The sequence below is a fragment of the Chenopodium album genome, chromosome 27 (genome assembly GCF_948465745.1).
Source record: "Chenopodium album chromosome 27, dcCheAlbu1.1, whole genome shotgun sequence".
Lineage (NCBI taxonomy): Eukaryota > Viridiplantae > Streptophyta > Magnoliopsida > Caryophyllales > Amaranthaceae > Chenopodium > Chenopodium album.
In genome coordinates this window covers 28,484,103-28,750,751 of record NC_137860.1, presented here as the reverse complement: position 1 = coordinate 28,750,751, position 266,649 = coordinate 28,484,103, and the positions used below count along the sequence as shown (strand labels likewise).

The 266,649-nt window shown below is 35.2% G+C and overlaps 26 protein-coding genes, 2 long non-coding RNA genes, 1 other non-coding gene and 2 pseudogenes across 37 annotated transcripts; 12 read left to right on the top strand and 19 right to left on the bottom strand.

The window, feature by feature from the left end:
- Positions 1–5,851: 5,851 nt before the first annotated feature.
- LOC145621491 ((R,S)-reticuline 7-O-methyltransferase-like) lies at positions 5,852–8,301 on the bottom strand. The gene is made up of 2 exons (XM_081676223.1): positions 7,510–8,301; positions 5,852–6,335 (listed from the first exon to the last, which is right to left on the bottom strand). Exons 1-2 carry the CDS (start codon positions 8,299–8,301, stop codon positions 6,030–6,032), a joined length of 1,098 nt encoding a protein of 365 aa, XP_081532349.1. The 3' UTR covers positions 5,852–6,029.
- An 8,911-nt stretch (positions 8,302–17,212) lies between these two features.
- On the top strand, positions 17,213–22,855 carry LOC145620233 (uncharacterized). The gene is made up of 8 exons (XM_081674870.1): positions 17,213–17,378; positions 18,034–18,487; positions 18,595–18,671; positions 18,791–18,925; positions 21,120–21,174; positions 21,262–21,349; positions 21,649–21,747; positions 21,827–22,855. The coding sequence occupies exons 2-8, from the start codon at positions 18,081–18,083 to the stop codon at positions 21,914–21,916; spliced, it is 951 nt and encodes a 316-aa protein (XP_081530996.1). The 5' UTR covers positions 17,213–17,378; positions 18,034–18,080; the 3' UTR covers positions 21,917–22,855.
- Positions 22,856–23,676: 821 nt separating this feature from the next.
- On the top strand, positions 23,677–26,412 carry LOC145620672 (peptide deformylase 1A, chloroplastic/mitochondrial-like). Its single transcript, XM_081675376.1, has 4 exons — positions 23,677–24,182; positions 25,044–25,133; positions 25,260–25,327; positions 25,951–26,412. Exons 1-4 carry the CDS (start codon positions 23,745–23,747, stop codon positions 26,201–26,203), a joined length of 849 nt encoding a protein of 282 aa, XP_081531502.1. The 5' UTR covers positions 23,677–23,744; the 3' UTR covers positions 26,204–26,412.
- Positions 26,413–26,866: 454 nt separating this feature from the next.
- LOC145620558 (putative polygalacturonase At1g80170) lies at positions 26,867–31,378 on the bottom strand. Its single transcript, XM_081675251.1, has 9 exons — positions 31,104–31,378; positions 29,663–29,791; positions 29,355–29,525; positions 29,231–29,251; positions 28,874–29,081; positions 28,379–28,460; positions 28,180–28,288; positions 27,876–27,992; positions 26,867–27,417 (listed from the first exon to the last, which is right to left on the bottom strand). The coding sequence occupies exons 1-9, from the start codon at positions 31,329–31,331 to the stop codon at positions 27,139–27,141; spliced, it is 1,344 nt and encodes a 447-aa protein (XP_081531377.1). The 5' UTR covers positions 31,332–31,378; the 3' UTR covers positions 26,867–27,138.
- A 1,694-nt stretch (positions 31,379–33,072) lies between these two features.
- LOC145619142 (ferrochelatase-2, chloroplastic-like) lies at positions 33,073–41,709 on the bottom strand (annotated as a pseudogene). Its single transcript, XR_014108098.1, has 11 exons — positions 41,476–41,709; positions 41,303–41,378; positions 39,701–40,025; positions 38,552–38,699; positions 38,300–38,397; positions 37,240–37,343; positions 37,006–37,132; positions 35,429–35,581; positions 35,104–35,204; positions 34,802–35,003; positions 33,073–33,591 (listed from the first exon to the last, which is right to left on the bottom strand). The product of XR_014108098.1 is annotated as a ferrochelatase-2, chloroplastic-like (transcript).
- Positions 41,710–45,492: 3,783 nt separating this feature from the next.
- Positions 45,493–52,630, bottom strand: LOC145620974 (citrate synthase, mitochondrial-like). Its single transcript, XM_081675714.1, has 20 exons — positions 52,560–52,630; positions 52,341–52,398; positions 51,895–51,957; positions 51,508–51,549; positions 51,335–51,400; positions 50,956–51,021; positions 50,750–50,863; positions 50,012–50,075; positions 49,254–49,336; positions 48,959–49,008; positions 48,781–48,858; positions 47,986–48,114; positions 47,848–47,890; positions 47,581–47,667; positions 47,243–47,344; positions 46,460–46,567; positions 46,331–46,381; positions 46,169–46,242; positions 46,039–46,090; positions 45,493–45,939 (listed from the first exon to the last, which is right to left on the bottom strand). The coding sequence occupies exons 2-20, from the start codon at positions 52,389–52,391 to the stop codon at positions 45,847–45,849; spliced, it is 1,416 nt and encodes a 471-aa protein (XP_081531840.1). The 5' UTR covers positions 52,392–52,398; positions 52,560–52,630; the 3' UTR covers positions 45,493–45,846.
- Positions 52,631–55,684: 3,054 nt separating this feature from the next.
- LOC145619949 (uncharacterized) lies at positions 55,685–56,551 on the top strand. Its single transcript, XM_081674625.1, has one exon. It carries the CDS (start codon positions 55,685–55,687, stop codon positions 56,549–56,551), a length of 867 nt encoding a protein of 288 aa, XP_081530751.1.
- A 74-nt stretch (positions 56,552–56,625) lies between these two features.
- LOC145619948 (uncharacterized) lies at positions 56,626–59,802 on the top strand. The gene has a single exon (XM_081674624.1). It carries the CDS (start codon positions 56,626–56,628, stop codon positions 59,800–59,802), a length of 3,177 nt encoding a protein of 1,058 aa, XP_081530750.1.
- Positions 59,803–63,179: 3,377 nt separating this feature from the next.
- On the top strand, positions 63,180–64,661 carry LOC145619947 (uncharacterized). The gene is made up of 3 exons (XM_081674623.1): positions 63,180–63,271; positions 63,811–64,042; positions 64,248–64,661. Exons 1-3 carry the CDS (start codon positions 63,180–63,182, stop codon positions 64,659–64,661), a joined length of 738 nt encoding a protein of 245 aa, XP_081530749.1.
- Positions 64,662–65,838: 1,177 nt separating this feature from the next.
- LOC145621269 (uncharacterized) lies at positions 65,839–69,269 on the top strand. 2 transcript variants are annotated; one of them, XM_081676012.1, is made up of 3 exons: positions 65,839–67,335; positions 68,501–68,810; positions 68,915–69,269. In XM_081676012.1, the coding sequence occupies exons 1-2, from the start codon at positions 66,607–66,609 to the stop codon at positions 68,783–68,785; spliced, it is 1,014 nt and encodes a 337-aa protein (XP_081532138.1). In that variant the 5' UTR covers positions 65,839–66,606; the 3' UTR covers positions 68,786–68,810; positions 68,915–69,269. The 2 variants fall into 2 exon arrangements, with proteins under 2 accessions (XP_081532138.1, XP_081532137.1); XM_081676011.1 differs by having other exon boundaries at positions 65,841–67,335; positions 68,501–69,269.
- Positions 69,269–70,880, bottom strand: LOC145621270 (uncharacterized). The gene is made up of 2 exons (XM_081676013.1): positions 70,383–70,880; positions 69,269–69,756 (listed from the first exon to the last, which is right to left on the bottom strand). The coding sequence occupies exons 1-2, from the start codon at positions 70,804–70,806 to the stop codon at positions 69,503–69,505; spliced, it is 678 nt and encodes a 225-aa protein (XP_081532139.1). The 5' UTR covers positions 70,807–70,880; the 3' UTR covers positions 69,269–69,502.
- A 19,750-nt stretch (positions 70,881–90,630) lies between these two features.
- LOC145620862 (uncharacterized) lies at positions 90,631–93,705 on the top strand. Its single transcript, XM_081675583.1, has 3 exons — positions 90,631–90,788; positions 93,039–93,149; positions 93,235–93,705. The coding sequence occupies exons 1-3, from the start codon at positions 90,744–90,746 to the stop codon at positions 93,454–93,456; spliced, it is 378 nt and encodes a 125-aa protein (XP_081531709.1). The 5' UTR covers positions 90,631–90,743; the 3' UTR covers positions 93,457–93,705.
- A 417-nt stretch (positions 93,706–94,122) lies between these two features.
- Positions 94,123–101,051, bottom strand: LOC145620601 (uncharacterized). The gene is made up of 9 exons (XM_081675300.1): positions 100,888–101,051; positions 99,615–99,812; positions 98,500–98,588; positions 97,767–97,826; positions 95,559–95,798; positions 95,421–95,483; positions 94,802–94,870; positions 94,562–94,607; positions 94,123–94,448 (listed from the first exon to the last, which is right to left on the bottom strand). Exons 1-9 carry the CDS (start codon positions 100,895–100,897, stop codon positions 94,369–94,371), a joined length of 855 nt encoding a protein of 284 aa, XP_081531426.1. The 5' UTR covers positions 100,898–101,051; the 3' UTR covers positions 94,123–94,368.
- Positions 101,052–101,489: 438 nt separating this feature from the next.
- On the bottom strand, positions 101,490–102,153 carry LOC145619945 (agamous-like MADS-box protein AGL75). The gene is made up of 2 exons (XM_081674622.1): positions 101,739–102,153; positions 101,490–101,575 (listed from the first exon to the last, which is right to left on the bottom strand). The coding sequence occupies exons 1-2, from the start codon at positions 102,151–102,153 to the stop codon at positions 101,490–101,492; spliced, it is 501 nt and encodes a 166-aa protein (XP_081530748.1).
- Positions 102,154–103,104: 951 nt separating this feature from the next.
- LOC145619517 (uncharacterized) lies at positions 103,105–109,667 on the bottom strand. Its single transcript, XM_081674227.1, has 10 exons — positions 109,389–109,667; positions 108,718–108,843; positions 108,331–108,418; positions 107,210–107,295; positions 106,913–107,119; positions 105,174–105,298; positions 103,911–104,069; positions 103,733–103,813; positions 103,601–103,655; positions 103,105–103,520 (listed from the first exon to the last, which is right to left on the bottom strand). The coding sequence occupies exons 1-10, from the start codon at positions 109,497–109,499 to the stop codon at positions 103,329–103,331; spliced, it is 1,230 nt and encodes a 409-aa protein (XP_081530353.1). The 5' UTR covers positions 109,500–109,667; the 3' UTR covers positions 103,105–103,328.
- Positions 109,668–112,209: 2,542 nt separating this feature from the next.
- Positions 112,210–114,835, bottom strand: LOC145620370 (large ribosomal subunit protein mL102 (rPPR5)-like). Its single transcript, XM_081675040.1, has one exon. The coding sequence runs from the start codon at positions 114,702–114,704 to the stop codon at positions 112,404–112,406; it is 2,301 nt and encodes a 766-aa protein (XP_081531166.1). The 5' UTR covers positions 114,705–114,835; the 3' UTR covers positions 112,210–112,403.
- Positions 114,836–116,167: 1,332 nt separating this feature from the next.
- On the top strand, positions 116,168–129,869 carry LOC145620642 (polyadenylate-binding protein-interacting protein 3-like). 2 transcript variants are annotated; one of them, XM_081675343.1, is made up of 15 exons: positions 116,168–116,302; positions 117,896–118,058; positions 118,128–118,289; positions 118,408–118,544; positions 118,712–118,902; positions 119,084–119,261; positions 119,344–119,586; positions 122,717–122,826; positions 122,974–123,028; positions 123,153–123,195; positions 125,988–126,301; positions 126,526–126,672; positions 128,932–129,030; positions 129,142–129,192; positions 129,363–129,869. In XM_081675343.1, the coding sequence occupies exons 2-15, from the start codon at positions 117,920–117,922 to the stop codon at positions 129,390–129,392; spliced, it is 1,899 nt and encodes a 632-aa protein (XP_081531469.1). In that variant the 5' UTR covers positions 116,168–116,302; positions 117,896–117,919; the 3' UTR covers positions 129,393–129,869. The 2 variants fall into 2 exon arrangements, with proteins under 2 accessions (XP_081531469.1, XP_081531468.1); XM_081675342.1 differs by having other exon boundaries at positions 129,130–129,192.
- Positions 129,870–130,305: 436 nt separating this feature from the next.
- On the bottom strand, positions 130,306–131,733 carry LOC145621053 (F-box protein At3g07870-like). Its single transcript, XM_081675787.1, has one exon. It carries the CDS (start codon positions 131,648–131,650, stop codon positions 130,418–130,420), a length of 1,233 nt encoding a protein of 410 aa, XP_081531913.1. The 5' UTR covers positions 131,651–131,733; the 3' UTR covers positions 130,306–130,417.
- Positions 131,734–135,651: 3,918 nt separating this feature from the next.
- Positions 135,652–172,185, bottom strand: LOC145619944 (uncharacterized). The gene is made up of 52 exons (XM_081674621.1): positions 172,045–172,185; positions 162,192–163,184; positions 161,920–162,084; positions 161,378–161,704; positions 161,178–161,301; positions 157,188–157,365; positions 156,977–157,048; positions 156,813–156,881; positions 156,607–156,719; positions 156,262–156,385; positions 156,044–156,115; positions 155,891–155,962; positions 155,700–155,771; positions 155,523–155,597; positions 155,335–155,406; positions 154,711–154,776; positions 154,528–154,596; positions 154,375–154,416; positions 154,216–154,256; positions 153,597–153,973; positions 153,305–153,500; positions 153,024–153,155; positions 152,807–152,925; positions 152,470–152,680; positions 152,150–152,378; positions 151,874–152,024; positions 151,321–151,677; positions 146,796–146,853; positions 146,134–146,235; positions 144,525–144,705; positions 142,869–142,940; positions 142,706–142,774; positions 142,554–142,625; positions 142,373–142,444; positions 142,174–142,245; positions 141,998–142,069; positions 141,835–141,906; positions 141,335–141,406; positions 141,159–141,230; positions 140,999–141,058; positions 140,044–140,109; positions 139,609–139,677; positions 139,474–139,509; positions 139,342–139,382; positions 138,673–139,052; positions 138,381–138,579; positions 137,870–138,001; positions 137,552–137,670; positions 137,215–137,425; positions 136,855–137,092; positions 136,351–136,501; positions 135,652–136,245 (listed from the first exon to the last, which is right to left on the bottom strand). Exons 1-52 carry the CDS (start codon positions 172,183–172,185, stop codon positions 135,871–135,873), a joined length of 7,722 nt encoding a protein of 2,573 aa, XP_081530747.1. The 3' UTR covers positions 135,652–135,870.
- Positions 172,186–174,014: 1,829 nt separating this feature from the next.
- Positions 174,015–180,381, top strand: LOC145619553 (ABC transporter C family member 3-like; annotated as a pseudogene). The gene is made up of 9 exons (XR_014108156.1): positions 174,015–176,473; positions 177,003–177,089; positions 177,190–177,816; positions 177,994–178,158; positions 178,551–178,845; positions 178,945–179,159; positions 179,237–179,542; positions 179,645–179,708; positions 179,820–180,381. The product of XR_014108156.1 is annotated as an ABC transporter C family member 3-like (transcript).
- Positions 180,382–183,059: 2,678 nt separating this feature from the next.
- Positions 183,060–183,621, top strand: LOC145619554 (uncharacterized). Its single transcript, XM_081674269.1, has one exon. It carries the CDS (start codon positions 183,101–183,103, stop codon positions 183,596–183,598), a length of 498 nt encoding a protein of 165 aa, XP_081530395.1. The 5' UTR covers positions 183,060–183,100; the 3' UTR covers positions 183,599–183,621.
- A 1,166-nt stretch (positions 183,622–184,787) lies between these two features.
- Positions 184,788–191,980, bottom strand: LOC145621104 (ABC transporter C family member 3-like). The gene is made up of 9 exons (XM_081675837.1): positions 189,521–191,980; positions 188,954–189,040; positions 188,240–188,857; positions 187,871–188,035; positions 186,361–186,655; positions 186,053–186,267; positions 185,647–185,952; positions 185,497–185,560; positions 184,788–185,398 (listed from the first exon to the last, which is right to left on the bottom strand). Exons 1-9 carry the CDS (start codon positions 191,879–191,881, stop codon positions 185,040–185,042), a joined length of 4,470 nt encoding a protein of 1,489 aa, XP_081531963.1. The 5' UTR covers positions 191,882–191,980; the 3' UTR covers positions 184,788–185,039.
- Positions 191,981–194,444: 2,464 nt separating this feature from the next.
- Positions 194,445–198,849, bottom strand: LOC145620988 (uncharacterized). Its single transcript, XM_081675727.1, has 7 exons — positions 198,697–198,849; positions 198,362–198,488; positions 197,511–197,743; positions 197,337–197,419; positions 195,565–195,676; positions 195,189–195,263; positions 194,445–195,108 (listed from the first exon to the last, which is right to left on the bottom strand). The coding sequence occupies exons 2-7, from the start codon at positions 198,462–198,464 to the stop codon at positions 194,929–194,931; spliced, it is 786 nt and encodes a 261-aa protein (XP_081531853.1). The 5' UTR covers positions 198,465–198,488; positions 198,697–198,849; the 3' UTR covers positions 194,445–194,928.
- Positions 198,850–200,140: 1,291 nt separating this feature from the next.
- Positions 200,141–206,810, bottom strand: LOC145620402 (periodic tryptophan protein 2-like). The gene is made up of 7 exons (XM_081675076.1): positions 205,445–206,810; positions 204,950–205,201; positions 204,752–204,844; positions 202,454–202,825; positions 201,236–201,580; positions 200,682–200,909; positions 200,141–200,580 (listed from the first exon to the last, which is right to left on the bottom strand). Exons 1-7 carry the CDS (start codon positions 206,693–206,695, stop codon positions 200,410–200,412), a joined length of 2,712 nt encoding a protein of 903 aa, XP_081531202.1. The 5' UTR covers positions 206,696–206,810; the 3' UTR covers positions 200,141–200,409.
- An 835-nt stretch (positions 206,811–207,645) lies between these two features.
- Positions 207,646–210,830, bottom strand: LOC145619467 (uncharacterized). The gene is made up of 9 exons (XM_081674162.1): positions 210,691–210,830; positions 210,382–210,496; positions 209,649–209,685; positions 209,461–209,530; positions 209,244–209,348; positions 208,881–209,031; positions 208,645–208,727; positions 208,233–208,326; positions 207,646–208,107 (listed from the first exon to the last, which is right to left on the bottom strand). Exons 1-9 carry the CDS (start codon positions 210,719–210,721, stop codon positions 208,023–208,025), a joined length of 771 nt encoding a protein of 256 aa, XP_081530288.1. The 5' UTR covers positions 210,722–210,830; the 3' UTR covers positions 207,646–208,022.
- Positions 210,831–221,172: 10,342 nt separating this feature from the next.
- On the bottom strand, positions 221,173–225,143 carry LOC145619484 (cytochrome c oxidase subunit 5b-1, mitochondrial-like). The gene is made up of 6 exons (XM_081674183.1): positions 224,791–225,143; positions 224,618–224,697; positions 224,454–224,504; positions 222,454–222,520; positions 222,233–222,312; positions 221,173–221,450 (listed from the first exon to the last, which is right to left on the bottom strand). The coding sequence occupies exons 1-6, from the start codon at positions 224,960–224,962 to the stop codon at positions 221,376–221,378; spliced, it is 525 nt and encodes a 174-aa protein (XP_081530309.1). The 5' UTR covers positions 224,963–225,143; the 3' UTR covers positions 221,173–221,375.
- Positions 225,144–226,201: 1,058 nt separating this feature from the next.
- On the bottom strand, positions 226,202–238,741 carry LOC145620492 ((6-4)DNA photolyase-like). The gene is made up of 14 exons (XM_081675180.1): positions 238,301–238,741; positions 232,047–232,118; positions 231,796–231,876; positions 231,423–231,602; positions 231,260–231,331; positions 230,103–230,189; positions 229,869–229,967; positions 229,712–229,795; positions 228,921–229,007; positions 228,721–228,792; positions 228,470–228,583; positions 227,918–228,005; positions 227,743–227,838; positions 226,202–226,702 (listed from the first exon to the last, which is right to left on the bottom strand). Exons 1-14 carry the CDS (start codon positions 238,688–238,690, stop codon positions 226,515–226,517), a joined length of 1,710 nt encoding a protein of 569 aa, XP_081531306.1. The 5' UTR covers positions 238,691–238,741; the 3' UTR covers positions 226,202–226,514.
- Positions 238,742–241,839: 3,098 nt separating this feature from the next.
- On the bottom strand, positions 241,840–241,911 carry TRNAH-GUG (transfer RNA histidin (anticodon GUG)). The gene has a single exon. It is a non-coding gene; the product is annotated as a tRNA-His (tRNA).
- A 6,555-nt stretch (positions 241,912–248,466) lies between these two features.
- LOC145621348 (uncharacterized) lies at positions 248,467–253,315 on the top strand. 2 transcript variants are annotated; one of them, XR_014108394.1, is made up of 5 exons: positions 248,467–248,536; positions 249,041–249,090; positions 251,386–251,536; positions 252,312–252,400; positions 253,079–253,315. It is a non-coding gene; the product is annotated as an uncharacterized LOC145621348 (long non-coding RNA). The 2 variants fall into 2 exon arrangements; XR_014108395.1 differs by having other exon boundaries at positions 252,290–252,400.
- A 291-nt stretch (positions 253,316–253,606) lies between these two features.
- On the bottom strand, positions 253,607–257,599 carry LOC145620678 (cytochrome P450 734A1-like). The gene is made up of 5 exons (XM_081675383.1): positions 257,236–257,599; positions 256,205–256,428; positions 255,752–255,993; positions 255,085–255,523; positions 253,607–254,333 (listed from the first exon to the last, which is right to left on the bottom strand). The coding sequence occupies exons 1-5, from the start codon at positions 257,534–257,536 to the stop codon at positions 253,908–253,910; spliced, it is 1,632 nt and encodes a 543-aa protein (XP_081531509.1). The 5' UTR covers positions 257,537–257,599; the 3' UTR covers positions 253,607–253,907.
- A 2,049-nt stretch (positions 257,600–259,648) lies between these two features.
- LOC145620679 (uncharacterized) lies at positions 259,649–266,339 on the top strand. 4 transcript variants are annotated; one of them, XR_014108284.1, is made up of 9 exons: positions 259,649–260,488; positions 261,025–261,105; positions 261,411–261,495; positions 261,798–261,879; positions 262,086–262,251; positions 263,339–263,408; positions 263,581–263,618; positions 263,738–263,788; positions 265,861–266,339. It is a non-coding gene; the product is annotated as an uncharacterized LOC145620679 (long non-coding RNA). The 4 variants fall into 4 exon arrangements; XR_014108286.1 differs by having other exon boundaries at positions 261,411–261,879; positions 263,357–263,408; XR_014108283.1 differs by having other exon boundaries at positions 261,411–261,879.
- Positions 266,340–266,649: the final 310 nt, after the last annotated feature.

Genomic DNA, 266,649 nt, shown 5'->3' with positions numbered 1-266,649 from the left:
TAATAGGCAACTCTCCTAGTACAACCTATTACACAGACCTTTGCTTTGCAAGTTCCACCACGGACACTTGACTCTATGATAGGACACTTCCTACCAGACCTAAGACACTTCTCAGGACCCTTTTTCTCCCCTTACCAAGGACACTTCCTAGGTGACCCAAGACACTTCTCAGGTTCCTTTCACTCTCTGTGCACTCACAGTCTTCACTCGAATTTTAGAGAATTCAAACTCATACACTTGCGTGAATTTAAGAGAATTCACGATCTCACCCCAAAACCAATTACAACTCAAAGACACACTCTAACACATAAATGGAAAGCTACACATGAAACCCGAAATCAAATGATAAAGCTTAAACCTTTTGGCAAACTTACTCTTAAGCACTAAGTGGTTTTCACGCTTAAAACTCTCACTTTGCTAAGCTGAAATACTTCTATATTTATAGGAGTTCCTCAGCTTCTCAAACTAGGGTTTTCGCAAACAAGATAGATCAAACACAAATCTGATCTTATCTTCTTTAAAACCGAATCCAAACAGATTTAAATTCGTTTTTATAAAAACCAAATTTTATCAAATTCGTTTTTGTTAAAAGATAAGATTTTATAAAAAAGATAAAACCAAGTTAAACCAGATCTTATAAGATAAAATCCATTAAGTACTTTTTTATAAAATTCATAATTATCTTTTACGAATTAGTTAGTTTGCCAAGTTTTATCTGATTTCTAATAAGTTCCAGGCATATCTATCATTTATATGTTTACATCATCCTACGAAAACAAACTTATCTTTTACACAACTATAAGTTATGAAGTCCATCTTCTTCGGTTGATATCTTGATCTTTGTGTTGATCCTTGATTGTTGAGGCTTGCCCCAGCATTACACCAGAACCAGGTCATTACACCCGTTTTGAAGTTCCTGTTGAGAAACTTCGGGAAGTTCCATTGCTGGAACTCTTCTTCTGTTCTTTACTTGTCCTCATGGATCTTCCAAAGTTCCTTTGTTCCAGTTCCTACTTCAGCCCTCTACGCTTACTGAACCTGCCAACATCACAACACTAGAAAATCCTTATTAAAAGGAAGTTTGCTCAATTCTTAGTATCATCATCAAAACCTCATAAGGGTCAACAAGTATATATCTAAGTATACTAAATTATACATCTAAGTATACTAAATTATATTTTTTTAAGATGGATTAGGGTACAACAAAAACTAAATTATATATCTAAGTATACTACTCGTACAAATTAAAATGTCACAACTTACAAAACTGCCTTAGCTTCACCGTGTTTAAAATTTATTTATAACTACCTGTAAGATTGCAATACAAAGGACAGAAGAAGTACATTGTCAAATTTGGGAGCAAAATCATTAAACTTCACTCAAAGACATGCACCCCTAAATCTTATTAATTTTTAGCCTTATCGGCTGGGTCCAATTACAACATGACCCAAATTGGGTTCAAGATCTATGCTACGCTACCTTGGATTATTGCAATCTTTAAGGTTATGTTCACTTCACCTTAAAAAAATAATAAGGTGAAGTGAACATAGAAATTACACGTACTATAAACTTTTCTTGGATCTTTTGAAGAATTTCACACTTCAATTACTCTTATCTTGTACTCTTGGGTGCATATTTTCTTGTTAGAAAATTAAACGGATTCAACAATAGTGTAATTATTTCTACAAGATCAGAGAATTGTACGAGGTGCTGTAGATAGCATAAGTTTGACGTTAACAAAAGTGTCACTGACATTAACAAATCGGATCAAATTTGACCAGGCAATGTTGATGTTAATGGATGTGGATTTGATTGGAAGTTCTTAATTGTTGAAAGAACAAGGCACAATCACGCAGATTTACGCTTTAACACTCCCTACAAGAAAAGTAGGGTTCTAATTAAAAAGCTAATTCGACAAATTAAAATTGTTTCATTTGACAAATGCAACCATTGCTTGCTCTTTAATATTCACGCCCTCCAAATAAGAATAAGTCAATTTAGTTAATCAATTTTTTTGTAGCATTAAAAATATACATTTCTGTTCTTAAGGGGATGGGGTGCGTACACTAATGCATTTACTTAGGCTCCACTCACTTCACCTTATTTTTGTTGAATTGAAATTATTTTTACTGAAATAAAATTATATTTGCTGAACTTAAATTAATTTTCCTGAATTGAAATTATTTTTGCTAAATTGAAATTATTTTGACTGGTTTTCTATTATAACTCTTCTTGAAGAAAACTGAATTTTACTGAACTAAACTTATTTTTACTAAATTGAAATTATTTTTACTGAACTGAACTTATTTTTACTGAACTGAAAGTAGTTTTACTTGATATTATTTTTTTAAGGTGAAGTGAATAGGGCCTTATTCCATCCTCAAATAATATTTTCATTTACATTTGACATGCGCTTTTAGGAAGGTTGAATAAATAAATAAATACTCAATAGAGTTTGGATAATTGATGATGAGTGTATATAAAATAAAATACTACGGAGTAGTAGTGATAGAGATTTTTGGGTAAAATGAGACTTTAATTTTTTGTAAAACAAGATCCTACCTGCTCATTGCTATATGTTAGTTTCCTTAACCATAAATTATTATGGCTAATTGGCTAGTCAAAGTACGGTGTGTAAATAGTGCAGTCTAAGACCTTGTTCACTTCACCTTATAAAAAATATACAATAAAAATAATTTCAGTTCAGTAAAATTAATTTCAGTTCAGCTAAAATAAGTTCAATTCAGCAAAATAATTTTAGTTCGGTAAAAATCAATAAACCTATATAGAAAATCAATAAAAATAATTTCAGGTTAGCAAAAATAATTTTAGTTTAGTAAAATTAATTTCTATTCATTTTAAAAATTTAAGTTTAGCAAAAATAATTTCAATTCAGTAAAAACAGTTTCAGTTCAGCAAAAATAAGGTGAAGTGAAAGGAGCCTAATAATCAAATTATTTAATTTAAAACTCAATTATGATTGTGACACGATTTTTTAACCGATCCAACAAGTAACTGATAGAGTGATAATGATGTGTAATTTTATGAAACAATAATACGAAATACATGAAGATGATAATTATAACAAAACTTGAAACATATGGAGTAGCATGATATAGAATCGATAATAATGATCTATATTGCCCAATATGCCCTGCAACAACAATTGGGAGGAGATTGAAACCTAACCACCCATAACTAATTCCCGAATCCAAATTACTAAATTAGCCCAAAAAGTAAACCGAGTGAAACAACAAAAAATAAAAAAATAAAAAAAAATCCCGACACCTAAAATAGTAAAATGAACTCACTTGTTTAATCGTGGCTCAATATATATAAAAGCCATACCTGTTATTACCGAGAAAACCCGCTTAGAAATTGTTGAAGAATTAACCTCACAAGTGTCACCACATGTAAGTGTCCCACATTGGTTGAAGAAGAGAGAGTTAAACACTTTATAAGGCTAAGGGGCTCCTCCTCCTATTACCATATGGTTTTGGGATGGAATCTCCTTTGATCTTGTGAAGTGGACTCTCTCTCTTAGTTTGCGGGTGTGGCCCAGACCCGCGTTTATCAGAAATAGATTTCAATCTGATCGAAATTAAACCAAACCTATATATTTGTTTTAAAATCAATCCACCAGTCAAATGAACCTGTTTCAATCAACAATTGTTTCCTAGTAAATTTTAACTCTGTTAAAGTTTGACTAATCTTTAAGGACAAAGGGATTACGTGTATATAAGTTTGACTAATCTTTAAGGACAAAGGAATTACGTGTATATAAAAAAGAAGTTTGGATATTACAATCGGGGTTGCCGCTTTAACAGATTAGACGACACACAATGCTCCTTCCTTCACTCCCTGTTGAGGAAATTGGTTTACCGGGTCACAAAAATGGAACAAAATCGGACAAATTAAACACTTCGAGGCGTGAGCAAAATCACTTCCCAAACGTAATATTTCATCCCTAATATACACCGTGTACCACGAAATTACTAGGAGATACAACGAAAACAATCACAACAATGTGTAGTATATTTGTGTTCTAATGTAATCACACTTTGATAATTATGATGATGATAAATGGGGTTTGCAAAAATTTTAAGAGAAAAGCAACAGCTGATTTTTCTTGAAGTCTTCTTTCAACATATGTTCTTCAACATATTTATAACCACGCAAAATAATCAAGCAGCAACAAAAAATAACCGTTCAAAACATCTCTGACCCAACCCGCGCCCAACCGGGCGGCTTTGGGTGATGAAGTCCGAACCCACTCGTGCCCGGCCAGTGGCCATACCCACAATTCCGCACTCTATCCAGGGCGGCTTTGTTTCCCCTGCTTCTCCTTTCTTATTCCTCTAAACCGAGGTTTTCCTTGCTTCTTTTTCATGTTTTATTTATTTCTCAACACCTTAACCTAAGGGTCTGTTCTTTTACATTGAAATTCAGTTCAGTTCAGCTTAGTTCAGTTCAATTCAGTTAAGTTCAGCTCAGTTCAGCTCAGTTCAGTTCAGTTCAGATCCTAATTTCCTTCTCTTATAAAATATTCATTTCAGTTCAGTTCAGCTCAGTTCAATTCAGTTCAGTTTAGTTCAGCTGAGTTCAGTAAATGAGAACAGGCCCTAAGTAAATAAATTAAACATTATGAAATTTGTCTACAATATTTTAAATTAGGGCCTGTTCTGATTTACTGAACTGAGTTAAAATGAACAGAACTGATTAGAGTTGAACTAAACTGAATAGAGCTGAAATGAATTGTTTATTAGAGAAACAAATTAGGAACTGAACTGTACTAATTGGAGCCGAATTGAACTGAATTGAAATTAAGCTGAAGAGAACAGACCCTTATTCAACAGTCCCAATTCTCACCGTCTCCGACGCCTGTGAAGATCCACTTTCACCGCCGAACCTCACTACTTTCTCAGTCACCTTGGTTAGTTACGCCCCTCGATTCCTTCTTTCTTTGTATTCCTGAGCTTTTAACTGTTATTTTAAATTTTTGTAATTTCTTTGCAATGTTCCCTTCTCCTCTGTTTCTTTCCCCAGTTAGAATAATGCAGTAGAAATTTAAATGATTAAAAGTACTCGAGGTTCATGAATTAAATAAAATTGGGAAAGTGTGATTTTTGGAGGGTGGGGTTTTGATTTTTTTGAAAAATTGATGTTGGTTTACTTATATTGCATAATAACTGACTCAATTTCATAAATTTTTTGGTCGTTAGAGAGCCACAAGGGCGGGTAGTAAGAAACGATCCCATAATTCCTAGAACCGGGAGGAAAACTCTAACTACTTGAGCTCGCTATCTCTCACTCTCACTCAATTGCATAATTATATATGGATAGATATTTGTTTAATTTATATCTTTAATTTGCATCCCATTTTGTTAGTTTAATCCTTTTGTCATTTTGTGTTCATGCTGATTGGCTAATTTACATAGGTTAAATGTAATTTCGTGTTGTATTGTATAGTACACCCAAGTATACTGTATAATGGACACCCCTAGTCATTTAACGCTAGCCTCTAATTATTGTAGTTTTTTGGCCTATTATTTAGTTTATGAGGAGAGGTTGTATGAATGTACGTAATATTAAGACAAAAAGGGTAATCGTTATAGGTGTTTGATGAAATAAGCAAACCTAGTGCTATGTGAACACACCACTAGACTCTCTCTTATCCAACAAGCGAAATACAATCAATCATAATACATGTTAAATCAAAATACATATACCAAATTTACCATGCAAGTACGTACGTACGTACGATACAAGTATTAGGGATATTATAGTAGCTACGTAATGTATAACACATCGTAACATTACGACATGATACATGTAGTGTTTTAGGGAGAAATCTGAATCTAGCACATAACATACATGATACAATAGCCCACCACATACAACCATTGTATGTGTAGCCTTTTCTCATGATACAAACATGAACCAACGCAAACCGAACTTATTAATTATTTGTTACAACCAAATGTTATCCAAAGTGCAATGGAACTAGCTAGCTAGTCATGCTAGCTGGTTTACTGAGGAACTGCTTCGATGATCGATAATGACATAATAGTAGGAAGCCGGATGATATTGAGGGTAGTAAAACCAGCTTCTTTCAGCAATTTCCTCCATTCCTCCTCAGTCCTCTCTTTTCCACCAACACAATCAGCCATCAACCAAAGATCACAGCCTATGACCGCGTCATCGAACAAGCCTTTTCCATCAGGATTAAGAATTACATCCACAATAATCACCTTCCCTTTGCTTTGGGATACCGCCTTTTTGCAGTTCTTTAGGATTGTTATGCAGTGTTCGTCTGTCCAGTCGTGTAAAATGGACTGCATGCAAAACATAAATTAAGTTGAAGTGATTAAGTTAATTAATTACAAATACTCAATATATTAATAACAAATTTTTAAGATTTAAAGTAATTAACCAAGCAAATTGTCTAAACATACAATTATTACTATCTTTTATATATTATTATTTATCAAACGTGTTGTGTTTTTCAAAACAAAATAATAAATATTTCTAAGAAGAAAGACTATATATACTCGTAGGTTATTTTTTACAAGGTAAAAATTATGTAAAATACATATTTAATGATTAGATTTTTACTCTTCTAATAATGAAATAATCTTATAAATGTAATTGAATAGTGTGACTATGGAAGCATGCTAGAAATTCCCAATAATAAACGCAAACCTAAAACATACTTAATCTGCTTTTTTTTAGTTGATACCTTTCTATTATTACGCTTGCCTACGCATGTATTTAACACTTAATAACTTCAATTATCAACATTGTAAAATTATAAAAAGTGGATATTAATAAAATATACATATAGACGATTCAAACAAGATCTTACATGACTATATTTTATTATATGTATAAGTCACAAAAGCGAGTCAAAGAGTACGTAGTTTGTGAATAGTGTAAAAGTTAAACGGTGTCAACTTAAAAAAAACGAAGTATTATTTTGTTTTTCTTAATTAATTAAAGCTACTCCCTCCGTGTTTTTTTAAGTGATACATATTTCATTTCCGGCCGTGTTTTTTTAAGTGATACATTTCCTTTTTTGGCAAAACAATACATTAAAATATTATATCTCTCTCCTCTCATGGTCCCCACCCAAACTCACTACTACTTTTTTTATTATATCTTTCCTCTCACATTCATTACTTTTCAATAAACTATTAATCCCACTATCTTTCTTTAACAATTTTTTAATACTCCACTACCCCACTTACCTCTTAATTAATTTATGTCAATTAAATTGCTTAAAACTATGTGCCGGTCAATATGTATCACTTAAAAAAACACGAAGGGAGTACTCCGTATTTACTAGCTAAAAAATGATACTGACCAAAATAATCAAGCAAAACATGAAGTATGATTTGTTGTGTGATTTGACTTTTAAATATAGTTCAAATAAGATATGATTTGATCTATGAAATTCTTCATACAATATATTCTTTATAGACAAATTATTAGAATATTATATCTACATACCTTGAAAATGATAGCGTCAGCAGTAGGAATCTCCTTAAACATGTCACCTCCAACATGGGTGACACCAGGATGTTGTGGGGCACTAGCCACAACATGAGGCAAATCAAGGTTAATACCCTTAATATGAGGGTAAGCCTTAACAATTTTGGCTATCATCCTTCCAACTCCACCTCCAACATCAATAAGAGTACCTTTTAACTCACTAAAACCATCCTTATACCCTTTAACAACAGCATCTAAGGTAGGCTTAGTAGCAGCTGCCATCCCAGTGTTAAACATTGTGTTAAACTCAGGGTCCTTAGCTGCCCTCTCCCAAAATGATTGGCCATACGCCTTTTCGAACGGGGTCCCACCCTCCTTGATCGAACGGCTAATCTCAAACCATGCGGATATGATCCAAGGGTGTGTAAAGGTTAAAAACATTGGAGCAAGGCTTAGGTCTTGGTCATGCAAGAGCCACATAGATGTCGTGGTTAGACCATATAAGGGTACGATTTCTTCACCTGATGTGTTATTATAATCAACGGTGAAGATTTTTTTACGGACTAGCATCCGCATGACACGTGCAAGGCACGTGACATCAGGGGAGGGTGACTCGAGTTTTGAGGCTATTTGAGATAAGCTCATTGGGTGGCCATGGGAGTGTATGATATCCGCAATGCGGAGATCTATAGCAGCTCTTAGGGCTAGGGTATCGGCGTAGGCAAAGAGATGGTTGTACACCTCGGCGTGAGCCTTGAGGAGCTCAGCATCCTCGTTAACATTTTCTAGTTGTAAATCTATGCTTCCCATAATTTTTTCTTAGTATTACTAGGAATAATTGTATTTCTTAAGTAGCTAGTGATAATGCATGAAGCTTCACTAAGGAGTGTAGTAGTTTTATAGTAAGGTAGCATAGACTTTTCAACGATGACAGTGGAATTATTAAACCTTAAACTTGTTACGGTCCATTTCATATATATCTAATTATTTAAGTGTTATTAATTTCATTAGCAAATTTACATCTTAATGTTCATATAGTAAAGCAATATCAACCTTAAGCTTTGTGCTTTATTCATAAATGTTCATATATTACTACGTAAGTTATCACCTAATGTACGTGAGTACTGTCACCTAATAATTGGTAATGAACTGTATTAAAAAAATTTGTGAAAAAAATAATTATTAGTTGTAGAGAACTAATAATTAACATTACTATGAAAATGGTCATTTTCTCATTTATTATATTTTTCTATTAGAATTATTCACAAAAGCATTCACATTACTCCAAATCCACAATTTTGTACCACTTAGTTTCAGTTTGGCTCACCTCAAAATCTCAAATTCCACTTATTTCACAAAAATAAGTTCAGTTTAATTTAAATAAGTTTATGAAAAATAAAATCTAGTAAGAGTTTATTAAATAAGCTATGATAAGTTTTTATAATTTAAGTTCAAATACTACATTGATAAAATCATGTGAACAGAATACATGACTCTTAAATGGTCAGTAAAAAAGAATACTCATAGAATACTATAAAATGAAAATTACACTAATGTATGAAAATTCAGCTCGATTATGAAAGCATTAACTTCTCATTCAAAAAGAAGAAAACCTAGGAAAAGTTAAGTCTTTTTATTTGTTCAAAGGAGTCGTTGTTGCTTTGTTTGTGATTTCGTCAATCCCAAAATAATAAAGAATTTCATGCTTTTATCTCATTTTGGTACATCACACTTGAAATTGATTTTAACACTTCGATTTTAGAAATATATATTATGTCTACTCCTTACGGAGTATTTCTTTTTTGCCTCATAGCAATTTTTGTTTGTCAAACTTAAAAAAAATGTATCATCACATAGTAATATGGGAATTTGTTGATGAATTCAATTCAAAGTTAACTTTTAAAATAAAATGTTCTTATATATCTATATTATATTTTAAATGTGTCTTAGTGATTGTAAAAGTCATATAGGACATCAAACAAATAGGGGACAAAGAAAAATCAATTTTTTCATTAGAGATGAATCAAAGTGTGTAAGTTGAGCGGTTAATATAGTATTTACAAGACTTTTTTTTTTTACAATATATTAATTAAGAGAAAACTTGATGCCTTTTCTCTTTGTTACAAGTTTAGAGCATCTCCAATGGTTCAATTATAAGGACTTGCTTGCAATTTAAATAAAGTTCCTAGCTACATGCTTACCATTGGAGAATAAAAAATTGAGCAACATGCTAGCAATTGTAGCCCAACCAAGCTACATGCTTGATTGAAAAAGAGACAAATAATCTCCATTCATATTGGAACATGTGTATAATTATCTATTTTTTTTAAAACTTTATTTTTTTTTGCAAACTACAATATGTTGTGGCTTACCATTGAAACAAGTTGTTGCTTAAAAAGTGTTGTAGCCTAGAAATTTATGTGGAAAAGCAAGCTACAAAGCATTGTAGCTTGCCATTGGAGATGCTCTTTGTGTTTGGCTTTTTTTTTTTATTATTATTATTTTTTTTAATTATGAGGCAGTTAATGTGTTTGATTGGTTATATATAATATGGAGTATTTGATAATTATTATTCTTTTTATTCTTTTTGAGGTCAAGTACATGGGTATAGACCAATTGCAATGGAGAGAGTAAAAATCTCTAGCTTAGTTTGTTTAATATATATGAAACGAGTAGTTAGTTACTTGTCCAACTGCAACAATTAAATAGGGTTTTTTTAAATTAATTGAATATTGTTTATGGATTAAGGCTACATTAAAAAATTCATCTACCGTACTATTATTTAAACCGAATTTATGTAGATACGATAGTAAAATTCCACTATTGGCTCTATCGGATTTAGGTTTCAAACTAAATAAATTTTCTTTATTACCCAATTTTCTTAATTTTGTTTAAAAAATATTATTTATATGTGCTCGTATGATAAAGTTAATTAACTAATGAGCATAACCACTAAAGATTAAAGAAGGATTTTTTTTATTTTTTTTTTAAGGTAAGAAGAAGGACCCTACTGAGCCAACACCTCTCACAAGTTTAGCCAGCCCAACTACGTAGGTCATCAATTGAAAGTAGAGGAGGGGAGGTAAGGGAATCCCCCTACTTCCAATCATTTTGTAGTTGTTGGGACTCGAACTCGTGACCTCAAAGTCATAAGGTGAGTTCCTCCGCCAACTCTGGTGATAAAAGAAGGATTAGGGTACAACAAAAAGTAATTAAAATATCTATCTATGTATCCCTACCTTAGAAGATTACTCTTATGAATAGTGCATGGACCATTATACCCCTTAAAATGTTTGTTTACCTTTATACCACCATGTGTAATTTTGTAATTTTACTTAAGACCCATTAATCAATTACAAATTAAATGGAGGATGGAATAATAAAGTTTGAGGTTATAGTTTAATTCCATGACAACATTAGTTAATGGAAAACGAAAAGTTGTTGCTTTATGTGGGTGTTATTTTAAAGTAGATTAACTAAAGTTTAGAATGTTGCACAACTATACAACATTCATCACATTTATCTATATATTTTCAAGTGTTACATTTCCGTACCTACCCAAAGATATAATTGTCAACAATTTATTTCTTAGTATATGTGTTTAAAAGCATAGCCAATAGGTTTTGGGTGTCATGACAAAGCTATTACAACTCGACCATAAACATCGATTATGTCGCGCGCAACGCGCGCGTAGGCTCCCCTAGTACAACAAAATGTCACAAGTTACAAAAATGTCTCTACCAAGTTTAAGATTATTTAGAACTACTCTGTAATATGAATACATATTTTGGGTCTATGCGTCGAATTTGGGAGCAAAATTGTGAAATTTTTAAGCTACAGGCGGTGGTACCAAGCATGGTACCACCAAAAAACGCGGAAAGAACATGTAGCTAATTTGTAAAAACGTACAACTATTTTGTAAAGAACATACATCTGTTTTATAAAGAACAACTAAATGTTATTTTTTTTTTATTTATCTAAAGAACATCTGTAATATTAATAAAGAACATCTTGTAAAAAAAATACTACTAAAGAACATGATAATATTATGTAATAAACATTATTTATATATACCCACCATAATTTAAAGACGAAATTCAAAGAACATTTCGCAATAAGCAACGAACATACTATTACAAATAAAAGTACATTACACTGACAATAAAAGAACATGGAAATATGTTTTTTTCACTCTTTTTTGGTAAAAATATGTTCCTTTAATTTTACTTAAGGTATGTGTTCATTACAATTTAATAGTATGTTCTTTTCACTATAGTTTTATGTTCTTTACAATTGTATAATGTGTTCTTTCAGCGAGAAATGTCTATACAATACATGGTACAGGTGCCTGTAGGAACCATGCACTGGCAAAATTGTTAAACTTAACTCAAAGACACCTATACCAAATCCTTTACGAACCTTACAATCTTAATATTTCTTACCCATACCCTTATATTGATCATGGTCCAAAAATGGTTCAAGATATATGCTACGCTAAGCTAGCTGCTACGACCTTATGGATTATTGTCATTTTTAATTGTGTGTAGTTGTGTACATACCTCACCCGTTATGATATTTTCTTAGATCATTTCAAGAATTTCTCACTTCAATTTTTGTCTTGTACTTCTTGACTTCTTGTGTGCATATTTTTTTGTTAGAAAATTAAACGGATTCTACATTACTAGCTCCATATAGTGTAATTTCTACAAAATGACGACGCTTCAAAATGGATCCAACGAGGACCACGGGGTGTTGTAGATGGACTTGTAGTGTTTTAGTGTCGCATTGTAGCATGAATTTTCAATGCATAGCAAAAGTTCTTGACGTTAACAAAAGTGTTAGGACATTAGCAAATCAGATCAATATATTATCCGATAAGAATTTTAAAAAATGAATTATATAATACGTGTTTTGTTTCTTTTTAGTTGACACGTTTCTTTAATTTAATTACATTTGTCAATATACAAAATCAACCATTAATATCTTTAATTACTGATAAGCAAAAATTATAAAAGTTGATATTTTGTAAATACATATCAGGATAAACTTAATCAACAAGATTCCACATGACAATATTTTTCATTACGTTTAAAGCACAAAATACGGTCAATAGGAAGTGTGTGAATAGTGCTAAAGTCAAAATGTGTCAACTAAAACAAACGGAGGTAGTATCAAATTAGAAAATTAAGGTAAGTTAGAAACTATGCAAGTGATAAATAATTATGGACATAAAACCTCTTTAATTGCATATAATTTTCATTCACTAAAAAGAAGTTTTCTTATGTGATTCATCAAATTTGAGCTTGCAATTTTGAAGACATACCAAGTGGTCAAGTGGAGGCATAGTTAGTCTAGGCAGTGACGATGTTAATGGATGTGGATTTAATTGGAAGTTCTTAATTGTTGAAAGAACAAGGCACAATTACGCTCTAACCACTCCCTTGGAATATAAAACCTAATTCGACAAATTGAAATTGTTTCATTTGAAAAATGCAACCATTGTTTGCTCTTTATTTCCACGCCCTCCAAATAAGAAAAAGTCAATATAGTTAATAAATTGTTTTGTAGCATTAATTAATTATATATACCGTCTCTAAGTTAAGGGTGCGTGCACTTGATCATTTAGAGCCTATTTAGGTCTTAATTTTTCTTATATGATTTAATAAGAACGTGATCTGGTCTGATTGTTTAATTTGATTGTACATTGACCTTTGTATGTTAATATATATATGGAAAAAATATATAAAGTATTAGATTCGTAATAATATGATCTATAAAACCATACATACAACAATGAAATATGTAAGAACTTATTTTTTGTTTCTTATCTGGTCTGAAATAAGTAAAATAAGGTGAGCTAAACTACATGACCTTTCTTCTTTCATCCTCAAATAATATTTTTTTCATTTACTTTTACACATTATTGTTTTAAGAAGGTGAATAACAAATAAATACAATTGTGGAGTTTGGTTGATTAAAGGTATAAATATAATATAAAAAATAAGTAGAGGTAAATATTTGTTAGGAAATAAGGGTGCAATTGTGTTTGATTAATGCTAAATAAGTCAATGAAAAATAAAACGAGAAAAACAATAAAGAAGATAAACAAATAAACAAGGATTTACGTGGTTCGGTCAAAATAGTCCTACATCCACTGGTAGGGGATTCGAGAGCTTCTTCACTATAATGGCAAAAGAACGAGAGAATAATACACGGAGTCCTAAATCTAGTGGCTCAAAGGGTATGATCTAATTGATCAACTAAAGGGTCCTTTTATAACATAAGGAAACTCTAATAAAAACCCTAAATTGTTTCCCAAGTATACTCAAATAGCTGTCATAGAAAAGATATAATTTTAGGAAATATTCCATAAATTATCCTAGAAAAACCGTACTACATACCAAGCTAAAGCTCGGCATCTAGCTCATGCCTGCTGCAAGTCCTTATAAGGCCGAGCTATAGCTCACTCGCATAGAGCTATAGCTCACTCGCATAGAGCTATAGCTCGCCCGCTCGTCGCAAAACTTCGTCAAGTTTTCGTAAAACGACCCCTATAACTTTTTCGTTTCTTATCGGAATTGGGCATATTATCGGAATTGACCTATCATTGGAAAGCTCTTGAACCAAGCTATCACCTCCAACTTTAATCACCTCTAAATCACTTGTAGTTTGAAATATATCTGCATTAAAAGTCAGCCCTACTAGATTTCGAGTCACAATTTAACAAAATCTTTGGGTGAAATAAGACATTAATTTGAAGATTGATAAAAAGAAGTATTACATGTGCCAATCAGCTGAATTAATATGAAGTATTTGATTAAAACTAGGTCTTGTTTAGTTGACAACATAAAATGAGGAAAATAGAAATTCATGGGAAGTGATAAGTTGGATATTTGTTTGGTTGACGCATAATAGAAAAAATAGAAGAAGCGGAAACGCATGAGTATCTCAACTTCCTACAAAATATGGAAAATAAATTATCAAGCTCCCAATGGTCAATCAAATTCCATGGGAATTAATTCGTATATATTGCCAACTAAACAAATTGAAATTCTTAGAATTTCATATTATTTAAGTTTTGATAAAATGAAACTTTCTACATATGTATGTGAATTTATTTTCTGTGTCAACCAAACGACGCCTTAGGGCCTGTTCATATTTATTTAATTTCAGTTCAGTTAAGCTTCAATCAGTTCAGTTCAGCTCCAATAAGTTCAGTTCAGTTCAACTCCTAATTTCCCTCTCTCATAAAATATTCATTTCAGCTCAGTTCAGTTCAGTTCAGTTCAGCTGTAATCAGTTCAGTTCAGCTCAGTTCAGTAAATGTGAACAGGCCCTTAGTATTTTCAATACTCCGTACTTATTTGGTTTTCTTATAAGTCACATCAGTACAGTTTGTCCAATCATCAATTGGGTTACTCGTACTAAAATAATCTACTCCACTTTTATTTTGGTCACTCTAATCAAATTGTAAGCAAACCTTTTCTTGTGAGTAAATTAGTTCATATTTTTGAAAAGATTTTGCCATTAACTTGCTACAACCAAAGATAGCGATGTGTAATTCGATTCTGATTTCAGTTTTATATATGCTAGCCCAAATTTTGAGAAAGGCAAACTAGATGTAAGGATGTCACTAAGGTCAAGGCTAGTCATATCCAGTTATCCACCTCGCCCCAATTGGTTTACTCAGTGATTGTTTGGGCTTTTTATTATGTCATACATGGGTCAAACAGTTAGAGAGTGAGGGGGAAGGGTAAGCAATCCCTATCCTCACTCAAAGAGTTCCTACTTTTTAGGGGGAATTATTGAATCTTAACCTTAAAATTGGAAGGTATAATCTTCCTCATTAGACCAAATTTAGCTTGGTTTATACATAATCTATCCTATGATGAATTATACATAGCCTAAGTTCAGAATATGTATTTTTATTATTATATACGAAGTAGTTTTTAAATGAAGTGAACTAAACCTATTGTTTTCATAATGTGTAATAAAAACCTATTAATGTAGACAAATAACCACATTTTTTTATATGTTCAGCAAACAAATTAAATATGGTCTTTATAAAGATTTGAATTAACATGGCCATTTTTAAACCTTATGTATATAACACAAAACATATGACTTCATATGTAGCATTCTCAATTTTTAAATTGAAACGTTAACCTGCCCACTACTAACCCGAAAACAACGAGAATCAACAAACGTGTTAAAAACCGATTATATAAGACCCAAAACCAACCTGAACTGTTTCATTCAACACGAAACTGAACCGATTTGCGGATTCGGTTTATGTTAAATTGTATAAGCCACAATATCTCATAAATTGTATAAGCCACAATATCTCAACAACAAACATAATTGTTCGAAACCGGCCTGAAATTAAAACCAAATTAAATACGGTTTAAGCCGTTGTTGATTGAACTGTTTTTTAACCAGAATTCGTGTGAACCCAGTAATAAATTGTTTAAACCAAACCTGTGCAAACTGGACTGTTTTCAAATTAAAAACCATTTAAGTTGGACCATTTAAATACTGCAAACGTTTAAATCCAACTGTTTAGAACATGTTATTACCCATTTACAACTATTGTGACGCGATTTCTAAAACAATCAAGCAAGTAATTGATAATAGTGACATAATATAATGAAATAATACTATGAGTACCTTATAAATTTGTATAGTATAATAGACTAAGCTTAACATAAAAAAAAAAAAACCTTGAAACATAGCATGGGATAGAATCGATAATGATCTATATAACCCCAACACTTGAAACGAACTGATGTGTTTAATTTTGGCTCAATATAAAACCAAACCTTCTATAACCCTACAAAATCCGTTTAAAATCAATCCGCCAAACAAATGAACTTGTTTCCTATCAAAATTGTCTCAACCCGAACCAAAACCAAGCCGTCAAACTAAATTAACAATGCCATTCGTATGTAAAGTTGTAAAATTGCAAATAATTTTAAGAAATAAAGTTGTTCAAATAATGAGAATTGATGGTGAAAACTTTTAAAAGTGTAACCTTAAAATTTGCAATATACTCGCAATCTTTTAAAGACGAAAGAAGTACCGTATTTTGTATTACTCCCTCCGTTTTTAAATACTTGTTCCATTCTCTTTGACACGCATGCCGATGCTAATCTTTGATCACTAATATATTTAATTATCAATAAGTATAAATTCTAATTATTGAAAATTAATACTATTCATTGAGATGATTCCAACAAGTACTCACATGACTATATTTTTTCTTATGTATAAATTACAAACATTAGTCAAAGGCCTTGTTTGGCAAATGGCTGTTGGCGGTTGGCGGTTGGCTGGTTCACTTGGCTTGTTTGACCAGCTGGAATGTTTGGCTGTTTATAATGGCTTTTGAAATTGGTTGTTTAAGCTAGCTGTTTATAAAAGTGTTTGGTAAATTAATTGTTAGTTGTTGACTGTTTATTAGATAATTTGTGGGCCAACAAGCCAAAAGCCAACAAAAAAGCTACTCAAAGCAGCTTTTTCATTTTGGCTTAAAAGCCAGCTTTTTCGCTGACTAAAAAGCCAATTATCAAATACATTTTTTGGCTGTTTGACCACCTAAAAAAGCTAAAAGCCAAAGCTAACCAAAAAGCCAATTACCAAATATAACCAAAGTAGGATATATGAATAGTGCAAAAAATAGAAATGAAGAAGTATTTAAAAACGGAGGGAGTACAAAAAAGTTAGGATATTATGACCCGAGGATGCCGCTTTAACAGATAAGACGACACACACGACTACACAACTCCCTTCACTTCCTGCTCCTTCCTTCACTCCCAATTCCCACCGTTCCGACGCCGGCGACGGTCTCACGTTCACCGACGAACTTCACTACTTTCTCTGTCACCTTGGTTAGTTACTGAGTTACTCCCCTCTCTTCCTTCTCTCTTTGTATTGCTTAGCTTTTGATTGTTGTGCTTAATTGTTATTTATCTTTGCAATGTTCCCTTTTCCCCTGTTTCTTTCCCCAGTTAGAATAATGCAGCAGAAAAACAGAATGAAAAAAAGTACCCATGATTCATGAATTGAGTAAATTGGGAAAGTGTAGTTTTTGGAGGTGGGGTTTTGATTTTTTTTGAAAAATTGTTGGAAAATTGAATATTGGTTACTTATGCTGCATAATAATTGACTCAATTGCATAATTTAATGGATAGATATTTGTTTATTTCTGTAATTATCAACCCCATTTTGTGAGCTTAACTCTGTTGTGTTCATAGTGATTGTTTGTGGGTTACATATGCTGATAATCTGATATAACCCCATGTTGTGTGGTACATCCGAGTGTATAATGGACACCTTGCTCATTTAACCTTCATATTCTTGTTCTTTGGCTTAAAATTTAGTTGTGGAGGAGGGGTTTTATGAATGAATGAATATTTTAAAACAAATAAGGGGCAATACAAATTGCAGTTATTGGTGTTTGCTGAAATTAGCAAACCCTCCACAATTTTAAGATTTTAACTAATGTTTGTACAATTTGTAAAGATAAACTATGTTTTGTGATAGGTTGAACATCGAACGGAACAAAGGACCGCTGTGATTAGAAGAGGAGGATGGAGGGAGGACCCTTGGTATTGAGTCAATGCAGTAGCATAAGTAGCTCAAAATTTCAGTCTAGTCTTAATCACCATCCTTCAATATCATTGTGGCCTCACCGACAAACTTCCCTTTCTCGCTTTAGTTTTAGTTCTAATTCTAGTTCTAGTTCAATTAGCAGCAGTGCAGGCAGTAACATTTGCCATCCTAAGAACCTGAAACCCTGGTTGAGAAGAGAAGTTAAAAGCCAGCATTTGGTGTCTGGGGCTGGTGCTGGTGCTGGTGCTGGACCGGTTACCCTAAAGGAAATTGATACTTCATCATCATCTTTGGCAAGTGGTAAAAATGATGACACATATACATTGCCCAGAATGGATAAGAATGGAAGGTTTTGCAGTCCAAGAGCTGCTCGGGAGCTTGCCTTGTACAGTAATTTTAAGCATTTCTTTCTTATTTTTTTTGCCACAATCTACATCATTTTACTAGGTTTTTGGAATGAATTTGATTTATTTTGAATATAAAAATGGGCAGGTTGATTGTATATGCTTCTTGTTTAGATGGGCATAATCCAGTTCGTTTGTTTGAGAAGCGAATGAATGCACCTAGAGGTAGCTTTTGTTTGTTTTTTAAAATTCTTGCTCTAATTTCCTAATCCCAACCTCTTCTTCTTTGGACGGTTGGAGGAAAGCTGTGTATTTTCATTAATTGCTATGTCACTGCAAATTAGAATCTGGGTACGTCTTCAACAAGAAGTCTTTACTTCAATATGATCACACAAGGTTTGGAGGACCCCCTGTTATCACCTCTTCTGTTGAAGAAGCTGACCAACATCTCAGTGAACTTGAAGCTGAATCAGCTATTGGTAAATTTTATGCCTTTGATTTTATTTTGTATCTTTAGTATCGTTGGAAGCTCTTGGCAGATGCTATTATTTGATTCTGAGATTACTGACTATGTCATTAGTTCATCCTTCTGCAATCTAGAATTTTGTCTACTTTTGGATCATAATCTCTCATTTTCCATATCATTGCAGTGTATATGCATAGTTCAGAAAAAAATGTTAAGGAAATCATCTCTTCTATGTAAACTTTTGTTTCCCTGCTAGAAAATTCGAACACCTCATATGTACACTTTATGGGTTACAATGCTAATCCACCATACATGCCTTCTTGTGGTACTTGTCTAGTATTGGCCTTGGCCAGCTTCTTGCTTTGTAGATTGTAAGAGTAAAAATGGTGGGCAATTCTTGTGTCCAGTTTTCAGCTCCCTTATCCATTTTCCTTATTAGAATTCATGAAAATTATTACTTCCAGATCATATAGAAAACCATGCCGAGTCCTAGAACTATTGTACTGATTTTTACAGACATACCTTTAAATGATTATGTTTCTTCCTTTCCATGGAAGACCTACAGCTTCTGCAATAAGCCTGGTCTTAATCACAGTGAAGGACTCCATCAGTCCATCCAATAAATCAATAATTAATTTAGAATTAATGTTATACAAGTGTTTCTTGAAAGGCACTTTCCCAGGTTATGTGGGGTGGGGGTAGGATGTATGCAGTCTCGTGCACCATACTCTTGAAATAACACAAAGGATAATCCTTGGGAGCTTAAATGAATACATCTAAACATGAGACAGCTATCTACTTTACTCTATTGTAAGAAGCAAAGACGCTTGAATGAACCGTTTTGGTATTATTGCAATAAGCATAAACAGGTGAATGTCTTGTTACAATTTCATGCGATTTAGCTGATTTTCCTGTCTCTTAGTAGTTTAAATTTTTGAGTCAATAGATCCTTACCAAAAAGGCAAAAAAGCAATTTAGCATTTTCTTCAGCAAATCACTGAGATAGAATGCTTTTGTTTTGAGCTCATCTTTGTCTAATCTCGTATAGTCAGTCTTAGCTTAAAGCTGTGCCTATGAAAGGCTTCTTGGTTTTGTACCACACACATAGCACTATAGCAGTATAGCACAACTCATTAGGGTCTTCATAGTGTCATACCTTGTAGTACTTAGTAATTAGTAGCACTAGAAAGTAGTGAAGACAATATTTATACGGACTAGTTTAATCCTATTAGAGTGAATCTGTTTAACGGCTGCTAAATTTTAGTATTTTACTAATTCCAGCTCGTCAGGATATGTCTAAGACCAGGGACTTGCAGTTTAATACTACTATATTGATCCCTTCTGCTATTATGTGTGATTATTGGAAAAAGGGATGTCAGTACTCAGTATGTCACTATTTAACTATCCCAGTAGTCTGTATTAGACTGTATATGACATTACAAGAAATGCCTGCAAACTGCCAATATTTACCCTAAGTTGATTTTAAACTCTTTTCAGTTAAGTGAAGGACCCTCCCTTCAGCTTACCAAGATTTTCCATCAACTTTCAAATTTAGCTTCAAGCTCATGGCTTATGGCCCATACCAAGATCAAGTGGTTTTGAATGTCATTGACACTTAAACTATTGGGCACCATGAATGATCATTGTGGACCCTAGATTTCTTATAATCTTTCAAAATGGACTTTTTGTGGTGTTTATAGTTCAAGGTCATGTATGGATGACCAATGTGGACCCTGATTGCTTGGATGCTGAGGATATATCAATCTAGTTCTAAGTGGGAGATGTGCAATTTTCTTTTATGCATCATTGTGCTGTCCTGGTTCCTTGTGAACACAAATTTTTTTGGTTGAAGAGATATGCTGAACTTTACATAGTGCTGAATCTGCTGATTTTGGGATCATAATCACCCTTTAAGGCCTTTAACATGAGGTTCTATTTCGATGGAAATAGAGCAATATAATCCCGACTAAAATTGTTATACAAAGTATGTCTTTGCGTGAAATGGCTGATTTCCCATTTGCTTCACATGTTTCTGAATTCTGATTAGTTCATACATCTGTAAGTTTGTGGTCGTTCATGTTTGAGCTTGTAGATTGCTGAATTTCCAGCTCTCTTTCTGTCCTAATACGCATCATCCTTTTCAATTTCTTGTTACTGTGGTTCTCTTAGAAATTTGACTTATATCTGATCTTAACTTTTAATTACAGAAGCAGAAGTTCTATCAGCTCCTCTGAAGTTGGTATATAGCAAATTGCTTCTGAGGCAAGAATTCTATTTCTCTATATTGTCACTTTGATATTGTACTCTCACTGTATGATTATACAAGTTAATGCCTTTTATCCACTATAGATTCACGAAGAAACTATTAGGTGCAGTGGTGGATAATTGGGATAATCATGTCCTCGTGATTGATAAAGTAGCACCATCAAATTGGAAGGTCTGTTTTATACTCATTATTTATTTAGTATGATTCTAAGAGTTTAACTGTGAAAAAATTTCTATAACTACAGTTGTGTTTTTATTACTCGTACATACATTTTTTTGGATTCTTAACTTACTCATTGTTAGATATACATATGGACCATTATGTATTACATCACACCATTACTATGACTAATATTGCGAAGACATGATTGTTTATGTGAACCTGAAAATAATGTATTTTTTATTTATTAGAAACTGTGTCTAGTTTTTTCTTACAACCTCATGCTGTCATTTTGAATGCTCAATCACTAGAATGAGCCAGCTGGAAGAATTTTGGAGTTCTCAATTCTTCATTTAGCAATGTCCGAAATATCTGCAGTTGGAACACGGCATCAAATTGTTATCAATGAGGTATTTTATTCTTCTTTGATGGAAATTTGCCAGTTTCAAATAGACAATACTAATCATAAATTTTTTTCTGCACTTTAAGGCTGTGGATCTTGCAAAACGGTTTTGTGATGGTTCAGCACCTCGCATAATAAATGGCTGTTTGAGAACCTTTGTCCAAGAACAATCATGAAGAAATGCTATTCTTGAGCAAGATGCATATAGTAATTATCAGAAGAAGGTATAATTCCTCCCACCATCTAATGGAAGATAGAAACTGCTCGTGGAAGGATTTTGTATAGCTGATTGTTGCGGGTTTTCTCCATATAGCATTTTGTGCTCTTCAAGGCTTTATTTGTCGTTGTTCTTTCCTTTGCAGAATGTAACTGAACTTCCCGCAACGTCTTAAGGAAAAAAAAAATGAAAATTATACAGTAGTTCTGTAGTAATGTAGAGCATAGAGGGTTTTCAACTAGCCCAATCTACTGTATGGGTTTTCAGAAAGGGTGACCACGATTCAATGTTGTCCATAAACACTTTAATTTTCCTGTCCAAAAAACAAAGAAAAAAAGAAAAACTTTAAATGTGGTGTTATTGAGCAAATGGGACTAATATGTTTCCTTTTCACCTAAGTAAGATAGCTTGGCACCATCAGTCTGTTGATGTCAATGTGTATAGGGCATATATCGGCCGATCTGCGTGGTTTGCAGCAAAAATGGGTTATGAGGTTTGGGCTTGGCATAGCAGTCTATGATGATGATGGGGACGTTATTGGGGCAGCTTGTATTATGATGATTACTTGGTAGGTGATCTTGAAGTTGAGTCAATGGATTGTTATTGCAAATGATACAATTCATCAGAGGATTAACAGATAAATTGATGCTCCACACTTTTATCTTTTTCATGTATCTTATGCTCAGAGGGATGGTAAGAACTAACAAGGCACCCTAGGTCCCTGTTGATCTTTATTTTATCAGTATGTTGCTAAGGGTCACCTTGAATTACTCACTCTGTTAGACTGATAAAACATTTTATTTGAATGGCTCTGTGTTTTTAACACCCTTTTAACATTTTGTTCATTTATTCTACAATATATTGTTGGAAAGTTATACATTATTGTTACTTTCTTATAGAGATGTTTTGACAGTACAATTTCTTACAAAACTTTCTTTCTTTCAATATAATTTTTGCACAAAAAATCATTGGTTCTTTGACGATTTAGGGGAGAAAATTCCTTTCAGAAGGAGAAAGAGTTACTATAATCCAAAATAGTACGTAATAAAATCAAACAAAAGCAAAGCTGATTTCCATCGGTAAAAATCGCTAAAAGTTCCTCCAAAATTCAATAACAGAAGCTAGGGTTTAAAAGAGGTTATCATAATGTCCCGAGTTACGAAAATAAATTAAAAATAGATCATAACTTTACCGCACATTATTCCGAATTTAAAGAAGTGTTTTCGAGTCCAATGCATAGTTATCTACTCCCTTCATCCCTGAAAGAACGACCCATTTGGCCTAATTTTAGTCCCAAAAAGAATGACCCATTTGCATTAAAACACCCACCAATTTGCAACAATATTTGTTCAAAATTAGGTTCCCCATATAAAAATTTGATTTTCCATGTAATTTTATTACTTTCTCTCTTTATTTTTTTACAAACCCCATGTAAATTTATATTTTCAATATACTATTACTTCTTTTTATTTAACTTTCTTAATATTCACGTAATCAACCCAAATGGGTCGTTTTTTCGGGGACGGAGGGAGTAATAAAGTCCATTAAATGTCCCAAATATACCAAAACTTCAAATAAGTTTAGAAAAGATTAGTTCTAATAAGATCCGACACATCAACCAAAACATCAATAAGTTCAGAAAAATTTAGTTCAAATAAGTTCAGTTCCGCAACTGAGAGTTTTTCCGATAGGCTTATTGGTACACTCTCGGGTTACTCCACCCAATCTAAAACAGAGCATAATAAAAACATCTTCCTTCTCACTTGTTCTCAGCTCCACCCACAACAATGGAGGTTTTTCCCCGCTTTTCCAACCGCCTTCTTTCTCTCTCCTCCATAAACCCTAACTCCAAATCTCTCATTACCCCTTTTTTCCATCTCCAATTTTGTCAATTACCCACTTCAAACCCCTTACCCATTTGCCCAAACCCGCTCAAAACGACCCGTTTTTTCAGTACAAAACCCCTCAATTCTTCTTCTTCTTCTTCACCTTCTACATTGAAAACTCGGGCTGGTTGGTTACTGGGTCTTGGGGAAAAAAACAAGCAGAAGTTGCCCGACTTGGTTAAGGCGGGTGACCCGGTTCTTCATGAACCGGCCCGAGAAGTTGACCCGAATGAAATCGGGTCTGAGAAGATTCAGAAGATAATTGATGATATGATTAAGGTTATGAGGATTGCTCCTGGTGTTGGACTTGCTGCTCCCCAAATTGGTATCCCTTTAAAGGTTGATTCTTGACTTCTTGTTCATTATTTTTATTTCAATTCCATTTTATGTTTTATTTGGTGTATCGAGAGCCGCAAAGGATATAATGTAGACTTACTTTGATTAATCACAAGTGTTGAGTACCACCCCGAGATTTTAGCCAATTAAGTTTTGTTTGATAAATGTGTGTTATTTTAGTCGTTTTGAAACAATGTTTCCACTAGTGGACTTGTAACAATTGTTAGGGGTTAGGTTGCGTACATTTGGACCTCAAGTAGACTTGTCTAGTATTAGTGCCTCGGTGTACTAATGTTATATTTTCACTAGTTTTGCCCGATAGTGGTTAAGTTGTGTACATTTGGACCTCAAGGAACTTTGTCTAATGTTTTATTTGTATAATTTTGAAATGATATTAAAGTTTTGGATGTGCCAGTGCCAGATAAGAATAATGTGTTAGGAATATGTACAAATTGTTAGTTTGTTACACTTTGTTGTATGTTTGAGATTTTTGATGATTACGCGTTGATATTTTGAAATTATGCAGTTCTGAGTTCTGAACATTTGTGAACTTCGCTTGGGAGACAAAATTTTGCTTTCCAAATGGTGTGAATTGTATGAAAGTTGATATTCTAGAGGAGTCAATAATAAACAAGGACATTCAATTTTCCTTTTAGGTGCAAGCAATTAGAGTAAAATCAAGATCATTATTTTTGGCATGAGAAAGTAAAGTGTTTGTAATATGGAATGGTTGTTTGGCAATACAAGAAGCTTTTTTTCTCTTTTGTTATAGCACTATAGGCTAATAGGGAGTAATAGCTCGACCTGACTAGTCAATAACTAGGTATAATCCAAATATGAACTTACCTTTTCATCTTTGTGTAGATTATTGTTTTGGAAGATACAAAAGAATTCATCAGTTATGCGCCAAAAGAGGAGATCAAAGCACAAGATAGACGCCCATTTGATCTTCTGGTATGGTAGACGACAAGAACATTCTATACATATGAAATGGATTTTCCTTTTGGTTTATGCTCCTTCTAAATTCTAGAAAGTGCAAAGCTCTCTCTATGTAATGACAAGCTCTTAGATTTGAGGCAGGTTATTGTGAATCCAGTATTGAAAAAGAAGAGCAACAGAACGGCACTTTTCTTTGAAGGCTGCCTGAGGTACGAGGCATTACCTTCGTTAATATTTTCAGCCTGAGTACCTGTCATGATAGAATAGGATCGTTTCAACTAAATGGTCGGTTGCAACTCATGTATCACACTATATGTGCTATTAGGCTTATTACTGCTATATTTAGCAGCGTAATAGCTGTTTTTGTTGTGAAGGTATTCATTTTTGTGTATACACTGTTCAAAGGTGATATTCTGTGTTATATGAGGGTCTTAGGAAGAAGGTCTAGTATACCCCTTTTTTTCAACATACGCTCTGTGATAGTACTTCCTTTGTAATTCCTCTTTAAAAAATTTTAAAAAAGGAAAGAATGGAGGGCTCAAATCTTTCTTATTTCTGAAGTTCAAATACAATCCAGGATAGTGCTGAAGTGTAGGCCATTACTTCAAATGCAATCCCGGCAGAGTGAGACCTGCCTTTCCTGCCTCACGCATAGGCCATTAACATAGCATGTTTTTAGCTGTAGCAAAGGTTGGAATGGTGTTGGCATGCTGCCCTAATTTTTGATACAACAACTATGTTTTCAAATTTGACATTGTTCTTCCTGTTAAATGGTGTGCCAAAACTCATGTTAGTTGAATTTTCTGAATCTAAAAGTTTTGATGATTTACAGTGTTGATGGGTATAGAGCGGTTGTGGAGAGATATCTTGATGTTGAAGTCAAGGGACTGGATCAATATGGGCAGCCTATAAAAGTGGACGCATCAGGATGGCAGGCACGTATTCTTCAGCACGAGTGTGACCATTTGGAGGGTACCCTTTATGTTGACAAGATGATGCCAAGGACATTCAGAACTGTAGAAAACTTAGATTTACCTCTTGCAGTTGGCTGTCCGAAGCTTGGAGCACGCAAGATTTCATCTTGATAGACTCGATGGAGGATCTTGTCACCAGTTACATTGGTGAAATTAGCTTGACAATTTTCAAGGGGAACCAGCATTCTTTTGATTATTTTCATATTGAGTACATGGCTCTACTTTTAACAAGCTATTTATGCCAAAGGTTACTTGGATATTACATACTCTCCCTCTTGGCGAGGTTACATCAGTTTGAATGATTATTTTGGTTGGTATTTTATTCTTTGAATGTTTAGGTTAACCGGTTGGTTTTCATTTGGCCTCTTCTCAAATCCCTAGTGACTTCCTTTGATGCGCGGAAACTCTCATGAATGTCATGTTTTCACTTTTCAGTATCCAAAACTTGAAAACTTGTGGGGAGATGCTTTCATTTAAGGGCGAGCAAGCTTCTCCCCTCAACTCAAGAGCATATGAAGTTTTAAAATGACCTTTCCTTCATCGCTTTACATTAACTTAATACTAATTATTACTTCGTATATGATAATAAGCAAAACTATTGTTTACAGGCTTAAAATTTCCTTTCTGAATACAATTATTGATTTATAGTTCACTTCTATTACGTGCTTAGTCAATGTCAAAACATTCCTAGTAGAAGAAAGCAAATGGAAATTTGCAGGGAATTTGATCTTGCGGCTAACATGTTTGATCAACTACATTAGGAGACGATTGCTTTGCAGGTTGCAGCCATATATAGCCATCAAAAATGCATTTCAATGTTCTATTTCATGCAGTACATATATTCAGAGTAGACTGCTACTATGTTCAGGTTACATATATTTTACACAAAATAAGTACAACCCAATCCACAAACTTTTTAAAGCGACGATGATAAGCAGTCTGCACTCTGCAATTTCCTATCGGAGGAAAGAGCTCATGAGTCATGACATTGCAGAAGTGGCAACCCCGTTATCTCATTATTTGACATAAGATGATATCTTCCATGGTCAAATTGAATAATGAAGGGCGTTGAGAGTTGGTTTTTGCTTGATCATGCTTCTGCTGGTTGGAAAGCAAGGGGAAGGATACACAAACCCAGAACTCGAACCTTGGGCTTGCCAACAAAATGCTGTTGTGATTCCTGTGTAACTTATGAGCTGGATGTCCTTCAAATATAACCCTTGGCAAGGACTGCTATCACTGCAAGCAAATCTTATCGCTTCCTCTGACCCTGAAGTCCCTTTGATGCCCACAAATGATATTTTACCAACATGTACTGCTGATGTCTGCAGGTAAATGAAATAATACTCCGATTATTCAAAATCAAGCCAGGGGGAAACTATCACTGTTTTGTGTTTTGGACATGGAGGGTTGAGAGTTTTGGACATGGAGGGAAAACAAGAGAAGATTGTTTTAAGCAATTTCCGTACTTATGCTTGTTAACATCTGAGAGAACTAGGGAGGAAAGCCAGTGAAGAAAAGGATAGGAGGATCAAGAAGCAGGCCGACCCTCATAATCTCATACTGTTAATATTTCCCAATAAACTAAATACGTTCAGTATATTTCTGGCATTCTAGCTAAAACATATTAATGATATAACATGCTATATGCACTACATCAAAATGAAAACATATGAAGAGCATGTGTTCGAATAGAGTACAACTTGAAACAAACTTGCACCTGAAAAATACACCAATATGTTAAAGGAACAAAATTTGCAAAATTACAAGAAGTATGTATTACCTGATTTTTACATGGCTTTGGAGAATCACAATAATACTGATCAATTATAATCGGATTAGAGACATTTTCCATCCACACATTTCGGAAAGTAATCCTTGTCACATATCCAGCACCTCCCTGTCACAAAGGACATCTTTCATTACAGTGGGAGGATCTTAATTGGGTTGTTTATGTTAAATACGGAGTACATAGATTATTTGGTTACAAGCTCCATTGCAGTAATTTTTTATTTAATTTTTTTATTGTACATTATTGTTCTTGTCCTGTGTGAAGAAGCTAAAAACTATATCACATAAACCATTACCTGCCAGGTTTTAATTCTTACACCATTCTGAGTATTAGATAGGTATGCCCCATCAACCATAACATCATCCACCTCTGCCCATTCATGCTGTTTTCCTAAGCTTCCAATACTATTGGAAATTTCAAAGAATGAGCCAATATTTCGGGGTGGACAAGAGACTGATCAGAATAAATGTAACACAAAATGGTATTGTCAATACCTTATGCCATGTCCTGGGCCACAAAAAAGACCTGTGATTACAATTTTTGAGGAATTGCTCACAATAGAGATACAATCATCACCTGCAAAAGAAATGGAGTTTGGTGAATGAGAAAATAACACAAATTATGTAAGCCACAGTTAATGTTTTGCAATGCTCTTCTTATCTCAAAGGACAACTTATTTGCATAAATTATTCATCTAAAGTTCCTATTCATATGACAAAAAACTAAAAATTAATTATTAAATGCAACAGGTCATTCCTTCACTCGCCACATTTATGGATCAAACCAGCAAATGATGCAGGCAGACCAGATACAAAATCCAGCATGTCACTAATTGGTTACCCCATCATAATAATCGAAAAAACTAAGAACCCATGTTTTTGCTGACAGCAGCTAGCCAAGTATTCATGTAGGCATACCAATATGGAGCTATCACTTTATCACAGCAAATTTGGAAAAACGGTAAGAACACCAATAGAAAAGTAACTAACCCGTTCTAATGTTACTATTAATGACTTTCACATCAGAAGAGGCACTAATGTGGATTCCATCAGTATTGGGGCTTTCAGCAGGTGCTGTTAGTGTGACGTTGGAAACCACAACACTACGACTATTGGTAAACGTCAGATGTGTTTGTTGACTGTCAACAATACTGATATTTCGAATTTTTAATTTCTTGCACCTGTGAAAAATAACAGCCTGCAGCATGATTGTTCAGCCAATCTAAAGATTACAAAAACTACATCAATCTCTAAGAAGTACGAAGTAACCTATAAGAGCCACAAGTATGATTCAAGGAGTGTCAAGAAGAACATATTCTTATGGCTCGAGCAAGTAGCAGAACTTACAGTGGGAGCATGATGGCAAGGCTGCGAAAATCAACAGGCAAAAACATATAAAGAAGATTAGATGCATCATTAAACAACATTTCAAAAGACAGGAAAGAAGATCATGGACATAAGAACAGCATACCATTGTCTTATTAGTCTTGCAGGATCTAGCCCACCATATCTCACCCATACCATTTATTGTCCCTCCACCTTCTAGAGTTAGTTTCTTTACACCGTGAAAATAAAGCCATTTTCGAGGGTTCAAACCAAGCCATATTTCAGGATCTTTAGGAGCAATAATTGCTCCAAGAATCTGTTGAAAGACACAAGTGAAAATGTGTTTTAAAACAAAAAGGCTTAGTTTCCCACTACTATAATGGTAATCTATCCTTGAGTTGGAAAAAAGATGAAGTCCATTAAGACAGGACAGGAAACAGCATCACAACATACCCTTAGAGTCACCTCAGCTCGACACCCAGCAAAATTTATTGGCTGCACCAAATAAGTAAATCCCTCTGGAATTATTACTGTTGATCGCTGAGATGAAGAACATGCCACTTTCCATGCTTTTCTGAAGGCCTGCAACGAGGTAAGGCATTTGATGTATCTGACAACCGATTTAGCAGACCAAGTATTTATTGGCAAAGAAAAGTTTCAACTGCTTAATCCTATTTCCACCACTGAAAATCTGATTGTCGAAGGAGATGGAAAGAATACCGAAACAAGAATCTTAATTCACAACAAATGCTAACAAGTAGCTAGTGAGACCTAACTTCAGTTACTCTATCTTCCTGGACATGACACAGGATGTAATTTTATTAAAATATCATCCATTTTATGACATACTCTTCTCAATGATAAGGAAATCCCCAACGAGAGGATTCTCCTACATCCGACAATCCACTAAACACCAGAACATGTCATATGGCTTATTTTGGTATGACGTCATAAGGTTACAATAACAATTAACAAGATAGTATACAATTTTGGAATAAAACACCTAAAAGTGTATGTCATAGTGAGTAATAGATCACCCCCATATATGCTATTTTCTTCATTAATCCTCTTAGTAATCTCACCAACAGGCCGTTAATAAACCTATAATCATATATTAAGGCTCTCCATCTAGGCCATTGTCCCATTCAATCCAAAAAAACAAAAAATTACCCTCTGCCCACGGCACCAAGGATTATTAGATTTCTTGTTTCCAACCTAAGATGATAACATATAGCACATATAGTACTGCAGTAGACACTTCAAAGTTGAATAAAGAACAAAGGGAAATCCTCCCATATCCAAGCCTTAAATCAAGCTATTCTAAACCCAGTGGACTCCCATTCCTCGAATACGAGCATATGAGTAACTTAGCCAGTCACAATGTCACACACGAGTACATTATTGCAATAAGACATTCCACATTCAGACATTCAACTTCAAGAACAATCCTAAGTTCCTGAAATGACTTATAATGGGATCCCCCAAAATGTACATAGACATACTTTTTAATTTTCCAAACTTACCTAAAATTCATCAGTATCACTTCATTTAGTAAGCTTGATGCTAACAATATCATCATGATCATTATTACACATTCACACCCCACCATCTTCCTCTACTTGAACGTCTTAATCTCATAAGTGGGGTCGGCTGCATTAACCAACACGAGGACTTCCCAGTCTGTCACCCATCCTAGTACTACTCTCAATCATTGTGGCTAAGCGACAAAGTTTTACACTAGCTGTCACACCCAAAAAAAAAAAAAAAAAAAAAAAAGAGCAAGAACAACAGATACATTGGAGGTGAAATCGAATAAATAAAGCAAACAAAATGTAAAATCCATAAATTTCACATTTTTCTAAAAAAGAGGGTAAATGGGTATTAATAATTATACCTCAGTATCATCATGAAGGCCATCACCAACAGCACCATATGCAGTAACATGAAGAACAAACCCTTCTTTTCTGGGTGTCCTGTTTCTTGAAAACCCAGAATGTGGGAGCTCAATTAAAGACTCAATTTCCACTGAACTTGTAAAATGACTCAAATCCAACAACACAATTATAATAAGATTAATAACTAACAATGTATTACTATTTTTAAAATTATTGGGAAGTTTCATTTGCCAAATTTGGAAATAATCGAAGCTAGTTAATGGTATCCGTTACTTTTTTTTTTTTTTTTTTTTTTTTTTTTTAGGAAGGAAGAAGATTGAAAGATTTAAGATTGAAAGAAGCCGACAACAAATCAAATGACGTGGAAACTTTTTTTTTTTTTTTTCTATAAACAAATCAAATGATTTAAGATGATTTTATTATTTTTAGATTTAGTAAATCTTTGCGGGATGTAATTCTATCTAATCAAATTTTATGTTTAATGATAAATAGCGGTTCGAAAAAAAAAATTAATTTAGGAGATATGTAAGTTTACAAATACTAATCCCAATCTAAAACAATGTTTAAAAGTTAGTCATCAAACAAGTTTTATATGGAGTATAATTCTAATGAATTCTAATATGGCTCAAACTTGATTTTTGAACTACTATAAAAATAAGACAACATGTACATCTTGTATTAATTTTTTTGGTATTAAATTTTTTTTATATTAATTTTTTTTGTTGTTTGGTAGAGTAGTTCGTTGATGTATGTTTTATCTGATGGAGGCGAACAGAAAGAATTCGACTATTGATAATCAAAATTATACCGAACTTGAATGGAGTGTTGTAAATATTTTATGCAACATGAAAAGGCAGGTGGGAGAAGAAGAAAAGCAAAATATACCGAATGTGAATCAAGTGTTGCAAAAACTTTATGCGACATGAAAAGGCTAGTGGAAGAAGAAGAAAGCAAGTCCATAAAATCCAATTCATCATCTCATCCATCGTCTTCTCCCCCTTCATCAGCTACAAAAACGTCATAAAGTCGCCATAAAAGATTTCTCCATTAAGTCGCAATTGCGTTCACTTTTAGAACCCTTTTTTTTTTTGAAACACACTTTTAGAAGTTTTTGTTTTTATATATTAGGAAATAAATTTTTTGTTTTTCTTGTTCTTATTTTTGTTTAGAGTTAAGAAGTTTATATTTTGCAAGTCATTGAAAGTCTCGTATGGATTTAGAAGTCAGTTTTAGAATATCTAGTAGAATACTATCTCCGTTTCACAATAGATGTAATGTTTTTACTATTTTTTTTTTTTTTTTTTTTGAGAAATGTTTTTACTATATATCAATTTACATGTTATTGTTGAATTAGTCTCAATATATATTTTCAAAAATTAATTTTTAAACTTCTTTTAAAAAAAAAACTAGTTTTAGGCCCGGGCGATGCCTGAGTTAACGCATTATTTCTATAATACAAATCTTTATCAATATTTATTTTTTATTAAATGATAGCTTAGTGGTTAACATGTTAGAGTTTAAACTTAGTATGTGTTTATTTTATTATCATACCTCTTTTCATAGCACTTTTTAATGGTTTACTTTCACTTGCTATACGGAGTATGAATTGTATGATTCAAGTAAAAAAGTTATGTTCACCAGAATCGCAATTAGGTATTACTAATTTATTTTTGAATTTGTTCATAGAACATTGAAAAACCAACTATTAATATCCTTAATTAATTTTTGTCTAATTATGGTCGATGAATTGAACCCTATCAAATGTATCTTATGAAAAATTAGATTAGAGGACTACGGCTTAAAAAAAATGTACAATATTTCAATTATCATTATGACATTATCAAGCAAGTAAGAAAGAATAAAATACTACGTAATAAGATTGCTTAAAACCATAGAACATTCAATATAAATCACGAATAGGTAAATAAAGTACTAAAGATAAGAAAAGGTTCGAGCTAACAAGTTAAATACGAGGTGTCTAATACAAAGTACTCTGTATATATACTCGCCTTTACTAAATGTGGATTCAAAAACACTGATTAAGGTAAGAGATGTGGCGTATGCTAACTAGTATATATGCTTCGAAATCCCATAGCAAGGGGCTATAAGGGATGCACAGTTGTATCTGAGTACAACATATTTTTACAAGATATATTGATCATAGTACCTATTTTGTGGAGGAAGGGGCAGTTTAGAAAATCCAAATTAAAGTTTAAACAACTTAAAGTGGAAAGGAGGCAAAATTAAGATGTACATTTCCATTTACTGAAACAACGGTAATATACCCCATTGATGCAGAAAGCCTTGCCCTGTGGTAACCTCGAGCACCAAAAGAACCAGCACGGCTAGCATAGCTGCTCTTCCATTCCAAGTTTCAGCACTCTTAGTCCAACCCCATTCCCAAACTGTCACTGGAGGAGGTAGCTCTCTGCGTTGTGAGTCGTAAGTTGCCAAAAGCTCTTCTACACTGCCTAGTGGAACGAGAGACTGCATAATACAAATCCTTTGTTTTAGATAATCTATAGAGCTAACCCATGCTTAAAGCTAATAGTCTACTATCAGTCTACCACTTATATACTTAGAGTCTCCGGCCACCAAAAGACATAAAAAACGAGAGCAGGAAAGTTGGCAGACCCTAAGATACTCATTTGCCTCAACCTGCCACTTATATACTTGGAGTTGGGCATTAAGGGAGAATATCAAAACTAAGATACTCATCTGCCTCAACCTCAACATGCCCCTTTGCCAGTTTAAGCATGATAATTTAGGTAGGGTGAGTCAATCTGTTCAATTTCAGTTTAGGTTAGGAACGGTCAAAATTTTGGTAGGGTCTATTGCCAATTTGCTTATCATAAACAATCAATCAACTTGTAATCATTTACATTATCAGTCTGGGTCGGTTTAAGATGGATTAGTTTCGATTTGGATCAAACTGAGTTACCTGCTTTTGGGTATGGTGCGGGTCTAGCTCAGGCTATTTCAGGTTGGGTAGTTTCCAAGTTTTATAACTACTTACAGTAACCAAGGAGTTTGTGGTAGAGTGAGCTGAAGAAACATTGCAGCCCACTACAGGAAATAAATACTCCATATCCATGCAGGACATGTTTGGTTGTTCAATTGGCTATACCTATATGGCTATATATTATGAGTCGTAATAGTTTGTTTTGTATCAAGATACAATGCCAACATTTCATGCCATAAAAATGCAATTGGTCATACAACACTGAAGACAAATACTGCTCACATAGGAATCACAAAGAGAGATCCTACTTCTATTAATATAACCTCAAACAAAAAAGCTACTGTTCTTGCAATCACATCCAAATTATAGAGCCCTTGTCAAATGCTTGATTTCTTTAATACTTAGCCTTTTTAGAAGTTTATCAATGCACCTTGAACTTCCTACATAGACCTATCCTTGGCACTGTATTATGTTCTTGTTTGCTAAAAAATTTGTCTTTTGCAATTGTATGTCTAGTATGTACTTGGTTCTGAGTCTGACCAGGTCTTATTTGGTCAGTTTTGAAAGCTGTTTTGAAACCAGCACAAAGTTTAGTCTTCTATACTGGATGAATTATATACTGATAGCCCCGATCTCAAAATAAGAACATACTTAATGCAATTTTACAAGATATCCTCTAAGAAAAAGTGTTAAACAGATAAACAGGTGTACATAATAGAAAACTTATATTCATACCTGTCGTGCTTCAAGATTTGACACTGCCATTGCCCCCACATAGGGAAGGCTTTCAATAACAGCATCAGCCAGATCTGAAATAAATGTTGGTTCACATCCTAGGGCAGGAACACGTCCCCAGTTTTCTATACCTGATTCTAGAGCTAATTCCTTGTACTCCACATCAATTTCTTCCAAAGTTTCAATATGCTCACTAACAAAACTGATGAAGTTCTTTACGCAATTAGTAATTATAAAATCTGTTGATTGTCTCCAAACAAAAACATTCATGGATGGATTGATTTATAAGGAAATGGAAGTACCTGATTGGGACGGCAAGAAGACTTTTCACGCCTTTCTTTCCAAGGTCAATAATAGTATCATCTGTATAGGGCTTCAACCATTCTACAGGTCCAACCCTACTCTGTACAAAGATTCCAAAGTAATTCAAATCATCAACAGTGATAATGGGCATTTAAAGTTATAAGTGAAAATAAAATGGTAAGCACAATGTGCAAAAACAACCTTCCCCCAGAACCCCCACAAACACATACCATGCGAGCATAATTAATGCATCGTACAAAGCATAAAAACATAGAAAGGAAGTTTACAAATGTAAAAGAACCAGAGAGCATTTGAATTCAATACCTGGTAAGCAAGAGTGAAGGAATTGTAAATCTTTCTCTTTTCTAATTCTTCCATAATCAGGTCAACACATTCTTCCATCTCAGCCTTGTATGGGTCACCAGCTTCTTCAACATAAGCTAACGGCACACCATGAGCACTAAAGAATATCACAACCTGTCACATACGATCAGTTATATACAATAGCAAGAAATTAAATTGAAGCTTTGCATTGAACAAAAATTTGATCACAGAATCCTGGCTTCCTGGGATCCGTGTTTCGGATGCTTGCAACACTCCTAAAATAGAAATATCTCAATACTTAATACTTGAAACACAGCCCAAAATAGAAATTTTTTATACACAACACTACCCATACTTACCAGCCTAATATTATATGACTACCCCACTCCCCCGTCCCCCCTCTATATTAAATTACTTAATTAGCCCATTGCTTCATACCCATCCCCATCCAGCAACTTTTCCTCTCATTCTCCTCAATTCCTTCCCTTACCCATTCCCAACACCAGGCCCATAACCAGTAGACCACTCACCACAATTCCAACCCCAACCCACCATCAACCTCACCTTTAACCACGATGTCGTAACAGATGCAAGAAAGAGTGAAGAACAACAACAAGAACACATATATAAATGAGTTTCACTAACAGAGTGTTAGCTACATCCATGAGCATGCCACAAAAGTTTTATTGAGAATATTACATAAATACATTACAGAATAGACTACAACATAATATAGAGTATATATAGTACTCCCAGAACAAAAACCACCACCACCTTTACAAACCGACCAACACAAACACTATCAATCGCCACCTTCACATAAACCACCATCACCACTATCATCAAAACCACCACCACCGTCAGATCTGCAAAACTATAACACCCCCACCTATCAGGCTATGCCATCAATCCATCATCATCACCAATCCTTCATATTAACAGCCCCTACTACCGAAACCACCCTCTCCACAAAAATATATATCCCCAATGTCATCACCACCCCACCCTCAGCACAACTTCCATAATTTCCTTTTTAGAGAGGCATATCTTCTTTCCAATGACAAAAAGAATGGCGGTGGTGATAATGATGGCAGCTGTGGCGTTTGTGAATGTGGGTTAAGAATTTGGGGAGGAAGGTGGATTGGTGGTTTTGTAGTGGTCAAGTGTGTCATGTGCTCCTCCTACACCGATCGGTTTACATACTCTATCACGCCCCCTCACATGAGAGCCATGGACCTCCCCATAAGGGATGGATGAGATTTGAACTCATGACCTTTATGTCAAATTGGCTCTAATGCCATGATAGAGGACCAACTCAACCAAAAACCTAAGCTTATGTTTGAAGCTCAGGATTAGTTTATATACTCTGCCATTGAGGTCACCAACTAGAGTTTCTCCTTTAGTTACAAAACAAAAGGGGAAAAAAAAGGATGAATGACTTTCATAACAAATATTTTATATAGGCAGAGCTTGTCCTATTCAGAAGAGTAGTCAATTGAAATTTCAATACCAACCAAAATTGAAATTAAGGTCAGCACATAAAGGCCTAATGCATAAAATAACTAAAAATAGCTCACCTCTTTTGGATTGTTGAACTTCTTCAGTTCTTTTTCAATCAAATCACCCATGGCCTTAATATATCCATCTCGCTGATACCAGGAAGGAATGACTGTGTGCTGCATGTTGACAAGGTAATCATCCTCCCTGCAATAAAGATTTTTTGAATCAGAACTTATAATAATTTAAACTAAGCCCACATACAGAAATATGTTTATAAATAAATATATAAATAAACTAAAGTAAGTTTATACCGGAATATACTTTCCAGAAGTCTCAAGCTTGAACCGCTGGTCGATATTGAGAATTGTGGGTAAAGAGGAAGCACAACAAGCTTTGTGATGCCATCTCGTTTTATCTATGCAATCAAAGAAAGAAAGCATATGAGCAGGATTCTGTACTTACCCTGAATTAAACACAATAATTTGAAAGAATCAATCATAACATTCAAGAATCCTCTATCACTCAGGTATTCTCGTTGTGTCCTTTAATACGCAATGTCATTGCAGCTAAGCCAAAAATTGACAGTCAAATAAACTGAAAAAAAACATCAAGATCTGGCTTTTGAAAACATCATCTACAGAAGATCCATTTTTCTGAAAACATCACTTCAGAAGATCCATGTCAATCCTTCTATAAATTTGTCCTTGGATTTCCTAGAGATAGACATAGGATCACAATACTGTTGAATTTACTATCTTACCAAAGATCCAAATTCCTAAACAGTGTTACCAAATTTGCCCCCCCCCCCCCCCCCCAAAAAAAAAAAAAAAAAAAAAAAAAATCCCCGCGAACTAAACACAGGTGTATTACACTAGCGAATTGATAATTTTGGCCCAATGTAACAAATTCAGTACCGAATCTCATGTTGGAAAATTAGGTAGCACTGCTTTTTTTAACACCATCTTTCAAAAAAATGAGAGACAAACTGTACAAAACATTACTAAAGCTCACAGTGACTACTCTCATCTGCTCAAATAGGTAGCCTCGTCATTCCTTCAAAACAATGGACTTTATATGTAAGGTTAGTAGACTAGAAAGAGAGCTTATTAGTATTTGCATACTTACTATCTACTAAAATAAGGAAACTCCATAATGAAACCTGCCTCAAAATTTATTAGAGATCTTACCAATGATAATAACAAAGCTGTCACTGATTTCTATTGTATTACAGACTTACAGTATCACTTTATGCCTTAGCTATTACACTTGTATCTATATCTAGGCAAGAATTATGTCTAGCAACAAGTAATAAAGTAACGAAAATAAAGCCACTTAATCAGTCAATTAGTCTAATTGCAACTCAAGCCATACCTCCTCAATTGCCTCTTCAGTAAACGGATGCCAATAACGCATACCAACATACACAGTTGCAGGAACATTTTTTGCATAAAGAGCCTTCTGTAACTCTTCTGCCTGGAAGAAGGTAAACAACATATTACAGTTCCATGAAATCCCAACTTGTTTGCGTCAGACACATAAGGGCTGAAAAAAAACCATTGCTGCCAGTCTGCCACTTTAACTCAGTTATATGAAAGCAAACATTTATAACAATGAGACAGTAACATGCCTGTGCATCTGTGATCTTCCGAAGTGGAGAACCACCGCCAATTGAAGCATAACCTTCTTTGCTCTTGGGAGCCCTTGAAACAGAAATAAATTGAGCAAGGGGCTTCTGAAGAAATCGGAACAATCTAGGCAGTCTAATGATGTCCTGTTCAATGTCTTTGGTCAGGAAACTAACAAAACTACAAATATTTGAAATAAATTGTCATAATAAAATGACAGAAAAATCTTATCAAAAACTTCAAATAAAAGCCAATACACATACTAAAAGGGAACAAAAAAAAAATTTGTGGAAGTAATGTCATGCAAGCCATATGCAGCAATTTTCCAAAGTGGCCTTGCATATACTGACTTGCTGACCCTTCTGTAACTTCGCTAACACCCTTCCCCACCCCCCCCCCCCCCCCTTCCCTCTTGATTTTTCACATTTAGTCTAATTCCAAAATATCCTATATGTATGACCAGCAACTAGAAATATCTATAATTCTATATATGCATCAGCTTAGTGATGGTGAGCAATAAACAGCTAGCCATAAACCTAGCATTTAAAAACCTTTTTTCAACTAGTGGATCTTTCATGTTTGAAACCTCTTTAAGAGATGTTGCTGTACAAGTTTACACAATTTTGAATAATACTAGAGCCAATCTTCCACTTGTTTCCTTCTCTTTAACATCATTATGTTTGTTATTTCCTTAACGTACATATTCCAGATTTCCAGCACCAACTCCTTGCCCTTCATAAGGCAGAACAGACAACACGCAAAATAATTCTACTTAAGTAGTCATCTTCTTTGGTCTTAAGTTCTCCAATATAGTTAATTTACATTCACGAACTGGTCTTCTAGAATTATTGCAACTGATGTATCATTATAGTGTAGGACAGACAGACAAGTGGCTCAATCTGGCCCATCAAATCAACAGTTGTACAACAAATGTATGTACAAAATGCTACTGACAAAGAATCAATCAGAGACTCAAAGCCTCAGAGGTATGAACTAATTTCAGCAAATGACATCATTAGAGTGAAATGCATCATAAAAGTTTTAGCTTTAACTGTTTGCGGTATGAACACAATCAACAGTAGCAAAAACCAGAAACGTCCATGTAATCACAAATCATACTGAAAAAGTGAAAAAGAGCGTTACATACCGGATCTGCAAAAAGGTTGTACAAGAAAGGTTGCACATCGTCCAAAGTCTCTGGTCCTCCAAGATTTAGCAACAATACTCCAATTTTCTCCTCACCCACAGAAGGTGTTGTAGACACATCAGGAGTTTCAGATGTCAGTAATGCTCTAACTGGAAGTGAATTTATTTTGAATGATTGACATGTTATAGATTCTTCTTTGGACCAACCAAAGAAACATTTCCCTACTATCAAGTACTTTGATGTATTGGCATGAGCATTGTTCTCCATTGACACTCCTGCACAACGATATATCTTTTGAGAAGTACCGATCTCCTGTGGCAATAACCTAACAGAGAAAACATAAATCAGCTATTGGTACGGTATAATGTCATCATTGCTAGTCAAAGTAGTGCTGCATGACAGATGATGACTATTACTGAATTCGACATAATTGGCATTATTTCATGAGAGAAGAGGCAATAATAGCCTACATTACATATTTACATTATAGTATATTGCTAGTTACTTTAAGTTACAAGCGCAAGCAGTAACTGGCTAACTTCTCCAACCAAATTTAGGCTGTTTTCACTCCATTTAAAACCTAGGAATGATTTTGTGTTTACAACACTACACTGTGACTCAAATTACTAAATCTACTTGATTTAACATAGTACATTATTTACTCTCAACTGCAAGTGTAGGGCATAGATGTGTGTCCAAGACCTAAGTTTGGACTATACTAAAGACATATTTTCATGCTTTTGGCCTTATTTGGGAATCAAATATGACAGAGTTTGGAGTAATTGGTACATACTTCACATACTTGAGCAATAATGAAAAATCTAGAATCAAATATCAAATTTTGCAGCAACAAACTAGATCCTAGATTTTTGCCTTCATCGTATGAATTTTTAGCAAAAGTTATTAACTTTTTGACATTAAATCTTTTAGAAGTAGATCCATTTGATCAGTACAGCATTTATATATCTTCCATATATCTCCCACAAGCACATGAATCACTTGTAATTCTTTCATCTCGCGCTTCTAAGATTCGGGACTAGTGTCTAAGATGGGTATTAATTCCCAAATATTAGAAAATGTCCTCGTTTTCATCTGAATTTTTTTTGAACTAAGTCACCTCCAACATGCCATATAAATTTTTCAGCCAATCAATTAATCAATATTTAAAAGCCCTTTACTTTCTAATGAACTCCACTAAAACAGTATTTTGCATTAGGGACAGTGAAAGTAAGTTACATTTATAATCTAAAGGTCACCCACAAAGTACTTTGGGCATGGATGTTAGCTAGCCTAACTTGTAAAGGCTTCCAAGTAGCGCCCAGAGATCGAATCTTGTCTACATCATTGCCATGTTATCCTCTATAGGATTCTCTTTCTTCCTAACACATGAATGCTAATCCTAAATGAGATGCAAAATTTTGCAAAAAGCTAATCACACCAAATTCAAGCATATTAATACAACTAAATTCCATTACCACTAATTTTAAAAATTCCACAAAATTAATCAACCAAAAATCAAAGTTTATTTTATACAAGTAATAATTTAGTAACACATGCAAAACAAAAACATAAACTATAAATCAAACTTCAAAATTGAAATACCGGCAACAACATGAAAGAACGGATGTACGGCTCTTAGACAAATGCATCACATCATCACCATTAGAAACCCTCAAACCTACAAAATCAGCACAAAAAACCCACAAAAATAACAGAAAAATCAACCAAAAAAACAACAAAATCAAGCAAAATTATAACAAAAAACAAGAAATTACCAGTAAATCGAGCAGATTGTAAAGTAGAAATTGCACTACCAATTGCCATTTTCAGAGCTCAAAATTGAGGAAAAAAAGGGTCAAAATTCAGCGCCGCATTTAGAGAGAGAAAGAGTAGAGAGAGAAAGTAAAAGTGAGAGAGTGAGAGTTACAGAACAGAGAAGAGGAGAGCAGCAGATTACAGGTATGCTGAAAATGAGTATAGCCCACACTTCAACAGTGGCATTATCCGTCATACCTGAATATTTATTTATTGTAAAATTATAAAATATGGTGGAAATTTCTGCAAGAATATGGTTCATACGTGTGACATGGATGATGTCCACGTCATCATCTTTGAAAAGACTTGGGATTTTTTTAATGGGTGTTATATTTTATAATTTTGTTTAATCCAATCAAGAGTCAAAGATATTCTTATTCTTAAAGAATAAAAAGTCAAAAGATTTTCTCATAAGACACTGGTGACAATCAGGTTGTCTGATTTGGGTTTGGATTCAAGTTAGTGACTTGCGAATTTATTGTCCATTCTAAATATAGGCACGAAAATTTAAAACAATGATATGAGTAAGTGCATTCGTTTCTAGAAAGAAAGAAAAAAAATAAAATAAAATAAACATATTTCTTTGGATTTTAATATGTGTAGAATGAGATGAAAAGCACATTTGGGTTAATGAAAAAGAGCCCATTTAGGTGGTCATCTTAAAATCCTAGCCTAGGAGAATTCTATAAATAGAACTCACCTCTCATTTGAGGCATATAGAAAATCTAAAGAAAAACCTTTTTATACAAAAAAAAAAAAACTCTCTAACTCAAATTAAACTCAATTTTGTGTTACAATTTTTTAGACTTAAATTTTGTGTTACAATTTTTTGATAAACTTAATGGGACAATTATTACTTTTTATTTCGTTCTCTAAGTTTCAAAATATGTAGAATCAATGGGCAATTGTGTCAAATCTGCTTCCAAATCCTACAAGACTTAGTTGCGTCAAATCTACAAAACCTGTCTTGATGTGGCATTTGTTGCGATTAGTTTTTAGGTGTCAGGAGATAACATTAAAAAAAACACAAAAACACAAAAACAAAACTTCGTATAAAATCAATAATTCTCGCCTAGAATAATCACAAAGAGTTCATTTCCTCTTTATATGGATTAAACATCGCACATAGACGTTGCAATATCCAGCAAATTATTTTTAAACGAAAACTGAGTAGCAATTTATTAAGCACCAATGAGCTGGATTTGTTTTCAAATATACTTTCCATCCTTTTATCTCATCAAGCTTTCAACTTTTTCAATTAAAATTCGAAACATGAGTAACATTAGTACTCCCTTAGAAAATATAGAGAGTAATCTACATGATACAATATTGCGTCATATACTTTCTCTTTTACCAACAAAGTCTATAGCTAAGACTTCTGTATTGTCAAAAAGATAGAAGAAAGTATGGACTCACGTCTATGCACTTGACTTTAATGAGATACCAGAATATTATCATACATCAATGCCTTCGTTGTGTGACAAGGTAAAAATTTGTTACAATTAATATGATAAACTATCAAAACTGAAGTCTTGTAAGACTGGAAATAATTATTTCTTTATATTTTTAATTTGAATCTAATCTACCATAGTGATAATAAAACAAATTATCTCTGATATATTGTTCTCGAAATTTGAAATGATTTAATTTAATGTGAATCGCAACCAAATGCATTTAGAGACATGTTTTAATGTCTCAAAGACGAGGCATGTCTTAAAACGTGGAAGATAATGAAAAGTTTTAGGATTGATGGAGTAATAATTTCAAATAAATTATCTTTAGGGTTAATCTTGGTAAATTTTGACATTTTTTAAGATCTAAATTAGAAGATAAGACATATCTTAATGTTGAACATAATGAAAAGGATAGAGAGTGTTTCAATTAACTCAAATTTGGATGGATGATTATTGATTTATACAAGTAATTTCGAAAATTTTTATTAAGTTGTCATTCTTAGATTGCATGTTTTGATGTGTCAAAGATTAGACATGTCTTAACGTCTTGAAAATAAAGCAAAGTATTTCAATTATTTCTAAAGGTGTAATAATTATAATTGAATATTGATAAGGATACAAAACATTAATAGTTTTATACTCGTATTATATATATATAAAATTATTATAATAATATGTCAAACATTCTAAATTATCATAGAGCGATAATTAAATAAAATTGATAGTATAATACATCGGTTATCACTTGTAATGATGTTATAAAACGCCAATATCATTATTTCTAGCAAGCCATTAAAGACATCAAAACTTTAGGATTTGTAAACAAAATAAAGCTTCTTAACCAATGTGACCATCAGTCTTACAACGATCCCAAACTTCATTATTTTTTTTCCATATTAAGGACACCAATTTCTCATCAACTTCTTTTGATTTGACGGTTGCATCCGTCAAAAGGTCATGGCATTGCCTTCCCATATTCATTAGTGTTGTGCAACATTCTTGAGTAACAATTTTTGCATCAGCAAATACATATAAAAATATTGCATTTCCACAAATAGCACCTGCCTTATTTGCACATTCTACAAAAGAAACATTGTTAAAACATGTGCATGGACTTGGACTAGGCTCATTAACAGCTTCAATGATAGCATTTGGTCTAGAGACTACAAACGAGGTTAGTAGCATCACGAACATAACAAGTAAGTTTATGTGTAGGGTAATTTTAGTATCCATTGTAGTGGAGTAATAGAGAGAAAATGAATGTTATTATGATCAAATATTCTTATTACCTCTTTTTATAGGCACAAAGATAAAACGGAAGTTGAGATTATAATGGACACAAAGATAAAACGGAAGAAGAGATAATGAGGGTTTTCATACATATCAGTTATTTAATAAATGAAATTTTGTAACTTGTAACCCATTTTTCGTTTCTCTAATCACTTTGTAACACTTTTTTTTTGTTATAACAATCACATTAACATTAGTTAGATTTATGACTAATACTGTAATATTTTTAAAATATATATTGATAAATATAATATTATCAAATTTGCATTTTAAAATACTTTCTTTTTTTTAACCCAAACCGAAGAAAATATTATTAGCCTTCCAGGCAAATAAGGTCCATGACATCAAAAGTGCATAGAAATCTATAGTTACCAAAACTAGTGAAAATATTGGTAAATATAGAAATCTGCTGAAGACCTAGATAGAAACCAAAATACAGAAAGCAAGTACAGTAAGCATAATACAACCAAGACACTAACGAAAGACTTAGAAAGCAGTAAATCACTAGGCAGATTACTAAAAAGATAACTAAGTAGCTAAAGTTTGAGTAGACATCCATAACAGCGAGGAAGAAAGTGAAGCAGACTTCAACCCGAGGAGGATGATGCACCAAGATCAGCATCATAGATAGGTTTAGCAAAATACTTTATTTTAAAATACTTTCACAACACTTATTAGTGTTAATTACTTCGTATGTCAATATATATTTTAACAAATTTTATTTTTCGACCTTTCACATTCCATTTGCTTTTGTAAAAAAAAAAAAAAAAAAAAAAAAAAAAAAAAAAGGTCACTTATTAAGAATTTTATTTTTTGAGTTTATGAAACACAAATTTCAATCAAGAATCAAAGTTTCATCGTCTCAAAAGTCTCAATATAATTGCAAGAAACGAAAATCTTTGGAGAATATTTAAAGTCCTAATTAGCCAAATCTATTACTCATGTTAGCCAAACAAAAACCTCAATTGACATTGACATGTCAAATTCAAATTATAAGAACAACGAAAAAATAAAATAAAATTCCAACAACAATTGAAGAGTCAAAAAAACATTTTCAGGTTGTAATAAGATCTAAAATCATTGTTCCAAGAAAACTCAAGAGATGTTAACAAAACATGACCCTTGATCCACCCTTTTTGGGAGGTTACACAACTTGTATTTCCCAACATTAACAAATAAATTGTTAATCACAACCAAATTATATTGTATTTCCCAACATTAACAAATACGGAGTAAATTATATCAAACCCTCGAGCTAAATCACAACCAGCTGAACGGAAAATTGTTGCATCGTTTTGAACCAATGCTCTCTACATACAAGGTGACTGACATACAATGACTCTATCAGATGTTAAGGCTCAACTCCTCTATAAATTGCTTGCACTCAACTCTTTCTCATATTTTTCAATGATCCTACAAACTGTGTATAAGTAAATGTAAAAGATACAAAATGCAACACTTGTTGCAAGAGATAGAGACTACTAAATTCCTCGCTATCTTTTTATTTCCAAAGAGGAATATTTTGCCCGTTGAAAAGAATTATTGTAAACTCGTCAAGAATAATAACAAGCTATAATGCCATCAGTATTATGCCCCCTTCTTACAAAACTTTTCAAGCCATTCCATAGTCACACTCTTTGGCCTCTCGAGTGGTAAGCCAAGAGCTCGGTCCCATATTAGCTGCATGAGGAGATATGAAGTGGAAAGTTATAACGAATTACAAACAATCACTTACGGTGAAAATGAATGAGCAATTTTAGAAAATAAAAATGAACAAACCTGTGAGCAAATGCCAAGACTCCTTGATACTCCAAACAGAACTGTATAGTACCTGTCAAAGAAGATAGTTTTTTTATGACTAGGAAAGTAGTTTGAAAGATTGGAATACAAAAGAGGAAATGGAGGATACCTTGCTTCCGTCAAACCATAGTGGTTCAGCAACACTCCACTATGAGCGTCAACATTCGGCCATGGATTCTTAACCTACATAATCCAATAACATCATACATTAAGAAAGAGAGAGAAATTCGTGCAAATTCTTGAAAGAACTAGCATATACAAAGCATTATACCTTTCCAAGTTCTGTTAGAATAGGAGGCACCACTTCGTACAACTTTGAAACCTGCAAAAACATTTTATTGGGGTTATTATCTCAAAAGTTAAGAAAGAAAATGATCATAATCTTTCAGAAAATATATACCAGTTGGAAAAGTGGGTCGTGAGGCATGTGCTTCAACGCGAATTCTCTCTGGCATGTGTATCTTGGATCTGTCTTCCGCAGAACTCCATGACCATATCCAGGTACCACCTATAGATTTAAAAGTGTACATTATAACAGCCATGTATGTTTTAGAACCTTTATGGGAGTATGGGGGCATATGGATGACCTGACATGAGTAAGGACAACATCTAACAAGACTTAGCAAGAACATATCATCAAGATTTAATGAATTGAGAAAAAACAGGTGGACAGTTTAAGACTACTCTGAATGTTTACAGATGTTTTGACAAATGGGAGGATATATCATAACCACAAGCAGAATGCTCAGAGATTGCTTTCCTGTTGTTCCCTATGGCCCTGGCCGACAAGATGTATAAGATTTTACTATAGCCATCCCACAATTTTGATCAATTACATAATTTACAGTCACACCAAACCACACCTTGCCATAGAATAGAGCAGTCTATCAATATCTGTAACTACCTTAAGATAATTGCACCATATTCGTCCATGTCTAACATGTCTTAATTTACACTTGAATACTTGATGCATAAATTATTCCCCCATCAATCAGACAATCACCGATTCCAGCTTACATTCATATTTGTTATAATTACACACACACTGTAGCTATCCTTTACCCCCCCCCCCCAACACTCACACACACTCAAAATATATACTGAGCATTAGCTAATGCTAGTTGGCCATTTGTTGTTCAACGACAGCATGATTATTGATCATACATATGATTTATCGACTTACCTTGCCACTGTTTAGAGTCTTCCAAACATAATCTTTCAACTGCTCAGTCGAGATGTTCTCTCCACATTCATCAACAACCGACTTAATCCACAGCAGCACTTCCTGAGATAAGAATAGGTCGAGCACTTAATCCACAACTGTTTAGTGTTTTTGAGATTTAGCTTGTTCCAATGCATGGTAAAAAATGTAACAGAAAAAACATGTAACAACTTCAAACTGTAGCCTTGTAGGAACTCAAATTCAGAAAAAATTGTATAACTAACAATGTTTTATTTTGCAGGATTAACTGATTAGTGGTTATCAAAAGAAATAAAAATAGTTATGGAAAAATATTATACCTGGTTGGCTAATCCGTGGAGTGGGCCAGCTAACCCATTCAATGCAGCTGCAAATGATAGATAAGGATCTGAAAGTGCACTACCCACCTACATTGTGGTAAGAGCAGGTCAGAGTCCTAAAGTCAAGTGTAATATTTGATGCATAAAGATGCTTCTTATTGATTTTTTATAATATCATGAACTCCAAAGAAGCCCACTAATGCAGAAGCAAACTAACTAAAAACTGAGGAGTCGAGGACAAAGAAAGTTAATTTTTCAGATATTTACCAAATGGCCAGTGTGAGCGCTAACATTACCACCTTCGTGATCACTACAAAATAGGAGAAAAATATTTTATCTTAATATAAGTAAATTCTATGATTCTAATGAGACATGTCTTATCTGAACATTCTGGCAAATGTTTACCTGTGAAGTGTGACATAAAGCCGCATCAGCTCAAGCATCTGAGAGCTATCAAATCCCAACATATGTGCGAAATTTGCACCATAATCAAGGGAGTCATCCTTTGGTATAATCTCTCCATTCTTATACATCCTTCAACAGATTAATAAAAGATAAATCGATATTTATCCAAGAAAAAAAAAAAAAAAAAAAAAAAAAAACATGAGCAGCAACCTTCACACTACATCCTGCTGCCTGTATGGATCAATTGACATCAATTTGGCAGCAAGAATGCAGAAAGCAAGGCCAACCCATCTAATATTCTTTAAGCTTTACCATCCTTTTGAGGGGCCATTATAATATACTTTGTATAGAAAAGCATGCACTACACAATCACTATAAAGTAGTAAATCATCTCAACTCTTTTTTAGCAATGCTTTATAAGTTTTGAGTAAAGGTCTAAAGGATGAGTGTCATCAAATTTTCAAGGTTATTTCCATATAAAGGGAGTGAATATAATTCCAAAAGATATAGAAGTTTGTCAGTAAAACCTAAGTACAGTTCATCTCACTAAACAATACTAGCTACATCAAAAGTCATGAAACCCACGTGATACATATGCCCCTTTTTAAGTGTACATAAGATGATAGACCTGGGCTCCAACAGATTGTGACTTTAACCACATAAAATTCCTGGATGCTAAAACTTTAATATCTGAGAGCTCATTTCATAAACTTTCTGCTTATTACACAAAACAACAATTGAAGTTGGTAAATCACCATCCTTGAAATTTTAATGACTGATAGAAGGAATACTGACCTACGGTAAATATAAGCTGCAACAACAGGAACTTGAGCAATCAAAGTTAGGCAATCCTCATATGTTGGCTCCCAAAACCTGGAATCAAAATCACCTTTAGTACTTGGCTAGATGAAGAAAGTCAAGAATCTACAAGACAGGTGAAATAAAACCGCAGTAAAATATCGCAGTGACTCACTTTGATTTGTGGATCCCTTTCTCATATGCCTTCTGAAATTCGCTTTGGACCTTAAAGAAAGAAATTAGAAGGACGTGAGCCAGAGGTCATTAGTTAGAAGCTTTCATCAATAATGCAATAGCATGATCAGAGGACTACAACAGTCACATTAAGAAAGGCAAAAAGGGAAAAAAAAAAACAAGAAATAGCTTCCAGAACTAACATCCAGATAGTAATTTGAATAATTAACATACATGCCACAAAAAACAACGAGAGAAACCAAAGGAAGACACCAAAATAAAGGTATTATCAATACCTGAAGGGCCATAACACCGGTAGTAAACTGAGTCATCGGGTGAGCAGTTATTGGAAGGGCATCAATTGTTTTGTACACATGGTCTGCAATTACAATAGTTCAATAAATTCTCACACTTAATATGAAAGATTTATCTCCAACGGGACAGAGATGACTATGATAAAGCACATGAGAAGAACAAGAAAACTTTTCTTAATAGTTCCTCCATTTCTTTTCAATTGCTACCAAATGAAATGGAACGATTTTCAAGAAAGATGAGAGATAAGGAAAGGGTATCTAAGTTTAAATGTGAAGTAAGGGAAAGGTAATAATTTCCGAGGTCCAAAGTTACTACAGATTGGTTGCAAGTCTTGCAACTAATATGAAATTTACAAAAAAAAAAAAAAAAAAAAAAAAAAAAAAAAAAAAAAAAAAAAAAAAAAAAAAAAGGAGAAGCGATGCAACTAAATAGAAATGGATGACATATTGATAACACATCCTATGGATAAGAAAGGCAAAGGATAGGAAAAAAGATACAAGTGATTGGCCACCAGTCAACCGCTAGTTTTGAATATGTAAAAAACAACTCTTATATCAGTTGATGGAAATCAAGAAGAAAAAATTAAACACAAATGCTGTTTAGGGGAAAAAAAATTGCTTAAGAAGCAAAGAAGAGTGTACATGCATAGAGATATAGCATAGTATACCTACAAATTAGACACCAATACTGCAAAAGGATAGATTGACTACAGAAATGTATCATTAGTGAAAAAGTGAACCTGGGATCGAAGCACGTTCTCGCAATTCTGCTGATAAAGCATCTACTTGCTCTTTGCTTGGGACCTAAATTAATGAAAGAAAAGCAAGATACAGAATATTAAATTTCAAAAATAAAGTAATATTAGAATATTTATGTGACCAGAAATTTTTGCTTGGTAGACTGACACTATGACCACTGCTGACATAACATGTGACAAAGCAATTTTCATAAATCATAACATGAATTCCAAGGTAATAACATATAAAATTCTGTCTACAATATAGTTCTGACATCAACCATGAAGAACAATTTAGCGAGATCTCTTCATCCCTATCTGCATATTTCAGGGCACCAATTGTTTTCATAGTGCAATACGTCAATTATGATAATTTAAAAATGCTCAAACAAGGGCATAATAACTCGAAATTAGCCTTCTCTCACATTCAAACAGGAATCTTATGATCAAATGATATTCTTAAAATCTCAGTCTAGTACGTTAAGACAAGTGGCAAAAGAGCAACTTTCTTTAAACAGAGTGAGACAAAATATACGGCACAGCAGAAGACCATAGCGTATACAGTATACTTGGAGAGCTTCAGATTCAATTATGCAGATCTTTAGAGATAGAAAGGTATAAATCTTTAGACCCAGATAAAGCACAATATTTCAAAAAATGGACTATTAAAGAAACAAAGACTAAGGAGCCTAAGGATATTGAGAAGCCTACAGCCTGTATGTGTGAGATCAATTTATATACCTTTCCAGTTAAAAGAAGCCAAAGAAGACTTTCAGGCAATGGCTCTCCACCAGGACTTGCAGCAGGTAATAATTTCTGACACTCAGGTATAGAATAACCCCTAAACCGAATTCCCTATAAAAGTATCATTATCAATGAGACAAATTAACATTAATGTCAAAATCAACTGAAGGGCAACATTTGGAAAGTAGTGAAAATTACTATACCTCTTCTGGGTCAAGTAAGGAAGTTTCCCACAGTAAACCGGTCATTCCTCTCATTCCTCCCAATACCTATTGCATAGGTGTAATTTACTTATATGAGAAAGAGACAACGTAAAAATAGGAAAATCCATAGGCCAAAAAAGAGATATAACAAGTATTGTAGCTATGAATTATACGACAACGTGATTATTAATAATACTACGACAATCCAATTTAGCTAGCCACAAGTATCCTAACGCCTCAAATGGATACAAATACATGGCATGGTCCTAAGTTCACATTGTTGTCCTAAGTTCTAATGAGTCAGAAATTTCTCAAAGTCTGAGTAATGTACGATAACAAAATAGGAGTATAGAGCTATTTATTATAGATAAGCTTATACCATGTCAACAGTAATGTTCCCAAGCTGGACGCTTCCATTTTCTTTCTTTATCTTCTTCAACCGTTCCTATAGAATAGAAAATGGGATCAAGAACAAAACCACAGTAAGAACTTCATGAATGTAACTACACCATTGCAAAATTTTAAAATTATCAAATTTGAAGTCAAACAAACCTGTTGTTCAGGAATCAATTCTTGTAATTCGGAACGAAGGTCCTGCTCATCACATGAAAATCATTGCAATAAGACACAACACAACAAACATTAAAAAATAAATGCAACATTTTAAACTTGATGTTTACACAATCATGTCGATCTTATCGCCCTTATATAAACATAAATTTAAAACAAACACCTGCATTCTTCTCTAGTTTTACACCACAATATGGTCACTTCTCACTTTACACTTACTCTTGACATTGGCAAAATTCGGCTACAATAATACCTCTATACAATGCATAACCAAAATAAATTTTTGAAGTTTAATTTATATACAGATGCATTTTTACTCAATTTTACAAAGCAATATATCAATGCAGTAAACAAGGAGATAGAATTTACAAGGCTAGATGAACTTTGCATCTGAATCCATCTCACAAAACCGCTTAGGCTTGATTGTTGGCCCTGCAAGTAAAAATTCATTCATTACATTATTAAGGCTACAAGATATTTTAAAAAATGTGTATCAAAACCATATATTTGTAAATTTAAATTACAGAACAATCATTTTCATAGTAAAAGCAAATTACAGCAATATCTAATTATAACTGCCTAATAATGCTTATAGTATGCAATCCCAAAAGCCAGCTAAAAAAATTAATTACACCAATTGACGCCGTGATTTTGTCATGAATTCCTAAATTGATATTGAATTACGAACTATATTTAATTATAGTTAGCTCGGATTGCATATATACATCAAAATTGATAAATCAATCAAAGTGTAATCTATTTAGAAGTAAACAATATAAAATTCACCAAAAATTAACAAAGATCGAGAAGCTTACAACTCGAGAACGGAGCTTCGAGAGAGTTGAAATGCCTCGGAAAAACGACATGATCAACCTAAAATTGCAAAAGTAAGAGCAAAAACTATCCAAAATTAGAAATAATTAATGCAATTACAGGAAAATTGAATCTGTAACAATTGAAGAAATTGAAAATCTGGAAAAGTTAGTATGAATGAAATTCAAAAGTAAGAAAAAATGGAAGAGAGAAGAAACCACCTTCGTTGGAACAACGCAGAGAAAATGGGAAGGTTCGAACGAAAACTTAGTTTTGGGCGGCTTAGTTTTGGGCTTAATAACTTATTGTGCTTGGAACAGTCAAGTCAATTCTGCATTGCCGCGGCCTTTTGGAAAGGGCGTGACATAATCACATAAACATTACAAACGAGATTGTGTATCTTTTATTTTGGGTGTAGAGAGAATCGAAAGGGCATAAACGAGACTCTATACCAAGTCTTGGGTAAACTTACTCCCTTCGTGGCTAAAAGATTGTTGACTTTGTTAAATACAGTAAAAATGGATGTTGTAAAAAGATTATCTAAGCATATTGTGTAGTAAGTTAACCACCCTTTTGTTGTGGGTTTTCCAGATTTAATGATTTCGTGGGTTCTGGGTTCGAGTTCAAGTTTATTGGTTCGTGGGTTTGGTTTTGGGGTTCATAGGTGTGATTGTTCGATTGTGGGTTTGATTTTGGTGGTACAGACGTATAGTGTTGCTGGTTGGTTCAATTGTGGTTCCATTGTGGGTGGTCGACTACTAGGTGGTGGTGCTACTAGGTGGTTGGTGCTAGGTCGTGGTGGTACAGTTCGATTGTCGGTGGTTCAATTATTGGATGGCGGCGGTGCTGGATGGTTTAGTTTAAATTTGGTTTAATTTTATTTATTTTTTTAAACTCTTTTTGGGTTGGATTAATACTTAACTATATGACCTTATTTTTCAATAATTATGCTTAAGATCTTTTGCCTAAGAGTCTGCGCATAACCTCTTTGTTGTCAGTAATGAGAAACGGAAGAAGTAATTAAATTAAATTATCAAATGCAAAATTATTTTATTTGCCATATATAACAAAATCGGGACATTGTGCATTTTAATGTGATATGATGACATCAATTAGGTATGATCGGAATACAAATACTTGGGCGTTGTTAGCCTTGCAGGAGTATATTAATTACTTTGACATTGTATTTAAAAAAAAATAAAAAAAAATTCAAAGATTGAAAAAGTCAGAGCATGTTGAAAATCAACAAGAGTTAGTACTTTTAGATACAGACATGTCATTAACATATAATCTAAAAGACTAAAAGTCGAGCAATAATATATGCAACATACACCACCCACCAAGGGAGCCATGAACAAAAATGACATTTTTTTCTCGGATAAATATCTTATATTCATGTAGCTAAATAGCTAATCAATAAAATATTGGACAAACAAAAAATAGTGTCACAGGAATTTGAACACACAACTCATTAATGTGGAACTATAGTAAATGAACAAGAATATCAAATATTTTTTTTAGACGGATTTAATATGAAGTTTTAAACATCACCTCCAAACTTTAAGTAACTAACTTTGTTGGCATCTACAAAAATACCAACTAAGTTACATAGGTTGACATAACGTAGCTAAGAATTGATCTTAAACCTAAACCATTGGGGTGGCCATGGCCAAGCCCCCTAATCCTGTCCAGGGCCGTCCCAATAAATATGGAGGCCCTGTGCAATTTAGAAAAATATAGGCCCTTTAATTAATTTATATTCTATATTAAAGATACACAATATACAAAATTAGACCCATGTCGTGTAGTTATCTTGGTAATCTTAAATAATTACAATTAGTTGTTTGATAAGGAGTATTGGAAACCATCCAAGTTGGTAAGTCCCTCTAGGTTTTCCTTGGGAGGGTTGTGTTCTAGTCTCCTTGACTAGGGTTTCCTGATTTTTCAAGGTTTCTTCTCGATTTTGGGTCGAGTTTTCTTGATTTTGTTTAGTTTTTTCATAATTCTGCTCTGTTTGTTCTCTCAATTATGGGTGACACAAATAAATCGCTCACAATTTCTGATGTGGATACCAATTCTCTTTCAACCTGTGCGAACCTTGGAGGAGAAGTTACCAATAAAAACAATTCGGACCCTAAAGATGATGATGTTGAAGCAATTGATTGGGATGTAGATGATGAAGATGATGAGGATGCGAGGGTCGAACTTGCCCTAGTTGGGAAGATTTGGACCAATAGAACAGTGAATGTCAATGCCTTCATTAACACAATCAAAGGAGTGTGGCAGCCTAAGCATGGAGTGGACATTACTAGCATCGATAAGAATTTGTTCCTATTTCAATTCTATCACTGGCGTGACAAGAACAAGGTGCTCGAGGACCAACCATGGCACTTCGATAGACACGCTCTGATTCTTGGCGAGACGACTGATTCGGTAAAACCCTCTGACATTAACTTTTTCATTTACCTATGTGGATTAGAGTGTATAATCTTCCCCTCAAAGGAAGGTTAAATGTGAGCAATGTGGAAAAAATAGGTAATAAGTTGGGGGTTTTTGTGAAATTGGATTGTGATGCTAAAGTAGGCATTGATAAGTCTATACGCATTAGAGTTCTTGTTGATGTGAGAAAGCCTTTGGCGAAACATGTTAAAATAAAATTAAGAGGGGGCATCGAAGAATTCTTTGAAGTTAAATATGAGAAGCCTCCATTATTCTGTTTCTGTTGTGGCTTAATGGGACATGGATTGAAAGACTGTGATGAGTATAGGGAAGCTGATAATCCTGTTACTTCTTTCGGGGCTTGGATGAAGGCCTCACCGTGGAAATATTCTGCTGGCTTGAATGATGAGGGGTCTGTTTCGGAAAAGTCAGCAAAGGCTAAAGCTTTGTTTGTGACAAAACCGAAAAAGAAACCACCAAATGCTGAAGATGATGCTCGTGTGTTGGACATGGCTGAGAAGCTCAGTGATGTTGGGCTAAATACCGCAGGTGGCAGTAGTGATGAGCTAGTGTCTTGGAGTGAAAAAGAGAAGGAGGGGACTGCTGGTATGTTTATTTTTGGGAATAATGAGGGGTTGGCAGTAAATAAAGAAGGGAAGAATAGTGTAGGGGAAGTGGTGAAAGGGCTAGAGAAGGGGTCGAAAGGCTGGAAAAGGGTACAGTGGGATAGTGATCACAGCATGGGTAGTGGAGTTGTGTTGGCAGGAGAAAAAAGAAGTATTGATGCTGCTATGGTGGATAGGGGAGATGTGTTATCTGTTTCGACGGAGAGGGATAAGAAGAAACGTGTTGTGTCAATTGCTGATGGAAGTGTGGCGAGCCCCACCAATAGGGCTCTTGGTGACAAATGAGTTACATTTTATCTTGGAATTGCAGGGGTTTGGGGAGCACCGCTGCAATTAATGCGTTGAAGCGCATTGTGTTTCTTGAAAGCCCCCAAATGGTGCTTCTCATGGAGACAAAATTGAAAGCATTTGAGATGGAAAAAATCAAGTATAAAATAAAATTCAATTCTTGTTTTATTGTAGAATGTGAAGGGGAAGGAAGGAGAAGGAGAGGTGGCTTGGCTCTTTTGTGGAACAATAGTATTGAGGTTAATGTGAGATCTTTCTCTTTAAATCACATTGATGTTCGGGTGCGTTCGGCTATCCAAGGGGAGTGGCGTTTGACTGGGGTTTATGGACATCCTGATGATGAAAATAAACACAAAATCGGGCAGCTTCTTATGTCTTTAAAGGAGGGGAATGATGAACCATGGCTTTGTGGAGGGGACTTGAACTTAATGTTACATTCGGGAGAGAAGCAAGGTGGGAGGCCCTTTGATGCGGAGGAATCTGAGATTTTGCGGGATGCAGTTAGCTATTGTCACTTGGAGGACCTTGGATTTATTGGCCACGACTTCACATGGTCAAATAATAGAGGAGGAGATGAGAACATACAAGAGAGACTTGACCGTTTCCTTGCAAACCGGGCTTGGAAAGATGCTTTTCAAGGTTCTTTTGTTACACATCTTACAAAGAGAAAATCTGATCATCTCCCTATTCTTCTTTGTATCCAAGAAGCCGTTGCAAAGCAAAAGAAAAAAAAGAAGAGGAAGTTGTACCGTTTCGAGGAGATGTGGCTTCGTGATGAGAATTGTGCTAGTATTATTGCTGAGGCTTGGGATTATGGGGTGATTTGTGTTCGAAAATTGCCTTCACCTCTTCAAAATTAAGTGTGTGGAGTAGGGATAAGTTCGGGGATTTTATTAAGGAGTTGAATACTTGCAAGGCTCAAATGAAGTTTCTCATGGGTGAAGTTCAAACGGCAGAGATCATTGCACAAATGAGAGCTTTAGATGATCGTATGGATGAGCTTGAGCGGAGGGAAGAGATGTATTGGAAGCAACGGAGTAGGCAAGATTGGCTTAAGCATGGAGACAAGAACACTTCTTTCTTTCATCAAAAAGCGAAGCAAAGAGAAATGAGAAATAGTATTGTGTGTGTGAAAGATGCGGCTGGGAACACCTACAAGGAGGAAGAACAAATTTCAGAAATTTTTGTCAAATATTTTGAAGACTTGTTTGCCATGAATAGTAATGTGGAGGTGGAGCCTGTGATTGATAAGGTGACCCGGGTAGTAGATGAGAGGCAGCACTCGAGTTTGGCGGCTCCATTCACGGCAGAGGAGGTATATACGGCACTTTTCCAAATGCACCCTACAAAAGCCCCCGGGCCCGATGGTATGTCTGCAATTTTTTTTCAGAAATTTTGGGATGTTGTAGGGAATGATGTAGTTGGTAAAGTGTTAGATATTCTGAACAATAATGGGGAAATAGGTTCTATTAATCAGACTCATATTGTATTAATTCCGAAGAAAAAAGAATGTGAGTCTCCTGTTGATTATAGACCTATTAGTTTGTGTAATGTGCTGTATAAGATTGTCACCAAGGTGCTAGCAAACAGGTTAAAATTGGTTCTTCCTTACATTATTCATGAGTCGCAGAGTGGCTTTGTTCCGGGAAGATTGATCACTGACAATGTGTTGGTGGCCTATGAGTGCTTCCATTATCTTAGGAAGAAGAAGAAGGGCAAGAAAGGTTATCTCGGGCTCAAGCTTGATATGAGTAAGGCTTATGACAGAGTTGAATGGAAATTTCTTCAAGAAATCATGTTGAAGTTGGGTTTGCCAGATAGTTTTGTGAGCTTGGTAATGAAATGTGTGAGTTCTGCCTCTTTTGATGTTCTTGTCAATGGTCAACCGTCGAGGATGTTTAAGCCCACTCGGGGACTTAGACAAGGAGATCCCATTTCCCCTTTCTTGTTTATCTTGTGTGCAGAAGTCTTGTCTACATTACTTAGAGATGCGGAGAGCAGGAGTCTTATTCATGGGGTGAAAATTGGTCGTCATGTCAAGCCAATTTCTCACTTGTTTTTTGCGGATGATAGTCTCCTTTTTGTGAGAGCGACGGAAGAGGAGGTTGAGAATGTACTTGGTATTCTTTCTACCTATGAGATTGCATTGGGTCAGAAACTGAATATGGATAAATCAGAGGTGTCTTTTAGCCGAAACATAGATCAAGAACGGAAAAACACGCTTCAGATGAAGTTATCTTTTAAGGCTGTCGAGGGACATGATAAGTATTTGGGTCTTCCAACTTACATTGGGGGGTCTAAAAAACAGGTTTTCCAGAATATTCAGGATCGGATTTGGAAAAAACTCAAGGGGTGGAAGGAGAAGTATTTGTCTCAAGCCGGAAAAGAAGTTTTGATCAAGTCCATTGCCCAAGCAATCCCTACGTATGCTATGCAATGTTTCTTGATTCCGGCTAGCATTTTGAATATTGTTGAAAAATTGTGTCGACAATTTTTTTGGGGGCAACAACGTGATGAAAATAAAATTTGTTGGGTGGCTTGGGAGAAAATGTATGTTCCGAAGAGTCAAGGAGGCCTTGGATTTAGAAATATGAAAAATTTTAATAAGGCTCTTCTAGCTAAACAAGCGTGGCGTATTCTTGCTAATGAAGACTCTCTCATGGCTAAGGTATTAAAGGGTAAATATTTCCCTCACTCGACTCTCATGGAGGCGAAAATTAGCCCAAATTCGAGCTACACTTGGAGATCCATTTGTGGAGCTCGTGGTGTTTTGATGAAGGGAGTTAGGAAGAATGTTGGTGATGGAGCTTCGATACATATATGGCGTGACCCTTGGATCCCGAGTCTCAATGGTTTCAGCGTTGCCTCAAGCCCAAATGATGATGCTTTGTGCCCAACGTATGTGCGACAGTTATGGGATGACAATAGAAGATGGAATCTTGATCTTCTCAAAGCCAATTTGTCCGAAGTGGAGGTTAGTGCCATTTGCAATATTCCCATTCCTATGTTTGATAGTAGAGATTCATGGATGTGGCATTACTCTAAGGATGGAGTTTTTACAGTTAAAAGTGCATATAATCTTATTACTGTTGGGCAAATGCATGATAAGGCCTCGTCTTCACATGATAGCTCTGTTTTTGTGTGGAAAAAGGTGTGGAATTTAGATGTCCCTCAAAAAGTTAAAATGTTTGCGTGGAGGGTTGTTAAAAATGCCTTGGCAACTCGTGATAATCTTGTGTTTAGAGGGATGGATATTGAGCCTTGGTGTCCTATGTGTGGGAATGAGAAAGAAAGCATCCTTCATATGCTTGCGAGATGTGAAGGGGCAAAGCTAATCTGGTATACCTCCCCGCTGCGCTTAAATGTTGAGAACTACAATGGAGAGTCATTTAGGGAGTGGTGCCTTTCGATATATGAGTCTTGCAAAGATGTCAATTGTTGGAGTATGTTTTGGTGCCTAGCTTGGGGTATTTGGTTGCGAAGAAATGGCTGGTCATTTCAGAAGAAAAAGATCGATGGAATTGAGGTGATTCGTAAGGCCGTGAACTTGATTGGGGAATACGCTCTTGCGAAGGAAGTCAGTAACTTTAGCCCTCCTGCTATGGTCTTTGACACTACTTGGAAACCCCCTCCAAGTGGAGTCATCAAGGTGAACACTGATGCTGCCATCCTCCCTTCTGCTGCTGTGGGTTTTGGTGGGGTGATGCGTGACCATATAGGTGATGTTGTTGTTGCTATGTGTATGAAGATGGATGGTTGTTTTGAGGTGGATGTAATGGAAGCAATGGCTATGAGGCACGCATTGCAAGTCACACTAGAGTCGGGTTTCTCGAGTGTTTGTTTGGAGACGGACTGTTTTAAGCTCTACTCACACCTGTCGAAAGCAACAGTCACTGCTAATGCCTTTGGGAGGATTGTCAACGATATTCTTATGTTAGCTCGATCATGCCAGGCATGCTCTTTCTCATTTGTGAAGCGATCAGGCAACAAAGTGGCTCATAGCTTAGCCAAGTTATGTTCTACTTATTTTGATTTTAGAGTTTGGTTGGAGGACTATCCTCATGATGTAGCTGAACTTGTTATGGCTGATTTAAGCCAAGTTGTTGATTAATAAATTTGCCTGTGCTTCCCGTCAAAAAAAAAAAAGGAGTATTGGAAAAAAGCCAAGAACACAAAATTTTTTAGTTAATTAAATGTATTGATGACCTTTTTATCATCAAAACAAATTAAAAAAAAAAAAAAATTATATCAATCATCATAGGATTCGAACACTAGACCAAGAAACATATAGTATAGTTGTATTGCCACTATGCCAAATTCTATGCAGTTTAGTATATTTGCAACAAAATAGTCAAATTCAAGAGTTTTGGGCCCATCAGATTTTGGGCCCTGAGTAAGTGAGTAACAGCTCACCCTGCACACCATAAGGGATGGCCTTGATCCTGTCCCACCCCGCTCCATTGATAAAATGACGAATGCATTCAACCCTAATTCTTGACACTTATTCTTAACATTCCCACATTTAATCTATTCGACTATTTGTACCACTTGAGAATAAATTGAACTAAATTTTATACAATGCATTTGATTAATGATAAACTTTTGCATTCAGTAATAAGAAAAAATTGCACATACGAATAGGGGAAAAAATCTTTTAATTTAATAACTCGTATACATCAATATTTACATTCATGCAACCCAAAAAACTAAGGGCACAATGTAAAACCCAAAAAATCATCAATATCTATCGTTCATAATATTTTTTATAATTATGCCTAACATTATCCAAAAATCAAACATAATTGTTTTTTCCTAATAATAATAATAAATTTAAAAAAAAAAAATACCCGTTGACTTTTGGAACCTCTCCTCGTCTAGCCGCATTACGTAAACATTAACCAAAAAACTACCTGGGCCGGGATCTAATATTCCGTACGGTTCGACCAGACCGCGGAGTTCTCCCTAATGCAGCACAACACCCACAACCTTTAACCCGGGGCGAACCCGGCTCAGGACTTTCATCCTGGTTCGACCGGGTGGTCTTTATCGGCTTAATATTAACCGTAGGGTTATTTACGTTTACGTCATCACAAAAACGTGATCGTTGTCGTTGCTGTCCGTGTAGCGGTCTATTTGGTTGAGTGAATTCTTGAGAATAAAAACGTGGTTTGGTCGAATTAGACCGGTCTCTAGGTCGAGTTATTTCACCCGATAAAATTAAGTCGTCCCAAACAAGGCCGGAAGAGCCTTGACGCCTGAATGAAATTGCTGATCTTTGTAATCCTCCTGCACTTACTTGCGCCATTAAGTTTGATTTTCTCTCTCTTTATTTTGTTGTGTTATTTTTCTTTATTGTTTATGGATAATGAATTGTTGTTTCGGTTTTTTTGGTTGGCGAGCTATTTTGAGAGAGGTGGGTGGACTTTTGACACTATTTATAGACTATTGAGGGTTTGATGGAATAAAATAAGGTGTCGGGAATAAAGTTTAAGATTTAAAATGATAAATTTTGTGGATTAGATTTAAGATTCAAGACAAGAGATACTTGTTATGGATAATATTAAGTCTGTTTTGGATATAATTAAGGTTTAAAATTATCCGGTAATTAAAATTTTAAAAATATAAATATTATGGCTCACAAGATCTTTTTTTTTTTTTTTTCTCCTAAATGGAAGATCTATAGGTTGAACTACTCATAGTTTGTTATAACTTTATGTAACGTAGGATCGATCACAAACTTTGATTATTGTCTAAAACTATATAATTCTTCGTATACCATAACAAATTTGCTTACTTTAGCTATAGTATGACCTATGTCAGTATTTGATATGTTAATGACTGTCTAATGAGTAATGACTATTTACAAGAATTACGTTCAACATAATAAATTAATTATACATGGATTGAATGGTAATTGAATTGAAGTCTGTAAAAAAATAAATTATTTGATTGACTACAACTTTTTGGGTTATTTTTATTTTACTTTTAAAACCAACCATTGTTGATTGTTTTATTAATTAAGCTTTGCTTGAATGTTCAAGGAAAATAAAATTTGGTAGATAGCAGAAAATTTCAACTACCATAATATAGCATGTATTTCAATTTCGTTTGACATTATCATAAGATCATCGCCATACATCGTCATAATCATAAATTCAAAATACAAAGTAATTAAGAAAAGAAATGTCAACTTTGACTTTCTCAATGATCCAATAATTATTTACAATTAATGTCCGTCATATCTATGAGAGAATTTTTGTTTGCGTCAAATACATTGCTCAAATTTCAAGGTTTGTGATTTTCATGAAGTCCATGAACTATCAGAAATTATTTTTCTTTTTAAGTAGAGATTAGAGAACTCTTATTTTAAGTTAGGTGCGTTTATGCACGAAATATATCCAATTTAGAGCGCTTTTAGTGTACTAATAACTTATTTGAATTGCCCAACTATGTAGCCATTATATTTCAAAACCAGAACTTATTTGAATTTATCAAAAGCAATAATATGAGTTTTTTAGGAATTGATTGCACTTTTAAGTTAAGTTATAAATCACGCACTTAAACGCTTGGTATTAATAGCGTTAATACGAAGGTATTCAATTGCCTATATGTAAGTAATTATGAAATGTGTCTCCCTAGCTGATCTTCACGTTTGGTTGTAGTTGTTGTTAGGGTTTCTTATATAATACCTCTATCCCTATTTTTTTTGCCCCGTTGCAGTCAATACGGTCAAACTTCAAAAACTTTAATTCTGATTTTTCATTAATTAATAAGAGATAATATATTCATGTGGGGTCTTATTGGATTATTCGCATTATACATTTTATTAATATTTAATTTTTACAATTTGTATGCTTATAGAAATAAAGTTATTTACTTTACAAGACACGTCTTGGAGACCTTGCAAAGCCTATGGGGCAAAAAAATAAGGACAGAGAGAGTATTAAGGTCAATTTGGGGCCAAAAATATGGGGCCTTAAAATTAAATGGGAGGCTTGAATTTTGATCAAGTGAGAGTTAATTAAAACATGCATGTTGACAACTACAATTGTTATCAATTGGCCAAGCCAATTGCTTGATGGTTTGAAGTTATTATATCCCATCAAACTCTGTGGATCATACATTCATACATGAACAAAAGCTACACCCAATCCATAATTATTTTTTTTTATTTTTTTATTTTTTTATTTTATTTTATTTTTTTTTATAATAATTGCAAGTTTGCAACATTCCTTGAATAGGAGCAAGGTAGATTTTGGTTTTCATTTTTTTTTTTGGAAAAAACTAAAGAAAATCGATGGTTAATATGATGACAAGTGTTAGGCTAATATTGGTGAAAAAGCCACATAGATCGTGAAAGTGCAGAACCACTAACCATCCATGAAGAGGTTGACTTACCAAATATGGGTTGAAAAAAGGGTTGGTCCACTTAAAGTCAGTTACTAAGAAAAGAACCCCAAAAATAACAGAAGAATGCAAAAAACAAACATGAAATCATCTCGAAAATGGGCAAAATCCATTTCTTCTATTTCTTCTTGCCTTTATTTCCTTCTCATCATCTTTCAAGTCCCTCTTTTCAGGTACATATACATCATCTTTTCACATTTATTCGTAATTATATATATCATTTGACACGAAAAATGTTGCTACAATAGTCATAATGTTCAAACTGGGTTATGAACTCGTGTTTATGGTCAAGAAATTGATCATTGTCCAATTTATGTGTTAAGATTGTAGCATAAGCTACAATGGATTATTGTTGTAACACGTTTTCATGTAATGGTTAATCTGTAACATTGTTGTAACACGAATTACTTTGTATTAACAAATTCCCCCTCCAAAAATAAGGCGAATGGGAAAGTGATTGGATTTCAATTCATGTAGCTACCTATCTTAGTTAAAGGACAAAATCTAACAAGTGATAATGTGATATGCTAGTGTGAAGACATTTAGGATTTCGAAAAATACATATATGGCTATTTGCAAATCTTGTGTCTATTCTACTTGATGAACGTTTTAATTGACATTGTAATTTTAGCTAGAAAAATGTCAAGAGTACAACATTTACAATGGCCTTATCCTAGAATCATAAGTTATTCTTCTCGCTTATGAATGACAGGGTTCCATGTCGAAGTGGAATATGCATAACTCCGGTTCAAGTAACATCTTCTCAGCTAATAGCAAGCGAAGTCTTGCCTGTTTCATTTGTGAAGATCCTTCTTTATCCGGGTGCGATTGTTAATGCTCTTTTTAATGGCATAAGCATCCCTAGCTATGATGATCTGCTAGAAATTTACAACTTTACTCATGTAAAAGAGGCTTCTGCAATCATTGATCTTAGGCATCTTGAGGTTTGTTACTACTAATTACTATTTAAACTTGTACTATTGCATCTCCTGATATGATTATATGACTTAGATTTTGTTCTTTTCACCTTCGACAAGTAAATTCAAGTGAAAAGAATGACACATTAATCTTAATCATCGCGTTAGTGCTGCTGATGTTTTCAGTATAACAGATAATAACTCTGACATTTTTCTGAGGACTGTCATTCAGATTCTAGCAGGGAGCTACTTCTGTGTAGTTGGGGCAATACTCGGTCTGCTGAAGAATGGCAGGTTAAGCCTATTTGGAAGTTTGCTAATTATATGGGGCTTGTTTAAGGAAATCATGAGGCAAAAATCTACTTGTTTATTAGACTCTTGTCAGTCAGTTCAAGTTTCTCCAATCATGTTAGTAGCTCTCTTTACGGCGTTATCATCTATCAGAAGCGATGTCAGAGCTGTCGTAAAATGCTTTCAAGCTCACCAATCAGCAACAGCAGCAATTGATTTGGATGAGCATATAAAGAAAAGGAAGAAAGATAGGGAGATGAAGAGGCTTGAATGGAATGTAAATTATGTTAGCAGTGCTACAACTCCTAGGTCTACAAAAGTTGCACAAGAAGGAATTAAAAATACTTTTTACTGAATTTTTCTCTGCCTTTTTGTACAAGTATGATTTTACTGTTAGTATTTTTATCATATGGATTTTCTACACTAGTGATTTGTGAGTTTATATTTTGTACTTTCTTTTAGAAGCAAAGCATACATCAACCTGTTGAGTTTTTGTTTCTGTTTAATTAGCAAAATTTATGATGACCGAACATTGGTTTGAAAAATTGAGGGCGATATTACTCATATTAGCTAGGGAAGTATTTCATTTTCCTAGAAGGATTATTGGATCAATAGACTACTCCTAATCTAAGGCTGTCCTGTCTTGTGCTTTGATGGTTCATTTGATAGACGATTATTAGGGATAAATTGATAATGATGATAACAATTTTATTCTTTATAGTGATAGTTTTTAGCAAGCGAGTAATCTGTAACAACTCAACATGCTGCATGAAGACATTCCCTTGCTTATGTGACTAGAGAAAACTAGAGAGGATCCATCTCCATGATGTCCATGAATAACCTTGTCACAAATAAACTTTCTCTACTCAGCTCGGTGGATATTTTACCAACTATCAAATGATAAATGCGGTGTATATACTGATATACATAGTTCCATTCAAATACATAGTGGTAGTGAGTGAATATGGCATTGAGTTTAGCTAGCTAGCAAAGGCATTGTCGAGATGATCAATTGTGTCGGGTCACAAGTCATGCCTAAGCTAATTTTTTAAATAGACGTAAGTATGATAACTTGACCTAGGGATAAGCACAAACCAACATGCAACTACGATGTGTCATTTCATGTCGAGGTTGCCCATTCAAAAACTACAATATGATCCATAATTAGCGAGTCAAACCTACATATAGTAGCAAAACCTAGGCACGTAAGTCAAGACAGGATCTAAACTGTGTATCTTTATCTCTCTCATTCTTCTTATTTTGATGCTACATACATTGTCTTAACGAAACAAAATGACATTAGTCACGTTACCATCTAAGTCATCAATCATTCATTGTCCAACTGGCCGTATCTAAATTTGCTCAAGTTGGAACAAATATGATATGGTCATCAAATCATCAATTATTTTGCAACTCTTGTTACCATATATAGCCAAAAATCACATTGATTAAGATTAATTATACATTTAAAACTCAAATCTGATTTGTGCTCTTTGTATTGGACCATCTCCATGACTAGAATGTTTGGTGTGAATTTAATGGCATTATCAGTTTATCACAGATTTTCTCTCTCCTAATTTCTCTTCAATCAGCCCATCATTATCCCACCTTTTGTTGTCCTATGTTTCCAATTTCCCTTTAGTATTATGTTGAAAATGTTGAAAATGAAAGGTGAGAATTTTAGGTTCATGTTCTCAAATATCATTACAAAAACAATTTAGAGAGCCACAATTTTTTTCTGGTTTTGAAATTTCGATCAATTTACTGTCATTTTTTCTGGGAAAGGCCTCAAATTTTTATCAATTTAATTGGGTTTTCTTATTAGCTTAATTGCTTAGTGTTTGTACTAATTTTGGGATCAATTATTACAAGATTAGAATTTGGGTAGGGTTCAAATTCTAATATTTGAATTGGGTTTTTCCCAATTTGCAGATTGCTTGTACTAGCTTTGTGATCAAATTGCAGTGTTGTCAACAAGATTAGAACTTTGGAGCAAATTCCAGATTTCTGAAGTGGGGTTTGTTCAGTGTAGCAGATTTCTGAGTGATTTACAGGTAAAATCAAATAGTTTCTGAAGTGGGTTTTGCTTGGATGATGTAGAAATGTCTTTTTTCATATATCCATTCATGAAACTTTGATTGTGAAGGAATGATTTTTAATAGTAATTTGAGGCACACCTAGAAGTAGGTGTTTGATGCCCTGGTGTCAGAATTCGAGCTATCGAACCGCGACACTTGGGTATTGATTAAGGTTATTGGTTTATAGATGCAAGCAATTGATTGATGAATGGTATATAAGAGATGTTTGATGGAGTTATGACAATGTCTTTTCATACATTGAACTATCCAATACATTTTTTAGGGAGGACATATAAACATGGCACTTTAAAAAGCTCAAGAGTAATTCCTGCTTTAGCTACTCCTCCTTCTTCAATTCTTGTGCAAACTGGTGAAAATGACAACTCTTTGAAATATGGAGGAAATTATGTTCCAAACATGTCTTTATCAAACAAAGATTTTAGTACTAGTTCCATACTTAACCAAGGAAATGCAATTGGTGTGATAGGAGGAGTATCTCTTGATTCTACATTAAATTTCGTGAATAAGGTTGTAAGTTGGGGATCGAGGGAGGGGAAAGATTGTCCTCCCTTCATTCTTTGTTCTGATCCACAGCTGATGGAGGAGCTGTTGATCTATGAGAGAAGTTCTTTTCCTTCGTTGTATGCTCAAGTGAGGCCCTCTAATTTGGATCATACTCCGATTGTAGAGAACTTGAAGCGCAAAAGGGCGTTTCTGGAGCAAGGGGGTGCCCAGTGCCTTGTGATGCCTTGTCATTTGTTGCATTCATGGCATGCTGACATCTCTAATGGATGCAGTGTGCCGATTCTTCATATGGCTGAGTGTGTGGCTAAGGAACTTAAGGAAGCCAAGTTAAGGCCTCTTGAAACTGGATGTCCTTTGAGGATTGGTGTGATTGGTAGTGATGCTGTACTAAAATCAGGGTTCTATCAGGAAAAGCTACAGAATGAGGTATTGGTTTCAATGCTTTGCTCCTTTTCCTTTGCATTTCATACTGTCTAGATTAAAAAATATTGATTAGGAAAACTTTTTTATTGCTGAAATGTGCCATTATCAATTAGGTGGAACTTGCATATTGTTTTGAGTTAAAGGCTTAGAATTTGCATTGATTTAGGATTTTAGGCGCTCATCATGCAAGCTGACACATGATGATATTTTCCGTGAATGAAACATGAACTCAAAGTGCTCAAGTATTTTGATCTTGTGAAGTAACTAAACTTTTGGGTGAAACAAGTAGTAAGTTATGTATGAATTGGGATTTGTCTTTTTAGTTCAAAAGTTTCATTAATGTTGCTGGAGCTTATACATACACAATTGTTGTACCTTGTAGAATGTTGAACTGTAGTCATTCAAGGTTCTTATTCGCTTTGATGTATAGTCAGTATGTAATGTTTGGAAGAGAGTAGAAGTATCCAAGAACTGCTTTCGACTCCTTCAATCGTGGAATCTCACCCCTGCCCTACCTCCCCAAATATAAAATAAGAAGAATAATGGTTTTTTGTCCTTCCTCTGCTTTCTTCTTGGAGTTTATAATGATGAAATGAGCTGGCAGTATGATTGGGAAATAAGTTTGAGGTTTTTCTGAATTGTACTTAAACTGCTAAAGAAATGATACATGTGAGTTCGGTTGAGTTCCAGTGCCTTTGTGATACCACTCCTTAGCCTTCCTGTTGAACTTCCCATAACATTTGGCATGATTATAAGGTTCGTTCTATGCTGATCATTTCAGATAGAGAAGTTTTCTTTAGTTATAACTTATAAGCAGCACTTTGTGATTTTCTTTATATTCATTAGGGTTATGGGTAGAGTTTTCTGTTCTATATTGAGTGTTGAATTTGCTCTCCTACAACTGTTGAATTAAGCATAGGCTTTTCTGTTATTATTAGATGTCTGATGAGCTGCTGCAATTTTCTTGGGCAACAAGTTCTAAGATGCACAATGGAACTTATTTTATTTATTTTATTTATTTATTTATTTATTTTATTTTTTTTAACTCTGGTTTGCCTGCATTCTGGGGCAATAGTTGAAGTACAATTGTGTTTACGGTTTACATACGATTTGGTTTTGGAGCTTTGCATTATGAGTGTGTGACACTTGATTTCTCTTTCTTTGGTAGGGATTTGAGGTCGTGCTTCCAGATAAAGCAACCATGGAACACACTGTGCGTCCTGCCATTGAAGCATTGGACAGGAAAGACATTGAAGGAGCTCGGAACTTGTTAAGAATTACGCTTCAAGTTCTGTTAGTGAGGGCTGTAAACATGGTCATCATTGCATCTCATGACATGCATGAGCTTTTACCCCCTGATGACCCTCTACTTAAGAAATGTATTGATCCAATTGATGCTTTGGTGAGGTCAACTATCAAATGGTCTCAATCTGTGGAAAGAAGTTCTCAGTGAGCAGATCTTATATTCTCATTAAGCAGTATGAATCTGAATTATCAATATGTAAATGCCTTCTCTTATACCCATTTATTGATGCAGGACTTTAGTCAGTTACAGATTTTGTTGAAATTTTATTGATTTCAGGCATAGTAGTGAAGGACGATTGTAAGGGCAGACTTGTTGGCAAAGTTCTGCAATTGTTTGATATTCCACCCTCTGCAAGTGAAATTCAGTTCATTCATCATATTTTTATTATTTGTTCATGTTCTCTTATACAGCCAGTCCGTTGAATGAATGAATTCATCAAAATCTGATCGTAGATAAAGTCCATTTGCGTACCTAGGCACAGGGGGTGAAATGGCATAAAGAAAATTGTATTTCGACCTAACTGTTGGGAAATTAGCACGACTTGGCAATGACAAGTTGACGACAGATGGAAACGGGAATACTATCAGAATTTCCTTCTCAATGAAAAAGATCAATCTATGGCATGTAAAGTTTATGTATTTCTATGTCTAATAAAGTTGCAGAACAAATATCTACACCATCCAAGTGGTAATCTTGCTGACAAAAACTTGAATGGATTCTAATACGTACACTTCAAGACCTTGGTTCTGCACTTCTGTAACGGTACTTCTGAACTCTTCTTATGTACTGTAACCAAGTTCCACCCCAAGTACCAAACCCAAATCTAGAGGTACCCTGACATGAAACCAAATCTAATACTACTACTCATTGTTCACACCCACTAGCCAAACCAGGCACCGAGTATTCCTCATCAATCCAATCAGCGTAGATGCCAACAATTTTCTTGGGCCTTGTCCATTTGAATGAGCTCACTTGTGGTGGTGGCTGTATGTGCTTGAAAGCAGTTGGTTTGAGCGGTTTCTGAACCTCACTAGGGAAGGCATCCTTGACCAAGGTCTTAGGAGCAATCTGTGCATTATCAGATTCTGATGCAAGTACAGGTGCGGATCTTCTTGAACCTGAAACAAAACACAGGAGATATGGTAAGAAGAAAGCCTAAATTTCTTGTATGTGAATAGTCAAGCATAAACACATCACACATTTGTATCCACATAAGTACATTAAAACAAAGCTTAAGATTAAAAATATGCCTGTGTCAATCAAATTTCAAAGCTGGTGATGAATGCTCTGAAACCAGCATAATACAATATACACATTTGAAACTGAGTCAAACTCTCTGTTTCAAATTTCATGCTTGAAATACTGAAACAAGATTTGTTTTATGAACTGAAGCAGCAATTTTTTATGTATACATGGTGTCACAGCTTGGTACCTTCATCCAAACCATATTGCAAGACTTGTTTTCGAATTTCATCCAAACCATGATGCAATTCATAGCAACAAAGTGAACAAACCAGCGATAGCATATAGCTGTGACTAGAAAGCATAGATTGGTCCATAGTCGCCTAAAGTTTCAAGGAATGTAGTTGCAACGAATGTGACAAACATATTTCAGTTCTCATACATGTCAAAATTTTAGAACCAATAATGCAGTAACCTACTGTATTGAAGTTTCATATGTTAATCTACAGAACACAAATCCTAAACAATTTGCTGAAGGAAAACAGCCAACACAGCCTATTACCTTCTTGTCCAAGAGCATAATTGCATACGGAACGATTAGTATTGATGTCATTGTCAACAATCATTAAATTTGTACATTCCCTTCTGTTGCTCCATGAATCAACATCCACTGGCTGAATGTTATTAGCAGAGTTCTTTGTATACATATACGAGTCCTCCCTCCTCACTGCGTTATAATCTGATTCTCTATGCGGGAAAACACATCGTTCACCATAAGGGCATGTCCTCCTAGAGTTGTACCTGCAAGTTTTCTGACTTTCCGCTAGTAAATGAAGAAATTTGCATCTGTCCCCAAATTGGCATCTTCTAGTAAACCAAAAGTTCCTGCATAAAGTAGTCTTGTACTTGGAATTAACAGTAGTAGAGCCTCTATTAGCAGAAAACCGCGCTTCTGAGGGTCTTTCGACTATACTGTAGTTCGTCATAGGAGATTGGTAATCAGTTCCTGATTGAAGGAAAAAAAACCAGCAACAGAAGGCGGTCTTGTAACTCGCCTGCAGACGCAGACTGCAAGGCTGCAACAACAATTTTCATTTCTTTCAGTTAATCAAACAGAAAAACACATTCAATCAGAGTTTAAATTAGCATTCCACAAAATCAAGAACACCCATTGAATTTCTTTTTAACAACAACTCTACACATTGACTGGAGAAATTCAGAACAACTTGCATTGATAATTTTTTAAAAAAAAAATTAACAATAACACTGCAACATTTTCAGTTAACAAAAAATTCCCCGAAAAATAAACCCATAATTCAAGAATTCAATTCCCATAATTGGCAGAAATTGGTGAAGAATACATGATCCAAGAAAATTCATTCAAACCAACCCTTTTTTCAATTTGTTGGGGTTACTTAACTCCTAATCTTTCCCAAAAATATCAAATAATTAAAATCTAAGCCCTTTTTCATGGTTATAATTTCGACCCACAATCACATACTCATAAAACAAAAATCAATACCCATAAAACCCCTTCATCAAACTTCTTCCATTTTATCAATTTTCAATCCTTAACACATAATAGCAAGTTAAAAATCATCTGGGGTTTTTCAATTATAAAATGGGTAATATAATAAGACTCAAATTATAAATAACATAAATAATTTCTTGCCTGAAATTGACGAACTCCTTGATTCTTTGAGCAAGAATGGCTTCAAGATTAAGATCATATAAGAATGGCTAAGAAAACTATTCTTTGATTTCTCTGAGAATTTTGAAGTGATAAAAATGGGGAGTAATTCAATTGGACAGAAATGGGAGTATTATTGTTGTAACATTTTTAAATGTCCTCATTTTTTCCCGGGAAGGAGAAAATTAATTCTATTGTATCGGATGATTTTGTGTTTCACGTCAAATTGATTATACCTTTCCCATATCGGGTTACCAACGGGTTATTCTATATTTCTTTATATGTACGCGATACATGTGTTAATTCAAAATATTTCTTATAGCTTATTCATCAAGTTACAAATCTTGTTCATTAAGTCATTCACGAGACTTTCTACATAAAATTCCCTCCTCCAAAAAAAAAAGTTAAAATTAATTTGTTTATAACAACGGCATGTTTTCATACGATTATTTTCAGTTCAGTTCACCTCTAATAAGTTCAGTTTAGTTCAGTTCAGCTCTAATAAGTTTAGTTTAGTTCATTTCAACTCCTAATTCCTTCTCTCAGTCCAGTCAATGAGAACAGCCCTAAGTCTTATTAAAATTGTATTGATTTCAGGTGAACAACGATCGTATGGGCAGACTTGTTGGCAAAGTTCTGCAATTGTATGATATTCCACTATCTGCAAGTGAAATTCAGTCCATTCATCATTTTTTTTTTTTATTTGTTCATGTTCTCTTATACAACCAGTCCCTTGAGTGAATGAATTCATCGAAATCTGATTGTAGACAAAGTCCATTTGCGTAACTAGGCACAGGCCAGGGGGTGAAAACATCATATAGAAAATCGTATTGCAACCTAACTGTTGGGAAATTAGCAACACTTGACAATGACAACAGATAGAAACAGAAATACTATCAGAATTTCCCTCTCAATGAAAAAAATCAATCTATGGCATCTACATTTTATGTATTTCTATGTCTAATACAGTTGCAGAACAATATCTACACCATCTAAGTGATATCTTGCTAACAAAAACTTGAATGGATTTTAATACATACACTTCAAGACCTTGTTTCTGCACTCCTATAACGGTATATCTGAGCTCCCCTGATATACTGTTGGTCTGTTGCCAAGTTCCACCACCAGTACCACACCTAAATCTAGAGGCACCCCGACATAAAACCAAATCTAATACTTACTGTTGATGCCCACTAGCTGAACCAGGCACCGAGGATTCCTCATCAATCCAATCACCATAGATGCCAGCAAATTTCTTCTGCCTTTTCCATTTGAATGAGCTTTCTTCTCGTGGTGACAGTTTGCGCTTGGAAGCAGTTGGTTTGAGCGGATTCTGAACCTCAGTGTTGACCAAGGTCTTAGGAGCTGCTTGTGCATTTCCAGATTCTGATGCAAGTACAGGTGCAGAACTACTTGAACCTGAAACAAAACACAAGAAAATGAGAAATATGGACATATGGTAAGAAGAAAGCCTATTATTCTTACATAAGTCTAATAAGCATAACCACAAGTGTATCCACATATATACATTAAAATAAAGCTAAAGATTATAGTTTGGTTACAATTAGTACAAAAGGCTAAAGACAATGCCTGTGTCAAACAATTATCAAAGCTGGTGATGAATGCACTGAAACCAGCCTAATACAATATACACAATTTGAAACTGAGTCAAACTTTCTGTTTCGTATTGCATGCATGAAATACTGACAGGATTTGGTTTATGAACTTGAAGCAGAAATTTTTATAGATACATGGTGTCACATCTACCATCCAAACCACGATGCAATTCTTAGCAACAAGGTGAACAAACCGATGATGAATGATAACACATAGCTATGACTAGAAAGCATACATTGGTCTATAGTCGCCTAAATTTTCAGGGATTGTAGTTGCAACATTTAGTTATATGTCTTCACCACCAACAATGATCATTCCCTAATTCAGATTCATACCCGTTACATGATTTTACATCTGCTACAGATTGAAATCATCAAATCACAGTTGAAGGGCAAATGCACCCAACTTCAAAAATTCAAATTATTCAGTTCATTTGCCACAAATGTGTCTCACATATTTCAGTTCTCATACACTCATACATTGATACATTATGTCAAATTTTTAGAAACAATAATGCAGTAACATATTGTATTGAAGTTTCACATGTTATCTTAGACATCATAGTAATTTTACAAAGAACTCCAGTCTCAATCTACAGAACACAAATACTTACTAATTTGCACATAAAACACAGCCTATTACCTTCTTGTCCAAGAGCATTATTGCTTACAGCACCATGACTACGGATGTCAACAGTCATTGAGTTTGTACGTTGCCTTCTGTTGCTTCTTGAATCAACATCCGCTTGTTCTGTATGCCAAAATTTACATTTTATACCATATGGGCATGTCCTCTTAAAGTTGAACTTGCAGGTATTATGAGAAAATTTGCATCTGTCCCCATAATGGCATTTTCCAGTATTCCGAAAATTCCTGCATAATTCTATTCTGTACTTGTAATTACGAGCAACAGAGCGTTTATTAGCAGGAAACAGTGCTTCTGAGAGTCTCTTGGCCATACTGAAGTTTCTCACAGGAGATCAGTAATCAGTTCCTGACTGAGAAAATAACCAGCAACAGAAGGCGGTCTTGTAACTCGCCTGCAGACTGCAACAACATTTTTTATTTACTTTCGATTAATCAAACAGAAAAACAAATTCAATCAGAGTTTAGATTAGCATTTCACAAAATCAAGAACACCCATTGAATTTCTTTTAACTCTACACCTTGACATTATGACAGGAGAAATTTAGAACAACTTGCATTGTCTTTTTTGTAACAAAACAATGTAACAATAATACTGTAACATTTTCAGATAACTAAAATTGCCCAGAAATATAAACCCATAATTCAAGAATTCAATTCCCACAATTAGCAGAAATTGGAGAAAAATACATGATCCAAGAAATTTCAAACACACCCTTCTTTGTTGGGGTTACTTAACTCCTAATCTTTCCCAAAATTATCAAATAATAACACATACATTAACATCTAAGCCCTTTTTTATGATTATAATTTCGACCCACAGTCACAATTCACGCATTAACTTAGATAAAACGAAAATCAATACCCATAAAACCCCTTCATCAAGCTTCTTCCATTTTATCAATACTCAATTCTTAACACATTATAGCAAGTTAAAAATCATTTGGGTTTCTCAATTATAAAATGGATGAGATTGTAAGACTCAATTTACAAATAAACATAAGAATTTCTTGCCTGAAATTGACGAACTCCTTAAGTCTTTGAACAAGAAGGCTTCAAGATTAAGATCATCCAAATATAAGAATGGCTAAGAAAACTATTCTCTGCTTTCTTTGAGAATTTTTAAAGTGATGAAAATGGGGAGTAATGCAATTGAACAGAAATGGGAGTGTTATTATTGTAACATTAGAAATTGTTCCGTTTTAAATGTCCTCTTTTTTTCCCGGGTAGGAGAAAAATTAATTTTTATTGTATCGCATGATTTTTGTATTTCCGGTCAAGTTGATTATACCTTTCCCGTAACGGGTTACTAACGGGTTATTCTATACTTTTTCATATGTACCGATGTACGTGATACATGCGTTAATTTAAAATACTTCTTATAGTTTTACAAAAGTCCAACACTAAGGTTCAACTCTAGTTGTTAATACCTGGCCTCGAGACCAGGTAGAGTTGGCTGGTCCCTCAGTCAAAAATGAATATACCCTAATAAAAATGAACATTTTTTTAACTAACTTATTTTACATTAATTTTATATTTCTCAATAATTAAATGATCATTTTCATACAGTATGATGTTCATTCATATAAAATAAATGTTCATTTTCATGTCGTATGATGTTCATTCTTATAGAATTAATATTCATTTGCTTTACTATAATAATGTTCATTAGATGTACAATCTTTTTTCAGTTTCAAAGTCTCTTTATTTTATTCTTATATATTGTAAATGTTCTTTGAAATATATTGCACCTTCACCTTCACCATTAACATTCTTAGAATTATTCCTTTCACTATCATTATTCTCAGCGCCATCAGCAATTCTGTCATCACTAGCTTCTCCACTAGAGATTTTCTTCGAATCCTCCGCTTCTTCCGCCATTGAAGAAGAAGTAGAAGCTTTGATACTCGCACCACCAGCTACATTATCTCGCTTGCGAACAGAATCGCAATAATCCGCCGCCATTGCAGTCACACCGATTATCTCCACACGATTCTGAGATCACCATAAGAGAAAAACTCGATTTCTAGAAATTTCTTCAAATAATTAAATGTTCATTTTTTTTCTAGTAAATGATCATTTTGTTTCTAGCAAAATGTTCATTTTTATAGTGTGGGACCAGCGAGCTATGGGTGGTAGGGGTGAGCGAAGCAGGGTACCCTGTAAAAATATTAGGACCCGGAACCGAAACCTGTTGCTAAAAATAGGAATCGGGACCTGTTGCAACAGGTTCCTAAAATTGGGAAACGGAACCGGAACCTGCAGGTTCCAGTTCCTAAACAGGGTACCCTGTCTTTCAAAATAAGCTTAATAGTTACTTGATAAATTGTTACAATTTTTTTTTAAAAAAATAAATGTTCACAATAAAAGTTCACAACTTTAATATAGTACTTCAAATATAACAAACCAACACTAATTGTCTAGAATATTCAATACCCTATAGGTATCGGTTTCATGTACCCTGTAGGGAACCTGTACTAACAGGGTACCCTATAGGTTCTAGATCCAAAATTTTATTACCCAGAACCGAAACCTGTTGCAAAAGGTTCCCAATTTTATTACTCGGAACCGGAACCTAAACAACAGGTTCCGGGTTTGGAACCTGCGGTTCCGAACAGGTTCCGGTTCCAAGCCAGGGTACCCTGAATATTTGCTCACCCCCTAATGGGTGGTCTCGAGACCAGGGAAAAATTTGCGGTTCAACTCTCAAAACAATGCCAAGTCAGTCAAGGCCTAGTCAACGTAGCAAGCCCACTTTATTCTCGGCCCACTATCCATTAAGCAAAGGTATAAAAGCCTTTAATCTTCTCTCTCTACACTCATTCACATTAAGCCTTAAATAATTAATCCTGGCCTCTTGCATAGCTTTCTCTCTATATACACTTACTGACTTCTGATGTGTTCATTTTATATATATATTTATCCCCGTCCCTTGGTCATAATTAGTAGTGTTTTTGGCTCCTACGAGCCACTTTTATTACTAATTTGTGTTTTCCAGTGCTTTGGTAGTTTTGCTTGAGTTTTGTAGGAATTTGCGTACTTGGAGCATTTTCCCGGGTTTTTCGAGGAGCATCTACAAGTATTGAAAGACCGCGACCACGTTCGATAGCCCAAGACCGATTGGAGGTAGCAAATCGGTGACTAAGGGCTCAGTTTTGGAGATATGAGGCGTTTGGTCCAAGTTGGAGAGCCCAAGGAAGAGCCTCGAGGCCCAAGAAGCCTCGCCCGGACCACCAGAGCACCGCCCGAAGGCGCGCCCGGCCGGGCGGGGCGGAGCAACACCTTGAAGGGTCCCGCGCCCGGAGCACGCGCCCGACCGGGCGCGAGAAGGCATTTGAAGAGAAAAAGGCGGGCCCGGTCGGGCGAGCCACTGCCCGACCGGGCGCGTGTTTTCTTTAGGGAGTTTAGTTTTCCGTTTTGCTTTTGTTTTAGCGGAAATCTTCTTGCTTAGTATTAATGCAATTTTAGGAGACAAAATTGGAGACTACTTCATAATTCTCTTACTCTAGTTTTTATTCTCTTCCTTCTCTCTACTCAACTTTCTTTCTCTAGACTTTTATTTTCTTTCTTGTTCCTCAACTCTATTATAATCCCGCCGTCTTGGTACGATTTCTCTCTTAATTAATCTCAGTACTTTATTCATTCTAATTTTCCCTTCATGTCTTGTTTAATTATTATGTTTTGTTTAGTTTTAATTATGTCTGAGTAGTTTTCCTTCTAGGGTTTATGGGGATCTAATAAATAATATGAAGAGGTAATTTTATGATTGTTGATTATTAATGCTTAATTGATTTCCTATTGATTGTTTATATGCTATGCAATTAGATTTGGCCAGGTTTGATTGTATGAGTTTAGCAATATTGATTCGAGATTCGAGAGATGAGAATTGATGTTTAGGCTTAGTTTCAATAGGCAGATTAATTTATAAATGGTTAGGTCGAGATTCGAGAGATGAGATTTAATACCGGTAAATTAATTCTGTGATTGTAATACGTAGCGAAAGCCCTTTATGATCTGATTAATTAATGCATTGATGATTGATTATTGTGTTTTACCCTGGAATATTGTTTATTAGTGAACCTATGCCCTAGGCTTTATTATTATTGATTTCTTCCTTAATTATTCTCTTTACTCATAATCTTCGTAGTATAATTTATAATCACAACAAATATTGGTTACTTTAATAATTTAGACTATATTAATTAATTAGGAGTAGAAAGACTAGTTTCCCTGTGGATTCGACCCTACTTCCCTATCTGCATAAGTTAGTGGATTTAGGTAATTATTTTGATTAGGTGATACGACTTTAGCCTGTCAAATTTTGGCGCCGTTGCCGGGGAAACGGTTTTATTTTTATTTCTAATTGTTTTTATAGTTAGATTATTTTTTCCCTTTTGCCTCAAAGGACATTAGTTCTTTGAGGTAGTTCTAATATCTGTCTTTTTAGTTCTTTGTTTATGCCCAGGTGTTCCAGATCAGGTTACATTCCATTCGATCCTGAGATCGAACGCTCGTTTCATAGACAGAAGAATTTTTACAGGCAGATCTTAGCAGATTCTGGGAGTAATAATATTCCTAGAAATCCATTACCTACTTCTAGTGATTCAGAGCATTCTTCTGATTCAGAACTAGAGATGGGTACACCACCACCACCTCCACCTCGCAAGCTTAGCGATTATTCGCAACCATCGCTGACGGATTTTCCACATCTTTCTCCTACGCCCGATCTCGAGGGAGTCCAGTTCGAGATCAAGCCCCAGTTCATAACGATGATAGAAAGAAAACAATTCAGTGGAGCAAAGGGTGAAGATCCTAATCTTCACATTGCAGATTTCTGTCAATACTGCAATACTATTAGGCAGAATGGGGTAACGCAGGATCAAATCAGGGAGATTCTTTTTCCCTTTTCTTTATGTGGAAAAGCTAAATTATGGTTTAATGGTTTGAATAGAGCTGCACTTGGTATTACTAACTGGGAGACTCTTGCGTTGAATTTTTATAATAAATATTACCCTGCAGAGAAAACAGCTTTATTGAGAAGCGCCATCCAGAATTTTGCCCAAGAGACAGATGAAGCATTATATGAAGCTTGGGAAAGATTCAAAGACCTGCAGAGGGAGTGTCCCCACCACAATTTGGCGAAGTGGCAGTTGATTCAAGCTTTTTACAATGGTTTAGGAAATGCGTCTAGGACAATTTTAGATTCCGCAGCTAGCGGTAGATTTATGAATTTAAATGTTGATGATGCAGGTCAGGTTATTGAAGATATGGCAATCCATAATTCCCAATATGGGAATGCTAGAGGTTTTGCTAACAAGGGCAAGCATCATGTTGATTCAGTCACTTTATTGCAAGCCCAGGTTACTTCTATTTGTCAGAAACTAGATAATCTTACTACTAACAATCCTAATTCTGTTGCTAATGTTTCTGCTGTTTCTAATAATGCTAATGATGCTTTCTGTGAAAATTGTGGAAGTGTAGGTCATTATGAACAAGATTGCAGGAGTTCAATGGAGCAAGTTAATGCTTTCCAAACTTACAAGCAAAATAACCCATACTCCAATTCCTACAATCCTGGCTACCGGAACCATCCCTACCTATCTTACCGTAGCACCAATGTTCAAAATCCTCCACCTCCACAACAACCACAACAAGCACCCCCTCCACAGCAGAAATATTACCATCCTCATGCTAATCAGAAACCCCCATCACAGCCCCCTACTACATCTTATGACCCTGCTTTATCAGAAATTAGGACAATGCTGACCAATATGCAAAAACATATGGAGAGTAGAGACCAACAGATTGACTCTATTATAGCCCATAATAAAGTCATGGACACCCAAATAGCACAATTGTCCTCTACCCTTCAATCTCGTCAGCAGGGAGCTCTACCAGCGCAGGGAATTCAACCTACGGATCATGCAAATGCAATCACCCTAAGGAGTGGTTCACACTACGATGGGCCCCAGATGCCCAAAGAGGATGAACCTGAATTATCTAATATTGCTAATCCTGATTCCGTTGTACCAATTTCCCCTGCAGGGCTGCAGGGTAAAATTCCTGATGCTAATATTTTTGATGATTCATTGCAGGGTACAACCCCAGGGAAGGATGTACCCCAGGGGAAGAGTAGGGAAGCACCACCAGTTATCAAATTACCATTCCCTAATCGCCAACTAAAGAATAAGTTGGACAAGCAGTTTGGTAAGTTTCTGGAGGTTGTTAAAAATTTGCAGGTAACGGTTCCTTTTACTGAACTTATTACACAGGTTCCTGCATATGCTAAATTTATGAAAGATATTTTGACTAGGAAGAGGGCCTTTAATGAGGTAGAAACTGTAGCTTTTACTGAGGAGTGTAGTGCATTGTTACGAAATAAATCTCCTCCTAAATTAAAGGATCCTGGTAGTTTTTCTATCCCTTGTCATATTGGTAATGTCTTCATAGATAAAGCATTATGTGATTTGGGTGCTTCTGTAAGTGTAATGCCATCGTCTGTTTGTGCTAAATTAAATATGGGTGATTTAAAAATTACTAATATCACTTTGCAAATGGCAGACCGTTCTGTTAAATATCCCCTAGGTATTTTAGAGGACGTCCCTGTTAGAGTTGGTAAATTTTTCATCCCTGTTGATTTTGTTGTATTAGACATGGCTGAGGACACACAAATACCCATTATATTAGGTAGGCCTTTTCTCCATACTGCAGGAGCCATTATAGATGTTAAAAATGGTAAACTAACCCTATCTGTTGGTGATGATAATATTACTTTTAATTTAGGGAAGGTTTTAAAAGGTCCTATGCTTGAGGAAAACTGTTGTTTGATTGATGTTATTGATATAATGGATGATATTTGTGATGATAGCTTGACACAGATTCTTGTAAGGGATCCCTTGGAAGAAATACTTTGTGGTAATTTGTCTGCAGATGATGCGAGTATCTGGAGCAAGGAGGTGGATATTATTGAGAAAGCACTTGCCATAGAAGAACTCGATGACAAAGAAAATAAGAAGGTAGTAAAATTAGTTCAGGAATCGAAACCTGCAGAGGTAAAGAAACCTGAACTAAAACCTCTCCCTTCTCATTTAAAATATGTTTTTCTTGATGAGCAGGAAATGCACCCTGTGATCATTAGTACTGCACTTGATGACCCACAAACTTCCCAACTTCTAGAGGTTCTCCGAACCCACAAAAGGGCAATAGGGTACAGTATTGATGATCTCAAGGGTATAAGCCCAGATTTTTGTATGCACAGGATACACCTAGAGGACAACTACAAGCCCTGCATTCAACCCCAGAGGAGGTTGAATCCCAATATGCAAGAGGTGGTCAAGAAAGAGGTTATGAAATTACTTGATGCAGGTATTATCTATCCTATTTCTGACTCCAAATGGGTAAGTCCTGTACAAGTGGTTCCTAAGAAGGGTGGGATGACCGTGATTAAAAATGATAAAAACGAATTAATTCCCACTAGAACTGTTACAGGGTGGCGTATGTGCATTGATTATCGTAGATTAAATGTCGCCACTAAAAAGGACCATTTCCCTCTCCCCTTTATTGATCAAATGCTTGAGAGGTTAGCTAACCATAAGTTCTTTTGCTATCTGGATGGGTATTCAGGATTTTTCCAAATTTCGATCCACCCTGAAGATCAGGAAAAGACAACATTTACATGCCCTTATGGCACTTTTGCATATCGTAGAATGCCTTTTGGTTTGTGTAATGCACCTGCTACTTTTCAACGTTGCATGATGAGCATTTTCTCTGATTTCATAGAGTCTATCATGGAAGTCTTTATGGATGATTTTAGTGTCTATGGTTCTTCATTTGATTCATGTCTAATAAATTTAGCTAAAATCCTTAAAAGATGTGAAGAATGCAACTTGGTCTTAAATTGGGAGAAGTGTCACTTTATGGTGACGGAGGGAGTAGTCCTAGGTCATATTGTATCTGATAAGGGCATACAGGTAGATAAAGCTAAAATTTCAGTGATTGAGCAATTACCTCCCCCAGTTAATGTTAAGAGAGTTAGGAGTTTCTTGGGTCATGCGGGGTTTTATCGCCGTTTTATCAAAGATTTTTCTAAAATTGCCAAACCACTGACTCAGCTTTTACTTAAGGACGCCCCTTTTATTTTTACTGATGAGTGTCTTGAGTCTTTCAACAGGATTAAGCAGGCTTTGATATCGGCACCCATCATATGTGCTCCCGATTGGAATCTTCCTTTCGAGATCATGTGTGATGCAAGCGATTTTGCTCTAGGAGCCGTGCTTGGACAGAGGAAGGACAAAGTTTTACATGCTATCTACTATGCTAGTAAAACTTTGGATGAGGCTCAAGTCAATTATGCCACTACGGAGAAGGAGTTTTTAGCTGTCATTTATGCTTTAGAAAAATTTAGATCATATCTAGTTGGTTCTAAAGTTATTGTTTTTACTGACCATGCAGCTTTAAAGTACTTGATAGCCAAAGCTGAATCAAAGCCTAGGCTACTCCGGTGGGTTCTCTTGCTCCAGGACTTCAACATTGAAATAAGGGATAAAAAGGGTGCAGAGAACGTTGTGGCAGATCACTTGTCACGAATCAGGTATGATGAGGGTAAGGATTTTCTCCCTATAGATGATTCATTCCCTGATGACAACCTGTATGCAGTTGTAGAGCAACACCCCTGGTACGCCGATTTTGCAAATTATTTAGTGGGTGGTACTCTACCTCTTGACTTGTCCTACCAACAAAAAAAGAAATTCCTGTATGATGTCAAACATTATTTTTGGGATGATCCTTTTTTGTTTCGTGAGTGTGTAGATGGATTATTCGCAGGTGTGTCCCCGAATGGGAGGTACATGGTATTCTCACTAGCTGCCACACTTCACCTTATGGAGGACATCATGGTCCCTCTAAAATAGTGGCCAAGATAAACGAGTCAGGATTCTATTGGCTCACCATGTTCAAGGATGCTAACATTTTTGTGCAGGCTTGTGACTCTTGCCAGAGGACCGGCAACATTTCGCGGCGGCACGAGATGCCTCAAACTGGGGTTTTGGAAGTAGAAATTTTTGATGTTTGGGGTGTTGATTACATGGGACCGTTCCCTTCCTCTAGAGAGAACCGTTATATACTAGTCGCCGTAGATTATGTATCCAAGTGGGTAGAAGCCATTGCCACTCCTACCAATGATGCCAAGGTGGTCTATAGGCTTTTCAAGAAAACTATTTTTCCTAGATTTGGAGTGCCTAGAGCCATAATCAGTGACGGAGGATCCCACTTTCATGAGCGGAAGTTAGATACCCTCCTAAAGAAGTATGGTGTTTACCATAGGACAGGGCTAGCCTACCATCCCCAAACTAGTGGCCAAGTCGAAGTGTCTAATCGCGAGATTAAGGTCATCTTAGAGAAGGTGGTAGCAAAATCTAGGAAAGATTGGAGCGATAAGTTGGATGACACCCTTTGGGCATATAGAACCGCATTTAAGACCCCTATAGGTACCACTCCCTATAGACTTGTGTATGGTAAATCATGTCATCTTCCGGTGGAGTTAGAGTACAAGGCATATTGGGCTATTAAGGAGCTCAATTTGGATGCTAAGCTAGCGGGAGAGAAGAGGCTTCTACAACTTAACCAACTTGATGAGTTTAGGTTGATGGCCTATGATAGTGCGCGAGTCTACAAGGAGAAGACTAGGAGATGGCACGACAAGATGATCCTTCCGAGACAATTCAAAGAGGGTGACATGGTGTTGTTGTTCAACTCTAGGCTTAAACTTTTCCCAGGAAAGTTGAAGTCAAGGTGGTCGGGTCCTTTCACAGTGAAAAGGGCCAACAAGTTCGGTTCTGTAGAGTTGTTTGACGAGCATGGTAATGAGTTCAAGGTAAATGGTCAGAGGCTTAAGATTTATCATGACGGGGCTACGATTGGTGCAGTTGAACTACTACACCTGACTAGTTCCAGCTTACCTTGAGAAAACTATGGTAAGTAGGTCGTGCGGGACCTAGATAAACCAGCGCTTTGCGGGAGGCAACCCGTATTTTACTTGTTTTTATTTTTGTTTTTCTTCTTTTTCTTATGAGAGGAGAGAGGAGGGAATTTAATGAGTTTTATGAGTTTTTTGGTACAGTTTACAGGAAAAGAGTTAGCCAAATTTGAAGAAAGTAGAATCGTCAAACCTTACTCTCGGGCCCGGCCGGGCGGAGCTTCGCCCGACCGGGCGCGAGAGTTGACGTATGCGGACTTTAAATTGGCCCGACCGGGCGGAATTACGCCCGGCCGGGCGCGAGAAGAGGGCTTTGATTTGAAGAAAATCGCCCAACCGGGCAAGGACACTCCCGATCGGGCGCGATACGAGGTTGGGATGAACCATGAAGATCGCCCGATCAGGCGAAATGGCGCCCGACCGGGCGCGAGCACAAACAATACCCCAGACAAGATCGCCCGATCGGGCCCCGTGCCGCCCGGCCGGGCGCGCCTAATTCTTTCCCCACCCGTCTTTTCTTTTTCTTTCTCCTTCTCCTTTCCTTCTTCTTTCTTCGTTCTTTCTTTCTCTTTTCCTTCACTTTCTCTTTCTAAAACTCTTATTTTTCTCTGACTTCTCTCTAAGTTTTCTCCTTCATCTCTTACCTAAATCCAAAACTTTTCGCATATTTTTACTCCTCTCTTCATCCTCTACACTCCTACATAAAAAATTTTCAAATTCCACATAATTTAATTTTTGACCACTCATAATGGCGGCTAAAAGGGAGAGGAATTTTCTCGGGGGAAGCTCAAGCGGGTCATCCCAACAATATGACCCGGCTCTTCAACTCCCTCAGTGGCCGACGATCAAGATCGCGACGGCGGAGCAACGGGAGAAATTGGAGGTGCTCTACGGACGAGAGGTAATTCCCTCACGGTGGCTACACCGTCCCACTTTAGAAGCTTTAGGTATTTATGGTTTTGTTAGGAGATTTTTGAATGATATTGGTATGCGAAAATTTGTAGATATGCATTATTCAACATACCGTGAATTGACTTGTGAATTCTTATCTTCTCTTGTTATTCAAAACCATAAAAGTGGTCCAAAATTAATTTTTAGGCTTAACAATAAAAACATCACTCTTTCTTTTGCGGAATTTTGTAAATTGTTTGAACTGGAACCGGAATTAAACAGACAATGGAATGCTGAGTTCAAAATGGAGGATGTGTATTTAGCTTTGACTGGTATTCCTCATGTTTCTGCACAACATGCTAGTGCTAGGCCTATCCACCACCCCGTCCCTAAAATGTGGCAAAGATTTGCCGGTGTATGTTTCCTAGGTAGGAATGAACCCCATAACTGTCAGACCAATGAACTAGCTGTAATTGGCCATTACATGTTTGGGTATGAGAAATTGAACATAGCCCGGTATATCATCCACCACCTAGGTAGGCATGCTACGGCCAACAACCACCATCACCATCCCGACAGTCCTATTCCGTCCCTCACAGTGACTCTGACCCAGTTTGGGACTTGCAGAGTATTGGCCAGGCCATAGGTCGCATAGAGCAGACCCAGACCGAGTTCAGACAGATGATTGGCTCTGTCGACCATAGGCTAGGCTACCTAGAGAGGAACCAGGGTAGGGGGCTCTACCCTATTTATGATGATTACGCTCGTCGGGGCAACATTCCCGACGATGCTGTTTACCCAGACTGGTTCCAGCCCCCACCTCAGGGATACGATAGGGATCCCACTGCCCATGGTATTTACACAGACTATTCTTCGTTCCATGGGTACGGACAGGACATTCCTTTTGGGGGACCGCCGGGGGGGACTTTTCATGCTAACTATTTTGGTGGTAGCTCCTTTGGTGCAGATGGTGCAGGTTCCAGTGGTGGAGCAGGTGGGTCCTCTCGGATGGACCAGGATGAGGAAGAGTAGCCAGCTGGGCTACTTTCGAGCCAATGAGGACATTGTCCGATCTTGGCTTGAGGGAGATTTTTGGATTTGGTATATTCTTTTCTTCTTCCTTTTTCTTTATTTTCGTTTATTTTTGGTGTGTTTTGTTAGTTTAGATTTATTGCTTTTTAGATTAGTTTATTGCTTTCCTTATATGAAAAATACAAAAAAAATTGAAAAATCAAAAAAATAAAAAAAATACGAACCAATGAACTGTAAATCATGCTTCCCTGTGCCCCATACTTGAGAAAAATTGTTTTGATTCTTGGTATTTGATTTTGAGCATTGTGGATTAGTTGATCATGATTTGATATTTGATTGCCTTGGAACCTTAACATGCGCCAATTTTGCCCAACTACTTGTGAATATAGTGCTTGACTAGTTGATTTGGTTAGGAATGTGTGATTAGTTCCTGGTATGTCAATGAATTTGAGTATTGGTTTGCAACTATGAGTAGTGTTTCATGACTCACTATTATGCACATGTGGAGGACGAAGGCATTTGTTCTTTTAGGTAGTCTTCAGATTTATTTAGATACATTTGTTCCCTTCTTGCTACCCATGTTGTTGCTTGTGCCCTTTTATTGTTTTTAGCCACATTACAAGCCATATTTGCCCCATTGGTTACTAGTCCCAAGCTTGGCTTGGGGGAGCTATTAGTGAGTGAGGTGAGGAAGTTTGTAGTGTGCACTTTATTTGCACAATTTGGGTGGGTTTGAGAAGTTATTTGTTCTTGATCATATTTTTGTTTTAATGAGTTTTATTGTGTATATATTTGAAAAAATAAAAGTGTGATGGAAAAAAAAAAGAAAAAAAAAGAAGTTCAAGGAAAAGAAAAGTGAGAAAATAAAAAAAAAGAAAGTGAACTTCTAAAAAAAAAATGAAAAAAAAGAGCAAAAAGAAAAAAAAAGTGTTTCATGTTCAAATTATCTAAGTGAAGGTTGATCAAAAGAAAAAAAAAAAGGAAAAAGTTGAGTTTCATTGTAAATATTTGAGTTTGAGTTCAAAGCTTGTTATTCACTCTTGTTCCATATTATCATATTTTTATGAGTAATTTTGTAAGTGTTGGGATTGATTTATATGATTGGAGTATATTTGGTGGATTTGTGTTGGAGTTAGTTTTGTTGGAGATGTGTATGATCATTATATTTGGTCATGGGTTTATTAGGATATGGCTCCCTTTTAGCATAGCTTTTCTCTCACATATTCCCAAATTTATCCTACCCTTTCACCCTAGCCTTACATTACAAGCTTAAAAGACCTTTTGACCTTGTGCATAGAGTTGTGTGGATGTGAAAGTGTTGTTTATCAATGCAAGTTATGACTTGACATATTCCGAGTCGACTATTAGGTTGAGTGTATGTCTTTTTAAACACACGAGTGTGTGAGTTTGGGAGGGCATTGTTCACATAAAGGGGTTGGGTTGGAGAGCGATCGAGTACATCTTTTACTCGCCACATGAATGAGAGTTGAGTGTGTGAGCACTAGTCTTGAATTCTATATGCTCTTGTGGTTCGCTCTACTTGACAATTGTTGGGGAGGAAGGGTGATTAGATGGATAGGATTGGTTGATTTTGAAGCATGTTCACTTGATTTGCCTTGAATCGTTTGTGCTTGATTTTTATATTGGGGTGAGGCATGTTTTATTTGTTCATTGAGGAGCTCTTTGCTTAGGGACAAGTAAAGGTTTGGCTTGGGGGAGTTTGATGTGTTCATTTTATATATATATTTATCCCCGTCCCTTGGTCATAATTAGTAGTGTTTTTGGCTCCTACGAGCCACTTTTATTACTAATTTGTGTTTTCCAGTGCTTTGGTAGTTTTGCTTGAGTTTTGTAGGAATTTGCGTACTTGGAGCATTTTCCCGGGTTTTTCGAGGAGCATCTACAAGTATTGAAAGACCGCGACCACGTTCGATAGCCCAAGACCGATTGGAGGTAGCAAATCGGTGACTAAGGGCTCAGTTTTGGAGATATGAGGCGTTTGGTCCAAGTTGGAGAGCCCAAGGAAGAGCCTCGAGGCCCAAGAAGCCTCGCCCGGACCACCAGAGCACCGCCCGAAGGCGCGCCCGGCCGGGCGGGGCGGAGCAACACCTTGAAGGGTCCCGCGCCCGGAGCACGCGCCCGACCGGGCGCGAGAAGGCATTTGAAGAGAAAAAGGCGGGCCCGGTCGGGCGAGCCACTGCCCGACCGGGCGCGTGTTTTCTTTAGGGAGTTTAGTTTTCCGTTTTGCTTTTGTTTTAGCGGAAATCTTCTTGCTTAGTATTAATGCAATTTTAGGAGACAAAATTGGAGACTACTTCATAATTCTCTTACTCTAGTTTTTATTCTCTTCCTTCTCTTTACTCAACTTTCTTTCTCTAGACTTTTATTTTCTTTCTTGTTCCTCAACTCTATTATAATCCCGCCGTCTTGGTACGATTTCTCTCTTAATTAATCTCAGTACTTTATTCATTCTAATTTTCCCTTCATGTCTTGTTTAATTATTATGTTTTGTTTAGTTTTAATTATGTCTGAGTAGTTTTCCTTCTAGGGTTTATGGGGATCTAATAAATAATATGAAGGGGTAATTTTATGATTGTTGATTATTAATGCTTAATTGATTTCCTATTGATTGTTTATATGCTATGCAATTAGATTTGGCCAGGTTTGATTGTATGAGTTTAGCAATATTGATTCGAGATTCGAGAGATGAGAATTGATATTTAGGCTTAGTTTCAATAGGCAGATTAATTTATAAATGGTTAGGTCGAGATTCGAGAGATGAGATTTAATACCGGTAAATTAATTCTGTGATTGTAATACGTAGCGAAAGCCCTTTATGATCTGATTAATTAATGCATTGATGATTGATTATTGTGTTTTACCCTGAAATATTGTTTATTAGTGAACCTATACCCTAGGCTTTATTATTATTGATTTCTTCCTTAATTATTCTCTTTACTCATAATCTTCGTAGTATAATTTATAATCACAACAAATATTGGTTACTTTAATAATTTAGACTATATTAATTAATTAGGAGTAGAAAGACTAGTTTCCCTGTGGATTCGACCTACTTCCCTATCTGCATAAGTTAGTGGATTTAGGTAATTATTTTGATTAGGTGATGCGACTTTAGCCTGTCAACTTCGGCATTGGAGGGGCCTTCTGGCGCGACCCCTGAGGCCAGTTTACGTGTGTTTGCTGTGTAGGAAATCCTCAGCCCAGTCATCATCTTCAGCCCACGCACAAGAAAGGACCTGTCCGAAGGTCCCATTGTATTCACCGGAAACAAGTTTAATTTAATCATCAACTTACAAATCTCATTCAATAAGTGAGGAAAAGTCCCAAATGCTTGTCATTGGCCTCTATTTTATTATATACACCTACTTTCTCAACATCAGAAAACACAGCAAATACTCTCGTACATCCTCTCTTCTTAAATCATGAAACACACTAATATCCTTTATGGGCAAGAATTTTGAATTTCGGTTGGGTTTGTGATTATACACAAACTCCAGCATCGTGCTTATTGTGTAGGGCGACTTCATGTCTACTGCATTGGGGATCACGACATAGCTACAGTCAGTTTGCGCAACAACAAGAAAAGTAATTTATGTTTTTAACGAAATAGAGAGAGTAACATAAATTGCTTAAGAAGGTTTTTGTAACAACAACTCTTGTATAAGGCGGACTTTTGTTTAATTTTTTTGAAAAAGGGCAATCCAAAGATAACTTTAACAATTTATACGGTAAATGTATACTTTATAAAAGCTTATATGATTAATTAATTAATACTCCGTACATTATGTTTTGTTTTGTTTTTTTTTTTTTTGTTTTTTTTGTTTGTTTTTTTTTTTTTTTTTGATTTTTTTTTTTTGATTGTTTTTTTTTTTTGTTTTTTTGTTTTTTTGTTTTTTTGTTTTTTTAAGGTAAAAGATTATATTTAAAAAAAAGGCTATTTTGTTTTTTACCACCTCACAAAAACACGAAAATCTCTTTTACCACCTCCCAAAAAAAGTATTTTACTTTACCACCTCATAAAAAACACGAATATAGGTTTTACCACCACTTAACTGATTCCGTTTAAGAATTCGTTAAGTGGGCCCATAAAGCCACGTGTCGTGCTATTATTGGCCAAAAAAAGAAAAAAATAAAAAAAAAAGAAAAAAAAATTAAAAAACTCTAAAGCTACCCAGCCACCGCCACAGCGCCACCACCACGCCACCACCTAACCCACAACTACCCCCCGAACCTACCACTGGCGGCGCAACTCCACCCCCTCCCTCTTCCAACCCACCTGAACGCCCCCTTCCATCTCCCGCAACCGCAATCGACCCAAAAACCACCAACCCACAACCCTCAATGACCACGAATCCCCCCAAAATAGCCACGATTTCGGCCACAAATGGCCGAAATCGGCCGGTTAAGGCCACTCAGCCTTAAAACCGGCCGATTTCGGCCATTTGTGGCCGAAATCGTGACCGTATTAGGGAAGGAGGGTTTTGGGTTTGGTGGTTTTTGGGGGTGTTACGGTTGCGGGAAAGGGAGGGGGAGGGTTTAGGTGGGTTGGGGCTGGTGGTGCGACGCAGGTGGTGGTTTCGGGGAGTGCTGTGGTGAGTTGGGGGGGAAGGCGGCGGTGGCGCGGGGGTGGTGCCGCGGTGGTGGCCGGAGTAGTTTTAGGTTTTTTTTTGTTTTTTTTTTTAATTTCTCTTTTTTTTTTAACAAATAAAATGCTGACACGTGTTACTGTGGGCCACACTTAACGGAATTTTTGGATGGAAACCGTTAAGTGGTGGTAAAACCTATATTCGTGTTTTTTATGAGGTGGTAAAGTAAAATACTTTTTTTGGGAGGTGGTAAAAGAGATTTTCGTGTTTTTGTGAGGTGGTAAAAAACAAAATTTCCTAAAAAAAATGGTAGATTCCTACTCGTATTTAAGGAAAATCGGATTGTTGGTTTTAGGCAGCCTTACTTGTTGAATAAGTGTTCAGAAACCAACGAAGAGGGATCGAATTGGAAGAGGTGATCGGAACCACTGACGAAACAGATTCAAAGGCAGAAGATTTTAGAGGATTCATGTCTCAACAGCTTTTTGAGCTTCTTTCTTCTCTCCTCAATGAGGTATATACCATTAATCTTTTCCATCTCTCAACACTTGCTTAACTCTTACAATCTACCTTGTTTTTGTTGGAATTCTCTTAATTTCGAATTGGGTACTTGCAATTTGTAGATTTAATGGAATTCAATTAATTTTGAATTGGGTATTTTAATTTTTGTAGAATGTGTAGAGTTTAAGGGTAATTGAGTTGATAGAACATGTTGGATTTAGGTATTGTTGAAGATGTAATGCACCCTTTTGGATTTTGATGTTTTGTACTCTAATTTCACATCTTGAAGTTAGTCAATGTAACATATTAATAGAGCTGGTAATTGTGGTAAGGGGAGAACTAATGACTGGGTTTTGCTTCATCTATTGGCTGAGAGTGCAGTTTGGGTTACTAAGATTTGAACAGAATTAGTCATAGTTTAGACTCAAACTATTATAGGAAACGACTTAGGATTGAAATTGTGTCGTTACTGGCTCGTGGGGATTGTAGAATTGTACGATTAGTTCAACCTCGGGTGGTGATGCCTGAAACTCTTGAAACTTACAGGTTTGTTTCAAGCATTTGGTCCCTGTGTAAGCGGTGTCTAAATTAGTGTGGACTTAGCATAATTTTGATCATTCCTTGTTGCCGCGGTAGAGGATTTTTTTGATAATTTCCTCTTGACTCAGCCCCTATGGTGGAGCTTGGCTCTCGTACGCAGTGTTCCAATCAACTTGAAATCAGATCATATTTTCTTATTTCTCCTCTCTGCAGCTGTAGAGCATTATCTTAACGATTGGTTCCGACCAGAATACTGCAAGGGGCCATGGGGTTGTGGTATCTAATTTAATCATGTTCAAGGTTCTGTACCTAATTTACCTAATTACTCTAGTTGCATGATGTTGCATAACTCACATCTTTTCAATATACTTTGTCCCTAAACCAGCTTAATTTTGTCCAGATAATTTCACGAAATCATTAGATTAGAAGCTATGGTGACTTGGTGTCTTGGTGAGTATAAGTATGTTACAACAGAACCATTCTATAAAAATTAAGGCTCATATTTTGTACCTTCCACGGCCAAATCATGAAACCTTCAGTAAGTCAGTTGGGTTTAATAAAGAAATTCCTGAAAGGGAATTATTTGGTCCATTTTGACTTTTGACTTAATATTATTGTGATATTCTATCTGTTCTTTTAAGCATTTTGGGACTAAGCTGCTGTTGTTCTTATTATATCTGTACTTCCCCTGATTGGAGCTGCTAGCTCCTGTTATTCTTTAATTGTAACTTAATTTTCTATCCATTACTTGAAACCTAGGCATTAATCCAGCTGTCCTTGGCAATTTCAGTGCTTTTTTCAGTTTCCTTTTTCCAATAAATCTCTTTGAATTAAGGGTCCATTGTTTATCCAAGAATCATCCCATGCCGTTAACTGAGTTAAGTAGCTGGAAATTGCAGTGCTTCTTATGATTGAGGGTTGAAAAAGATATTAGTGAGTAATAAAAATCCTATCAGCTGAGGATAAAGGAAGTGGGTTGAATCTTTTGCACCCTTCTTATTGTTGGAGATCAAATTCAATCTGAGGAAACAAAACACTGATCGTATGCTCCCTGCTGCCATGGAAGAAAGTACCAACAAGCTGTACCGTGCCTTACTAGCTCATTGCTTATGAGTGACGAACTTACTTCAGTGAAATTTCTCTCCTGGCTATTGGAAGACAGTTCCATACTGGAGTTTCATGCTTGGTTGACATCCATTCTCCTTTGACCAGAAAAGATTTTTTGATTGTTTGCTTTTAATTGTACACTCTATTTGTTTAAGCCTTAGATAATGTCAGCTTTGTAATATTTTGATGTTGATATCTCATATTGGCCTTAGTAAACAAAGAGGCCAGCACCTTGCGCTTTAGCACTGTGCTCTAATACCACTTACAGATACCAGTTGGGACTTTCTATATTCCCTTAGGAAAGAGTTGTGTCTCTTTGGTATGATAATTGAGCATCAATGCTCTTGTTGCGTACTCTGTTTAAAACATTTATGCATTCAAAGTGAAGACACTAGTATGGGAAAACTACAGTTGATACTATTTTGTTAATCTGCTTTCTGAAGCCATTCACCAACTGTTTTGAAGGTTTAATTTGTTAAAATGTTCCTTTCCTTTTATTATACTATTTTTCTGAAGGCAATAGTTGTCTTTTGCTGTGTATATTCCATCCCTTATTATTTGTATTGCTGGATTTTTGTTTCCCCTTCGAAATCACTCATTGCTGCCTGCTGTGTAGGTGGAGTCATTATCAAATGAAGAAGAAGTTGATTTACGTGCTAAAATTGAAGCACTTAAATCAGAAGTTACAAAAGTACCTTCTCAATCTCAACAACACACTGACGATGAGGTATCTTCCTTCTCTTGGGACTTATTCCTTGCAAAATTGGGTTTGAGGTACTTGATTCTCATCATCTGTTGCTTGTGTCACTCAGTTGGAGCTAGCCAGTAAAATGGATAATTTGTCATCGAAGCTGGATGAAGTGGATAAGATGATTTCATCAACAGATCCTCAAGTGAAATCTCTATTGAGTAGTACTGCTGATGTGTGGATGCCTGTTATAACAGCTACTTCAGAGGAACGTCGTAAATTTTCATCATCGGTTGAAGGTGGAGAGCCTGAAGTAAAAGAGAACTCTTCCAAAAAGACACCCTAAGGCAATGATGCCTTATAAGTAACAATTTTATGCAAATGCAATGATTCACTCCATTTGGTACTTTTTTGTTTCATTCGGAGAAAAAGTACCTATTTGCTGTTTGTAAAATAAGCACATAGCATGCTGGACAGTTTCTTCATTCCTTTGTAAATTCAATATAAGAGCTTCATATCCTTTCTGATATACGTAACTATATACTCCGTACTTTGTATATGCCTTTAAGTAACAAGTGCATGATCTATGTGACCATTTCGTCTCAATTTATTCTGCTCTAAAATGATTCATTTAAAGTTGTTCAAAATCAATAGGCTGTTTTTCAAACTCTTCAAGTCTCTGAGATTGTTCTACTCGTATGAAACATCAGAAATTACCCCTGAAAAAAGCTTTTATTATTCTGGAAATAGGATATTTACAACTTCTTGTTGTCAGTATGCTTGCTAGTATACATAACAGAATGGGAGCTTGCAACTTTCATGTTTTCTGTAAGTTTGTAAATGTTAAATAACAAAATGAGAGCTTGCAACTTTCGTGTTGTCTGTGTTTGCAAGTGTAAATAACAGGATGAGAGCTTGCAACTTTCATGTTGTCTGTATTCAGCTGTTGAATAGCGGAATCCAGTTAAACTTTGAGCTTAGTCCAGCAGAGTCTGTTGTCCACGGGAAATAGTTCCAAAAAAAGTATAGTTTGGGGAAAATTGGAGAGTATAATTACAGAAGGTGAAAAGGATAAACAGCTTTATGCAGACCCAACCAAAATGGGCTGGAAATACTACTGAGAAATCCAATAACCATGTAAAATAATAATATTAAAATAAAAGTTATAACATTGGTTTCCTGGAGGCAAAGCAGACAGATTTTGAGGCATCAACGCTCTGTGCTCCTGTTTCCACCAACGAATAGAAATGAAGGCGTGTTATCCTTCCAGTTGTAGCTTCTTTATCCCAGGAAAAGATGGGAGGATCGCGATTATAGCATCACCATATCCCACAGGTTCTGTTGAAAAACTAAGATTAGCCAGGAGCAAAAGGAAATGATACTGAGGGTAAAAAAAAAAACACTTTTAATTGTCAATGAACAAGTCATAGCTAAAAATTCATTGAACGTACCACCATCCTTGCATAGGATCTTTGTGACTTCACCAGATATATCTGACTGCAATTGGAATGATGAAATTGGAGAAAGTAGATGTTACTGTCTTAAGTGCACAAAATTTACTAATAGCCAGAATATGCAAACACCTAGCCTTCACAATTTTGCTTAGAGAAATCAATCATCTTTGATTTCACAAAGTACAGAAAAATAGAAGTAAATAAATAACTACAGATTCTGAAGAGTAAATTAAATACCTCAACTGGTATCTCGCCACCTAGCTGTTCAATGTAACAAATCACTTGCCCCTCCTTAACGACCTGCTTCTGTTTATTTCAAAAATAAATGTTAGAAACTCTTATAGAGGACTGAAAAGTGTTAAGCTGATAACAACATGGTCCATAAAATGATAAAACCATAACAGATATGACTTGAACATTTATGTGAATTTCATAAACTTTCTAGTGCTGAAAAATCATTCCTTTGATAGCTCTCCAAAAATCAAATCAAGTAACCTCAGTGAAACAGCAAATTTTAGATTAAAAGTAAAGAACCAACACATGACATGAGTACATGATGAATAACTTGGCAACTGATGTCAGCATAAGACGTTAAGACCATCTATGACATACAGTAAACATTAAATATCCCTCTACATTTCGGCCTCTACCCTTCGGCAAACATTAATAAGATGAAAGCTTGGCCTCATAGAGTCATAGCAGGACTGCAGGAGTAACAGTATAAGATAGCACCTAAACCGCTAAACGGAAACCTCCATGTTCCCCTCTCCCTTTCTTACAAACCCAAAGAGGCTCCACAAAAAAGGGACAATCACAAGAATTAAGAGTGGATTCTGCAAGGGATGAAATGATCTACCTCTTTGCAAGCTGGAGGTGCACGCTTTCCTTTTATGGTTCGAGATCTCCGGAAAAACCCTACCTGCATCATCAATGGCTTTATAATTTCTACTCTACATATCTTTAAACTAGAGACAACATATACAAGGATTCTTACCTTTGGAGATTGAATTATTACCAATCCTTCATCTGCCGCTCTCTCAAGCAAGGTGTCAGCAACAATGTCTAAAGGCTCAGCCTTGGTGATGGCTAGTGACGATGGAGAGACTGGACCATTCAAAGAAGGTGCCTCTACTGCTGTGTTTGAACTCATAGAAGCTGAACCAGATGGAGGCAGAGGTGGAGGGTCAACAGCCTTAGACAACTCCCTCGTTACATGGAGGTGAAAACCATTAAGCTAATCTTGCAAGAACATTAAAGCTATTAGAAATGTGAAGATGATATGCGTTTAAACAAAGACTTGACCCAAAATACAATTATTAAAAATAGGAAAATTTGTCAAAAACAACCTTTTAAAGTGTCTATTTTATTAAAAACAACCTTTTAAATTTTTTTTTGCAACTTCAGACCACATTATAAAATTTTTTTACCAAAGACAACCTAATGCTAGTTTTCGGCGTTGACTCTATTTTTCCGATGTTGACCACGAGTGTGTGAGGCACGTGACTTCATATATTGCTAATTATACCCCTTTCCCCTCCAATTAACTCCTATTAAAACCCTTCAAAGTGACAAATTACTTTGAGAGAGGAGGGGATTTAGTACGAGTGAATTGGAGGGAAAGGGGTGTAATTAGCAATATATGAGGTCACATGTCTCATACACTCGTTGTCAACATCGGAAAAATAGAGTCAACGCCGAAAATTAGCATTAGGTTGTCTTTGATAAAAAAAAATTATAATGTGGTCTGAATTTGTAAAAAAATATTTAAAAGGTTGTTTTAAATAAAGTGAACACTTTAAAAGGTTGTTTCTAACAAATTTTCCTTAAAAATAATTATAAAAATCCTAGTGTAAACTACTACTTATTTTTTTACAGATACTAACAACAATTACAAAAATTCCATGTACTGCCAAACGAGGCCTCAAACTGCTTAAAGATAATTGCAAAAGTAATCCAGTATGTTGTAAATTAAACATGCAACTCCAATTACTATTTAGCTTTAATTGTATCCCATCCCTTGAAAATATCTAAGCATCAACAGGTATCTCATCACTATCTGTGAATAATCCTGTGATAAAGAATCCTGAATCCATTCCGAAAAGTGTTGCAATCTAGAATGAGATTCCACAACTAAAATCCAACAACACTTGATGTTGCACTAAAGTTGGTTGCAGCATGCCAATGACCACATTAATGTAGCTATCGTGTGGGATAGAAAGTCTTCATTAATCCAGATGGTTTAAGGTAGCATATGTATGGCCTCTAAAACTTTCAAATCTTCATTTACTTCTGAATAACCATAATTGAATCAAGCAATATATTTTTCAAGAATTTGTTGTTTGAAAATGCCAGGTTTGCCAACTAAATGGAATTGGTATAAAGTTGCTTCAGCTCGATATTGAGATTTTCTACATTCATGATGAGCTGAGTTTTCAAGAAATTCTACACATAAAAGTAACCGCAAAAACAATTGTACACTACCAGCACCCAAACAACTGTACATTACCAGCACCCAACATGTATCCAAGTTTAAACCAAAGAGAGGCTTAACCCTACAGGATACACTTCCCTACCTTATAAAAAGTAGAAACATACTCTTATGAATAGTGTAATGCCAATTATACCCTTCAAAATGTGTATTTACATACATACCCTCATTAATATGTAGATGCTATTTTAATGAATAGTGTTTAGACAACTATACCCTCTAAAATATTTATGTACTTTTATGCTTTCATAAATGTTAGTTGTCTTGGATATTTTGATTACATATTTTCTCTTATTGTTTTTTTTAAGAAATATTTCTCTTATTGTTAATTTAACTAATTTTGTGATTTAAAAGCCAAATCAAAAAAACCTTCAAGATATGGCTAGCTATGACGCGCGCATCGCGCGCGTTAGCTGCCCTAGTTAAAGAAAATGTATTAACTTTACTGATAAGCACAAAATAATTTTAGGAATTAGAGTTAAATTCATCTTTCAGTACTTTTTTGATAGAATAGAAGATATCTAAAAGTATCATGCTTCGCCATCAAATTTTTTTTAAAAAAAAGTAGTGTTTCAAAACCAGCAATATTAGAACCGTAACTAACTAATAAAATTGCATTTCCATGGTCCAAACAGCAATGTGATTCCATAACATCCTATTTCTTATCAATATAAGAAAGGTAAATAAAAATATAAAGGAACAAAGGAAACATACTTTCAGTTCAAATTCTGCAATTGATGTTGTATCGCATATTTCTGTCAGCAGTAATTTCACCTAGATAAGAGGGGAAAAAAGCATCAAATTTAACTGAACTTTTAATCAACGAATAAATAAGGCTCAGATAGAAAAGGAGGGTAAGAAATAGGAGCACAGGTCAGAAAGGGGATTTAGAAGGTAGAAACAGAAAAGGCAAAGATGAAAATTAATCAAGGAATATTAATTTTTCAATAACCATAAAACAATTTTTTAAAAAAATGATTATTTTGCTAATCCTATAATACTCAGAATACAATAGATAGAATTCCCAAGAAATTTTAAAACAGGGTACCAGGTAAAAGCATATCAAACTAAATCTCACAAACATTAATAACAGTCTAATTTGGTTCAGCCCCTGAAACATCATCATAAAAAAAAAAAATTCACACATTCAATTGCAGACTTGAAAGGTGTGGCAAGTATTCTGACAGAATGCATGCATTTTAAATAGATAAGAATCATGTAAATGACTCACAGCATCAAGAAACCGATGCAATGTCCATGTGGAACTTCCCTCTTGGGATGTACATATATCAAGTTCCAAAATGTAACAAAATGGACCAAAAGTCATGCATCAAGGCAAGGAATTTACCAGTAAAAATTAGTAAGAAGGCATTGAGCTGAATCCAACTTTTCGGAACAAAAAATGAAACTTAAGTTAAACTTAATAAGACTTAGAAAGGAATATAACCTCGTTTGAATCTGGAATAAGCTGGCTAACCGGACCAGATAATTTACTTTTCTCTTCTCCCTCTTCTAACGTTGAAGTAGCTAGCTCACCTGTATAAACATTTGTATGACAGTGTGAACAACATGCAGGTATGGTGAAAAGGATACCTATAAGGAGAATTCATAATATTTCCTTTTCTCTTTTTTTCCTTCCAAGCAAATGCATTTTAGATATCTAGACAGACAGACAACAAGCTTTCTATTAAATTAATAATAACTTTTTTTTTTTTTCTGCAGAAATCAAACTTAACTGGTTCATATAACATGAGAATATGAGACTATCAGCATCAAACAAATTAGCACTCTTCAATTGATATATCTTGTCAAATTAATTTGCTAATCAATATACTCCTCATGGAAATATAGTTTATAATTAATACTAATGTAACATAGCCCACAATTTTACACTAGGGTTCTCCTGTTATTTTAAGAAAACTCCAAATGCTGCAACTAAAGTTTTTGGATTGTTATGTTTTGGGTTTTGTTCATGGTGAACATGTTTTAAAACTTGACTTAGTGCCATTGAGGTTATGGTAACTGTCCACACCATTTCCACCTTTGAAATTTCCGTAATTATACTGTAAGAAACCTAGATTACCCTATTCATATACAAAGAAAATCTGCAGTAAATCGTATAGCCAAACATTTTGACTTTACCCTCCCTTTCCTCTCCTAAGGTCATAAGACACTATTCTATATCTTCTTTTGCATGATATATATTTTTTCCATAAATTTTGGGCATATAATTTCACTCATAGACTTGTTTGAGGTATCAAGCATCAAGAAGTTGCCATATGTGGAATTGGAGAAGGGCCTACTAGCCTAGAGCACCTACACATGATGCTATTAACACATCTTTATCTCAGTTCCAGAATTGTTAGACCAAGTATTAATAAACAATACCAGATGACAAATGAAAACAAGTCCAGGCGAAAAGCTGTTACAGACTAAACATGCATTGCAATGCAACAATAATACAATTATAAGTTACAACTATAGCAATAGCTGCAAGCCTGAAATAGTAGCAAAAGTAAAGAATGAGTAACAAAAGATAAAAAGAATTCTATTATCACTTACTTTCAGTAGTCAATGATGCTTGAGCACGGCATATAATTAATTCTTTATGTGGAGTTTGTGACATTTTTAAACCAGAATGCCTCCATGACTTTGGCCTACTTCCAGCTTGAATAGCACGTGGGAAGGATGTCAAAGATAAGCTGCTCCTATAGTTAAGCTTTGAGCTCAAAATTTGGGTGTTTGAAATACCTAAGCTACCTGAAATCAAGGAAAAGATAATTTTGTGATTTGATGAGCTTACAATAGGATTGAAATCCAACGATTCCAAACACATACTAACTTCCGTAGGATAATGGAAAGACAAGGTTTCATCTTCGGTGGGAATAAGAGGTGATGGAACCGTAGCAAGCCAAAATTGCAAATAAACTATTTATCGAGTTTTCAATGCTACCTGATCACAAACATTTGCAAATGGTTACAAATTATGCCTTGTTGCATAGGGGTGGCAATTCGGGTCAACAAGTCAGGTTCAGGTCAGATTTATTGTATGGTTCAGTCGCCACTTGCCAAGTAAGTAGCAGGGCACTTATTAAATCATCCCCTTCGGTATCTAAAAGCCATGTTGATCCAACATTTGCCAAAATATACGATGACATACAACACTAAGCCATGTCAATAACCTTCATGTCATTTAAATTTTTCACACAACCAAGCAGCTAAAAACTAACATCTATTTTATTCAAAGACTTCCATACTAACAACTAATGCAAATTTCTAATGAACTCATATATGAAATTAGTAACCAATGCCAATCTACTAATCGAATTTACAAACCCTACATCTAGAAAAATAGTAGAAGGCCAACATTTAAGTAACCAAACTACAGAAACATTTACAATGTTCAGGCATTTCAAATTGGGCTCCGGTGGCGATTCCAATTCCAACAGCATGATAAAACTTATCATATTCAATTGAATAATTTTCAAGAAACAATTTTTTTCGCTCGATGTGAATGCAATTTCGATGCAAACAATACAACAACAAAATCATGCAATATACATAAAAATACAACATATCAATATTTTTTGAAAACCTACCACATATCAATATAATAGAGTGTGATTAAATTGAATCTAATTCACCCACTAATTTATAAGCATTATTCAACAGAACCCAAAAACCAAATTCGATAAAAATAAGAGCAAAATCAACAACCATAACAACACAATGAGTATATAAATACAAGGAGAAATGATGATCACAGCAGAAAGATGCAAACTTTGATAAAAATTGAAGGGTTTGATTGAAAGAGGAGAGAGAAAGAGGGACTTACTGGAAGCCATGGCAGTGGTTCAAAGTAGTTAGAGAGAGAAAGTAGGAGAGAGAAACTGGTGGAGAGAGTGAAAGCGCATGAAACCCAAAAACTGCAGAGCTCAGGTTTAGCCGTTTTTTATGGAATTAATTTGCTGTGACTGAAATACCTGTATTCACTCAGAGTTTTTTTTTTTTTTTTTTTTTTTTTTTTTTTTTTTTTTTTTTTTTTTTTTTTTTTGGCGAAAGTAAGATGAAGAACCTTATCGAGTTGTCAAGTACGACCAAAATTTTGGTCAATGTTACTCGTAAGACTTAAGACCAAAGTTGCTGCACTACGTATCTAGCTTTTGAGCAAATTTGTTGGAATTAGTTCACCTGATTTGTTCTAATTATTCATTTATAACAAGTGCATACTTGTACAGAGTAGCATATACTTCGTATTAAAATGGCAAATTTTATAATACGAGTATGTTGGTAGGCGATTATTGATATTGATATTTGTCTGTTCCATAATTGTTAGTCTTACGGTTAAGTAGATGTTCATCCTAATAATCTCATGCGATATATATTAATTTTTGCATATTTACGAGTATGGTTTTGATCAAATGTATCAAGAATAAATCAGCAATCAAAATTAATATCATCAAAATCAAAATCAAAATCAATATCAAAGGGTACTTGATCTTGACCACCATATTGAACTTGTTCTGGTATCATCATCATTGATAGTAATTAGACATAACCAATAATTGATTCATCATCATCATATTTTGGTCTAACCTTAAACTCTCACCATAAGATATTAAGATTGCACCTCTTCAAACATACTTTAATTAGTAGGTATAATTTGACCGTTATTTTTCATCATACTAATTCTAGCATTAACAGCTTCAATCTTTTCTTCAATTGAAGAATACAAACCCATTAATTCTTTTGCCGAGAAATTGTCAATATTGTACATGGGAACTTCAGCCGTGACCAAATCATCTTCATTTTTATTGTTACCAATGTTACGAAAACGCGACGTGTACATATTAGTAGCCCTTTCTTGACGTCCCTCGTGACTTGTTTTTTGGTACCTTGTAACAATGTTGTGTAACACTTCGGGTTCCTTAGGCCAAATCGAAGGCGAAGCATCATCGGGGCCAAAAATAATTACACCAACATCGACTTCACATAGTGTTGAGAGCTCGAATGCCGCCTTCAAGATCCCATCTTTCCTTTGCTTAAACACTTTTATTACGGTTTTTGGGGTTAGTATCTTTGATTTTCTTTGACGAACCATGTTTTGATAATTACTTGTCTGAGTTAGAATTGTCTGAATTAGTGAAACTCAACATTTACTTTTATAGTAGAAAACAAATGAGTATATGAATATGACCGACTATGTTACATATGTTGTCGGTTACTTATGCTTGTTCCCCAAGGAGAGCGTAAAATATTTGTTAATTTTATTGCTTGATATTATTTGTTATTAATAAAAGAGGAAGTTCGTTAATGATTGTTTTTCTTAAATAATGGAGTACTACTTTGTACATAGTTATTTACTTATTTTCAATCATCGCATATTTTCGACATTTAATAAATACTTTCTTCGTTTTTAAATACTTGCTCCATTTCTCTTGAACACGTATAAAAATACATTTCAGAATAGGAGTACTTTTTGTAATAAACGTATCAAAATACATTTCAGAATAGGAGTACATATTAAACTTTTTTTTTTTTTTTTTCGGAAACAAAGTACATATTAAATTCTTTGACATTTGAAATCCAATTGTGGCAATTGTTTTCGATACAACACTCCAATACACCCTCAATAGCAGGAGTAGAATAAAGTGTTTTCCTCCAACAACAAATACCAGTATCCTAAATCCTCCAAGTCTCCAAGATTGGCCCAAGATACCCTCAAATACAAGGCAAGACTTAGTGAGTAAAAATGAGATTTTAAATTATGCACCAAGTGAATAATGTTAAAAGACTTGTTGTATATACTTCGTTTTTGATTTCTCTCACTTTACAATTTTATTCGTGTGGACCGACTTAATTTTCAGATTTCTAATTTCTAATAATGCAATTTAACCATGCGTTAGGAGTTTTGGACTTGGCAATCAGAAGCTTCCAGAATGAATAGACCTAAGTTGAACTAAATGAAACCGAACTTAATAGAGTTGAACTGAACTGAACTGAAATTATGAAAAATAAGTCCAAAAGAACAGGGCTCTACTCCATTAAACAATTCCTTAAAAAAAAAAACCAATTGCATTCATTGTCTGATTCATCAACATTTACAAGACACTATCTATATAACACAACCTTGCTACAGAGCATTGCTTCAATGAGCTGCATGTCACCAAAATGGGGTAGTATGACAGCGAAATTACACATTCATCCTCCAACCCAAACCTTTCTTGAGCCCGCATCATCTCCAAAAACTCAGCAACCTTTTCTAATGTTGGATTGTCAAAACCCCTTCCTACTCCTGCTAGTTGGACTAGCAGGAGCAGGACTTCTTGCATTCATAGATTCAAAGTTATGAGCGCGGGCAGGACTACCTCGGTATCCATCGACCCGGAGAGGAGATCCTACTGTACCCTCAGTCCCTCTGGAGACTTCAGCCTCCAGAACTTTTGCTTCTTCAGTCAACATTCCTAACTTCATGGGCAAAGCTTCATTTTTAGTTTCATGTGAGGGAGAGCAATGGATGAAGAGGGTGATGGGAGAGAGAATATTACCCGAAGTTCATTTTCTCGGAGGTGATCTTCAAGAGCCTCAATAGCAGGAGTAAGACTGCAATATATAGTATCAAGTGAATATAAAAAATGTACCGCCAGAATAAAGGTACTCCTGAAAATCAGCTTACTCACCAGTATTCCATTAACTTGCACATTGAAGCTTGATATGTCGATGTATGATGAATGAAAGTAAGCGGATGCAACTTGCCATCCCTTTATAGAAGTTTTTATAAAAAAAAAACAAACTATAAGAGAAGCTTTAGAAACACTCAATAAGAAGGAAAGAAAAAAGAAGCCATCGGCATTTTACCTGATATTCTGGGATATCGCTTGGTTATAAGCAGCCTTCTCCTCTTCATACAACACACGCTGCAAATCCGTAAAGGAGGCCAAAGGTGAATCTAGCTTGAGAAGGGAAGATGCAGGAAGAACGTCAAGAGGGATTTCTTTCCGGATATACTCTGCTCCACTACCAATGCAGGCAAGGGAAATAACTTTAGAATCATTAAGTAATAGCCTACTAGCTTGTACAACCTACAACCTGACACAATTGTGCACATGAAAATACCAACTCCCCATTTCTAACTACTCCGTAAGATATAATTATAAATTTTAATGAGAGCTTTTAAAAACAGTTTTGCAATTTCCACCTTTTTTTCATTAATCCAAAACAATCAATACAACAAAACTTGCTAGAATACCTTTCAATCCCCAACCTTAATATCCCCAATATGTACGATATCTACTTGCTGCAGAAACTTCAAAACCACATGCACTCTCCATCCTAAAAATTGCCACAATATAAAAATCCAGAGATCCCCAAAAAGTTGTCAAATTCTTAGGAAAAATGTAAAGAAAGTTATTTCTTTCAAAATATAAATAGGATAAGAAATGATGTTTCCTTAAAGTTTCTCTACACAAAGGTTGGAAAATATTCACAAAGCTGCTAGGCATGCTTAATACTCTTAAATAATTCGCAATAAATAAAAGATGTATGGTAAAGCTCCACAAGCCATGACAACAGACATTGCTGTCAAAAGAATGACATGGTATGTTGGTTTGAAAAACAAACATTTACAACTAATCATGTCAATATCTGAATCTGAAAATTTGACTTTAAACACCAAATTCTCATTTGCCCACCAGAGCTGCTAACACACCCAAGAATGCCAACTGCAGATTGCTACAAAAGATTCACCTTTCTTAGTGTCAGACTTTACACCAGCACCTAGCATCACAACAACAAAATTCCTTGCTTTACCCTCCCCCACGTCCCCCATTCATCTCCTACCACTGCCAGTCCTCTACTCCCTTTGTATGGACAGCCAAACACCTCCCATTTCCCTAGATACAATAATACTAGAAAAAGTCTTTCAGATACAGAATCAATTGATAGGCAAAATACTGCATGTCTGCAGAGCATAATAGCGTAATAGAAAAAGATGCATACCAAACTACTGCTCTGGGAAAATAATTCTTTTTATAATGGTACCAGCGCTATTTAGAGAATTGGTATTGTAGAAGATATGAGATATAAACACTAGAGAAAGGATGAGCACGTACTCATATATACCTCATTTCCAAATGAGAGCGATGCATTGCTTCTTGCATGCCATCAGACATATCCATGGGATCAATGTCACCAAAAGCATTACCAGCATTGTCAGGGTGAAATTTCCCTCCTATTCTATCAGAGCCCTGAAATTGCCATATAAATGGATAAAGAAGCTGCCTACATTTTAAATTTTTTAACCATTCAACGGTAGACAAACAGGGAGTTTAGAATGTAGCAAAGAAGCATCATAAAAATAAGATACCACCCCAACAAAAAATTATAGATGGCTGTTCCTTAAAAGTCGCATGTATCCTTATTCTGGTTCCAACTCATCTGGATTTAAGATAATTGATAAAGATAGCCACACAGGTTTGCACAAAGGATTTCATGCTATTAAGTAGAATCAAGACAAAAAAAAAGGGGGGGGGGGGGGGGGGTCTCTCTGACATGTTACACACTAGATGAGGGAATATCTTCTTCAACGCTCGAGTCATAAAGAGAAAGAAAAACACTCATCTCATGTAGATGGAACCACAAACACCACAATTGAGTGTCGATTACTTTAATGTTTATGATTCAATTAAGGTTAATCTATTCCTCAGAAATCACAGTTAAGAAGTATTATAAGCTGTGTATAGGCCTTTATAGGTGCCCTCGTAAATCCCTCTATAAAAAGTTTCAACTGTCAATTTTGTCAAATCAATATCCCACTTATATTCAAGACAATGTTCCTTTTGCCAGTGTACTTTTTTCCATCCTTTGCTAGGTCCACCACAATAACCTACACGTGGATTTTCTACACAATATTTCATATAAGCCCATGCTAGTCATTATTATATACACTGTCACACACATGGCAAACTGAAACCTCTTCTCCTCTAAAAGGTGCTACTTCCACATGTAATAAGTGCAGAATTTCTAAACGCTTGTTATACAGAACTCTTAAAATATTAATGTTCCATAGAGGTGGAGGGGGATTGAAATTTCAGTTAGTTGATAAACTTTAGAACAACACCCACTGAAAGAGGAAGGTTTAAAAAATTTCCTAATTACAGAAGAAGCATCTAGTTGACTTCCTGATACACACATTCAGTCAAGTAACAGGACATATACATGAGGAAAATACATAATCAAAATAGATGTGAGAGTAAACTTATATATTTATTTATTGACACAAGCACCAGCAGTAACTACTATTGGCATTCATGTAAAAAAAATTTCTTTGCACTTTCATACATCCTTCATTTTAGAATAAGCTCACAAGATAATCCTTCCAAAATCAAAGGTCATTCACATCAAAAAGCTGTACGGCTGTACCATAGATACATATCAGAAGAAGGGAAAAAAAGAAAAAGAAAAAAAAAACATGTCACTAATTCAAGGGTAATAAAAAAACTACATGTAAGAGCAACTCAAGGAAATGGAAAATGAACAAATGAAAGATTACGAGTTCAGTTATATACAGGGGATATATATAATCCACTTGTAATCAAGATCTCATAACAACCAAAATGATGAAGCCCTGGAGGCTAATCTATCAGTGATTGAGCAGGTGAAAAAGAAAGCTACAGCACACTTGTAATTGCAGTGCATAATAAACAGATGAGCTTGCCCATAGCATCCATTAAAGGATAGTGCAAACCCCAGCACAAATTATGCCTCAACATCACTTATGACAGCATCTATTTATCATTTTCATTGCAAGTCATTCACTAAAGCATCACGTTTGAATGAACACACCCAACTCTGTATCTAACCTTAGTTGCAGCAGTTCTTGAATCACCTGTGTCCTGTTCAGGTTTTTCACCCTTCCCAGAGCCTAACCTTGACACATCATCAGAACTCAGAGATGATTCAACATCTATAATGTTATTTTTCTGTACAGGAGATACAGTGATAGGCCTTGAATTATAACTCTGCTTCCCATCCAAGGACTGGAATGCAATGGCTTGAATTCTTCCAACCTGAATATTGGCCAACAAATTAAGAAATTCTGCCAACAGAGCGCAAGAAAAAGGGTTTAATTTTTTTTTTTTTTTATTCTTGACACAAACCTTAAATGCATCTTCATTAAAACATGAAAATATAAGCCCGATGAACCCTGAATCTAAAAGCTGATACATTGCCTGAGTACGCACATCTGCAGAGGATAGTCAATCTCAATTAAAGGGGCAAAGTAAGACAAACACAGAATTTATCCAGTCTTAGGGTGCAATATATACTTTGGTTTGGAATTTAAATTACTAGAAATCGGCCATAGAATGCAGCAGAGCTTAGCCAAACAACTGTACCTTTCTGAAAAACAAACAACTTACATACATATACATACATTGGATATGTGTGTGCATTTGAATATAAATAAATCATTCAATCAAACAAATGTATCATCTCAGCCACCACAACATTAGACTAAGCAATTCATCACAAGAGGCAAAACCTAAAACATCAATAGAATCTAAAATCTGCATTCCAAAGCAGATAAAAATAAATTTTCAAATACATTAAGATATAAAAATGCATGCAGAGAATAAGAAAAATATTACTCAACAAGATTGAGAGAGACAAGAAAAATCCACTTAAAAAGCTATATTAGCTATTAGCCTAAAATGGCAAGTATATTGAAGAGATAGCTACTTAGCTTTAATCTCACAGATCCATTTCAGGCAGGATTTACACAGAGTGGTTTTTGGTGGTATCTTAAACTGAAGCGGTAAAGACAAAAAAAAATGAGTTTTAGCTTTCAGGTTGGGCTTAAAAATATCAGGAAAGTACCGAAGAAAATAAGAGAGTAGGAATTGAAACAATCTTTATTCAGAATTAAGTCTAAATTGTCGATGAGATTTGTCATCTCTCTCTCTCCCTCATCAACCCGGCTCATACTATACTCCTGTGCGATCAGGCAACTGCTCCCAATAACTACTCTGAATTTTAAAGATGTATACCTATAAAATTATAGTCCAGCCAAGTAATTCATTTGTTGAGGAACTTATAACTGTGGATTGGCTTGCATTCTTGCAAGGAATATCGAATGAGATGACATGTCTATAAATTATGTGCACCCCAAAAAACCACTGATTTGTATAGAGCTATAGACAATGAGTCGAGTGGTTGGCTCCTGCCCCATATGGCCATAAACAACAAATGAAAGTAGCAATAGTCACAATTCCATACTTACCAACATGTGATGGAAGTACAGTTATATGAGGATGAGAATGATACCATCCAATCACTCTTGTTCGTCTTCCAGTTGAAGCGCTCATTCTGTGCTATTTAGTTAATTGCACAAATCGTCCAGAAATTCCAAGCACATTTTTCAAAAATCTGAAACTTCAAAGTTCACTCATGTGTAGTTGTTTACAAGATTACACAGGTAGCTGTAGATTTATATCCTTTTAATGCACTCATTTCCCATTCATTACTTTTACAATCTTTGAAATCCAATTAACTTTGCCTAACCTACCATATTTATCACAAGAAACTTCCTCCATCACTCACCGCCACACACAAAAAAAAGGTATTTACAGAAGTTAGCTGAACATACACAAACAAAAACAAAGGATATTTCTGCCATGGCTGATGCGGCAGCCAACTGTTCAGGATTAGTCTCCACTCTGTCCTTCCTCCTATCAGACCGAGTCTGCGGTGCTGCGCCCCATATCAAAGCTGTTGTATTTCCACCTCTCGAGCACTGAAATAGTTAAGTTACCATCATGGCATCAGTATACTGAAAATCTGACAACAAAAGACGAAGCAAGTACTTAATCAAAAGGGAAATTTTGCCACCTTTATAATTTTCTTTTCAAATTACTCTCACAAATTTCATTTTCTGCCCAAATTAAACAACCAATTCTGCCATATTGATGAAAAATGGAAAAACCCAAATAATGAATAGTCTAAGAACCCATCCTAACCTAAAATACACCTAAAATTCAACCAATTTCAAACCCTAAACCCAATTATTAATTACACATCGAAAAAAGCAACAAAGATTCAACCTTTTAATCCAGACCAAAATTACATCTTTCATCATGCTTAAGGATTAACATCAAATAAACAAATTGAGATGAAAATGACAAAATTAAGGAAACCCATGAACAAAAAACACCCAAAGATTGCAAGCACGTAAATTTCATCAAAATCAAAGAAAATAAACCTTAAATTAACCAAAATTGAAATACCCATAAACGAATCTTGACAAAAATTACATGAAGAGTCAAAAGAGAGAGACTAAACCTCAATGTCTCCGAGAAGAAGACCCATGATCTCTTCAGTTTCAGTTGAAAATGCGTGGGTGACGCAAGTTAACCAAACTTCTTCCGACATTTTTACATTTGTTAGTGACATCTCCTCCTTCTCCTCAACTCTTCGAAACACAGAGAAATGGAAATTGGAGTGCAGGCGCAACGTTACTGCACTTCTCCAGGTCAAGGGATAAACTAAACTATCGCGTTAGATTAGAGTTGAGGAGAAATGTCTATTAATCTACTTTTCATTTACAAAGGTTGCAAATCAAGTGACATTTTCACAATTGCCTAATTGGGTATGCTCCTTCGGTTTATAAGTGACACGCCATCTTTCGCGCAAAATTTTAGGAGAGTTATATAAGATGTACTCTGAATTATCGATATACATGTGTAATATACGAAGTAAAAACAGAATGGAGATTTTGGTTGATAAATTTTAATTTCCAAAATTACCCTTCACAATTTGCAAAATTACCTATCCAATTCACATTTAAAAATTAAGAATCACAAAGTTTTATACGTGGCTAGCCACACCGTGTAGCTAGGGTTACTTATTTAGGGTTAACCCCTAACCAACCGAGTAACCCCTAACCAATCGAGTAACCCTTGATCCATTGAGTAACCCTGAATAAGTTACATTTGCAACCCCTTCAAACAAATTTCATTTAACAAATTAACAGCAACAGCCCAAGGCATTGGTTGGAAAGAATACTAGAACACCTAAGAGGCTAAGAATTAAGAAAACAAGGTAAGTGTGATAATAATGATAATGATATGATTCCTGAAATCCACATTATCACAAAATCCTTTTCAAATTATTCAGACAAATTTACATCACATAGTATCACCACTTACCAGCTGATAATGAAACATAGCACATAAACTATATACAGTATAGTAGTAAACCAGCATTTTGTACATGGTAATTACTAGAATGAGGCAAAAAATAGTAATATAACCACTGTCCACTGGTCCATTGCCACCAGTAGACGCCATATTGATCCTTCCACAAAGGCTTTGCAATTTGGCTTTGATTCTTACACACTTGTATTCTGCTTCTTCTCAGTACCATACAGCCACACCAGATTATGTACAAAGAAGGGCAACTGAATCATGCAATTGTTTATAATGTGTATGCCTGCTGAATTGTATCAATATCAAGGCCCTTCAGCATAATGACCGACTCCACATGTCCTTTCAGAGTAGCAGTTCTTAAAGCCTGACACAAATGAGGTAAAAATCATCACAATTCTTGTTCCAAGAAATAGCAACTCTTCTTGGGAGAAGAGAAGGGTTCAAAAAGAGTTTGATACTTTGATCAAAAGAATATTATAACTACTTTGAGGTTTTTAATCACACCTTAAGCAAAATCCAGATTATGGTTTTTAATCACACCTTTACTTTTTCTTTCTATATTATAACAACTTTGAGATGGGCTGCAGTCTTACTCTTTGCTCAAGTAGAAGATCCCATGCCTTCCCGCTGAGAGCATACCGGGTAGCAAACTTGATGATATCAAGGGGAAAGTAGAAGACAAGGTTGTAAAGCCATATTAAACCAGCCCAACCCCATCAAATTCCCTCTATTGAAGCAAAACCCCAACTTGCATACACAGCAATCAGGGTTGCAATCTGTGAAGCAGAAAATAAAATAAATAATAATAAATAAATAATAAACAACATGAAGAGGAGAGAGACAAGACTCTAAGCTTATTGCTAAAAAAAGTGGCTCAATCACCAGCTGAGCAATGATAAAAGCTGACACTAGCAGCAGGTCAGGGAGCTCAACAAAAGACCAGCTTCTAGACCGAGTGACAAATATTAGGGCCTGACTGATGGTGCTGACTTGTAGGTATATGGCTGAGGCAAGCTTTCTGTAGTCATCATGAGCTGTGTTTTTCAAGCGTTGACACTCTAAATGTGCGCTGCATAAGCAGAGGGACAAAAAGAATCATGCTAGCTTAAAACATAGAAGAGGAATAGGAGGACAGCCGGGGGGGGGGGGGGGGGGGGGTTCTTCATTTAAAGTGTAAGTTATGTAGAAGGCAAAATAAGAGATGTGGGGACTTTGTGAGATAAAGGATCTTTATTAAGAGAGAGATGTTCCAAGTTTTTTTTTTTAAAAAGGGGGGGGGGGGGGGGGGGGGGGGTGCTGAATTGAACCTTAGAAACGCAAGAATGGTCCCTCACAGATCAAGTTACTAAGATTTTATAAGAAAAGTCATGCAGAAGTACAGAAGTTAAAAGTTTTGGTATCAGAACTGAGTGTTTATTTCCAAAATCACATTAGATTCATTTATTCATTCATAACTGTAGTTCTCATCAGGAGTGATAAAAAAGAAATAAGAGAGTAGGCCTTTTGGGAGGGTGATGCTTGGAAAAACATCAGAATCAACATATATTGGAATAATCTACAATTCTACACAAAACATATACATAGCAAGAAGACTAGGGATATCGGAACTCTTGACCAAAATTGGTAATTGAACAAGCCAAACAAGCACCAATGATTTACAAATGGACCAACCTCTCTTGCATGTACATCCATGCCTGCCATTTCCTCTATAGCTGTCATTCTCTTCGTTATTTCACCCTAATGGATACAGAAGTATAGCTCAGAGTCTAGAATCTACTTTTTTTAAAAAAATTACAACCATAACCTTTGAACTAAAATGTTACTGCTCTTTGTTACCAACCTGCTCGGCTAAACGATGGGAACCTATAGCCCTGGTAACAGATAAAGCTGTTGGCATAGCAATAGGAATTCCACCAATGAGAAGCAACAATTTTTAAACAATCAAGCACCAAGAATAACAGCAAAATAAGATCCTGAATTCAATTTCCAAATTTCAATAATTGTCTACAAGAACAACAAAACTGATAAGTATAATATACATAACAGGTTTCCTACAGTATTATTTCACCCTGATAATGAAGAGGGAGATCAAAATCCAGCTTTAAATCTACCAACCAGAAAAAAGAAAGTGTATAAAAAATTAGAAAAATTAAGATGCTACTAACTTTTGCTTCTTTCCTTTCTTAGTACTATCACCCATGTCACCATTCAGCATTCTTGATAAAACATCACCTTGCTTCGAGTTTCCCTCCTCATTCAGGGTTTTGATTAGACTCTCGTAGCTGCTCTTATCAGTCACACCGCCCTTTAGTGATATTTTGCACAATATTGAGTATGCGTTTAGAGTCTTACCAGCACCTATAAGGGCATCTAGCACCTTGTCATAGCTCGAAAAGTCCAATGTAAAATCTCTCTCCAAAGCAAGATCTAGAAGTTTCAGAGCAGCTATTGTCTTTCCCTTATCACTCAGAACTGATAAAAGATTATCGATATCTGGTGCACAACCAATGTGCATCAATAGCTCAATTCTTCCAAGAGCCTCCTCAACATGACCTCTCATGAACAGAGCCTCTAAAATCTTTGCAGATAAGTCCATGTTATCCGTCACCCCCTTCTCCAACATCATCTTCATAACACGGCTAGCTGTTTGCACCCTTTCATCATTGAAAAGACCCTCCATGACTGCTCTGAACACAGCTGAGTCAGGCAAGTGGTCATTCTTAATCATACTATCAAGAACTGTTTTGGCATCAGCTGGTTCGCCTTTCTCCAAGAAACTATGGATAAGTAACTTGTAGGCATCTGCTTTTGATGGGACCCCTCTCCTGATCATGATATTCAGCAATTCAAATGCAGCTTCAGGATTCTTCTCTTTAGAATGCCCACGAATCAAATTATTGAAAGCTTTAGGATCCTGGACACCCTTTTTCATCAGCTGTCTGAAAAGGGTTTCTGCTCTTTTAGTGTCACCATTGTTGCATAGATATTCAATAATTGCATTATAAGAAGCTGGCTCCATATCCAAGGTACTTTGTGGCCTCAGTACTATATCTTTCTCAATAAGCTTGTCTAGTAATTTCACTGCCTGATCATATGCCTTAGCCTTACATGAGTTTTCAATCAAGATCCCATAATGTCCAGCCTCAGTCGGAATGCTCATTCTAATCATTGCTTTAAGCACATCCACAGCAGCATCCAGGTTACCTGACTCGCACTGGCAGTTCAGCAACTTTAAGAAGATCGAATTATCCTTGGGAGCAGCATGTCTCTCTACCATCTCCTTCAAGATTATCTGAGCTTCAGACGTTTTCTTAGCATCACAAAGCCCAGGCAAAAGCGTCGAATATGTGACAGAATTTGGGCTGATACCAAAATCCTTCATCTCCTGAAACATTCTAAGTGCATCATCTACCTTTCCCATGGCAACATAACCTTTAATCATAGTAGTATAGCTTATAACAGTAGGTGCTATATTCTTACCCTTCATCTCCACGAAAAACTTCTCCGCTTCTTCTATATTCTTCATCCGATAAAACCCATTAATCATCGTATTATACGTGACCACATCAGGCATAATCCCTCTATTCCTCATATCCTCGTAAAACCTATTCGCAGTCTCAGCCTTTTGACACAAAAAGAAACCCCACAACAAGATATTAAATGTATGCTTAGTAGGTGCAATCCCCTCCTCCAACATCTTATTATAGTACCGTTTCGCCATCATATACCTCCCTCGCCGCAATATCACCTTAAACAAAGCATCATATGATTTCCCAGTCCTCTCCACACCCAACTCCTTCATCTGCTGAAATATCTTGACAGACTCTTGAACAATCTCATTCTTACCATAACTCTCAATCAACACAACAAACATATCTTCATCAAATTGAACACCCTTTTTGGGCATATCCATTAGGATTTCCCGGGCATGATTGAGCTTCAATGATCGGCCTAATCTCTCAATAATCTTCATATGGGTCTCCCTATCATGTTTAAATAAACCCGATCGTTCGACCCACCGGAAGAACTGGAGCGCGTGCTCCGTCTTCCGGGAACTATCCAACACATTCAATACAAGAAATTGATCAAATTGAGGCACTAAATTACGAATTGAATTCTGTAAACGAGTTGTCCAAGCTCTATTAGCCATCATTCTAGCAATAATATCCTCAGTTTTTTCTGGGTTTCGATTCTTACCTCTTGGAGTCCTCTGTTTTTGCTCTGTTCCACCTTCAACCAAAGTAGCACCTTCAGATTTTGCACTTTCATTGCTTGTTTCTTGGATTGGATCAGTGGAGGAGAGAGATTCAGGTAATGGGTCATCAACAGAAGTAGTAGAACAAAATTGTTTGATGAGATTTGAAGGGGATTTACTCGAGATTCCATAAAACCCAGGATAAACCCTAGGTGGTTGAAAATTTTGCATTTTTGAGAGAGAAAGTTTCGCCATTTTCAGAGTAGCTTAGAGGAATCAATGGAAAAGGGGGTTATATGAGTGATGAACTATCACTATGCCACTATGATGGTGTTGAAGAAATTACAGTGATTAAGCCATTTTCTTTTTTTTTTTTTTTGACGGGATTAAGCCATTTTCACAGTTTATTTGCATTTTGCAAGGCTTTAGGCGGAGGTCAAATGTTTGATTTTTCACAAATTTTTGTATGCGGCCGTATGGTGTTTTTGGTTATGTCAGGGTTACTCATAATTGTTAGTCACTTACTTGTATTACGAGGTTACTTTTATGGGTGTTATTGGTTTTGGTCAGAGGATACTTGTATGGTGTTAGTTGTTTCACTTGTTTGGTATGGGGTTTTGGTTTGGAGTTACTCAGAAAACAATTAACACCTACAAGTAACTCATACAAGTAACCCCACAATACAAGTAACATCCTACAACTCTACAAGTAACCTTGCCGCACCATGTGGCTTGCCACACTGAAAAAGCTTTGTTGATTTTTAGTTTAGGCTTTCTCTTACTAACCCGTTTTAGAGGAATCAGTTTTAACTTTTAACGTTCTGTTATACAAAAATAATCCGTCTTTCTTTTTTTTTTTTTTTTTTTTTTGAAAATTCTCTTTGGTAAATTGGTGTGTCCATGGTAGATTGGTGGTAGAGGTGGGCAGAGTGTCGTGTTGAGCCACTGCGGGCCGTGCCTCATCGTGCTTGGTGGTGGCTCGTGTTGTGCTTACATTATGGCGTGGTGTTGCATGCCGTGCCGAACCACCATTATTTGTCACACTCCAGCCCACGTGCCGAACTGGGTACCGGACCGCCCATAATATTTTAATTTTTTTTGAACAACTTATAAAATGGATATACTATTTAATTAATTTTATTAAAATATGTTATGTTTTTTTATTATTGTATTATTATTGTTCTTTTTATTGTTATAGTTCTTTATTGTTACTTATGTTAATTTTTATGGCCGTGCCGTGCTGGCGGGCCAAACTACCCTGCCGCCCGCGGGTTTGTACTGTGTTCGTGTCGGATTTTCGAAATCGTGTTCACAACACGACGTACTCCTCGGTCACCGTGCCGTGCGGCTGATGGGCTCGTACTGGGCCCGGGCCCTACCCAGCTCTAATTGGTGGTGATGGCTTGTTGTCGTGATAGAAGAAAGAGGGGGTTAAAGGTCTATTCTGTTCATCATAATTTCAATTCAATTCATAATTTTTAAAAAGAAATACTCGGTACATGTCAACCAAAAAAATAGAGGTACGAGTAGTATATTTAATTTTTTTTTGGTATTAATTAAAAAATAATGATCAAGTTGTAAATATCAATCCTAATGTAGTACAAATCCAATTTTTTTTGGAATAAAATTTATACGAGGATGAATAATGACGGTCGATATGATAAGATCTAACGATTGAGATTATATGCGTGTCATTAATCCTTGTTCCTATGTTTTCATTTATTTTCCAATTTCAAGCATTTCACTTTTACGCACCTCTCTCTTTCTCTCTCCTCCCTCCATTGAAGCGTACTTCGAGTTTTCCATTGAAGCCGCTTCTAAGCTTTTTTATCCTCCATTGAAGCTGCTTCTGAGGTAAGCTTATTATTTTTGCAATTAATCGAATATTAATCGCTCAATCTAGGGTTTGATTTCACACTATATATCATTAATTTAATTTTCAGTATAGTTAATTTAGGGTTCTTATTAGGTTGATTATTGAACTACTGATTATATATTCTGAAGTTGTGGAAGCTTAAAACGTGCGATTTCGTTGCAAGAATTTTGTTGTATGCAATTTATGTTTAGCGAGATGAATTTTGTGTGATGTTTGTGAGCCTAATCAAGCCGATCTATAATATTTTGGGGCTATTTAAGCATGAGTCGAGCTTGAGTTGGAATAGTAATAGTATGATTAATAAACTAATTAAGTGATCTAGTATTTTATTTGATTTGTTTTTGCCAAGTAAGTAGCACTATGTGTTTAGATTTCGAAGAACGGTCGTTGGTTTGATCAGCATTATTGTTTGATTGTTATTTGGTGGCTGTTAAACCGGTTTCGTGCTATACGGGTGATTCTTGAAATGGAGCATTATGTTGGTTAAATTGAGGATACAAGTGTAAATTTAGGCCATACAAATGGTATTCGAATTGTGTACCATTTCTTTATTTTTGATTTGTTGAAGTTTGAAATTTTCTTTTTGCCTCTGTTGATCAGATCATAGCTTAAGAATTTTGTAAAGAATGTGAGAATTGTGCTGATTTATTAATTTGAAGGGTAAATTTCATGTTAGTTTGACTCTCATGGAAGTGAATATATAAATGAATATTGCCAAATCTAGAACTTACAGAATCTCGCTATTCTATGCATAAAATTCCAGTCTTAACTTGATATTCGTCTTGATTTTTTCAGATAATTCTGTACATCTTATTAACTATGCATTATGAAATTGGTTGAATATGGTATAATAACGAATTGACAATATCTTTGTACTATAAAGCTTAGAACTTGATTTAGTAGAAGTCTTGGACTGGCATTTGGTTGAAAGGTTTAGTAAGGAGCAAAAAATAGAAAAGAAAGAAGGTAAAACCTTGTATTGATGTGGGAATAAATTAGAAAGGGTTAATTTAATTTTCCCCCCTTCCTTATTTGTTACTAAGTATCATACTTTTGACTTTAGGTGATCGGATTTTTCCCCTTTGATGTGATTCATCTATATTTAGTCGATGATTGTTTTTGTCTATCATCATTTCAGGTCATCAGGGTGAGATTTTAATTTTAAATTTTATTATTTTTATAATTAACTTTAGGACTTATCTTTTAAAAGCTCAGAAAATATAATTTATAGACCAATACCCTCAAAATCTCTAACCTAAAGGCTTTGATGTGATTAATGTGCTCTTGCTGGGTATCCAGCAGCAGGATTCTCTTTGAATAGTGGTTTGGTTTGTGATCATCTTGCTTTACTACAAACAAGTGGATGATACATTTGTGTAATTGATGCTTTTCTGCTGTAAATATTAGTTTGAGTGTCATACTTGAAGTCTGTAAACAAAGTGGTAGGATGCAATCTACTTCCCTTTGTGTCCTTAGATGAACGTGATTTTCAGGTGCATGTAGCTGGTCTTGTGTGATATGATGATTCACAGTGTATTTGCTGCTTCTTACCCTTATTTTTTTGTCATCAGGGAGGTTGTGTCAGTCTGCTTAGCATGAACCTGCAGCAAGCTGCACAGCCAAGAACTTCTGCAAATGGTTTTAATCGCCGCAGAGTTGAAAAGGAGAACAGCAATAGGATGGATATAAAATCACAGCCTGGAAAATCAAATCCCGATAGAGTGACAAGTGCAGGTGAAGTTCTCTAATATTAGTGCACCACTAATTTGTCATTTGCAACTTAATAATTTTATTTTGATGCAGGTATAACAAGTGGCAACCTAAGTGTAGGGTCTGAGAGTCCTTCGCGGGATCGGCTTGTGTATTTGACAACTTGTCTAATTGGACATCATGTAGAAGTCCAGGTTAAAAATGGATCGGTATACTCTGGAATATTCCATGCAACAAGTGCGGATAAAGATTTTGGTTAGTCTCCTAGATGTGAATCATTAGTATTTCATGCCTTTCTGCTGTCATACAGCACTACAAAATTGACTGTTGTGGCAGCATTGCCTCGTGACATTTCCTTTTGGTTCACTCTCAGGGGCTGTCTTGAAAATGGCTCGATTGATAAAGGATGTCTCTCTTAGGGCACAGAAGGTTACTTCTGATTCAGCTGTCAAGGCTCCGTCAAAAACTCTTATAATACCAGCTCATGAACTTGTGCAAATCGTGGCTAAGGTCTTCGTCCGCACTCTTCATTTTATGGATTTTAAATATACAGGGAATGCATGATTGAATTCTAGTTCTGTTTTTGTTACATTTTTTAATGATTCCATTCCTGTCAAATATGCTGCCTTGTGGAACTAAAATTTATAGTTCTCTCAACTGACATGATTTCCTGGCAGGATGTGCCTGTTACAAGGGATGGATTGTCTAATGAGCTCCGAGGTGAAAGTAGGCAGGATATAATGTTGGACTCCTACATATCTCATTCTCGTCATGTTGAGGGGGGGCGAGAGCTCGAGCCCTGGATGCCTGATAAAGATGATCCGCTGTGCCCTGAATTGGACAATGTTTTTGATTCCTCTTGGACTGGGTTGTTATAGTAACTATATCTTCAAATATTCTTTTTTTCTAAATTTTTTGGCGTACTTCCTACATTGCACTTTCTAATTTTTAAAAACTTATAAAGTGTTGGTATTTTTTTTTATTTTAACTTGCTCATTTATTTATTTATTTTAGTTTCTGACATAAGATTTTTTATCTTCACTCAATAGGAGCTGGGACCAGTTCAAGGTTAATGAGAAACTGTTTGGTGTAAAAAGCACATTCAACGAGGAACTGTATACCACAAAACTTGAGAAGGGTCCTCGAACAAGGGAATTAGAGGAGGAAGCTAGGAGAATAGCTAGGGAAATTGAGGGTGAGGAAACGCATGATCTTCATTTAGCGGAGGTGAGGTTGCACTGAATAAACTATACAAGTCTTGATTTTTGGGACATTCAATCTTAGTAGTTGGACATATATTCTATTTCAGGAGCGTGGTGTAAATCCTTATGGTGGCTTAGATATTGATGAAGAGACAAAGTATTCCGCAGTTTATAGGGGTGCTGATGACAGTGGGTGTGCAGATGAGGATATATTGCTAAATTCACGTGATGCAGAGACCTTTGGAGATTCTACTGGGCCTGCTTTTGGAAGATCCTTTGCTGATGTCGCTAGTGGGAAAAGTGGAAAAGGCTTTGAAGGAGGTAGAGTGCCTTCTCGATCTACAGTGAAGGTAAATATATATTTTTAAATTAGTTTATCTACTACTTGTGATTGAGCATGATTTATTTAAAAATCCTTTCAAATGTCTACATATCAAATAACCTGTGTAATATAATTAATCGATTACAGTGAAATAGGGAATCTGACTTGAGAAAGAAAGGAGTACTGTGGAACATAGCTTTTAGGATCTTGAAAAGCACTTACCCTTTTAATTTTCTAAATGCAATACTTTAGAGTTTTAGGTGGCTGAGTAGAATTTGTTAAGATATTGGGGGTGTTTGGAAACCAGCTTTTCAGCTGGCTTTTGGCTTCTTCAAGTTGGTCAAACAGCCAAAAAACATGTTTGGTTAGTGGCTTTTTTAACTAGCTGAAAAGCTGGCTTTTAAGCCAAAAGCCAAAAGCTAGTTGGAGCAGCTTTTGGCTTATGGATTTTGGCTTGTTGACATAATTAACTTTTGATTAATAATAGTTAATAATTAATAATTGATAATTAATAATTGATAATTAATAATTAATAAATTGATAATTAATAATTAATAATTAATAATTAATAATTAATTAATAATAGTAATTAATAATTAATAATTAATAATAATTAGTAATTAGTAATTAATAATTAGTAATAAGTAATTAGTAATTAGTAATTAGTAATTAGTAATTAGTAATTAGTAATTAGTAATTATTAATTAGTAATTAATAATTAATAATTAGTAATTAGTAATTAGTAATTAATAATTAATAATTAATATTTTTTTGAAACATAAATTATTAGTATTTTATAATTAGTTATTAATAATTACTATTTAATAATTAATAATTAATTATTATCATTGAATAATTAGTTTTTAATAATTAGTATTAAAATGGAGTAATATACAATTATTAGTAATTTCTAACCAATAATTAATTAATTTAAATTATAATTAATTATTATTAAATTATTGTAACCTTATTGTAAATAATTAATAATTAATTTACAATTATAATTACCAATAATTTATTATTTTAATTAATATTAAAGTACTATATTAGTTCATTAGTGTTAATATAGTTTAACAACAGCTAGCACCCAACGGCCAATTTACCAAACACTACAACTCTAGTCAAAGAGCCAACTCAAAAGCCAATCTAAACAACCAGTCAAACCAGCCAACTAAAACAGCCAACAGCCAACAGCCAATTGCCAAACAGGGCCATTATGTATGTGGGGTAGTTCAGGAATAAAAGATTATTGAAAAAAGAGGTAATAAGGCAATAGTTTATTGAAAAGTAAGAGATAAGGGAAGAGAGAAAGTATTATTGAGGCTGGAGTGGCAAATATGAGAGGAGAGATGTAATAAAATACTGTAGATTATTCCCATTATATGAATTGTTGCATAAAAAAATTGGCCGATTATAGGAAATGTTGCATTTAAAGAAAATAGAGGGAATAGTTGTTCTTCATCAACGGTTATTCACTTTAAGGCTTTGTGCGTTCATCTATGGATTCGTTTAGAAATATGTAGATAGAAAAAAAAAAGTGATATTATGTAGTCCTTTGCCTTGCATATTTTGGTGCAATTTCAAGCTACCTTGTTATTGTTGATATGTTTATTACTTCCCCTAGTATTTTAGTTGACATGGCTTGACTTTTGACACTATTCACAAATAGCTAATAAAACATAATCATGTGGTAACTCTTGTTAGAACTGTCTCAAAATATATTTTCATGATACCAACTTTTTTATAATTTTGACTTATTAATCATTGCAGCAGTGCATTGGCAAATGTGAAAAAGAGTTGAATCCACACAAAAAAAAAAAAAGGAAAATGGAAGAAGTATATTCCAGAGATCTATGTAGCTGAGTTACTGTGACAAATTGACAATAGTTAATCAGAAAATTTTACCTACAAACTGCTACCTTACCCCTTGACATGTATTGTTTGGGGATGAGATTTGATTTTGTAGGTTTTACAAATTATAACTGATTGGCCAAAAGGAAAAAAAAAAAAAAAAAAAAAGGTAGCTGTATGGTATTAACATGAAGCCATTTATTCTGTAGTGCACCATTAAAATTGTGTTAAAACTTGCAAGTTGCAAGTTCTCAACTCCCTAAGTTTCTTGCATTATGCTACTCGTATGCACCAGATAGCAGTGAAGATTCGTCGTAAAGAGTTTTCTCTTACTGTAAATGATTTTAACTTCATTTTGTAGAATAAGTGCTGATTTTGTGAACCCAGAATTGAAACCTACCAAGCAATAATGATAAAGAAGAAATTTAATTTTTTGAACAAATATAGGAAATCTTTTGGTCCACTTTATAGTATATCCATGTAGGCATAAAAGTCTAACAGAGTAACTATGAAAAGGATGTTATGCTACCCATTGTGTCTCAGAGGCTTGTATACTGTGAGGATCTTGTGCAGCTAGAGCTTCAATGGTCATTGCAGTTGTCATTTATTGTTTATTTTCCAAGGCCTCTTTTTAATAGTGTATCTTGGTGCTAAGGCTGAGATTTCTCTTCTTGAGGCTGATTCCAACTTTTTTTGTCTAGGATTTGTGCTATGCTTAATAAAATTCTGGTTGAGAATTGCCTTAATTTTTCTGTTCTTTTCATTTGCTGCAGCTTGCATCATTCTGTGTATTTTGAGCTGGTCTTCTTTAACCTAATTTTCCCAGTTCCAACTTTCAATGTAGAATGCATAGTTCAATGTGTGTTATGTGCATGAAGTCCTATAGTGAGGGGCATAGGCCGCATAATTCATGGCGGATTATGTCAATTGTGGTTGTGGATGGGTGAGTTATATCTAAATGGAATGCATTTTTTTCATGTCAATGGCATATATATATACATATATATGTATATAAATATATATACATATACATATATATGTATATAAATATATATACATATATATGTATATAAATATATATATATATGTGTGTGTGTGTGTGTGTCAGTGTGTGTGTGTGTTGTGCGCGCAACTCATTGCTTTTTTTTTTCTCCTGTTTGTGTGAGATTAGTTGCTCAAAGTTAGGTTTACGTTTGGTCCTTTACCTTAGGGAAATATCTATGAGTATCATCTCTTCTTTCAGCATTAGTATGTTTTTCTTGGGAACTGATGTTTTTGAGGGGTCAATATTGCTGTGGTGTATGCAGGAGGATGTACACCCAACCCAGTTTAATGCTAACCAAGATTTCCATTGCTCTGGCTCTTTGGCGTCTGATCATAGTTCAAATGCTATTGATACATTTGAAGATGACAACAGGTCTTCTTTCTCCTGTTAAATAATGTTATTGAGTTGGGAATTTGCTTAAGTTAGCACTGTATTGTATGGCTTAATCTAGTATGTGTTAGTACTGATATTTCATTTTCTCCTTTCTGAAATCTTTTGTGCATTATGATCTTACTTTAGGGTGCAAGGAAATTATGTCGATGACCAAGGCGGAAAAATATTATTTAAGGAGACTGTAAGAGCACATATGATGAGTTTTCTTGACTGTTGTATTCTTTAGTTGTTGCATCGAAATCAAACTTGTATCGTAACATTTTTCTTGTTTATGTTCTTATTTGTTTTTGATTTCCATCACGCAGTTAAGTGAGGATGTTCACACCGGAAAAGTTGATGGTGAATCAGGTACATGTCTCATTTTGGCTGATGCTTGTGCTTTGTCTTGCTCAAGAAATTACAGGCCTTGCCTTTTAAGCATCATTTTCCTTGTGATGGATGGGGCTGTGAAACTTTTTGGGGAGGGAGTGGTAAAGGGAAGAAAGAACAAAAACTGTGATGTATTAGTGCTGTGATATTAGGATCTGAAACTAAACTCTTCATGTACATTATTGCATTATTATTAACTTATGCTAAATTGTATTGAAATTGAAAATTCTTGTGGAAACCTGTGTGTGTTGACTTTTATCTTCTCTTGATTTGATATCTATGATACATAGGTATGGTGCTCACAACTTAGTTCTCTGGAAAAAGGAGTAGATTATAATATTTGTCAATGTGATTGGCTGATCGCCAGGCGTAATGGTTTCCCTTATTTTAATTAAGGATATGCTGTAGGAATCTGGCCTTAGCCTCCCCACCCCTCTCTTTATATTTACTTTTATATGTGGAATCGTATATTGCAGTTCTAAGTCTTGCATGTAAAGTTTTTTCATCTTTTTATATGTGTATGTTTGTTATTCTTGGGATGCATTGTTCACTGTTGGCTGAATGGCCTAGTTTTTGTTTTGTTTTTTTTTATTTTTTTTTTTTTTTGGGTTTTAAGAGGCACATTTGGATTGTGGTCTACTTTCTGGTTTCCTGGTAGGCCTGTGGTATTGTGCAAGTAGAGGTGCATTTGAACTTTAGGAGCAGATAGACTATTTCATTTGGATTGGGGGTTTTAAATAAAAAAGATTGGCCATAATTTGCTGGGAAGATCTTCTATTTGGGTGGTTTTTCATCTTCTGTCAGAACCCCCAAACTACCATCACCGTCCAGATCAAGTCGCCGCCCCTCCCTGTCTAAGTCGCTGATGCTAGTGCGTTTTTTTCCTCCCCCTTGTTAGAGTCGCTGCCACCTTCTCCTCCCTTTTTATAGTAGTCGCCAGAAATTGAAACCCTAGAAAAGCGAATTTGAGAGAACTCATATAGTCATATCTAAAACAAAAATGGTGAAAGATGGGGGATTCAGGAGGAAAGGTGCGGTGGTGGACTGGTGGTTACGGGGTGGGTATGGGGTTACTTCGTGGTGTGGATGCGAGTTGGGTGGGTCGGCTTCTGATATTGGTGATGGTTAGATGGTGGTTATAGCGGGGTTTTGGGTAGGTTTTGGATTTTGGTGGTTGTGGGGTGGGTTGGTATGGTTATTTTGGGGGTTGGTATGGTGATTTTGGTGGTTGGTACGGTGATTTCGGTGGATTTTGATAGTTGGTACGGTGGTTTTGGTGGTTGGTACGGTGGTTGGTCTGATGGTTTTGGTGGTGACAATTGCTTGCAGTTGTTGTTGGTGGTGTACTTAGGTGGTGGTGGAGGTGGAGGTGGCAATGCTGGTGGGGTGAAGCTTCTTAGTTTATTAATTATTCCATAAGACCATAATCACATGCCCATACTTTTGCTAATTGGTTTTTTCATTTTTTTTTCTTGGGACTTGGGAAGTGTGCAAAATCCTTTGTTGCACTTAACATGTAACAGAGGTAGTATTACTCTTTCCTTTATGCCCGGCATGCATCAGCGTAATACGGGGTCTGGAAGGAGTCGGTAATAAAAGTCAGAGTTATGGATTAGGGTCTTTGGGGGCATAAAGGTAGAATTTGATGTAAATAGTAGTCTATAATATTGGTGGGAGAGTGAGATACTCCTTTTAGTGGTCATCTGAAGGAAAAGAACTGAATCAAGTAATAATTTGGAGCATCTTTGCCGATATGAAATTTTTGCATAATCAAGTGCTTTGTATATTAAATAATAAATGATTAATCACTTGAAAGTTACGGGTATTTAAAATTTTTCCAAGCATAGAGTTAGGCTATTCCAGTTAAAATGACGATTTTCTACAAATTTTTGGTGACTTTGACAAATTAAGGGGGAGTTTTGTACTAGCAATCCTAGAATGCGTTTAGTATTATTTTCAAAAGTAAATTTGAGTGCTTATGCTGAGTATGGATTGACACTTGTCCAGATATGCAAGTATTCAAGTGGTGAAATATTAAAAGAAGATGAGTGGATGCGAATGCTTATGGTGATTTTTGAGGAATTTTAATTTAACGTTGGTTAGTATGATGGTATTATGAAATGCAAGGGTTTTGATTCTTCAGAGAGAATGTCACCGAAGGGATGTATTCAATTCTATGGTGTCTTGTGTTGGTGATTGGGAGTGTGTGGAGCTTGTTGTGGTTCAAGCAATAGAATAGGAGCCCAGGGTTAACTAAAGCATTGGGGAGCCTGCCGCACCTAGGCATGCCTTTTGTGCATCTCATTGAACTATTGAAGTGAGGCACTCTTTGTAATTATTAGAAATGGTGGATAAGTAATAAGAGAGATCAAGTTAAAAGTTGGTAGGGTGTAAAAAAACCTTAATGGAAAGTGATAATATACTTCCTCCGTTTCTAAATAGTTGACACGTTCAATTTAGGCATACATATTAAGGAGAGGAGAGAGAGTGAGAGAGAATGTTAAAGCAAGTGGGGTAGCTAGTATATGCAAAGTATATTAGAACCCAAAAAGGAAATGTGTCAACTAAAAAAAAAATTTCTAAAAAGAAATACGTGTCAACTAAAAAAAAAACGGTGGCAAGTATATAATAAATGTATACCAGAGTATATTTTTATTCCTTTGTGATTTTTCTTCAAATCTGATGGTCCTTCAGCTATATTTGCCTATGGAAGATTTATAGTTTGTTTATATATGTTAGATCTGACTCATTATTGACATGCATATTTGTAGATTTACAACCATCGTGGAATGCAAAGCGAAGTGGCTCTGAGAAGACTAACGTGTCTTCATTAACAGCCACAACTTCAGGTGTCAACACAAAACCTGTAGAGAAAACCAATTCTAATGAGCTCATAGAAGAGAGCTCTGGCAAAGCACATGTGCTTACTGAACCCACAAATTCTCGAGGACGACCAGGCAGTTCTGCATCGTCTACTTCAGAGACAGGAGCTGCTACCTCAGCTCCGAGTGTTTCCGCCCTATCACCTAGCTCATCTATGGGTTCATTATCTTCTGAAAAATCAACTTTGAATCCCAATGCAAAGGTTTTTGTACATTCTTTATTTATTTATTTTTTTAAATTGATTTTCTGTAAACATTTTTTGGGTGCATGCTGTGTATCGTTTTTTTTTTTTTTTTTTTTAATGCCTGCCTAACTATGCTTTGTGTGGATCTCATTTTCTGCCTTCAAATTACCTATGCTTTACATTGGTCAAATTCATGCAATGATGCATTATTTTTGTTCATTTTTTGCTTGTTTTACTTGCAGGAATTCAAATTTAACCCCAATGCCAAATGTTATGTTCCATCACAAAGTCCTTTAAGGCCACCTTCCCCAGTTAATGATGCTTCATTCTATTTTCCACCCAACATGCCTACAGTGCCTCATATGCATGGCATGCCAGTTGGTATGGGGGTGAGTAATTGATTAAATGCTTAATGGAAAGTATCCCATGATTTTTTATTTTTTTTTTCATCTTTTACTTGTTTATGCTTCCTATCCGCTCTCATATTTTTTCACTATATTAGACGTGATCGGCTGTTTAGTGGGTAGAGGAGTTAAAATTGAACAATTGTTAAATCATATACCTTTAGAAATGAGGATGGATGGAAGGTTTTAATCATTTTTTTTATTAGGAACTTAAGCCTAAAAGAAAATGAGGTGGGTATTTTGAATAAATGCAAAATGGGTCAGTATTTTGAAATAAAGGGAGTAGTAGTGTTTTGCGAGAGTATATTTAGGTGGTATTTTCCTCTCTTAATTGCTTACGAAATGAAATACAAAGGTTGAATTTTATCCCCCCCTCCCTCTCTTTTACCATTGCATAATAATGAGGTGGAATGAATGCTATATTCTCTTTTTAAAAGATAGCTGGTGGTCCAACTTTTTGTTAGTTGTTTGGATAGTCTGCAAGTATGAAAGTCTATCAAATTTGGGAATGGTGAATAAGGAATGAGCACTTGAAGCCAAACATGATCCTCTTTGTCCATGGTATATTACAATGCGCCTCAAGTTTGACCAATAATTTATGTAAAAGTAAGGGATGTGAGAAGATAAATTCTAAGAAAGAGGTAGGAGTGGATACCATGTATATAAGGATCTAAGGAAGTGTTGCTTTAAAAAACGGCTGATTATAAGAAGTGTTGCATTTACCAAAAACAGGGGGTAAAATAATATTGTACTCCTTGGTAGGGCTGTACTTTGGTCCAAAATCGAACCGAACCTGAATGGACTGGGACCTGAATCTGTTATGTACCAGATTTCTCACACACAATTAATATTAATTAAACACAATTAAAGGGGAAAGCTTGAGTATTTGATTGATTAAGGGAATCGAATTACAGATTACAGGGGATAAGCATAACTTTAGGCTATGAATCTCACATTGACTTGAGGCCACAACTCTCACAATGAACTTCACTCTAATTTCTGGATGATTTCCCTTAACATTATACTACACTACTTATACTCGAAGCTTAGCTAATACATGTGACATTTTAATTAACCAAAATGGAAACCCACAAAGAACATGATTAAAGGAAGCTTCTTTCTTTCCTATTTTCCCTTTTAATTATCTTTGTCCTGTTCCCCTTTGTTGCTTGGTTCTGCTGCACCTTGCTGCCCCTTCTTTGCGCGCCTCGTATACACCAAAATTGGTGGCTGACTTGCGGTGTTGACCCCGTTGACCCAGTCCATAACAGAATCATTGATGTTTAAGGACCGGAGACCGGACTTGAATCAACAGGTCCGGTTCCGGTCCAGACCTGAAAAATCAGGTCCGGTCTGGGTTTGGACCTGAATAGACTTGATTATTGATTTTTTTTCGTTTTATTTTTTAAAATAAGAAAACTACTGGACCTGTTTATAAACCTGTTGTTTAGACCTGTTTGGACCTGTTATGGACCTATTATATACCTGTTTGGACCTGTTTAGACTTATTAAATAAAAAAAAAAAGTAGCTTTACCGGTTTCAGGTCTGGACCTAAAAAATTCCGGGTTTTACCCGGACCAGACCTGAAACTCGGAATCATGGATTTTTGAGGACCAGAACCGGACCTGAATTCATCGGTCTGGTCCAAACAGGTTGGTTCAGGTCGGTTTTTAGGTCCGGGCCAGTTTTTGTACACCCCTACTCGCCTCTGCCTACTGCATCTCTGGGATAGTGTAATGAGGTTGTGTATCTACTATCTAGTGAGGAAATGATTGATGTGAGACTATAAATTATTAGAAAATGAGGTGAGGCTCTATGGTATTTTTAGTAGCCCATTAGCTTAATGGTAATGTTTTTTATTGCTAGGCTACTTATATCAGTTATGACTAATGAGAATCAATGCTAGAATTTACTTAGCAGTATATTTTTATCGCAATGAGCTATTACATGAGACATGTCTTGTATAGTTGCACTTAATTTTCTGCATCCTTCAGCTTAACTATGGCCATGCATTGTATAACCTACCATAAAGTCCATAATTGACCATAACTGAAAGAAGCTAAGAAAGTATCTTCTCTGATTTTTTGGTCGAAAACAGTCTGGGAGTTTTTATCGGGGTTGTTGGATAGGTTGGGGTACTCTTACAGTAATACGTTATGTATTTCACTATTGCAGATGCAACAAGATTTACAGTTGCCTTGGTCAGAGCCCTAATTACTTTTAATTTTTGGATATTCTGACAGGTTGGGCCATCCTTTGTTGGGCCTCAGCCTATGCTTTTTAATCCTCAGGCTGCAGGGATGCAATCACCACAAGCATATTTTCCTGCAAATGGCCCTCAGGTAAGTTTTTTACTACATACCTGCTAAATAGCAATCATGCGTAAATTCCTTGTGTAGTAGACTTTGATGAATTTCTGATTTTATCCTAACCATCTGCAGTATGGACAACAGATGATTCTTGGCCATCCCAGGCAAGTCATGTACATGCCAGGCTACCCTGCGGTAAGTTAATGGCTTTTTGTGTATTCAGTAGAAGTTAAGAAAGATGTCCCCATATGTCAGTCAGTCCCATTCACTGTCTTGGCTTGTGGATGGTGATATGTTGTTCAATTTGTAGTTGGCATCAAATAAGCTCAATTGTACTTATGTAATGATGTCATATTTATCTGCAGGAAATGCAATACAAAGGACGGGAATATTAGGCACTTTGAGTCCAACTACATCTTCAATGGGCATTGCATTGTTCAGAACAAAATAACAGAATCAAGGAGAAAATTTCCGCAAATGCTTCTCATGTACCAATTCTCCAGTGGAGACCAGGTTATTGGCGGAAGATACTGTGTTTCTGGTAGTAGCACTGGTCATGCCTTGTATTACCATGTTCCATTAAACATATACCCCTCTTAGACAGCTTGTGGCTTGTGCTCAGATCACCGTCATAGTTTTCTTTTAGGATGAATTCAGTATAATCGAAGTGTTCATTTCCCCCATATTGTTCACCTTTAATCTGCATATTTAATGCTAATTTAGAAATAGATAGGTACTTCATGTTGTGTGGACTTAATAACTTTTTTACTCGAGCTATTTGCTCGACTGTGATAAAATTTATAGGACTCGTCACTCATGTTTGTCTCCTAATTGTGACAAGTTATACACGATTGGCTACACTTTTGTTCTCATTTTTTTGTTGTTGATGCAGTAGTGATTAAAGAATAGCACATGATAGCTTAGTGATCATAAATTATGGTATTTTCAATGTAGTATTTTTTTTCCCTTTTTTTTAATATTTTTTTAAAATTTCATTTTAGAACATTTTTTGATATTGAAAGAACACTAACCTGTCTGTCAAAGGTTCAATTTTATCGTTTATCTATAATCTGTGGATCAGTGACCACGAGGTTACTTGGCAGCTGTGCTGAATACTGGGTCAGTGATGTTTTGTTTGTGCTTCGGTCATAGTGGCTGTTTTGATGGGGTGTAGCTGAGAGGAGAGGATTATGTGTGTCGAAGGTTTTGGAAGTCGGTTTTAGAATGAAGGTTGAGAGGAGGAATATGGTGGTGGAAGGTGCTTGGAATAGTAATAGAATACAGGGTCACTCATTATGCACAATTGCATATCTTATAACTTATAAATTATAATAGCTGAAAATATAAATAGTGGTCATACAAGCTATTTTACTATACAGATTTCCTCTTAACATTCTTCTACTTATTTCCTGCTGGATTTTCACACCGCAGAAGAATTATTTTCAGAGTTTCTGCTGTTAGTTGAAGGCGTTATCTGTAAAATGTCTTCTTCCTCGCATTCAGAGACAGAGAAAGGGATCACATCCCTGCTGTGATTAGTCTCTTCTTCTGCTTCCTGTAAATAAACTAGGCTCTCCTTGTATGGAAGAACTTGCAATATATGAACAAACCCGTGAGCTTGAAGATCTTTCATGTCTTGTGTAATGGGATCATAGGAAACTAGATTTTTTTCAGCGTGTTCCAAAAGAAGTTCGCCGTTCCTCCAAAACCCCAAGGGTGCTGCTACCCCCAATACGGGTTCTATAGTTAGTTGCTTCATCCAAGACTCTCTGACACCATACTCGCCCAAAACCCACACATCGAAACTTTTACTTACTCCTCCAAGAGGGAAATCATGAATGAAAGCTAGGCTGTTCTTTAACGATGCTAGACACCCATGTACTCTCTTCGAAGGGATGCCATCATAACGAGGGAGTTGGGTCTTAGTGAAAACCTCGTTCTTCATGTTGAACGAGAAAATCACCTTCTCTACATGGTTATCAATCTCAAACCAGCTAAAAATCCCATCTACTGAGGGATTTGAAGACGAGTAAGGTAAATTCCCAGTTGGCTGAAATTCCTCCCCAACATCAATCTCCTTCCACTTGTTGGTGCTCAATGTGTATAGCTCCGCGTGAGCTATAGTTGAAGACGAGGGCAAACACATGTGCTTGAATGCTAATACCTTGTACTCATTCCTTTCATCATCAAACCCAAAACCAACACACAAGTCGAAAGTGTACGCATCAAGAGGAGGCTTAACATGAGACTTCGGGAGGTTTTTCAGCTGTTGGTTTGCAGGATTCCATAGTGATATTGCACCATCTTTAGCATCAAAGACACAAAATATACCATTACAAGGTCCCAAAATATGTGCAAAACTACGGTTTTCTTCACTTGAGCTAGGAAAAGATAGTTCAAAATGCTTGTTTTTGATGTCAAGCGCCTCAGTAGACATCAATGAAAGAATTTGCTTCTTTTCTGGTTTAACATGGCTAATTAGTAGAAACTCATGATTGTTTGAGCTAATGAAGTGCTTGAGCATGAAGCGCGGATCAATAATACGAGCATACCATGATTTCGATACACATTTGAATCGTTGCAGGGACTTAACAGGCAGCCTTAGTAGGATCTCTGAAATCAAGTCTTCTGGTAGAGTAACAAGGATTGACATCTTCAATTTTCTCTTAACTTGTATTTCTGTTGGTGATTATGTTTGCTTGATTATTGTGTTTTTAAGTGTAAATTTATGAAGTTGTCAATGAGAAAAAAAGGAGGATTTGAAAGGTTCTAAATCAACAATCAACCTTTTAATTTGTTGACAAAGGAAAAGTTAATTAGAAATGTCATTTTCAAATATTTGTTCAACCACCTTATCTTAATAAAAAGAAAAAATATTAGTGTATTTTCGTCCACAATCAATACCACAACTTTAACAACAAAAATCAAAATCATACATAGTGTTTATTTAGACTTTAGAGGCTATTTTTTTTAAGGTTATTTGTCAAGGCGGTTTTTTTTCCATTTTAATTAGTGGTATTTTATAAATTTTTATAGTTGTATATTGAGAAAAAGGAACATAAAAACCTTTTAAAATAAAATACTTGTAAAAAGTATGGAGATGAGAATAATTTGCAATTTTGGTATTTAGTTTTTAATTTGAGGCAATCAAGCAATATATGTTGTCAATTATTTTGGTATATTAATGCCTTTTAAAACATTACAAATATGAGAAAGCAAGATAATTAAGCAAACATAACTTGTTCAATGTATATTAGAATTCGTAATGCTTTTCATCATGCATGACTTCATTCGGTTCTTTTTAACTTGAAGATGACACATGACATACGTGCAATGAATCGCTTATGGCTTAAATAATAAATACAAGACGATTTAAAAATTAGTTAACATGCTATATGTACAAATTGAATTAAATACAATATAGTCAATAGGAAGTAATTGATAAATGGGGAGAAGGTAGGAGGAATATCTGGGAGTTAAGACAACTTCAAAAGATTTACGTTGCAAGAATTTCAATTCTATAAGAAAAGTATTGAGGTGATCTTCTTGTAATACCCTTCCCCTTTCTTTCGTTTTATATAATAACTAGTTTTTGGTCCCGGACAATGCTCAAGTCATTGATATTTCATTCACTAAATTTTGATCTTTATTTCCTTTGCAAAATAGACATGTAATATGACATAGCTTAGTAAAAGTATAAGAGGTATAGCAAGAAGTTAAATTTTTTATTTCTCTGTTTAGTAAGAACATTCTAACTCCTTTTGCAATATATATTGATAGAGTATAAAACATATTCATGGGCCTCAACCATCAGCTTAAACTTTTGGTTGAGTTGGTCTTCTAACATGGTATCAAGAGCCAGCGTGACACAAAGGTCACGGGTTCGAATCTCATCAGGGGGAGTGATAGAGTATAAAACATATTCCAAGGGAAAAGAAATGAAAAGAGGATATTTATCAATCAAGATTCAAGAATTTAGATTAATCTTCTCTAAATTATCTTCATTTGATTCAAAATCAAAGAATGAATAACTGAGTACAACCTTATAATTCCTTCAGAGAGCCTATTTTGAGACTCAGGAAACAAAAACTACATATATATATGAGAATATTCTCATGTAGTACTAAAGAAAGCAAAAAAAAAAAAAAAACATACCTAGTCCACATTTATATTATTTGCCATTTTTGGGCTTAATTAACTACAAATGAAACAAAAGAGTGTATATGGACTAATTTTAGAACCAAAATCCAAAACCCATGTTGGAAATTTAATTCTTTGGATTGGCAGGCGACGCGTTGCTGATGGGTGCATTGTCTGGGGTGGTGCTTGGTGTATTGCTTGGGGTGGTGGTGGTGGTGGTGTCGGCTGCGGTACCAGCAGTAGGGTTGCTGCCTGCTGCATCAGTACTGGTGTTGTTTAATCCCAAAGTGCTCTTTACTGTTTCAGCTGCTCCTGTTGCAAGGCTCTTCACTTGCTCTCCTGTCTGAGTAATATAAATAATTCAGTTTAGTTTAGCTCAAAAATTTCCTAACCAAGTTATATTAAATAACTAATGATTTAATGTGATCATCAAATTTGAAATATTACTAACATAATGTTACACAAAAATATAATAAGGAACTTAAACATCAAAAGTTTAAAATTAAAAATGTAATAGAATATTTATTTTTAGACAGAGGGATCGGAGTATAATATAAGAACATTTATTTGTAAACGGAGGGAGTATGAATGTATGATGTATGTTTTTTTAAAACTCGGAATGAGATTAAAAAGGACTTGCCTGTTGAAGAATCTGAGAGGCTTGTTGAGCAGTTCCTGATGCTGCACTGCTGACTTGGGCCATAACTCCTTCACTCTTCTCCTGCAATATCAGATTAAAATTAATAATTAAGGCCTCATGAAATAATTACAATGCAAATGTATGTGAAATCGACGAAAAAAGGCTAGAATAATTAATTAGAACATATATTATATATACCTGAGCTTGGGTAGCAGCCTCATTGGCTTTGTGGCTGATTTCTTGAGTTTGTTGGTTGCTTGCCATTTTGTTTGCAAATTAAGAGTTTAGAAGAGATGTAGATGTTGATTGTAAAACTTGAAGTAATAAAGATATTTGATGTTTCTTACAATAATGTAAATTAGAGTTGTATTTATAGTGATAATTAAATATGTCAAAGCACAAATGAAACTATTTTTGGGTGTTTACTGCATAATTTTCTCTAACAATTTGATGGTAATTTATGGTCTTTGTTGCGGGAAATGGGGTTTATTGTTATTTTTTAAGCCATCTTTTGACCATTTCACACAAAAGTGCAAACATTCACCATTGTGCATTTGTTCATGTTTCTTGGTCAAATTACTATCATAATTTTTTTAGATCAATATGTGGCAAGCTAAACGTCGCCCTCGAATGTCTAACTAACGCCCGCAAAATAAACTAAAATTACAAATTTACCCTTTTATCAAAAAAATTACCCCCTCAATTTACGACCCACCACCACCATCACCTCCTCCTCCTCCTCTTTTAACCACCAACTCCTTACCTCCGGTTTCACAATCTACACAGCCGCGATAATGACAAGTGAAGACAAAGGGAAATCGGTCGCCGACGGAGAAAATGTTTTTTTTTTCTATATTCGCGGCAAACGCCTTGATTTTTCGCACGTCCTAGGCTCAAACGCCTAGTTCCTGTGAACAACCGTGTGGTTGTATGAAAATTTTGAGCGTTTGAGGTGAAACGCCTAGTTTTTTCGAATAGCCTAGGATGTTTCGAAAAAATTAGGCGTTTCTGCCTAGGGGATTCTAAAAAATTAGGCGTTTCTGCCTAGGGGATTCTTAAAAATTAGGCGTTTCCTGGTTTCAAATTTTTTTAAAAAAATTTATTGTGACGTATCGATTCTATACGGTTCGACGAGCCTTCTACGAGCGTCTAAGGTTGTGTTTCTTGTACTTCGTCGTTGTCCATAAGATCTAACGAAATTTTATTATAAGGATAAATACGTAATTTTATTTTATTTTGCGGGCGTTAGTTAGATACTTGAGGGCGATATTTAGCAACCCCATATCATAATTTTTTTTTTAATTTTTTTTTCCCTCTAGAAAACAATAATGTGGATCAACCACGTTTACATGTCTCCATTAAAAATAAAAAAATGAATCTTTTACTAAATATCCTCGTTTCAAATTTTTGCAATGATTAAACGTTTTCTACCTACACTTTATATCAAATCGTTGCAAATAATTTAAAACGGAAGTAGTATTATCCTTTTAATGCATTATTCTCAATCCACACATAATAATCTAACTTTAGTGTACAACCATAGTATTCTGGAGAAGGATGTGGAGTTGGCTTGATGGTAGCACTCCCATCTCGTAACCTTGAGGTTACGGGATTGATCCTTGCCCCTAGCATATGCTAGAATTTCCCCCGCCCCCCGTTGTACCCGCCCTTGTGGCTCATATGAATAAAAAAAATAGTATTCTGGAGCCATGTAACCTGCAAGAAAATTAAGAAACCATAGTTCAAGAAATAAACTTAAAGATTCAGCCATGCCTCAAGTTAGATTATACCGTTTCTGTTCAAGGAGTCAAATGATGAATCATCAAGCTTATTTTCATTTATCTTTCAAAGAGATTACATTAAAGTTCTGAAAATAATAACATTCTCCAGTACAAAAATACATACTACGTAGGAGAAATGTCTTAATTACAAGGATCATGTTGGTATTTGTTGAAGAATACAACAGGTATAACTTTTGATGAAGAATATGTTCTTAAATACAAGTATATGACAGGAAACAAACTTCGAAGGTATTTCACATACAAACGCCTCCACAAGCACAAATTGTGCCTCACGGTTACCCACAGAGTGCTTCAATGAGAGCAAGTATCAACTGGATAGAGATCGTGTGCAGACTTGGAAGACGAGTCAATCCTAGGTGCATCAGGTGAATGTATCAAGCTTTGTGTTTCAGTTCCAGACATTTGTTTTAGCTGCTGCTTCTTAGATGCCTGATACATCCACTCATGACTATATAAGTTATTGGGCTCCAGAATTAGTTCTTGTACCACAGTATTTCCTTCAAGCATGTTCAGTGCCTCAGACATCGTAGGCCTAAGTGCTGGAGACGGATTTGTGCATAATAGTGCTATCTGAATCATCATCGACGCTTCTTCCTTGTTGTAATCAGTTCCTAATGTTGGATCCATCAGCTCCATTAAGTCTCCTTTTTGTTTCAGAACATAGGCCTGGAAATTTATGAAGATTGATATAAATGATATCTTTTCCATTTTAGAATGCAGAATATTATCCTGCATAACAAAGAAGTACATGGCTAAAGAAATTAAATTTACCCAATCAAGGAGACAAAAGTGATCTTCAGTAGGCTGAAATTTCATGTTGCTTCTTCCAGCCACGACTTCTAATACAACAACCCCGAAGCTGAAAACATCAGCTTTAGGTGTCAAATAACCCCACAATGCATACTCTGGAGCCATGTATCCTCTGCAAAAGAAAATCCTAGTTCAAAAAATGAATTCAACGATTGGCTTTGCCCCCTAATCAGATTTCATATCTCATCTTCATTAATTCATTGACCGATATATTACTATTATTTCCATAAAATCATTTCAAAAAATTATAAAGTTTGCCATCCCAAGAAACAAGAGCAGAAGACCAGATGATGGTTATACTATAAAATATGATTTATAGAAAATAGATCAACCATCACATAAGATTTAAGTAATAAACTATAGAAATAAATAAATAAGAGTTAAAATAATTTAATTGGCTTTCATAAGTACGAGCTCTTATGAACTCTATGATATAGACAATAAAGATTCAAAGAGTTAGCTTACATTGTTCCAGCAATTCTAGTGCTAATGTGTGTGACCTCCTCTTCATTAAGCCTTGCCAACCCAAAGTCTGAGATTTTTGGGTTAAGATTGCGATCAAGCAATACGTTTGTAGCTTTGATGTCCCTATGAACAATTTTTATCCTTGATTCTTCATGTAAGAAAGCTAAACCCTTAGCTATACCAATGCAAATCCGTTTCCTTATAGGCCAATCTAATTTTAACCGGCCATCATCTGGACCTTCTTGTAGAAAATAAGTAGTAAGTTAAAAACTTTGCGGACAACTTTACAGTTATGACCAAAACTCTGTACTCCTTGCAATGCAAACAGGATAAAGAGATAAACACAATGTAACTCCTTACCAAACAAAGCATGTCCAAGGTCCTTGTTCACCAAGTATTCATACACCAGGAAAAGTTGGCTTGTATCGACACAGCATCCATACAATCTCACAAGATTTGGATGGCACATACTAGAAATCATGCCAATTTCATTCACAAATTCTTTATTTCCTTGGGAAGATTTGGCTGAAAGTTGTTTCACAGCAATATGGGTACCATCCAACAAGGTTCCCTACATAAGAGTTAGTATAAGTTTTTGTGATTTTCACTCCCAAGTTGCTTATGACAAATATGGGTTGAATAATTACACACCAACACCGTAATTCATTAAGCACAAACAAAGTACTTAGTAACATACCTTGTACACAGATCCAAACCCACCTTCTCCTAGCTTATTAGCAATATTAAAGTTGTTACAGGCAGTCTTGATTTGCTTATAAGTGAAAAGACCAATTTGTGGATTCAGTACACGGAGCTCTGAGCACAAATTAATAGTTCAGAATGGTATAATTCTACAAGTAATTAAAATAATAGGAAGTGGAGTATGTGGTACATTGATAATATAAAACTTTGAGCAATCACTAAATTTTAGAAGCAATTGCAACTACGTACAAGTCTGTAACATCTCACATAAGCAAAATGTTCCTATACCACAGATAACACAGCACACACTGACCTTGTTCCCTTAATTTTATAATTTCCTTACGGCGTTTCCACCAATAAATAACTAGTGCAATTCCAATAAGGAATGATGTAGCTGCTACTAAAGCCCACATGACTATTTTCCAGTCAAAAGGAGGGTTGAACTCTGCACAAAGAAGTGATGAAAATTAACACTTGCTAATTGAACCTTACAAAAAAAGAAAAAAAAAAAAAGAAAAGAAAAAAAATAATTCTAGACAATTAGGTTGATACATAATGCTTTCAAAAAAATAAAAAAAATAAAAAAAAGGTTGATACATAAACAAATTTTAACCAATCCATCTATGCCGTGCCCCAAGTTCAAAAAAATTAGAGAACTTATTGCAGAAGATGTACTTGCTAATTTTACAGTACAGTTCATTTCATTAGTGATAATGATGCAATAATGAATTTATTTCATGGGTAAGAGTAAACAATAGGATTAAGCGTTTCATTAATAAAGGACTTAGAATGAGCACAAACTTTCTACATGATGCTGGACTTACGCGACTCTATTGAAATAGCTGAAATAAGAGGACCATAATTTCCTTTTACTGGAATTTGTGTGCTCCCTTTTCCAGCATAGTAGAAGCGAATTTCTATTGTTGAATTTGTTACTGATATGTTACTGAAAACTTTCTTGAAAGCCTTATGTGAACCATTAGCTTCCTTTACAATATCAAAATCCTTGAAATACAGCTTTTCCTGCGCAAAGTAGTCCAACTCTTTAAATGCAAAATTCTAAAAACTCCAGCAATTTCATGATAGTACTGAGGTAACAAGACAGTAATAAACAACCTGGATAAAAATATCAAACACTCGCCTTCCTATACTCATGTATGTATCATCATCTGTAAAGACGATTTCAGAAAAGTGAAGGGTCACACTGTAGTTCCCGTTTGCCAGGCAACGGCCATAGTAAGTTAGAGACGTGGCAGAGAGCCGTGCATCTTTATACAGCCCTTCGTCACTTTTTCCTATTGACTTCAAAGTAATTTGCTGTATGTAATTATTTGTAATACTTTCAGGTTTCCAGAATTCTCCACTACTACTGAATCCCCAGTCAAGCTTTTCATGAAAAAATGTTGCAGCACCACTTTTCTCATCATCTTGCTGGTAGGTGATCTTTCCTATTTTGGTTTCTGGCCCTCCACAGTTAATATGCAATGAATATCGATCTTCACAAGTGCAACAATACATTAGAATGAAACCTTGACCATAATCTTTGCTAATATATAAGAACATTATTTTGAAAGTTATATAGAATTTAGCATCATTGATCTTGAAATATAAATTTGAGTATCATTATTATACTAGTATATTATTTTCAACACTAAGGATATTTGCAATTTAACATTAGCCTAATAAGCAGGGGGAACTAATAGGCAGTATAGATTAAGACTAATGAAGAAGCCGGTATAGGACACTAAAAAAGAGCCTTTGCTATAGGTCAAATAGATCATATACCTTTTGGACATCTTAATCTCTTCAAGCATGCACTTGAATCTCTATGTCAATTGTCACCAAGGATATTAATTAATAGTCAGGATCTGTACAAAGAATGTATATCAATCTATTCTAACAGTATCTTATACTTACAAGGTTGTAAGACTTGCGTCGCTCCTATATGTGTTTCTGAAGCAAATAAAAGAAGAGAGTGTATCTTATTAAGCTAAGGATTAAGTGTGAGATGAAGATAAGAAATTGCAGCAGAATAAACAGCATAAAACTTACATAGTTTTTCTACTACAAAGAGCTTCTTCAGGGTTATCAGTAAAATTGTTGTAAGAAATGTCTATTTGGCTGAAAGCACAATTGTCATATCGTCAGGAGAATGATAATTTGCTCAAAATAGCAACAAAATTAGCATGAGCAAATGAGTGTCATGCAATGTTGGCCAGCATTTTTACTCCTAGCATAAACTCATGAAAATTCGTAACTCGATTGACAAAACCATGTTGTAGACATACAATTCTCTTTTGGTTCATCACTTAATCTAGCAAACTGGTCCTCTGTCTCCAAAGTCCAAACACCTGTAACACGATCCTTTATGGAGGGATCTATATCACATGGGTTGAGAGTTTTTGTGGATATACTAAAAAGGAATACATGAAGTTTATTTGTGAACAGAGGGACAGAGGGAGTATTAATTAAGGGTAAAGATCGTACCTTGTATCATCTGCATTTGCAATCCAGTTGGGAATAGGCCCATTTAGCATATTTCCTGTTAGATACCTAAACATAGCAAAAAATGGAATCATTATTACTTGCCAAAAGAAAAGCTTACAAACTGATTCATGTCTGGATCCCTTGACAGAAGTCAGACTTATGCTGCAAATAAGTGTAGGCTCTGAAGAAGGTACCACCAAACAAAGTCCAAAACACACTGTTGGAGCTCTTGTGAAACATGAATGATTGACAATATTTTAAGAGCATGAAGCTCACAACATATACAGCTATGTCAAAGAGAGTAATCACAGTCCCCATCATTTGGCTTTCAGGTCAAACAACCCTTTTGGTAGTGTGGGAATCAATGGCATAATGGTAATAAGTTTGTTTTTTTTTTTCAACACGAGTCTATGACAGTGTCCAATTGTCCATGGTAATACACCTCCATCCTTGTGTTTCACGTGTAAATCATTACCACTCAGTATCACTTTAGAGAGACTCAGTATCTTGGGGTTGAGTACAATAACCATGGACATTGAAAAAGACTTTTCTTATTGATTGACATACAGACTCATTACCATCACCACAATTTGTTACCGCAAAAGGGACTGGATAGGTACATCTGTTGCTGAGATAATTCTATGCTCTACATCCTTGTATCTACCCCGTACTTTCCAACAAATTAACACTAAAATAGGTTTTCAAGGCCAGTTGAGACTAATATGATTATAATCATGGAATTCCAAATGAACAGCCACAATAGTTAGGAGTTGCAGTTTGTTGTTATTACATCTTCTAAGCTCTGAATACACCTATTATAGATTGTTAGAAGTCTGCAGAAGTATATTAGATTCATCGATGAATCTTATTATCTTTCCTTTATTAAATTGAAAGATAATGGGATGGTAGAGATCACAAGTTGTGTAAAATTGATTGGGACTTTGGGAGTGCTTACAAGTTTTTTATTACAGAGAGAGTTGGAACAGAGCCTGTCAACTTGTTGAAGCTAAGATCGCTGCAAAATAACACAGTAAAAAAAACACTTCAGAAATGGAGGTACGTTTGTACGTATGATTATGATAGCCATATAAGAAGTGTGGGATGGAAACGAATACATGACTGTTAATTTCAGCAAAGATTCAATATCAGAGGATATTTCACCAGTAATATTACAGCTCCTCAAAACCCTATCACAAATCAAATAACTTGGTTAGGTCAATGATTAGATTATGCAAAAACTAATTTTGGACCTTGAGTTATATTTTCTTAAAAATAACAAACATAAACTCACAGTGAAGTTAATTTTTCCATGTTTTTAAGTGATGGAAAATTAGAACCTTCTCCGCCCAAATCACTGATTCTCCTGCAGAAAGTACAAGGGATAAATACTGTCACAATATTAGCCATTGAAGCAACAATAACACACTAAATTGTATCTTAAAGAGCCCATTAGAAAAAAAAATCACTTACATCACAACAAAATTGTCATCATGTTCAAAGAAAGGTAATTTCTGTTCAGAATATGGGCTTCATCTTACACTATAAGAAAGGTTTGTTTTACATAACTTTCTGAATAAGAAAGGTTTGTATTACATAATTATCTGAAAGAAAATTCTGTATAAAATGAGGGCAGAGTTCTCTAGACATAAGTAAAAAGAAGCGTGTGGCTATCATGCTGCACAAAAGGAATGCATACAGTACAGGAGAAATTGCAGAATCATGTTGAACTCCTTCAAGAAAAGTATTCATCAGGAAAAGGATGAGAAACATATATCAAGTAGAATTACTTACAACTCTTGCAATTTGTCCAGAGAAGATATGTTCGATGGTATTGGTCCCTCAAAGCCACTGCCTATCATTTCCCTGCCAGATAAATATTATTGGAACATTTAGGCAGATCAAAACTGGAATTGGAACATCTGCATCATTAAGATTTTCAAGGAAGATAACTTACAAGAATTGAAGTTCTGAATAATGCATTAGAAAATCAGGTAAGCTTCCGTTGAAATTGTTGCTACTTAATCGACTAGCAATAAAACCACAAAAAGGAATGATTGACAGAGAAGACAGATAAGTATGTACACAAGCTTTATGCTCAGATTTTAACTCTCCAATATAAAAACTACTTACAGTGTTGTTAAATTGCTCAGATTCTTCAACTCCAAAGGCAAATGCCCAGTAAGTTTGTTGTCACTTAATGTTCTTTCATCAACAAGGGAAGACACACAAGTTCCGGTGTTAATGCTCATGCAATGTAATAGAGGAAAATTTAGGATGAATTAATTGTGGCCTATCACTCAATAAAAAGAAAAACGAAAAAGGTACCTACAAGTTGGTTAAGTTGACCAAGTTCCCAAGTTCAGGAGGAACAGTTCCATAAAATTGATTGCTCTCAATGCTTCTGATGTTTCAAACAAATTTTGAGAATCAGGTAAGATATACTTCATATATGATATACATATTTATGCATCTATCTTAACTAGCACAATAAGGGAGAACAAGGAGTATACAGTTGTGTAAGAGTGGTGATTTTTCCCAAATACTTTGGAATTGGTCCTGATAGTCGATTGGCAAACAGAGACCTGTAAATAATAATAGATTGCAAGAACAAGACATTAAGAAAATATGAATACATGTGAAAAGGAAATACATGTTTTCTTACACAAATTCCAGCTTTGTATCAATCCATTCAACTGGCACTGTTCCAGTAAGGACATTCCTTGAAAGATCACTGATTAAAACAAAATAAGGGGGACAAGTTAATGGCTTCCTGAAGTATCAACGACCATATATGCACAAAAAAAATCACAGGGGGCTGTTCTTACATGTTCTTAATGTAAGGCAGCTTGGAGAGGGATTTCGGAAGGACACCAGCAAGGTTTTGCCCCTTCCAGTAACTTTATGCAAGAAATAAGCTTTAAGTTAGACTATGTCATCCACGAAAATCATAGAATAATTACCAAAAATGCTGGTACATTAAGTACAGAATTGATTGCAGGTTGTATTTAAGGAGTATTTCTATTTCTCTATCTTAAACAATTTTTTCTTCGGAAGAAGAGTGCAAGGAATCAGTATTTGAGGGAGGGGCACATTAGTCATAGCCTATTAGTAGTGTCTTGAGGAATAAGTTAGAGTTTGTTATGATAGTTTTCTATAAATAGGACTCATTAGGAGGGTTAATAATCATCCAGAAAATTATTGTTAAGCTTGGCTTAGTTTTGGGAGAGCTACTCTTCCTCTCGAATGAAGAGTAATTGTGTTGTTAGATTACATCGATCTTCAATACAAATATCCGTTACTTAGCTTAAATTCTGCTTAATCATCTTCTTAAACTCTCCCTAATCTTTCTGACCTGAGCTAATTCCTAGCAAAGAGATTCTGTATTTCAGAAAGCTTGTTCATTCAGATAACATACTCATGGGTCGATTGGATATAATCGACTTTAGAAAGGATTAACAGTTTTTTTGAGCACTTAAAGCCATGGCTTTAGATGCTTGGAGTAGGTTTGGAATCCTTAGGATAGTGTATTGTGTGACACATGGAAAAAGATCAATGCACAAGGGTCAACTTTATTGATTTTAAGAGATCAAGATGTGGCCCACAGGATTAAGCCGGGGTGGCTTAAATGGAGAGCGGCCACGGGAGTATTATGTGACCGAAGCATTCCTTTACAGTTGAAGGGAAAATTCTATAGGACTGCCATAAGACCAGTGTTGCTCTATGATACAGAATGTCTCGCTTCTAAGAAGAAGCACATTTAAAAGATGGAGGCTACAGAAATGCACATGATAAGATGAACATGTGGGAACACTCTAAGAGATGAGGTTATTCGCAAGAAAGTAGGTGTGGCAGGCATGCAGATAAACTAAGAGAAAACCACTTGCGTTGGTTTGGGCATGTAAGACGGAGCACGAAGGTGCACCGGTCCGAAGAGTAGAAGAGTGGGACCATAGAGGGCTTAGACGGAGAGGGAGACCAAAAATGACTTGGTTGGAAGGAGTTAGGAAGGATATGAGGTATATGGATTTGCATGAGGATGAAACATTGAACCGTAAGAGATAGAGGAGGAAGATTTATGTTGATGATTACACGGAATAATCAAATTTGGTTCATGTTAGCCGACCACACTTATGGGATTAAGGCTTTGAATGATTGATTGATTGATAGACCATCTTTTTAATCCAATCACGGCTTATGAATCTTCCTCCAAAGAAATCCATCGGAGGATCCTACCTTTTTCCCTTATAGTAACTTGGGTTTAAAATCTCATAACACATTAGTGAGATCCCACTCCGGTTCTTGGTGATCCACACCAACTCTAGCCAAGTTTCGGCATATAATTGCTACTATGTGAGTTAAGAAACAAAGGATAATATAATTGCTAGAACGCAAACTAATTCAAAAAAATCAAATTGAATAAATAAATCTTTGTATCAAGTGCCAAATCCTAAGCAAGCAACTTGTATGTTTGAGCAACTTACATATCTGTGATATGCCATATGCCTTCAAGGCATGTGCAATCTACCGAATTTTTATACTTCTTCCTAGTCGGGTCATCTTTTGATTTCCAGCAAGTGTCATCTTTTGATTTCCAGCAAGGATCTGTTGAGCAATCTGATTCATTCTTTTGCACTTCTCTGGCAATTTGTTGAAGGCTTTCCACTGCACACACCAAACAAGCTATAAATACATCACTTTGTGATCATGAGAGAAGTTAGTGAATGGTGTGATCCATTATTCGACTTTTCCATTCCTCTTGTCAGTTGTGCTGATAAAAGTTAAGTTAGAACGAACCAGATCATAGGAGATCAGGAATACAGACATTTGACAAGAAAAAAAATGTGATGCTAGTTGGAAATTGCACATGATTTATGTAAACAATAGAACAAATGGCACTCGATACAAACACCAAATTTGTATCCTGTGTGCTGATCATGAATTCATTTTGGTATCGTATAAAATTATCATTCGCAAATTACAATGTCTACTACCATAACCAACATACGTTATAGCATCATTCTCTTCACCTTGAAGCATAATATAGAACCAATTCAAAGGTTAACCTTACAGGAACCATCATGGTATAACCAACAAACTCTCCACCTTCTAGAAAGGGTTGAAAAAATTATATCAAAACCATATGCTAAGCATTACAGCATACTAGAAGGACTATCATTACAGCCAAGCCATGGACTCCTCACACCTAGCTAGTCCTTGTTTTGGGAAAGCATTGATGGTTGAATTAGATTCTCGTCTTCTTGACCCTTATGCACCATGCTTAAATAATGCATGCTACATACTTCCTAAGTTCCATAGAGATTGCCATAGACCTTGTCTTACAATCAACTCACAAAAAAAAAAAAAAAAAAAAAAAAAAAAGAACTTATCAGCCATAATTTAACTTATTTTAATGTATTAGCCTCAAAATAACCAATCTAGTTTATATTAAATTATATTATAGTTGTTAATTGAAATTCACAAGATCAGAAAATTTTAGATCACATCACATTAGGAGAACTGGACATAGCCTAGAAATATCAAAATTCTATTGTGTAATCAAAGATATCAATGATAAATTTTTCTTTTTTTGCATTGTTAAACATATAAAAAAAAGTAATGGGAAGAACAAAAGTAATGGAGAAGTAGAGTGAAAAAGAAAATAGAAGTGAATATGTCAAATTCAGGTATAGAGCATAGACCATGGACGGTGTATAGAGCATACAATATGCATTATGTACGTCCCTTTTTATTTGCCCCATATCTTTCTTGGAGTATCCTCATCAACCTCACATAGTCACATTACAACCCCCGTGTACACAAATTGGCTCACTTGTTAATAAAGTGAACTTTGTTCTACGGAGTAATAAAAAAAGAACGGAGGGAGTACATAAGTAACACTTTATTGAGCATTTTAATGTTTATCAACACTATAATATAGATTATTTCGACTATAAAAGTTGTTTTTAACACGTTTAACCACATCTCTCCCAACATTCAAACTTCAAAACCCTTAATCTTTATTAGCACGGGTACATTCTAATTTATACGGAAAGAGTACTATAAAAAAAAAACAAGAATTAAACGGCTAACCTTCTTGAATAGGAGTGGAAGAGCAATCACTGCAAACGCCAAAACCCACAAAAAACGCTAGTAAAATTACAGCGGCAGTGAAACCGCTGAAACTCAAACTAGCTGCCATTTGCACAGTAGCTTATACTACTACGAAGAATAAGTTTTTTTTTTTTTTTTGGGGATTGCGCTAATTTGATCATTTTGATGCTTCTAAAAGGCTTTAATTTATAGTAGTAATTGCAGTGGCAGGCCAAAGTCAAGCTTTTTCTTCCCCTTTTTTTCTCTTCCGTTTTACTGTGAGATGTGACTTTTGAAAAGGAAATAAAATTCATTTGATGTAAATTTCTGGATGAACAAAACTGACAATCGACTCAGTTGATTGAATTCTATTGAATTCAGCTGCTTCAGATTATTATGGAAAATGGATCAATTTCAAGCATAACTGATTTCAAGAGGGTTATTATATATATATCCCGAGGAGATTTTTTGTGTGGCAAAATTTGTGTAGAATTATTCTACATATAGGGTCATTTGTGAGCAACAACCTGTTTTTTTTTTATTTGTTTAAATCTACCCGAAGTTATAAAATGTCTGGGTCACACTGCTGGTAACGTTTTCCGTTCAATTTAGACGTTAATGGGGCCTACTTCACTTTTTCGGAGTATTTAACCCCAAACTACCTTCTCTCCTCCTCTCTCCTTTCTGATTAATTTTTCCTTGATTCCAACTCAAAAAATCCTACAGAAGATAATCAAGCAATTGAATGCAAATTTCTCAAAAACTTATTGACACTTTCCTTTTAATTCATTGTTTGTTGTATTTGTTTACAAGTTTTAATTGAATGCAATTAACATAATTAGGGTTTTAATTAGTGATTCAAATTAGGATTATGAGTTCAAATAAATTTTAGGGTTTTAATTTCTAGGGTTTGGGGTTCAATTGAGTTTTGGATTTTGGTTATTTTGACTCTGAGATTGAATTCAATTGCATTTTAATTACTAACTGGTAGGATGTCTTATTCTTCATATCAATGTAATTAGTAGGATGATTAATGATTATTAACTTTGTAAAACATTATGGTTAATTATGACCCGAAACTACCCTAAATACATTCTTTTACCTTCGAAATCACCCACAAAACCACTCTAAATTTCTTTTTCTCATCCTCAAAATCAATCATACAGATGTGATTATGGAGAATTGGAGTGGTTTTAAGGATTGGACAAAGGAGAGGAGTGGTTTCGGGGATGGAGGGAGAGATCTAAGATTCTAAGGTAGTTTCGATGTATAATCAATTCAATCAAATTCTACTCATTTTTGTCATTAGGGCCTTAGGGGTATATGGTGAATTTTTGTAACAACTCAGGGATATATGTTGAATTTGAAAAATTTCATGGGTATATGGTGAATAAACAAAAAAACTCAGGGGTATATGTGAAAAACCTGTTATTATCATATTATGAACCCACTTTATGAGTAGTTTTTTTACAGTATTTTATTTTCATTTTTTTACAAGAATAAGGCATTCGGTATGTGGGAGTGAGAGTTTGCAAAATAGATGATGGAATAAGATTATCATAAAAGTTTAAAGTGCTTTTAGCTAGTTATACACCTCTCCCAATCCAAGCATGCTCTTAGGGTAACTTAAACCCATTACAATAAGTTAATGAAAGTTTGTCTTAATCAAGAATTTGTGTTGGGAATATATTTTTTGGAATTTATAAAATGAAACCAATTCTTGTCCGATATGTAAGGAATATATTTCAGAGTATATATTTACAAAATTATCCTTATTAAAATTTATTTTCTTACCTAATTTTATTTTTAGACTTTTCTTACCTATTTATTAATGACATTTCTAATTCCAATCTCCTAATACTTTCCTCCTTGGTATTATTTTGTGGGAATAGAGGACACATATTCCCATGCCCATTCCCCTTCCCCTTCCCCAACCTCTATTCCCAATCCCATGAAACAAACATAGGAGTTCCTTCTACTTAAGACTAAAACTCCCATTCCCAATTTCCCACCCCAAATTCCCACATACTAACACCCCTTAAGAGCTCAAAACAACTTAACATCCACAAATTATAAAGTTATCCAGAGCGACGGTGTAGCCAATCATTGAGCCGGAGCAATCCAAGCCCGAAGAACTTTGTTGTTATTACGAGTAGTTTGATTAGTACGAGTACTAGTTTTAATTTCGGAAAACTTTATTACAAAGGTTTTTTTAGAGCAACTCCAATAGTTGTAGCTAGGGACTTGCTTGCAATTTCAATGATTCCCTAGCTACTAGCTTGACCATTGGAGCTAAAAAACTCAATTAGCTTGGCTAAGCAAATTAGTTTTGCCAAGCTAATTTTCTTGGGAATTAAACTTTCCAAAATAAAATGCTTATTGCACCAATTAAGCTCTTTCCATGTATTTTCTATCCAACAACTACTACTAAGCTAATAGCTAGCTATTGGAGCAAAATGCAGCTAAAATGATAATTAGCTTAAAAGCTTATGTGGCATGGCAAACTAATTGTCAGATTAGCTTGTCATTGGAGTTACTCTTCTATACCAATTCTATCCAAAAGAACCTTAAAAATAGCTAAACATTGCCAACAAAATTGATCAAAACGTCAACATTTCATATGAAGAGACTATTATGCCCTTAGTCATTCCAATCAAATGCACATTAATAATAATTAGATATAATTTTAAAATAAATTAAAGGCAGATGGCAAAGTGCCGACGCCCAAAATTGGCAATTTGGCAGGCACCTCGCACATCCAAGCTGACTCTCCGTACACCCTATGGTCTGGTTTCGGGCTGTTGTGCGTGACGTACCGGTTGTTCATACAATTAAATTTTTTGTTACTCTTTAGCTAATAATAGAGAATTTATTTTGACTAGGGGTGTCCATTATTCGGATAAAAACCGAAATCCAATCCAATCCAAACCGAATTATCAATTTGGATCGGATCGGATCGGATTGAATTTTTTTTGAAAATTCGGATCGGATTGGATTGACCTTGTTCGGATCCAAAAAACCGAAATAACCGAATTATAAAAGCGTTATTTTACAAAACAGCCCGTCTTATGTGTGGCCAGCCACAGCGTGTGACCACTTATAAAAGAACAAAGTAACCCATATAAACTGATCAAGTAACCCTTGTAATACTAACTGAGACATTAATCGAGTAACCCTATAACACTGACGAAGTAACCCCTTTAACACCGACCAAGTAACCCCTATTACACTAATGAAGTAACCCTTGCCATACGGTGTGGTCGGCCACATATAAGACTTTGTGTTTACAAAAAATATTGTTAATATTAATCATGTTAAATTATGCCCGTGATTATAATAATATTAATAACTAGTTTTTGAGCCCGGGCGATGCCCCGGGTTATGACATAGGTTGATTGATCATTAATATACACTGTAATTTATAACTCAATTTTTTTTAAAAATTAAATTTATTGTTCATATTGAATTGTAATTTAATTTGTCACATATTAATACTTTGTATTCAAAAGAATACATAAAAAATAACTTAGCTTGGTGGTAAAACACTTACTTTTAGATTTATAGGTTGTTTGTTCAAATCTTATGGAGAGCATTTTTTTTTTTATTATAAGTGCATGACGTGGCGTAAGATTAGTTTACGTGACACGTGGACATTCTTAGGAAGACCTTGTGCATAACATGGCGTAATGGTTACTTGAGTTGGTGACGTGGCGTGATGAGAGGAGTCTACGTGACACGTGGACGTTTTTATAAACGCCTTTTAATATATTAGTATAGATGTAACCTATGTTTTCAACCCCTGTATAAATCATGTACTACTATACTTTCAAGAATTGAATGTTATTATTGCAATTTTATTTTTGTAATTGCATTAGACCCAAAAAATTTAGCAATGTATTTAATTCGGATTTTCGAATTGGATCCAAATTACCGAATTATAATTCGGATTGGATCGGATCGGATTTGGTAAGTAATTCGGATCGGATTGGATTTGAAAACTAAAAACCGAAATTTAGTTCGGATCGGATTGGATTTGGGCTAATCCAAACCAAAAACCGAATGGACACCCCTAATTTTGACTCGCTGTAGTAATTACTAGTTTAGACATTAAAGAAAATTTACAAACAAATTAAATAAAATAACTTAAATAACAATAAATATAAGATTTAAAGGATTTGAATTGATTACTTGTTATAGTCATTATAACCAAGCTTAGTTTAAGTAGAAGTTTGTAGAATACAAAGGTGCTTAGGTTATAAACCAAACGATGTGTAAAATTTAATTAAACATTAATATTCCACGGTTAAGTATTTTGATCTCCATTGTTTAGTATAGACTATGGATTATCATTATTATGAAAGCAACCCTCGCAAGAATGGACTAATATGAGAATATTTTAGTCATAGCAACTAAAAGTAAACAGAAGAAATAGTATACATAAATACAAATAAAGTTTGAAATAACAAGACTTTTATTTGTAGTTGTAAATAGAATTGTAAAAAATTGACGGATCCAAAAATAACCGATACCAAATATAAATTGACTCGATAGTTGATCCCTATCCAATATGTATGGATACACTGAATGTCATGAGCCATATCACATCCATTCAATGCCAGGACTCAGGACCCTTCCTCGAAGAAAAACTTTGTAATTGAGAAATTTAAACATAAGTGATAACATTCACTAGATAATCCCGTAAAATAGAAATTCTATGTTCAAGCTATGTAGGGTACGTACTACGTAGTAGTTGTGATTGTGAATCCTCAACTACTTTTTCTGATCTTTTTTTAATGCTATTGACTCCCAAGTCCACGATTTTCTGTTCATGATAACTTGTATTTCTTTCAATATTTTTCAAACTTAATTAGATAATGTGATTGAATGAGACAATATGCTTTATTGTATGGAGAAAGAATGACATACGTAGTAATAATTTAAGAAAAGGAGGAGCCGAAAGCAAGCTAAGATCAACAGTGATGAAGACATGATTTAATTTGATTCCGGATCAGATTATCCGAGTACTTTAGCATCTATACTGACCATACATTATCTCTCTATAGATGTGTGTACAACATGCTTTCGTCACAATCTATAAAAGAATGGCATAATATGTTTTCGTCACAATCTTAGCAAAATTGTTCTTCATGGTTGTCCATGTATGCTTTAATAGGAATAGTTATCAACTGGATAAAGATCACGTAGAGACGACGATGAAGTCGATAACTCGATCGTATGTACACTAGGAGAGTGTAACAGGCTTTGAGTATCGGTTTCGATTGTTTGGCTTTGCCAACTCTTAGATGAATTATGCATCCACTCATGACCATATGAGTTATTAGGCTCTAGAACTAGTTCTTCTACCTCTATGTTTCCTTCAAGCATGCTCAACGCCTTGGACATTGTTGGCCTAAGCGCCGGAGATGGATTAATGCATAATAATGCAACCTGAATTATTGTTAACGCTTCGTCTTCTTTGTAATCTCTTCCCAATCTTGGATCCACCAGTTCTATCAATTTTCCATTTTGTTGAAGAACGAACGCCTAGGAAGTAAATATAAAACGTATTTACCTCTTCATGTACCAAAACTTAAAGACCACTTTTTACAATTTTACCTATTAACATCATATTACCTCGTTTAGATTTAGTTGTCACGTTAATAGTTTAAAACACTGTAATTCCAAATGGGCGTGTACTAAGATTTCTATGTTATACTTAACAAAAGAAAAAAGGAATTACCAAATCCAGGAGACAGAAAAGATCTCCACTTGGTTGAAACTTCATGTTGCATCTTCCAGCTACAATTTCTAACGCGACAACCCCAAAGCTATAAACATCTGCCTTCTCTGTTAAGTAACCTCGCATTGCATATTCTGGAGCCATGTATCCTCTATAAATTGAAATAATAACAAAAGAATTTAGATAAACATGATTGTCTTGTTTAAAGAAAAAACACGAAAATCAAGTACAAACATCCGCCTTCTTTGTCACATAATAAGAGTCTAGCCAACTTACATTGTTCCTGCAATTCTAGTGCTGATATGAGTATTTTCTTCTTCATTGAGCTTTGCCAACCCAAAGTCGGAGATTTTTGGGTTAAGGTCACGATCAAGCAAAACATTTGTAGCTTTGATATCTCTATGAACAATTTTTATTGTTGATTCGTCGTGCAGGAAGGCCAAACCCCTTGCTATTCCTACACAAATCCTTTTCCTGGTAGGCCAATCGAACCTCAAGTGACCACCTTCCTCTGTAACATAATTCAGTTACAATGTCACGCGACTTGAATTGATACAGACAGTATATAGTAAGGATCAAATATATAATGTACCTACCGAACAAAGCATGTCCAAGGTCATTGTTCTCCAAGTATTCATAAACCAAGAAAAGTTGGCTAGTATCAACACTACACCCATACAGTCTTACAAGATTTGGATGGCATAAGGTAGAAATAATACCAATCTCATTTACAAATTCTCGGTTGCCTTGAGAAGATCTTGAAGAAAGTTGTTTCACAGCAATATCAGTACCATCCAACAATTTCCCCTGCACATATATACAAAGTTTTCGAGATTTTCAAGTCCTGATAGAGTTGTCCATGAATAGAAATGCAGGACACAATGATTTTCTAGCAGTGAATTTATCACGAGAAAGAAAGAATAACAGGCAGACCTTGTACACACAACCAAAACCACCTTCTCCAATCTTGTTAGCTGCATTGAAGTTATTACAAGCAGTCTTGATTTGTTTGTAAGTGAATAAACCTATTTGTGGATTTTGCCCTAGGAGATCTGATCAAGAAAAATGTCATCTCCTATTAGAAAAATGTTACACACACATATACACACACAATGATGGCAAGTCTTTTTCGGATAACACATGTACTTACCTTTTTCCCTTGATGCTATTTCTTCCATACGGCGTTTCCACCAAAGTATACCAAGAACAATACTGATTACACACAGTGTAGCCCCAATAAAGATCCATAAGAGAATTTTCCAATTAAAAGGAGGGTTGAACTCTACAAGAAACACGACAAACAACATAAATATTCAGATTAAGACAGACAGAAAGTAGAAATGATATTAGCATTATGTTAATCAAAATATATAGCAAAGGATTAACATGAACATAGGTGCTAAAATCCCAATGTGTGCATGCAATATTCACCTGACTCAACTGAAATGGCCGAGATTAGAGGACCATAATTGCCTCTTACTGGGAGCTGCCAGCTCCCTTTCCCTGCATAGTAGAAGCGAATTTCTACATAATTGGTTACGGCTACATGTGGAAAAGACTTAATGAGCGCCTTGCTCGTTCCATTCGCTTCCTTCTCTATATTAAAATCCTTGGCCACCAACTTCTCCTGCACCAAAATTCATGTCTATGAAATGGTCTTAAACAGGAATACTTGTAAGTAATTAATAATACTCCTTGATTTGTAAATGCTTTTGTTAGAAACCTGGATATAAATATCAAAAAATCGCCTCCCAAGACTCATGAACGAATTGTTGTCAGCAAAGACGATTTCAGAAAAGTATAGTGTCACAGTATAGTTCCCTTTTGCCAGGCAACGACCATAATATGTGAGAGATGTAGCAGCAAGTCTTGCATCTTTATAAAGCTCTGCATCATTCATCGTTAGTGTAGATTTATTTTCTGCTATATAAAGACCAGTAGGAAGTCTAGGATTCCAGAACTCTCCGCTACTGCTGTATCCCCACTCTGCTTTTTTCGGAACAAATTTAGCAGCACCATCAGACTCATTATCTTGCTCAAAGGTAGTTTTTCCCATCCTAGCTTCTTCTCCTCCACAGTTGATATGCAATGAATACCGAGCTTCACAATCAGAAAACTATCATTAGAATAGTAAGGATGATGCCTTTAGTCATCCTACACACGAAAAGAGCTACTTATATTATTGATAGGTGCATAGACATTATGGCCAAACTAGAGTTCAAACATATCTTAAGGTGTCACATACTTTTCATATATGGCTCAAGATAAAAAGACGCGAATAAATTTGACTAATTAAGGAGTGAAAAGGGTGATAAAGGAAGCCTTGCAAATAGATCATTTACCTTTAGAACATTTCAAGTTTGTTAGGCATGCGCTTGTATCTCTTTTGTGGATTTTAGCAACCGAAGAGAAATCATAATTCATGCATCAGTATCAACAAACTTGTATTATACATATGTTAAACAAAAGGAAAGAATGATGACAAAAAATCATTTCCTTACAAGTTCGTTTTGAAGTCCCTTGCATTGCTTCTGTACAAGTTTCTGAATAGAAAAGAAGGAAAGAATGAATCAGTTTTCAACTAATGGAGAATACCGAAAAGGATTAGAAATATTCAAGACAATGTATATATGTAGATATTAATGTACACTTACAGAGTTGATTTATCACAAGATGAAGGTATAGAGCTACCATTAAAATTGTTGTAAGAAAGATCTATATGGCTGAAAGGATGAAATAAAATTAATTTAAAGTCTAAAGTACGAAAGCATTACATACAACTTTACAACAAAATCTAAGAATAATTTGTGACATTAAGGGAAGAGGAAAGCCCAAACCTACTGTCATCTGTGTCGGTGATCCAGCTGGGAATGGTTCCAGTTAACATATTGCTTGTCAGAAACCTAAACATAAGCGATAGTTGACAGTCAGATTAATACTCCATACTATAAACTACACTCGAGGAAAAATTTATGCAGGATCATATATTATATGGTGGACTAAACTTTACTGATATTAAGCTTGTTCTAGCTACGTTTCTAGGCTGTAGAAGAGGTTTCTACCAGACCAAGGAGGGCAAGGAAATTCGCCGAAATTAAAGTTTATAAAGAAGTTAAAGTAGAAATTAAAGTATTCAAGTAATATTCCAAAATATTTTCATACAAAATCCACAATATTTTGATCCATTAATAATATGCACAACACTACAACAAGAGAGCAATCCAGCAGGATGAAGCATGCATTACAATTCACTGATACCTAGTTTGTGAGGGCCTGGCATATCATGCGAGTTGAGATATACCGTTGGGCATTGTCACAGTCAAAACATGACAAGTAGCATTCAGCAGAATGCAAAAGAGGCGCATGTGTTATGTCATGGTAATCAAGCATGATAAGGCATAAAGAACATTGTATGGCATAATCTAGATATAGTTGTGCAGTCAGGATAAGTAGTTGCTTACAATTTTCGCAATAGGTACAAATATTGGAAACTATCTGGAATGACACCTGTTAACTTGTTGAAGCTAAGATCCCTGCAAGATGGCAACAAAGACGGTAAAGATCATATTTGAAACTAGAGAAGCAGACACATACAAGGATATAAAATCATTCATGGTTATAAAAAGACAAGGAAAGGAAGATGAAATACAGTTGGACCAACTGTGGCATAGTGTCTCCTATGTATGAAGGAATAACTCCAGTAATGTTACAGCTCCTTAAAACCCTGTGAAAATATAAAGTACTTGCTCAAGATACTGTGTTTCAGATATTTTTTTTTTCAATTGTCTGAAGTAGTTCTATATATATACGAAGAAAATTGGCTCACAACGTTGTTAGTTTATTCAAATTTTCAAATGGTGGAAACTTAGAACCATCTCCATTCAAATCAGTGATTCTCCTGCACACGAACATGTGAAAAATACTTTACTAGGTGAGTAATAGAGTAACATACTAACATATGTACTTTAATTTTGGAAGTATAAGAAAGCTATAAATAGAGATATGTAGATAACTTACAGTTCCTGTAAATCATTCAGAAGAGAAATACTAGGTGGTAAGGGCCCCTCAAAGCCACTGCCTCGAATTTCTCTGAAAACAGAATGATTTAGATGGATCAGAATCATTTCTGGAACATATGAAAAGTTAAGTGTTCTAAGCAAACAAACTTACAGGGCTTGGAGTTGTGTCCAACTCTGAAAAAAATCAGGCAAGCGCCCACTGAAGTTGTTACTGCTTAATCGACTAAAAAACACATGGGAAATTAGACTTATAAGGTGGAAAATGAGTAAGTCCACAATAAGTTATATGGTAAAGGAGATCAAGTATCAAATTAAGGAAATAAGTGTTTCATCTGAGACATCTAATCTCAATTGACAGTGTATACTTACAGTTCTGTTAAATTATTTAGGTTCTTTAACTCGACAGGCAAGGACCCTGTAAGTGCATTATCGCTTAGAGTTCTTCCATCCAGGAGTAAATGCAAGTTCAAAGAACACAAAAGAAATTTAGTAGCTAGTATTAGCATAGAGTAAATATCTTAAATATATCTTAATAAGTAGAAATTAGACCTACAGGTTGCTCAAGTTGATCAGTTTTCCAAGCTGAGGAGGAATAGTTCCATTGAATTGATTACTCTCAAGGCTTCTGAATAATTTGGTGTCGCGTGTTCAGAAAAGAAATGAAACATAGCAAGAAACATGCACAACCTTGTTTAAATTAATATGTGTAGCTACAGGATGCAGTGAAAAAGGAGCTAAAAGTGAGGATAGCATACATATATGTAAGGGTGCTAATATTTCCCAAGTAATCTGGAATAGTTCCTGACAAGAGATTTGCAAAAACAGACCTGCAATAACAGACAACATCCCTTTTGCATATCAGAATTCAAGCACACAGAAACATTATTGGAACATGAAAATTAATATGGCCAGTTTCTTACAAGAATTCCAACTTTGTAGCTGTCCATTCTCGTGGGATAGTTCCAGTAAGGAGACTCCGTGAAAGGTCTCTAACAATATACAAGGAATAGATTATTGTTACGTAAGTATCATCATTCATTATGCAAAAAAACTTACTAAAGAGTAACTGAGGGAGTCTTCCTACAAGGTTGTTATGTAAGACAAATTTGCAAGAGATCTTGGAAGGACACCGCTAAGACTTTGACCCTTCCATGAACTGTTTTACAGCAAAGAAAAACTTGGTGTAAGAGTAAATTAATCTATCTAACAAGATAAAGAAGATGCACAAGTATTGTGTTTATTAAGGAAAAGTAATTAAATCAGAAAGACACTAAGCATCTTATAATTGCTCTTACATGTTTGTCACATGTGTTACACCATCAATGCATGAACAAGATACTTGGTTTACATAACTATGCCTGCTTGGATCAACTTCTGTAAACCAGCAGGTGTTGTTTCTGTCACAAGGATCCTTCGTACAGTTATTCATGTCAGGCTTCTTCAATTCTTTGGCAACTTCCAGAAGGGCAATCACTGCATATATTAACATTTTATTCAAGGTTCTGAGCTTAAGATAAAGTATAGAAAGTTGGACACACCTCCCTGTCCCCTACGGCTTGTGTTAGCCCTCGTATGTCCATTTATTTGGTAAATTTGAAACATTGCTATAGTTAATGCTACTACACTTCCAAGAAACTCAATGTTCCAATATCAACTTACAACTAATTAACCACAAAGGCCTTAAAAAAGCATGATTCATCTTTCAGTCTTTGTATGCAGGACTATTTGTTTTGCCTTGATTACTGTATGTATGTATGTATGAAATTCCAAACAAAACAAACTTTTTAATAGCATCATGCACTAAGATACATTGCATATGTAAGAATCCTACCACTAAATACTACCTCTTAAATCGTAAAAAGTTGTGATAAATACTTTCAGACCTGTATGTTTTACATGCTGCATAATCAAGATTAAATTTTCTGTTGTATTGATAGATAAGTTTTTGTTGCACTAGTTCTTGACATCTGCTGTTACAGTGATCAGAAATCGCAGCAGGGTCAAAACACTCGTTCACACATACCGATTTACTAATACTTGATAAAGTTCTAACTTTTCTCACCAGACACAATTCCTACATGACTTATAGCTTACAGGTCAAAAATGAGAAAAAAAAGAATTTTGTGACGGCTTAAGCTCATTAACTATCTTCATACGAGGGAACAATGAAACCGGATTCAAACTAACATATAGTAAACCTGTGTTCTAGAATTAGTTATCACATTGTCTCAATCTTTACACACTTAGGTTTTCGCGTCTTATTCTTACATGACTAAAAAGACGTTTAGAAGGATAATGACAGTCAAATAGCGGACAAAACAGAATTTTGGTACACATTAGAGCATTAATTTCATACAAGGGACTAAACTTCCTTTAATACAAAAAAAAAACAAATATAAAGTGCATAAATATAGGAATTTCATAATAAATTTAGAATAGTCTTATATGATCTATCTGAAATTTCCGTTAGAGTACTGTACATTGGTAAATCTCTTGATTCATACACAATTCAACAAAGTTGAAAAAGTCTAATGCAATAACTAACGTTTCAAATTTGGATTATAGTTGAGTAATCAAAACATCTCATTGAAATGTCCCCAATCTTTTAATGATGCATGATATAATTGTACTACTTTTTTGAATTATTAAAGACAAGATAAGAACAACTTGCAAATAATTGTATGAGTATATACTATATACATCACAATAGACAAGTACTAGTTGATATAGCTTGTGTATGACTTGAGAATAATGTCTATGTAAAGAAAATAACCTACACACGAGTTGAGACTAATTGTCTCACATGTATGAATGAAAAGAAGAAAAATGACTAACATATAAATTCGGTGGGCTTACATGTGGTCAGACTCTCCTCCGGTTTGGGTTGTTCCTGTCTAGTGAAGATTTATTAATTAATCCGGTATATATGTAATCAAATTAGATTGTTTATGCTTCAATCGATTGCTTTGGATGAATTTTAATGAAAAGTTTATTTGAATTTGAATTTGAATTGATGCATGTCAATGTGTCAATAGCTTAGTTAGACTACATGCAGAGACAAACCCCCATCAAAACTCACGTTGCCCATGGAATATAAACTACAAGTCAACGTTTGAGAGTAGAGCTAGAGGAGCTGAGTTCAAATGCTTGAGATTAGGGAGGAGTTACGGAAATCCCCTACTCCCAACTTCCCAAGCACAAGTAGTGGTGGGTCTTAAACTTGCGATCTCAAGGTCACAAAGTGAGTTCCCCACTTTCACGCACCAAACTTGTTTGTTACTTTTATTATTTATATATACGACCTTAGATAGGGTCATGTTGTACTGTTGTACATGTACATAAATCAACTATACAAGACCTAACTTATGAAAAGATCAGAAGAATTGAAGCAATAAGAAAATGAAGAAATGAGTGGAAATGCTAACCTTCTTGAGGAGGTGTGTTTGGTGCGCAAACATCAGTAGCTGCGCTGAAATGCACAAGCAAAAGCAACCACAAAAAGAACATATTTGAAGTAGAATTACTGCTTAATAATAATGCCATTTAATTTCCAGGTGTGTACTTCTCTGTCTTTTTTTGTGTTAAAAGTTGTGCGCTGCCAAAGACATTTTATTTATAGGCTAGAATATAATATTGTTCCAAAATTACACCCAAATATCATAACTTTAGTCATAATAATGAATAAGAGGTACGACCATATGATATGACATACTCACAATTGTCATTTTTTTTTTCCCAATATAAACATACGGCCTACTATTTTTTGTGTCTTTTTCATTGCGGAACTGATAAATTAACATGTAAAAATGTGGTCATGTGGACGATATTTGATCTTAATCTGGATAGTAATCATATCAAAGAATTTAGTTTTTATAAATTAAGTTGGTATCTGCAAACCAAAGATCAAATAATACGTTGATAGTGAAATAAAACTAATTATTAGATATGCATATACTTCATGTTATAGATATGTAAGTATGTAACTATTGACTTTTGAATTTTGATTGATTCACCTACTAATTTTAACCACTTTTTGAGCAAAATCTTTTATGGGGTACACTATTTAAGTGATGCTACATTACAGTTCCTTAGAATAATAGAGGCTAAATTACAATTCCAATAAGGCAGGAAAGTCTCATACATTCAAATAATAATCACGTAGAATAATTTAATATTTGCTCATATTATATAAGTCAAATTAGTCATTTTGACTTGCATCAAATTATTTATTATCTTCCATACGTAACACACATAATAAAATACTACTCAAAATCCAAGAGTGTTAGTTAAGATTTGATGGATAAAGTGGACGTGTTCGAGTATTCTGTAGGTCTAATATGGATTGCTCCATAAATATCTATTTTTTAAAATCAATTTTCTCTTTCAAAAAAACAATTTTTTTCAATTAATTGAAGAATAGAGACTATTATTACGTATTTACGTACTAATTTTAATCAACAGGCTTCTAACGCTAACTATTAAAGTCAAAGGCAAAGAATTGACAATTGTGTACTTGATTTTGAAGATACGGAGTACTCCGTAGTATTTATGTTAAAGTTCTACGTGCATGCTCCAAATTGACTATACATTTAGTGTGTGATTTGGACAATGATTACCGTATAATATGAGTTTTAAATTATAAAGCCAGTACGTAATAGAAAATTTAGCAAAAAAATAAAAAGAACAAATAAAAACACATATATACCATATAATTAAAATACTAGCATACAACCCAATCCAAATTCAATAAATTTGAGATTAAGTGCAATAATAACAGAAATATACTACATATATATTAGATTATTTAGAAGCAATTATACAGTAAAACAAAGAGAGAGTACTAGTTCCAAAAAAAAAATGACACATTAAGGACGTGTGAGAACTATCGATATACTTTAAAATTCCAAAAATTAAAATTATTAAAAAAGAACGGATAAAATAATGCATTATAACCTTATAGGCTATTCTATTATACAATAGAATATTAGTGCTACTCTATAATATGTGTGCAAATTCCTAAATTTTATTTATCTTCTACTTAAACAAGACGGTACCGACCTTAACTTCTACCTTCTCAATTAACATGAAATCAAGATAGTGTAACCTGTAATATATGTACGTGAAAACTAAGATTAAACATAGTGACATCTTTATAACGCAGGCATGACATAGTAATTTCTCCTAATTTAGAAGCAATAGACCAGTCTCCAGTACTCCGCAATTAAGATCACTTTACTGCGCCTAAAACTCGACAGTAGACTACTGAATTGTCCTAAACAGATTACTTGCAACTAGATCACAATCCTCGAACCGTTCAGAGAGCCACTTCGTACATTGGATGCAGTTCACATTTTCCTTTCGGTAGTATATCACTCCATCAGTAGTCATTTCCAATTCACATGCTGTCAACTAATGCTTAACGAAACTAGTTTACAGTTATTAAAAGGGGAACAAAGATGACTCACTATCACGGTGATCACAATACTTGAATTGAGCAGGTGGTTGAGGCTCTTGGATAATTCTTTAATGTAGTCTCAATCGACATCTGATTTGGAATGGGAATCCTAGATTCTTGGGCTCGAAATATGACCAATTCCTCCAAAACTAATGCTTGTCTTAGGAAAAACTTGGTTATTTCTACTTCCCGGTTAAATAACCCATAGTACTCTTTTATCACTACTCTTTTAAGATGATACCTGCAACATGAAGGAATTTCGCGAGCAGCTCTGAAACCCTCTAGTTCCAACTCCAGTAACTCCCTTCTATATCCAGGGTATACGAAGTATTCATGAGGATCAGAACTCATAAGCCCCTGCAAATTATTAGTAGACAACAATCAAAAACATAATTTGATTAAGAGCTAATGCAACATTAACTATAGTTCCAACTCAGGGTATACGAAGTATTCATGAGGATCAGAATTCATAAGCCCCAATAGTTAATTAAGAGCTAATGCAACATTAACTATACATGATGCATTGCACTTGTGTAAATAATACCGAAACCATACACTTACAGTGCACTTACCCATGGTAAAATAAGTGTTTCTAAGACAGGCGAACTGAAAAGAAGTGGCAGCAAAAACTTATCCCAGTAGTGATTTTCACCAGAAAAAGACAGCTCCAGATGCTTCAGATTATGAAACACAGGCAGTTGATCTGTTAGGACCTTTTCGTTATTACAGTCAAATCCCTACAGCCAAAGGTAAACATTTGACAACCAGTTGGTCAATTGCATGATTCACAAAATAACGAAAAAATAATTTAGCTATAAACAGAGTTTAGATCAGAGTAACGTACCAGAAAGAACCAGCCGAGCAAAGACAAATGTTGAACATAAGACAAGGGTTTGATGAGGGTACTTATCTGCTTAAAAGGAAACTGAATTTCCTCATATAACATGATATCAGGGATAGTTAGTGCTTCTTTAACAAAACAAGGAATCTTGGGGATTGAGTACATGCATCTTGAATTATCCATGAATTCAAAGAACTCCGAATCAGGATAGCTGAAATGCACCAAGTCATTGTAATCACGCGCAATACTCTCAAGTCTATTCATATACATACACAATCTCCGAAGGGAAGTTGGATAGATAAATGTTTTATGGACATGGTTTGGTAAGGCTTGAAATGTGAGGTCTTCAAGTGAGGGGCAGCTTGAAACTAGCCTGGGCAGAAGGTCATCATCAGGAATGAACAAAGTGAGCAAGAGTAGTTGTTTCAAGTTTGGAAGTCGATAATCTGGCATAGTGATTACTTGATCAAGACCAATGTTAACCTGAAGCTTCAACACCTCCAATGTTTCACATGTGAATATAGCCGGGGGCAACTGAGCATTATCTGGTTTCTTCACCAGAATGCAAAGGTCCAGCTCCCTAAGGCCAGAAAAAGTCAATGGAAAAGAGATCCATTTTTCAAGATGTGTCAACTCCAAGTCAAGGAGATGGCGACAACCATTAGAGTACGGGGTGACACGGTCTGCTCTGCTGATATCAAGTCTAAACCTTTTGAGATGCTCAGAACGATATTGTTGGAGGACAGTATTGACAAAGGTGACAAACAAACGCTGAATTGCAAGTGGGTGTTTCAATGCTTTCAAACAATGTGATGCAGGTAAACCGTCGAAATGAAGGCTTGTAATTAAAGGGAAAGCCCGCCTTATTCGTTTAGAGATGACAGACAGAGAAGCTGCATCCTTGGTAGGAAGCAGAGAAAGAATCTTAATCAACAAATCATCAGGTAAACTGGTGAGCCTATCTACCCTTGTTCTAACGTTGCGATTTTGCACTTCCTGTGAGCAAATTATAGTAGTACAGTAGTAGTCAGAGAGGGTTTTGTACTCAAACACATACATAAACTTGATCTCTGAATAGAGATCAACAATAAAAATTAGAGGATATTGTGTCAATTATTGGTTTGTGGACCTAAATGCACAATATAAGAGTTTAAACAAAAGAACATAAACCTAAAAGATATAAAGAACATGTAATTTACACTCAAAAATAATGGTGGGCAATTGGGCATGGTCTAATCTCAATGCATGCATAAAAAAACATACTACCTCTATTACAGGGTATGTGCAACGATTTGATATACAGCAGAGATTATGTCAAATCGTTGCACATAACCTGTAACGGAGGTAGTATATAAAGTTCAACTAAACCCAAAGAACAAGTTCAATTTATATTCTTTTTTTTTTTTTAAAAAAAAAAAAAGTCCTATTGAGAAGATCATAGTTAAAAGAACAAGAACATAATCTTCAACCTTAAGACACAAATCCGAACATATAGTTCATGATCAAACGAACATGATCGGTGATTCTTTTCATCATGGCAAAATATAATTCAACGCCGAAAAACATAGTTTGTCATTCTTGGTCAGGTGAACGATTTATTTTGCGCTATTATGTAACATAATCTCAAACTTCCCTAAATTATGGAATTATCATAAATTGCTTTGACTGATATATACTAATTTGGAAAGTGCACTTAATTACAAATTCACAATAACAATCAGAAGGTAATTTGGAAACTGATCCTCGAATCCGAATGAGTCCAAAAAAAAAATCATAACACTTTTCCTCGAGCAAATTATATAGTAAATGCAACTTTAAACATCCAATGAACAAGAACATTAATTTTCAAACCCAAATTCACGTATATTATAATTCTGAATTCGTAATGTATAGATTGTTGTATCAAAGAAAATTGAAATTACAGAAATTAAATCAATGATCATGAAATTTATAACGAATCCTAAAGTCATAATCAAAATGTCAGATTTAATTAGGGTTTTATAATAATCAACAAAAATCATTATGATTGAATAAATTAATGGAAGAAAGATTCATATTAATCAGTACAAACCCAAATTAGCAACTCAGGATTAATAACAAACCCTAACTTTTTTAGTTGATCGAAAATTGAGTTGGGCGTGAGGAGAGAGAATTACCATGGCTGCTGCTAGCGGGAGAAAACCAGAGTGTATTTGCAAACCCTTTTACGTACTGTACTTTTTTTTCTTCTCGACGTATTTAAATGCAATATTTATTTCACTTTTTTTTTTTTTAACAAAATTTAAAAACAAATTTCACCTATGAGTCAATCTAATGTAATCTAATCTAATCGATTCTAATCTATCTATATATATAAAGGGAGTTTTTTCCCGAGTTTTTGAAAAGCCACGTAGGATCTAATTTTCTTAGCGCGTCAGATTATAAATCTTAGTAATAGCCAATTAAATAAGAGATTATTTATTTCTTTTAGAATTAAATAATTCAAATGCCACGTAAGCAAAATTGGCGAATGAGATTTTTAAGTTTAAAATAATTAAATATTAAATATTATCTTTTAATATTAGGAATCATCAATACTACTTTACTAAAGTAGTCACCGGTATTATCCCCTAATTACATGTGTCACTTTCTTAGCAAAAATTTTCCCACCCAAAGTTTGTTATTTTTTTTTTGTTATTTCTACAAAAGTTTGTTACAGTATTCTTGAACATATATATGAAGATTGGATATTGCTTTAAATGTGTAATTATCTCTTAAATTATTAAACAAATAAAACACTTTTGATAATTTAAAAAAAAAATTAAAAGGTTTTTTACTATGAACTTTGTTTAGTACACGTTTCGCATTAACAACAAAAAAAATTTCTTCCAATTTTTTTTTTCTTTTTTTCCCTTTAAAAATAACATCATGATAAAAAGTTATAATAATTTATAAAAAAATATATTAAAAAGAGCTTTAAGTAGACATTAAATGAATTCAAATTTCAAAAAAAATAATAATATATTTCTCATTCCATTTAGGGCCTGTTCTCTTACGTTGAAATTCAGTTCAGTTCAGTTCAGTTCAGTTCAGTTCAGCTGAGTTCAGTTCAGTTCAGTTCAGTTCAGTTCAGATCAATTCAGTTCAGTTCAGTTCAGTTCAGCTCCTAATTTCCTTCTCTTATAAAATATTCAGTTCAGTTCAGTTCAGTTCAGTTCAGCTGAGTTCAGTTCAGTTCAGCTGAGTTCAGTCAATGAGAACAGGCCCTTAAACTAACTTTATTTTAATTGACTTTAATTTTATGATTTACAAGCCTTATTATTATGTAACCGTGCATGGCACGAGGCAAAAACTAGTTTTATCTACATATATAACAAATTTTAGCTAAAAAAATTAAAAAAAAAAAAAAAATTCAAACAAAACCGTGCATCGCACGGGCTTCATCTAGTAAATAAATAAATACTACTCGGGTTAGAGAAGCTAAGACAACCATATCAAAAGGCAGTAGATAGGTTTTTATGAGAAAAGAATGACTTTTCTTATATTTTTCTTACTGATTTGTTTTTCATTAGTTTTCATTTTTCAATGGATTATTGGATTATGTAGGGCATCCTTCCCTACAAAAAAAAAAGAAAATGTAGGGCATCCTTCCCTAGCAAACCGGAATTGAAGATTATCAAGGTATGTTACTTGAGGATTAGTCATGTCCTTTCCTTATAATGCTTGATCTAAATTAAAATTTAAGTATGTATATTGGAAAGATAAATTTACATGGGGTTTGTAAAAAAATAGAGAGAGAAAGTAATAAAATAACATGGAAAATCAAATTTTTATATGGGGAAGCTAATTTTGCACATATATTGAAAAAAATTGGTGGGTGTTTTAATGCAAATGGGTCATTCTTTTTGGGATAAAGTTTTGGCCAAATGGGTCGTTCTTTTTGGGACGGAGGGAGTAGTAATTAAATCTATTATCTACTACGAATTACTAAAATAAAAGTTGCTGATGTCATCGTTGCTCACATGTTGCTTTCTTAATAAAAAATTTCCCGCCCAAATGCAATTATTATTTTTTTTTTAAGAGCTATCATATTTAACATTTTTGAAATTTATATATAATGTTGGAAGCTTCCACATCACAACTAAAACCTATTAATTTATCATAGGAAATTGAAACAATTTAAAATAGCACACTAATAATTGACCTCCTACATTAAACTATGAATTAGATAATGTTGAACATATACTATATCATAATTTTAATGAAAATAAAAAATTTTAAAATTACAAAATATACGTAATCTAATATACTTCCTCCGTTCTATTAATATTGCAACGATGGACTTTTTGCACTATTGATCACTCTTGTTTGACCTTATATTATAGATTTATACGTTAAGTAAAATATAGTCATGTGGGATCTTATTGGATTCGTCTCATAAAATACTTTCACAATATCAACTTTTTGTAATTTTTACTCTTATACAATTATAAATATTTAGCATATAAAATGTGCATTGGGATGCGTAATTTCCTCCTTGTTGCAATATTAATAGAACGGATGAAGTATCATATACTCCCTCCGTGTTTTTTTAAGTAACACACTTTCCATATCCGGGCGTGTTTTTTTAAGTGATCTACATCCTCTTTTAGAAATTCCTTACATTTTAATAATATATCTTCACCCCACTACCTCTTACTTTATCATTTCTCACTCCTTTTATGGTCCCCGCTTCCTCTCACATTCTTTTACTTTATCATTTCTCACTCCTCCAACCTACCCCACTAACATCTTATTTTATTAAAGTCAATAAAATCTCCTAACACTCTGTGTCGGTCAAATTGTGTCACTTAAAAAAACACGGAGGGAGTACCTAATATATAAACCTAAACTTTTAGCCAGACCACGAGACAGCGACACTTGGCGCTTTGATTTTTTTCCAAGTGTCACGCCACGTAGGCAACAATTAATTATTGCATGCCATATAGGAGTTATTTGGATATATTTATATGGATAAAAAAGTTTTTTTTTTATTAAGATAAAACTTGGATAGAATTTATAGGATAAAATTAAAAAAGTTAGTATATAGTTTTATTTTCAATAAAATTTAGATAGATTTATAAGATAAAATTATCGATTTAGAGTTCAATTTTCAATAAATATCAATATTTCACAAGTATAAAATAAATTATAAGTTTAGCCAAACTATAAGACAGTAACACTTAGGGCCTGTTCATATTTACTTATTTTCAATTCAGTTCAGCTCCAATCATTTCAGTTCAGCTCAGCTCCTGATTTCCCTTTCTCATAAAATATTCATTTCAGCTCAATTCAGTTCAGTTCAGTTCAGCTCCAATCAGTTCAGTTCAGTAAATGTGAACAGGCCTTTACTGTTTTAACTTTTCACAAATGTAGTAATTAAATAATTTATCATAAAAATTTATTTTTATATCATTAGTTTTTTTGGATTGAAGGAATATATAGTTTCGAACGTACGACATTCATTTATAACTAACTAGTTTTATTCCCGTGCAAATGCACGGATTTATAATAATAAGACTTGAAAATAATAAAAGCCAATAAAAATGGAGTTAGTTTAAATGAAATGGCTTATATATATCATTTTTTTATTTTTGAATTTGAATTCATATCATTTCTATCCTTAAAATTCTCTTATTAGATACATTATTTAAAATATTTTATAAATTATTGTAAGTTTTTATTCATTAATTTTTTTTTATCATGTTATTTTTTAAGGGAAAATAAAGAAATTAAAAAAAAAAACTAAAAAATATTTGGGCGGGAAAATTTTTGTTGTGAATGTGACATGTGTACTTAAGGGATAACTCTGGTGATTACTTTAGTATATAGTCAATCAATCAATCAATCAATCAATCAAAGCCTTAATCCCAAAAGTGGGGTCGGCTAACATGAACCAAATTTGATTATTCCGTGTAGTCATCAACATAAATCTTTCTCCTCCATCCCTTACGATCCAAAACTTCATCCTCACGTAAATCCATGCACTTCATATCCTTCCTCACTCCTTCCAACCAAGTCATCTTTGGTCTCCCTCTTCCTCGTTTAATCCCTCCATGGTCCCACTCTTCCACTCTTCGCACCGGTGCACCCTCGGGTCTCCGTCTTACATGTCCAAACCAACGCAGACGATTTTCCCTTAATTTATCTACAATGCCCGCCATACCTACTTTCTTGCGAATAACCTCATTTCTGATTCTATCTCTTAAAGTGTTTCCACACATCCACCTTAACATGCGCATTTCCGTAACCTCCATCTTTTTAATATGCTCTTTCTTAGAAGCCCAACATTCTGTACCATAGAGCAACACTGGTCTTATGGCAGTCCTGTAGAATTTTCCCTTCAACTTTAAGGGAATGCTGCGGTCGCATAACACTCCCGTGGCCGCTCTCCATTTAAGCCACCCTGACTTAATCCTGTGGGTCACGTCTTGATCAATGTCACCATTCTTCTGGATGATCGACCCTAGGTACTTAAAACATTCACTCATGGTCAAATCCTTTCCATCCAAACTCACCACTTCATTGCTTGTCCCCCTCTGAGTGCCAAAACGACATACCAAATATTCAGTCTTACTCCGACTTAGCTTAAACCCTCTAGATTCCAACCTTTGCCTCCATTGCTCCAACTTGACATTAACCCCATCCTTAGTCTCATCCACCAAAACGATATCATCTGCGAACAGCATACACCATGGAACCTCATCTTGAATTGGTCTAGTTAATTCATCTAGAACCGTTGCAAAAAGAAAAGGGCTTAATGCAGACCCTTGATGCAATCCGATTGTAATAGGGAAATCTTTTGTCAACCCTCCGCATGTCCTCACATTTGTTGACACATCCCGATACATATCCTTAACTAGGTCTACATACCTTCGTGGGATACCTTTCTTCAACATTGCCCACCAAAGTATCTCTCTTGGCACCTTGTCATATGCCTTCTCTAAATCAATAAAGACCATATGAAGATCTTTCTTCTTTACCCTATAAAACTCCATCATTTGTCTTATCAAATGGATTGCCTCCATAGTAGATCTCCCAGGCATAAAACCAAATTGGTTATCTGAAATGCTTGTGCATGCCCTCAACCTTTGTTCAATCACCCTTTCCCACAACTTCATAGTATGGCTCATAAGCTTAATTCCTCGATAGTTAGAACAATCTTGAGCGTCTCCTTTGTTTTTATAAACCGGGACCAAGGTGCTCTTCCTCCAATCTTGTGGGATCCTTGTAGCCGTCCATATCTTGTTGAAAAGGTTTGTTAACCAATCAATACCAATCTTACCCAAACACCTCCACACCTCTATCGGTACCCCATCAGGGCCAACCGCCTTCTTAGGTTTCATCTTCCTCAGTGCAATCTCCACCTCTACTCTCCTAATCCTTCGCACATACTCCATGTTGATTTCTTCATCACTCATAGAGGTATCTCCTATCACAACTCCATTACTTCCATTAAATAATTCATCGAAGTACCCCTTCCACCTGTCCTTGATGCCCTCCTCTTGCACTAGGACCATTCGGTTCTTATCTTTGACACACTTCACCATGCCAATATCCTTCCTTGCCTCTTGTCTTCTCTTTGCCATCTTATAAATGATCCTTTCTCCCTCCTTGGAATCAAGCTTTTCATAAACCTCCTGATATGCCTTTTCTTTTGCTTGGCGAACAGCTGCCTTTGCCTTACTCTTAGCCTCCTTATACGCTGCAAAGGTTTCATCACTCCTACATTTTCCTAAGGCTTGATAGCATTCCCTTTTTTGCTTAATTACTGCTTTCACCTCTTCATTCCACCACGAAGTATCTCTCTGTACCGAAGTTCTTCCCCTTACTTCCCCTAAGACCTCTTTGGCCACTCTTAGGAAACAGTTCTTCATTCGTAACCAAGTCATGTCCGGATCCACCTCTCCATCCCAATCCGCTTCTTCAATTACCTTTTCTGTAAAAACCTTAGCTTTTGCATCCCTTAGGGTCCACCATCTTATCCTTGGTTCTTCTTGTCTAACTTTTTTCTTCGCCTTCTCTTTCAGACGAATAGTCATTACCAATAGCCGGTGTTGGGTGACCACACCCTCCCCTGGGATAACCTTACAGTTTATGCAACTTTGTCTATCTATGCTCCTTGTGAGCAGGAAGTCTATTTGAGTTGCATTTGCTCCATTCCGAAAAGTTATCAAGTGTGAATCCCTCTTCTTAAACCAAGTATTAGCCAAAATTAAATCATATGATTGGGCAAAATCCATAATAGCTTCACCACCGGCGTCCCTCTGCCCATACCCAAAGCCTCCATGGACACTCTCATAGCCATCTCGGCTCGCCCCAACGTGCCCATTTAGATCCCCTCCAATATATAACTTCTCTGAGTGGTGGACACCCTGCACCACCTCGTCTAGGTCCTCCCAAAATTGTCGTTTCTCTTCTGCATTTAAACCCACTTGGGGAGCATAAGCACTGATAACATTCACAATCTCCTTGCCACATAGCAACTTCAGCCTTATCAACCTATCGTTCTTCCGATAGACCTCGATCACCTCTTTTGCCAACCTCTCATCGAGAACCACACCAACTCCGTTCCTAGCTCCACCATTCCTTGTTCTGTGGCTCGTTTCTTGCCCAACATACCATACCTTATACCCCAAAACCAAGCCTCGAGCTCCTTCTCCTGTCCATCTTGTCTCTTGGAGGCACATGATGTTCACGCGTCGTCTTTTCATTACTTCTACCAATTCTGCTGATTTTCCCGTAAGAGACCCCACATTCCAAGAACCAATCCGCAAACTAAATTCTTTTCTCCCACGCTCCCTCCTGATCCCAACTCCAAGCCCTTGATTATTTGACACCACAATTGGGCAATATGGCGCGTCGCTTCTGGGCGACGACCTAGCAACCCTTACATACTTATCACTGCACCCGGGTCTGGGAAGTGCAGCGCGTCGCTCAGTAGGGAACGCCCCAATGGCACGCCCTTGCTCATTTGACACCACACTCGGGCAATGTGGCGCGTCGCTTCTGGGCGACGACCTAGCAACCCTTGCATACTTATCACTACACCCGGGTCTAGGAAGTGCAGCGCGTCGCTGAGTAGGGAACGCCCCCACGAAAATACTTAGTATATAGTATAGATATAAAAAAAAATTTAAAAAAAAAGTTGGTCTTCAAATTTCAATAAACAACCCGGGCATCGCACGGGACACCAAACTAGTATATATATAAAAGAGTTTTTTCCTGAGTTTTTAGAAAGCCATGTAGGACTTAATTTTTCCAGCGCGCCACATAGGATAATAAATTTTAGTGGTAACCAATTAAAATACAAGATTATTAGCTTAGTTTATTTTAGAATTAAATAATTTAAATAACACGTAAACAAAACTGGCGAATGAGATTTTCCAATTTAAAAATGTTTCATTACCTTATTACAGAGTATTATTCAAGATTTGATAGGAAGGAAAAAATAAAAATGAAGGAGTAGTTCATTATTGAGAATATGTATTTTTTAGAAATATGTGTAATCCAATTAACTTTGTTTTTATTAAAAAAAAAATGCTAAATCATTTAACTTAGGCGGGGATGGAATTTTTCCAAAGTTAAATCAGTTAAATAATATTTAGTTTAGGCGGGAACTTATTAAAAATCATGACATGAATTAATATCTGATATCATTAATTTTGGATTATAGTTGATTAAAAAGACTTTTCAAAAATAATCGAAAGGGATTGATTTCAAAATAAAATTGAAAGGCCCATAAAAAAAAAAAAAAAATTGAAAGGACTCAAATTATATTCTCATCCACAAATATCATAATTCTTATTTACGTGATTTTCATACATAATAAGATCACCTCACGAAGAATAATACGTTTATCATCTTTTCTATAGGAGGGGTCATCATCTTCTTTCTTTTTATATGTGATGAAAACGAGGAAATTCAAGTTTATCCCCTCGATAAACTTGAAGTGTTTATCCGGGGGTATTTGCGTCATTTTGCGTCTCTGAGTAAGGGTATACAAGTAAATTGAGCGGGGGAAGTGTTAACAGCCGTTATGTTGGAAAATTTGACTCTAGTTACCTTCTGTTAACCAAAATGTAACCCAAGGTAAACTGTTCGATTTTGAAGGGGAAGGTGACAGCAAAATGCAACTTCAGGCGGCAACAATTGGAGTGGTGGGCCATCAGACGACATCGATTGGAGTGGGTATCGACTGGTGGCTTCAACGGCTGAGGAAGCGGCTACTGGGGCGGTGCATGGTTGTGGGTAGATATGATTTGTAAAACTTACTCCAAGTTTTTGTCGATTTTGCTTATCTTCATCCCCTCTCTCTGATTGTTGAGCAAAACATTCAAAAAAAAGAAAAAAGAAGGTGGTCACGTGCAGCTTGCAACTACCTATGGTTAAAATGGATCAAACGTCTGTTAAAAGAGGCTTAACTGCCGTTAAGACTTACATTCCACTTTTTATCTGACACATGTGTTTACTTTATCCACATGTAAGCAATCTAGCAATTTCCAACTGATCTATCACATGTTCTTTTGCAAATATTTACGGAAGTGCCATCCGATAAACATCTTATGTTTATCGAGGAGAGAAATGGGGGGCTCCTCGATGAAAACTACTTATTAAAGTTTTATTATAAATCTCGTGAAAGTATGAAATTTCGTCGAACACTCGAATAGTGCTTTACTAGCCTACTGTATCTTGGCACTTGGCAAATTCCATAAATGGAGATATCTTTTTGAATAGTCCAACTTCATGCATATGGTCTATATATATATCCTTGATCCCCAAGTACGTATAGATAAAGGGTCATAAAGATTTTTAATTTGTGAACGAGGAAGATTGGACAATGACTTCATTTGTGCTATGATTGTGCCTAGCCAACATGTGTCATATGATATTAACATTTACGATAAGTGAAAGTAAGATCGAAAAGTAGTCAAAGAGAGACAATGTAAAAAAGTGGATTAAAATACGAAAATTCTAGATAAATTACGGGGGTGTTTGGCTAGCAACCTAATATTGAGTTAGAATCAGGAATGAAACCATAGTGGTATGGGTTTGAAACTTGATTCTTAATACCATATGTTTGGTATACTTATGGAATGCAATTTTTTTCTTATTTTTGATACCTAAAAGTATAGGAATGAGCCAAACCCACCCCCCAACCCCCCAAGGTTTCTAAACCCCATACCTTGGGGGTTTGAGGTATGAGTTTGAAACTCTTAAAATCATAAAACAAACATAAGGTATGGGTTTAAACCATTCTAAACCCATACCTTATACCTTAATTATGTGAACCAAACGCCCCTAAGTGGGCTGATTAGATATAATGAGAAAATATTATGGGGTAAAAAAAATTATTTGCCATACATGAAAAATATAATATAGAACTTTTAATAACAAACAAACATGGAAAGAGTTTGTGAAAAAAATTTAATTAAAATAGAAAGTGTTAAGATCATTTGAAATCCATAGGTCATATGTAAAAAGAATTTTTTTTTTTTTCTTTTTTTTTTTTTTAACATTGTTTGATAAACTTATTATAGACAATAATGAGGAATAACTCAAGTGGTTAGAGCTTCCATCCCGATTTCAGGGAATTTTGATATCGATTCTCACTCAGTCACTCCTGCCCACACGGCCACTCCCAGAGGTCAACTCAAGTCTAAGTGTCCAACCTCCCTTTCAAATAAATCATTTTTCCTAGAAGATATTTTTTTAATTTTGTGTTTTAATTTGTGTTTTGTTCAAATCTGTTTAAGGTGTCCATATTTTCTTGGAACATAACGATAATTAACAAGTACTGAAGTACCTACGTACTCATACAGTCATACTCTGTAACCCGTTTTTTCTTTAACTGGTAACCCGCTCTTTTCCAAAACACTATAAATTCCATCTTTTAAGCTTTCTCCCCACTTAACAAAACCCCAATTGAACATGGGTATTTCACCAATTTCATATTTTCTCTCTTCTTTGAAAACCCCATCTCTTAATTTTCTTCAAAGTCCATTCTTTTTGCTAGATTCCTCTGTTTTCTTACATCTAATCCTATTATTTGGTCTAATTCTTACATGGGTTTACAAATTATTCCGAAGAAATGGCAATGATCACTCCAAAGATAGAAACTTTTGGTATTATAAACCTGTTTTCTTCCCTTCTTTGGCTCTTTCTTTATTTAATCTAGCATTATTTTGCTTAAATTGCTTTTATTGGTATAGAAATGGCTGGTCAGATGAAAAACTAGCTACCCTTTTGGATTTAGCATTGAAGGTGTTTGTTTGGTTGTTAGTTTCTATTTACTTGCATAAGCAATTTAGCTACCGCTTTAATGGTGTAAAACTTCCTGTTCTATTGAGGGTTTGGTGGGGTTTTTACCTTGTTATATCTTGTTATTGCATTATTGTAGACATTATCCAATTTAGGGGAAATCAAAGTTTGCCAATTCAAGTTTTGGTATGTGATGTAGTGTATGTTGTATCAGGAATTTTTCTTTGTTGTGTTGGGGTTTTTGGGAGGTTTACTAGTGAGGAGAGTGATCTTCAAGAGCCTTTTTTGAATGGTAATGGTAGGGTTGATTCGAGTACGAGTGTAGGGAGTGAAACAATTAGTCATTATTTGAATGCTGGGTTATTTAGTAACCTAACTTTTACTTGGGTAGGCTCTTTAATCTCCAAAGGTTATAATAAAACTTTGGACCTTGAGGATGTTCCATCTCTTTCGGGTAAAGATGATGTTAGTGAATCCCATATGATTTTTAGAAATTGTATGGAGTCTCTTAGAGAAGGAAGTGATAAGAAGGTGACAAGTATGAAGCTTGTGAAATCATTGATCATAACATCATGGGTTGATATTGTATTGACGGCTTTCCTTTGCCTCATCAAAACAATAGCGTCTTTTGTTGGTCCGTACCTCATTGATACCTTTGTCCAATACCTTAATGGGAGAAGGGAATACAAAAACCAAGGCTATGTACTAGTTTCTGCATTCTTCTTTGCGAAGCTTGTGGAATGCCTATGTCAAAGGCATTGGTTCTTTAGGCTTCAAGTAGTTGGGATTAGGATGAAAGCTGTGCTTATAGAGAGTATCTATAACAAGGCATTGACTCTCTCTAGTCAATCAAAGCAAGGTCATACAAGTGGGGAGATGATCAATTTCATGACTGTGGATGCAGAGAGAATTGATGATTTTAGTTGGTATATGCATGATCCGTGGATGGTCATATTGAAAGTTGCATTGGCCTTGTTGCTGTTGTATAAAAGTCTAGGGTTGGCATCACTTGCTGCATTTGCTGGAACCATTTTCACTATGTTGGCCAATTATCCTCTGTCAACTTTGCTTGAGAAGTATCAGGCAAAGCTAATGGAAGCCAAGGATAAGAGAATGAAGGCGACATCTGAGATATTGAAGAACATGAGAATTCTGAAGCTTCAAGCATGGGAAATGAAATTCTTGTCTAAGATTGTTGACCTTAGAAATAGTGAAAACGTTTGGTTGAAGAAATATTTTAGTATTTCAGCTGCAACAGTTTTTGTTTTCTGGGGCGCTCCAACATTTGTGATGGTTATTACTTTTGGGACATGTATGATCATGGGAATACCTCTTGAATCAGGGAAGGTTTTAACTGCTCTTGCAATGTTTCGGATTCTTCAGGAACCCATTTACAATCTGCCAGACACAATCTCTATGATCATACAGACAAAAGTTTCCCTTGATAGAATTGCCTCTTTCCTTTGTCTTGATGACTTAGAACCCGATACTGTAGTGAAAATTCCTAGAGCTACTTCTGAAGTTGCTGTTGAGATAAATGAAGGAAATTTTAGCTGGGATCCATCGGCCTCAATCCCTACATTAAAAAACATCAATCTTAGAGTTAAACATGGTATGCGGGTGGCAGTATGTGGTACAGTTGGTTCTGGAAAGTCTACTCTACTTTCTTGCATTTTAGGAGAAGTTTACGATTGAGTGGATCCAAGGCTTATGTCCCACAATCCCCTTGGATTCAAAGTGGCAAGATAGTTGATAATATTTTGTTTGGCCAGAAAATGGACCATGAAATGTATGACAGGGTATTAGAGGCATGTTCATTGAAGAAGGATCTTGAAATCTTGTCTTTTGGAGATCAGACAATAATTGGTGAGAGGGGTATCAATTTGAGTGGTGGTCAGAAGCAAAGGATACAACTCGCTCGTGCTTTATACAAAGATGCTGACATATATCTGTTTGATGATCCTTTTAGTGCTGTTGATGCTCACACTGGTAGTCATCTCTTCAAGGTATTAATCTTTTCCTTTTGCATAAAATGCATTCTATTTTGTTTTCATTTATCTGTACAAATACAGCAGAAAATTCACATTATCCCTAAATATGTGTTATAAATTATATAACTATCACTATAAAAGCTATAGTTATATTTGGAGTATAAGTTGGTTGGACAATTATAGCTTCTGGCTAGACCGTCATTTGTTGTGCAAGTTTTATTCTCCTGCTTGATCTTGTTACATGCTTAGTAATTGGAAGTACTGAACCCATTGTTTTAAATGTAATTTTTAAGGTCTGAGATCAAAGTCTGCATTGAGTATAAAATTATAAATCTTAGATCCAGACTTGTGCTATGACATTACATGTGCTTACATTGTCTTGTTTAGCATCTTTTGGTCTTAGATTCATTGTTCTGTTGCAGATTTTCTGTTCGATTGCAATCTCTAGCTATTTATTTCTCTCGGGGATCATAATTTATTGGGTAGTGTCTGATTGTAACTATGATGCTAATTTTTGTGTGTGTTTACATGGATGTTCTTGCAGGAATGTTTGCTAGGCCTTTTAGAATCCAAGACTGTGATATATGTAACACACCAAGTTGAATTCTTGCCTGCTGCTGATTTAATATTGGTGAGAGAACTTTAAAAAATTTCTTCTTCCTCCAATTGCAGACGTTATTGTTTTTTATATCACCTTCTGATTACCCTCTTAACTCACGTATTGTTTAAAGGTTATGAAAGATGGGAGTATATTGCAAGCAGGAAAGTACAATGATATTCTTGCTTCAGGAACAGACTTCATGGAACTTGTAGGAGCACACGAAGAAGCCTTATCTGCACTTGATTCGGTAGAGCCTGGAGTTTCAAAGCCGAAAGTTGATGAGGAATGTAGTGACAAGAAAGCCTTAGAGGATAGCAATGTTAGTAAGATTGAAAAAAATTATGATATGGCAGGGCTTAAGGGACAACTTGTTCAAGACGAAGAAAGAGAGAAAGGTAGAGTGGGACTTTCAGTCTATTGGAAATATCTCACCACAGCATATGGAGGAGCTTTGGTGCCCTTGATATTGTTAGCTCAAATACTTTTCCAGACTCTTCAAATTTTAAGCAATTATTGGATGGCTTGGGCAACTCCTGTCTCTTTTGATGCTAAACCCATTGTCAACGCGAAAACACTCATACTTGTCTATGTTGCTTTGGCCATTGGAAGTTCCTTCTGTATCCTAGCAAGGGCTAGTCTCCTCGTGACTGTTGCATACAAGACAGCTACTTCCCTATTCAGTAAGATGCACTCGTGCATATTCCGTGCCCCCATGTCATTTTTCGATGCTACCCCAAGTGGGCGGATTTTAAATCGGGTACATAAACCTTCCCGGCTTCTCCTTTACTTTGCATTCAATTTTGAGATATATCTGAAAATTAATGGTATAACCGTATAAGAAGTGTTAAATTTGTTTGTGACATCTCTAAACAGGATAAGTTTCTTAAATCATCCACTGCAACTTTTTGAACCATATTCACATGTCATGATTCAGGCATCTACAGATCAAAGTGCTGTAGATTTGAATATTCCATCTCAAATTGGTGCATTTGCATTCTCGTTTATACAACTTCTGGGAATTATTGTGGTGATGTCACAAATTACATGGCAAGTTTTCATGATTTTCATCCCTGTTACTGCAGTCTGTTTATGGTATCAGGTAACTTTGATGAGCTTTGTACTCTTGTCATTATATATATTGCAAATTGCTTTACGAGCTTTTCAAAAGCTTGTATAGAAACTATGGGCCTGTTCTCTTACGTTGAAATTCAGTTCAGTTCAGCTCAGTTCAACTCAACTCAATTCAATTCAGTTCAGTTCAGTTCAGTTCAGCTCCTAATTTCCTTCTCTTATAAAATATTCATTTCATTTCAGTTCAGTTCAATTCAGTTCAGTTCAGCTGAGTTCAGTTCAGTTCAGTCAATGAGAACAGGCCCTATGTCTTGAATCTAATGTAGCTCAATATCAACTAATATGCATGGAAATGGGAAGCAAAATTATCAAATGAGGGAAGAAAATATAAATTCAAGATTAGTTTTGTTTATGTTGCAGCAATATTACATACCCTCAGCACGAGAACTTTATCGATTGGTTGGAGTAACTAAAGCTCCAGTGATACAACATTTTGCCGAGACTATATCTGGAGCAACAACAATTAGGAGCTTTGATCAAGAATCTAGATTCTATGCTACAAGCATACAGCTAGTAAATGGATACTCAAGACCAAAGTTTTACAGCACTGTTGCAATGGAATGGCTTACCTTTCGCTTGGACATGTTATCTTTAATTACATTTGCCACCTCACTGATCATTTTGATCTCCATTCCTGTAGGACTAATTGATCCCGGTATATAATTAAACCCCATTTATTTCTGTACCTGCTTTCTTATTTTTATCAGGTACAACAACATAAGCATTGTAACATTGACTACTATCATGTTTAAAGGAATCGCTGGTTTATCTGTTACGTATGGGCTCAATCTGAACAGGCTACAAAGCTGGATGATATGGAATTTATGTAATATGGAGAATAAAATCATCTCAGTTGAGAGGATCCTTCAGTATACTTGTATTACTAGCGAACCTCCACTTGTTATAGAAGAAAATAGGCCAGACTCATCTTGGCCGTCTTTTGGAGAAGTCAATGTTCAAGACCTTCAGGTGAATTTAGTTTCATTTCAGTCTTATTACTTCATTAAAATTTTGTATGCTAGTTATAATGTTGTGGAAATGTACAGATTCGTTATGCCCCACACATGCCACTTGTGTTACGAGGTATTACTTGTACTTTCCATGGAGGGAAGAAGACTGGCATTGTAGGGAGGACAGGAAGTGGTAAATCAACTCTCATACAGGCAATTTTTCGCATAGTTGAACCAGCAGTTGGGCAGATCATGTTAGATGGTATCAACATATCGTCCATTGGACTGCATGATTTACGGACTAAATTAAGTATAATCCCACAAGATCCCACCATGTTTGAAGGAACTGTCCGAACCAACCTGGATCCTTTTGAAGAATACTCTGATGAACAGATTTGGGAGGTAGGTAGTTCTTACATTTTTGCACACAACTTTGCTCTATATTGAGTTATTTATTACCCTACTTTTCTCTTAAAAAAAAAAAACACTTTCTAATGTTTTCAGGCCCTTGATAAATGCCAACTTGGAGACGAAGTTAGAAAGAAAGAAGGAAAGCTCGATTCAATAGGTTGGTTTGTTAGCTGTTACTTCATCTACTCTGATTTTTCATGATTTTGGTCCTGTTTTTTTTCCTTCTCTTGTACTTTACACTCACTCGTGTTCTTTAACAAAATATCAGTTAACGAGAATGGTGAGAATTGGAGTATGGGACAAAGGCAGCTAGTTTGTTTAGGCCGCGTGCTACTAAAGAGAAGCAAAGTATTGATTCTAGATGAAGCAACTGCATCAGTCGATACAGCAACAGACAACTTGATTCAGCAAACATTAAGTGAACATTTCTCAGATTCGACAGTAATTATCATAGCACACCGGATTACATCTGTTATCGATAGTGATATGGTGGTGCTTCTAAGCCATGGACTAGTAGAGGAATGCAATTCTCCTATGAAGTTGCTAGAAAATAAGTCATCGTCGTTTGCTAAACTCGTTGCAGAGTATACAACAAGATCTATATAAAATTCAGAGAATGCAACATGACAGTACATTACAGTGAAGTCCAAAGAACTCAATGGCAAAAATCGTTACAATAAAATTTTGTATAAAAGTGTAAGTACTACAATGTACAAATAGTGTGTACGTAAGCAATAGAAAGTACAAACAGAGTGTTAAGTGTAAGTGGTGATATATTGGTGTTAATATTGGACCTCCAGTTAATTAATGATGCTAATTGTCATACATAATTTTTTTTTTTTTTTTTTTTGACAAAGGATAATTGTCATACATATTAGAGGCTAAAGAGTATATGGTATATGTAATAGCAAAGCTATTTGATTATAATTTATTTTTTTTCATTTCAAAAAAGGCTACATCCTCTGTTTTTTTTTTTTATTTTTTTATTACTATTACATACATTAATTTGGACATGTGTACTATTCACATGCTCTCTTTGATATCCTTTTTATTAATGTAAAATGAATAAATGTACGAAGTAATATGGATTATATCATTAGATTAATTACCATGTCTATTTTTACTACTCCTTCCGTCCCTATTTGTTTGCTCTATTTTTCTTAAAAAGATGTCCCTTGAAGATTAATCTATACCATATCATATATGGTCATGAGAACCAACACTTTACTCTCACACAAATACTCAATTACTTTAGATTCCACCACTTTTCCCTCTCATTAATTTTCTTTAATCAATATTTAAGAAAAGCAAAATATGGGAGTAATGAACAATTAGAGACGACATTAATAATTAAAATTGTCTCTCGAAAAATATACCAATTAAAATAATGAAAAAATAAAAAAAAAACGGAGCAAGTGATAGAGTATAAAACATATTCCTGGGCCTCAACCATCAGTTTAAGCTTTTGGTTGAGATGGTCCTCTAACATGGTATCGGAGCCATTGTGACACAAAAGTCACGGGTTCGAATCTCATCCACCCCCCACTTTTAAGTAGAATATTAAGCGCAGGGTATGAGAAGGGCCCATGCTGCATCCACACTTCTAGCCCAACGGGCTCTCGTGTGAGGGGGCGTGATAGAGTATAAAACATATTCCTGGGCCTCAACCATCAGTTTAAGCTTTTGGTTGAGATGGTCCTCTAACAGCAAGTATTATATAATTAAGACAATCTAACGTTCTATATAGACACCTTTGTAAAAAAAAATCCATGGTTCTCATTCTGCCACCCCCTTTAAGAAGAAAACACAATTATTGTGAAATCATTATTTTATGATCAAAGCTTAATATAATAAAATAATAAAATTCATAGATCGAGCAATAAATTTGTGATCAAATCTAATATAATTTGCTCACATAAAAAACGTTATCTAGAAGAGTACGCGAGAAGTGGAGCTAAACACGATAACACGTAGTCGTACAAGAGTAGAAGCTAATAGTTGCATGGCACGTGACAAGTTACGTGTCTCATAGCAAGACACGTGTCCTAGGTTGGGAGAATCATGCAACGTCTATAAATATAGGGTTCATGCAATCTACAGTAATAGTTCAACACAAATTAAAATATAAAAACTCATAATCAATAATTTTTAGGTTTTATTGTTAATCAAAGCTTTTTAATTTTCGATAATTTGGTACTCGTAATTAGTTTGAGTTGGTAAAAGGTATCATGGCGTCTCATGGTCAGAGTTACAGAGCTGGTGAAGCTACTGGTAAAGCTGAGGTAATCTAGTTAACACTTAATTACTTGCCTTTATTTGTTATGGAGTATTTAATTATAAGGGTAAGTTTTGTAAGCCACACGGTATGACCACATTGGTTTATAAGAGTAATATTCATTATGTATGAGTAACCTCAATTTTTTCGAAAGAATAACTCCGTGTTGTCCATAAAAGTAACCTAAATTTATTATACGAGTAAAATTAAGTAATTTAGAAATAAGTAACCTCATTTGTTCATTCGAGTAATCCCTATTCTTTGTTTTATAAATGAAAGAATAATTCTATTTATTTAGGAGAGTAACCTCTTTTTTATTATTTAAGTAACCTACATACGTTAAGGTAATCCCATTTAATTAATTATTTATATGTGATTATGTAAAGTGATCGCACTATATAAGAATTTGTGTAATTATAAATATCTTTAATATTAATATATTTTCCTATGTATGTTGCACTATGCCACTATGGTAGCTAGTATGGTTGGATTTATCAATTTGATTTATGGCATTTCATGATGTTTCCACGCAAAACATTTTTTTTTTTTTTTTTTTTTTTTTTTTTTTTTTTTTTTTTTGTGCTTAGAGAGCCATAAGGACAAAGGTGATGAGAGTCAATACCATATCATGATCTCCTGGATTGGCCGGGAGGGAATGAAGCTCTAACCACTTGAGCTATCCCATGCTGTCACATAAAAACATTATGTAGTTGTATTATATATATTAGTATTTTATTATATACTTGGCTCTTTATGTTTAGGACTTTATTAGGATAGTAATGATTAATAATTGGATTATTTTATGAATTTTACTAAATGTGGAATGTATTTTGTGTACTTATATTAATATAAGGGGTCGAGCTAAGATAATATTAGGATTAGGATTGTATGAGAAATAAATTCTAAGAAAAGGACCATGAATATACAAAATATGGTAGGATTTAGACTGTGTTAAGTGTTGACATGGTAATCTCTCTTCTATTGTAAAAAATGGCAACTAAGCTAGCATGGTTTGTGGTTTTAATATTCTCGGTTTTACAATTCGTAATTATTACTACGTACCTCTGTTATATATTATTTGCAACAATTATATGTTTTTTATTCACATCCATGTCAAATCGTTGCAAATAATATGAAACGGAGTTAGTAGGTACACTTGAGAGAAAGTAGGTAATACTACCTATACAAGTATACATGTAATAGTTTGCCCCTTTGCTCATTTGTTTGGTAATAATAATAATTGAGTTGATTTATAGGAGAAGGCTAATCAAGTGATGGGCAAGACAAGGGGGGCAACAGAAGCAATGAAGGACAAAGCCCAACAAGCCAAGGACAAAACAATGGATACAGCCCAAGCAGCAAAAGACAAGACTTCTGAAAAGGCCCAAAACACAAAGGGCCGAGCCCAGGAATCCAAGGACCAAACCGGAGGGTACGTAGCCGAAAAGGCCCAATCCACCAAAGATGGGGCCGCTGGAATGGCCCAAACCACCAAGGACAAGGCCTATAATGCAGCCCAAGTAACCAAGGATAAGGCCTATAACGCGGCCCAAGCCACCAAGGAGAAGGCCTCGGAAATGGCGGAAGCCGCGAAGGAGACGGCGGAAGCCGGGAGCGAGAAGACTGGAGGGATACTCCAGAGAACCGGAGAGCAAGTGAAGAGTATGGCTCAAGGTGCAGCTGATGCTGTTAAGAGTACTTTTGGGATGGGTGAGGCTGAGGAGGATGAATTGGATGAGCCGATTAGGACTACTAGGCCCAATAGGCCTTAGATGAGTGTATTAGTTTGTTGGGCTTTTTAGTTTGGTTGTTTATTATTGTGGTTTTGTTTTGTTGTATTTCTGTTTTGGACCCATTTTAGGCTTTATGACATGAGAGTATTAAAGAGTGACACCTCATTTTCTTTATCATTCTTTAAAAACTTGGGATTAGGGGGTGTGATACTGATAATAAAAGAAACTTGTTCATTCACAAACAAAGTTAAACACATGATATTAAAAATTCGGTTTTAGCACTATAATATCACCTTGGTATTATTCTTGATTTCAAACTATTATCACTTTGCAAACCATAAAATTGTTCGAAATGAACAAATATGTGTAACTTATCATTGTATATATTCATGTGTTCGTGTACTAAAATGTATAATTAGAAAATAAATGGTACGATACCGGATATTCATAAGACGAAAAGACACCTTCATTGTACTCCATATACTTTTGTCGCTAAAAGGAAGGATGTCTTCTTCATACATAAATGAGGTTCCTTCCACAACCAAAACGACTTGTAACATATTCCACTCAATTCGGAAATTGCAACATATTCCACTAAATTTGGAAATCACAACACATTCCACTAAATTTGGAAACCACAAGGATCAATGTCGCCAACCAAGAATCTATACTAATATATTAAAAGGCGTTCCTAAGAACGTCCACGTGTCACGTAAACCCTCCACACTACGCCACGTCACCTATTCAACCATTCATTACGCCACGTAGCTTTCCTTCCATTTGTTTTTCATTCCATGTTTTGCCCTCATCAAAATAAAAAAATGTTCTCCACAAGAATTGAACCCACAACCTCTAATTTTAAAACTTGGTATCTTACCACCAAGCTAAGTGATTTTTTATGTAATGTACTGAATACAAAATATTAATATCTAACAAATGACAATATGAACAACAAATTTAGTTACAAAAAAACTAAATCATACATTACAACGTATATTAATGTTCAATCCCATGTAATAATCCGGGGCATCGCCCGGGACCAAAAACTAGTTGACTATTAAAAAGTAGCTTCAAGTTATCGTTAAATTTCCCACTTAAAAAAGAGTTATAAGAATTACATTTTACATGAAATATTTATTTTTTTAAAAAAAAAAAGTTATTAACACAAAAAAATGCAAGGATTAAAGTCACTTTTAAGAGGGGTGATGCACACAAACAAAAAGAAAAGTTAACCATAATAATCAAATATTTTTGTTATTACCATGAAAAGCTTTGCTCCTACATGCATATCTGACAATATATAATAGCACCAGCACCAGCACCAACACCAGCACTTACACTTACACTTACACTTACACTTACACTGTATTTGTAGTTTGTATAGTTTACTACGTACATTTTATCCAAAATTTTATTGTAATGATTTTCGCCATCATCCGAAGATATAGTTGAGTTCTTTGGGCTTCACTGTAATGTACTGTTATGTTGCATTCTCTGCATTTGATATAGATCTTGTTGTATACTCTGCAACAAGTTTAGCAAACGACGATGATTTGTTTTCTAGCAACTTCATAGGAGAATTGCATTCCTCTACAAGTCCATGGCTTAGAAGCACCACCATATCACTATCAATAACAGATGTAATCCGGTGTGCTATGATAATAACTGTCGAATCTGAGAAATGTTCTCTTAGTGTTTGCTGAATCAAGTTGTCTGTTGCTGTGTCGACTGATGCAGTTGCTTCATCTAGAATCAATACTTTGCTTCTCTTAAGTAGCACGCGGCCTAAACAAACTAGCTGCCTCTGCCCCATACTCCAATTCTCACCATTCTCAGTAACTGATATGTTGATAAAGAATCAAAATAAGTTGAAAGCTAGGGAAAAAAAAAAGGAGCAAAATCGAGAAAAATCAGAATGGAGGAAGTAACAAACAAACCTATTGAATCGAGCTTTCCTTCTTTCTTTCTAACTTCGTCTCCAAGTTGGCATTTATCAAGGGCCTGAAAACATTAGAAAGTGTTTTTTTAAGGGAGGAATGAAAAGGGTATCTGTAGATCAGAGCCGTGTACCAAAATGTCAGACTTACCTCCCAAATCTGTTCATCAGAGTATTCTTCAAGAGGATCCAGGTTGCTTCGGACAGTCCCTTCAAACATGGTGGGATCTTGTGGGATTATACTTAATCTAGTCCGTAAATCATGCAGTCCAATGGAAGATATGTTGATACCATCTAACATGATCTGCCCAGCTGCAGGTTCAACGATGCGGAAAAGTGCCTGTATGAGGGTTGATTTACCACTTCCTGTCCTCCCCACAATGCCAGTCTTCTTCCCTCCATGGAAAGTACAAGTAATACCTCGTAACACAAGTGGCATGTGTGGAGCATAACGAATCTGTAGATTTCCACAACATTAAAACTAGCATGCCTTGATTTCTTTTATTTTGTTTCCAAATTTTTATGAAGTAATGAGATTGAAATGAAACTAAAATTACCTGAAGGTCTTGAACATTGACCTCTCCAAAAGACGGCCAAGATGAGTCTGGCCTATTTTCTTCTATAACAAGTGGGGGTTCGCTTGGGATACAAGTATACTGAAAGATCCTCTCAACTGAGATGATTTTGTTCTCCATATTACACAAATTCCATATCAGCCAGCCTTGTAGCATGTTCAGGTTAAGCCCATACGTCACAGATAAACCAGCGATTCCTTTATACATAAAGTATTGAATGTTAGAATGTTTATGTTGTAGGCAGGTTGGAAATAAGATATAAAGTACGGATATAAAAGGGGCTTACATACCAGGATCAATTAATCCTACAGGAATGGAGATCAAAATGATCAAAGAGGCAGCAAATGTGATTGAAGACAACATGTCCAAGCGAAAGCAAAGCCATTCCATTGCAGCAGCACTGTAAAATTTTGGTCTTGAGTATCCATTTACTAGCTGTATGCTTGTAGCACAGAACCTAGATTCTTGATCAAAGCTCCGAATAGTTGTTGCTCCAGATATAGTCTCGGCAAAATGTTGTATCACTGGAGCTTTAGTTACTCCAACCAATCGACAAAGTTCTCTTGCTGAGGGTATGTAATATTGCTGCATAATAATCAAAATTAAGATTAAAATAATGGTGAATAACAGAAGATCTCGTGTATGTTTGTTGATTTGGCACACTAATAAGCCTTTTCTTGATTCGATGATGGTTCCTTATGTGCAGCAGGAAGCAACTACAGATTTCAGGAAGGAGAAAATAAGACTAAGCAGTTATAAAATGGCTTTGGCAAGCAATGAGCCATCTAATTGAGTAATGGTGGACTACAGAAAGCTACTGCAGGTTCAACAACACAATTTATTCATTAATAGTCTAAACTTATGATGAGTGTCATATTTTGCAATGTATACATATAATCTAAGAGCTTTAAATGCATGGACTGTTATGAAATTCTTACTAAGAGATAGGATCACTCAATACTTAGGCAAAGCCTCTTCTTGACCAGCAAACTGTTCCTTCCAGTCCCAAAATTATTACTTTTAAACAAAAAAAATTCTTTATAATTGGTAAGAGCACAAAAAATAGAATTTTAAATTTGTATAGCTAAATTTCTATAATTTTTCACACATTTACCTTTTTTTTTTCTTTTTTCCTGAATTCTTGTATTTTTCTTTCCTAATTGATAATTTTACTTCCCATTTCCAAGCAACAACACCTGCTGCCTGGCATAAATGTGCCATCTGATGACTTCATAATTTCCATAATAATAATATGATACCAATAAACAGCATGATTTTTCAAAGATGACCTCATTTAAGGTTTGATCAGAACAAAAACTAATCATCTCGGAAACTAAGATTTAGATATTATGGTGAACTGCTGAATTGGTCTGATCAGAAGCACATCGAAAATATTATACTTTCAGTTGACTCAATCATAGATATCAATACAGGCTATACAGCTGATATTCACAAACTAAATTGTGTTTATAAAAGGTTAATGTTAGAACCCAAGCCTGATCAGATATAGTTTAAGAATGAACCTAATAATTCACAGAACATTAATCTGATCAGTGACCAATAAAGATAGAGATAACAACCAAACGAAATATTGTCCATTTGGCATCAATATGTTGAGGTAATGGAATAAAAACACTAAAGCTGATTTAGAGAAGAAACATAGATAAATAAAGAGAATAGCTAGTCGACATTGAGCTACACTAGATGGCAAACCACAATTTTGATACAAGCTCCTGAAAAGCTCGTACAGCAATTTCCAATGAAGTATAATGACAAGAGTCTAAAGCTCATCAAATTTACCTGATACCATAAAGAGACTGCAATAACAGGAATGAAAATCACGAAAACTTGCCATGCAACTTGTGACATCACCACAATAATTCCCAGAAGTTGTATGAACGAGAATGCAAAAGAACCAATTTGAGATGGAATGTTCAGATCAACAGCACTTTGATCAGTAGATGCCTGAAACATGAAATCAAATATGTTCAATAAATTAAGTCAGATCAACTCTAATAACAGCAGATAAATCAAGATACTTATTATGTTCATTATTCAGAGATGTCACAAAATAATTTACCACCTTCCTATTCTTCTTGTACCATCAATTATCAGAAATATCTTAAATCGGAATGCAAAACAAAGAAGAAGCAGGGGATGTGTATGTACCCGATTTAAAATCCGACCACTTGGGGTAGCATCAAAAAATGACATGGGGGCACGGAATATGCACGAGTGCATCTTACTGAATAGTGAAGTAGCTGTCTTGTACGCAACAGTATAAAGGAGACTTGCCCTTGCTAGAATTTTAAAGGAGCTTCCAATGGCCAAAGCAACATAGACAAGTATTAAAGTTTTTGAGTTGACTGTAGGTTCGGCATCAAAAGAGACAGGAGTTGCCCAAGCCATCCAATAATTGCTTAAAATTTGAAGAGTCTGGAAAAGTATTTGAGCTAACAATATCAAGGGCACCAAAGCTCCTCCATATGCTGTGGTGAGATATTTCCAATAGACTGAAAGTCCCACTCTACCTTTCTCTCTTTCTTCGTCTTGAACAAGTTGTCCCTTAAGCCCTGTCATATCATCACTTTCATCAACATTGCTCTCCTCTAAGGCTTTCTTATTACTGCAATCTTCATCAACTTTCGGTTTTGTAACTCCAGGCTCAACCGAATCAAGTGCAGATAAAGCTTCTTCGTGTGCTCCCACAAGTTCCATGAAGTCTGTTCCTGAAGCAAGAATATCATTGTACTTTCCTGCTTGCAATATACTCCCTTCTTTCATGACCTTTCAAAGATACGTGAGTCAGAGAGTAATCAGAATTTGATTTAAAATACAATGACTGCAATCGGAGGAAGAAGACAATTTCTAAAGTTCTCTCACCAAAATTAAATCTGCAGCAGGCAAGAACTCCACTTGGTGTGTTACATATATCACAGTCTTGGATTCTAAAAGGCCTAGCAGACATTCCTGCAAGAACATCGATGCAAATACACTATAAAATTAGCATCATAGGCATTTTAATCTGGTAGTAGCTAATAAGTTATGATCCCTAAGAGAAGCAAATAGCCAGAGATTTCAATGGAAAGGAATGATTGCAACAGAACAATGAATATAAAGATCAAGAGATTCTAAACAGGACAATTTATGCAAAGTCAACACATGTAATGTGATGGCGCAAGAAGCTTCTTAAAAAGCCATGTACTGAGATCAAGCAGAAAATTAAACTTGCACAATGGATAATGGTCAGTAACAGGATGACGTAGGTTAGAAGCCCGTAGGCTGTAGCTATAATCGTTCAATCCTCATACACTCGAAATATAACAATAGTTCTAATTGTGAAAATTGTGTAAAACAAACATTTATGAATAACGTGAATATCACTAGTATTTGTACAAAAACATGGGAACAAAATTGAATGAAATTTAAGTAAAAGAAAAAAGTTAATACCTTGAAGAGATGACTACCAGTGTGAGCATCAACAGCACTAAAAGGATCATCAAACAGATATATGTCAGCATCTTGGTATAAAGCACGAGCGAGTTGTATCCTCTGCTTCTGACCGCCACTCAAATTGATACCCCTCTCACCAATAATTGTCTGATCCCCAAAAGACAAGATTTCAAGATCCTTCTTCAAGGAACATGCCTCTAATACCCTGTCATACTTTTCATTATCCATTTTCTGGCCAAATAATATATTATCGACTATCTTGCCACTCTGAATCCAAGGGGATTGTGGGACATAAGCCTTGGATCCACTCAATCTTAAACCTCCAGAGATCTTTGAAACTTCTCCTAAAATGCAAGAAAGTAGAGTAGACTTTCCAGAACCAACTGTACCACATACTGCCACCCTCATACCATGTTTAACTCTAAGATTGATGTTTTTTAATGTAGGGATTGAGGCCGATGGATCCCAGCTAAAATTTCCGTCAATTATCTCAACAGCAACTTCAGAAGTAGCTCTAGGAATTTTATCTATAGTATCAGGTTCTAAGTCATCAAGACAAAGGAAAGAAGCAATTCTATCAAGGGAAACTTTTGTCTGTATGATCATAGAGATTGTGTCTGGCAGATTGTAAATGGGTTCCTGAAGAATCCGAAACGTTGCAAGAGCAGTTAAAACCTTCCCTGATTCAAGAGGGATACCCATGATCATACATGTCCCAAAAGTAATAACAGACACAAATGTTGGAGCACCCCAGAAAACAAAAACTGTTGCAGCTGAAATACTAAAAAATTTCTTCAACCACACATTTTCATTATTTCTTAGGTCAACAATCTTCGACAAGAATTTCATTTCCCATGCTTGAAGCTTCAGAATTCTCATGTTCTTCAATATCTCAGATGTCGCCTTCATCCTCTTATCCTTGGCTTCCATTAGCTTTTCCTGATACTTCTCAAGCAAAGTTGACAAAGGATAATTGGCCAACATGATGAAAACGGTTGCAGCAAGTGCAGCAATTGATGCCAACCCTACACTTTTATACAAGATCAACAAGGCCAATGCAACTTGCAATATGACCATCCATGGATCATGCATATACCAACTAAAATCACCAATTCTCTCTGCATCCACAGACATGAAATTGATCATCTCCCCACTTGTATGACCTTGCTTTGATCGATTAGAGAGGGTCAATGCCTTATTATAGATACTCTCTATAAGCATAGCTTTTGCCCTAATCCCAATAACTTGAAGTCTAAAGAACCAATGCCTTTGACATAGGCATTCCACAAGCTTCGCAAAGAAGAATGCAGAAACTAGTACATAGCCTTGGTTTTTGTATTCCCTTCTCCCATTAAGGTATTGGACGAAGGTTTCAATGAGGTACGGACCAACATAAGACGCTAATGTATAAATGAGGCAAAGGAAAGCCGTCAATATGATATCAACCCATGTCGTTAAGATCAAAGATTTCACAAGCCTCATACTTGTCACCTTCTTATCACTACCATCTTTAAGAGACTCCATACAATTTCTAAAAATCATATGGGATTCACTAACATCATCTTTACCCGAAAGGGATGGAACATCCTCAAGGTCCAAAGTTTTATTGTAACCTTTGGAGATTAAAGAGCCTACCCAAGTAAATGACAAGTTACTAAACAACCCAGCATTCAAATAAGGACTAATTGTTTCACCCTCTTCGCTCTTACTTGAATCAACCTTATCATTACCATTACCATTCAGAAAAGGCTCTTGAATATCACTATCCTCACTAGTAAACCTCCCAAAAACCCCAACACAACAAAGAAAAAATCCTGATATAACAAATACTACATCACATACCAACACTTGAATTGGCAAACTTTGATTTCCCCTAAATTGGATAATGTCTACAATAAGGCAATAGCCAGAAATAACTAGGTAAAAACCCCACCAAACCCTCAATAGAACAGGAAGTTTTACACCATTAAAGCGGTAGCTAAATTGCTTATGCAAGTAAATAGAAACTAACAACCAAACAAAGACCTTCAATGCTAAATCCAAAAGGGTAGCTAGTTTATCATCTGACCAGCCATTACTATACCAATAAAAGCAATTTAAGCAAAATAATGCTAGATTAAATAAAGAAAGAGCTAAAGAAGGGAAGAAAACAGGTTTATAATACCAAAAGTTTCTATCTTTGGAGTGTTCATTGCCATTTCTTCGGAGTAATTTGTAAACCCATGAAAGAATTAAACCAAATAATAGGATTAAATGCAAAAAAACAGAGGAATCTCGCAAAAATATTGGACTTTGAAGAAAATTAAGAGATGGGTCTTCGAAAGAAGAGAGAAAATATGAGATTGGTGAAATACCCATGTTCAATTTAAGGGTTAATTCTTCTTCAATGAATAAATTAGAGAGATAGTGAGGTTGAAAATTGGGGTTTTGTTAAGTTTGTTATAGAAAATGGAGAGAGAGCTTGAAAGATGGAATTTATAGTGTTTTGGAAAGAGGAGGAAAGAGCGGGCTTTGGGGAAAACAGTCAAAGAGAAAACGGGTCACATAGTGATTAGTGACATAGTACTTGTCTACTTGTTAATTATTGTTAGGGTACCACAAAATGTGGAAACCTGAAACAAATTTGAACACCTCCGTCCCAGAAAGAACGATCCATTTGGGTTGATTGGAGAGAAAGTAATAAAATTATATGAAAAATCAAATTTTTATATGGGAAGCTAATTTTGCACAAATATTGTTGCAAATTAGTGGGTGTTTTAATACAAATGGGTCATTCCTTTTGGACAAAAATTAAGCCAAATGGATCGTTCTTTTGGGGACGAGGGAGTACAAAAATAAATAGGGAGTATGAAAATATGGTGAGAATAAAATTTTAGGCCCGACACAAATAGAAAATTAATTTATATTTAAGCAATATCGTCAAGATTTTTATGAATATGGTTCATGTTGTTCACACTTTTCATTTTGTTTGTTAGTTGTTTAAAGTTTATAATACATTGTTCTGCTGCTATGGCAAACTCCTTTTACCTCGTATATTCACATTTCTACTCAATATATCTTTATTAAGGTTTTTCGTATACTCACCCACTTTTTTACATTGTCTCTCTTACTTTAACCACATACATTTTGTAAATACTCCAAACCCTAAACTTCAATAATATTTCAATATCAATTCTTAACCTAATTTTATCTCAAAATATCACAAAGATAAATTATTTTCTTCTAAATAATATCATAATATCTATAGAAAATATATCACAATAATATATTTTATTATATTTCTAATAATTTTCAATCGTATCTTCACTTATTGTAAATGTTAAGATTAAACGAAAACAGAGCTAATTCATTGTTGATATCATATGTTTAGGTTGGCTAGCTAGTCACAATCATATCACCAATAGTCATTGTTTATATGATGTACACTACCACTTGATTAAGAAGTCATATTATAGAAAAGTATTTGCCTCAAATGAGTCCAACTTTCCTCATTCACAAATTAAAAAACCTTAGAAGCCTTTAACTTTACTTGGGGATCAAGGACGTAGAAAATATAGTGTAGCAAAGTCATGCATAAAATGAAGTTGGACCATTCAAAAGGATATCTTTATTTATGGAATCTGCCAAGATACAGCGGCCTAGTAAAGCACTACTCCCCGAAAATTCCAGCTTTCACGAGTTTTTAAATGAAACCAGGGTAATGTCCCGGGTTGCTAGTTTGTCTATTTTTTACTTTAATTTAACAATTATGTTCGACTATTTGTACAATAAGTATGTGTAGTGGTTCATGCGTTGCCTCGGATGTCACTTTTTTTTTTTTTTTAATCATATGTATTTATATTCTAATCTTATGAAAAATAAATGAATTACATTACCTCTATTTACTTAATAAATGAAAGCAATATATAATATTATGTGAAACTTGATACATAAATAATATTATGATGAATGAATTATATATTTTGTTTTATTAAATAAAGTGGCTAGCGTACATGGTGCATATACTTTGAATGATGACGTGGCATTGTCACCGTTCCTTTAAGGTGATTTGGATTCCTATGGGTTTGGGATTTGTCATCAACTGGTCGATCAAAACATCAACGCAGATTGCGAAGATCTCAACTTGAAAAGATGCAAAGACATCGAAAATCATTGCTCGCGTCAAGGTTGAGCAGTGGAGTATGAGATATGACAAATATGTAAATTAGTTATGATTTTGAGTGTAAAAGTCATGATATTTTCTCTAAATATGCGGTTTACAGATCTTTATTACTTCCTCCGTATTTTTTTTTATTTTTTTTTTACGAGTCTGTATTTTTATTATTGCACCATAAGGGTTGGGTCTAAATATTTTGATAGTGAAAAAGAGTATGAGAAAGAAAGGTAAAAATTCAAAATTGCCCATGTGACATATTGATAAACTAAAAAGTAAGTGTGTAATAACAAGGGTATGTTAGGTATTTGTAGTGCGAACACAAATATTTTTTTTCCTAAAGAGGAAAAATGGTGCAATATTTGTGAAACTTCTTAAAAAAAACAAGTGGTGCAATAATAAAAGAACGGAGGAAATATTATAGATCCTGTATGACTATTATTTAATGATATTATACTTCCCGTTCAAAAAAGAAAAGGTTTTCATTAATTTAATTAAGGTTTTTTTGAAAAGCAATTTAATTAAGGTTTTAAGTAGTGCCAAAAAAAAAAAAAAAAAAAAAAAAGATGATGACCCCTCGTATAAAATGACGATGTACTCAACTTTAATATTTAATGATAAAAAAAAAAAACCTGTGACATGATAAAGAAAAAAAAAAGGTATGTAATTTATCAATATCAGGTAAATAAGAATTTTGATATTTGTGGATGTGAAAAAACCTTGATTGGGAGGTCGGAGGTGTAAAACTATACTTTATATGAAAGACTGAAAGATATTTAATGATGTTAGATTTATTTTGTATTAAAATTTTAATTTGTACAAAACACCTTTTTTTGTTCTTCATATTAATCACTTTTAATTTTGGAATAATTATTTTGAAAATAATCCAGAATTACAAAAATTTCACAACATGCCACTGATACCAGTCTATGACTATGAATCTATGATAGATTGATAGTATGCGTACAATTTCTACCAAAGATAACTGTTTTGTTTTATTTTTTTGTTTTGGTGTTCAAAGATAACTGAATATTTAATAGATGAACTTGTCAAAAAAAAAAAAAAAAAAAAAAAAAAAAAAAAAAAAAAAAAAAAATTAATAGATGAAGATAAATGATTAATTGATTATGAAAGGCAATTAATTTCCAGCAAAAAGTTTTAAGACATACACTATTTCACCACAATTACTACAAAATTTTCCTCCACCCTGAGGCTCAAAAAAGAATATAAATAGCAACATAAGTCATGTAATTTAGTCACTAAAGCCTTCACTTAGATCAGCATCGCTTATACCACTAAAATCTTCCGGTTCTTTACTCTCTTCATCTGTGTCCATTGCATCTTCTTCAGATTCTTTTTCTTCGCTTTCATCCTTATCCTCGTAAATGACAGGAGGACCAGAGTCATACTCATCAACTCCTTCATCGGCAACCTAATACGATAAAGAAAAAATAATGAGCTTGTATACCTAAACATACATTTTATTAACTCATTGGCCGAGACAAAACTTACCCCAGCATACAGGAGGTCCAAACTGCTAGCCAATTGGAGTGAGTGATTAAAATTTGCAACTCTAGATTCTATGAGCTGTCAAGAACCAAGAACTAGGTCAGCAACCCAAAACCAAGACAGCTTTTCACTTCATACTATATAAACTGACACCCCTGAGCAAATACAAATGACTTCAATTATTTTTTATTAAATCGCTTCTTATTCTGGATACTATAGTATGCTTCAACTTTACATGAGAATACATTGTTCTTTCATATGTTACATAACAAAGTGAATCACACAGAATATAATTTTAATGTAACATACATGAAGTAGGTATAGATAACCATTAAAATTCGACTTCAATTTATGTGAAATGTAAGATAGGAACCTTTACCTGGTATAACGAATTAAGAGCAGCTAATGAAGACTCTTGGGACATTATCCTGCTAGAATGCTGGAGAAGTAAACTCCTTAGCCAAGGAAGAGCGCATACCAAAACAGCACCCCTGTCATCACAGATAAATAACATTTTATACTTGATCCTACTCTAGCCAACACCATGATAAAAATTTCCAGACATGTTAAATTGCAATGCATTCACAAGATTTCAGCAATAAACTAACAGGCAACCATCTTATACAGTGACCTTAGCTTGAAGCTACTTGCAACAAGAAAATATCCACCATAGCTCTTTACAAAGCATATTTGCACCATGACATCACCATCTATAATACTGCTTTGCTAGCTAAACAGTCAGATAAAAGAATGTACTTTTCCACTAGAATTCACTGAAGTGAATTGAAGTCACTGAACTAAGCTGTAGTGAATTTTGGAACAAACAACAAACATAAACTAAATATGGGGGAAACAAATCTTTTTTTGCCAACTCTTATAAGGATTCTCTCTCTACCTCTCTTTTTGGTACAACTATATAAAAGCCACATGCTTTCCCTGGTATTAACATCAATTCAGTTTCTACCAAATTATTCCTAAATATAGGGATAATTAAGTTTGGACTATGAAAACATAATAAAATATTTCACTTAGGCTTTCATTAGAATGGAGAGAACATTTCTGACTTTAGTATTGAAAGCCTTGACAAACAATTTCAATCAGGCTTTCATAATAATGGAGAGAACATTTATGGCTTTAGTTTTTAAAGTCTTTGGACGAGCAAGTATATTGGTGAATAGCCTAACTAAGGCTCTATTCACTTCAACTTGTTAAGATAGTTTCAGCAAAAATAAGTTAGCAAATTCAGAGTATAATTAAACTTCAGCAAGATAAGATAATTTCAGCTTAAATAAGTTAGATTAAGCAAAGAAAAGTTTTTTTTTATAAGATAATGAACAAAAATAAGCTGAGGAAAACTAAGCCTAATTGTGGCATTTTGCTACTCTTCCTAAAATGCTAATTCATACACGGAATAATGTATGCCTAACCATTTATCTAATATGTTAATTTTGGCGTACCTTTTATGGACTTCAATGACCATTGCAGCAAATTAATTAAAAAATCACAAAAACTTAGTGTAATGTTGAAGCCAACAACTATTCTGCTGAAGTAAAATCAAGGACGGACTGAACCAATATAATTCAGGTGAGCAAGAATTTAGGCGATATTAATGAAATAATAATGAATAAAATTGGAGTAAACAATCAAATGGGTATAACACGTTTGGGGGGAAAAGTAACCACCCAAGTGAACTCATATGAGGTCCAATGCGAATGGAACAGGAACATCAATTGCAGGTAAAGGGAGAATTTTAAAAGATCACAATCTTTGTCATAGTTAAGGCACAAGCAAATATTTCTCGGAATTCCATTCCAATCAAAAGTTTCCATATCCCACTCTAAGAAGCCCAGCTTATGTAGGTACACTTCAAAATAAGTCCCATATCTCAGAACTTAAGAAATACTTTGTAAAAGGCATCAGTAGAAATATCTATGTCTGCATTGCAAGTTCAAGATACATTAATGTTTTCCAAACAGGGTTTCTAGCATGTCTCGCAGTGGAACAGAGTTGTAATCCAAGCCTCAACATACTCTATGGTAATGGGACTTTCTCACCATTTTCTTTAATTTACAGCATACTAGGCACACATTTTTGTATGGTTAAGCTCCAGATGAAGCACATAAAGATATTGCACATAAAAAGTTGATTTACCTTGACTGGATGATAGCTAAAAGAGAGTTCAAAAGCTTGAAAATGTCAACTGCATTTAGATGTGAAACAGAGTTCGCTATAACCTGTCAAAGATAACCATTCTGGTTAGAAACCAATTAATGAGTCCAACTATCTAGCAGAAGTTAAGAAAAATGAAAAATGGGAAAAATCAACCTTGTCATCTTGATTGTACAAACAATCTAACAGAAGTGCGCTATCATCAGCATGTAAAGCTTGCCTTAACAAAACATGTATGGAGTCTGCACAGGGAGGCTGTGTCTGAGAAGGTTCTGGACTTTCCTGAATTTCAGTGTTATCATTCTTTTCAATGCCTAAACTAGCAAGTTTGTCAGCCATTGTAGGCTCATTATCATCAATCTGAATCCCATCTGTGTCTTCTCCTTTATCTGTATTATGGACAGGCATGATCAGCAAACATTTTTTGCAAGCACTTAACTTACAAACATGAACATCGTAATACAGATTACGAGTAAACTTGCTCTGACATTTTACCAGAGCTCCAACCCCACTCATGAATCCTTCAGCCTTCCTCTCATCATAACATCAAAATCTTGCTTTGCCCCTAAATGAAGTTTCACCTAAACCATCACATTGAAATGGTAGGACTAATCAAATTCTGTGAACTTCATATCACAATTATAAGGGACGCGTTCTAGTGTTCTACCACTTAGCTAATAGCCCGTCCTCCGTCTCTAATTCAAAATTTTACCTAAACCTCAACCCTCAAATCACACCATAAATCTAAATACCCTCAACACAACAATCAGTCACAACCCTCAACAGCCTATTCCACAAGTGCCAACTCTAAATACCCTTCAACCAAACAATCATTTCTTTCAAACCCCGAAAACTAAACTATAATCAAATAAAATACACTAAAAATCAAGTAACAATAACTAAATTTTTCAAATTTAATACATGTAACTAAATCAAAAGCTCAAATCAATCAATTCACAAGAAAAAACAAACACCCAGAAAATTAAATATAGTCACAAAACCATTACCATGCTCTAAAATACTTTGTTTAAGTTGAGAATCATCATTTTCAGGTGCCCTTCTCTTTTTACTTGATTTTTTGGTAGAACTCTTCTTAGCAGAAACTTCCATGGCAGAGGACTGTCCTACCAGGTTCTGCAGCACAATTGTAACCCAAATTAAATTCTTCTTGCTTAAAAATATAAATATCAATAAAATTTATCGCATAATCTTTCAGTTATGAATAAAATAAAGTTCAATAATCCACCTTTGAAGAACCCTAAAATGAAAAAAGTGACTATAAAATTTACGAAAACCCTAGAATGTGAAATTGATAATCGATTATTGGAAAACAAAATCTTACCCTAGAAGCTGTTTTCAATGGAGGATAGAAAGTTAAGAAGGCGGTTCAATGGTGGATACAGAGTACGCTGCAATGGAGGAGAGAGAGTGAGGGTGCAGCGCGCAGCGTAGAGTAAAAATGAAAAAAAGGTTTACGATATTAGCGTCCAGCGGGACTCGGCCCTGCACCGTGCTAGGGCTCCAAATCCTAGTGCAGGGGCACGCTGGTAATTTCGCCATGTAGCTTTTTTTTTTTTTTGGTGCAAATGAGTGGCTAGCCCCAAATTTCGCCACGTAGCTAACAGCCTATTACTCTGTACATTCATATACGTATTACGTATTTCATAATCATAGTGAAAAATGGTACGGAGTAAAACAAAATTTATAGCGAAGATAGCAAAAATGAGAATTTATGAATAAGTCTTTGTTCAAAAAAAAAAAAAATTGATAACGAAGCATCACGAATGTCATTCATGGCTGGGGGAGTTGGAATTTAATAGCAACTTTTTTGTTGAGGACGGTTTTCACTCAATTTATGATGTTCTAGTAAATGTAGAGTAAAGAAAAGATTACTTTGTGGGGTTTTTTTTTTTTTTTGTTTTTTTGTTGTTTTTTTTTTTTTTTATTATTATCACAACTAAATGAATGGTAATTTGAATTAACTTGAGAAATATTATGTCTAACCCGATCAACCTAAGTATAGGTGTGTACCGTATTTGTAGTTTGTATAATGAGGTTTTTTTTTAAAAAAAAAAAATACAAAATATTTTTAAATGTTGTAAATGCTGGGTTTGGGCCGTTTGACATGGTTTTACTTGGACAACTACACTATTTTTATGGTTGAATTTGAATATACTACATCCGTTACATATTATTTGCAACGATTAGACATTTATTCTCTCTATTTCATGTCAAATCGTTACAAATAATAAGTAACGGAGGTAGTAAATATCTTTGTTTATAATGATTTGTTATTTTGGGTACATTTGATTAAGAATTTGAGATGTGGGTGAGATGAATCGAACTCAAAAATGAAAAACATCATAAGCCTGTTTTAGCTCAACTGCCTCAAAAAAACTAGGTGATGAACAAGCATTGTTCGGTGCATTAAGAAATGGACAAAGAGTCAGAGAGTACATAAGAAGAAATTTCTGGAGGACAATGATTCTCCCATACCTACTCTACACCGAAACGCCTTAATCTAGCTAAGTGATTCGCAACATGTTGCCACCTCTTTTTATATGAGCCCAAGCTACAAAAATTAAAGCTACTGCAAAGAAAAACAGACAGCTCCTTTGGACAAGCGATTCTCCACAAGACCACAACTTGGCAGTCCGTCCGAGAATAACATCCCTGCACTCGTACAAGTGTACAACTGATTGATTTACAATAATAATACAACTGCTTCAATGCTCATAAAAAAAAATGAATAGATAATAACAAAAACATTTGAGAGAGGATTAAGTTTGTACCAATCTCTAACATAATTCGATCAAGTTGCTATTCAAAAATTTTGTATTGATAGTTTGATACCATCACTATATGAAAATCAGAGATATATCATCAAAATCGTGAACTTGTGGGAAAACTCGGATTTTTTCCTTTTAACTAAACTAGAAATATTAGTACAAAAGTAATACAATTGCAACAAAAAAAAAAAAAAATTGACATAAATAGTGAGTGAGCTGTGTACAAGGCCTACATTTGGATGGTTTTACCATTGGTCCCGTCCACATCATTTCTTCACGGTTGTTGAACACAAATATCTTAGTGAATATTCATTTGAGGAACACATCTCTGCCAAATCTTGATGGGAACTAGTAATTGCTTTCTGTAACGATTTCAGGGCGGGAAGCAAGTTTCTGGAATTTTGTTGGATAGAATGACCGTGAACTTTGCAGATTTCCTGCAAGACAGAATATAGAAATTAGGGCCAGCAGGACTGCAGAAAAGATCGTATCACAGACAACAGTTTGCAACTCAATTAGTCAAGATTTAGATACAAACCTGACACCATCTAAGAATGAACTCCAAATAAGGGCAGCCCTCTAAAAGTTCTGTCAATGCCTCAATTAATCTTTGCAAGTATCTGAAAGGGATTGATGAAGCAACAGCTGGTATGTCAGCAGGATTGACAGAAAGAATACATTTTTTAACGAGCGAGTCTTCATTTAATCTTAGACTGAGGATTAGAGCTCTGCTATGTTGATCTTCATTGAGTGCCGCATCAACAGCCTGAAAAGAGTTTAAAGGCATTTGTCTTAGGATAGATATTACAGCACCTAAGGAATTTTTCCTCTCATCAGAATAACTAAGAAAAAATGAGTAACAATACTAACAAAAATGAAAATCATAGATACTAAACAAAAGTAAAACAAATTGAGTGAAATACACATTAATCAACAATAGGAAAGTCCACTCCACACATTTTCTGTCTCCAAAACAATGCAATACCAAGAATGGAGAAGGGAACGTGAAATATTATCATTCCTCAGTGAAAGCAAAAGACATAAGATGCAGAAGAGGCGTAATGTTGGAAAATGACAGAAATATAGGTGTACCTCAGGAGTAACATCTATGTCAAGGTCAGTAGGATCAAAAATAAAGGATTCATCCACTGAATAAACCAGAACTCCCTCTGTTGTTGCTGCCACAAAGCTGCGCCCAGTAGGTGCAATTCTGAGGCACTTTGTTCGAATGACAGGCCTCCCACGGTTAGGCATAGATCCTGGCAAATTCAAACCAAGTTTTCCTCGTGTTTGTTTGTCAATGCCTTCCTCTGTGTCACTATTGTCATCATCAATCAATTCCAGAGGACCAGCTTCTGTCATCTTTTTAGAGTTTAAGACGTCCAGGACCCCATCAAGTGAAAGGTTGTGAGTTATTTGAAACCTACGTAACAATACCTGAGCCACAGAAGAAATCCAAGAATAAGTATGACCAGTTAAACTAGATATAGGAAGTGCATAACGTAAACCTTAGACAAAAAATAATAATTTAATCCCAGGAAAACGATTGGGAAGAACTAAAACATTCATGACTAAAAAAGCTCAGAACTTCAGGCTCCACATCCAGGAATAAGACACAACTGAATTATTGCCATTATAGGAAGATCTCACCCATAAAGTTTAGTAAAATAGTAGTTTAATATAGCTCCTTATGTCAAGCATTTGACTTTAAAAGCAAAATATTGAAACACCAATAAACACATATATTTATCCTATTTACTAGATCATAGAAAACTATGAATCTAAGGTTGCATTTCAACCACCACCATGCAACAAAGGCAAGTTGAGAGATGCCTCCTTATTCTACATAATGACCAATAATCCTAAAAGAGACTTAAGACCACATTCCACATATCTATAAGCTAAAACCACAGCCAGAGAGAAACTTGGACTTAGCCTTGTGTTTGCCATTTGCTATATAGTCAAATCAAGTTAGAGTCTAAGAGAAATCTCCATACAACAGAACACTCCCACCCCTCATTTGCCTTAGTCTCGTCTTTCCTATACTATTTTATAAAATTTCATTACTTTGCTCTGTTCCATTTTGTCATGGCTGCAGGAGAGCTAATGTAGGTCTAACAAGCAATGCAGTTGGGGTACAAGAAACACATGCTACAAGGGTGAAATTTGTTTGCTGAGAAAAGTTTGCATATACACTTTACATGTATTTTTTAGAAAGAAAATGGCAGCACAAAAAAGTAGAATATACAAGCACCAGATGAAGAAAACAAAAGCAGGGGAAGTTGAAGTGGGGAGAAGCAGAAGACAAACCTGCTCAGCGATATCATACATACAAATAAATTTGCTACTGCCACCAGCCAGTATGTAACTTCCATCAGCAGAATAGCTCAAGGTTGTAAAGTACTTTCCTGAGGTGGAGTTAGCTGCTGATCTGCGATCAGTCATCAACCGACCACCAGCAATATCTCTACGACCCTCGATAGTATACATTAATGCACCGTCAAGAGGATCCCAGAAATTAATTAGGCCATCTAATGTGCTGCAAGCTAGTTGTTTCCCATCTGGACGGTAAACAACAGTAAGAACATCATGGACGTGTTGAAATGTCTCAACGGAACCCTTCCCTTCAAAAACATCCCACAGCCGCACAGTTTTGTCCCATGAAGACGAAGCCAAAATTGCCTGCAAGTAAAAGGTCATGCAAGAAAACATTAACATGGATAAGATGATGTCAACATACACTCATTTAGAATACTCCCTTGTATATTTATGTCTTACATTTTGTCTATGAAGATTTAACTTCCATCAATATGTTTAGTGACTTACAGACATTAAACAAGGAAGAAATGCCAATAACTAAAAAAAAAAAGGCATCAAGTGCAGCCAGCAGGTTTTTTTTTCCTGCTCATGGGAAGAAAAAGACTCACGGAGCCTCAAATATTATCTCACAACAACTCCAGACACCAACCCCTCCCCTGCCCCAAAATTACCTTATCACATAGAACAGCTTCTATGAGTTAATCATCCTCCTCCCTTCATGGCTAACAATTTTATAGCTAAATTCTCCATCAAAAATCTCTAACTTTCCAACCCACACTATCCTCAACCAAATTCAAACTGGAATTAATTAAAAAAACCACAAGCTTAAGGACTTTTTACTCTCCCAGATCTGAGAGTAGGGATTCACCATTAGACTTTTTTTTAGGAGCCAAAAAGAACATCCTTAGATATAGCTGCCAAATGTTAGATCGTTTTGGGAGGAGCGTTTTATGCTTGGATCTTTGATGTATTGACCATAACCCTGTGATAGTGATGCGGGAGACAAATGGTTGACAGACAATGTTTTAGACTTAGGTACTAATATTGAAGTGTCAACGTGTCTGACTCAGCTATATTTTGAAAATTTGAATTATTTGGGCCCAAAATGAAGGGTTGATGAGTCCATACTCATGTCGAAATGTTAAGAATCCAGCACGGATGTGAAATGAAGACTCCAAATAACATAGTTGAGCAGAAGTTTCCACCTAAAAGGCTATAACCTTTTCTCTTCAAAACCTAACTTTCCAAAAACCACAATCCACTTCAAATTAGGTTGAGTTATCTTCTGATTGGGTTTGAGCAAACACAATAGGTTTCAAGAGCCCGGCATAACATATTTCTTTTCTTCATTGCTAGGGATTATAATAGCAGTAGTTTAATGGTGGTAGATAATTTGGGTTCTTCAATTTGTTCGTGTTGGTGAGATATTTGAGATTTCATAAGCAAGTAAGTGTTCAGGGAATGATGAGAGAAAGAGAGTGGCTAACGGAGGCAAGAAAGAAGAGAAACTATGGGTGGTTCCAAACATCCAATACATAAATCTCTCAAGTTTCAAATCAAAATTGAGTAAAGTGATTTTAGGTTCAAATATTCTCATTTCCAAATCACTTTGACTAGCAATTTAATAAAAAGGGGAGCATTTGCATTTGCTTACCGTTAAATATCTATAATTTTTAGAAAATATATTATCCTTCCATCCTATATTACGAGTTGTTTTTTACACTTATTATAGCACAAGGTTTTAACCTTTTAGGTGATTAATTGTTTAGTTATCAATTACTTGTACTATTTCATTGAAAAAGTAAATGTGAAAGGTGAAAGGGGGTATTATTTTATTGAAAAAGTAGATAAAATAGAAGATATCTTTTATAAATGTGAGAGGGAGTTATCCCTAGCTTTTAAGTAGTGGAAAGAGGGGTGTATTATATTAGTAGTGGGAGATTTAATAAAAACAAAATGTAAAAATTAATTTCGGACAAATGAAAAAGGAAAGTGTAAAAACCAATCTAAAACAATGTGCACATTAATATGAATCCAATGACATCTCATTTGATATTCTATCTTCTTAAGGATAGTGTACAAATAAGGCCAAAATTTAGTCATATATGTTCAACATAGCCTTACTAATTGACTTTGTAGCCTTATAGCCTTATAGGTGAGGACATAGAAGAAAATTGGTGTGACATATGGGGTCACCACAACAAAGTGTAAAGTCCTTCATTCCATTTGGCAAGTTAAGTAACAAATGCAACTACAAAAAGTGAGAGGAAAGAAGAAAAGAATTCATACATTTGACGGAGAAAACATTAATCCATGAACAGGCCCTTCATGACCACTTAGAACATCTAGCAAACGTCCTGTTTTCATTGACCAGACAAAAATCTGAGCAGAAACAAAAAAAAAAAATACATTGTGTTAAGTCATGTTTCAAACAAATACCAGTATACCATGAGGACAAAACCTATTAATTACAAAGTATATGTTTACCTCAAATGAATCTAATGTTCCAGCACATATCACTTCACCACTCTGATCAGCAGTCAAAGAAACAAACTGCTTTGAAGAAGGGGTAGTAAATGTCCTAAAGTTTCGATACCGGAAAAGGTCCCATGCACGAACTGTTCCATCCAAAGATGCACTTAAGAGGCTATGATTGTTAGCCATAAAGTGGAGGGCTGTGACTGCATTAGTATGCTCAGGAAATGTCACAAAACAAAAGCCAGAGGAAACATTCCAAACCTACAAAAAAGATGTAAACTTAAGCATCTAGTCATAGAAACCTGCCAAATAAAGCTGCTATCATAGAGCACAAATGCAATGTACGATGCAAGACATGTACATTTAAATTCAAAACCTTTCAGAACATCATGCCAATTTAGAGATTTGGAGCTCAAAAAAATTGGATCATAAATGGAGGGAATAAGCAGCACTGCAGCAACACTTAAAATCAGACTGTGCCAAATATTTAATGTTGTCTCTCACCTTGATTTTGTTATCATCAGATCCAGTAGCCAAGAGCTGCGAATCGGGTGAATAAGCAAGACAATTTACGTCAAAATAATGCCCTTGCTGCTTCAAAATATAACTCTCTGACTTCCATTCCCACACAAGCAGCTGCCCAAGCCTTGCACATCCAAAGGTTAACCAGTTACCCAAGTCGTTAAAAACAGCAGTTGTGATCTTCTCTCGTGATATTGACAGCTGATGTATGCAAACGAAATCAGGCATTTGGTACAACCCGAAAACTCCACTTGAGTACCCCACAACAACCATATTAATCCCCTGGTGATAATCACACGCAGTCACTTTAGCCGGCGCTTGCATAAAATAATCCTTCTTAAGCAACTCCCACTTCAGCTTATGCAGAAGAAACTCACTCCCTTCATCCCCAAAGTCCCCTTCTTTCTCATCAAACTCTTTCCTCTTCTTCACATCAACAACAGCAATGACACCATCATCGCCAACACCACCTTCCTCGTCCATCTTTTCAGGCGTCCCGGGAGAAGGTGGGTCAGCCATTTCCTCATCCTTCTCACCTTTTCCACCCATACTACTATCAAAATCAGGGCAACCCCAACTAAATAACCCCCCATCACGCGAAACACTATAAACCCGCGAAACCTTACCCGTCTTCTTATCAACCCCAAAAAACACACCCACAATCACATCTCTATGACCCAGAAACAAAAATGGCTTATTACTCTTGAATTCCTTCAATTTCCTCAAACAAAACAACCTAACAGTCAAATCCCTCGAACCCGCAATCAAATACCCCGAATCAGGGCTCCAATTCAAGCAACTAACCGTATCATCAAAATCAGCAAAAGTTCTAACTAATTCAAATGCAAAAAATTCCTTCCTAAAACCAGGTGAACGCCAAATTTGAATCAATTTACCAACAGTAACAGCAATAAATTGCCCATTTGGGCTAAATTGAAGAGCAGAAACTTTACCCTTGAAAGTGATTCTATGAAGAACAATCCGACGGTGGATATTGATGAATTGAGCCCTGCTATTCTCATCAACGGCCAAGATGAAGTTTCCGTCTGGCGATACCGCGATTCGAATAATGTTTGCAGAAAATTGACATGGTAATGTTATTGTATTCGATTTGACGAGGTCGGTGACGGAAATCCGATTACCCACCGATGAAATTAGCTGGTTGTTGCCGGAAACGACGACGTTTCCTCCTCTGTAAGGAGCTCCTAGAAGATTCTGGAACCTGTAATTCATGGCGGATTAGGGTTTTAGGGGGTGAGTGAGAGAGAGAATGAGTGTTGTGTTAAACCCTACAAAAATTGGGGGAAATACAACAATGGAGGTTGTTAAACCCTAAAAATTTTGAGAGGGTTTTAGTTGGTTTGTTTGTTTGAATGGAGGGGATTGGCATTTCTTGCATAGTTGCATATAGGGGTAATTTGGACTTTTCGGATTAGGGCAATTTTGGTAAAACTAGTTAGAGATATTGGATTACAGATCATTTGGTTCAACCTTATTGTTTCGAGTGATGATTAATCTATGACGTCAATTTTTAAAGCATTCTCTATATCAAAGATGTTTTTAAAGAGTATTTGAAAATTATTTGACAAAACTAAGAATAGTAATGGTATAAAAACGCTTTGAGATTTTATTTTTGGTTAGAGAGTTTCATTTAGTAGCAAGTAAGAAAGAATTACCTATTCAATATTGATAGTTTGTGACTTTCTAATAAGCTCTCCCTTCAATTCTTCCTTACTCAACCATGTTTCCAATTCCACCTAAGTGATCTAACTCATCATGTTAACTACATCAAATTGCAAAAGCGATTCTTTAACATGTTTCATACACAAGTTTTAAATTTTTTTTTTTTAGGTTTTGACACGTCAGTATTAAAAAGAGGTGAGATACAAGATGAGACATATGAGTTTCAAAATTAGAAATTGTCTATACCTCTCATAACTTCATTTTTATTTTTCCAATATATTCCTCAAGAATCAATTTTACATCTTACAATTGTTGGGTTGCTGCCTCGCTGCATGACAAAAGCTCCAAAACTTTGAGTTAAAAAAAACTATAACTAACATGTGCTTTCACTGCTTTGTAATCCATGTAAAGTCAAATGTTGCAATTAATTTGAAACAGATGGAGTACATAGAACAACTATATATTTTTGTAGTTATGGTACAAGAGTATTGTTATATCCATACATGAAGAGAAGCCGCAATACATTAGAGTTCGATTTAAATAAAGTAAATATTCTAATAATCATATTATAGAACAATCAATCTCATTAGCTACAAGCCTAGAAACCAATCCAAAAAAAAAAAAAAAAAAACTTCTGTAAAAAACCAAATGAAATTTCAAAAAAAATTACATAATCTTATTGGATAACAGGCTTATAGCCGAAAACGTATCATAGAATATCTGCAAACCAAACTATACTGTATGCCCTCAAACTATATTCTTCAATCAACCATCCCATCTGTTTTTTGTTTACACAGGTCAGAACTCAGAAGTAGCTAGTCCTTCCTCATGAATGTTATGAAGCATGTACCGAAGTTTCAAAGTTATGGTAGAGTCTTCAGCGGAAGCATTCGAGCCCCAACCTCGATACCAAGAAGTTGCATACTTCATCCATCTCCATAGGTATAGTGTAATGACCAAGCCTGCATTATGACCAAACATTATTCCTCTACAATTGAAAAGATTAACAAGGCAAAAACTGGTAAAACAGATGTACTGCAAGTGATTAATAGTTGTTGTTGCGAAAGAATTGGAGGCTTGTACATACCCATCAAAGTTTTTAAATGTGAGATTTCGAAATCCAGCTGAAGTCAAGGCTTGAGCAGACTTCTCACCGAATCTGTATGCAACTACTTCATCAGCTGCAAGAGCAAAATGGTGATGTTAGCAATCTTAACTGCCAGCAATGTTAATAGTCCTTTATGCATCATTCGCAATGACTGACCAAAATACGATTAAAGGATGAGGCAAATCGATGTTCATTAAACACTTTTCATCTCAAAGAAAATGCAGCATCATACAAGAATACTTGTCATATGAAGTTTAGAATGATAATGGTTAAGTGTATAGCCAAGTATTTAACATATATTTAAAATATTAAACAGAGTAAAATGGCGCGAATGCTTGTCTGATTGTCTCTGAACTGAAGTATGGAGGAGAAAAAGTACAGAAGGACTTACATCTTCCATGACAGAGTAAAATTGGCAAGGACGCGGCCCTCCTTGCAGCATCATTTGAACCTCCCATCTTGTTCCTCAAACTCCTGGAACAATGAACATCAAGTGAGAAACAAAAACTTGTGTTTAATCATTTAAGAATCAAGAACTACTAGTATTGAGAAATCAGAACAATGAAAACACACTAGTTACATGCTTGATATATGGATAAATAGAGTATCAGGAAATCTTTAGTATACCTTGCTCCTGGGAGCCAACCACTAAGTCCAACTATTGCCCTCAAATTGATTGGATAGAAGTTTCCATTCGCATATTTCCCTACAGCGAAGCAGGATGCTGAGTAGAGGCCAACAGCAGCACCCATACTAAATCCTCCAATTCCAAGTTTAACTGTTTAGAAAAGCAAGAAATCATCAAACTGTCAGTCTGTCACACTAACAGCAGGTGTAAACTGAAACTCACAAATATTTGTATTGTATTCTGGTTGGATTACACTAGTATATGAAAAAAAAAACTCAGCTGTTATAAATTTATTATATGTCATAAGGTTTTATCATATTATTGCTACATTTGTTCTTGCAGTGCAAAGTTCAGACTGTTACCATCAGCAGGCTCTGTTGACAATAGATTTGCAATATGTGATGCAGAGGCATCCAATCCCTCAAGATCGTCTTGACTATCCTCTGAAATCTCAGTTACATCAAACCCTATTATACAGAGAAGAAACTTAGATAAGCTTTTCTCACAAAAGGAAATAAGTAAAATAGGAAAATCATAAGATGATTTTCTTTTTTCAGGAAATAAAGAAAGTTGGCTTACATGCTGTGCATGTAAATCCACCAAGTAATGCCACAGGGCGAGTTGGAGCTGTTGGGCATATAAATTTAACCTGCATCACAATTCAGATTTGTATCAGAAAAGAGTTGTACAATGCCTCAACATTCGACTCTCAGAAATAACAGCAGATGATATGAAACCGTGTTTTGGTATAAAGCGAGGATGCTTACATTTGGAAGAGGAAGAGATTCCAAGAGCTGACAAGCACTGCAAGAAAACCAATTGCACAAGAATATATAAGAAGGTATTGCAGGAAGAATGTTAAAAACTTTTTCCATAATTTGACTAGGTACTTCAATAGATCATACAAAATGCTACTAACAGGTATTGTAGAATGTATCAATTAACTACATATCATCAAAAGATAATTAACGACATGGAAAAATACTCGAACCTCCAAAGACAGAAAAAGGGAAAAAGAAAAAAGGAATACAGGCATACAGCTATAGCTCTAGATGAAGGTGGACTAATTTCGAATAATCTACTAGAAGCTGCTATGAGCAAGTGTGTTTTAGGCATGAATTATGAATATAAGTTCGATACCAAAAACGTTTTTCATTACCTCTCTCACTCAATGATGTAAGAGAATCAGTGTAAAGAGGTCCACTATACAAGCAATATGTAGTTAAAGGATTCCAAAGTTATCAAGGACCCAAAAGAAGCACAAAAAGGAACGAATAAATATCGAACAACAATCATGGAATACAGATTGCAGGAGAAAGCAAAACTTAGCAAGAATTAAGACTAACTCATGATGCCAGTAAGAGCAATGAGGAAAACAGGACTTAGACTCAAATTACAATGATTTTCAAACAACGCGCCACAATTAGTGATTTCCAACATGATTTCTAGTCATTACAACAAATGAACATACACAAGAGATAAATAAGAGAGAATGAGGACCTTGCTCCATTATCACCAAGTCCATGTAGCCAAACAATTGTAGCAAGATGCCTCCCTCTAGGCCTAACTACATGTGTCCTTCCAAACTCGAACGTTCTCCTTGCACCTCTTGCACCTAACAACAATACAATCCATAGCAAATGAGCTCAAAAATTCAATGTCAATACACACAATAATTAACAACACCACAACTCCAATCCAATGCCTCCCACATGTAGCGGAGTTAACAGGTCCAGATGTACACAATCTTATCACTACACGTCTACACATATGCATCAAACACACTTTGAACACGAAAAACGAACTCACCAGACCCAGTTGAGTAATTTGAGTAGCTCATATTGAAGTTGTAACAAAGTGTACTAGTAAAACAAACACCCTATTAGGCTATTAGCAAATATGTGTAATAGAAGTGAAAGGAAAATACAATGAAAATAACCCAAGTATGATGGCCTATTTATATCAAAAAAAAAGTGGAAGAATATATGAATATGCAATAAATCAATGAGAAATACAGTAGTATAGGTGTGTGTAAACTTGTAAACTTTGTGCCTATAAAAAGGAGAGGCATAGATGAAAAGATAATGACAAAAGCTGGAAATCTTTTTTGGAAAGAGAATCAAAAACCATTACCATTCCAGAGAGCACATTATTCATTAATTTATGTCTGCTAATTCAGAATTTCAGAGGACTCTGCTGTTTTTTTTTTTTTTATTATGTGTTTAATTTCTGAGGTGTTGGACTGCAGTTTCTTGCAGTTGGGTGAGAATCTAATACTTCTGAGCACTGTTCATAAAAAAATAAAAATGAGCCAACAATGTAATTAAACTTCGGCTAGTACTTGTACACAACGGGTTACGTGTTTACAGGTGTTGTTTTTTTCATACTGTACTTCTAGTCACCTAAATCACGTAAAAGTTATTGTTACACATGTCTTATCAAGTTATAAAATTTATCAGCTTGTTTAGTAGTAGGTGTAGTTTTCAAATTTTTTGGTTATGAGATTACGGAGTATTAAAGTATTGGGTTATTAAACATCCAAATCTCAAATATAGTCATACTTAGATTAGACATTGTAAAGGGGCTCATAAATAGAACAAGAGAGCTTCTGGATTCACCTTTTGACTCTAAGTACGCATTTGCGCATTGCTCATTCATAGGTTTGGACACGACTAAGCCATGCAAGCCTACGTGTCATATCAGCAAGTTTCGCTCAAACAAACTGTATCTGATAAATGCGGACCTGGGCCGCACCCGCAAACCAAGAGAGAGAGTCTATGGCAAATTGGCAATAGGAGGAGTAGTATCTTAGCCTTATAAAGTGTTTAACTCTCTCTTTTTTAATCAATGTGGGACTCTTACAAGTGTTACTTGGTGGGATTTACTTCAACAGTATCTAGAATGGGCTAAGGAAAAGTTGTGACATGACAAGCTCACACTAAACGTTTAAGAATTTAAGTGTATAGAGAGCTCATGCACGACTTAACCTACTTGACATATCGTATCTTGTTTAACAGTTAAAATAATAATAAAATACGGAGTAAGAATTAGAGGTATGAGTATTCTAAAATTCCTATTGAAAAAGCATGAAGGACGCAAAAAATCAAGAAGGTCCTTTACATAATTTGAAATGGGTTTAATTAATTTCTTTAAACAACACGGTTGATTGATGCCCATTAAAGAGGTTCGATTTTTGAGTTCACAATGAAAAGATTATCAATTTTTTAATTTGCAAAAAAGAAAAAGAAAAAAGTAGTGGAAATTAGTAAAGACAAGAATAGTTTTGAGATATTGGCACTTTAAATATCTTTGTGTAGCAATTTATTAAAGTACAAATTTACACTTTCTTCAAACATGCACATGAGCACACACGTGCATTATATTACAGAGTATTTTGATATCTGAGTAACCCTGAGTTTAATCGAAATTTTAGGCATTTGAGGCTAATATATGATTTTATTTTCCTTAGTATAAGTAAATTAAGTTAATCAATGAAAATTATTTGTAATTTATAGATTTTTGTTTAAAAAAAAAACAAAAAACACTTTTTTACAGAAATAATACACAAATCAATATCTTCGTACAACAATGCAAATTATTATGCAACTTGTTATACGTATAATTGTACAAATCTTACCCCCTCATATAGTCATTTATGCTTAATGCATGCTTTGAAACGATACGATATCATTTACGTGATGAGGATGCCTAAGTTGATCTTCTCCTACTTCCATAGATGTACTTGGTTCGATCGAGGAAGATACAAAGATTATTCAATTTGCCCCATTCCATAAAGACAACTCACATGTACTACTCGACTACTCGTGGTCAAAATTTTAATTATTTTTTACAATGATAAAATTTAGACAATAGATTAAATATAATCATATATGATCTTATTGAATTTATTTCAATTTTAATATTCTTTTTTTTTTTTTTTTTATCAACTTTTCGTAATTAAGGATCAAATGTGCTATGCAACAACAAATATTCTCTCTCTAAAAATCCTCTCTCTCTCTCTCCCATAAACCGCCGCCCCTCTTCTTCTTCTCCGGCTATGAGGCTCGCCGGCGGGCGTGTGGCTCACCGCCCACGCCACAGCGTCGGCGAGCCTCCGATCTACCCCTTTAGATTGTTTATTTCTTTTTCCGTTATGGTTTTTCGTTTTTTCAGCCTTTCATCTGGCGCCGCACCGCCTCTTCGTCCGCCGCCGTTATTCTTCTCCGACTGTGAGGCCGGCCTGCCGTCGATTCTTTGTACCGCCTCCCCGCCGCGCCTTCGCCCCACCCCTTTGTCCGTTGCCGCGATGTGGTTTACGAGAACGGGGAGGGGGAGTTTCCTCCCTCTGAGTCCCTCGTGTAGGGCCGTTCTAAGTCCCTCGTGTAGGGTTGTCGTTGCAGCGGCTCAGGGGCGTGTGGGGTTCGGGCTTCTCAGGCGGGCCTCGGTGGTCCGTGCGTTTATTTCCGGCGTTTCGTGGGCTGGGTCGGTGAATCCCAGAGCGTGGGTGGTGGGACTCGGTTTGGCGGCGGGGTGGGATGTTAGGGTTTCGTTTTTTGTTTTAGGGTTTAGTTTTCGTTCTGTTTTTCCTTTTAGAAGTCGTTGTGTGTTTTTTAGTTTTATTATTTTTCCTGTTTGTGTGGTGTGTTGGAGTGATATGGGGCTTGCAGATCGGTGTACCGATCTTCTGGTGCAGGATTTAAGCCGGGTTTTTTGGTTATGGGGCTTCGGTTTGATCTTCTGTTGGTTTGGGCTAAAGGGTTTTGCTTCCATGCCGATATTCGTGTTTGAATCGGAGTTGATCTTGTCTATGGTGAAGTGTACGACACCAATTTTGATTTCAGGTCGAGGAGTACGGGATTCTGAGCCAATGAAAGTTCTCGTCAGAAATTACATCATATTGCCAGACCCCCTTGCAAGAGGCTGCATAGGACAGCGTTATATGAGCCAAGGGTTTTTAAGAAAGTCATTCTGCGCGTGCAATTGTAGTTTCGTTTATTTCGAACTTATAATTGGTTCGGTTGTCTTTGTATTGTTCGATTATGATCTCTTATGTAAGTGCCGTATGGCTTTTTATTAATGAATATAATCTCCCCCCTTCAAAAAAAAAAAAAAAAAAAAAAAAGGATCAAATGTGCTCATTGAAATTTGAAAACTAGGCAAACTGCAAATATAATAGCCTTTGAGAACAAAGTGAGTACTTACTTTTCATTTCATTCATTTTTTTTTTTACAATAAGAAACTATACGTAAACAATATTCCTTTTCATCTATTATATTGACTCAACCCTCTTACAATAGTTGTTAAATTATTAATCAATTTTTTCATTTCTTTTATAATTTAAATAACCTTTCAATTTTCCATAGGTTTCCAAGCACCTTCGTCTATTGATGCCTATAAGAAACAACTCAATGCACCGTCCATTGTACAAATTATTCTTTTTGTCATCCACACAAAACTTGTTTATATAAATTAATTAGTAATTGCATACTCAATCTCCACTTATTAATTTATAATTGCTATATGATTAATTATGCAACAAATTATCTACTACATTAACATTAATTTAATAATTATAACTATATAATATAATCTCCGCGTATAATTACTATATGGTATTTTGGAGTCTAGCTAGTATAAAGCTTAAAAGCTAACTTTAATTTTTATGTGAATTCGTTGACTTTTGAATGTAATTAATTTTGTACTTAATAATATTGAATTTAAGTACCCCGTTGAAATTTTAGCATCACAAATTAGCATCTAAGAACCTTTATTAATAAGTCAACATTACGACATATTTTTCCTTTCTTTAGGATGAAAAGGAGTAGAAACTTAGGTTAGGCTTTTTTAAATTGTCAACTTTGCACCCTACCTTATTATGAAAGAATATCTTTACTACAAAATATGCATGTACATATACCTAAGTTAATGGTGTTGTTTATAATAATATCATATTAAATTATATGTTGTTGTCATAAAGTTTTGGCAAGTGGTATATTATATATTAACCATATACATCTAGGTAACGTTTATTCCTATCTTGTGTCTATTCTCACTTTATTAGTTGATTCGAAAATTAATCTAGTTAGTTAATAGAGGAATAAGCTACATACATGAGAGTGAGAACAAATTCCTTAACTATCATACGATAATCATATACCAATAAATACTCTTTAAACTTTACGTAAAATATGTATCATACTTTGTATTAGCTTTTGTGATTACCAAACTAGTGATACTATACTATAGTGCATCCGAGAGTAGCATATATATATAAATTGTGTGTATAATATAAATTGAGGTTTGCGCATTATACGCGTAACTACGTGAATGGCTTGGAAAAACACATGACACCTTTAATACTCATTGTGTGACTAGTACATTTGAATTGAATAAGAGCTTAAATAATTGTCAATACCATATATAACATGTACGTTTTATAAAACATGTGCATATATAGTAAGATTAGCATGACTTTCAAGTCAAAAAAGAAAAAAAATTATAGTATGACTCTAAATATTAACCATAATTTGCTTAAAAAGACATTTTCTTGAGGATATAAAATGTCTTTTTATTATATATATGTATGTTTGTCTACATAAGAAAATGAAAATTAATTGATTGGCCTTGGTCATCAACTTTCTAATAAGACAGCCTAATAAAGTGCTTGTCCTAGTTTATCAGTTTATCAAATGAAATTTTCGTAAATAAATCAATGACTTTATCTAGATAATCTTAACTTATGCATTTAATGAAAAAATTGTTAATTTACTTACAAAAATGTCATTTAATAAACTTGTATTTTTTACTTATCTTTAATGCTATATATATTAATCAATGGAACAGTTTCACAAAATCTAACACTAATCACGATTGCAAAAGTATTCTGTTATTTTTTCTGATTAAAGTTAGTTCCAAAAAAGTGATTGCATATTTGCATGGAAGTACAATTTTCCAATATTTTAAGTGAAAAGAATGGAGTTTAGCAAAAGCATTTAGCAATAGTGAAACGAAAAGGAAAAAAAGATCCCGACTTTTATTGTTCTTCCATTGTATTTGTACCATAAGTAGCATAGTTAGTTAATTAAAAGAAAAGAAATTATAATTAACGAATTTGTAACCATTAACCATCCACCTTTTGGATCTACTGAGCATTGAGACATGTTTTTGAATAATAAATCACACGAATCTTGCTTGGTTTTTGTGAAAAGAGAATTTGATTCATGCTTTCCGTCAAAAAAAAAAAAAAAAAAAAAAAAAAAAAAAAAAAAAAAAATTCATGCTATGGACGGCTGATTTATTTATTCATAATAATATAATATATATATATATATATATAAAGGAGATTTTTTTTTTAATGTATATAATAATATATATAAAGAGTTTATTAATTGATCGGATTTATCCATTTCCCCCTCCACTCTTAAAAAATATCAAAAATAATTAAAAATAGGGATTAAATTTAGTAGTTTGAACTCATACAAGTTTCTTTACTTAATGCTCTCTTACTTTAGTAAAGTGTAATTTATTTATCACAAAATGAGGAAAGGTATTAGAATAAAGTAGAAACTCTCCAAAAATAGAGTAATTTTATCCGATGCTTCTATTTAATTATTGACAATAAGCCTTAACCCTCCTATTAATAGATGAACATTATATTCATTCATAATTTAACACCAATGCCTTAGGGCCTGTTCATATTTACTGAACTGAGCTGAACTGAACTGAACTGAACTGATTGGAACTGAACTGATTGGAGCTGAACTGAACTGAACTGAAATTAAGTAAATATGAACAGACCCTTAGGCTATCTAAAAGGTTATTCTAATTTGAGCAAGGGTTGGATGGCATGATCAAGTATGGAATGAGTTTTTTAAAAGTCTGTTATGGTTTAATTTATTGTTTGTTGTATCTTTATAATTGTGTATCCTATGTATTTTTTGATCTAGCCTAGTCTGATTTTATAAACACAATAAACCCTACGTATAAGTTGAAACCATGAAACCATAACTGACTTCAAAGGAAGAATATTTCTGCCGTATTTTTTTTTTCCTTAAAGTGTTATACTTATCAAATGCGACCATTTTCTTGAAGTGTTACATTTTCGTTCACTAATAGCAATAATTATATTTTAATATTATATGTCTCTCCTCACATAGTCCTCATTCAATCCCACAACTGCATTTTAATAAGCCTAGATTTTGTAACAAGGATAGATATGCTCTCTTGATCTTGTATGAGACTATGAGGTTTTTTGGCCGGTATGTATTTTTGTAAGGTCTAGCCTAGCTTCATATGACGGGATCTAAATCTTTCTGATTTGATCTTTGAATTTTTCTAGTGTATTTTGAATCACTAATTTTATTTGGGGGTGTGGTCTAATTTCTTTCTAGTCTTGTCAAATATGATTTGAACTTATCTTTTTTAGTTTTATCTAGTCTAGTTTTAACAAATATATAATACGAAGTAAGTAATAGGAATTGGTGGAGAGGATCGCATGGACAAAACCTTGAACACCCAAGAAAAATTACTACGAATTATATTACTCCACTCCATTAATACTCCCTCTAAGTCAAATTAATTGCTCAACATACCCACTATACTTTCCACAAAATAAACATAAATCAGATGAGACAAGTAAAATGAGACGTTAGAGGTAATCGTACCATCTGTGTTTTATAAACAGTTTGATAATTTGAGAAGTCATTTCAATTGTCATAATCACAAACTCACAACTGTGATGCAAACTAGCTAAAAAGAGAGTACTTGTACTGTACAGAATAAATAGGTGTGGCTGTCCATCAAACGAAGTTAGAAAAAAGGACCTAATCCTTTTTTCTAATTTTTGTATTTTTTGCGTTACAATTGTCCATACTCCATAAGACAATAATATAATAAGTCTTCTTCAATTCATTTGTAAACCAAACTTTTTGAATGCTAGCTAATTCACACATAGAATTTCAAGAAAAAGAAAGGAAAATTAAAGAATATGCTAGCTAATAATTTGATATATATTTCTGTCCATCAATTTTTGGATTTGTATGTTCTTTTCAAGCTTCTTTTTCCATTTTAGTGTACAACGGTTCATTTAGAATCAATATACAGATATTATTCCCCACTTTTTTACTGTACTATACAACGACTAATTAATATTCATATGATAGAAAGTTCATATGAAGGTGAACCCTATACGAGTTTTCATGATAGAAAGTTCCTCGAAAAGATTTTTAAAGAAGAAAATAAGCGAATAAATAATGATGGTAATGGGAAATTTATTATTCGTCAAGTATTGCTATATGTCTATTTTTTGTTTGTAGGGAAAACAATATCCCCGCCAAAAAAATAAAACAAAAGAAAAAATATGTCTTCAATGGCAAATTATATGATTACAAATTAATGTTTGTTGATTTATTATTATAGAAATGAGAATTTTTTTTTTTATTCATTATAAAAGAAATCTAGACATTAATAATTTGGCTTATATATATACTAGGTATAGATTTTGGGTACATAATTATGTTGATATGTTCAATTTGATATTGGATACACAATAACCGTAGCCCTCAAAATTTTTGGAGCATAGATTATTGTCATTAAATGCTATGTAATCTTTACCAAATTAGTATTTAAGTAAATCACGATTAAGAGTTACCATATTTCCTATTAGACGGCTTGACACGGTCTAAAACTGGCCTTTATAATAAGATCACCTTACCTAGAAAAAAAAGTATAACAATTAATTAAGTTCATATATTAGGTTTTATTTTTATAAATAAAAATTAAAAATTTACTTTTCAAAAAAAAAAAAAGTTCTTGCAAAAAGTCAATCATAAGCTTTTATTTTTTGACAAATTTTCTAAATTTAACTACTACGTATATTTTACGTATGTTTTGTTGTTTGTAGGTCTTTTGCCAAAACTTGACACGAATAGAGAAATAGAAGGGTGAAAGAGCAAAATTTATGAAAAAAAAAAAAAAAAAAAAATTGGATCCTTTCTAATAATTAATGTGATGGAGATGGATGCTTAAATAATCTTATGGGAATAAAATGTATGTGTAGATTCTGAACAATAATATGTTTGCCTCCTTGATAAATATCATGCATGGGAACAATTTTGAAGACTACATAGATAGAGACAAGAAATAGTGACATTTTCATGAAGTGGAGACTTTTTTTTCTTAGCAACAAATTCAAACCCACAACATTGTATTATTCCACCCCAACATGTTAGCAATACTAGCTACTTGTCATTTTACTATAAGTTTATCAAAATACCAATACTAGTCTTTGAGATTTTGACCTAAATAATTCAAGCTCGATATATTGTTTAAACGATTTTTTTAATTTTTTTTTTTTTCCAGTAAAAAGTTTGCATAATTGGCATTTGGAAATTTAACAAGTGTTTACAAGAATTACAACTCTAATAAATTTATTGTAAAGAAATAATTTATATAATACGTTAAATTAACTAGTACAAATCTTTCAATGGATAAAAAAGGTGTTTAGAAATTAACATAGTTTTGGTAGGAAAAAGTTCATAGAATTATATAAAGTTTGATAGTGAGTTCTTAACCCACTTATTAGGCTCCTTTTTAAAGTAGAAAACCATGTAACTTTGGACATTAAAAATTTCCTTCCTCCCCCAATTCCTAGGTTTGAAAGGAAGAGACTTTGCATTGGAGAATAATGAAAGAGTTCAAGAAGAAGTTGTTAGATGTGGAGGAGAGCTTAAAGCTTAAGGTTGCCTGAAAATTTTCTGCTTATTTAATGGTTGCCTAGTAGATTGATAGTGAGTTCTAAACTCACTTAATAATTTTAAAATGAGCAAAAATTATCAAATGAGCACAAAAATACCCTTAGGTGCACACACCTGGATGTATATAAAAGGTACCATCAGTCCATCACCCATCATCATCTCATCATTATCCTTTGAAGAAAGAGAACGAGAATAAGAGGGAAGAGAAGGAGAAGAAGCATTAGCCATTTAGCCATATTACATTTGCCCTTATGAAATCCAAATCAAATAAGATTATAAGAAGACCCTTTAATCCATACAATGGAAAAAAGGAATAACAATATTATTTTATAGATCAAAGCAACCCTAGATCAAAACGGGCATTTTAATTATTTTTTTTAATTTTATAGATAAAGTGCACAGAGAGCCCCCCTCCTATCACAGGAGGGGAGGATGAGGTTAGAACCCCTGTCACACGAGGGGAAGATGGAGGTACTAACCATCCCTCCATCTCCTAGATCCCCTAACGGGTATTTTAAATGACAACCCAAGAATGACCAAAAAAGGAAAAAAAAAAAAAAAAAAAAACATTGGCTTAGTGTTGAAAGATAGTGTCACATGACTAATTTCTTAGTGTTTAAGCATGATATGTTTGATTGGGAAGACTTGTTTTTTGTTGGCCTCTCAAGGGTAGTGTTGAAACTTGAAAGGGCATTTAGGAGAAGAAACTTCTTAGTCCTTTCAGTGCATCCTATCTTGCTTGACTGTGCTAGGAAATCGCTTTTTCTAAGGTTTTTTAACTCCTTTATATTCTAGCTAGGAAGATTACCTTGTTATATGGTTAATGGCTTATCAAATTGGGACATTTCAGAATGATCAAAATGATGAAGTCTTAGGATTAGTGTCCATACATACATACCTAGGTTAGAGTAATCCACGAAACGAGCATTTTGATTGCCTCTTCCTTCCTTCAAAAATTGCAATGGCTTCCCAATCTCATCCACTTTTCTCCATTGCAAACTCTTCTTTCACAAATCTCAATTGCTTCCCACTCTCTTCCACTTTTCTCCACTGCAAAGTTTCCTTCAGTAAAGAATGTACTTATCACTTCCAACTACTAAACTCACAGTTCAAGACCATTTCTTCGACCTTATCTAAGTCAACATTCCAGCTCCAAACCCAAGCAACCCCCTGCCTATAATTGCCTATCAATGAGACATCTTGAGAGTTGATACCACCATAGCTTGTCAATAAGAAGCTCAACGCAGATGGCGGCTGAAGAGTACAGGATGTAGTGGGGGTTATTCACTTATTTGTGATGCAGATGTTTTTTGGCCTGTTGGTTATTCCATGAAGTTTCATTATCTGTGTTGCATAGAATTGATCATACTATTAGAGAAGGTGCTAGCAACACTAAATAGCATAACCATTACAATTATATCAGCATGAAAATTTCAAGCTAGATTTTCTTTGAGTGATGCAGCAAAGGGATTAATGGATTATTCGTCCAAGCAACAAAGTTCATAAATGAAATTTATACTTCAAATTACCAGCTCAATGGTAAAGAAACAACTTTTTCGTATTTCTCTCAAAAATAGAGCAGCGGGCTAAATTGTTACCAACAAGCATCCGTCTAAGGATCCATCAAAAAAACAAACAAGCTTTTTCGCTTTTCAATTGGAAAGCAGCAGCAGAAGTTTCACAGAACTTGTCTCATTGTCTCACCAGATCTTATTATGTCACTAAAATCGTAAACTACAATCAATAGTGGTGGTGGTGTTCGCCTTCATCTTCATCATGCCCTTCGGGGTCACCGCCATTGCCAACAACTTCCAACTGCAATAGATTAAAGTATGTAAAGGATGGGAATTAATAGCCACACAACAAGTGTGAATAATCCTATAAATCAGATAAAAATAAAAATAAAAAAAAACAATGTTTTCATCACCCATAACCCTAAATTGCTAAAAGCAAGAATGTAAAGTATGAAAATATGTCCAATTTCATCAAAGACTAGTTGTTGGGAGGACATTATCCAGCTTTTCCCCTAAGGAAAATATGTAAATGAATTTGGCACTTAAAACCAGGTTACAGTTTGCAATAACTCGTGAATTTGAAAATGCAATTTGGTGGCAGGTATTGTTCTTCAAAGAACTAGATAACAGATTATCAGCTTCCAGACCAATCAAGAGAATATGCAGAAAATTCAAAGTAGCTGATTTAATCTAAATTGTGGCAAATATTACTCACTTGTCAACAAATAAAAATCATATTAACAAATATTTTAGATTGAGCATTATCTAATTTTCTGTACAAAAGTATGATTACTTTTCATATCCCACCCTTATTTTTGACCACTACAAAATGCACACATACTTCCGATCAACAATATTGATACTTTAATCCTTCTTTTAAGCATTAACTAGCTCCTTATACACCAATCAACATTTATTTTGGATCAGAGAAAGTACGTGTCAAGTCCAGTTTGAGATGCATATGATTTACTGACAAAGCACCGAATTTCCAGTATAGATTCTCCACATCATAGTTGACAAAGTTGTAACAAGGATCTAAATGATATAATGGTCATCAAAAATTCCATATACTATGCCACTAACCTGGAAGTATTGCGTGCAGACTGGACACTCAAATGGCTTGTCTTTCTCGAGCCAAAACCAGACAACATCATGTTCATCCTCTGGGAAAAGAAGGGTTAAAAAGGATTAAAAGGGCTTTAGCACATGTCAGCAACAACAAAATAATATTCAGGTACTAACTAAATGAAGATGGCATTGTATAAAGAAGAGGGTATAAAATATTAAAATGACTTGACACTGACCTCCTTCACCGCCAGGACACCCAACAATTCTTTTGTCATATACAGACTTAACAATAGCTGGACTTTCCTGCATTCATATACAGCAATTCACAGTTAGCACGAAATTTTAAAAATCAATGCGTAGATAATCTCCATATAAACGTGAACCAACTACGTTGTCAGTGTAACAATATTGATGACAGACCAACATATTAACTATATAAATTTAGTCAGTTTGAACTTTTATAGAAATACATAATACTTCGTAAATGATAGCAAGCTATTAAAAAGCGTTTATGAAAAAAAGCCATCTAAATCAACATCATGCTTTTTGGAATTTAATCAATATAACATTAATTTGAAAATGCATAGATCATGTAATAACCTTCTAATTAAAATTGAACATAGAATTTTCTGGACTTTTCCTACAACAGGTTTTATAACTTCATTTGCATTATCAAGCCCAACAGGAGCATAAAAAGATATTAGAAAATAAAAGCAATATTGAAATTAAAGGAAGAATATTGAAGACAAAGAGGAGCACAGTGAAGTCAACAGGACTAAACAGATCAAAAAATAGTAAACCTCTTGGGATGTTCTATTCATTACAGTATAATCAAAGCTAACAGACAACAATTTCTAAAGTTCATCAATGTTGACTATGAAACTAAGCTGCCATTTTGGGGTTCCCTGACTACACAGTTTAGAAGCATTAACATTAGATTAGGGACTTTGGGGGTAAGATATCAACTGAAAAAATGGGAAAGGCAATGCTTTTGGGTTTATGAGAAAATTAAAGCTGAAGGGTGAATATCAAGGCTTTAAGGAAACTAAAGTTTTGTGTCAAAATCATAAATTCAAGCCGGCCTAAGAGAATAAACTAAAGCACCGAACCACATTAAAATAAAAAAAACGAAGTCTCTCAAAACTAGAAAGTACAAGAAAACCCTAATCATAATGTTCCAGAGTAATACATTCTTATTTCATTATTTTATATAAGTACATGATAGTATGATACAATCATTGCACCTGATTTCAGGAGATTAAAGAAAGAAAGAAATATAAAGGTACGGGAGGACAGCATACCAATCAGGTCCTCTGCAGTCTACACTCTACACATAACATATTTTCATCGCACTGAAATAAATAACATCAGGGCGACTACATGTAACTATGTAAAATATAGCATACACGAAGAAATTTCTTTCCTTTGATCCTACCAAGAGTCACAGCTCAGCAAACACATAAATTAGACAGACAACTACCTTACAAAACGAACCATCAAACCATCCTCAGTGCAGGCATCCCTCGTATTTGCCAATATACTATCAGTATTACAACAGTGATTTCAAAATCCAACTTACCAGGGTTAATTAAAGTAATTGGATTGGGTACACCCTAGGGCCTAGGCTAACCTGTATGGAATACAAGTATTTGTAAGCGTCTAACAGCTCAGGAAAAATTTTCATGTTCCTATTCCAAAATAATGTGTCCCAACTCATAAGGCAAAGGTCAACACTCAGCACCCATATCTACATGTCAAATACCCATTTCATATAGTCGAGGTGAAATGAAGAGTCCCCGAGTAACCTAGGGTGTTACAGTAGCAGTACTAGAAAATGGCTACTTGCATAAATACATTTGGTGTACCAAAATTTAGAGTTAATCCAATAACAAATAATTCCTCTCACACCCCTTTCTGTAATTGAAACAACCCAATCAAAACTAAGGAGTGCCCATCTCTCTCTCTCTCCCTCCCTTCCTATATTCCTAGATAGTGTCAAATTACAGCAAATTTCAAGCAAATCCTAAACACGACAATGTATACAACCTCAAAACAATTCCACATTTGACAATCACATTTTTTTTTTTTTTGACAAGACAATCACATTAAATTATCACCAACACAAATTTCAATTAACAAATAAAATATCGCTAATCCCTCACAATAAATAAGCATTAAATCGTCAAATGCAAGCAAAATCCAAAAAATCCGTAAAATTAATGGTAAAAAAACTAACCTTGGTGCCAAAAGGACCTGAAGGGTGATTAATCTCCAGAATATCCTTCCCCTAAGAAAAATCACCACAAAAAATTCAATAAATATTTGAGAAATTTCATTATCTCCCAAAATTAATGCAACAATTAATCATTCAAATAATGCTAAAAAAAAAAAAGCAAAAACCTGCAGCTCAGCTTCAAGCTCTTCACGCTCATGACCAGTAGCAATGGGCATTACATCTTCAACCTTAGGCTTTGAAACTTCTACAGCACCCAAAAAAAAAATCAAATCAATTAATCAAAAAATCAACAAAAACAGATCTAAATCAAACCCTAGAAAAGGGGGAAATCAATTACCGGCTTCAGCGGAGAAATGGCGACGAGAGAGAAGAAACGAAGAGGATCGAACAGCGGAGGAAGCAGCAGCAGGAAGACGATGAGAAAGAGAAGAAAACGAAGGTTTAACAATGGCGGAAGAAGAAGAAGAAGAAAGGGTTTTGAGGTGAGAGAAAACAAGTCTTCGCCACATGATTGATTGATTGATTGATTGGATTGTGTTCTGGATCTTAGGTCACACCCTGATTGTTGAAGAAGATGAATTGATCTGGAAATTGAATTGGGGGAAAATGGTGGATTTTCTCTCTCTTAATTTGGGTGAGTGGCCTTTTTGTTTGGGTGGAAATGAGGAGAGAGAGTGAGAATGGGTGTGGGAGGAAGAGGGCGGCTGTTTCCTTGGGGTTGGGCTGGGTGGGGCTTCTTTTGGGTTGCAGTGGTTTGAGTAGACTTTCCAATTGTTGAGGATTTTGTATGGTCTGTTTGGTAGGCGGTAATAAATACGATGTACGTATGGATCGGAGTTATACTTCAGAGGTAATAATAGATGTGGTGTATGGTGTAATAAAATTTTAAGTGTATGAGTAATTATCGTCATGGAGTTATTATTATGAACTTCAGAGTATTGTACCCGTATGGCTATGCTAATACATGAGATATAAAATATTGGATTATAACTTTCAAAAATACGACATTTTCATTCCTATTTACTTGTACAATATTTATCTTTGTTAATTATTTAAGGAGAGCTACTGGATAATTTCTAAAAAGTGATATTTTAACATGTGGGGTTAAAGCAGTGTATTTTTACGTAGTAGTTTGAAAGAAAGAGAAACGACAAAAAAAATAGTGCAATTAGAGTTAAAAGGAAAGAGAATCAATAAAATAATAGTGATCTCATGCTAAGATAGGATGTAGGTATTTAAAAATGAATGAAAAAGACAAGTATTGCAAGTATTTAGAAATAGAGGGAATACTAAGTATCACTTTTAGTTTTCCACCTCCACCAACAAACTCATAATTTTAGTTCATAGCACATACAATGATGAAATCCAAGGTGTCAAGTTGATATCTTGAAAAGTGAAAACATTATTGTGAATTTGTAACAAAAAGACAGAGTGATTTAATGAACTATCCATGTTGATTATGGAAGTTATAGGACCAGTTCTAATGAAAATGGTTATAGATGTTTTAAGTAGCAAATTGCACCATGTGAGTGATGGGGAATCTTTCTACAAATGACCAAGAATGAATTTCCACTAGAAGCACTTTTTGGTACACATACTTCCTCCATTTGCCAACAAGAGTCATTGAGGACTTGAGGTTACAGGATTCATTATGGTACCAAAGCAAACAAAACTTGGTGCCAACCAAAGAATATGAAAAAACTCAAAGAGCATCACTAGGAAAGAAAAAAAAAAAACTCGAGTTGTAATTCTTGTAAATTAACCTTATGTAGCATTCCGTAGTAAATGTTAAATGTTTGATGGCTCTAACTTTCTAAAAGTTAGACAATCGGGTTATAAAATAACCCTATGTAGTACTTCGTATTAAATGTTACATTGTCTTTGGCATTCTAAAAGTCCTACAGAGGAATGGGAACTGGTTAATACTTACATTTATATCAGAAAAAAGACTACAGAAGTACATATCATAACTTCCTACAAATTATTACCTGATGTTAGAATAAATATGCACTACAATACTAATCAAGATCATCAGCCTAGCTACAGATCAAGATACTAGTGTTAATCAGTAATTAACTTCTGCTTTTGCTTTTTAGCAGCAGGTTTCTGTGTCTCCTTATCTTCCTCTAATTTCCGTCTCAACTTAGCTAAATCATCTTCAGTGACAGAACCATTTGACTGACGATTCAATGCATATGCTTCAGCTAACTTTCGTTTGCATTCTTTGCTTGCAGTATCATGGGAAACCACTGGTAGGGAAAAAAGCAGAAAGCATAAACCACAAGAGAATTGTAATCAAGGAAAACAAACTCATAAAAAAGGAGCCACTTGTGAATGTGAACAGTCCATGAAAGCTAGGACAGTAGCAGGCAAACAAAGCATATAAAGGCATAAGAAAAACAAGCTCATAAACAACATTTTGTCATGTCCCAAGAACAAGAACAAAGTTGAAGGGAAGAAACTGAGCACATCTTGAATCTGCCAAAGACGCTTCATCATTAGGGGGGAAGGTGGAGGAAACTATACTTTCAAATACTTTCACTGAATTGTCCATGAGTATACATTAACTCCAATTACCAGGAATATACAAATGGAAATCTTAATGCCACTCTATCATAACCTCCTCAAGCCATCCATACACATTTAACATTGCCTACATTATATTTCATCATAATTCCAATCACATTTGCTATTTTTTTTTGAAAGGTTCCAATCACATTTGCTAAATGTTACCTATTTCCATAAACCAACACTGTTATAAAAATAATTACTGTCAATCTGACATACTTGACACAACTTAAGATTCAATCTGTATACTATATTCCAAATGACAGTACAGCTGAACTAGAAAATGATGTAAACATCCAAACTCAAATCCAAAAAATTGTCCTCTCAAAAGAAAATCGTGAAGCCATAATTTTCGTATTGGAGATGAAAAATTTCATCATATTTTTACTGTTGATATTGATTTCTTTACTTTGCTTTCAAGCCAAAATTTAGGGCAATAAAACATTCACTATATACAGATTAAGTGAGCATATCATGTGCTCCTATGCGATAAGCCAAAAAAAAAAAAACTTCTAAAGATCCCAGGCAATTTCTAGGTATGAACAGCAAAAATTGAGTACCAAAAAACTGCTTGCTCAACTGAAATTCTAACTTGACTTCTGGGTAAACTGACTTTTAAATTGAACGGTTGAACCAACTCAAACCACTCAGAAGAAAAAAGAGCAAATAAATTTGCATTTCAGCTTAATAAATGTCTTGAGGAGAACGTCAGTTCACTTACCAGGACTTGGATAGTCTTTCCCAATTATGCATTTAGCCTTCACTTGGATGCTCTTGGGAGCTGTCCATGGTTCATAAATGTACTGTTTTGGCATATCTGATCATTGAAATGACTCACCATTCATTATCTTCAGAAAAATAGAAAATCTTAGGCGACGTTACTAAACTCAACATACCTTTCAATACAGGGAGAAAATGCCTGATAAAATCACCGTTTGGGTCATGTTTCTTCCCGAATGAGATTGGTGAGTAAATTCTGTGATACTGTTCAGAGAGAGCAAGACATAATGATTAGTCTCAAAGTCACACATACTTTGTATCCTAAATAAAAACAACATAGCTATGATATTTGATAGCACCTAGATTTTAATTTCACATACAGCAACAAGCTAACAAGATAACCTTAAAATATAAGTGAACAAGAATTTGTGATGGTGTCTACAGCATAGGGTACTTTATCAAAATAATTCGTATCTAATTGATAAGAGAAAACTTTCATCATATTGTAGACTTTAACGAAAAAGGTCCTACAATCATTCAAAAACATTAAGCAATTTAACAAGCTTCAATGCAATTGGCAGGAGCAAAAAAACCTATCCTACAAATTTGTATCCATAACCACTCATCTATATATGCCCAAGTGAAGCTCGCAACTTCTTTTGATATTCAATGCTGACACTTGATAAAATATGTAAATACAATACTCAACATGAAAATATTAAGCATACCTCATAGAAAAATGAGGAACAAGAAAGCCAGAGCCAATTTCCATTGTTAATTGACCAATCTGAATCAATCAATAACCTCTCAAATACATCACGACCTTTCTCCCAGTGGATAAACTGTAAGTAGAAAGAATTAATTAAAAAGTCCATATATAATGTTTAATACAAAGTATACAGGAACAAAACAACAACAACAACAACAACAACCAAAAAAAAAGAAAAAAAAAAAAAAGGTTAAATATTTCAAGTCCCACCAAATCACCACGAGTAAGGAAGCATGCAACACAATGCCGTGCAAGATGGTGCATCCAACCCCATTTATGAAGCTGCAGGACATTGACAAAAAAAAATGTTATGGAAGCAAGGTACATAAACTCTTTAAAGTGTACGTACATCAACATCAAAAAAGCAGCCTGTATTAAGTCACAAAAGAAGATAAAAGTAAGATAATTGCCTGTATCATGATGGCATCAATCCAAGGATACCCAGTCCTTCCATCTCTCCAAGCAGCAAGCAGCTCACTATCTTCATTCCAAGGGATCTATGTCATGAAGCAGAATAAGTTCTTTCATAACTAAGCAAAGATGCAAAAATGATTGCATGTGAGTATAACAGATACATCCATGAGAAATTCAAATTGAGCAAAGTAAATACGAAAACATCACTGACACCACTTACCATTGAAACTCATGTTGGCAACAAAATTTCACAGTAACAAGACAAAGTACAATTAATTTTAAGGTTTTCATGGCAGGTATAAGAATACAGATAAATTCTTCATGTCTGATAGCTAAGCAAGTCTGAGTATGCTACAAATCTTCAAATCAAACCTATGCAGCCAATGACTATTACTAGACAAGATAAACAAGATATATGCCAAGAAGGCTGTGATAGATAGAAGAGGAGAGTAGACAACATATTCTGTAGAAAAACGCTAAAGCAACCCCCCCTGACTCCCAAATAGAAATGGTTACATGGTAAGGGAAAGTAACAGAAGGTCACAAGGCAAGAAACTGATACATACTAACATACTGAGGAAAAAGTATGACCATGCTTTATATTCAAGTTCATGTTTCCAAAAAAATAATGTTAGTGAAATGTTGAAGTCTTTCGTGAGAAAGTATGGCATGATTACTCATAAGAAGAAAAGCTATTACTTTATATTACTCGGTCTAAGATGTGGGCATTGAAAATAGAAAAGCAACCAAAGTAAGTAATTAATATAAGATGCACCATGTAACATACCTGCTTACATATTCGGTTACCCTTCATCCGATCAAAATTGGGAGTTCCAAAAGATGCTGTATAGAAAAAGTCCCGCCACAACAACTGCAGATTTTGAACTAGTTTTACAAGAGTATAAAAATTGAAAGCAATTTTAGCCACAAGTTCAAAAACTGACCTGTCCAAGAAGAGAAACAGGTGGGGATGTATGTTGCTTGACACTCTTATATACTTCTTGAATACATTGGTAAAAGTACCTGGAAGATATACAGCCAAACTGCACAAGATAAATTTAGAGAAATGTTAGAAGTGCTTTTAGAGTTTAAAGTCTTAGCCAGTCTTTCAGACTTGCCCACCAAAACCAACAAGCACACGTGATAAAAGGTTGATGAACTCCTAGTTCACCACTTACTTTCAAATACGGTGACAGAACAGTAGTTGCAGGCTTAAGAAAAGAAGAGGGATTCCCTTTTGGCTTCTCAAACTTTGCCACCCACACCTGCAGCAATGGAAAGACAAAAGTAAAAATTTGGAAAGCATAATAATCACATTTAATCAAAGAAACTGTTCACAAATGTAGGAAAGACACCTAAACACGGTACAAGCATTCCACATCAATCATGACAGGGGGAAAAAACAAACAAATCTAAGAAACACTACAACAGCGGTCAACTGACTCTATTTGAAATCAAGTACGTCAAAGCTGCAAATTTAGAGTTGCTCAAGGAATATATACTATTTCCATTCGAAGAAATCTTTGTGACAAAAGCACAATGATGTCAGGAAAAATCACAGGGTATTTCAGATAATTATAATAAGAAACTAGATGTTTCTACTTTCCAGATTTGTGGAGAGGTAGCATATACCAGCAGTTGAGCGAAAAATTACTGATTCCAGATTAATTTCTTAAACACCAACTACTATTTCAAGTCAATTAACTAAACCTCACATTTTTACATCAAAACAATCGCTCATGGTATTACATAATGTAGAAGATTTTAGTTCAACACGGCGTCAACCACACTATATTACCTCATAGGTCATTACAATCGATTGTACAACTGCTATACATACTGACCTAATTAAAATTCACATATAACAAAACTTAAAAGTGCAGACTTATAAAAAACAAGTAGACACTCTAATTTTTAGCAAAAATTAACAAGATAAGATGCTACAAGTATCGTTTAAAGCATAATCTAAAAAAACTTGTTCTCAAACCCTTGAATTACAGCGAGGAAGTGAAATTTTCCTGTTTTGTCCATTCAATAATAAAGGCTGTGAGGCAGGACATTATAAATGCAAAATACAAATTCTGCAACTCCAATTCTATTTTTTTGCTTAGTCAATATTTATGCTAGTTTTAGTACATTCTCATACGACAATCCCAAAAGCAATGCTGAGAAAACCATCGACATTAGTTCGAATACATACCCTCAGAGATAACTCCAAGACTGCCGAAATAAGGATATATCAGAAACATCCGCCCAAGGGAGGCACACATCAAAAGAAAGCAACTGAACTCCACTCTACAAAACTACTACAAAAGGTAGAATCAAACATTCATACCTTATCATCAAGTGATTGCTTCAGCCTCTTCAGTGCTTCAGATTCACCACCTTTAAATGGAGAAAATTCATGCTGCAAAACTATTTTATTTATCAGCAAATATGTGAAACAAAATATTAAAAACAAAAAGGCGCTAAACAGTTGGCAGTGTCAGATTTCATACCTGTCCAACATTTAGGTAGCCAAGTTCTTCCATTGTCGGAACATTTGAAACTTGCAAATCACCTATGTCCCCAGGAGGAGGAATCGATGATGGTCCAGTTGAAACTGGAAAAGAGGCCCAAGAGGGTTGACCAGCAACCTTCAGAAATGACTGGTATGTAAGAGGTGGCTTGCCACCATTCTGTTGAAATGTAATGTAAACAGAAAGCCAATTCAAGGTATTAGCCAAAAATAATGGTCGACTGAATTGAGGGAGCTTAAAAATTTTGTTCAACTTTTGAAAAACAGAATTATAATCTCAGAGAGCATCTTTCTTGCAACAACATTTACAGCACATGTTCCAATATTAAGCTATTCGTCAGAGTCAAAATTACCTTAGCTATAACCGCTCTAGGATCAAACAGTGTATGACTCACAGGAGAGAAAACTTCGATTCCTTCTTCAGATGCATACTTCTGTGAATATTAACTTCTAGTAGTTAGAAGAACAATTAGCTGAACACAACAAAATGCAAAACATGGAAACAGGTCTATTGTCAAATGCAGACAATCGTAGGGGAGATGTAGCGAGTTCCTAGCAATATGACTAAGTAATGGAGAAAGCAACAAGCTCAACACGACATTACCTCAACTCTAGCACTCAAATCTTGATAATATGGATCAGTATCATACTCAAAGCAAAGCTTCTTTATGTTCCACTGCATAAAATACACAAAGGAAAAAAAGAACACATATGATCATAATCAAGTAAGATCAATGCAAAAATTCGATTGTGCTTCTTTATATTAGACCAATGTACAAATTTTTCCATGTTCCCTACACTTTTCAATTTTTCATATTACACAGGCAGACATTCATACAAAACTAACTCAAATAAGCTTCAATGCAAAGCAAAAATTACCATAAAAAACAAATATGAAATAGCTTCATAGGTCGAATATGTACAAAGTAATAAATATCTTGCACATGAATCAGATACACCAATCAAATTATGATAACGGGTCTGTGCTAAGTGTACACTTTATAAATCCAGGGAGGTTCCACTTCAAAACAATATGGCAATGAGGGGAGTAGCCCCTGCCTTATAAAGTGGACACAACTTTCACATTTCTTAATTGTGGGATACATATCCCAATACTCCCTCTTAGGGCCTGTTCACATTTACTTAATTTCAGTTCAGTTCAGCTCCAATCAGTTCAGTTCAGTTCCAATCAGTTCAGTTCAGTTCAACTCTTAATTTCCCTCTCACATAAAATATTCAGCTCAGCTCAGCTCAGCTCAGCTCAGCTCAGCTCAGCTCAGCTCAGCTCAGCTCAGCTCAGCTCAGCTCAGCTCAGCTCAGCTCAGCTCAGCTCAGCTCAGCTCAGCTCAGCTCAGCTCAGCTCAGCTCAGCTCAGCTCAGCTCAGCTCAGCTCAGCTCAGCTCAGCTCAGCTCAGCTCAGCTCAGCTCAGCTCAGCTCAGCTCAGCTCAGCTCAGCTCAGCTCAGCTCAGCTCAGCTCAGCTCAGCTCAGCTCAGCTCAGCTCAGCTCAGCTCAGCTCAGCTCAGCTCAGCTCAGCTCAGCTCAGCTCAGCTCAGCTCAGCTCAGCTCAGCTCAGCTCAGCTCAGCTCAGCTCAGCTCAGCTCAGCTCAGCTCAGCTCAGCTCAGCTCAGCTCAGCTCAGCTCAGCTCAGCTCAGCTCAGCTCAGCTCAGCTCAGCTCAGCTCAGCTCAGCTCAGCTCAGCTCAGCTCAGCTCAGCTCAGCTCAGCTCAGCTCAGCTCAGCTCAGCTCAGCTCAGCTCAGCTCAGCTCAGCTCAGCTCAGCTCAGCTCAGCTCAGCTCAGCTCAGCTCAGCTCAGCTCAGCTCAGCTCAGCTCAGCTCAGCTCAGCTCAGCTCAGCTCAGCTCAGCTCAGCTCAGCTCAGCTCAGCTCAGCTCAGCTCAGCTCAGCTCAGCTCAGCTCAGCTCAGCTCAGCTCAGCTCAGCTCAGCTCAGCTCAGCTCAGCTCAGCTCAGCTCAGCTCAGCTCAGCTCAGCTCAGCTCAGCTCAGCTCAGCTCAGCTCAGCTCAGCTCAGCTCAGCTCAGCTCAGCTCAGCTCAGCTCAGCTCAGCTCAGCTCAGCTCAGCTCAGCTCAGCTCAGCTCAGCTCAGCTCAGCTCAGCTCAGCTCAGCTCAGCTCAGCTCAGCTCAGCTCAGCTCAGCTCAGCTCAGCTCAGCTCAGCTCAGCTCAGCTCAGCTCAGCTCAGCTCAGCTCAGCTCAGCTCAGCTCAGCTCAGCTCAGCTCAGCTCAGCTCAGCTCAGCTCAGCTCAGCTCAGCTCAGCTCAGCTCAGCTCAGCTCAGCTCAGCTCAGCTCAGCTCAGCTCAGCTCAGCTCAGCTCAGCTCAGCTCAGCTCAGCTCAGCTCAGCTCAGCTCAGCTCAGCTCAGCTCAGCTCAGCTCAGCTCAGCTCAGCTCAGCTCAGCTCAGCTCAGCTCAGCTCAGCTCAGCTCAGCTCAGCTCAGCTCAGCTCAGCTCAGCTCAGCTCAGCTCAGCTCAGCTCAGCTCAGCTCAGCTCAGCTCAGCTCAGCTCAGCTCAGCTCAGCTCAGCTCAGCTCAGCTCAGCTCAGCTCAGCTCAGCTCAGCTCAGCTCAGCTCAGCTCAGCTCAGCTCAGCTCAGCTCAGCTCAGCTCAGCTCAGCTCAGCTCAGCTCAGCTCAGCTCAGCTCAGCTCAGCTCAGCTCAGCTCAGCTCAGCTCAGCTCAGCTCAGCTCAGCTCAGCTCAGCTCAGCTCAGCTCAGCTCAGCTCAGCTCAGCTCAGCTCAGCTCAGCTCAGCTCAGCTCAGCTCAGCTCAGCTCAGCTCAGCTCAGCTCAGCTCAGCTCAGCTCAGCTCAGCTCAGCTCAGCTCAGCTCAGCTCAGCTCAGCTCAGCTCAGCTCAGCTCAGCTCAGCTCAGCTCAGCTCAGCTCAGCTCAGCTCAGCTCAGCTCAGCTCAGCTCAGCTCAGCTCAGCTCAGCTCAGCTCAGCTCAGCTCAGCTCAGCTCAGCTCAGCTCAGCTCAGCTCAGCTCAGCTCAGCTCAGCTCAGCTCAGCTCAGCTCAGCTCAGCTCAGCTCAGCTCAGCTCAGCTCAGCTCAGCTCAGCTCAGCTCAGCTCAGCTCAGCTCAGCTCAGCTCAGCTCAGCTCAGCTCAGCTCAGCTCAGCTCAGCTCAGCTCAGCTCAGCTCAGCTCAGCTCAGCTCAGCTCAGCTCAGCTCAGCTCAGCTCAGCTCAGCTCAGCTCAGCTCAGCTCAGCTCAGCTCAGCTCAGCTCAGCTCAGCTCAGCTCAGCTCAGCTCAGCTCAGCTCAGCTCAGCTCAGCTCAGCTCAGCTCAGCTCAGCTCAGCTCAGCTCAGCTCAGCTCAGCTCAGCTCAGCTCAGCTCAGCTCAGCTCAGCTCAGCTCAGCTCAGCTCAGCTCAGCTCAGCTCAGCTCAGCTCAGCTCAGCTCAGCTCAGCTCAGCTCAGCTCAGCTCAGCTCAGCTCAGCTCAGCTCAGCTCAGCTCAGCTCAGCTCAGCTCAGCTCAGCTCAGCTCAGCTCAGCTCAGCTCAGCTCAGCTCAGCTCAGCTCAGCTCAGCTCAGCTCAGCTCAGCTCAGCTCAGCTCAGCTCAGCTCAGCTCAGCTCAGCTCAGCTCAGCTCAGCTCAGCTCAGCTCAGCTCAGCTCAGCTCAGCTCAGCTCAGCTCAGCTCAGCTCAGCTCAGCTCAGCTCAGCTCAGCTCAGCTCAGCTCAGCTCAGCTCAGCTCAGCTCAGCTCAGCTCAGCTCAGCTCAGCTCAGCTCAGCTCAGCTCAGCTCAGCTCAGCTCAGCTCAGCTCAGCTCAGCTCAGCTCAGCTCAGCTCAGCTCAGCTCAGCTCAGCTCAGCTCAGCTCAGCTCAGCTCAGCTCAGCTCAGCTCAGCTCAGCTCAGCTCAGCTCAGCTCAGCTCAGCTCAGCTCAGCTCAGCTCAGCTCAGCTCAGCTCAGCTCAGCTCAGCTCAGCTCAGCTCAGCTCAGCTCAGCTCAGCTCAGCTCAGCTCAGCTCAGCTCAGCTCAGCTCAGCTCAGCTCAGCTCAGCTCAGCTCAGCTCAGCTCAGCTCAGCTCAGCTCAGCTCAGCTCAGCTCAGCTCAGCTCAGCTCAGCTCAGCTCAGCTCAGCTCAGCTCAGCTCAGCTCAGCTCAGCTCAGCTCAGCTCAGCTCAGCTCAGCTCAGCTCAGCTCAGCTCAGCTCAGCTCAGCTCAGCTCAGCTCAGCTCAGCTCAGCTCAGCTCAGCTCAGCTCAGCTCAGCTCAGCTCAGCTCAGCTCAGCTCAGCTCAGCTCAGCTCAGCTCAGCTCAGCTCAGCTCAGCTCAGCTCAGCTCAGCTCAGCTCAGCTCAGCTCAGCTCAGCTCAGCTCAGCTCAGCTCAGCTCAGCTCAGCTCAGCTCAGCTCAGCTCAGCTCAGCTCAGCTCAGCTCAGCTCAGCTCAGCTCAGCTCAGCTCAGCTCAGCTCAGCTCAGCTCAGCTCAGCTCAGCTCAGCTCAGCTCAGCTCAGCTCAGCTCAGCTCAGCTCAGCTCAGCTCAGCTCAGCTCAGCTCAGCTCAGCTCAGCTCAGCTCAGCTCAGCTCAGCTCAGCTCAGCTCAGCTCAGCTCAGCTCAGCTCAGCTCAGCTCAGCTCAGCTCAGCTCAGCTCAGCTCAGCTCAGCTCAGCTCAGCTCAGCTCAGCTCAGCTCAGCTCAGCTCAGCTCAGCTCAGCTCAGCTCAGCTCAGCTCAGCTCAGCTCAGCTCAGCTCAGCTCAGCTCAGCTCAGCTCAGCTCAGCTCAGCTCAGCTCAGCTCAGCTCAGCTCAGCTCAGCTCAGCTCAGCTCAGCTCAGCTCAGCTCAGCTCAGCTCAGCTCAGCTCAGCTCAGCTCAGCTCAGCTCAGCTCAGCTCAGCTCAGCTCAGCTCAGCTCAGCTCAGCTCAGCTCAGCTCAGCTCAGCTCAGCTCAGCTCAGCTCAGCTCAGCTCAGCTCAGCTCAGCTCAGCTCAGCTCAGCTCAGCTCAGCTCAGCTCAGCTCAGCTCAGCTCAGCTCAGCTCAGCTCAGCTCAGCTCAGCTCAGCTCAGCTCAGCTCAGCTCAGCTCAGCTCAGCTCAGCTCAGCTCAGCTCAGCTCAGCTCAGCTCAGCTCAGCTCAGCTCAGCTCAGCTCAGCTCAGCTCAGCTCAGCTCAGCTCAGCTCAGCTCAGCTCAGCTCAGCTCAGCTCAGCTCAGCTCAGCTCAGCTCAGCTCAGCTCAGCTCAGCTCAGCTCAGCTCAGCTCAGCTCAGCTCAGCTCAGCTCAGCTCAGCTCAGCTCAGCTCAGCTCAGCTCAGCTCAGCTCAGCTCAGCTCAGCTCAGCTCAGCTCAGCTCAGCTCAGCTCAGCTCAGCTCAGCTCAGCTCAGCTCAGCTCAGCTCAGCTCAGCTCAGCTCAGCTCAGCTCAGCTCAGCTCAGCTCAGCTCAGCTCAGCTCAGCTCAGCTCAGCTCAGCTCAGCTCAGCTCAGCTCAGCTCAGCTCAGCTCAGCTCAGCTCAGCTCAGCTCAGCTCAGCTCAGCTCAGCTCAGCTCAGCTCAGCTCAGCTCAGCTCAGCTCAGCTCAGCTCAGCTCAGCTCAGCTCAGCTCAGCTCAGCTCAGCTCAGCTCAGCTCAGCTCAGCTCAGCTCAGCTCAGCTCAGCTCAGCTCAGCTCAGCTCAGCTCAGCTCAGCTCAGCTCAGCTCAGCTCAGCTCAGCTCAGCTCAGCTCAGCTCAGCTCAGCTCAGCTCAGCTCAGCTCAGCTCAGCTCAGCTCAGCTCAGCTCAGCTCAGCTCAGCTCAGCTCAGCTCAGCTCAGCTCAGCTCAGCTCAGCTCAGCTCAGCTCAGCTCAGCTCAGCTCAGCTCAGCTCAGCTCAGCTCAGCTCAGCTCAGCTCAGCTCAGCTCAGCTCAGCTCAGCTCAGCTCAGCTCAGCTCAGCTCAGCTCAGCTCAGCTCAGCTCAGCTCAGCTCAGCTCAGCTCAGCTCAGCTCAGCTCAGCTCAGCTCAGCTCAGCTCAGCTCAGCTCAGCTCAGCTCAGCTCAGCTCAGCTCAGCTCAGCTCAGCTCAGCTCAGCTCAGCTCAGCTCAGCTCAGCTCAGCTCAGCTCAGCTCAGCTCAGCTCAGCTCAGCTCAGCTCAGCTCAGCTCAGCTCAGCTCAGCTCAGCTCAGCTCAGCTCAGCTCAGCTCAGCTCAGCTCAGCTCAGCTCAGCTCAGCTCAGCTCAGCTCAGCTCAGCTCAGCTCAGCTCAGCTCAGCTCAGCTCAGCTCAGCTCAGCTCAGCTCAGCTCAGCTCAGCTCAGCTCAGCTCAGCTCAGCTCAGCTCAGCTCAGCTCAGCTCAGCTCAGCTCAGCTCAGCTCAGCTCAGCTCAGCTCAGCTCAGCTCAGCTCAGCTCAGCTCAGCTCAGCTCAGCTCAGCTCAGCTCAGCTCAGCTCAGCTCAGCTCAGCTCAGCTCAGCTCAGCTCAGCTCAGCTCAGCAAATATGAACAGGCCCTTAATCTTACACTCGATTAACGTGGGACAACACTTTCACTCACATATGGCCATATGGGCTTGCTCGTGGCTCAACAAATTACCATATCTTCTTATTTTCGAAACTTAATAATCCATACATACATCCACAATTTCCTTATAAGGAATGTTCAATATTCAATCTTTAGTGCAAAATTCTAAACGTAAACCAAAGAAAGTGTAAATTATTTAAAATTTGTCAGTAACCCACTCATTAAACCAATGTTCATCTTTTCACTTTTCCCTTCAAACAAACCCATTCTAACATCAGTAACATGTTTAACAAAATGCAAGTACCCTTGTGATCAAATATACCCTTGATCAAATATACGCAATCTTATCCTTATAACGAAGTAAACGAACAAGTAGCAAGTGCAACCATATAATAATTCACAATCAATAAGTATACCTGTTTAAAGCAATGAATCAAGACATCACCAGGATTACCCTTGAAAACCAACAATTTAGAACCAATCTTCTTAAGACTACAATCCAAGTCCACCAAACTCTCAAGCAAAAACTTAATCCGGTTGACCCCAGCCCTAGACGAACCGGGCGAGAAAGCATCCGGGTCAGGCTCCATATAATGCGGGTCAATCACAAAAACCGGGTACACAAAATCCGACCCATTAGAAGCATGTTCTAAAGCCGGGTTGTCGTGAATTCGGAGCCCTTTTCTGAACCAGATTAAAGAAGAATTACCCGAATCCGCCATTTTTGAGGAAGTTATTGAAAATGGGGGTTTGAAATTAGGAGAGAAGAAGAGGTGGTTTGAGGAGAGAGAAAGGGGAAGGCGCATTTGGGAAGTTATTAAATTTGGCGCCTTTGAAAAGGAGAGAGATTATGGTTAAGGTTAACATTTGGTTTGGGGTTAGGTCTAATGTGCATTTGTGAGGAGGTTGTATGGTTGGTTTAAGGATGAACCACGTCGTGCCACTCAATATCACTAGCCTAGACGTGGAACTTTTTTTTTCGATAAAATTTGATAAAATGTACTCGTATTATTTTTAAGTGAGGTGATCGAGACTCGAGAGGTCTTACACAACCCTGAAGATTGATTACTTTTTGATAAAGATTGAAGTAATACAAATTGATTAAGTAGTGATTGAATTGAATGACATCTATAAGCAATTAAATCTTTTAAAGTATCTCTAATGGTAAGCTACAAGAGCCTTTTGCCACATCAATTTTAAGCTACAACACTTTTTGGCTACAAGCTACAAAGTGTTCCAATGGTGAGTTAAGGGCCTTGTAGCTTATGAAAAAAAAAAATTAAAAATTTAATAGTTGTACACTTGTCACAATATGAGTGGAGTTTACTTGTGTCTTTTCTAATCAAGCAACATACTTTGTTTGGACTGCAATAACTTACATGTTGCTCGTTTTTTTGTTCTCCAATGGTAAGCATGTAGTTAGACATTTTATTTATATTGCAAGCAAGTCTTTATAATGAAACAATTGGAGTTGCTCTTATACAATCATGTTGAATGTTCGGGTGCTAACAACAAACCACATTGCATATTGTTGTACCATAAAAGAGGAAGTGAAGCCTAAATTATTCTTCGTATGTTTGATGGGAAATAGCAAGTCTAGATTAATTTTGATCACAAGTCTTACCACAATGAAATTATTTATAATCACCCATTAAGCTTAAGAATACCAAGGAGTGGAGGCATCCAAACAACTCTAATAGCATAGTTAATTAGTTTCGAAGACGGGATGGTAGGGGGTTAGAGATTACAATGAATTGGTTTAAATATGGAGTAATTCATTTTGGAAATTTAGAGACACTCTAGTACCTTTAGAAATTCTATGTTTAATCACAATGATCTCTTTTGGCAAAAAAATTGACTCGTTCTATGATCAATCGACTCAACAATTGCTTCAAGTTCAAGCAAATGTCATACTTGTATATGAAATATAATAAAAGTACGATCTAGAATGGATCCCTCATTCGAGTCATTAGGGCAATGGTAATAGAACATCTTCATTTAATTTTAGGAAATTTTGTCAAAAACTACCAATTAAAGTGCGTGTTTTGAAAACAACTACCTATTAAAATTTTTTTTAAAAAGAACTACCACAAAGTTGTAAAAAGTTTAAGTAGCACTACCACTTTAATATTTCCAACTAAAATATTCGGCATGTAGGTTCTACTTTTTACCTTTACCTCATAAAATCATCATCTAAATTGACTAAGTTACCCTTCATAAAGGTAAAAAGTGAGACCCAAATACCGGAGATTTTAGCCAAAATTGTTAAAGTGGTAGTGTTAGTTAAACTTTTTACATCTTTGTGGTAGTTCTTTTAAAAAAAATTTTTAATAGGTAGTTGTTTTCAAAACACGTGTTTTAATTGGTAGTTATTGACAAAATTTCCTTAATTTTATTTCCCCTCTTAGGCCCCGTTCTTTAGAGCTGCTTTGCTTTGCTTTGCTCTGCTTTGCTCTGCTGAAATCTGCTCTGCTTTGCTCTGCTCTGCTCTGCTTCAATCTGCTCTGCTCTGCTTAAAATTAATACTTAATATTGAATTATTATAATAATAATGTATATTTAATAATAATAATAATAAATAATTAATACTTAATGATAATAATAATAAATATTTAATAATAATAATAAATAAATAATATTTAATAATAATAATAAATATTTAATAATAATAATATATAATTAATATTTAATAATAATAATATATAAATAATATTTAATAATAATAATAAATATTTAATAATAATAATATATAATTAATATTTAATAATAATAATATATAATTAATATTTAATAATAATAATTAATATTTAATAATAATAATATATAATTAATATTTAATAATAATAATATATAATTAATATTTAATAATAATAATATATAATATTTAATAATAATAATATTATTAAATATTAATATTTAATAATAATAATTAATATTTAATAATAATAATATTAATAATAATATAATTAATATTTAATAATAATAATATTAATAATAACATAATTAATATTTGATAATAATAATATTATTAATAATAATATAATTAATATTTAATAATATAAATATTATTAATTATAATTAATATTTAATAATAAAATTTAATGATTATAATAGTAGTAGTAGTAGTAGTAGTAGTAGCAGTAGTAATAATAATAATTGTAGTAGTAATAATAATAATAATAATAGTAATAATAATAATAATAATAATAGTAATAATAATAATAATAATAATAATAATAATAATAATAATAGTAATAATAATATTAGTAATTATAATAATATTAGTAATAATAATAATATTAATATTAATGAAATCTGCTCTGCTCTGCTCGGCTCTGCTTTGCTCTGCTCTGCTCTGCTTCAATCTGCTCTGCTCTGCTGAAATCTGCTCTGCTCTGCTCTGCTGAAATCTGCTCTGCTCTGCTCTGCCCAGAAGCTCAAAAGAACAGGGCCTTAATCCTTCACTTCATATATTGAGACTAAAAGGTTTACTTATGCCCTATCTATATCCCCCCCTCCCCCCTCCCCTTAAAAAAAAACCCTCCTTAGGTATTAAATTAGAGGAATAAGAGCCATTTTTTTTTATCCCTATATATCCCCCCTTTCCTTCACAATCCCTAACCCTCTAAACAAACAAAAGATTTTTCGAAAGTACCCCTCTATATCCCTATTCCCTACCCCTGTCCTTTGTCCCTTCAGGCAGACTATTGTTATTGTAGAAGATTTGTAGGGCACATAAATGAGAAATTTGCTTTAACGATTTATAACATTAAGAGTTGTGACAACAATATATTTCAAATGGAGTAAAATCCCGACATAGTTCCTCAAACCCAAAAAAAAAAAAAAAAAAAAATCCCGATATGACCAAAATAAAATTGATAAAGTTTCTAATTATATGCATTTTGGCTCATAAATTAATGATTTTGAAAGTTAATCCCTAAAAAATTTATTTTTGTGTGGCTGCTGGGATTCGAGCCCAGGTCTCCACGGCCACAACGTGGAATTCTAACCACTAAACTACAGCCACATTTTTATTGAACATTTAACATAAATGATAATTATAGTTAAAAAATACGTATTTTACCGCCTATTACTGATTTAAGTCGACTGATGAAAAATTCCAGAAAATTTCGAAGAATCAACTGACAAACAATCGGTGATCAAAATGCTTAGGTACGATTCTTCTCGTTTATCTTAATTTAATCTTTTCAATTGATTTATTTTTCTGCATTTCAATTTTATAGTGTTCAAGTCATAATTTGCCCTAATTTGATTCTATTATCTGTAATAATTTTGTATTCCGTAGTTGCTAAAAATTAATTTTGATTTTACTGCTATTAGTAGTATGTAGCTGCATTTTTAAATGAATTGAGGATTAGTTATTAGAGCTGTTGATAATTTTTTGTTTAAATTTGATTAATTTGATTCTTAATAAATATGCTGAATATTAATATGATCGAATTTTGGTTTTGAATTAGTGTAAGGGAGAGTATTGAGGATACGAAGTGTGTAAAGAATTATGATTTGTTCAGTCCGATAAAGTTTAGAAATTAGAAGTTTTTGTGGATGGTAAGCCTAAAGAAGTTTTAGAATTTAAAGATTTTCTGTCATTTGTGGAGTTTAAAGATTTTCTGTCATTTGTGTGAATTTTGTAAGGAAAAGAAGCTTATTCTTCCTTCCATCCCAAAATTCTATTAGCACTCGAAATAGGCACGGATTGTCAGATTGATTGTTAAATGTAGAGTGAAATTGATGGTTTATTATAGAGTGATAAATTGGAAGTGTGTATACTGCAAGGATGGAAGTTTCGAGTTCTTTTTGGTACTGGCAAAAATGGAATGTGTTGATTACAATTTGTGAATTTCGAGTTCCTTTTGGTACTGGTAAAATGGAATGTGTTGATTACAATTTGTGAAACCTGGGGGGGGGGGGGGGGTGTGTGGGTTGTTTCCTAGTAAGTTAGAGTGCACATCCTCTCATTATAGTTCAGGCACTTGTGACCTTTGTTATGATTTTGTCATAGTAGGAATTGTTTTGTGAAATTGTGATATTTGATGATCAACATGCTTCAGGACATTCGTCTTGGTTGTTGCATCAGGAGCATTTTATGTGTAAAGTGTAACAACCTAAGCTTTACTACTCAGTTGTTAATCTTTAACCCATAAACTGTGCACTTGTGGAGCTATAGCCAATTAAAAGAGGAATGTTAGAAATTAGTTTAGAACTCAGAGTTTGCTGGATATTTATGACCTAACATTTACTGTGACAGTTCTAACAAAATCCACATTCTTTCACTGACAAATTTACATGTCATTCCATTGTTTATATTTAATTCTCTCTTTTTCTCTCTATATTTTGAATGGTGAAGAACGCTGATTTCAGAGATATCCCACTACAATACCAATGTAACTTATGATTTTGCATGAGGGGGAGGGGGTGTACTGTTCAAATCTGAGTTTACGCTCATCTTAAATAATAGTTCACACTATCCGTGAAAAGGGCTTAAAAAGGCATGGGAATCAGGTGTATGAAAAGCTCTGTTGCTGATGGTGGCTTTCTATCCATGACTATGAATTGAGGTTCTAAGTTTCTTTGTGCTACATAACTGGAGGTATGGAGCTGAATGGTTATCGATTGGGGTTGTTATTATGCTTGAAAGAAAGAGATTACTGAATCTTTAGTGAATATAAAGCTAAGTAACAGTTCCAATGCTTCTTCTGTGAATATGAAGCTAAGTAATTCCAATGCTTCTATTTGAAGGCATTATTAAAAGACTCAATGGACTTTCCCTCATTATAGTTGCAGTTTTTGTCTCATGCAGTTTGCTTAGGCTTAAAGGTCTATGTCTGCCTGGCTGATCCTAGCTCTTAGCATTGACTTTATGCCAAAAAGGGGGTGTATTTTTCAGAGTGGGTTGAATATTGATTGATAGTGTGACTGTATGTTCTCTAGGTATAGGGCATGAGGCCATGCTAACCTGTAACGGAGAGTTTGTGGGTGGTGTACTGGATTCTCTACCTTTGGAAGGAAGGAGTCTTTAGGTGCATGCCATATTGATAACTATGCTTTTAGGACTGTAGACTGTGGGATCTTGAGTTTATGTATCAGAATTCAGGAGCATCCGCCATAGCCTGACTATCGTGCTGTTGATTTATGGATATTCTGACTGCCAAGGGTGTCTAATTTTGCTGCCTTGTTTATGTAAATGCATTATGGATCTAAGTATTTTTGTGATCGCATTGAAGAAGATATTTGTTTGACAACCTGTTATAGATTGGATATGCAGAAAAAATAGAGATGAAAAAGAAGAGATTTGGAGAAGAATTGTATTTGATGAAAAAAAAAAAAAAAAAATAGAGCATACAATCCCAGCGTAATTGGCTTCCATGCTTACACTAAGGATAGGCAAAAAAAAAAAAAACCTTCTCATCAATATTCATTCATTAAACTCTTCCCACCCCCCTCTTCCAAAAAAAAAGAAGAGAAACTCATCTATTGATGGACTGACTCCCCTCTTCTTGTTACTCAAGCTGCCTCTAACTGAACCATAATAAATATTCCTGTTGTGCCCTTCTTCTATGCCAAATGCCTTACAGAAATTCCCACAAAAACATTGTCTTCTATTGATTGCAATGAAAAAGTTTAATTTTAGACAGAGCTGCTTCTTTTCCCTGACAATCTGACATTTCAATGATTTCAATTAGATCAAGGGACTTGTTTTTTTGAATTGGGACAACTAAAGATATCACATTCTGAGCAGTTAAAGGATATCTGATAACAAATGTTATTTATGTTAGAATGTGGCTCATGACATAGCTTCTGATGGTGATTTACTGTTGTCTATACTCTTTATTTCTCATGGGATTCAGACTTTTTTGATGATGGATCAGGAACTATGGAGATCATGCTAGAGATCACTAATCTTTATTGCTTTTGTATTTTCAAAAATCTGAGAAACATGAAGCAGGACTTGTCAAATTATTTTGGTTTCAATATTTGAAGAGAGAGTATGATGATGCTAACTGGATTCCTACTTTTCTTAGTGATTTTTGTTTATTAGGCTCGAAGCAGATATTCTCATAATATCTAGCTTACATTTTTTGAAGGGATATGTATGATGTTTATTTTACTTTATCAGAGGCTCAGAGCCATTAGCTCAATGATAGAGTCGGCTACATGAACTAAGATTTTATAGCTGTTAGCCAAGATACTCTCCCTCCATGCCTTTCTATCTAGTGCTATGTGTCCCTGTAAGCCCAATTCTTTCATATTGCTCCTAACTCGCTCTATCCAAGTCATATATGGCTGGTTATTGGAGATGAAGTTTATAGGATATGTTTTCTTTAACATTTGTTGATCAAGGAACTTATTTTATCTTGAAAATATATGACGTTATACACTTATACCTCAAATAATAACTTATTCTTGTGTATTGTTTGAATATGTATACACTTATTTTATACAACGTTATACACTTATTTTATCTCGAAAATGTATGACGTTATTAACTGCTATAAGCTGTAACTGCACCATGAATTGTTTGACAGAGCCAAGAGGCTTATTATTTTAAGATAGACTATCATAAACATCCCTCAATGGATAGCCTGACGTGCTCAATTGTTAATGAGAACTTTTCTATTCATTTTAATTTTCTAACGGTGAGACAGCTTAGATCAGTTAATAAGACAATTTCAATAGTGACGTTTTCTTCAAATGAAAAAAGATATGGGCCAGGCTTAGAGCAATAGCTACCTCAGAAGAGGGTTTTGCTACTATATTTAATGAATGATTGACTTTCAGCATCCTGTTTTATATTGAATAGGTGATTAGGATTTATAAAGTGCATGCATATAGTACATTTTTGCTTTCATTTTGAAGTCAGGATCTTTTAGTCTTTATCTGTATGTTTTGAAACTTTTGTGGGCTATTTGCTGGTGGCCAAAAAGGAAATTCTTAATTTGTAGATAAGTTTTGGTAAGTTGCCGTTTTAGGCATCCCAATAGGCTTATTCATCTTGATAGATGCTGAGGGGCCAAAAGAGTTTTCTCATTTGTTTGGTGAGCTAGTGAACAGTAACTTGTCTTATATTCAGCATGCTTTCTTAAAAGTATTTGGAAATATGGAATAAGTTCCATTAACAATGACATTTATTTATTTTTAAAGCAAGGGCAATAGTAGGGATGCAGATCTTGCATCTAAAAGACTAAAAGTTTGTGTGAATGACTCACAGGAAGTAGAAGTGAACATAGCCTATGTATGTTGAGTTAGCCGGCCTGTTTAGAAGTGAAGGGAAGCTGTTGGTCCTTGACTCTGTAGCATAGACAGGATAATTAATGTGAAGGTATAAAACTATGAATGTGATTTTCAGAGTTGAGTGAATGCCCTGATTTTATCTTGCATGCATGTTGCCTCTGGGTTTTCAGTGGGCATAAAATTTTTGGGTGAAAGAAGTTTATTATGCCATTTAGCTGTATAATAGCCGAGCTTTAAGCCTTTATTCACTGAACCAAATTCTTACTTTCATGTAGAATTTTGGTAACAGTGGTATGCTCCAGTATTCAATTTCTCATAATTTTATGTATGTTCCAATGTACTCAATTGAATTTTGGTCCTTTTTATAGACAGAGTCTTTCTTATAAGGTGAATTCTTGTCTTTTCCCTTCATTCTAATGATAGCTATTACATTACAGAAGTTCCTAGTTCCTATTGATTCCCAAAGATAAATTTTAGGCTTACTGGGATGTCTGGACTTGAAGTTATGGGTAAATGCAATCACACTACATGGTATCATATGGAGTTTCATATTCTCCAACTGTGTATGGCTTTAGTAGCAATGCTTATATATTAATGATTCCAGTTTCTTTTTCCTAGTCTCTACCCTAGGTTTATGCTTGCTGGCTGTGTTCGTTTTGATGAAGTTGAAAATTTTTGCTCAAGAGTGCCAATAAACCCAAAGGTTTAAACCAGCCTTAGTGCTCACATAGGTTTGTTTTTACGAATTCTCTGGCATGAGGTGCCCAAACCTTAAAGCCTTATCTCTTTTTATTATTCCTGTTGAGTCAGGAAATGGATTACAAGTACAAAGAAAATTAAGGAATTGGGGACAACTTGGGAGAAAGAAATAGAAATAACTTAAGAAAGCATGTATTCAGAATGAATGGATGAGGAATAGAAATTTATTTGTGTCGCTACATGGTTTGTTTTTTTGCAACTCTGGTTAATACTCTTCATGTTAATGATCTGTGCTATCATTTGCCAGTCTTTCATTGGCCTTCTATCTTTTCTCTATGTAGTTGCTGCACCTGTACCCAAAGGCTTAACTGATTCTGATGCAATTTTATAGGAACCCCATGCTAGTAAAGTCTACCGAAGTTCAGATGTATGTTGTCTGACATAAATGAGTTAAGAGACATCATCTGGAGCTTTCTAACCCAAATAATGAGGAACATAGCTAGTGTTGACATGTACAAGTGTATGTTTAGGCAGTAAATTCTTCGAACTGACACTAGAAACCCGGAAGATTTTCTAGCTTTGATTTAGGCACGACATAGATCCTTTAAATTTCGTATGTCTTTGTAAAACAAACTAAACTATTTTCGTATTGGGCTGCACCAATTTTGTTTTACACAACTTTGTGGGCAAACTGGTTCATCACGTTTCAACAGCTTCAATTGCCTGTTATACATTTCAACAGCTTCAACTCTGGGGATGAGATGAAGAATTTTATGCTTCTGGTTGCAGAATCATGAGTCATTGCCTGTGATGTTTGATGTCTGGAATAGTTTGGTTTGGTGTTAAATTGTACATATGAATTTGACTAATATTCTCCCAATCCTCTTCTTATTTAATGGAGTGTTTTTTTGAATGAAGCATCTCACCTTCATCAAATAGCTCCGAAATAGAATGAGTAGCAAATATTATGTCACACACTGAGTAATTATGTGTAGGGGGTTATAGCATTGGTGAACCATGTGATAACACCCATTTATCAGATAGAAATATGGCATTGGTCACATGAGAGAGAGATTCCCTTTAAATTGCTAGCAACTGGCAAGCAAAGAAGACGACAAATGAAATGTGCATCTGATTACAAGATCAAGAAGCCATATAGGAATTATTTTCTTGTTGTTTAGTTGAGTTTTGACACTCTCTTAGAAAACTTTTGGGCAAATTATTGTTTAGTATTATCAGATAACATGACAATCCTTGGTGAAGCAAAAAAGTATTGGCACATTTGTTTATAAAAGAAGACTTGGGGACCTATTAAGGCATTACTATATTAATTCTAAGTTTTAAACAATTATATTTGTTCTGGTTGGTAGTTGAAATGTCTGTTAGAACTGTTGCTGCTGTTCCAATATTTGCTGCTCTGCACTGGAGTTCATAATGCTTTGCTTGTTCATGTTTGGTATTATACTGTAATGATTGGGTCTAAAGGAGATACTCCTATATATAATTTTTTAACCAATATGAGTAATATCATATGCTTGGCCACGCGTACGTGCAGAGATCATGCATTTTTTTAATGTATATACGTAACTAGTTAATTATGCTTTTTTTTTTAATAGTCTAATGTTTTTTCAGTTGCTTACAGCTAATCATGGTGATATTGACATGGAAACATCTTGTACAATGCTGTGATCTTAATGGAAGTAAGTTTTAAGCACTAAGGTTTCTTATACATAAGTTCACTGATAAAAATCTAAAGTCTTTTTTTTATTTTATTTTTTTTATTTATAGAAAAGATACATTGTCATTTTGGAATAAATTAGCAGCTACTACCAGCCCCTCTGAGATTGGTGCTGCTATACAGATTAAAAAACAGGTGACAGCCAATCATAGGAAGAGACTTAGAAAAGCCCGACAAAGTGGCTTAAATTAAGGTTAGACAAAGCCAGTTAAATTGCTTTGGCCATAGGTTACCAAAGGAGACAATGTTTCTTAAAGTATTAAGATTTAAGCGGAAAGGTCATCTATAACCATGGATTTAAGGGATTTACTAGGGATTTGTGGATGTGTCTAATTGGTAAATGAGCTGGTGAGCTGGATAGCTCCGAGAAGAATGTACGATATTTTGAATATTTTTATTTTAAAAATCAAGGGTTGTTTTGTCTTTTTTTTGTTTTCTAACAATATGATCTCTTTTGTTTTTGCAGGAGCCACAAGAAGTGTTCTTTTGCTTCTGAGCTTTCAAGTAACATAAGAGGTTACATTCCTGTTCCTAACATTTAATGTATGCGTGTTTTTGGCGGACTCGGTTAAACATGTTAATTCCTGCACAAATACTTAAAGGAGAACTCAAAAGCAAGTTTTAGGCTTTTGTCTTTTTAGGAATATCAGTTGTATTGAGATGTTTGATTTGGGATTCGGCAGAGGGACTGGTGGAACAAGTTTACCAACAGATTATATATTAGAAGCCATCTACTGTCCCAGTACTAATAACTAGAGTGCAACAGATTAAAGAATCCCTGATGACTTGATGCCTTTTATGTCTACTGTTGGTGATGTATTTGGTGGGCTAGTTAAATAGAGTGAATTTAAAATGCAGAGTTTCATACATGATGCTAAACACGAATGTGAGACAATAATAGATTGAGCAGTTATCAATGTAAGAAGATAAAGGAACAGATAACTTCTAAATGCTATTAGTTGGGTTTCGTAGAAGTGATTTGTGGTTGAAAGGAAATAATTTAAATTGAATGATGTTAATGTTTGCTTTGCCAAGTTCATTGCATGAGTATACCTACTGTCATGTCAGAAGAATAAGAAGGTGCTTTGGTTAGAAGATTAGGATAGTGCTTTGGAGTTTGGAATCCAGCTGAAAGCTGGCATATGCTAAGATCTTGGTTGATGTTTTAGCTTAGGTTACATGACATTTAATGTTAAATCATATGAAAAGATATTGGCAAACAAAGAGATAAGAACTTAAGAAGACACTGCTGAATTTTTTTTTTTTTTTTTTTTTAACATTGATGGCTTGTGTAGATTTGTCATAGGTTGATGTCTTTGATAGTGCCTCTTTAGTATAGCAGCAACTGTTTTTAATACCTACTCAGTAACTTTTTTCTCCCAAATATGTAGTTTACTTGATTCTTTATTAGCTATGCAGATCAAGGCTACAGACATGTTTGCCTTTTTCTATAAAGACATGTAACTAAACGGCAGAAGCAAACAGGCATATACTATTACCACTTACCAGTAATTGTTAATGATAACTTAATAGTCACTCATACAGTGTCTCAGTGAGACGTAAAGTTGAGAAGATGCACGTTTCTTGCTTAATCGACGTTCATTATTACATCCTTAAAAATGGTAGACCATTGTAGGCTAGGTTGTAAGATAAAGATGTATGAAGCGATTTGGGTTAAGAAATTAAATAAGTAGGTATTAGGAGCTAATTAGGCATGATGCTTCTATTTCATTAATTGTATAAAAATATTTCACAATCTCTTTACAAGTAGGACAGAGAGTAGATCTCCTAGCCACATGCCTTTTGGGGACCATCAGTTAGTAATCAGTTCTAACAGCTTCGAAGGACAATAGAATAATCAATAAAGAAGAAACCTCGTGGTCCCATGAGGGCATATAGTTGGTAGATTTGGCTATCTTGCCAGGTAATGTTAAGTTCACTGTGGAAACAGAAAGATGGAAGAACTGGATGATTGAAGTCATTGATATTGAGCTTCCTCCATTTGGTCTCAATGGGTAATGTTTGTTGATTGCAGATTCACTGGGTAGTACCTCCTTTGATGGGTCTGTATGAATATTGAGTCAGCTCTAGGCTGTAGTTTGTAGTACAAGGGCCATGTAAACTGGTATACAGCAGTTAGAGTTGCTGGGTGGTCCTTAGCAAGGCATTATTACGAGCAACGGAAAAGGGATATACTATAGAGAGCAAGGGTGCAAACTCATTGCTTAGGTTGGATCTGAGGTGTAAAAGTTTGGTTTCGGGTAATTTGTAGGTCGGGTTAATGAGGATGAAAATCATGTTCAATTGTTTATAACCCAATTTTTTTTATTTTTTTATTTTTTTATTTTTTTATTTCTAGGCTTTTAGCTAGTGCAATCTGTTGGTGCTGCTTTTTAATTATTTGTTTAGAAGACATATCAAGGTTGTTATGATTTTTGCAGCTATGATAATATATGCAAATTTCTGTTTATAGACTTGTGACTGTGAATGCATTATGAAAATGCACTTTCAGATAAGCTAATTAATGAGACATTAATGATGAAATGAAACATTGATAGACTTAATGTCATTCTATTGATTGTTAACACCTCAAGACAAATATGAGAAAGAAAAAATGTCTAAAAGTCACGTTAATTACAAGTCAAATGATTATTACATACATATGTGACACTCTCTGTCTTTTACAAACAGGTTAATCCTAAATTTCTGACCAAAAAGGTCTTCATCTAATTCTGGTTGTTAATTTGTCATATTTCCCTTCAGCTCAATGACATTCAATGATTTGATGGTAGCTGACTGAAGAATTTGCAGGTTGTTTTAGGTTTGGATAATTTTGGATTACAAGTTAGAAAATGCTGTCCCTATCTCAAAATTCAGCTCGATATTCAATTGGATCAATTTTAGACACGTAAAATATGTGTGCGTTCACATCGGTATGCTCCAGATTGCTCCTTGCTAGAAGGTAATAATCTACATGCTTGATGTAATATATGATTAAAATGCTTTAAAAGTAGGGAAAGGTGTTTCAGCTTTCGAAAGAAACTTCACACTTTTTATAGTGTAACTGTTTCTCTGCTTTATCTTCATCGGATTAAGCGAATTAAGAATGGCATGGTTGTATCAAAAGCTCCACTCTCCGGCATACACAACGGGTATTTCCACTGTTAAAATCGGTATATGTGCTTATCAAGTGCATTATTATACTTAACATATTGTAGTTCCAACTAATAATAAGCAAGGGGGACAAATTACACTTTGCTATTTTGAAGCTCTAGATCATTGTCTTGAATTGTACAATATGGAAACCCTGGCATTTTTGCTCCAAATTTTGGGGTCTCGTTTAACTAGCTGAACCTACCCCTTTGTATTGTGCTCTGTGTCATTTTGTTTATTTACTGCTCATTTATCAATATATGCATTTTGATTACTGTAATTCCTTTTGTTTATTAATGCTTTATGTCGAAATTGTTATTTTATCTTTCAAGAAATTCTTTCCTGTTTGTTATTGATGTTGATTCTAAACCTGGCAATTACTGTACGTTACTGATAATTGTCATGCCTTGGAATCATAGTACCTGTATTTTCTACTTTGTTTGTGTTACAACTTTCTGATTAACTTACATGTTGCTTGTCCGCGAATCACTTATAAGGTCATGTATCCCGACTTAATATATGACTCTGATCTTTAGTCCGATTCTTATTAATCCCAATTCAGGATCTTCACTGGTATTTTTCAGGTATACGATGATCAGTTAAAAAGTTTTGCAGCCAGAAGACATATATTCAATACAGTAGTTGCATCACGTCTACTGGCATTGCTTGAAAGGTAATTGGTTGCACCACATATATGACATCCTTATGTACACATACGCGTGGTTGATATAAGGTTTTGCTGATGATACCCTCTATTTCTGGATTATCTTTCTTAATACCTTGCCAAAAATTGTCTGTGGTTCACATTGATAATTCCCTGAATAGTACTTAAATTATCAGTTTAAATATGAATAATGTGACATCATGTGCTCTTTTGACTAACTGAATTCCTTAATATTACTATATTTTCAGACATTATCAGATAACAATAGCTGTGCCTCCTCTTTTGTCATCCATCCTAACAATAAAAATGTGAAATAAACCTACTTTCTTTCTCATGAAATTAATATTTATATACCAATGTTTCATGCTTTTACTAAGATTCATGCCCCTTGCATACATTTTGAAGACACCAATTTGCAACCCCTTGCTCATTGTAAAGTCAATACCTATTTTTTTCCCCTGTAGATTGAAGCATCCGAGTTGTTTTCGACGTCGCGTTCCGAAAACAGTATTTGATGATGATTAGTTGCTACCCACACACCCCCTTCATCCTCCTCTAATAATTTTCCTGTGCTTATACTATTTAATTGCATCTTGTTAATAATTTTAATGACAAGCTTAAATTAGTTTATCTGATCATCTGGCATGATAAGCTGTCCTCATTACTGATGTTCCCCTTTGTGTGCAGTTAGGCTTTCCGCGTTGTTGATATCAGCTTCTTCCTAGTTCCTACTACTGTACTACTGTCTACATTATTATTATTATTATTATTATTTGTCAATTCTATTATTCCTTTGCCTTGACAGCGATGTATTATTGTGACATTCTAATGTATGTCACCATGATGAGCGTTGACATTTTTACTATTTTTTTGGGAAAAATATCATATCCTTTTAATAAATGGATTTTGAGAGTTGTGTTCAAATTCGTTTATCTTCTTTGCTCTTCATGCACCCCATTGAAGTGCGCTGATGAAGACGGAATTTGATTTTGATATCTGTATCTGTATTTGTCCTCTTGAACTCTTTTTTTTATCCCGAGTGAGAATTTTGATTTATCTCAAGATACTTCCATCCTCCCCTTGATTAAAGTGTTGCATTATCCTAAACAACCATACCATAATTACTTATGAAATATGAAAACTTTTTAGAATATTCTAAATTTATATGCATGAATAGAGCCAAGTGCTTATCTAAAGGAACAAAGATGCGCATAACATAAAACATTTTGTTATATATTACAAGGTGTCAGTCAGGAGCAAATGTATACAAATATATACTTAATTACATTGAGTGACACAAGAAGCTAATTAAAAAGGAAAAAAAAGTTAGTCCTACAAACTAATATTTTCACATAGGGTTAGTGTTTTGGCAAAAAAGTTAGCAAACCATCAAGACAACCAAAAAAAAGGAATAAAGAAAATCAAAGAAAGGGAGTAAAAGGAGTAAAAATTATTTTGTTGGGTTTTCTCTGTATGTAGGACATAAAATATGTAGGTCAGGGTCGGGTCTAGGATCCTACAAGCTCCGAAATATAATCGGAGCTCCGAATTGAGGGTAAAGGAGCATCAAAACGGTGGGTGCATGCTTATAATTGGGTGATATCTCAAATGTGAACTTTTGCAAGATCATGGCTATAGCTAATTTGGCTTGTAACAATGCTAGGTTTTGCCCGATGCACTGGCGCCCCCCAAGGCCGAATGGCATGTAGGCGGTCGGGTGGGTGGCAGCCCGGGATACGCCTTGAGAGAAACGGGACGGGTTGAATTCCGATGCATCCGGGCCCCATATTGTGGTATCATGATGGACGGCTAATATTGGGACTAAGAGCTCGGTTTCTTCTTTTATGTTAATATCTCCAAGGTCTACTTGTGTTTTGGCTCGTCGAATTGTTGCTACTACTGGTGGATAGAGCCTTAAGACTTCAGATATGATCATTGATAGCTGCATGAATAAAAATTGTAGAGAAAACATGTTATTCAATCGTACTTTGAAAGAAAATAATTAAAGAAAAAACACAAAATGCACATGAATTCTAAATTTCCTTGCCAAATTCGAGATTTTACAGTAATAGTTAAAGTTTGTTAAATCAATTAGTAAGCCATACCAAAATTAATTTAAGATAGGGCCCATTGAAGAATAATCGTGAGAGGCAAAAACCCATACGATAAGCCAAGTGTGCTATTTTATTATTTATATAAAAGAACACCTTAACTATTGACTTCTTATAATAACATTATCATAATATATGAAGTACTTTATAAAATCAAATTTGTAACATCATCTTCGCAAAGCTATGTAATATACTCCGAATATCCAACCTATCCACAAAATAAATTTCTTCGTAAACTAATTATATTATAGGTAGAAAAATAAATAAAAATTAGAGTTTAAAACTTTCTAATTAAAAAGAATCACTATACTTTTAAAAAAAATTGTTAACCAAAATACCAAATGACAAAGCACAAATAAGATTGTACTCTTGTCTAATTAAGGACAGTCCTTTTTATTTTGTTTAAGTACTTTTAATTTCTATAATAAATAAAAATTAAAGGGTTTTTTTTTTATATAAATTAAAATTCAGAATTGGAAATATTAATTTCCTCCTGGAATTAGACAAGAATATGCATGCGGACAAAAAGAAAAAGAGCAAATAAAAATAGTCGGAAGAAGAGCACTTTAAATTAGCACTTACCGTCTTTAGATTTGAAACATCATCTTTAGTTGGGATGTCACGTGCTCCACACACCCTCATAACTTCCTCACGTGCCAATTGCTGCCATTGAGGGTGCATTGCTAAGAGTATACTTGTCCATATTAACAAATTTGAAGTTGTATGTTTTCCAGCGAAAAAGAAACTCTTACACTCTTCTACTATATCATTATCTGTTATCTTTTTTTCACTTGTATTTTTATTATTACTCATGCTTGCTTCTATTAGTATCTCCAATAAATCCCTATGACATTCCTCTCCTTCTCCTCCGTCTCCGACTCTGACTCCGACTCCGACTCCTTCTTCCTCCTCTCGTCGTCTTAATAGACTCTCTTTCCTCTGACTAATCAACTTCATTAATGACGCCTCGATCTCCCTGTCTAGTTTCCACGTCGTTCTGTTCCTCTTCGTTGGCAGGAATCTGCGACGAAATAAAAAGGAAAACAACAACAACAACAACAAAACGCGTCAATTCCCTTACTATATTATAATATTAATAATAATTATTATTAAGCGTGCTTGGCTGAGAGTAGTCTTGTACAATACAGTACTGCTGCTATTATATGTATGAATGTACGTTTGTACATCAGCCAGCAGTAGCAGCAGTACGTACTGTCGAGTAAACAACATTTTTAATCTACATACATACCTTTGGCCAGGGAAGAAGACCTTTTGGAAGGACTCAGCCGCGAAGACGATTTGCTTAGCTTGTAATTGGTAGATCTTCTTGCCATCATCATAGCTAGCTCCAAAAATAGTCCTTGTAATAACCTCTTCTGTCAAATTTTGAAACCATTCTGAGACTTCCAGTTCAACCTTGCCCGAATTCGAAATCAAGGACCACTTGTCCAACATATGGGCCACACTCTTTCCCATTATGGGTATCATCATCTGCTCAACATTTACCATTTTTAACCATAAGTTTATTACATTTTTATGGGTTGTAATAAATGTAAATATGTATATCATGTTTAATTACATGATATCTTTCTTGTTACAACAACTAAAATAAATAAATAAACAACGTCGTCTTTTTAAAATTAAATTAAAGATATTCCGTGCATTAGCATTGGTACAATTTAATTACAGCAGTGTGACTTACTTTAAGGTTTTCGAGATGGAATATGGGTGAAATGGTCTTGCGACGATGAGCCCATACGTCCCCTTTAAGAGATATGAGACCATGACCTTCAAGTTTTTTTACAAGAGGATGAGACTCGTATTTTTCGTAGAATTCTGCTTTGGTAGATAAAATCTCTCTTATTTGACCCGGATCCGCTATGGTTAGCCTTGGGGTCGGTCCAAACCATATAAGGTAAGTTGCACCTGTTACAAATTTTCAATAAAATGGTTAATTTTCATAACTTATAACGAAATTATGGTGCAATTATCATTAATCATGTGAACTGATACTTTTATTTTTATAATTAAGTTGTTTTTAAACATAGGAGAAAATTTATTACAAGATCATGAATATTTGATGATAAAAAACTAGTTAGGAAATTAGGAAACATGAATTGAGGAGAGAGAAAGAGAATAATGTTATTATGAATTTATGATGAAAGTGAGAGGGTGGAAAGAAGACAGCTCAAAAACAGTTCCTATGTAGTACTTCCAAAACATGATCCATGAAATTTTTTTTTTAATCAAAAATTAAATCAAAACACCCTTAAAATTTAACCCAATATACATTACTTAGAGTTAATACCAAAAAAAAAAAAATTGTGTGAAAAATGGACAATTTTTTTTTGTATGCAAAGATGGGAACAAGGTGAAAATAAAAGAAAGTTGTAAAAAAAAAAAAAAAAAAAAAGTTGGATGCAATAATAATTAGAATTTCATCATATTTTTCAGATCCTCCCAACCTTTCCAATCAAAAGTAAAATCAATTTTTTTGGCATCTTTTGAATCAAAAGAAAAGAAAGATTTGTTTTCTTCCCTAGCCACCACTTGACAAAAACCATGACAAGCAAAACATGATCATACACACAAACACAAAATTCTTGCTTAGGGCGAGCAAGACATACACCCTGCTCGCCAAATAGCAGCAAGAGGTTCAGATGTACGCAACCTTACTGTATATTGGTATGAAACGTAAAATTTATGAAGTAAAAAGCGGAAATTATTACTTACCATAAAGTTTCTTCCAATGATGGTAGAAAGGAAGGACTCTAGGAAGAATATTATGAGAAAGAGTCATAGGTTGTGAAGAAGCTTTGAGCATCATTTCCACCAATTCTTTCATATTACCAATGAAGATATTATAAGGAGGCCCTTTAATTCCTTGATTTGAATAATGCTTTGCAACTTTTCTTGGTCTCCACCATAATTGTAGCACTAATTTTGTTGCTATTGCAATTGTTACCAATACTACCACATTTACCCATATACCCTTCATCATCATATTCTTACCATCTTCTTGATCAAAATCCATATTTTTTTTTCTAGAGAGAGAAAGTAGAGAGAGAAAGTGGAGAGGAGAAAGAATGAAGGTAGGAAGAAGAAATGTTTTTCTGTTTGTTTTATATAGAGAAGGCTAAAAGGGCCGCCATTAGAGTCAACTTGTGAGGGCAATTTTTGTAATTTATTTTTTAGTTGTTAAAGATTTTGAAGGAAAAGACTAAAATACCCCCATTGTATTGTGGGGGGTTATTGATAGTTGCAAATTTTTCCATAAATTCAGCACATCTCTTTTGCTGCGTGTTAGTAATTTAATTTACACTTGGTTGCCATATGGCGATTTTTTAATTAATTATTATTTACATCGTATGAGATTTCTCCACCTTAATGACTAAAGAAAGTTGTACATAACAGTATTCTTAATGACCAACAATATTCTATATTTAAATACCAGTAATTAAGCTTTAAAAATTTATGACAAAATCATGCATGATTTCGTTTTAATTAATACTATTATTATTGTTTGGTTTTATTTTGTTACATTTATGTAGCTACTTATTTTCCTGTCAAAACAAAAATGTAGCTACTTATTTTTTTTTTTGGGTTTTTTTGGTTTTTATTTGTTTTTTTAAAAGGAGTAGCTTCTTATTCATATCTTCACTAATTGATATGACATTATATTGTCATCTAAATTTTTTTTCTTGTTGCTATCCTAATTTTTATGAGTTTTAAATATACTTCCTCCTAATTTCATAATCAGATATAACTTCCAATAATAAAAGATATGATATTAATTCACAAAGATATTTAACATTTTAGGTAATACTCGTATTTTAATTGCTTATCCAACGCCCTGAAGGCGTTCATTAGCTAGATCCTTTTAAATATACTTCCTCTATCTAAATTATTTCATAATCAAATATAACCTCCAATAATTAAAGATATGATATTAATTAATTCACATATATATTTTTTACAATAATTTTCATTTACTACTATATTACCATTTATTTTTGATGCAACTATATTACAATTTATCAACATGAACATGATTAAGTATATACCATGTATTTTATAATGAGATCACAAAATCATTATTAAGTAAAGGCCTGTTCACATTTACTTAATTTCAGTTCAGCTCCAATCAGTTCAGTTCAGTTCAACTCCAATCAGTTCAATTCAGCTCCTAATTTCCTTCTCTCATAAATTATTCATTTCAATTCAGTTCAGTTCAGCTTCAATCAGTTCAGTTCAATTCAATTCAGCTGTTTAATAAATGTGAACCGACCCTAAATACTACACATTAAGTAATGAGATCATAATTCAAAATGGAATAATTATAAGGAATAGGTAAAGTTTTGGGTGAGACGGACTCACGTGAGTCCACTATCATGTTTTTGGTGTTGCGGGCCTCGCGATCGGGTTTAGTTAGCCCGCGCCTTTTTATTGGACTTTTGTTATTGAGCCCGGTCTCACGTGAGTCCGGTCTCACACAAAACCTTTTGTAAGGAATAATAAAATTACATGTTTTAAAGACATTTTAAGATAGCTTAAATAAAATGTGACTATTTATTTCGAATAAACAAAGTACTCCGGCCGTTCTTAATAGAATAACACACAAGTCATGACATATAGCAACATTTACCAAGGGAATGAAGTGAGAATAGCACACCACGTTTGTGCCTACATTCTCATGTCAAAGTTGTGGTATTAAGGAAAGGATGCTGACCGACTACCACGCAAGCACACATCAATGGCATAATTGGAGGACACATAATAAGTCTATAACCCTTATAAAAGCCCCAACCACCCTTACTATTCCCAATTTACTGTTCCTTATGAACAGAGAATTGACTTTTATGCCCTCCCCTGCCCTTAGCACCCTTCCCTGATTGACAGGGCTATTTTGGTCTTTTCGCTTTGATATTCATGCTGTTCTGAATGAGCTGACGCGTGGCATTCATCCTCTTTGGTTAGCTAAATCAAGTTTTTCCCTTTCGTTTTTCTTTTTCCTTTTCCTCCATTGAAGCTTACTCCGAGCTTCAAATGAGGGCTCGAAGAGTACTCTGTATTTTATCTCTTCTCCATTACAGCAGCTCCTTGAGGTAAGATCTTTTATCAATTTAATAATCATCTAATATCAATTCGAAAATCTAGGGTACATGTTCAATTTATTTTGGTTGATCTTATGGAGTAATTTTCTCAAATTCGATTACTGAGGTAATTTCATATTCTTTTTGGGTTTTAAGTTCTGTTTGTTTTGATGGGTTTTATTCATAATCAGGTGGGTTTTGTTGATAAAATTAGACTTTTGAGGTGCCGAATGGTGGTTGCTTGATGCCGCTGTTGTTTGGCATTAGATTGTGTTGGTTGCGGTTAGAATGTTACCGTGAAGTGGCGAGGAGTAGCAGTAGTAGTAGTTTATGTGGTTGTGTAGCAGGGGAAATGCGGGGGTGTGCGATTGTGTAGTAGGGGAGATGCGCAGTGGCTGTTGTAGTGTTGGTGATGGTGGTTGATGGGCTGCTTGTGGCTGTTGTTGGGCGTAGGTGGAGAATTAATGGTGGTGCGCGATCGGTGAGGTTTGTGGGCTGATGTTGTTGCAGGGGAGATATTGTGACGTGTGAGAGGGCTGTTTGGGATTTTTGTGAAAGTTTTTGGGGTCTAAAGTTTGTAATTGTGATGTGTTTTTTTTATTTTATTTTATTTTTTTAATTTTGGTATTTTTTGTTTGAAAATGCGTTTGGATAATTGATCGTTGTTTTCCTTAAATCGACACCGTTTTGTTATTAATCTAAAGTTTTAATCTTTAATATTGCAGATTAATTGGAGTGGAGTTTTGCTAGCTTTTTTTGGGTTTTTGAAATTTAATGGGGTCAAGAATTTGCATGAACACGTCTTGTGGGGCAAATTCTACAGTCTGATGAAAGAAAGGCAAAGGCTGGGAATTGAAATCTGGTGAAATTGCTGATCTGTGTTTCAACTGCAGGTAACCCCATTTTGCTAATCTTAAATTTGTTTTATTCAATAGTTACCGCCGTTTTTTTGCATTGATATGTAATGTTTTCAAGTAATTCAATTATACCTTGGGATTATTTGCATTATTGGGTTAGTTATGGCTCTTTATTTTTTTAAAAAAATTTAGACGAGCTTAATCCGAAAGGTAGCTCAATGAGCTAAAGAGACGTGAACTTAAGTACTTGTTTTTCATATTAGCTTTGGTGTGATTAGTGCTGACCTCTGGGAGAACGCTATATGCTCCGGAGAATGGGGTTTGGAACATGTCTAAGCAACAAATTTAGCACCTATTTAACAAATGTAGGACTAAAGTTCAAGCTTTTTTTATACTCAACTAAAGTTCAAACTTTGCAATTAGATGATAAACCTTATTATTGTTGATTGAGTTAGCCTTGATTTCTTATTGGTGTGTTTCCTTTTAGGTTTCTATCAAGCCTTTCTCAAAATTTTTGTTTTTGCTAAACCAGTTTCCAACACTAATAGTTGCAACCTAATCAAACGGTGCAGGGACTCGGCTGGTTATGATCTAGCTAAAAGGTTCTGCCACAAGTTTACACATCTATCTCCTGTATGGTACGATCTTAAGAGGTATGCTCTGGTGAACACATTTTGCAATTTGCAAGCTAGCTCTTATACTCAATAGATGACAATTGCTGTGCTCTTATATTATTTCCTCTTCTAAATACTTTGATTTCCTTGGGTGCAATACAAATTAATTTATATGTTTTTATCTGCATTTTTTTCCTCTTTTGCGTGTGTAAGAGATGAAGAGAAAGGAAAAGAGAGGATTTTTTTTTTTTTTTTTTTTTTTTTTTTTTGGAGTCTTCTTGTTGACAATGATTTTGTAAGTATTTGAACCTTTTTTAAAAAAAAGTTATTTTACATGTGGTCAGTCAAGGGACAAAGTTAGTTCTCGAGGGAAGACACAATGCTGATACAGGATGGATGTCTGAGCTTAGATTGAGAGGAAATGCTCAGGTAACAGGCCAGCTTATTGTACTTGGATGAAAATTTCATATTGCAGAGTCATGCATTCAAATTTCTTTCTGCATGTCACTTCATCTTTTCCGCCCAGCATACTTTTTTGTATCAGGATTAATAATTAAGTGCCTATAGCAACTATAATGAAACTGAAATATACATGTATACTATTTGCCTTTGTCTTTGTGAGTAGATTCTCTCCCCACTTATTTATTCTTTTTGGATTGTCTAAGTTAATAGGATGATCTGTTTTCTTGAATGAACTTTGACTATTGATGTGTAAATTTTACGAAGAGTAGTCCTTGAAGCAGTGCCAAAGGATCTGCTCAGAAACAAGAAACAAAGGGACAAAGCTATTGACCTGCTTATAACAGAGTGCAAGTAAGCATATTATTCTGAATTTTGTTCTTTTTAGCAAGGGTATAACAATAAAATCAACCACAGTTTGATATATTTGTGATTTTAGCCTTTAGTAAATCTATGTGACAACTGTCTCCGGACATGTTAACAAGGTTATGTAACGTGAGTACGTGACTATAATTTTGTGATGGGGGATTGATTTGTTTGTTGTGTTATTGGGTGAATAGGAACCAGTGTTGTTCTTGAAGCCAACATCATCATACTTGGAAAATGGAGGAACCATTGAAATCCCAGCTTCAATGCAGCAAGTTTGGTATGAAGCTGAGCTTGCTGTTGTTATTGGCAAGAAAGCTCGCGATGTTTCTGGATCTCAGGCCTTGGATTGCGTTGGAGGTTTGTCTCTCTTCGCCTTCTTACTCTTTTACTCTCTTTATATATAATAGGCCGCATTTGATTGAAGTTTAATCATTGAGAAATATGGTGAAAATGAACGCAACCTGCTATACCATTATCTATTTTAGAATAATTGACACGCATTGACTTTTTGCACGATTTATATATTAACTTAACTGTAGTTTTTTTTTTATTATTTTATTTAAACAGTGATTATGACTCAAATAGATATTAACACAAATTTTCATTATATTAACACAAATTTTCATAATATTAAAAAAAAAAACTTATTATTTCTATAAAAGTTTTTACCAATGTTTAATTATAGTTAACGATAATAGTTGTTAGCCATTTGACAAAATGAAAATGCAATTTTCATTTCTGGTTTAATAATCAATGTTAATTGATTCATTTGATTGGGATCTAAATCTAATTTTATAAAATGAATTTTGGTAAGTCATGAAATGACTGGGGTCTTTTTGGAGTTTTGGACTGACCACTGTGCTCAGGCCCATCAGGTTAATTGGCAGCCCAAAACCCATTTTTAATCCATAGGAGTATAAATGTGGGAGAATTGACTAAAGAAAATTACTTGCACTGTTTTGGAGCTTTCAATTTTTATTTTTTTTTTTGACACATTTGGAGCTTTAAATTAAATGTACAATAATAAGTAATATAGAATCACTATTAAAAAGTCTGTCACAAAGCAATTAGCAATGAGATTTGATGACAAGCTCAATATTGTATGGTGAATACTCTGAATTTTTTCTAACTCGAAATAATACTCCTAGATCACAATTGATTTAGTTCGTTATTATGAATGTAATTGAAATTTCATACTCCATAATACCGTGACTATCTCTTGTACTACGTATGTTTTCATGTATAATTGTCTTTTGGGGAAGGGGTACGAGAAACATGTGACATCATACACATACTATTTAAGAGCATACGAGTAATTCGTAGGAAGAGTGAAAGTAGTCCACTTAAAACTTTTTCAACATCCTTTTGAATTAGAATCCTTCTTTAGTATCCTAATGATCTAAAACTACAATTGTTCTTAATTTGGAAAGAAAGCTAATTGCAGTGATCTTGACTTTTCAAGTTATGCTCTTGGACTTGATATGACAGCAAAGGAACTCCAAGCTACTATCAATGTAATGTACTCATTTTTTAACATTAACTAATTATAACATCAACTTCTATTTCTATCAAATATCAGATTGGAAATTAATTATATTAACATAAAAGGTTCCTGTCATGAAATTCTGTAACAAACTTTCAGATGCTGCTCTAACTTTATGTTTCACATTTTCTTCTGGCTGCTAGCTAAGGGACTCGACACGCTTGCACCCATCAGTGAAATGGTAAGATATGATTTGAATAAATACATTCATGTTTTCAAACTCTCTTATATCGAATTCAATACATTATTAGGACATGATATGGCAGGATTATTTATCTTTGGTTTGTCAATTCCCTACAGATCCCCAAAACTGCAGTGCCTGATCCTCATGACTTGGAGTTGTGGCTAAAGGTTGGTCTATCAGACCTTATTTGCTGTGTTTTTTTAGTTAACTCTGTAATGTATGCGTACTATCCTTGTTTGTGATTGATTGAATAAGATTTAAAGGGCTAGGGAGGAGAGAGAAATGTGTATATATATATATATATATATATATATATATATATATATATATATATATATATATATATATATATATATATATATATATATATATATATATATATATATATATATATATATATATATATATATATATATATATATATATATATATATATATATAAAGGTCAGAAGAGAAATATATAGAGTAATAAAGAAAAAACATGGCCGAGAGAGAGAGAGAGTGATAAAGAAAGAGATGGGTCGGAGGAAAAACAAAGAAAGTGAGGTTTGAGCAAAGAGGAAGATAGAGAGAAGCTGAGAGATATAAAGGGGCAAGGAGGAGAGAGGTAAAGAGAGGGGGGAGGGGGAAGAGAGGGGGAGGGTCATACTTAGTCTGAGAGAGAGGGAGAATGAGGGGGGGGGGGTGATAATTCTAAGGACGAGAATTGAAGCACTTTGATCAGCAGTAGTTCTAAAGAAAGGAAGGATGTGCATTTTGTAAAGAATTCGAGTGAACAGAAGAAATCCTTAGAAGGAATTAAGATCCTCCTTGCAAAAGACAGATCTTCAGAGAGTGGCTACAATAATACTGGACAAAGTAGGAACTGGACTGATGGCTGTCGGATATGGATTACATACCACCCTGTGTATGAAGCTTGGCATGTTTGTAACACTTTGCAGCAACCAGCCTAGATTTATCGGTTGGAAAGAAAATCTGCTCAACTTAAAGTGATGTTATTAGTTGGTTATATCTGATGCATGATTTTGAGTTAGTTTGAGTGAAGATGGCGACACTATTCATAATATGACTATCATATGTATTCATTTTTTAGGGAGGAATTGGAAAAACAGAGAGGGCTCATGAAAGATATAGGAAGCTGCAAGAACAAGGGAAAACTAAGCAAGTAGAGATAGACTTAAGTTTTAGGATTATATTCTCAACTTTGATGTCAAATACTTATATTGTTTGTGTGTTTTGTACTGTCTGCACTTCTTATAGAAGCAGGATCCTGATGATTTTGAAATCTCATGATGGTTTGATGACATCCTTTACCCTTTTGACTGTCCCAGCTTAATTATTGAATTACCTATATTTTCTGAATGATAAGGATATAAGATTATCATAAATAAGTTGGGTTAATACTTATATTGTTTGTGTGTTGTGTACTATAGTATTGTTTGATGATTGTTTCATAATTTGTGCTCTGTGGCTTGAGTTGTGATATGTGAAGATGTCTTTGTTAATCACCTTATATTGTTTTCACAATCTACTCTTCCAATATTCTATATCATATTAATGAAGTTTGTAAAGAGTGTACGAGTGATTTATTAATATTTTAAAGTGTGAAGAATTTTATGTGATTTTTGGAGCCTAATTGAATTAAGCACAAATTTGAGCTTACTAAAGTACAAGTAAAATTAAACTCAGTTTAGTCATGTCGGTATACAGATGATGAATTCATGTCATGTGTAGGGGGGCAGCATCACGCAGTTGCTATCTAAGTTACATCACTGATTTTTAATCTGCCCACAGCTACTACTTCTCAAGAAAGTCATTTTTATGGATATCAAGATGTAAAATTAGGGTAATTTAACGGGGGGGAGGCAAAAGCAGCTTGTACTTCAGAAATTTAAGGACCCTAATTTTACAGCAGCTTGTACTTCAGAAATTATATAGAGTTTTGTCTGGGTGTTTAAATTAATATAGTCTTAAGACTCTTGGTTCAGCTAACTATACTAGAAATTTTTTCAAAAAAAAAAAAAACACACACACACACACCCTATACTAGAATAAGTTGATCCATTCCATGTATTTTTGCTTCTTGTATCCTTCCATTAAACCTTTATCTGGTTAAATATGCTATCAAAAATAGTGACCTGCCAGCTCTTCATGTACAGACCAAAATTATGCTATCAAAAAGTTTTTGAATTGTTTTTTTTTTGTTCTTTGTTGTGCTTATAGTTCCAAATTCTTGCAGATTTATGTGTTTGCGCTGATGGTGGGGTTGAATGTTCAAGAAAATGAAAATATTGCAGATATGTGTTTATTTTACGGCTGAATTGCAATGGAATGGTTGGATAGTCAAAGCTGTAAGAGTTAGCACCAACATGATTCCGAGTTCTTACATTCATTTATGTGTATGTTATGCCTATTTTTTCTGTTATGAATAGTATTTTTGTAGGGTTCTTGAAAAATGGTGTAAACTCAAATTTGTGTGTTGATATAGGCTTTTATTCTGTTTTTTTTTTCTTTTTTTTTTTTGGGCTCAAAATCATGAATCTAATTTTTAAGAGCTGAATAACATAATACGGAGTACATAGTTATTGAAATATTTGTCATATATTCTAAAGTTATGAGAGTTTTTAGCAGGTAAATTTGTTACTTAATTGATGTTTCAAGCAAGAACTTCAAATGATTTTTGGAGCCTAATTTGACAATTCTAATAATGGAGTTGAGTGTGGTTGCTTCGTCGAGTGCTCTTCCCAGTTCACCTGGCTGTTAGCCTACCAAACACTTGCAATGATTCAAGTATCAGTTATTCAACAATATATTGAGAAAGGGATGGGAAAAAAGTAATGTAAAATGTGTATTCATGTAAAAAGTTACAATAAAAGATAAAAGAATACACAATATATTTAGAGGGGGAGGAGGAAAAAGTACAACCTAAAATTTATAAATTCATTATTGTTAACAAGTATGACTTCCGTCACATTTTGCTAATCGGAGCATGTTAAAAACTTTATGTGATCAATCATTTTTAAATTTC

Coding starts and splice junctions, on each gene's coding strand:
- LOC145621491 (XM_081676223.1), bottom strand. CDS start 8,301: ATGGGAAGCATAGATTTACAACTAGAAAATGTTAACGAGGATGCTGAG. Junction 6,336..7,509: donor CTGACGCTATCATTTTCAAG/GTATGTAGATAT, acceptor TTTTGCATGCAG/TCCATTTTACACGACTGGAC.
- LOC145620233 (XM_081674870.1), top strand. CDS start 18,081: ATGGAGGGAGGACCCTTGGTATTGAGTCAATGCAGTAGCATAAGTAGC. Junction 18,926..21,119: donor TGAAGCTGAATCAGCTATTG/GTAAATTTTATG, acceptor TTTTAATTACAG/AAGCAGAAGTTCTATCAGCT. Junction 21,175..21,261: donor TATAGCAAATTGCTTCTGAG/GCAAGAATTCTA, acceptor TATCCACTATAG/ATTCACGAAGAAACTATTAG.
- LOC145620672 (XM_081675376.1), top strand. CDS start 23,745: ATGGAGGTTTTTCCCCGCTTTTCCAACCGCCTTCTTTCTCTCTCCTCC. Junction 25,134..25,259: donor GACGCCCATTTGATCTTCTG/GTATGGTAGACG, acceptor GATTTGAGGCAG/GTTATTGTGAATCCAGTATT. Junction 25,328..25,950: donor TTCTTTGAAGGCTGCCTGAG/GTACGAGGCATT, acceptor GATGATTTACAG/TGTTGATGGGTATAGAGCGG.
- LOC145620558 (XM_081675251.1), bottom strand. CDS start 31,331: ATGAAACTTCCCAATAATTTTAAAAATAGTAATACATTGTTAGTTATT. Junction 29,252..29,354: donor GCAAGACTAATAAGACAATG/GTATGCTGTTCT, acceptor TGATTTTCGCAG/CCTTGCCATCATGCTCCCAC. Junction 28,289..28,378: donor GGCCCAGGACATGGCATAAG/GTATTGACAATA, acceptor AATTTCCAATAG/TATTGGAAGCTTAGGAAAAC.
- LOC145620974 (XM_081675714.1), bottom strand. CDS start 52,391: ATGTCGTTTTTCCGAGGCATTTCAACTCTCTCGAAGCTCCGTTCTCGA. Junction 51,401..51,507: donor AATTGATTCCTGAACAACAG/GTTTGTTTGACT, acceptor TCTATTCTATAG/GAACGGTTGAAGAAGATAAA. Junction 46,091..46,168: donor TATGGTTTGACGGAAGCAAG/GTATCCTCCATT, acceptor CTTCTTTGACAG/GTACTATACAGTTCTGTTTG.
- LOC145619949 (XM_081674625.1), top strand. CDS start 55,685: ATGAGTTACATTTTATCTTGGAATTGCAGGGGTTTGGGGAGCACCGCT.
- LOC145619948 (XM_081674624.1), top strand. CDS start 56,626: ATGGGTGAAGTTCAAACGGCAGAGATCATTGCACAAATGAGAGCTTTA.
- LOC145619947 (XM_081674623.1), top strand. CDS start 63,180: ATGAAATCATCTCGAAAATGGGCAAAATCCATTTCTTCTATTTCTTCT. Junction 63,272..63,810: donor TTTCAAGTCCCTCTTTTCAG/GTACATATACAT, acceptor TATGAATGACAG/GGTTCCATGTCGAAGTGGAA. Junction 64,043..64,247: donor TTGATCTTAGGCATCTTGAG/GTTTGTTACTAC, acceptor ACTGTCATTCAG/ATTCTAGCAGGGAGCTACTT.
- LOC145621269 (XM_081676012.1), top strand. CDS start 66,607: ATGTTTGATGGAGTTATGACAATGTCTTTTCATACATTGAACTATCCA. Junction 67,336..68,500: donor AGGAAAAGCTACAGAATGAG/GTATTGGTTTCA, acceptor TTTCTTTGGTAG/GGATTTGAGGTCGTGCTTCC.
- LOC145621270 (XM_081676013.1), bottom strand. CDS start 70,806: ATGACGAACTACAGTATAGTCGAAAGACCCTCAGAAGCGCGGTTTTCT. Junction 69,757..70,382: donor TTATGCTCTTGGACAAGAAG/GTAATAGGCTGT, acceptor GTTTTGTTTCAG/GTTCAAGAAGATCCGCACCT.
- LOC145620862 (XM_081675583.1), top strand. CDS start 90,744: ATGTCTCAACAGCTTTTTGAGCTTCTTTCTTCTCTCCTCAATGAG. Junction 90,789..93,038: donor TTTCTTCTCTCCTCAATGAG/GTATATACCATT, acceptor CCTGCTGTGTAG/GTGGAGTCATTATCAAATGA. Junction 93,150..93,234: donor AACAACACACTGACGATGAG/GTATCTTCCTTC, acceptor TGTGTCACTCAG/TTGGAGCTAGCCAGTAAAAT.
- LOC145620601 (XM_081675300.1), bottom strand. Junction 98,589..99,614: donor AGCATCATTGACTACTGAAA/GTAAGTGATAAT, acceptor ATGTTTATACAG/GTGAGCTAGCTACTTCAACG. Junction 94,871..95,420: donor CACCTCCAGCTTGCAAAGAG/GTAGATCATTTC, acceptor TGAAATAAACAG/AAGCAGGTCGTTAAGGAGGG.
- LOC145619945 (XM_081674622.1), bottom strand. CDS start 102,153: ATGGTTCGTCAAAGAAAATCAAAGATACTAACCCCAAAAACCGTAATA. Junction 101,576..101,738: donor AGCTGTTAATGCTAGAATTA/GTATGATGAAAA, acceptor TGATGATACCAG/AACAAGTTCAATATGGTGGT.
- LOC145619517 (XM_081674227.1), bottom strand. CDS start 109,499: ATGTCACTAACAAATGTAAAAATGTCGGAAGAAGTTTGGTTAACTTGC. Junction 108,419..108,717: donor CCGCATCAGCCATGGCAGAA/ATATCCTTTGTT, acceptor ACTAAATAGCAC/AGAATGAGCGCTTCAACTGG. Junction 103,814..103,910: donor GCGATATCCCAGAATATCAG/GTAAAATGCCGA, acceptor ACTTCTATAAAG/GGATGGCAAGTTGCATCCGC.
- LOC145620370 (XM_081675040.1), bottom strand. CDS start 114,704: ATGGCGAAACTTTCTCTCTCAAAAATGCAAAATTTTCAACCACCTAGG.
- LOC145620642 (XM_081675342.1), top strand. CDS start 117,920: ATGAACCTGCAGCAAGCTGCACAGCCAAGAACTTCTGCAAATGGTTTT. Junction 119,262..119,343: donor ATGATCTTCATTTAGCGGAG/GTGAGGTTGCAC, acceptor ATTCTATTTCAG/GAGCGTGGTGTAAATCCTTA. Junction 123,029..123,152: donor AAATATTATTTAAGGAGACT/GTAAGAGCACAT, acceptor TCCATCACGCAG/TTAAGTGAGGATGTTCACAC.
- LOC145621053 (XM_081675787.1), bottom strand. CDS start 131,650: ATGTCAATCCTTGTTACTCTACCAGAAGACTTGATTTCAGAGATCCTA.
- LOC145619944 (XM_081674621.1), bottom strand. CDS start 172,185: ATGACGCAAATACCCCCGGATAAACACTTCAAGTTTATCGAGGGGATA. Junction 154,777..155,334: donor TTGTACCTATTGCGAAAATT/GTAAGCAACTAC, acceptor GCTTATGTTTAG/GTTTCTGACAAGCAATATGT. Junction 154,257..154,374: donor AGGGACTTCAAAACGAACTT/GTAAGGAAATGA, acceptor AATCCACAAAAG/AGATACAAGCGCATGCCTAA.
- LOC145619554 (XM_081674269.1), top strand. CDS start 183,101: ATGGGCAAGACAAGGGGGGCAACAGAAGCAATGAAGGACAAAGCCCAA.
- LOC145621104 (XM_081675837.1), bottom strand. CDS start 191,881: ATGGGTATTTCACCAATCTCATATTTTCTCTCTTCTTTCGAAGACCCA. Junction 185,953..186,052: donor TCAATGTTCAAGACCTTCAG/GTAATTTTAGTT, acceptor GGAAATCTACAG/ATTCGTTATGCTCCACACAT. Junction 185,399..185,496: donor AGGAAAGCTCGATTCAATAG/GTTTGTTTGTTA, acceptor TCAACATATCAG/TTACTGAGAATGGTGAGAAT.
- LOC145620988 (XM_081675727.1), bottom strand. CDS start 198,464: ATGGAAGTTTCTGCTAAGAAGAGTTCTACCAAAAAATCAAGTAAAAAG. Junction 197,744..198,361: donor ACAAAGTATTTTAGAGCATG/GTAATGGTTTTG, acceptor TCCATAATACAG/ATAAAGGAGAAGACACAGAT. Junction 195,677..197,336: donor TTAGCTATCATCCAGTCAAG/GTAAATCAACTT, acceptor CTGTGATGACAG/GGGTGCTGTTTTGGTATGCG.
- LOC145620402 (XM_081675076.1), bottom strand. CDS start 206,695: ATGAATTACAGGTTCCAGAATCTTCTAGGAGCTCCTTACAGAGGAGGA. Junction 205,202..205,444: donor CTGATGATAACAAAATCAAG/GTGAGAGACAAC, acceptor TCTTTTTTGTAG/GTTTGGAATGTTTCCTCTGG. Junction 202,826..204,751: donor TAATGTTTTCTCCGTCAAAT/GTATGAATTCTT, acceptor TTTTACTTGCAG/GCAATTTTGGCTTCGTCTTC.
- LOC145619467 (XM_081674162.1), bottom strand. CDS start 210,721: ATGAGCTACTCAAATTACTCAACTGGGTCTG. Junction 209,349..209,460: donor TGGATTTACATGCACAGCAT/GTAAGCCAACTT, acceptor TCTGTATAATAG/GGTTTGATGTAACTGAGATT. Junction 209,032..209,243: donor GTCAACAGAGCCTGCTGATG/GTAACAGTCTGA, acceptor TTTTCTAAACAG/TTAAACTTGGAATTGGAGGA.
- LOC145619484 (XM_081674183.1), bottom strand. CDS start 224,962: ATGTGGCGAAGACTTGTTTTCTCTCACCTCAAAACCCTTTCTTCTTCT. Junction 224,698..224,790: donor CCATTTCTCCGCTGAAGCCG/GTAATTGATTTC, acceptor TGGGTGCTGTAG/AAGTTTCAAAGCCTAAGGTT. Junction 222,313..222,453: donor GTGTCCTGGCGGTGAAGGAG/GTCAGTGTCAAG, acceptor TTCTTTTCCCAG/AGGATGAACATGATGTTGTC.
- LOC145620492 (XM_081675180.1), bottom strand. CDS start 238,690: ATGCGCCTTCCCCTTTCTCTCTCCTCAAACCACCTCTTCTTCTCTCCT. Junction 231,603..231,795: donor CTAGAGCGGTTATAGCTAAG/GTAATTTTGACT, acceptor ACATTTCAACAG/AATGGTGGCAAGCCACCTCT. Junction 228,006..228,469: donor GTTCCTCATTTTTCTATGAG/GTATGCTTAATA, acceptor CTCTCTGAACAG/TATCACAGAATTTACTCACC.
- LOC145620678 (XM_081675383.1), bottom strand. CDS start 257,536: ATGGATTTTGATCAAGAAGATGGTAAGAATATGATGATGAAGGGTATA. Junction 256,429..257,235: donor TCATTGGAAGAAACTTTATG/GTAAGTAATAAT, acceptor AATTTGTAACAG/GTGCAACTTACCTTATATGG. Junction 255,994..256,204: donor TCCATCTCGAAAACCTTAAA/GTAAGTCACACT, acceptor AATGTTGAGCAG/ATGATGATACCCATAATGGG.